The 210,704-nt window shown below is 48.9% G+C and overlaps 16 protein-coding genes and 5 long non-coding RNA genes across 46 annotated transcripts; 8 read left to right on the forward strand and 13 right to left on the reverse strand.

Annotated features, from left to right (window-relative positions):
- Nucleotides 1-8,333: 8,333 nt before the first annotated feature.
- On the reverse strand, nucleotides 8,334-12,052 carry LOC308591618 (carbohydrate sulfotransferase 5-like). 5 transcript variants are annotated; one of them, XM_081202428.1, is made up of 2 exons: nucleotides 12,037-12,052; nucleotides 8,334-9,895 (listed from the first exon to the last, which is right to left on the reverse strand). In XM_081202428.1, the coding sequence occupies exon 2, from the start codon at nucleotides 9,872-9,874 to the stop codon at nucleotides 8,696-8,698; it is 1,179 nt and encodes a 392-aa protein (XP_081058554.1). In that variant the 5' UTR covers nucleotides 9,875-9,895; nucleotides 12,037-12,052; the 3' UTR covers nucleotides 8,334-8,695. The 5 variants fall into 5 exon arrangements, with proteins under 5 accessions (XP_081058554.1, XP_081058552.1, XP_081058551.1 ...); XM_081202426.1 differs by lacking the exon at nucleotides 12,037-12,052 and adding an exon at nucleotides 11,655-11,992; XM_081202425.1 differs by lacking the exon at nucleotides 12,037-12,052 and adding an exon at nucleotides 11,639-11,991.
- A 1,837-nt stretch (nucleotides 12,053-13,889) lies between these two features.
- Nucleotides 13,890-21,130, reverse strand: TMEM231 (transmembrane protein 231). Its single transcript, XM_081202441.1, has 7 exons — nucleotides 20,848-21,130; nucleotides 20,597-20,760; nucleotides 18,880-19,008; nucleotides 17,775-17,918; nucleotides 16,292-16,373; nucleotides 16,070-16,180; nucleotides 13,890-14,417 (listed from the first exon to the last, which is right to left on the reverse strand). Exons 1-7 carry the CDS (start codon nucleotides 20,984-20,986, stop codon nucleotides 14,242-14,244), a joined length of 945 nt encoding a protein of 314 aa, XP_081058567.1. The 5' UTR covers nucleotides 20,987-21,130; the 3' UTR covers nucleotides 13,890-14,241.
- A 71-nt stretch (nucleotides 21,131-21,201) lies between these two features.
- On the forward strand, nucleotides 21,202-26,076 carry GABARAPL2 (GABA type A receptor associated protein like 2). Its single transcript, XM_081202468.1, has 4 exons — nucleotides 21,202-21,377; nucleotides 21,591-21,646; nucleotides 23,066-23,238; nucleotides 25,555-26,076. Exons 1-4 carry the CDS (start codon nucleotides 21,344-21,346, stop codon nucleotides 25,643-25,645), a joined length of 354 nt encoding a protein of 117 aa, XP_081058594.1. The 5' UTR covers nucleotides 21,202-21,343; the 3' UTR covers nucleotides 25,646-26,076.
- ADAT1 (adenosine deaminase tRNA specific 1) lies at nucleotides 25,793-38,673 on the reverse strand. 2 transcript variants are annotated; one of them, XM_081202422.1, is made up of 9 exons: nucleotides 37,814-38,673; nucleotides 36,754-36,822; nucleotides 36,523-36,577; nucleotides 35,526-35,656; nucleotides 34,600-35,095; nucleotides 34,356-34,501; nucleotides 33,444-33,543; nucleotides 30,509-30,595; nucleotides 25,793-28,987 (listed from the first exon to the last, which is right to left on the reverse strand). In XM_081202422.1, the coding sequence occupies exons 1-9, from the start codon at nucleotides 37,941-37,943 to the stop codon at nucleotides 28,855-28,857; spliced, it is 1,347 nt and encodes a 448-aa protein (XP_081058548.1). In that variant the 5' UTR covers nucleotides 37,944-38,673; the 3' UTR covers nucleotides 25,793-28,854. The 2 variants fall into 2 exon arrangements, with proteins under 2 accessions (XP_081058548.1, XP_081058549.1); XM_081202423.1 differs by lacking the exon at nucleotides 36,523-36,577 and having other exon boundaries at nucleotides 37,814-37,949.
- Nucleotides 38,674-39,268: 595 nt separating this feature from the next.
- On the reverse strand, nucleotides 39,269-49,096 carry KARS1 (lysyl-tRNA synthetase 1). Of its 2 annotated transcripts, none has more exons than XM_081202410.1 (14): nucleotides 48,870-49,096; nucleotides 48,508-48,640; nucleotides 47,907-48,072; nucleotides 47,433-47,526; nucleotides 46,889-47,075; nucleotides 46,647-46,772; nucleotides 45,365-45,484; nucleotides 44,507-44,669; nucleotides 44,228-44,401; nucleotides 43,748-43,833; nucleotides 43,173-43,258; nucleotides 42,643-42,769; nucleotides 40,453-40,596; nucleotides 39,269-39,467 (listed from the first exon to the last, which is right to left on the reverse strand). In XM_081202410.1, exons 1-14 carry the CDS (start codon nucleotides 48,929-48,931, stop codon nucleotides 39,381-39,383), a joined length of 1,755 nt encoding a protein of 584 aa, XP_081058536.1. In that variant the 5' UTR covers nucleotides 48,932-49,096; the 3' UTR covers nucleotides 39,269-39,380. The 2 variants fall into 2 exon arrangements, with proteins under 2 accessions (XP_081058536.1, XP_081058535.1); XM_081202409.1 differs by lacking the exon at nucleotides 48,870-49,096 and adding an exon at nucleotides 48,729-48,862.
- A 177-nt stretch (nucleotides 49,097-49,273) lies between these two features.
- Nucleotides 49,274-63,123, forward strand: TERF2IP (TERF2 interacting protein). The gene is made up of 3 exons (XM_081202469.1): nucleotides 49,274-49,911; nucleotides 57,437-57,510; nucleotides 58,781-63,123. Exons 1-3 carry the CDS (start codon nucleotides 49,314-49,316, stop codon nucleotides 59,240-59,242), a joined length of 1,134 nt encoding a protein of 377 aa, XP_081058595.1. The 5' UTR covers nucleotides 49,274-49,313; the 3' UTR covers nucleotides 59,243-63,123.
- Nucleotides 63,124-65,277: 2,154 nt separating this feature from the next.
- Nucleotides 65,278-70,882, reverse strand: LOC308591371 (carbohydrate sulfotransferase 4-like). Its single transcript, XM_081202098.1, has 2 exons — nucleotides 70,753-70,882; nucleotides 65,278-66,622 (listed from the first exon to the last, which is right to left on the reverse strand). The coding sequence occupies exon 2, from the start codon at nucleotides 66,607-66,609 to the stop codon at nucleotides 65,413-65,415; it is 1,197 nt and encodes a 398-aa protein (XP_081058224.1). The 5' UTR covers nucleotides 66,610-66,622; nucleotides 70,753-70,882; the 3' UTR covers nucleotides 65,278-65,412.
- An 8,127-nt stretch (nucleotides 70,883-79,009) lies between these two features.
- Nucleotides 79,010-86,892, reverse strand: TAT (tyrosine aminotransferase). The gene is made up of 12 exons (XM_081202135.1): nucleotides 86,738-86,892; nucleotides 84,709-84,948; nucleotides 84,510-84,614; nucleotides 84,346-84,413; nucleotides 83,699-83,857; nucleotides 83,162-83,300; nucleotides 82,966-83,018; nucleotides 82,551-82,703; nucleotides 81,905-82,033; nucleotides 80,773-80,856; nucleotides 80,574-80,672; nucleotides 79,010-79,650 (listed from the first exon to the last, which is right to left on the reverse strand). Exons 2-12 carry the CDS (start codon nucleotides 84,944-84,946, stop codon nucleotides 79,507-79,509), a joined length of 1,371 nt encoding a protein of 456 aa, XP_081058261.1. The 5' UTR covers nucleotides 84,947-84,948; nucleotides 86,738-86,892; the 3' UTR covers nucleotides 79,010-79,506.
- Nucleotides 86,893-90,866: 3,974 nt separating this feature from the next.
- LOC308591396 lies at nucleotides 90,867-97,507 on the reverse strand. 2 transcript variants are annotated; one of them, XR_014010151.1, is made up of 3 exons: nucleotides 97,348-97,507; nucleotides 95,815-96,581; nucleotides 90,867-91,121 (listed from the first exon to the last, which is right to left on the reverse strand). It is a non-coding gene; the product is annotated as an uncharacterized lncRNA (long non-coding RNA). The 2 variants fall into 2 exon arrangements; XR_014010152.1 differs by having other exon boundaries at nucleotides 95,776-96,581.
- Nucleotides 97,508-98,103: 596 nt separating this feature from the next.
- MARVELD3 (MARVEL domain containing 3) lies at nucleotides 98,104-100,845 on the forward strand. Its single transcript, XM_081202136.1, has 2 exons — nucleotides 98,104-98,376; nucleotides 99,592-100,845. The coding sequence occupies exons 1-2, from the start codon at nucleotides 98,151-98,153 to the stop codon at nucleotides 100,203-100,205; spliced, it is 840 nt and encodes a 279-aa protein (XP_081058262.1). The 5' UTR covers nucleotides 98,104-98,150; the 3' UTR covers nucleotides 100,206-100,845.
- Nucleotides 100,846-103,594: 2,749 nt separating this feature from the next.
- On the reverse strand, nucleotides 103,595-128,064 carry AP1G1 (adaptor related protein complex 1 subunit gamma 1). Of its 2 annotated transcripts, none has more exons than XM_081201837.1 (23): nucleotides 127,722-128,064; nucleotides 120,293-120,496; nucleotides 117,825-117,949; nucleotides 117,079-117,220; nucleotides 116,633-116,729; nucleotides 115,306-115,382; nucleotides 112,624-112,719; nucleotides 111,755-111,835; nucleotides 111,549-111,647; nucleotides 111,188-111,243; nucleotides 110,613-110,726; nucleotides 109,647-109,787; nucleotides 109,176-109,230; nucleotides 108,128-108,250; nucleotides 107,901-107,990; nucleotides 107,668-107,795; nucleotides 107,141-107,245; nucleotides 106,457-106,598; nucleotides 106,028-106,154; nucleotides 105,790-105,879; nucleotides 105,502-105,662; nucleotides 105,046-105,144; nucleotides 103,595-104,687 (listed from the first exon to the last, which is right to left on the reverse strand). In XM_081201837.1, exons 2-23 carry the CDS (start codon nucleotides 120,491-120,493, stop codon nucleotides 104,586-104,588), a joined length of 2,451 nt encoding a protein of 816 aa, XP_081057963.1. In that variant the 5' UTR covers nucleotides 120,494-120,496; nucleotides 127,722-128,064; the 3' UTR covers nucleotides 103,595-104,585. The 2 variants fall into 2 exon arrangements, with proteins under 2 accessions (XP_081057963.1, XP_081057962.1); XM_081201836.1 differs by having other exon boundaries at nucleotides 127,765-128,063.
- A 1,798-nt stretch (nucleotides 128,065-129,862) lies between these two features.
- Nucleotides 129,863-135,040, forward strand: ATXN1L (ataxin 1 like). Its single transcript, XM_081202218.1, has 2 exons — nucleotides 129,863-130,004; nucleotides 130,111-135,040. Exon 2 carries the CDS (start codon nucleotides 130,190-130,192, stop codon nucleotides 132,173-132,175), a length of 1,986 nt encoding a protein of 661 aa, XP_081058344.1. The 5' UTR covers nucleotides 129,863-130,004; nucleotides 130,111-130,189; the 3' UTR covers nucleotides 132,176-135,040.
- On the reverse strand, nucleotides 134,903-140,039 carry ZNF821 (zinc finger protein 821). 4 transcript variants are annotated; one of them, XM_081202219.1, is made up of 8 exons: nucleotides 139,754-139,802; nucleotides 139,576-139,643; nucleotides 138,651-138,775; nucleotides 138,384-138,545; nucleotides 138,114-138,256; nucleotides 137,483-137,587; nucleotides 136,983-137,149; nucleotides 134,903-136,674 (listed from the first exon to the last, which is right to left on the reverse strand). In XM_081202219.1, exons 4-8 carry the CDS (start codon nucleotides 138,499-138,501, stop codon nucleotides 136,002-136,004), a joined length of 1,206 nt encoding a protein of 401 aa, XP_081058345.1. In that variant the 5' UTR covers nucleotides 138,502-138,545; nucleotides 138,651-138,775; nucleotides 139,576-139,643; nucleotides 139,754-139,802; the 3' UTR covers nucleotides 134,903-136,001. The 4 variants fall into 4 exon arrangements, with proteins under 4 accessions (XP_081058345.1, XP_081058348.1, XP_081058347.1 ...); XM_081202222.1 differs by lacking the exon at nucleotides 138,651-138,775 and having other exon boundaries at nucleotides 139,754-140,039; XM_081202221.1 differs by lacking the exons at nucleotides 138,651-138,775; nucleotides 139,576-139,643 and having other exon boundaries at nucleotides 139,754-139,887.
- A 527-nt stretch (nucleotides 140,040-140,566) lies between these two features.
- IST1 (IST1 factor associated with ESCRT-III) lies at nucleotides 140,567-149,012 on the forward strand. Of its 3 annotated transcripts, none has more exons than XM_081202225.1 (10): nucleotides 140,567-140,865; nucleotides 142,570-142,669; nucleotides 143,841-144,021; nucleotides 144,163-144,250; nucleotides 144,520-144,603; nucleotides 145,036-145,146; nucleotides 145,235-145,453; nucleotides 145,686-145,778; nucleotides 147,494-147,541; nucleotides 147,942-149,012. In XM_081202225.1, the coding sequence occupies exons 2-10, from the start codon at nucleotides 142,582-142,584 to the stop codon at nucleotides 148,146-148,148; spliced, it is 1,119 nt and encodes a 372-aa protein (XP_081058351.1). In that variant the 5' UTR covers nucleotides 140,567-140,865; nucleotides 142,570-142,581; the 3' UTR covers nucleotides 148,149-149,012. The 3 variants fall into 3 exon arrangements, with proteins under 3 accessions (XP_081058351.1, XP_081058350.1, XP_081058349.1); XM_081202224.1 differs by lacking the exon at nucleotides 140,567-140,865 and adding an exon at nucleotides 141,185-141,494; XM_081202223.1 differs by lacking the exon at nucleotides 140,567-140,865 and having other exon boundaries at nucleotides 147,494-147,542; nucleotides 147,949-149,012.
- A 152-nt stretch (nucleotides 149,013-149,164) lies between these two features.
- On the reverse strand, nucleotides 149,165-166,984 carry PKD1L3 (polycystin 1 like 3, transient receptor potential channel interacting; the record flags this gene model as incomplete). Its single annotated transcript, XM_081202315.1, has 31 exons — nucleotides 149,165-150,554; nucleotides 150,729-150,860; nucleotides 151,113-151,214; nucleotides 151,329-151,539; nucleotides 151,642-151,802; nucleotides 152,374-152,498; nucleotides 152,674-152,807; nucleotides 153,169-153,457; nucleotides 153,896-154,081; nucleotides 154,992-155,135; nucleotides 155,274-155,376; nucleotides 155,719-155,971; nucleotides 156,904-157,096; nucleotides 157,294-157,462; nucleotides 157,569-157,765; nucleotides 158,179-158,372; nucleotides 158,817-158,963; nucleotides 159,764-159,942; nucleotides 160,264-160,365; nucleotides 160,684-160,914; nucleotides 161,090-161,274; nucleotides 162,079-162,307; nucleotides 162,525-162,650; nucleotides 162,776-162,902; nucleotides 163,674-163,798; nucleotides 164,056-164,220; nucleotides 164,401-164,532; nucleotides 165,011-165,442; nucleotides 165,589-165,629; nucleotides 165,945-166,034; nucleotides 166,690-166,984. The coding sequence occupies 31 exons, from the start codon at nucleotides 166,982-166,984 to the stop codon at nucleotides 150,441-150,443; spliced, it is 5,313 nt and encodes a 1,770-aa protein (XP_081058441.1). The 3' UTR covers nucleotides 149,165-150,440.
- A 903-nt stretch (nucleotides 166,985-167,887) lies between these two features.
- LOC308591243 (polycystin-1-like protein 2) lies at nucleotides 167,888-181,140 on the reverse strand. 9 transcript variants are annotated; one of them, XM_081201830.1, is made up of 23 exons: nucleotides 179,518-180,371; nucleotides 179,007-179,132; nucleotides 178,798-178,883; nucleotides 178,422-178,494; nucleotides 177,663-177,718; nucleotides 177,384-177,443; nucleotides 176,977-177,138; nucleotides 176,720-176,844; nucleotides 176,325-176,454; nucleotides 175,677-175,805; nucleotides 175,118-175,325; nucleotides 174,818-175,002; nucleotides 174,367-174,597; nucleotides 173,721-173,825; nucleotides 173,477-173,634; nucleotides 172,990-173,139; nucleotides 172,588-172,790; nucleotides 171,961-172,154; nucleotides 170,822-170,966; nucleotides 170,507-170,726; nucleotides 170,232-170,418; nucleotides 169,358-169,440; nucleotides 167,888-168,457 (listed from the first exon to the last, which is right to left on the reverse strand). In XM_081201830.1, exons 1-23 carry the CDS (start codon nucleotides 179,825-179,827, stop codon nucleotides 168,439-168,441), a joined length of 3,345 nt encoding a protein of 1,114 aa, XP_081057956.1. In that variant the 5' UTR covers nucleotides 179,828-180,371; the 3' UTR covers nucleotides 167,888-168,438. The 9 variants fall into 9 exon arrangements, 8 of the variants coding, with proteins under 8 accessions (XP_081057956.1, XP_081057955.1, XP_081057954.1 ...); XM_081201829.1 differs by having other exon boundaries at nucleotides 173,477-173,631; nucleotides 176,720-176,847; nucleotides 179,518-180,354; XM_081201828.1 differs by having other exon boundaries at nucleotides 176,720-176,847; nucleotides 179,518-180,352.
- On the forward strand, nucleotides 177,443-189,630 carry LOC308591248. The gene is made up of 4 exons (XR_014010088.1): nucleotides 177,443-177,576; nucleotides 178,370-178,546; nucleotides 181,165-181,296; nucleotides 189,535-189,630. It is a non-coding gene; the product is annotated as an uncharacterized lncRNA (long non-coding RNA).
- LOC308591251 lies at nucleotides 181,551-186,628 on the reverse strand. The gene is made up of 3 exons (XR_014010092.1): nucleotides 185,686-186,628; nucleotides 183,156-183,323; nucleotides 181,551-181,652 (listed from the first exon to the last, which is right to left on the reverse strand). It is a non-coding gene; the product is annotated as an uncharacterized lncRNA (long non-coding RNA).
- LOC308591249 lies at nucleotides 186,687-192,473 on the reverse strand. Of its 2 annotated transcripts, XR_014010090.1 has the most exons (4): nucleotides 192,350-192,473; nucleotides 190,390-190,571; nucleotides 189,513-189,689; nucleotides 186,687-187,124 (listed from the first exon to the last, which is right to left on the reverse strand). It is a non-coding gene; the product is annotated as an uncharacterized lncRNA (long non-coding RNA). The 2 variants fall into 2 exon arrangements; XR_014010089.1 differs by lacking the exon at nucleotides 190,390-190,571.
- A 236-nt stretch (nucleotides 192,474-192,709) lies between these two features.
- Nucleotides 192,710-207,012, forward strand: CYB5B (cytochrome b5 type B; the record flags this gene model as incomplete). Of its 4 annotated transcripts, XR_014010087.1 has the most annotated exons (6): nucleotides 192,933-193,085; nucleotides 198,538-198,666; nucleotides 199,192-199,218; nucleotides 205,758-205,789; nucleotides 206,348-206,491; nucleotides 206,701-207,012. XR_014010087.1 is itself a non-coding variant. In XM_081201839.1 (5 exons), the coding sequence occupies 5 exons, from the start codon at nucleotides 192,710-192,712 to the stop codon at nucleotides 206,436-206,438; spliced, it is 441 nt and encodes a 146-aa protein (XP_081057965.1). In that variant the 3' UTR covers nucleotides 206,439-207,012. The 4 variants fall into 4 exon arrangements, 3 of the variants coding, with proteins under 3 accessions (XP_081057965.1, XP_081057966.1, XP_081057964.1); XM_081201839.1 differs by lacking the exon at nucleotides 192,933-193,085 and adding an exon at nucleotides 192,710-192,871 and having other exon boundaries at nucleotides 206,348-207,012; XM_081201840.1 differs by lacking the exons at nucleotides 192,933-193,085; nucleotides 206,348-206,491 and adding an exon at nucleotides 192,710-192,871.
- LOC308591250 lies at nucleotides 199,229-201,182 on the forward strand. The gene is made up of 2 exons (XR_014010091.1): nucleotides 199,229-199,509; nucleotides 199,654-201,182. It is a non-coding gene; the product is annotated as an uncharacterized lncRNA (long non-coding RNA).
- Nucleotides 207,013-210,704: the final 3,692 nt, after the last annotated feature.

Genomic DNA, 210,704 nt, shown 5'->3' on the forward strand with positions numbered 1-210,704 from the left:
GCATGGCCATTCCAGCAATCAGGAACTCTGGGAGTTGTAGACCAACAACACCTGAAGATCCACAGCATAGCTAGTCATGCTTTAAGGTGTCCCCCAACATTGTCATTTGAAGCAGCTTTTCTTTATAGATCACTCAGAGATGTAGAAAAAGCACAACCCTGAGAGTAGCCTGTGATATTCCTGGCTGCATTTTGCAATGCCTTGTCTATTGAGGCCACTGAAAGACCAATTTAATTCTCTTGGAGCCAGAAATGATCATCATCATCATCATCATCATCATTTATTGAATTTATATATACAACATTCAGTGGCAAACAGTTCCACAGGCGAATTGATTAGTGTGTGATGGAATTCCCCGTGTCTTCTGAAACTGCTATAGATTGTGTTGGATGTCCCACATTCAAATATTACCAGAGTGTTAATCATTTATCTCTGCAGTATCTATGATTTGAGAAGCATCCCCCCCTCCATTCAGTCTGGGAACCCCCCCCCCAATTTAAGGGGGGGTCACATCTACTTGGCCTTCCTCATGGAAACCTGATTAGCAATTGGTTCTCTAAGTGAAAATTCACCACAGACATATGGAAATAGAACTTTTATTAGCATACAAAGGTACAAAGCAGTGAGATTCAGCCCCAATGCAAACCTGAACTGGAAGGGAGCCCCAGAGCCCATTCTAATGGCAGAATAAATGTGTGAGGGGAAAAGATTACTTCCCCTCCCAACACAACCTTCCCCACACACCCCCAACCCCCATCCCAGCCTGTGGTTCAGCTGTTCTGGGTTAGCGGAGTCTGTAACCTGAAGCGTATGTAACCTGAAGTGTATGTAACCCGAGGTACCACTGTATAGACATTTTAAATTCCCTGCCCTGGAGCTCCTGACCACCCCTCCATACATCATACATACATCACAGGAGGGGTGTAAACCCAAGACCACCCCCCACATACCTACATCACAGAAAGGTGGTCTAAAACAGAAATTTGAATGTTCTTTTTTTTCCTGTCTGCCAGGTTATGTGTTTCCCTTTCCTGATAGTCTGTCACCCATTAAAATGATGATTACTCAATTCCTGAGACAATGGGAAGGCTCCCTGAAGGCTCCCTGACCCCCTCCCTCCTTGCAGAGAAAACACCTTGTCAGTTTGGGAATCATAAATGGTTTCAGGTTGGTCTTCCTGTGCTGATCTATGTACGTGCTTGGTTGGTACACTTATGAACATTTAACATATATCTAAGACCTCAACATTCCTATCACAGGATTCAAACATTCATCCTAATTCGCTTGCAAGGAATTCACTCATTCACTTTGCAACACATTTCCCTGTCACTTTCTTAAAAAGCCCTCAAAAGTGGGCTTGTTGTCCTATGGCAGTTCTTCCACTTTAATTGCACAAAAAGTATGTGCTTGAATTCCTACCACAAAAAATTGACAGTCTGGAGGTTCCCATAGTTAAAACATCCACACACTGAATCTAGCAAAGGGTTCCGTCTACAGTGTCAAACAAGTAGGAAAGCTGTCGTCTCACCAGCAGGAGTGCCATGCAGCATGTATGGCCCTGGCACTGAAATTTGTGGGTGTCTGATGCCTTCATGGGAATGTTGTGGGTGCTCGCGTACCCAGGGCCCCAGGGAGTTGGCACCTATGCTCACCAGAGAAGAGTTCTCTCCCTTCAGTTCACCATCAAAGAGATGAGAAAGACTGCTCAGATGAGGAGTTGCCTCACCAGGAGAGAATGTTCCCTTCTTGTTCCTGAAAGGCTCCTGTCAGTGGTAATGATCAATTATCCAGCACCTTGAGGATGCTCTGCATACCGTATTGCGTGGCGAGTTCCCGCCCCCCACCAAGATAAATAAACACACGAGACACCATAATTAAGGTTAATTGGGCGAATTAGGCCACAACTTTATTGAATTCAGGAATGAGAGGCACTGGCTTAGGCATTGGTCCTAACGACTATCCGGCTCCAGCCCATTTGCTGGAGACACGGTGAAGGGTTAACACTGATCGGGGGAGTCTCCCGCCGAGGCACGTCGGCTAAGAGCTCCCCCGGGTCACCGCTCTGGGGCGTGCCTTTGGCCCACACCTCCATAGGCTTCGGACAGGGCCACGCCCCCCGGAGTCCTTTAACGGACCACCCTTCGTTCACTGGGGGGAGGTGATGGCGTTCCTCCCCCACACACATCCTCTTAACCCCTTCTTACCAATGCCTACCGCCAATGCCGAAGAGTTGTGACGAGTTGCTACGAGGTAGGCGAAAAACCAAAGGCTGGAAATTGCCAATTGGGAAAAATTCCTACCATGCCCCTTGCGGCGACAGGCCGAAGCCCATAGCAAAGTCAGACCTACCTAAAGCCCAACTAAAGGGAGGGAGGGTGGGGAAACGTGGGGCTAGCCGGAGAAGAGAGGGCGAGCCCCCTCCGCTCCGGCCCTAAATAGGGCAAGCCACGCCCCTCCAGCCAGCCGATTGGCTGGCCGGGAGGCGTGGCCGGACGGGATTCCCCTGCTCTCGCGGGGGCTGAGACCAGCCCCCGCTCACGTGGGGAAGGGCGTGATGCCCGCAACCCCACCTCCTGGGGCAGGCCTGGAAGTGGCTTTGCGTGGCGAGTTCCCGCCCCCCACCAAGATAAATAAACACACGAGACACCATAATTAAGGTTAATTGGGCGAATTAGGCCACAACTTTATTGAATTCAGGAATGAGAGGCATTGGCTTAGGCATTGGTCCTAACGACTATCCGGCTCCAGCCCATTTGCTGGAGACACGGTGAAGGGTTAACACTGATCGGGGGAGTCTCCCGCCGAGGCACGTCGGCTAAGAGCTCCCCCGGGTCACCGCTCTGGGGCGTGCCTTTGGCCCACACCTCCATAGGCTTCGGACAGGGCCACGCGCCCCCGGAGTCCTTTAACGGACCACCCTTCGTTCACTGGGGGGAGGTGATGGCGTTCCTCCCCCCCCCCACATCCTCTTAACCCCTTCTTACCAATGCCTACCGCCACCGAGCAGCCGCTCGCCGCCAATACTCTCATGCCTGAATCCACTCCCTTATCCCCTTAGCAATATCCATCAGCCAAACATCGTTACCAGCATCCGAAAGATGCACGCCATCATACCGGTAGAGGGCCTCAAGGTTGAAACGAATGCCTGGGTGGCCAATGACCAACCCCCCCAGGGCTGCCACTCTACGCACCACCGCCCGATCCAAGGCTTTCCTAGCCCTATTTATAGCTATCGGGCACCTGCAATCTCTACAAACCCGCCTCTCCATCAGCGAGGCCCAAATAATTGTGACATTCGGGTAAGCTGCCTTCAGCTCCTCGAAGTCGCTAAAAATGTGCCACTGCAAATCAACTGCCTTCCTGTGGGCTAGGTCGTTTTCCCCTAATTGTATAAGTAAAGCGTCGGGGGGCCCTCTACTGCCGCTCTGGCCTTAACTGCCGGAAGCATCTCGGCCCAGCGCATTCCCCTCCGGGAGACCCAGGAAATGGTGATGTCAGGTGGAAAGCCCAGGCATGGCCCGAGACCGGAATTAATGGCGCGGACCCTGGCCCAATGCACAATACTGTGCCCGATAATCCAGACGCGCGCCCCCATGTCACCTGTAGGAAATTGAGATAAAAGGCCATGGTCAATCACTATCACAAATTCTTTCTCAAATAACGTTTGTACGCATCAGACTTCCAGCGACCTAAGTCCCTAATCCTTTCTGTTGTAAGACCCAGGTGCATTGCCGTGGTGGCTGCTCCAATCCTGAAGGAGTGTGCTGCAAAATCAGCCGAGGGGATGCCGCATGCTGCTAGCGCTAAGCGCATGACCCGAGTGAACTGGTGACACGTCAAGGGTAAACCATCTGCATGGATCAATAGAGGCCCTGCCGAGCTGACCCTCAGGGATAAAAAGCGCCTCGTGTCTTTTACTGGACATGGGCCAGGCCTGCGTGGGGCTAGCCGGAGAAGAGAGGGCGAGCCCCCTCCGCTCCGGCCCTAAATAGGGCAAGCCACGCCCCCTCCAGCCAGCCGATTGGCTGGCCGGGAGGCGTGGCCAGACGGGATTCCCCTGCTCTCGCGGGGGCTGAGACCAGCCCCCGCTCACGTGGGGAAGGGCGTGATGCCCGCAACCCCACCTCCTGGGGCAGGCCTGGAAGTGGCTTTGCAGAAAGATATCTGTGAGATAAGGGAAGGCAGGAAAATGGTCCTGAGAGAGAACTTTAAGGCCTCACTGACACAGTCTTCAAAGTGAGCGCAGAGAGGTTTCACTGCCTGAGGGATGTTAGCAATATTTGCCCCTCATTTACACAATTGTATATGAAATTGTAGTCCACAATGCTGCCCTCCTCATGTCCTCCTCAGGTACTGAATATTCTTCTAGAATTTATTCAGTCAAACGTGGTGCAAAACAAAAAGTTCAGGTTTAAAACAAAAGCAAAAGCCAGACATCTCCAGGAATAGAGGAACACAGGGATATGCCTTTTACTCAGACTATTGGTCCATCTAGCTTTGCGCTGTCTGCATTGACTGGCAATTGCTCTCCATTGTTTTAGGCAGGGAGCATTCCCAGCCCTACCTGGAGATGCTGAGCATTGAATCTGGAACCTTCTGCAAACAAGCATATCATCTAATACTGTGATATAGGCATTTCTGAAATTGGGAGGTATAAGATTTCTACAGTATTAAAAGGTTTGGGCCCAGTGCAGTGGAACCAGTCATGCTGCCCTAAGGTGTTAGGAGAGGTAGCAAGAGAGTGAACATGTGAGAGTGTCTATGCGTGTGTCAATTGAAGAGAGGCAGATTTATATTTTTTGTTTACTTTGATATTTATATTTTGTTTATTCAATTTTTATATCCTGTTTAGTCATACTTCATATGTTTGTAAATTTGTTTTAGATAGATAACTCCAACGTCTCATGCCACCAGTGGGTTGGAATATGCGGCAGCTACACTATTCTGCCACCAGATGGCAGCAGAGTGGGTAGAAACAGGCTACAGTTAGAGGAGTTTACCACACTATGCTTGCAGTGGGCAGTGACCTTCCAGATGTTGTTGAGATTCCCAAATCCCGTCCGCTTCAGGCAGCCAGCATGGCCATTCCAGCAATCAGGAACTCTGGGAGTTGTAGACCAACAACACCTGAAGATCCACAGCATAGCTAGTCATGCTTTAAGGTGTCCCCCAACATTGTCATTTGAAGCAGCTTTTCTTTATAGATCACTCAGAGATGTAGAAAAAGCACAACCCTGAGAGTAGCCTGTGATATTCCTGGCTGCATTTTGCAATGCCTTGTCTATTGAGGCCACTGAAAGACCAATTTAATTCTCTTGGAGCCAGAAATGATCGTCATCATCATCATCATTTATTGAATTTATATATACAACATTCAGTGGCAAACAGTTCCACAGGCGAATTGATTAGTGTGTGATGGAATTCCCCGTGTCTTCTGAAACTGCTATAGATTGTGTTGGATGTCCCACATTCAAATATTACCAGAGTGTTAATCATTTATCTCTGCAGTATCTATGATTTGAGAAGCATCCCCCCCTCCATTCAGTCTGGGAAACCCCCCCCCCAATTTAAGGGGGGGTCACATCTACTTGGCCTTCCTCATGGAAACCTGATTAGCAATTGGTTCTCTAAGTGAAAATTCACCACAGACATATGGAAATAGAACTTTTATTAGCATACAAAGGTACAAAGCAGTGAGATTCAGCCCCAATGCAAACCTGAACTGGAAGGGAGCCCCAGAGCCCATTCTAATGTCAGAATAAATGTGTGAGGGGAAAAGATTACTTCCCCTCCCAACACAACCTTCCCCACACACCCCCAACCCCCATCCCAGCCTGTGGTTCAGCTGTTCTGGGTTAGCGGAGTCTGTAACCTGAAGCGTATGTAACCTGAAGTGTATGTAACCCGAGGTACCACTGTATAGACATTTTAAATTCCCTGCCCTGGAGCTCCTGACCACCCCTCCATACATCATACATACATCACAGGAGGGGTGTAAACCCAAGACCACCCCCCACATACCTACATCACAGAAAGGTGGTCTAAAACAGAAATTTGAATGTTCTTTTTTTTCCTGTCTGCCAGGTTATGTGTTTCCCTTTCCTGATAGTCTGTCACCCATTAAAATGATGATTACTCAATTCCTGAGACAATGGGAAGGCTCCCTGAAGGCTCCCTGACCCCCTCCCTCCTTGCAGAGAAAACACCTTGTCAGTTTGGGAATCATAAATGGTTTCAGGTTGGTCTTCCTGTGCTGATCTATGTACGTGCTTGGTTGGTACACTTATGAACATTTAACATATATCTAAGACCTCAACATTCCTATCACAGGATTCAAACATTCATCCTAATTCGCTTGCAAGGAATTCACTCATTCACTTTGCAACACATTTCCCTGTCACTTTCTTAAAAAGCCCTCAAAAGTGGGCTTGTTGTCCTATGGCAGTTCTTCCACTTTAATTGCACAAAAAGTATGTGCTTGAATTCCTACCACAAAAAATTGACAGTCTGGAGGTTCCCATAGTTAAAACATCCACACACTGAATCTAGCAAAGGGTTCCGTCTACAGTGTCAAACAAGTAGGAAAGCTGTCGTCTCACCAGCAGGAGTGCCATGCAGCATGTATGGCCCTGGCACTGAAATTTGTGGGTGTCTGATGCCTTCATGGGAATGTTGTGGGTGCTCGCGTACCCAGGGCCCCAGGGAGTTGGCACCTATGCTCACCAGAGAAGAGTTCTCTCCCTTCAGTTCACCATCAAAGAGATGAGAAAGACTGCTCAGATGAGGAGTTGCCTCACCAGGAGAGAATGTTCCCTTCTTGTTCCTGAAAGGCTCCTGTCAGTGGTAATGATCAATTTTGCAATGCCTTGTCTATTGAGGCCACTGAAAGACCAATGTAATTCTCTTGGAGCCAGAAATGATCATCATCATCATTATCATCATCATTTATTGAATTTATATATACAACATTCAGTGGCAAACAGTTCCACAGGCGAATTGATTAGTGTGTGATGGAATTCCCCGTGTCTTCTGAAACTGCTATAGATTGTGTTGGATGTCCCACATTCAAATATTACCAGAGTGTTAATCATTTATCTCTGCAGTATCTATGATTTGAGAAGCATCCCCCCCTCCATTCAGTCTGGGAACCCCCCCCCCAATTTAAGGGGGGGTCACATCTACTTGGCCTTCCTCATGGAAACCTGATTAGCAATTGGTTCTCTAAGTGAGAATTCACCACAGACATATGGAAATAGAACTTTTATTAGCATACAAAGGTACAAAGCAGTGAGATTCAGCCCCAATGCAAACCTGAACTGGAAGGGAGCCCCAGAGCCCATTCTAAGGGCAGAATAAATGTGTGAGGGGAAAAGATTACTTCCCCTCCCAACACAACCTTCCCCCCACACACCCCAACCCCCATCCCAGCCTGTGGTTCAGCTGTACAGCTTCCAAATCATGACTTGTTGTGGGGAGCGGGGGCTTCCAGAGGCAGAACTGATTCCCAGTACTCCACTTTTGAGAAACTATCCACTGCTCTTCCCCCCAAACACTTATGGATCCTGGATGGTGGGACCCATTCCCACATCTCTGCAATTTGGATTCTGGATTAACAGTACAGGCTCTGCACAGTGAAGTGTGCCTTTGGCTGAGGAACTCCATTCATGGGGAAGGAAATCTCCAATAGGTGCAGGTTCTCTCCTCCTGGGGAAATATCTGAGGCCCATGGTCAGCTCAATGACATTACAAACAGATGCTAGGACCCCAGCCAAAGTTAGAAAGAAAGCAACCAGCAAGTGCCTCTGGAGAAATATTCCAAAGTACCTGCATATGGCAGCCACATTAAGAAGCATTGAACAATCTTTGCATAGTCATCTGTCCAATTTGCATAGTCTTTGCATAGTCATCTGTCCAATCCAATGGCAGTATTTTAATTTTGAAGAGAAAGAAGAGAATAAGCCCCAAGTTTCTTCTGTGTATCTCTAGCAGAATCCTTCTTTTCTCCCCACTATTTTTTTAGCTGCTATGAAGCACAAAAGATTACATGTTCAGTGATGGCCTTCATTAGAAGTGAGCATTCAGTACTGCATACAGAGATTTCTCCCACACGTATATATAACACATATATAATGATTTTAGGGACCAGCCCATTGTCTGTCACCAGAGCAGACAGCAGCCAAATGGTTCATTTGAACAGCAACATTGGGCTTTCTTTCAACTCCTCCACCCTAAACAAGGTGGCCATTCAGAGGGTTAGCTAACATGAGCAAAGAAGACCAAAGCTCATTTATCAGTAATTTGACAGCCCAGCATGTGAACATATTTTGTTTAAAAAATAATGCAGAACCCAGAATACCATAGTTACTTTCTTGCCCTTTTCTCAGAAGCAAAGGGAAAGTATTTTGTATTGAAGAGTTATGTCAAATATAATGCAGTTTCTGGAAGTGCTACATTGTTATTAAATAAAAAAACGGCATTCCTGATACCTACAAATATAGCAGGACAGTGTGGTACAATGACTGATCCAATAGGATATATTTCTGCGAACTACATATCACCCCTTTATTCCATTTGCTCTAGTTTATGTAAATGGCAAAAGGATGATAACTAGAAGCACAGAATTCAGCAATCAAAATAAATATTTTCCAGTTACCTGGGGTGGGGGGGGAAGAGATTACAGATAGTCATACTTCCCCTAATTTTCACTAAAGGATGCCCAGCTGAATTGACTTTTTCGATGTGGCAACACTAAATCGAATGACAAATCTTTCTGTTCTTTCTCAGAATCTACAAGTTGGTATCCGAGTATATTTAAGGCACCCTTGCAAACCTCTTGCACTTGCTTGACTTTCTGAAACGAAAGAACAGTCCTCCATGCCTGAGAGACATTGACTGCATCTCGGGAAGTGATTTGGAAGGCCTCCCTCTTCCTACTTGGCCCTTGTCCATGGGTGATATTATAGATCCAGTTTTCAAGTTTGCTGGTCAGCTGAAGACCTGAAAATTTATACATTGCTGTAATTTCCACTAAAGGATCTCGTACAAGATCTTCAAACCGGATCATCAAGTAACGATCTTTCAGAAAACTTGGAGGTTTCTGGGTTGCTGTTTCATAAATCTGAACGTGGCTTCTACAGATCTCCTGCAGGACTTTGTACTGGCCATCTTTCACTTTTGTGCCATTCATGCTCAAGACAATCCCATTGTCACGGGCAAGAGCTTCTGCTGATTGCTCCCGGGATTTCACAACAGCTCTGGGGTCACGGACGAGGTGGATGACTTTGAGGTTCAGGGAGGGGTCAGTGAGGAGAGGATAAAGCACCTTGAGGTCAAAGATCCGGACTTCCTTCAGGACAACGTGGCTATAGGTCTTGCAGGCCTCTTCCACTTTGCTGAAGGGGGACTTCCCACAGACAGCCTTGCAGGCACTTTCGCTGGTGATATCAGTGCGGTGGAACAATTCACAAACAGGATCTGTGCACAGGGCACGACTCACTGCCCACTGGAAAAGATCTGACACATTTCTCTTCCATGGCAGGTAGGCATCGAAGACCGACATGTCACACTTGAAGACTGACCGGATGAGGTCCCGCACTGCCATATGCAAGACCTTGGCGCTGTTTTGGTACATGGTTACCCACACGTGCCAGGCTGGCTCCATCAAGTAGAAGACATCAGGGTGTTGGCTGAAGAGCTGCCCGACAAAGGAAGACCCTGACCTCCAGGAGGAGAGGATGAGAATGTGCACCTGGGGTGGTTTCTCTTCAGAATGAGACATAAAGCCACCATGCTGAACACACAAAAACAGTAGAAATCCTGTCTGAATCACAAGGAAGATTGCAACTGTAGTGCTGGATATTCGGATCCTCACCATTCTGGCTGAAGGAGAGCACAACTGGAGGAAAAAGAGAGGGGGAGCTGTTCAGTTTTCAGTAGGATGACGATGACACACAAGGACCTTGCATGCAAACAAGTAACAGCCTGGGTTGCCATACATATTGTATTGATAACGCCCGGAAACGACTAACCAGTTCAGATATGCATGTCAGTGAGAGCCATGAAAAACAGCAGGCTGGAGGATGAGACAATAGTGATGCTCAGAGAGTACAAAAGAGTTTGGAACAAACACCCTGCTGTTCGGGTGGAGGGAAAACAGGGCAATGGAGGCAGTCTTTATTCCACATTGATTGCATTCTGCTGTGTGTGGAAGGACAGAATGCAAGACCCAAAGCTCAATTTAGCATTCTGAAAATCTCAAGTTATCTTTTGAAAACAGTTAGATGTGTCTTGTCTTCTAATCTGCAGGGGAAAGTGTGCAGGGACTAGTGGACTGCAGCAGCTCCCATCAGCCCCAGCCAGCATAGGCAAGGTGAAAGACTTGTAGTTCAAAACATCTGGAAGGCACCACCAGACTGGCAAAGGTTGGTCTCCATAGAGGTTCACCAGTTTACTAACAGGGGTCTTTCTCAGCCTAATTTTGGAGGTGCTGTGGGGAGGGGACAAGAGCTAAAGGTCACCCTCGTCTCCTTTAGCTTTGAAGTAGTTATACTAAATGAGTATAAAGGCAAAGGTAAAAGGACCCCTGACCATTAGGTCCCGTCACGGACGACTCTGGAGTTGCGGAGCTCATCTCGCTTTACTGGCCGAGGGAGCCGGTGTACAGCTTCCGGGTCATGTGGCCAGCATAACTAAGCCGTTTCTAGCAAAACCAGAGCAGTGCATGGAAACGCCGGAGCGGTTCCTATTTATCTACTTGCACTTTGTGCTTTTGAACTGCTAGGTTGGCAGGAGCAGGGACCGAGCAACGGGAGCTCACCCCATCACGGGGATTCGAACCGCGACCTTCTGATCGGCAAGTAAATGTAAAGGTAAAGGGACCCCTGACCGTTAGATACAGAGATGGACAAATCTGTTTTTTGTATTTCTTTGTTGTCCATAGCTCTATCCCACCTTTATTCCAAGGAACTCAAGGCAGAGTATAGGGTACAGTTCTAGTTCATTTGCACAATCTGTGCAGAAAATACAAGTAACCATCACCCCCCCCCCCTAAAAACAAACTCAAGTAAAGCATAACTTCTCCCGTGACATATGACCCACTCAGAGTCAACTTCCAAGCAGAGCCTGTGCAAAAAGATACCAACTGCAACCAGTGCCAGGAGGAGGAAGAGACCCCGGAGCTGTGCCAAAGTGAGCCATCCACCGCCAAGCAGCGAGGCAGGCAGTTGCAGGAGGAAGCCCAGAGCGATGCACGTTTCTCCCGATCCGAGAGCTTAAGGGCGGCTGCTTGAGATGCGCCGGGGCTTCAGCCGCGCCGTCCGCCAAGAGGACGCTGCTTGGATAAGGGCGCACTCTGCACGCGCTCAAAGGCCGTCGCGGCTTCTTTCCTTCTCTGAGTTACGCCTGCCGCGCCTCCAAGTCCGGCGGCGCACAGACCTCGAAGCCCTCGACGCCGCGCGGGCCTGACTCTCCGGTCCCGCACGAGGTGAGTGGAAGTGGAGGAGAGCGAGGGCGGGCGGGGGGAGATGGCCAAGCAGAGGGAATCTGCTGCCGCCCCCGGGAGAACCCGCTGGGGGAGGCAGAACCCCCAGCTGCCGTCCTGGGCCGGAGTCCCCGCGGCTGCCCCGTTTCGGCTCCTCACCTCGGCCAAGACTCACGAGCGCTTTCCTCAGAGACGTGGGGGATTTGGAAAACAGGGGGCAGGCGGGGCCTGGGGGCTGAGACCCGCTGGCTGACTGGCTTGCTGCCCTCGCCGGGTCGCTCCAGGTGCCGCCGCCGCTGCTCCGCAGACAGACAATGAGCCGCTTTCAGACGTGGCCGCCGCCGCCGCCGCCGCGTCCCGGAGCGGCCGCCGGAGGGAGGCGCCAAGGAGGGGCCGGTCCAGGGCGGGAGGCCGAGCAGCCCCCTCTGCGGGAGGTGGGCTCTGCGCCCAGGCCAGCCCCCTGCAAGGTGGTGCGCGCCGTCCAGGCTCCGCCATCCTCCATCTCCGCCCATCAGCCGAGAGCTCCAAGGACGACGGGGGCGCTGCTTCTCGCTTACTACGCGTGGCCGGCCTTTCGGCCCCCCAATGCTTGGCGAGGGGATGTCACACCGGGGGGAGGGGGGAGGAACCCGACGGCGCTACCAACACGCGGGGAGGCGGACTCCGCGTCGGTGCGCTCCCAACAAGGCTGCTCGACTCGGGATGCTGATCCGCCTTTCTCGCGCACGCTGCCGCTCAGGCGCCCGTCCCGCGGCTTTAAGGGCAAGAAGGAGCCGCGTAGACCAGGCCCGCTGCTTCGTGCAGCCTGCGGCCGTAGCCCCCGCCCTGCAGTGGACTAGGAAGCAGACTCGACACTGATCGGGTCTACCTTGCAGGGCTGCTTGTAGACCTCCTAAGGGCCTCATGCATGCGAAGGCCTTAGGACGCTGGGCCAGCGCTTTGGCGCCTGATATGCAGTCGGTGAAAGGACGGGGGCGAGGCAGCAATGCAAAGTGCAGCCTGCCGCCTCTCCCCCCGCAATGTAAACGAGGCAGCTGTAGTTGCCCATCACTCTCTTCCTGCCCCCCACTGCTTATTTATAAAAGTATATAAAATACTTTCTCGCAGGGGTGCCAACTTGAATAAAATAAGGGGGTGGGGAGGTAAGCCCCGCCCCACATACGCACAATTGAACGGCAATGCCCTTCAACTTGGGGGAGGGGGGACGCCGGTCATTTTTTTTTACATTCTATGCAGTCCTGAGCAGCCTTTTGGCTGCAACCAATAAGAGCAGAGACTGACTTTTCTCATAAACTGCCATAAAACATTAACAGCAAAAGACTAAAGGCAAAGGGGAAATGCTAAACTATAGCACAGTCTAAGGATGTGGCATCACACATGGTTTTGTACGCAAAGCATCAGTCCCCAGCCTCTCTACGATAGGGTTGGGAAAGATTCCAGTTGATATTACCAAGCTAGATGAATCAGACTCAATATAAAGCAGCTTCCTATGGTTCCTAGAAAACACCACTGGCCCCAATCAGAACCTGCCTCTTAGGCTTGGATGGCTGGTTTTACAGAAGACCCAATTCTGCTCTATGGTGGAGTGCTGGCTGATTCCAGTAATGCACAGTTCTAGCCTAATTGAGCCTACATTACATTTTAAGGCTGTTTTACAAACACTGCCTGCTCCCCCTCTAATTTTTTCATTCTAGTGGCAAATGACTTTGTTGCAGAAGACTTCTGGAGAACTCACTACTTTGTACTTTTGTGTACTTTTTGTACTTTTAGTCGATTCTAATAAAAGTTATGATGCTTCCCTTGCCTACTGGAACAATTTTTTTACAATTTCCACAGTTGCCTCCTTTGCACTATTTAGCTATGTATAGGAATCTTCTGGGGGATAAGAAACTGAAAATACCTCACCAGGATACACCGTTTTATGTCCAGGCGCAAGTTTCCAGGATGTCATTTTGACACCCAGGGAAGACAGTTTTGCTTAAAAAAAAAAAAAAACCTAAACAAAATCCAGGCTTTTAAAATCTTCTGTTAATTACTTTCATGATTTGCATTTGTTTTATGTCTGCTAAATGCTTTTAATTTGTGGTGTTTCACTGTTTATTTAACATTTCTTTTAACATTAACTTTTTTTGTAAACCACCCTAGGAACATGCTGGAGAGCGAGAACTAAACTGTACAAACAGGCATGCTTGCTCTGCTGTGGGAGGTGGGCAGGCTTCTCCCTACCCTAGTCCTCTCAGACTGAACAGACCAGCTAATGCTGCCTTCTTGGAAATGCAATTTTATTGCTGCCTTTTCATATGGCTGTGTTTGTTTCTATGTTAAAATCCCTATGTAGGATTACAACAACAGGGGATTAACCAAACCTGCAAGCCTGAAATTCAGTGCAGAAATAACAAAACATAATCCATTATAAAAGTATTAAAGAGAATGAATTTACTTAAAACAGCGTATCTCATTATCAACTGAAGCTCCTTCAGCCACTATCTGGGTGTGTGCAGATAGTGTTTCATATACAACTGAAGACAAAATGCAAGGCAGCAAATTAGGTTCCCAATGTGCTGCTCACATAGCACTTCAAGTGGAAATACTTGGCTCAGAGAGAACTGAAATACAGAGTTCTTTTCACTCTTGCAATAAGCCTTGATCACAAACACACAGGTGCCTCCTCATCTTCAATGTGCAAAGCTGCTGAAGAAAAAAGTGAAAGCATGGGATATTTATTTATCCTGTTGGAGTTTTAGGTATTTTTAGGAGCATGTTCAGGACTGGTGCTCTTTATATGACAATCCAGGGGGAACTGGTGTCACTGGTACTGTGCTTAGCACTTGATTCTGGAAAAGGAAGATTTTTATTCTTTCAAAAATCCAAAGAAAGATCAGCAGGATGGCAACATACTGAATCCAGGCAAACTTAATCATCTCCCAGAAACCTGGCTGATATGTAGCAAGAGTCAAGGAAAATTTGATTTTCAAGTGTCTTCACACAAGTTCAGAATACACACCTCAAACACATATGACCAGCAAAGTGAGAGATTAGATCTGCATCTAGAAGAAAGGTGGTTGAGAACACTCAATAAACAATAGGAGACACAAGGAAAACTCCCATCCCTATGTAAGTACAAATTACGAACATATAATGAGCCTTCTGTAACAGGTCAACGGCTTATCTAGCCCAGAATCCTGTTCTCAAAGTTGCCAAGCAGATGCGTGTGGGAAGCCTGCAAGCTAGACAGCAGTGCAACACGCTGCTCACTTGTGATTCCCAGCAATTGTATTCAGAGGCATAATGATTCTGAGAGTGGAGGTAGAACATAGTCATCAAGGCTACTAGCCACTGATAGCCTTGCCCTCCATGAATCTGCCTAATTCTTTAAAGCCATCCAAATTGGGGCCCATCACTGCCTCCTGTGGGAGCGAGTTTAATGATGCACTGCGTGAAGAAGTATTTTCTTTTATCGGCCGTGAATCTTCTAACATTCAGCTTCACTAGATGCCCATGAGTTCAGGCGAGAGGAAGAAAAACTTTCCTCTATCCACTTTCTCCATGCTATGCATATGCTGCAACCTTTCCTCAGCGGAGTTGCTCCATCCTCTCTATCATTTTGGTTTCACTTTTCTGAACCTTTTCCAAATCTATACTATGCTTTTTGAGGTGAGTTTGTCAGTTCTTATTTTGTCTATTAAATTTACATCTCTCATCAATGCCATCTGCCTCAGTACCTAAGACTTAATTCATACCCTAGGATCTCTCCTATACTTCCTCTACGAAGATATAAATAATTTATTCAACTTCTCCACCATCTCATACACTTTTGACATACATTTGACTCCTTTGTCATGCTGGCATACTCCTGTCCCTCAGGGTACCTTTCCTGATCTGTGATATACACTCCAGTTGAACTTCTGATATAGTGCTTTTAAACAACTCCCAAGGATTTTGGAGTAATTTGACCCTCTTGACATTGCCTATCAGCTTTCTTTTTACCAATACTTACATTTTAGGGACATTTCCTTTTTTGAAGTCAAAAGTGACTGTGTGTTGGACTTTCCTGGCAACTGACTAATAGCGCTATGGTCACTGTTCCCAACTGGTTCAACCACACTTACATCTTGCACAAGGGTGCTGGGCACCATCAGATCCCAGGTCACTGTCCCCTCTGGTTGATTCCATGACAAACTATTTAGGGCACAGTCATTTAAGGTATCTGGAAATTTTATCTCTTTGTCAAGACAGGAATACATATGTAGCCAGTCTATGTGATGGTAGTTGAAGTCAACCACAGCTACAACATTTCCTATTTTGGATGCTTTCTTGATTTCATTCCTCTACTCAAGATAATCTTCTTTCAATCAACCACCTTTGGTGGTCTACAGTGACACCACCTTGCCTCCAGGCAAGTTTCATGGAATTCTTCATCAGGCATTCTTCTCTATTGGTCCAACCCAGCAGCTACATTCTCCACATTCAGATTGTAGCACACTACCTACCAAGTGCCATGATTGCCAAGCACAGCTCAAAACAGCTTCCACCACTTTCATGCCAGACTGAGACCAAGCAGGCCAAACTACAACCACCTGGTAGCCAAAGGATATAGGATCAGTTCCACTGGGTAGTGGATGGTTGTCTGGACCACAAATGGTGCATCAGGTGCTCTTCCAACCACCCAGATAGGGCCGGGACCAGACAAAATTGTTGTGACTGCAAAGGAAACAAAAAAGACCTTGTAGGCATTTGGTCATAATTCTGAAGTAGCTGGTGAAAAACAAGTATCAGTTAACCTAGAAAGGACTGTGCATAATGCAAACTCACCATTCCTCTCCTGATATGCTGCAACAATGTTCACAAGATCATAGTCCTGGGCAAAAGGGCTTGTACCATTGATCACAGATACCTGTCACAGTGAGAACACTTTGTATTAAAAAACAAGAACAGACATGTTGGGGCAGACAACACAATAGAAGTCTCAGGCAAGAGATAAGAGTTATGCAGACCAGTCGGCAGCAGCAAGAATTCTCATTGCAAAGCATTGGAAGACACAAGATCTACCCACCTTGGAAGATTGGCAGATGCAACTAATGGACTATATGGAGATAGCGGAAATGACTGGCAGAATCCGAGACCGGGGAGAGGAGACGGTCGAGGAGGAATGGAAGAAATTTAAAATTTATTTGCAGAAATATTGTAAAATTTATGAATGTTAAGGACATTGAAATGAATTGCAGGGGCTTTAGCAACAAAGTAAAATGTAAGATTGGAATAGCAACAGATAAATTAATAGGATATGAATTTGCTGAACTAATTTTTTTAAAAAGGGATACAAGAATGGGAGATGTGAGGAAGTCCGGAAAATAAGTTAATTGAAGATGAGAAAATAAGAAAGAGGGAATTTTTGTTTTTTGTTAATATATGTGTTTTCTTTTTTTCCGTTTTCTTTTGATGTGTTTAATGTTTGTATTTTTGTATTGTATTGTTTTTTGTGATTTTGTATTTTCTTTGTCTTTGTACGCTTTTTTATTGTGAAAACTTAATAAAATATTTATTTAAAAAAAAGAGTTATGCAGACCAGAAGGGCACGTGCCTGCTTCAGTCCTAACAATACCCCTTCCTATTCAGGTTAGACATGCTCCAGTTAGAATAGGTGGTGGTCAAAGAGATCACTAGACTTTCTGAAGTCTCTTTAGCCTTTTATGATATTGTTGCTTGGCAATACCACAGTACAGGTGAATTGTTGTGACATAGGTGAACGCTAGGGACGCGGGTGGTGCTGTGGGTTAAACCACAGAGCCTAGGACTTGCCGATCAGAAGGTTGGCGGTTCGAATCCCCGTGACGGGGTGAGCTCCCGTTGCCCGGTCCCTGCTCCTGCCAACCTAGCAGTTTGAAAGCACGTCAAAGTGCAAGTAGATAAATAGGTACCGCTCCAGCGGGAAGGTAAACGGTGTTTCCGTGCGCAGCTCTGGTTTGCCAGAAGCAGCTTAGTCATGCTGGCCACATGACCCGGAAGCTGTACACCGGCTCCCTCGGCCAATAAAGCGAGATGAGCGCAGCAACCCCAGAGTCGGTCACGAGTGGACCTAATGGTCAGGGGTCCCTTTACCTTTACCTAGGTGAATGCTATGTGAAATTAGTATCTCCTCCGCTGTATAACCTGAATATCAAACAGTGCACATTTCACTGGCATGATCACACTTTGCAATTAGTGCATGACTCCAGCAGCATCAGTTGGAGTGGAAAAGACATCACAAAGGGCAACAAAACTGCTTGAAAGGACTGAAATGTAAAAGGCCACTCACATTATATCTGCTGTCCAGCCCAGTATGGCTAAGCGGCTGCCTCTGGTGAAGCTTCAGGTCTCCGCTCACAAAGACCTTTGACCCTGGCAAAGGGGAAGAGGCCTGCCAAAAGGCCATGCACTGCATCACGAATGTAGACATTCTCTGAAATGGGAGCACAGAGGGGGAGAGAGAAAAGGAAAGGTTTAGGGCTCAGCCTTAATCATTCTACAAGTGATACAAACACAACACTCAGAATACCAAAGCTTCCTATTTGGTAGGCAGAGCATTGGGCTGGATGTATGTAAAACAAATGATCAAAACAATCAAATATAGAAAAGGAGGGAATAGAAGAAGAAGAGGAGTTTGGATTTGATATCCCGCCTTTCACTCCCCTTCAGGAGTCTCAAAGCGGCTAACAATCTCCTTTCCCTTCCTCCCCCACAACAAACACTCTGTGAGGTGAGTGGGGCTGAGAGACTTCAAAGAAGTGTGACTGGCCCAAGGTCACCCAGCAGCTTCATGTGGAGGAGCGGAGACGTGAACCCGGTTCCCCAGATTATGTGACTACCGCTCTTAACCACTACACCACACTGGAATACAACTTTTAAACTGATGGCCTGCATTATGTATTGCATTATGCATTAGGACTGCACCTAAAAAAAAATATTTATAGCATGAACTAAACCAAGCAATAAAGAACACATGTAGTGTCCCAAGCAAGTCCTTCCATGAAATCGCATCTCTTCCCTGAAGCGTGTGGCCCAAAGTCCTCTTCCCCTGCTGCTGAGAGTCACCAGTGGGCCAGCTGCGGGTGCACATGACCCATCAAGCCCTTTCTTGGCACATGCAGCACCCCCGCCTCCACAATAGCCAGCATAAAACTTCTTTCAAGCTTAATTGCAGTTTGTGTGCATGTGTCACAGCTGGGGAAGGGAAGCTTAACTCCTCCCAACCATGACCTCCCCTCACCAAAAAACCTGCATAGAAAGCTGTTCTACTAGCTGAGCATGGGATACTGAGTAAATGAAACAGCAGCCGCCATCACCACAGCAAATAAGAGGATTAGGCTGCCTGTCCTCAAACACTGAGTGGCACCTAGAAAGCTATGGCTTGTGGCACTCACCTGCAACTGATAGGTAAATGTCAGAATGAGCTGGATCCCAACTATTTGCTCTGTAGCTTGAAGTGGAAGCTCCAGGCGAAAATTTAACAGGTCCATCATTCCATCTTGATTTGAGTCTTCCTCTCTAGCCTAGCAAGCATAACAGGAACTTTTATTAAAGCAAACTTCTTAGCAATAATTTCAATTACATGTCAGCTACACAGATGCGACGCCAGGTAAAGAGGAAACACACACCCCAATACAGATGCTAGATTCAATATAGGCCAAGGTGCCTGCACCAAAGCACCGTTGCAATGGCAGAATACAGCCACCTACAGGATCATGCAAAACTGATGATAAGCCCAGGCCAGATGAGAAATGCTCAATACTCTTTACCAAAGGTTTCCCCTTTGCCTTTGCTAGGGAACTTGGAGTAGGCCCCCACCTGCCCAGTCCCTCTGTTCTGGCCTGGCCACAAAAGGCTCAGGTTCAAATTGGTCTCTGAGGCAGCCTTCAAATCATCCAGTTTAATGCTGGTTGTTCAGAGTAAGTTTGGGATTTGGGGGCCTCCATAATCATGTCAGATTTGCTGAAATCAGTGACCTAGAAGCCAAAGACCCATGGAGCAAACTGACTCCAGATGTTACAGGACTCTCATCAAGGGGTGATGCCAGCAACGTCTGGAGAGTCACTGATTTCCCATCAAGATCTATGGCCTAATTAACCAGTGGCATGACAGCCATGAGCCCATTTGCTCTCAGGTACTTCCTCCCACTGCTTCATTAGCAAGTCTCCTGCTGTAGGCAGACAAAGCAGAGCACAGACACTTTTTGCCTCACACCAACAGCCAAACAGATTCATTTTAAAGGACTATGTTGTGGCAGCAACCATCTCCGTCTTGGCTCACCCAGTGCAGTCATCCTAGGTGGTGACTGCCCTAGGAAAAGCAGCTGAACCCCACTTGAAGCCTCGATTACCCACTTCCATGATTTTGCAACACACTCTATGGATAAAATCACTCATCTATTCAACTTGCAAGCCACAGCTTTGACCACAGAGACAGTCTGAGGTGTCAGAAATTCAATCATCTCCAACTTCAATCAGTGTCACTTTGTTTCATCCTCTGATATGGGAAACGTGCACTCTGATTCAAACAGGAGAGAACTGGCACCAATGAACTGGCTACCAGCAGCAAATTGGGCAAAAGTTTACCCTGGCTATTGAAAACCAGTTGGGTTAGGAAGAGATTAGGGGTCTTTATTGGCTGAGGAAACTGCATTCTCATTTAGACAGTACAGGAGTAGCACAGCCTTAAGTCTGCCATTATCACTTCCTAACTTAGCAGGAGATATGGGAGCAGGTGATGTTCTTCCAAACGCACCTGGAAACCAGGAGAAAGGGCAGCCAGGAGGTGTTTCTAGGAAAAGGCTACTGTAAACCAGCAACCTCCACTCAGCCTTTCATCGTAGAGAGAACATACTGTACTGGGAGGTGGGCGGGGGTTCCAGCTGGGCAAAGAGTCACTCTTTTGTGGCTGTAGTTGCTGTCAACTCCGAGCCCGCAGAGAGCCTGAGCTCAACGGTCATCATCGTCAACGCTGCTCGTGCCCGGCTCCTATTTACCGGCGGATCTAAAGGGCTACTGGAGGGAGGGAACCCGTCCGCGGCCGATGCCCTTAGAGTCGCCCCCACTGGCCGCCCCAGCAAGAGGCACTTTGCATGCGCTCAGAAGCGCCTACCGAGACGAGCGGGACGCGCAGGCGGTCGTCTAGGAGGCGGTTGCAGGCGGGAAAGGAGCTCCAGCCCACGAAGTCGCCGCTCTCCATCAGCCCCACCAGCAGCACCTCGTGCCGGAAGCGGACGCTCGGCTGCTCCGCGTAGCTGCTCCGCTTCAGCCAGAAGCCTGGAAGGGAAGAAGAAGCAGCGCCGGTCAGAGGGAAGGAGAGAGCAGGACAGGGAAGGGACGCCCTGGTGCCCCTCCGCTACCCACCGTGGCTCCGGTAGGCCACCAGCAGCGGCGGCACGTATGTGAGCACGCCCAGAAGCAGCAGCCCGAGCGCCGTCAGCGAGCACAGCGCGACCCGGTGCCGCCGCCCGCCGCTCTCGGAGACCACCTCTAGCCAGGCCATGGCAGGCGACAGCCCGTCACCCAGGCAACGGCCGCGAGCCGCGCGCCACTGCGGGTCAGGCGCTGTCAACCAATCAGCGCGGGAAGGGCGCGAAGATGTATGCGCGGAGGGCCGGGCCTCGCGACGTGACCACTGCGCCGTCCCGCTTCGCCCCACCTTCTGGAAGTCCTGGCTCCCGAGTGGTTGCCGGGAAACGGTGAGCCGGAAGTCCCGCCCGCCGTGCCGTAGTGGTGGCTGCTGCTGCTCGTCGTTGTTGTTGTTGTTGTGACGGTGGCACTACGGGCCCGACGGACCGAGAGGAAGACCGACAGGCCGGCCCCTCCCTTCCTTCCCCCGCCCGCCCGCCGCACCGGCGCCATGAAGTGGATGTTCAAGGAGGACCACGCGCTGGGTGAGGGGCCAGGAGGAGGGAGGCCGCCGCCGCCTTCTCCAGGGATGAGGCCTGGCCTGGTCCCCGGCCTCGGGGGGAGGGGCGTCTCTCTCGCCACACGCGCAGCGCCGCGGGGCGGGGGGTGGGAAGGGCGGGGCGGGGGCGCCGGGCTCTGGCGCCGGCCGGAGTCTCTCTCGGCCCCTCCTGACGCGCCTCCCTCGTTTGTCTCCGCAGAGCACCGCTGCGTGGAGTCCGCCAAGATCCGGGCCAAGTACCCTGACCGCGTCCCGGTAAGTCTCTCGCGCCCGCTACTTCGCCTTTCGGGGAGGAGGCCGGAAGGTCCGCGGGGGTGGGGTTTCGGTGGGCTGGGCTTCTTCAGCATCGGTGCAGGTTGGCTCCCGTTCGAAATCCGCCCTGCGGAAACGAAGCAACAAACAGCCTGTTTGGCCCGAGCATCTTTCCCCTTTTCTGTCCGCCCAGTGCCTCGCCCGGTTGGTAGGAATCTTTGATTTAGGTCTGTAAAGCGGAGGGAGGGAGCGAGGGAAGACATTCCCCTGGATCTTCCATTCCCGGCATGAGCCGGGGTATTCAGTCATAATAAGAGCAAACAAGCAAACGGGTTCCCCTTTATGTGGATGTATACAGAAATTCAGATATTCTGAGATTTAGTTGTACCAAAAAGGGGGAACTATAATCCTCCCAAAGGACCATATGGTAATGTTGTTTGATTATCTTAAGGATAACTTATCACAAAAAGGCAAGGGAAATAATAAATTGTTAACAGCTGCTAGAATAATATGCTAGAATTGGAAAAATATCATTTACTTTTCCATAGATTCTTGGCTACTCAAATAACAGTTTGCACACTGGCCAAACAGATGCTCCAGTAGGAAGCCCAGGACAAGGATATGGGAGCCATAGTCCTCTTCCCACTTGTGATTCACCATATCTTTTAATCAAAGGCCTAAGGAATGTGCTCCTGGTGATACACATAACCACTGTGGCTAGTAGCTATTGATAGCTATATTCATCATCAATTTGTCTAAATTCCATTTAAAGCCAGCCAAGTTGGTTACCATCATAGAACTGCAGAGTTGGAAAGGACACCAAGGGTCATCTAATCAAACTCCCAGTGATGTAAGAATCTTAACTAAAGCATCATGACAGATGGCCATCCAACCTCTGCTTAAAAACCTCAAATGAAGGAGGATCCGCCACAACATATTGTGGGAGCAAATTCTATCGCTAAACTATGGATTATGTGCAGAAGTACTTTTTTTTTGTCTGTCCTATATCTTCTAGCATTTAGCTTCATCGGATTACCCCTACAGGTTTCCAATATTGAGAGAGTGGGAAACAATGGAAGTTCCAAACACCTCATAGAACACATGGCTATGATCTAGCCTTAATGCCATCAAGGATTATGTGACACTGGCTGTATCAGAGCCCTCCAGGAAAGGATATGGTTGGGGCAGCCACTGATTGAAGTTTGGGAAAAGGCCCTTGTGGCTTAACCTTGAGTGCCAAAGTCCTCCCTCCCTTTGCATTTCAGAGAACTGAGAAGAGGTTGTGACATGCTGTGGCTGGCCTTGTCTTTCATTTTTTCTGCTCAGCCTCTCCAACTGCCATTGTGTATATTGTCCTGGTGGTAATGTTCTGATGTATCCTGTCCCCCTCCATTTTATCCCTCTCCATTGTCCTTTGGGCAGGTGATTGTTGAAAAGGTCTCAGGCTCTCAGATTGTTGACATTGACAAGCGGAAGTACCTGGTTCCATCTGACATAACTGTGGCTCAGTTTATGTGGATCATCCGGAAGAGGATTCAACTGCCATCTGAGAAGGCAATATTCCTCTTTGTAGACAAGACTGTCCCGCAATCCAGGTGAGGATCTTCCTTCTTCAAGGACAACAGCTGCCGTTTCTCATGGAAAACAAAGCTGATGGCCAGCTGTCTAAAATGGCATGGTCCTCCAGGGCACTTTGGCTTGTGTCCTGAAATAGCTGTTTCCAGTCTTTGCAGTTGTATGTCCAATGTGAAATTGGCTTCTTCACTCCAAGGGAAAGGAAGTGGTTTGCAGCCTCAGCTGAGATGATCTAGGGCAGGGGTGATTAACATGTGGTCCTTCATACATTGCTAAATTGCAATTCTTATCACCCCTCACTCTTAGTCATGGGGGCTTGGGCTGAAAGGAGTTGTAATCCAGCAATATCTGGATCGCTAGATATTTTCCATCTCTGATTTTGGAGTATGAATGACTATTCATTCCTCAGAGGAATCATGGGTGGGGAGAGTGCTGTTGCATCCAGGTCCAGCTTTCGAGCTTCCCATAGGCACTTGGATGCTAGGCTAGATGGGCTTTTGGCCTGATCCAGAATCAGAGTTGAAATGGACAATGAGGGTCATTAGTCCAATCCCCTGAAGTGCAGGAATATTTTGCCCATAACCCTGAGATTGAGAGTCTCATGCCCTACTGACTGAGACAGCTCTTATATTCATATAATTGTTTGTAAGCTGTCCGGTTCCTGGCGAGCTATGCTTGTATCATACACTCATAGCCAAGCAGTGAGAGATTGCTCAGGCATCTCCTGAATATTCTGCTTCCATTAAGAGAGGTGGGGAACTCTTGGTCCAAAGACTGGATCCATCCATCCTTAGGACCTCTGTATCCAAGTCTTGGTGTCCCCGCTTTTGTCTTGGCTGCAGCTTCCGCTGGCTAAGAGGGAATGTAGAAATATGCTCCCCAGTTTTAAGAAAACAAGTAGTCTTTAACCCTTTTACTTAGTCATCATAAGGGCAAGAATTTCTTTTGTTGTGGGTTATAGCAGCAGTTTTCCTCCAGTGGCCCATGGCTGCAGCTTATACCTGGCTGGCTGGCTGGCTGGGCCAGCTGTGTGTGTATGTGGCTTTCTTATTCATGGATATCCCTCCTGCCTTTCTTCTGTTCTGGAACCTGAGGCATCATACAGGTGGGCTCATATATTGATTTTCCTATGGGGGTGCTACTTTAGTCTAACTATATCAGGCTATGTATAGCTGAGTTTTGTTGAGTTGTGGTGTTCAAATCTTCCTCCTCAACTCTCCAACAAAGTGTCTGGTTATAGAATTAAAACATTTAGTGCATTTTCCTCAGACAAGATACTTTTTCTAAACCATTTCTGCTCCTTTTCCTGTTTTGCTCCAGCCCTACCCCAGCAATCCATAACTTTTGCTTACTGCAGCCAATGTCTGTTCAGAGACAGAACTAGTGTTAATTACAGTCATGAAGAAAAGGAAATTACTGTGCTAGTTTAGAATATACAAATGTTCCTACTTTCAGAGCAGCGTGAATAGCAGAGCTCAAGTTGTGTACAGAGGAATATGCAAGATCACTCAGGTGGACACAGTGCTTGCTATAGAAAAATCTGTAATGCTTGTAACTGATTTGGGGAGTAGAAATGTTTACTCTTTTTCTTTAATCTCTCTGCCATTTTTTCCTTCAAAGTTTCCCTTACTCACATGGAATAAGGCTGAGGAATACATCTTCCCCAAACCCTAGTATTAAGTCAGAAGTTAACCCCTTATGCCAAATTCATGATGTTAGAGGATCAGTATTTTATGGTTTTAATTAATTCAATCCTATGCCTGCCTACTCAGAAGTAAGCCCACTAGAATTCTGTAGGCATAACTTCCAAGATTGCACCCCAAGTATAGATCTAATGTGCTTCTGTTCATTTATTTTTGCCAGGCTTTTTTTTTAACCTTCATATTTTTATTAGATTACAGATTGAATTTCTCAAGAGGTAGATAACATTTTAATCTTTTGTCATGAACTTCAGTCTTTGTAAAATGTTGCAGCTTAACAGGAATTTATATTGAGCTTAATACCAGAACAGTCTCTAAGCAGTTTACAAAAAGACAGCAAATTATTTACACACACAATATAAACACCAGAAGATAAAATACCCATAACCTCCTGAACCAGAGTGCTATCCCTTCCCCTCTCTTGCTAAGGGATATTCTGATAACATTCTGCTACCAGAAATTCTAGAGGCTGCAACTGGTTATAGTAATCATTACAGACACACATGGTACAAGTAGAAAAGGTCCTGTTTAAAGAATTGCCTGGGCTTCCATTCAGTTTGCATTCTGTCTTAGTTGCTATGTAGACTCCTTTGATACCTTAGCAACTTCCTCACTGTCTTATCTTCTTACCTTCAGCCTGACAATGGGACAGCTTTACGAGAAGGAGAAGGACGAGGATGGCTTCCTGTATGTGGCCTATAGTGGAGAAAACACCTTTGGCATCTGATTGCATCTCCTTCCCTCTTGTGTCTTGTAAATAGCCTCTTGTTTGTGATCATGACCCCGGGGCACATCCTGCATCTGTCACTGGGTTGATTTAATATATGGATAGATTTTTGTTAGCCTGGTAATTTATGAAAGTTTTATTTCCCCATTGCACATTGTACTCATAGCTGTAAATTCCATAGTCTCTCTCCTCTGGGACACATATACTGACATTATTTAAATACTGAAGCAAGGTAGTTGAGGGATTAAAGTGAGGGGGGGAGGGGGATTTTGAAATGAAGGTTTGGCTAATTATTAATTATTACAGTTTCATAGTAAGGGCGCTTCTAGATTGTTACAAACAGTCTCAAGATGCTAATATGTTGATTTTGGCTAGTGTCTTCCTCTTGATGAATTTTGCTAGAGGAAACTGATTAAAATTCCTCTCACAAATGTGTTTCAGTTCTATGTTACTTCAGCCTCACTTTCTAACACACAGTCTTACGAGGTCAGGTTTTCAAGGGGTGAGCCTGCGTCTGTCCTTTGGCATAAGCTGTGAGCACTGAAGCAGCTGCTTTTGCAGATCTAGGCATTTCTCAGACTGTGAGAAGACCTCCAATAAGTTGCTTCACACTCTTCCTCTTTAGGAGCCAGATAAGTTTCCTTGAGCTTTTGGTGAGGGACTTTGAAGAGTGATCGGACAGGACTTCCCTTTGTAGGATTATTTAATATCTGGAGACAGGTCCCTGCATTCCTTTCTTTAACAAGGGGTGGTGGAGGTGGACAGTCTTATTTTTATAATAAAGGTAAAGGGACCCCTGACCATTAGGTGCAGTCATGGCCGACTCTGGGGTTGCGGCGCTCATCTCACTTTATTGGCCAAGGGAGCCAGCGTACAGCTTCTGGGTCATGTGGCCAGCATGACTGAGCCACTTCTGGCGAACCAGAGCAGCGCACGGAAACGCCGTTTACCTTCCTGTCGGAGCAGTACCTATCTACTTGCACTTTTGACGTGCTTTTGAACTGCTAAGGTTGGCAGCAGCTAGGGCCGAGCAACGGGCGCTCACCTCATCACGGGGATTCAAACTGCCGACCTTCTGATCGGCAAGCCCTAGGCTCTGTGGTTTAACCCACAGCGCCACCCGGTCCTCATTTTTTTAAAAAAAAAAAGTAACAAAATTTTGCAGCTGTCAGCTGAATGCTACCCATGCCCAATTATTTGGCAGTTATGGAACAGTCTTATTTCCATTTTATTTGGAAATAAAATGGAAAATACATGGATGTATCTTTCAAGGTATACAATAGGCATGAGGCTTGCTCTGGCTATAATTCTTGATTGACAAAGGCTAATCAATAACCATGTTGTAGTGATAGTATTCAGAGTAAAGACAGATATATCCAGCTACAGTCATGGAGGTGGTCATATTTGCTCTCCACATCCAAAAAGCAGGTAGATGCCAGATGTAGCCAATTCTGTTGTAAGCACACCTTAACAATGTCATGAAAACTAGCATTACATCACATGTTATTAGTCATCTATCCGGCTTGGTGGGTACCTTGTTTATAATTAACAAAGAGGCAGCCAACTATGGCAGATTGGATCAATTAATTACGTTGGTTTTCAGTGAATAAGCAGGATAGGCATGAGGAAGTTTCACAAGCCCTGTGACATTCTTCACCTTCCCCAAGGCTGCATTTACAATGATGGCTGGCCCCATAATCCTATGCAGTAATATGTTGGCACTCATGAGTAAATCAGGCCGCTCTTTAAATCTTTGAGGCGAGAGCTGGCCTCCTTCCCCTTCCTGCAACAGCAGTGGACTTCCTCTCCTTGGTGTTCATCCCCTGGTGCCTTTGTTGCACAGGTCTATCAATTACACTCACCTCTATGAGCCATACTAAAACACAGCTGTGTAATCCATTGCTGTCACAGGATACATTTTCAATAATGCATTCATCCTCACAATCCAGTTTAGACAGTTGCTGTGCTGACCTCAAAATTCTCTAAAAGCTGATAAAGCTAAATGGAATTGTTTACTATACAAAGTAGCCTAGCTTGCTTCAGTAGAACAACTCCTAAATGGCTTATTTTAACAGCACTAGGCTCTTGAGCCAGAGAAAACAAACATGGGACCCTCCAGATTGTTGCACTACTACATGGTCAGTGGTAAAGGATGACTGGATTGGTCCAGCAACATCTGAGGGCACACTGATGACCCCTGCTCTAAGCATTTATGTTTGAGCTCCAACCAGTTCAAATTACCAGCATGCAACAGTCACTTTCAATCTGTCCTGTACAGTAAGACCGCAATCTATGCTGGGGTTACGTTCCAGGAATCACACCTAAAGCCAAAAATCCTGTACAATCAAAACACATTGGGTGCAACAGTGGGTGGGATTGCCAAAGTCTTTTTTTTATTATTCATTGCAAAGTGCATAAAGCTGAATGCACACAAGTTAAATGTGCATAAGTTGCAGGCTTACTGTACTTAATAAGTTTCTAAAACTTCTGTCAACAAAAGCCTAAATAATAACTTCTTAAAATGAGTATACAATTAAAATTATTCATATCGAGCACCAGAACTGCAAACATTACGCAATTGGAGATCCTACTTTTTGTCTACTACAGTTAATTAACAATAGATTTGCAAAGAGCTGTTTGCAATCTCAGCCTGACTTGATAACCTCAGTCACACCCAAGTTACAGAAAGACAAAAACAGAAAAGACCATGCTCAGACAATTAAGTAACAGGGTTTATGGGCTGCTACCTTGTTTTAGTACAGTGGTACCTCGGGTTAAGTACTTAATTCGTTCCGGAGGTCCGTTCTTAACCTGAAACTGTTCTTAACCTGAAGTGCCACTTTAGCTAATGGGGCCTCCCGCTGCTGCTGCACCGCCACGCAATTTCTGTTCTCATCCTGAAGCAAAGTTCTTAAACCGAGGTACTATTTCTGGGTTCGCGGAGTCTGTAACCTGAAGCGTATGTAACCTGAAGCATATGTAACCTGAGGTACCACTGTATGCCCTTTTGTTAAAATGTAAAGGGTGGTGGTGGCTAAGTATGTAGCAGTCGTGGTGGTTTAAAAATAAGTTTCAAGAATATTTATCTTTCAAGTTTCAATCATTACAGCTCTCTGCCTGTCAGTCACAGGGAGGGACCAGTAACACCCCACCCCCTAGGTGAGGCAGTCTTGCCTCTGAGCCAGGTGTCACAGTGCAACTTCCTCCTCTCACGTGAAGTGCAGGTAATCACGACTGTTCCTCACCCAGCAGCCCAAAGCTTGGCTGTGCAGTGCTTTCCAGGCTTCTTGGTAACTGGCAGCGGCTTCCTTATACTCCCAGTAAGTCTTTAATTTCTTCTCTCTGAGGAGAAACAAACAGTCCTGGAATGGGTCACTGTCCTGCCTTGCTTCCTCCTCCCAGCTCTTTGTAAACAAAGGATATCATCACCACTCAGGCCACGCTTAGCCCAAACATTCAACAGCCACACCAAAACTTCATGGCCAAGGGCTGCAATAAAACGTTTTGGTGTAGAAATGGTCACAAGCAGCTCTGCCTGTGTTTGCCTTGCAAGGGAGAGGCCTGGAGGAGGCCATATGAACACCCACAAAGTGGGACACTCAGCTTGTGCACATACCACCTACTTGGCAAGTTGCTGAAGGTGGAGGGTAGCAGGATAAAAGGAAACTTGGTGTTTTTGCAGGGACTGGAGTAGGCTGTTGACAGCTTTGCCTGTGTTTTGTGGGAGGGGATATCTGCGGACATCTGAAAGGCTGTGAGGCAGGCTGAGGCCTGAACAAAAGCTTTGCACTCAGCCAATGTGTATTACGTAACCATTTTTTATTTATTTTTAAAGCCATGCAGCTGCTGCCCACCATAGAGTATCAAAACACCAACTGTATCCAGCACACCAACTTGTGTTCAGCCCTGCTCTTGCCAGAAACTTTGCTGAAGAAGGGCAGGTTTTGCTCCTCTCTGGGCACTCTGTGGCTGAACAAGAAGGGAAGTTAAGCACCCAAGGTGAACAGGGCAGAGGCCCACTGTCCTCAGCAGCTCCTGTCCCATCAAAGTGTGCAGGAAGAAGACCAAGCTACCTGAATATAGAAATACTGCCCCCTCCTGCCCACAGGGAGGGACAACCGTGTCAAATCAGAACCAACTGCCTGGGCACCAGTCTCTGCCTCAAGGGTACAGAGAGACAGGAAACAGGCAAAGTGCAAACAAAACCCCAGGAAATTGCAAAACTAAGCAAAGCCCAAAATATGTTTGAGGAAGGAGAAGTTATGCAAGCAGCATGGGGGGCAGCATTCCTCTTAGTACACACAGCACATCTAGGCAGCCTGCAGAAGCAGGTGCTGGCTGGATTGTGGCAGAACAGGGAAAATGAGAGCCTGGCCCTGGAAGTGAGTGTCTGCACGCAACCTAAATACAGCCAAAGCAAACATAGCATTAATGCAAAGATTGTAAGACACCGCAGGGGAAAGCCATTCAGTACAGGGAGATGCAGCTAAACGGGAAGTGGGTAGCATACAGGAGGGAAAGCTTGGGAAAGAACAATGATACGGTGTTTTCTATTAGAAAGACAGGATACAATCCCCATAGAACTGAGTTGCAAAACTGTGGCTCATAGCCTTGCTGCAGGCGGCCTAAAGGGATGGAGCAGTACAAGGCGAGAGAGAAAGAGCTAAACAAACTCAGCAGTCCTCCAAATGCCAGCTGCTTTGGACTTTAGCTCTGTCCACTGGCTCACTTTTCCCATTGGTCAATTTACCTTTCAAAGGAAAAAGTTGCCAACCCCATGGTGGTACAGGGAGAACATGGGGCCCTCCTGCTGTCGGAGAAGTGGAGCATGGAGCAGTTAAAAGACAGTGGGAAATTCCTCACCTGAGAGTTTTTGGCAGTTTTTCCTGTGGAATGCTGGCCGCCAGCTTCAGGAATGCATGAAAGAGTTCCACCTTGCAGATTTGAGACCTATCGGCAACAGAAGACCAAATTCTGATCATAAGTCTCATTGCAAAAGGAGACAAGGGTGCCAGCTTGTTGGATGAAGCGCTGCTTTGACAAGTTTCTGTCCCCAAAGGCCATTGCAAAAAAGCTTCTTGCAAGACCTCTGCTTTTTCAGAAACTGATATCTGCAGGTTGACAGGGATTCATAACACCTAATGCCCAAAGGAGACTGGTGCAATTGGCAATCTATGAGGGAATCTGCCATAATAAGGCTTTTTTCCTTTTGTGAGTGTAAGAAGAGGCTCAAGTTCTTATGATAGTTATATTAAAAAAAACCTTTAAAAAATAGAGGCATGCTGCCTAAGGATTGAGAAATTTAAGTAACTAAAACTGCCTGGATTTATCTGTTGAATTAGCACAGCATCCCGCCTCCCCAAAATCAGATGACTGGGAAAGGTACACAAATAGCATCATGATGATGATGAGTACATTTATATTCCAAGGAGTTCAAGATGGTGTACATCAGGGGTTCCCAAAATGTGGTCCATTGGCCTCCAGTGGTTCCGTAGCTTCATTCTGGTGGGCCTGTGGATTTGTGGTTGATGATGGGAGATGGCACACCAGAATGGGCTTTTTCTGTGGTGGCTCTCTGCTTGTGGAATGCTCTCCCCAGGGACGCTCACCTGGTGCCTTTGTTACATATCTTTGTTACATGTCTTTAAGCCCCATGCAAAACCAGTCCTCTTCTTCCAGGCCTTTGTTTAATTAAACCATCCATGGCCTTTTAAAGTTTGTTTGTTACTAAGTTATGTATTTTTTTTTTGTTTTTATGTTGTAAAGTGCCCTGTGTTGGTACATCATCATCACCATAGTCTCCCAAGTCTTAGTCCAAGGCTGTGCCCACTACAACACACTGGGTCGTATTTCCCACTTGCTTCTCAACAATGTTTATGTCTAAAATCCAGGAGTTGTAGCTATCCTGCCTCATAAGACTCCCATTTCTGACTATGCTTTCTCACGTGGGGCTGCCAAAACTGAACATGGTATTGATTCTTGATTCTTTTACATGTCATTATTAATATAATTAGTTAAGTAACTTATTTTTTATCTACTACCAAAAAAGTATCTAAGCAACTTAAGGAAAGATTAAAAGCCAAAAATAAAAATTATAAAACAATTCCAATAAACTACAAACAAACCCAGCAGAAAAGCAACAACAAAAGCTTCAGCAACAATAATTTTTCATTCAACAGGCGATCAACCAGCTTGTCACAATCCATCAAAAGGCTAGGAGAAAATGACTTAATTTTTAACCTGGTGTCAAAAGGATTTTAATCATGGTGCCAGGACAGACCTCCATAGATGGAGAAGCCCCCCCAAAAATCTTTGCCCTTGTTGCCACCCACAGGTGAAGGCCAAAGGGTCTGGAAAATTTGTACTGAGAAAGGAGTTCTGAAGGATATTGGGATCCTGAGCCATAAAGGACCTTCCAGGTTAAAACCAGCACTTTGAAATGTGCCAGCAGCCGCTGCAGCTATGCCAAGTGTTATACGATCAGTCTGTCTCAAGCCTGTCAACAAGCCTGTAATGAAATTACTCTGGCCCTTAGCAACACACATGCCCTTTTTCACTGGGGCCGAGATTCCCTTCTAGGATGACTGCAGGTAACTCAGCCCCCTGGGACAGATTGTATGTCTTGGGGATTATTTTCTACTTCATGTATGTTAAGCGTGCCAACTCTGTTGCCTGGTTCCTATGCGCACACATACCTCATGTGTCTTGCTTGGAATGCTACTGTCCTGAGCAGATTTGAAGAAAACACTGCCCTCACTCCCTCATTAATCATCACCATCTCTCAAGGTTATTTCGCCACTCCCAGTATAGATCCTTGTAGGGCCAAAGTGCTACACTCCGACACCTCCCCTCACCCTGCAATGACAACTGTCCACCCTCTTCTCCTCAGAGGATCTTTGTCTCCTGGGAGGCTGTAAGCTGATCAGCTGCTGACTAAAAACTTTCCCTTGAGATGCCAAGCCTCCTTCCCCATTTCCTTAGAAGCAGCCCAGTAATAAATGGTCTCATTGTCTATGCAGCTGGTATTGTTACGATTACAGCTGCAGCACTTCAGGCTCCTGCTCCACACTGTGGAAGATTTCTTTCCAGGGTGATTCCAACCAATTTGGGCCACCCTCCGTGTTCATTTGCAGCTCATGTAAACTGTGTGTCTCAGGCATTATTTTTCATTTCATGTATGTTAAGTGTGTCAGTTCGGTTGCTTGATCCCAGCCTTTAGACACACACACACACACACACACACACACACGGAGAATGCTTCACAGCCCACTTGGCCATAATGACTTTCAACAGCGGGAGGCATGTTGATGGCGTACTACTAGACAAGATGGCGACATGCCTCTGATTACCAGTCGCTGGTGGGATCCTGAGTGGGAAAATGCTCTGTTTGTGCTTGGATCCTACTTGTAGGCTTCCCTTTATGGCATCTGGTTCGCCACTGTGAGGACACAGGGCTAGATGGGCCATCTTTGGCCTAATCCAGCTCTAGGGCTTTTCTTACGTTCCTATGGCAAGACCAAGCAACTGACCTGAATCATTTATCACTAATGGTAAGGGAGTTTAAAACCGGACAAAATGTCTGCTATGAAACCACTTCAGAAGAAGCAGGGTGGGGGTGGTACAGAATGAAGTCAATTGAAAGAGTCAGGCTCTTGTGGTTTGAGACTCACCTCTTCTCTGAAATTCAACAAGTCTGGCTCACTCAGCGCGCACACAGAAATCATCCGAAGGACTGCATCTGCCTCTCTCTCTCACACACCCCACTACCTAGCTGTGGCTCCTGCCACCTGTGACACACCTGGACTTTGGGCTTCCAATCACTTTCTTGGTTGACCCCTGCTTGAAGCCATGTGAAGTGACATCGAGTGGGTGCTCCGGAACAGCACTCCAGCTGATAGCTGGGAGGAAAGAGAGGAAGGAGGAGTCACTTGCCACAAAATATGCAAGGGAAACACTAAGTGCCATCCTGTAAAGCCCCCAACTCAGATGGTTATTCTTTTGCAGACAGCCCAACAGACGGTGGCCTTTGCTCCTACCACTGTTACCAGCTGTGGATCACCAGCTTCGCCTTTTGCTGCCCCAATGCCTGCAACCCTATCACTAGGCAGTAACATAATGGCATCTTTCCCCCTTCCTTAAAACCCCCAGCTCATAACCAGCCATCTCAACAAGTGCTTTGGCCATATCCCTGAGAAGGCGGCGGTGGCCCAGTTATGCGCTGACACCAAATGCGCACACATTGGTTAGCTACTGCCTCTCCTTTTCCTCCTTTCCCTTTCTCTTACCTGGTGATTTTATTCCCTCCAGTGCAGCCAGCATTGCTTTCTATTATTACAAACTGCAATTTTATCAGTAATGTTTATTTGCTCTGCCGATAATATCTGTTTATCCATCAAGTCAGCCAAAATACCCAGGGAACTTCCAGAAGGAAATCTAGTGCTCCCCACTCTACCCCCACCTCCAAGTTTCCTTCTCATAAAATTTTAGAGTTGGAAGAGATCCCAAGGGTCATCTAGTCCAACCCCCAAAATGCAAGTTGGTCTCTTTGGTTAGATGGCAACATTGGAATTGCCCTCAGACTTTTATGGCTCTGGTAATGCATACAAACAATAACAATTCCCACAGCAAGGTCTCCCTTCTGCCACCTTCAAGCAAGGGAGGGGGAGCGGAAAGCCCAAGCACCCTCATAAACACCCCTGGAGACACCCACCTGCCCCGCAGGGCACCACCTTCCCTTGGCGCAGAGCATGGTTGGCCTGGACTGCTTCACGGCTGTGGATGAAGCCCAGCTGGGACTGCAGGATTTCCACCTCCTGAACTCGGAAGCCATCCGGCAAACACAAAACAGGCAGACCCCTGGGGGGACAGAAGAGCACAACCACCGTTCAGCAACACAGCAATGGGCTGCTCCACCCACCTGGCTAATACCCTCCCCATCCTCACAACTTGCTCACCTTGCAACGATGGCCCTCTGCAGGGCCTTCTGGCTGTAGGGACAACGGCCCACAACCATGGCTGAAAAGTAGATGGGCTGCTGGAGGAAATGCATCAGGAGGGCTCCCTGGCAGCCAAGGACATTCCAGCGCAACAGCTTATCGCTGCAAGACATGGAGGCTGTCTGGGCCCCACGGCCTGGCTTGATCCGTAGAAGCCCCACGGTGTGGTAGTCGCCACCTGGCCGCTGGGAATCCCCTGCCTCTCCCGGGACACACTTGGCCCCAGTTCTGTGGACATCCACCACTTTGGTTCCTACACGGTCCTCAGCAGGGAGCTCAGCACCACAGACTTTTTGTCTCTTGGGGAAATGGTCAGCTGCCATCTCTTCAGACTCCCTTTCAGCTGCCAGAGGCCCACAGTCACTGATGCCCCTCTTAGCTGCCTTTGATGGCTTCAGGGGCTGGCAAGGCTGCACTTCCACTTCCAAGACTGGGATAATTGAAGCATCCCCACCTAGAAGAAATGGGGGGTGGGCTCTTAAAAGACAAAGACAAGCAGGGGCTCTCTCCCACAGAGGAAAAATTCCCTGGAGCAGAGAACCCATTCTCTTTTGGGGTGAGGCAACCACAGCTGTACAGTCTTCCAAGCATGCTCTCATCATTAATTTGTATAATGGCATTAAGATACTGGCCGTTTATTTTCAATCCCTTTCCTAACAATGCATAGTGTAGCATTCACCCTTTTTATAGCTTACCCACAGTGAGTTTCAGTTACCTTTATATCCAGCCCAGTGGCTCAGTGATATGCTGGGCTATTTGGCAGCCAGGCTCTTTCACAATTTCACTGCAGGAACTTACCCCCTCCACCTCCACCAGGCTACCACCCAGCTCCAAGGGCAGGGGAGAGATTCCCCCAACCAAAAGAGCTGTTCTCACATACTCACAAGGTGTGTGGCTGGAGAAAAAAATAAAGGTGATGTGTGGTTTGAGAATCCACTTCCCTTCCTCCATTCCTGGATGGAAGATGCTGGGCTCTTGGCACACAGCTGCCAGCCACAGCTGGTGAAGGAGGTACCTGGGGGCAAGAGGACAGCTGCTTTACACGATACATCACCAGCAGTACCCCTTCTGGGGGCACCTGAATCTAATGCGATCCTCCCTGGGACTGCTGAGAAAAACTGCCACTTCATTTGCGTGTTTTAATTTGCATTTATGAGAGTTCTGCAAGAACCTGATGTCAGAGGGCACTCCTTGGCGAGAGAAGCATTCCTATGGGGAGGGTGTGTATGACTATACCTATCTTCTGATGAAAGCTTAAGTTAGGGGAGGACAACCTAGGCAGGGTGAGCTGCTACCCTAGAATGCAGGCTTATATCATTAGGTGGGTGAATGTTTGCTTGCATACTGTTGGACTCTGTCATTGGGATGTATCTGGAAGATGGTCCAGGATGTGTCTGGAAGATGGTCCAGATACTCAGCAGAGATGGTCTACTCTGGTTCTTGACGACTATCCCCGAGTTGCCAATCCCCCTATTTTGGAAGGGTGATTGAGATGGTGGTGGGAACACACCTGCAGGCACTGTTGGATGAGATGAATCTGCCAGACAGAAACACTTTTTTATGTCCATTGAAAACTTATTTCTCCCCACAAGCTTTCCTCAATTAGTCCATTCTATTTCTGCAACTTTTAATTTTGGTTGACTTTGTGTTCTTAACTTTGCTTTGTAATTTGTATACAGTTTACAAATTCTTAAAATAATTGATCAGCCAATTCAAGCAGGTCCTGCTCTTTTCTCAGATGCATTGCAGGTAGGAAAAGTGCAAAGTTTAGCTGGCTTAAAGGGCCACAGAGCTGGAACAAGAAGGCCCCCAAAGAAGCTGCCCATTCCAGGGAATCTTCCAACCCCCGCCCCCGAGTCCACCCTCAAGATCATTGCTCACCTCTGGAAGCTCCTCTTGGCCACCACTTCGGCATGACTGTCATTGAGGATGTCTCCTGTAGAAGCACCACCACCAAAACCAACAGAGTAAGCCTGACACGGTTCCTCTCCAGGAGGAAGCCAAGCATGTAGCCACACCACTGTGCAGCTGCCCTTGCTCCATTCCAAGGGGCTTGTGAGGAGGGGGGACCTAGCTCAGTGGGCTCCAGCAGGTGGGAAGGGGGCTGCTTACCAGTCTTCCTCATTTCTGACTGCCCAATGCATTTCGTTCCAGTTCCCATGGCAACAATCGCCTTTATTTCTGAGGAGGGAAATATTGGTAGTTGGAAGAGGGACAGACAATGTCCGCAGCAGGGTAGAGAAAATTTTGGGTTGGGCTTCACCCATACAAAGCCAGGCTCAGGAGCAGCAAGGCTGAAGCAACGACAGTTCCACAGTTGCCTCTGCAGTGTCTTACCCTCATTTCACACACACACTTCTTAAGTCCCAATAGATGATGGTCCCATGAAAGTTATTTCTTGTTATTCCTCAGGGTTGGAGGCACAATGGGAGAGCCTACCCAGCCTTCCTGGGAAGGGAGTTCCAGAGCCTGGGTGCTGCCACTGAGTGCAATCCCCTGATCCCCTTTAGGGAAGATACCAAATCACCCACAGCTCTTCTCTCTCTTCTTTATTCTAGAACCAAACACCCTGGCTTCACAGAATCACAGAGAGGCTCACTTATTTTTTGCAGGGGCCGGAGGGGGTAGACAGTGAAACCCCTCTCCTGAAAGTCTTAGTGCTGGGGGGGGGGGTGATATTTATATGGGATAAAGTAAACAGGTCCTAATCCACTGAAAGCTTTAATGGCAGTAACTGGCACAAGTGTTCTGAAACAGACCAGAAGCTCTTGAAGCATTGGAATCAACACCCTAATCCCAAATGGAACTCTTCCCCCCAAGTATGCCATCCTCTCCAGTCAGGGGGGAGGCGATCTGCCACATAAGCCAGGGACACAACTAGGATGACTCACTTGGGGCAACCGAGTTCTGCTAGGAGGAGCTGAAGGCAGCAGCAGCCTCCTCGGTTATATCCAGCAGCACAGCTACCCCTGCAAGGCATATCGGTGCATCAGACAGACCCATGGAAATAGGCTGGGATGCTTAATAATCAAGAACGGTCACAGAAAGCTGGGACACCAACACCAGAAAACGAAAGGCCCTCGCTGGGTTTCCCTTTAAGGCGCCCCCTTTGGTCAAGGCGCCTCCTCCCGCCGCAGAAGCCAGAGCCCACCTGGTCCTCTCCAAGCCTCACCTGCGCTCTCCACCTGCAGCACCGCCGCCAGCAGAGTCCACTCTCGACCAGCCGCCGGCTTCCCTTGCTTAGGCAGCCGGGCCTCGTAGTGGCTGTAGCACAGGGCGGCCACCTCGTCGGCGGTCCACATCCTTTGGGGCGGCGAGACGGACACCTGCCTCACTCCCTACCGGGGACCTACGGAGGTCGCGGGGCTCCAACTCCCAGCCGCCGCCGGGGATTGTGGTGCGGGATGCGAGAGAGAGACCGTCCAGCAGTCCCAGAGCTGCCGAAGCGCGAGGCGGGCTCCTCCTGCTTCCCCTTGCCCGGCCGAGCATCCCCGCTAAGAGCCTCGTCGCAACAGGCACCGACCGTCCCCAGGACCCACCAGGCAGAAGCTGCTACCGGCCAGGAAGTCAAGAACCGGCGGAGGCCGCCGGGAGCAAGACGGAAGAGCTCTGTGGCGACGGTGCCCCGCTCCTCTCTAGGAGCGCCGGGATCTAAGGAGGCGCTCTGCACACGCTAAGAGGTGCTCTCGCTCGGGGAAAATCAGAGCCGGTATGCCTCCCGCCGTGCCTTAGCGGCACTTCCGGCTCCCAGAGGGCCACGTGGGGCGACACTCGGCAGGCGCCATAGAGACAGAGCCGGACAGAGCGGCTCTTCCCTTTAGCCGACCAGAAGCGGCAAGTGAAGGTTGCTATCGGGAATCCTAGAAGCAATAAGGTATAGAGTGACCGCTCATTTATCTGCAGGGTGGACTTCCTGGTTATTTTTTTACATCACCTCGGGCGACCCAGGCATTTCAGAAGAGCATCACGCGCTCAGCTCAAAAAACTCAAGCAGCTAAGCCCCACTCCCCTGTGCTTTGAAGGGGCTACCGTGTGGCTTTCCGTTTATTTCCCAACTATTAAGTATAAAGGAATAAATCACTACCTGAAGACAGGGGAAGGCTCATGGGTTTTGTTAAAAGGGAACAGGGCTCATAAAATGGCAACATACTAACACCACAGGCCATTTCTCAGAAAGTAGCAACAAATGCAAGACAGCTGGAGGAATGCAACATAATAATAAATGCAACGGAAGGCGTCTGGAAAAGGCAGGTGACCTCAGCAGGGTGGACGCCACTGCAAACTAAGTGATGTTCTCTCTTGACATCCTGCCCCTTTCACTATATACTGGTTAGCAATCAACAGAGAGCTGAGATGTGACATTTTACTTCTGATGTTTGCAACCACGGTTATGCTCATTCACCCAGACACTGAGCAGATTCCCTAATGTCCATCATTCTTCATATGGCTCCGAAGACAGCATGACATTCCCAAGACACTTCATGCTTTCAAAATAACCGTTAAAGACAAGTAGAATCTGAGGGGAGACATAATGGCCCAGGACAGTCGCAGCTGCTGTGCCCCATACACAGGGGAGGGGGCCTTTCTATGCTCCCCCCCCCCCCGAAATCATGAAAGGACAAATTCATAGCAAACAGCAATAGAACAGCTCCTTTATTCACGATTGTAAAATACAGAAGCATGCCCTGGCATGTTCAAAGGCCCAGGACAGCCTCTGCCCTCTAATGCAGCCTGTTGGGTCACACAGAGGTCCCATCAGCAGGAGAATTGGATTGTGCCTCTTTCTTCTTTTCTTCAGGTTTCATGGCTGGAAATAGCAACACCTCCTGCAAAAGAAAGGGGCATTTTTCTCAGACCACCAACACCTCTCCCCACCCCCCACAATTCCTGCATGAGGAGGCCTAAGGGCCACTGTAGCAAGATCTCTAGCACTTTTTAATGATGGATTAGTTGAGAGTTCCAAACTAAGACCACTTGAGATGCATGAACCATATTTTCAGTCATTTACATCTCACACATACTTATTGTAATAGGCTACCCTTTATCACATGGTAATCCCAGGCAGCTTCCAACATATAAAATACACACGTATATAATACAGTGGTACCCCGCAAGACGAATGCCTCGCAAGACGGAAAACCCGCAAGACGAAAGGGTTTTCTGTTTTGGAGGCGCTTTGCAAGACGAATTTCCCTATGGGCTTGCATTGCAAGACGAAAGCCCATAGGGAAATGCTGGCGGTCGGGAGCAAAGACTTTCGCCCACAGCCGGCCTTCAGAAGAGGACCTCTTCTGAAGGCCGGCGGAGGGCAAAAGTCTTTGCTCCCCCCCCGCCTGCCTTCCCCCCGCCTGCCCCGGGCGATCTTAAAATGCTGGCGGGCGGGAGCAAAGCGTTCGCTGCCGACCCCCAGCATTTTAAAATCTCCCCCTGTCCCGGGGAGATTTTAAAATGCTGGGGGTCGGGAGCAAAGCGTTCGCTGCCGACCCCCAGCATTTTAAAATCTCCCCGGGAAGCGCTCCCGCTGCCCCCGGACCTCTTTTGAAGCAAGCGGCTGCGCTTCTCCCGTCTGAAGGCGGTTTCCCTAGGAACGCATTAATTGATTTTCAATGCATTCCTATGGGAAACCGTGCATCGCAAGACAAAAAAACCGCAAGACGAAGAGACTTGCGGAACGAATTAATTTCGTCTTGCGAGGCACCACTGTATAGCTAAAAACAGTAATCAGTAAAACCAAGCATATGTCCTCAAATGGTATATGGCACAGGCAGGCCTTGGCTTGGTGGAAGGAACTTGCGAAGAGTCTGTGCCTACCTTAATGTTGTTTGAGTCAGTCAGGAACATGGTTAGGCGGTCGATGCCCATGCCCCAGCCTGCTGTAGGGGGGAGCCCGTACTCCAGAGCCGTGCAGAAATTCTCATCAATAAACATTGCCTCATCATCACCTGCACTTTTTGCCTAGGGGAAGGGGGTGGAAATGAAAAGCTGGACCAAAGGGTCATCCTTGGAACTAGAGTCTGCAGCCATAGAACTCCCTTGGGAAGAGATTTCAAGAGGCCCCTGGAGATGGGCTGCTAAGGCTTCTCTTTGGCAACTGGGTCTACAAAGTCAGATGACAATGGGACAGGGAATGTGGTTGGGTCCACACCTGCCACTCCAACAATATGCTCATGGAGCCTCTTATTTGGCAGCTGGGGGTTCATGTTGGCTCTGTGTGTCACAGTCAGAGACATCACACTGGAGTTAAGAAGGCATCTGGGGGGGCCAGGCTTTGCCAACCTGGTGGCCATACAACTCTACAAAACATCTGGAGGGCACTAGGTTGGCAAAGACTGCTCAGAGCCAAAGGATCAGGGAAAACCATGTAGAGCACAATGAACTACAGAGAGTCTGACAGGACGCCCATCTAGCCTAGTCGTCTCTCTTATCTACATCATCTCAGTCCAAAACCCTTTAGCTGGATCCCATCTGGAACCTTCTAAATGCTAAGTATATGCTCTGTTCCCAAGCTTCCCAAGCTCTTGAGACTTTCTCACAGTTTTCTCTCTGTTCCTCCTCTTAAGTGAGATGACATACATTTAACTAACATATGAGATAAGGCAGCCACAGCCAAGGTTACAAAGAGAAAAGCAGGAATTGCTCTGGGGAAGGAGGGAAGAGAGGTGATGCCACAGAGGCGCATTACATCTACTGCAAATCCAGGAGCTGGCTGAGGGAGGCAGACACTGCATCTAAGTCTTAGGGCACTAAGTGGATGAGGCACATAATACATGTTATAGGCTTTAAACTAGTAAATAGTATCTCCTAAGACATGGTTTGGCAAACTAAGGCTCGTGAGCCGGATCAGGCCCAATTGCCTTCTAGATCCGGCCCGTGGATGGTTTGGAAATTGCCGCGTGGATCACCAGCGCTTGCATTCTTTCCCTCTCCCTCACACGGCAGCGCTTTTCTCCTTAGGGACGGCTCAATCTTGTCCCACACTGGGTGCCGTTGACCGTGGGAGTCGGCTTGCCCACCTGCCCACCTTAGCAGGGTGGTGCTGTGAAGCCTCCTACCCCGCCACGGCACCTGGCTGGCTGGCTGAAGCCCAACTGCAGTTATTGGGACGACAACTGGGACAGGGAAAGCGAAGCATCTTCAGGTCTCTTTGCAGGCAGGCAAAAATGGTTCATTCTCCCCCCCCAAAAAAAAAATATAGTCTGCCCCCCCAAGGTCTGAGGGACAGTGGACAAGCCCCCCGCTGAAAAAGTTTGCTGACCCCTGTCTTAAGACTCTGTTCCCAGAATTCTTCCCATAAATTGAAGCACCACATCCTAAAACGCACATGGCATCAAATTTATCCAACTATTCTTCCTCCAAGGAATTCAAGATGATGCTTGTTGCTTCACTCCTTTTTTTAGCCTTATTATTTTCACAACTGCCCTGTGAAGCAGGTTAGGCTCAGACAGAGCAACTGGCTCAAAGAAACTCATTGAGCTTTGTGGGGATCTGAATCCAGGGCTCAACAGGCAACACACATTAGAAATATTGGGACCATGGGTGAGGGGAGAATGCGGGGAAGGAAAGGCCAACTTAGCTGCCCATGGGAGTTTTATGGTGACACAGTAAGCATGATGGCTATCTGAAATACAGCTGATCCGCACCCAAAGTCCGATGGCTCTATTTCAGCCATCTCCCCAGTTTCTACCTACATCAATTATTTAGATTTGACAGGACAAAGTATCCATTGTTCATTCATGTGCTTGAGGGCGACATTGTAGAAATCAGCACCTGCCCTCCCACCCAACACTGGGTGATCCATACTCCTGCTACAGGGCCTCATCACAAGGGAAAAATCACCAAGGGGCACTTCCAACCCCGGTGGGTTCCTGCAACATGCAGGCCCTCCCTTGACAGATACAAATCATTAGCATTACACAGGGAAGGAGGCTGCAGCAGCCAAGATGACAGAGAGCCTCACAGAAAAAAGCCCAGCTCAAATGGCCACCTATGCAAACTTCACACCTTAGCCTGATCTTCAAAAAGCTGCCGCTGCAGAAAAGGATCATTCAATTCTGTGTAGGCATTGCAGATCTCCTTCTTCATCACAAAAAGCTCAAAGCGTTCTGTCAAGCCCGGCCGAAGGCGATGCCTGCAGAGGGTCAACAGGAGACCTAAGATTTAGACCCGTAAGCTACTCAAACACACCTGGATAACAGCAGGGGAAAGGTAATGAAAGATTTTGGTATGGTCTACAGACTAATTAAACAAATTCTACTCAATAATGCATGTAACATTTCTGCATTTTCTCTAGATTCTACAATCTGATTATCAGGTCTGCGTAGTTCATTCTATTTTATAGGACATGGCAAGGAGCACAACACCCTTATTTCCCCCAATCCAGCTTTCCAAAGACACTCACCAAACTAGAAAACCATAAAAAGAATAAAAACATGCCTTAGCAAACTACATTTCTGCCAGCTTGCAGAACACACAGAAAACAGATGACCCATTTAAGACATATGAGTGCACACACACCCTTTCTCCCTGCTTACCATTTCGCCAGAGGACTCATGATCTGAGGGTGATCACAGATAAATGTGGGGTTAATGCACGTAACTTCCAAACATTCCCCAACCAGCTGAAAAACAAGAGGGGATGGAAGAGAGAGTGAGCCTTCACACTCTTGCTTTAAACAATTGTTGTCTTCGAAAGTGGCATAAGATGGGAAAACCCTGCTGATCCATTTCATCATCTGATTAACTTAGCCAGGTCCATAGCAAAAAATAAACTTTCTGAGGACACACTTTCCGGACAGACCCATTTCCCATAGCAGGCAGTCCACTTTTTAGATTCACTTTGCACATAGAACATCAGGAAGCAGGACCCTTCTGTGTTCAGAAGCAAAAAGTCACAAACCTCAGAAGAATTCCAAAAAGCTGCCTGCCTCTGGGCTTAGTAGAACAAGCTCCACCTCCAACCATCCATCCCTCTGGGCTCTGCCTCACATGCCTTTGGGGTGTAATACACTCCTTCCTGTGGCACTTTGAGAATTTTGACTAGGCCAAGTCAAGCAGAGACAGAGAACAGGAGAACCCAAAAGTTAACAGAGATTACAAAGGACCCTTACCTTATCAAGGAGCCTGGCTGTAGTCCGGGGGGGCGGGCATTCAATCCCCCTCTCTTCACAGATAGCATCAAAGAATTTACGAGTTTCTGTGTGCACAGTATGGAGATATTAGTGACACCCCTGCCTAAATCCCTTACCTAGATGCATGAGGAGGGCTGGAACCACTTGCATTCTCCCATCACTGGGAATGGTAATGGCCACCAGCAATTACAAAGCAAACAGTATGAAAGCCATTGGCAAAAGTAGTATCAATTCAGAGCTAGAATAACATTAACCCCAAAAAACTACCCATCCCTCTTAGCAATCTGCTACACTACCCCCCCCCCACCCTAAGAGCAGCCCAGGTGAGGCAGAGACACACTCCAAGCCTGTTCTCATACTCAATATAAGGACCTTGGTACCTGGTGTATTTTACTTCTCTTGTATGTCCTCAACATAAAATGAACTGCTACAAACAAATCAAGATTTGTCTTCTTTTACCTTCTGTATTAAACTGATCTGCAGCAGGAAAAGTCACTCCCAATATTTTCTCCAGCTCATCCACCATACTAATTTTGCGGAAGGGTGGTGTGAAGTCTATCTCATAGGACTGACCATCTGGGCCTTCAGGGTGGTACGTTACCTTGTAGCTGCCAGTGATGTGTTTCACCATCCCTGCAAGAGAAGAGCTCCCCTTTATGCTTATCCATGTCTGTTTACTGCTCAAATTCTCATAAAGATCTTGTCTCCACCCCCTTCTTCAATATTGTGGTCACCAACCTGAGAGCATTTGTTCTGTGATCTCCATCAAGTCATGGTAGTCTGCATATGCCATGTAAAATTCACAGGTTGTGAACTCTGGGTTGTGAGTTAAATCAATGCCTTCATTCCGGAACTGGCGCCCAATTTCATAGACCCGGTCTATTCCGCCAACCACTAACATCTACAAAACACAAAGACAGTTGGACCTACCTGCTTTGTGAAGGGGGATTTGTTCTGTACCTAAACTGGTCTTAGAAGCAAACCCTGTGATTAAGACCACCTCAGGGCCCACTCCACTAGGACTCTCCTAGCTTCCCCCAACCAGGGCCAATAACTAATCTGTGAGTAAGAAGGAATCCAGAAGATTGAGAGGAAACATGTAAATAACTTTTTTGGGGGGGAGAATATAATCCAGTGTTACATGGAATAATTTGCATCTCAATATGAACAGCAGAACATTTAACCTGACCCAAATATTTCAACAGAAACCAGTGGAGAGGACAAGGGTGCAGGGACGGTACCAATAACATGATGCAAATGTGTTTTCTGCAGTTCATACAAAAGTAATCAAACGTCTGCTGTCATAATCAGTGCAAGTTGGTCTCCATGTCCAACCAATGGTCTGACACGACTCAACTGCTTGGGCAGTTCAATAGTCCCATCAGTATGGGAGATGCACAGCCTTCAAAAACCTCCATCCTCATGGCATTCTTATGCAGAACTTATTCCTCTGAACTTTCTGAAACATGTACTTTAATCAGTTCTGGCCTCCATTTGCACATTAAGCACAAAGGGGTTACTGTGAAATATTCAGACATTTTTCGTGCATCAGACCAATTTTATCCTCTTTGTCTGCTGCTCTCTCTGACACTTCACCTTGTGGTAGAGTTCTGGTGCTATTCTCATGTACAAGTCCATGTCCAGCTCATTGTGGTGGGTGATAAAAGGCTTTGCCACAGCCCCTCCAGGTATGATGTTCATCATGGGAGTCTCAATCTAATCAAAGAACAAGCAAACATAAACTACAAATGCTTCATTGGCTCTCTCGTGCCACACAGTAGCCCCCACCTTCAAAGTTGATTTTCTGAGGCATGTACTTGAGAACTGAGACTCCTGACCCAACCTCCAAAGGTTTCAGGTTTAATGGAAACAGACAAGCAAGAACAAATGGCTGACAAGGGTCAGAGATTATAAGCCTTTTGGGTCACACTAAGGTAAGCACACCAGCCCCTTCCTGTTTTGTTTTTTGACTCTATGGGTATTATGGGAGGACGACAAATGATTGAAAGCTGGGTGTTCCAGAGGTGGGAATGTGCAATCTTACCCCACTTTTCAGTGTGAACTTCAGTGAAAGTGCTGCTCCTATCTATAAATAAATTATTTTATATTTTGTGGGTGGGGTTGGCTCTCTCTGCTGTATTTCGTTTTCCTTTTGGATCTGCCAATCTGTATCTACAACACAGCATTAATTAAAAAACTGCATCTCTCAAACAAAAACTCTTCAGAATGCTTTTTCTCTAGTGTTAAGGCCAAGAGACCAAGTGTCACAAAGCCAAAGTGTGTGTGCATTATGGCATAAATGCAAAGTACACAGTGTTGCTATTTTGTTCTTCCCTCGAGCCAGCTGGGAGCAACAACCCATGAATCACACCTTATCCAGCACTCATGGGTTGTCTCTCGCAAACAAACCACAACTGGAAAACCAAATACAATTCTTGGCCTCACATTGTGGTTTTTCTACATTTATTTAGAAATGAACAAATCAAGAGCATAAATTCAGACACCATGCTAGCATACTTTTTTTTACTCCAACTGAACAAAGGAAGTAGTAAAATGTGAGGTCTCAAACTGTGTACACATTATGGTGTAGATTCAAACCTCAGTTTACTGTTACATGTGAATACAGCCCAACACACACTATATCCTTTTCTACATTTCATTAAATAGAAAAGAAGGTCATCTTGTATGCTCTTTCAACTCAAGGAACACCAAGCTTTAAAAGAATATGTAGCCAAAAGAGGCATCTTTAGTCCAACATCCCACTTTCAGAGGAGCCAATCAGATTTAAAAAAAACAAAACCACACTAATAACTAGGAATACGATGAAAGCGAAGTAGTAGGAGTAACATATAGCACTATCTATGCACACAATGCTTACCTCCAAAAAGCCCAATTCATCTAGGAAGCTTCGAAGGTATGTTATCATTTTTGCTCGGACTATGAATTTTTGCCTTACAAAGTCATTAAGAATTAAATCCAGGTATCTTTGCCGAAATCTGGTTTCCTGCAAACAATGGCTAGATTTAGAGCATAAAACATACCAAAGGAAAACCAAAGTACACTGGATAACCTCAGAAGTTATCAACTGAGCTACTGAAACTGCAGCTGCAAGTAAGATACCTTGTCTCTCAGCCCAAAATGAAGATGAGGTAGCATGTGAAGGCATGGAGCTAGGAGAGTGATTTGATACGGAATGATGCTCAGTTCCCCTTTCTTTGTCTTGCCAGGGTTCCCTTGGACCCCAATAATGTCCCCACGACGAAGCTTGTTGTTAATGTGCATATATTCCTCTTCAGATTTGTAGTTTCTGGGGTGGGGGAGGATTAAAAAATATTTTACTGAAACAACTCTTTTTGGCAAGCATTTCCCCAACCCCAGTTAGTCATATGTAGAGCAGACCCTTTGAAATGAATGGATATGGCTATTTTAGGTCCGTTAATATCAATGGGTCTAATACAAATTAAAGTTAGTTAGAATATAACCCATTGTAGGGGATTTCTAGAATGTGTAAAGTGAGCCAGAAAGGAAGCTCCCTTGGGACAATATCCTCAAGAACAATTCGGGAGACCCAAGGACATCATACTTTCATTTTCAGTTCCTTTCTGCCCCACCACTGGGACTCACAGAAGGCAATAACAGACAAAAGCAGTTAAATGTTGTTTACCTGGAGTTTGCCATAACTTGCAACTTAACTCCCTCCCCACGAAGATCATAAAATATCAACTTTCCTCCAGAGGCTCGTTTGGCATGAATCCGGCCTAAATGACAAAAGTGACAAAGAAAAATGCCTCAGATGCCATCAGTTACAGTGAAAAGCCTGGAAAACACATACGAGTTCTGGATGGCAGCACATAACATACAACCTTCCACTGAGACCTTACCAAAGGTCAATTGCGCAGAATTTGTAGCAACTGAAGGACAAAGCCACCTTGCTTACTTCAAATTCCACCCTATATCCTCAACTCCATGAAACTTACTGCAGCTTCACTGTTCCTGCAAGAGGAGCAATCAGTGACACTCCTTCTTTTGCTTAGAAACTACCCACACAGCACTGCACTAAGTCTTCACTGTAAAAAAAAAAAAATGTGGGGAAGGTGACAATCACTTTCATTCCCAGAATCCCAACATGAACCTTTACCTGCTAGTCTCACTGTAACATCAGTAAGATGATCCCCTGCCTGTAGGTGATTGTACTTTTCTATAAAGTCTGACAGTGAGATATCCACATGGAACTTGTGTGGAAAGGGGTCTTCAGAAGTGCCTCTCAGTTGCTGGATGGCCTGACTGCGGATCTTGTAGTATTGCTACCAGTACAAAGGAGACAAAAATGTTTGACAATGTACAAATTAGTACATGACGATTCGGCCCCAGAAACTTGTTTAACATAAGACAAGGAGCACCTCACAGTAAGCATCAATATTTCCAGTGAAAGATCTGGAAGCAGCAAGGGAAGCTCTCAGCCAGATCCTTGAGAGGATCCCTTTGGAGATAACATAGGTGCATTTGCACCAGGCCACCCAAGCAGTGCCTTAACCGTGGGCGCAGATCAGGGAGCTTTATCTGGCAGAAGCTCCGGCCCAAGGGGCCCACTTTTTTGCCCAACAACCAGCTGGGCGAAGCCCCAGGACGGAGCCACTCGCAGATCCCCAACCCACAACGGCTCCCTCTCCGTCAAGCCACCCACTTAGTCCCCCCCCCCCCGCCCGGCTTGGGTAGCATCGGCGAAGACAGCTTCTCACGTTGGGGTCGAGGTTTTCCTCGTCCTCAGCCGCGCAGGCGGCGGACTTTGGCGGCAGCTTCTCTGCCTGCTCCTTCTGCTTCGCCTGCTTCTCGGCCACTTTCTTCTCGGCCTTCAGGCGCCTTTTCAGCTCGCTGAAAGGGAACCGAGAGTCAGCGGCGCTTCCCTTCCCCGCGGCCCTTCCCCGCAACCAACACCCCACCCAGCGGGCCAGACACCGACCTCGCCTGCCCGCCAAGCGCCTGCCTGCTCCCGCAGAAGCTCCGCAGCGGCCAGGCCGGGCGGAGACCCAGCAGCCGCCGCCACGTTGCCGCCGCCACGCCGAACATAACAGAGGCCGCGGCGGCCGGCTCCGGCACTCACTTCTTGCTGAGGCGGGGCTCGGCCTCGCCGTCCAGAGGGCTCGTCGTGGCGGGCGCCGCCATCTTCAGGGCCGACAGGTGCTTCTTCCACCCCACAGGAAACAAAAGCGAAAGCACTTCTGGGTCAGCAGCCGCTTTTACTGCAAGCGGCGCCACGCCCTTCCTCAACGAAGCACCGTCCGCGTCTGCGCAAACTGGAGCGCGGCGGCCGCAAAAGGAAACTTTCCGGTACGTTGCCGCCGCCGTTGAAGGGAGGAGTGGGCGGAGTGCAACGGGTCAAGTCGCCCCGCCCCTAATCTGAGCACGCAGGTGCCCCTGAGCGCGTGCAGAGTGCCATTTCCTTTCCGGGCAGAGCAGCCCGTAGGCGGCGTCGGGTGGGAATTGGGGGGTCCGAGCAGCCGGTCGCGGGGCTCGTCCTTCCGCTGCAGCCCCAGCTGTCCGGACGATGCTGGGCACAGCGGAGGCCGAGGGTGAGCCGGATGGCTCTGCCCCGCAGCCTCGGCTGTTCTTCCAGCGGGAGGATGGCAGCCCCCTGAGCTTCTACGTGCGCCCCGGGGCGGCCAAGGTGGAGCTGGCCCCGCTGATCGTGCGCCACGGCGGACGCCTGTGCCGCGTGCAGGAGCCGGGCGCGGTGCTGCTGGCCCGGCCGGGAGAGGTGCCGCCGAGAACCTCGGGGGTCTTCATCTCCGCCAGCTACGTCGCCGACTGCGTGGCCCGCCAGGAGCTCCTGCCGCTGGAGACATACCGCCTGCAACCGCCGCCGATCACCGCGGAGACGGGCGCTGCCGAGGGCCGCCTGCCCTTCAGCGAGGTGGAAGACCAGGCCATCCTGCTGCACCTGCGGAGGAGCAAGAGAGGCAGCAGCGGCAGGCAGGCAGCCGGCAGTGGCAACGCTGTCTGGAAGGAGATGGAGGCGGCCCGGGTCACGCGGCACTCCTGGCAGGCCATGCGCGACCGCTACCTGAAGCACCTGCGGGGCAAGGAAGACCTCTGCCTGCCTGCCCAGAGATGCAAGCTCAGAAGCTCGTCGGAATCTGCTGCTGGTAAGCAGGGCTGCTTTAGCTGGAATGGGCCAAAAGGCCTCCTGCCGCAGCACAGGACCAGAGCACCTGCTTGGCATGCAGAAAGTGTCCCTGGTTCAGTCCCTGGCATCACCCCCATCTAGTGCTGGGAAGGAGTCCTGTCTGAAGCCATACAGAGAGTCACTGCTGCCAGTCAGGAGCAGTAAGGCCTGGCAGAAGGATGATTTCCTAGCCAGAAGGCAGCAAGGTTCAGCTAGTCTAGCATCACTGCTACATTATGGTGAGGCAACTTGTCTGGGGCACCCTGGCCCACCTCCTGCTTCCACCTTCCTGGTTGTCAAATACTGCCACTCATCTTGCAGGTTGTTGTCCCCTCTGGGCTTCTATATTGCCCGGAAATGAGACTTTGGCCAGGTGTTGGCCAAAGGAGCCCCCATGGGCAAAATTCTCCCTTTGGGGTTCTTTCCTCCTGCCTTCTCTTCACACCTTTTCTGCCTCCAAGCCCTATCATGGGGACATAATTCAAAATCTATTAAAGTAGCTTCCTCCTTTCTTCTTAGTCCTGCCTTTGGTCAACACTGGGCTTCTGCCTGCCATTTCCTCATGACATCTCATATGCTTTCAAGCTACTGCTTCTGCCTGCTGGTGACCTGCCAAGTACTTCCCCTGTGAGTGTGCAAGTGTTTCATGCACACACACGCCTTTCACTCCTCTCTTCTTCCCCACTGCCCTTGTTCAACTCCCTACTGTCTTTGAGTATTTCCCCCCCAGGCTCCAGTTTCTCAGTCCATGATTGCCTTGCCTCTGGATTGCCTGCCCCTTTGGAGGGGTATCCACTCTACCCTTAGAATTCTTCAAATCCTCGGGCTTCTTGCCTGTTCAGTGCTGCTCCTTCTGACTTGTGTGAGGGTCTTACCCAGCCAGTGTTCAAGACTCCCATTGTTTTAGGTGCGTTTTGCGACAGGGAATTTCATTAGCGTGAGCAGTTTCTGAGCTCTGGGTGCAGTACTGCACCTAAAGATTTCAGAAAGGAAAGCAGGACCTTTTTCTGCCTCCCCACGTCCAGTTACTCTCTGAAGACTGGAGAAGAGACCCTCATAAGAATATTAGGGGGGTAGGCAGGGGAAAGACTAGACCATGTGAAAATTGAACATAATATTTTAGCTGTAGTTCATTCATTTTCAGCTTTGTATTCTTGTTATTAAAAAACATACCTAGACATTCTGTTGTTGGACCCATAACCTAGGTTTAAGGTGCCATTTAGCTCCTAGCTTTCATATCTCAGTCCCCAGCCTAACTGACCCTTTGTTTCCTCTGGAAAAGAGGCCTTTTTTGCAGTGCACTGGGCCTGCAGCTTATACTCACTTTAGCTGCACAATCGCAACCTTACATATGGGGGGTGGGGTGGGGAATAAATAAATCAAGAGTCAGAAAAACCCATAATTCCCCACTTCATTAGCTAGCTGAGGCCAGTGGGGCGTCAGGACCTGAAGCTGCCATTTCCTTCCCCCATTTTTCAAGGGCCCATGGCACCAAGGTGGTAATTGGTGCATCATCACAAGGGTGGGAGATGTGGCTTGGATGACTTTTGTCACAGTGAACCTCAGCATGCCTTTGTCTTTAGCAGCCTCCCAAAGTAAGGAAGTTGAGCGGGGGACCCCTAAAATCCCAGGCGCTGAAGCCTGAGAACAAGGAGACTCGGTGGGCACCTTTGCGCCCCCCGGTACCGTGAAAGAGCCTTTTTAAAGGCTACGGATCGACATCGGGAGTGAGCGCGGTGCTGAGAGTCGCTACCCAGCCTGCGAAGTGAAGCCGCGTCGCCATAAGCGGAGAGCGCCGATTCCTTCCTGAAAAGAAATTCGGACTGATTCCCCGTGAGTAAGAACTGAAAAATAACTGGGACTTTTCTTAATTTTAAAAATTGGGCTAAAAACGGGGGAGATTTAAACAAAGGAAGTCTGCCTCCCCCCGACCGCATGAAAGTGAAAGCAACGGAGCTCTAAACCTGCATCCGTTTAAATTCATCCTTTGATCAGCTAAACCGGACATTTAAACCTTTGATCTCCCCTCTAGCAAGCAGGGCAGAGGGGAGGCGAATTTGACCATTAACTGCATGACTTATTTGAAGGAAAAAACCTCTGCTATCTCATCTACTTGAAAGTCTGAAACGGTCTGCCTTCTTAGTACATTGAGCTGACTTTTCCCTGTGAAGTGACACCTTGATACAAAGTTTCCACAGTGCCTGACTTTTGTACATTTTAAGAAGAAACAGTATAAACAGTATACTGGGCAACTGTGGCAATTGGAAGCTATAAGACTTTAGTAACATTGATTTTGACTGGGTTAATCTCCTTTCTTTCTACATCTTGGATGGTCTCCTTTGTTCATGTATTTTGAAATTTCCTTCTATGGCCATTTTGATTTGCTCCCTCTAGAGGATAAAGTGAAGTCCAGCACGGCCTAAGACAGTGGAATTTTCCAAGGGAGAATAAATCCCGTGGGAATTGACCTTGACATGAGTGGGCCACAAGAAGAGATAACTACAAGAGCCAAGACCAAGCAACAACAACAGCAACAGCTGCAGCTGCAACAAGCAAAGAGAAGAGGTTCGATCTTAGGCGTAACAGCCGGACTAGCTGGAACAACAGGACAGGACAAAGGAGCAGCCGTTTCTATGGAAGCTGTGACAGAAGCTTTGCTTAAGATAAACCAGACTCTGGAGTCTTTGACAAAACAGACTTCAGAGAACACACAAAAATTAACAGAAATATCAACAAGATTAAACCAGAATACAGAATCTATAAATAAATTGGTCGAGGAAAATGCCACCACGCGTCAAATTGCCGAAGAGGCCAAAGCCACAGCTGGAGAGACGCAGGAGAAATTAGAGCCACTTGCCAAGAAGGTCTATGAGCATGATGCAACCTTGGCCTTGTGGGAGTTACAGAGGAAAGAGAGAAACTTAAAATTAAGACTGATTCCGGAGAATGAAAGTGACAACCTTGTGGAATATTTGACACGGGAGTTTGCGGATTGCTGGGACTTGGAGGAAGACGATTTTAAAATCACAACTGCCTTTAGACTCGGCAAAAAGCAAGATAGAAAGACACCAAGAGATTGTTTGATCACACTCAGATCTAAGGAGGAAAGAGATAAAATTTTAGGACTACACTTTGGAAAAGCCCTCCAAATTGGAAATTCAGCAGTACAGATCTTTAAAGACATACCAAAATATATCTTGGACTTAAGAAACTTCTACAAGGATTTGGTGCTTTTGTTAAAGAAAAATCAGATCCGCTTCAGGTGGGAATTCCCACAAGGACTGTCATTCGACTACAAGGCAAAGAAAGTGAAAATAAAGACAATTCAAGATAAAGACAAATTTCTGGCAAGATATCAGGAGGACCTACAGAAGGGGACTGTGGACGTACTTGCAGAACAGAGGAGAGCACTGGATATCCTGAATCTCTCGTTTGGACAAAAACCACCACCGTCAGAAGAAGAGCAACAACTTGGAGCTGTTGGAGGAGCCTTAAGAAAATAACAAGATGGCTCTGCAATTCCTTAGTTGGAATTGTAATGGACTGAATGGGCCTTTGAAGAGAAGACAAGTATTTCATATTTTGAACAGAGAACAATTGGATTTGATATGTTTACAAGAAACTCACATAACTAGAGCCCACAGGAGATTACTCACAAATAAAAGGTTAGGACAAGAATTTGTCTCATCAGACAAAGTTAAGAAGAGGGGAGTGGTAATATATGTGAAGGAGAAATGGGCTCCAAAAATGATATTTAAAGATGAACAAGGGAGATATCTGGCTGTGGAGATACAAGTACAAGGAGAAAAACTTTTAGTTGTTGGAATTTATGCACCAAATGAAGGCAAATCTGACTTCTTTAAGGGACTTCATGAAACTTTGACGGACTATCTGGATTATAATATGATAATCATGGGAGACATGAATGGCGTGGTCTCCACTAATATGGACAAGGCACAAAGACTAACAGTCACTAAAGAAGGGAGACTCCCCAAGACTTTTTTCGAAATGACAGAAAACATGAACTTGATAGACATTTGGAGAACAAGGAACCCTCTGGAGAGAGAGGGAACCTTCTTCTCCCAAGCAATGATGACCTGGACCAGAATTGACCAAATCTGGGTTACCAGTGGATTGGCTCCAAAGATTAAGAAAGTGGAAATCTGCCCAAAAACTTGCTCCGACCATAACGCCGTGAAGATGGAGATGAAACTCACAATAACCGGTCAATTTAGATGGAGAATGAATGACACCCTCTTTCGAGATAAGGAGATTCTCACGAAGGCCCAAAAGACCTTAAAAGACTATTTTGAAATAAATTTGAGGACTGACGTGGAGAAAAGAGTGATCTGGGACGCAAGTAAAGCTGTTATGAGAGGATTTTTGATTCAACAAAATTCAATAAAGAGGAAAAAACAAAATGAGAAAAAAGAGAAGATCTTGGAAATGATAAAGGAAGGAGAGAGGAAATTAAGAACAAAACCAAAGTCTCAGGACATTTTAAGAGAGATTAAGTTATATCAAACTCAATATATGGAATTGATGAACCAAGAGATTGAATGGAAGATAAAGCAAATGAAACAAAAGACTTTTGAATCAGCAAATAAATGCGGTAAACTTTTGGCATGGCAATTGAAGAAAAGGCAGAAACTAAATACAGTTACAAGCCTAGAGGTTGATGGAAAGAGTATATCTAAACCTAATGAAATTAGAAATTGCTTTCTAAGTTACTTCAAAAAACTTTACACCCAAGGCCCGCAAAATGAAGAAGATATAGACAAATTCCTTGGAAGATATGGATTACAAAATATCTCTCAGCAAAGTAAGATGGACTTGAACCAGAGAATCTCAGAACAAGAGGTAGAGGCTGCCATTCAGAATACGCAATTGGGCAAATCTCCGGGACCAGATGGACTGACTTCTAGATACTACAAATCGTTGAAGGAATGGTTGATTCAACCATTAAGAGAAGTTTGTAATGAGATCCTTGAAGGAAAAAGGGCACCTGAATCGTGGAAAGAGGCATATATCTCACTCATACCAAAGTCAGAGACTGAAAAGACCCAACTCAAGAACTACCGCCCGATATCACTCCTTAATGTGGATTACAAAATTTTTGCAGACATTTTGGCAAAAAGATTTAAAAGAGTTTTGATGGAGAAGATTCATAAAGACCAAGCAGGCTTTCTCCCTAAAAGACACCTAGCGGACAATGTAAGGAATGTAATAGACATTTTGGAAAAGCTGGAGGTGAATATAAACACTAAAGCAGTATTGATCTTTGTGGACGCGGAGAAAGCCTTTGATAATATCTCTTGGAGTTTTATGAGGAAGAATCTTCATGGGATGGGGGTAGGCCAGGGTTTTGAGAATGGTATGGCTGCAATATATTCCGAACAAAAAGCTAAGCTGATTGTAAATAATGTTGTGACTGAGGAACTTAAGATAGAAAAAGGAACTCGGCAGGGGTGCCCAATTTCCCCATTACTTTTCATTTCGGTTCTGGAGGTGTTGCTGAATATGATAAGAAATGACCAGCAGGTCAAAGGTGTGCAGGTCGGAGCTAAACACTACAAGTTAAGAGCGTATGCAGATGACCTAGTATTGACTTTGCAAGAGCCAAACACTAGTACGAAAAGGGTTTTAGAAATAATTCAACAATTTGGCCAGGTGGCTGGATTTAAGTTGAATAAGCAAAAAACTAAAGTCTTAGGGAAAAACCTAACAGATATGGAAAAGGAGAAGTTTCAGGAGGAAACAGGTTTGACAGTGGCTAAGAAAGTCAAATACCTGGGGGTTTATTTAACACCTAAGAATGTTAATTTGTATAAGGACAATTATGAAAAATGTTGGTCAGAGATTAAAAAAGATCTAGAAATATGGTCAAATCTGAAACTGTCAATGTTAGGTCGAATTGCAGTAATTAAAATGAATGTATTGCCTAGAATGTTATTTTTGTTTCAGACCTTGCAGATTCTTGATAAGATGGAATGTTTTAAGAGGTGGCACAAAGACATTTCGAAATTTGTCTGGCAGGGCAAAAAGCCCCGAATTAAATTCAAAATACTGACTGACGCTAAAGAAAGAGGGGGTTTCGCCCTGCCGGACCTAAAATTGTACTATGAGGCAGCAGCGTTTTGCTGGCTGAAAGAATGGATGCTCCTCGAGAATACAGATATCTTGGATCTGGAAGGCTTCAATAATGCTTTTGGTTGGCATGCATATCTTTGGTATGACAAGGTTAACAGTACCTTTAAAAATCACATTGTTAGAAAAGCATTATTTAATGTCTGGATAAGATACAAAGACTTATTGGAAAATAAAACCCCTAGATGGGTGTCACCAGTGGAGGCTAAAGCAGTGAAGAAACTCAATATGGAGGTCGGATGGCCGAAGTATTGGGAAATTTTAGAACAGGATGGAGACAAGGTTAAACTACAAAGTCAGGAGAAATTGAAGCACAAAGTAGAAAATTGGTTTCAATATCGCCAAATAATGGAAATTTTTAAACAGGATAGGAAAATCGGTTTCCAAGTGGAGAAATCAAAACTAGAGACCGAATTGCTAGAACCCAATACTAAGAATTTATCTAGAATGTATAACTTGCTGTTGAAATGGAACACACAGGATGAAACAGTTAAATCTGCTATGATTAAGTGGGCGCAGGATGTTGGACACAACATTATGTCAGATGACTGGGAATGGTTATGGAACACCGGTATCAAATTTACGGCATGTAATGCCTTAAAGGAAAACATTATGAAAATGGTATACAGGTGGTACATGACCCCAGTCAAGCTGGCAAAAATCTATCATTTGCCCGATAATAAATGTTGGAAATGTAAAGAGACTGAAGGTACTTTTTACCACCTTTGGTGGACATGCCCGAAGATAAAGGCCTTCTGGGAAATGATCTATAATGAAATGAAAAAGGTACTTAAATGTACATTTTCCAAAAAACCAGAGGCCTTTCTCTTGGGCATTGTCGGCCAATTGGTGACAAAGAAAGATAGAAATTTCTTTATGTATGCCACAACAGCAGCAAGAATACTCATCGCAAAGTATTGGAAGACACAAGATTTACCTACTCTGGAAGAATGGCAGATGAAAGTGATGGACTATATGACACTGGCAGAGATGACAGGCAGAATCCGTGACCAACGTAAAGAGATGGTGGAAGAAGAATGGAAAAAATTTAAGAGCTATCTTAAGGACTACTACAAACTCAACGAATGTTAAAATGTTGTGGTTGCTAGAAGTAACAGGGTACAGGGATACAAGGTTAGATAATAAAGGAGGACTAAGATGACAGAGATTAGAAAGTAACAACTGGGAGTTGCTAGTTCAAATATGGACACTGGGATGCAGAGAGGGGGGGTATGGGGAAGTCCAAGAAAAGAGGTTTATGAAAATATCTTTGAAAGCATTTTGTATGTTTGTTTTGTTTTGTGTTTGTTTGTTCTTTTTAAAAAAATGCTGTAAAACCAATAAAAATTTATTAAAAAAAAAAAAACAAAGTAAGGAAGTTGAGGATGTCCCCCAGCCAGAGGATCAAAGTCACACTGCGGAAGGATCAAAGGTAAAGAGCATTTTTCAGACACTTAACAAAGAATTTGAAGACAATGGGGTACAGATGCCACTGAGTGTTTCAGCATAGCTTATAGAATGACTAAAAGCAGAACTGATTACATTTATTTGACATATTTGGCCTTGGACATTGGCAAATGTAACTTTAGCCTGGAATTGCTAGGTTTCATTAAGGCACTTTTTTCTGGGTGATATAGGCAGTGCTGTGTGCCAACCTGTTTATTCCAGTGTTGTCCCCTTATATTTTTCAGGCCGTATATGTAGCAATCCAACCTACTCCCTCCATTGCAGTGTCAGTCTGTGGTGTGTGTGTGCCAGTAAACACCCTTGAGGCATTTCAGGATTGCCATGTGCTTTTAATTGGAAAAATGTTCCTTGCAGCTTCAGAGAAGGAACTAGTCATTAACCTCCCCGCATCCCGCACATGGGGAAGAGGGATTAACCAATTAACTAATGAAGCAGCCTGCTAAACAGGAACCATTTTAGAGGTAGAAGCTGCTGAAGGAGGCTTCTGATTAATGTTTCTATTTCACCTTTGCTGATTGCTAGATCATTCTGCACTATAGGAAGTGTGTGTTGTCTGGTGTTGCAGTCATGGAGTCTCTCGCTCTTCAGAGTTGAAGCAGCTGTTCCTTGCTGCCTTCAGGAGCAGGGCTGCACTCCTCCCTCTGCCTTCTTTCAGACCAGAGAAGCCCTGCTCAACTGTGGGGGTGGGTTGGGGAAAATATAACCCACCTCTACCACACTCTGGTACAACTTACCATATTATATGCTCCCAAAAGAGGTGTGCTCTGGTTCCTTTTCCTGACTCTCTCTAAGGCTTATAAACCATTAGTGGGAGCCTTGAGCCTCGATGCCCACCTTTACCTGCAGCCCAGCCTGACTCATTACTGGTGGGGCTACTTGTGAGTAAGACCCAAGCAGCTTTTCCTTTAATTTGCTTCAAGCTGATTAGAGAAAAGCAGTGTCTCTGCAGTGCCGAAGGACTCTAGTGGGGAAGGGGTCCCTGGTCAACTTTGTCCACCTGGCAGATTCAGAAGCCTCAGAGGGAAACTTCTCCAACCCCACTGTCATTTTTCCTTTTTCTGTACGTTCTCTAACCCGTCACTATCTTGTTTGTGATGGAATGACTGAAACAGAATTGCCCCATCACCATCAGAGTACCAGGCCCCAGAAACTGACTATAATCTGCACTTTTATAGGCTTACAAAATTTAGAAAGAAACAGTGATCTTGAACTGTCCTAATTCACCTTCCTTCTAGGGAGACAGTGAGAGCCCCAGCTCCATGGAAGACACCTTTTCAGAACACCTGGAGCTCAAGACCTCTGAAGAGGAAGCACCTCCTAATCCCAAAATCAGGGTGCTTGAGTTTGTATCTAGTGGAGATTCTGCTGAGCCCCCAAGCCAGCCCCCAGTGGCAGAGCAACAGCCTGCAGCTCCCTCAGCTGTGGAGGTGGCCACGGCAGTGGAGGACATAAAGCATTTCATGGAGAAGTTTGACGTGGACCTGACAACTGTGACACAAGCTTTTTTGAAAAACAGTGGGGAAGTGGCAGCTGTGGAAAGTTGCCTGCAGACGGGGCAGTCCTTGGGTGGCTGCCCTCTTTGGAGCAGGCAGGATGATGTGGACTTGCTGAAGGGGGATGACGACCTCAGAAGCAAGCTAGTGGCAAAATACGGAGCGGAGAATGTGAACAGGCGCGTGGCATTCAGGGAAAGTTAGCTTGCAACAGCCATGGTTTACTGTAGGAGGGCAGCAAACTTCTTCTTTCTCACACGCATTTCTTCAGAGGGAGTTTTCTGAGCGTCAGGCTAGAGGGAAAGTCTCTGGAGGCCAGCATCCTGCGGTTACTGTCTTCTGTGGCTGAAAGCACAGCAAGCTGTTGTGATGGAGACACCGTTCTTTGAGACTTTCCTTCTCCTCACTTCCATTTGTACACAAAGCCTTTATTTACTTCACGGAATAAATCTGTGGACCTGGCACAATCAGCCTCTTTATTCTCCCTTCACCAGCTTGCCTTAAGTTGGAACTTAGGTGTGGCAGTGGCTGATTTTGAGGTACTTGGCAACAGACAGCCGCACATTTTTGGCTCGACTTTAGCCAATCCCCTAAAGTTGGAGCATTGCTTGGGTCTTCCTGTGGGGTCATCCCACCCCCCATCCCTCTCTCCAGAAGTGCTTCCACCCAGTCAAGAATATTCAGTAGCACTGATGCACTTAGTCACTGTAATGATTTCTGGAGCCAGAACACCCCCACTTAGATAGATACGCATACACCCCACCCCCATCATTTAGGCTAACAAGAGTGCTGAGCACCTACATGCATAGTATTTCTCCTCATCTTGGCTATTCAATTGTAGAAGAACATTTCATCATCATCCTCATCATTTAATTTGTATGCCGCCTTTCGTCCAACATGAACATGAAAAGATTTACATAATTAAACCATAACAAAACTAGTCATAATAAATAAAACACATCCATAATTGAACAATTTCCACACAAATCATTATAAGATCTAAAAATAAAGATTCAAAAATTGAAAATCAGTAACAGCAGCAACAACAAAAACCCACCTAAAAAGACTCCACCTAACTTTTAAAGGTGGTTTATCTGGTTAAAATAAGGTAGCAGATGACACAGAGGCTGCAGACTTAATTTAAAAAAAAACAGATGTAGAGAAGGGCAAACAACTTGTATGATGGTATTGGAGTATGTGATAAATTTCTGCCACATCATGGGAAATGCACCTTGGATAGAGGTGCAGTAAATGTAGGTATGTATTCAGGTCTCTGTGTGTGGCACTGGCTTCCTTGAGTTGGTAAGGAAAGAGAAATCATAGCTGAACAGCCAGGTATGGAACAAATGAGTGGACAGAATCTGTCTGTGCTCCCTTCCTCATTAAATGCCACATCCTCTGAATGTTCTGTCCAAATCACGCGGCAAAAAGGTGTTATAGGTGCCAACAGTAACTTATCTCTTTGACAGGTTTTTCAAGAGTTTTGTGAAATACAAACATCCAGGAACTCTAAAAGATCAATGCAGCCAGATTAAGGAGGTTTACACAGCTGACTAGAGCCACACTGGCCACTGCCAAAGTATATACGTTTTCACATGCTCTTAAACTTGATCACTCATCCATGAACTGGCCCTTAAGGCGTCATCAAAGGCTCCTGCTATGAATAGATGTGGCACTCGCCAGCCTCAAAAGGTTATGCTATGAAATGAATACATTCTATCTGACCATCACTTTTGGCCATCCCTGCCCCTGTATGATGGTGATGGTGTGGAATCTTCATGAACATTCTAACTTCTCAAAGAAAATGTGGGAGCAACCAGGGTGTTGACATTCAGTTTTGTGTCTATGAGGCAGGTGGAAAACTGCTGTAAATGGTAGAAAACGTCAGCAGAGATGGAAGGAGATGGCAGGAAACCATGACAAAAATGGTCTTTAATGGTAGTGGAAAACAGAAAAAGGGAGCACTGTTAGGATTGATGCAAGTCTCCACTGCAAAATTCATCTGGACTGTAAAAATCATGACTGTTATATAAATAAGGGCACATGTGGATCGTCATAAACCCTAAAAGGAAATGGCTAATTTGGTCATCTTGTATCCAGCCATACCTCGCTGAAGCAAGTAGAACAGCAACCACATTGATTGGAACCAGGCTTGATGTGAACTTGGTTATTGAAACAGATCAGATGTGTGAACTTCGTTAGAGGGCTTTTCACACAAAAGCTACCCATGAATTCTTCAAGACTAAATTACACTTCAACTCCTTTGCAGAGGTCTCAGGATTAGTGGTTTAGGAAGTGGGTGGCAGTGGGGGCAGGTCGCCCCGGGTGTCATCATGAGGGGGGTGACAGAATGCTCAACGCGCCCGCTCCCGGCCCCCGAAAGAAAGTGACTTCGGGCAAACAACGCTGCCACGCTCCTTCTGCCGCCACTGCTGGTTGCTCTGGTGGCAAAGGAGAAGTAGTGCATGGTGGGGGTGGAGGCTGAGGGTGGGGAGAGGTCAGTGCAAGCCCGAATCTCCAGGACACCGGCCCCCCTCCTCATGGAGGCCGCATGACGGCCTGGCTGCACATGCGTCGCCTTGGACTGGGAACACGCCTCCGGTTTGGGCTCAGGCAGAGGCAGGAGCAATGTGCGCAGGAGCACGCTGTTCTATTTCCCACACCCCTCCCCCCCGCCTTCTTCTTTCCCCCACCCAGGGAGATTCAGGGGGGTGGCAGGCAGGCATCATCTCTTCTCTTGAGCAGCTCGGCTAACTGCAAATCTCAGTGGGGAGGAAAAACAGCCCAGAAAATGGACTTGTTCTCCTCTCACGTGCACTAAAGCCAACTTCCTTACATTTGTTCCTGGTGTTTATGCAACGACATCATGCATACCCTCCAACATTTCTCCCAGTAAAATAGGGATGTCCTATTGCATTACTATTACTATTACTACTACTACTACTACTACTACTACTACTACTACTACTACTCTGGTTGGCTTCCAATATGTATAAAAAAACACAATGCAACATTTAACATTAAAAAACGTCCCTATACTAGGCTGCCTTCAGATGTTTTCTAAAGGTATGGTTACTTATCTCCTTGGCTCGGGGCTCCCATGACTTTCCATGGCCTTTCTCCACTGAAAATAGGGACGTTATATGGATCAAATCAGAAAATGGGGTGGCTTCTGTAGATCTGGAACTGTCACTGGAAAATAGTGACACTCGAAGGGTCTGCATCATGGGCACCATGCATTGTTTATGGGCATCAAGCATAATAGAGTAACAAGATAATTTTGCCCTGCCATAATGCGTTTGCTGTCTATATAGTAGTTTGAAGTAAGGGAGGCAACAGAAAAAGTAGAGGAAGTGAGTGCAAATGGGAGTAAGCCCCAGTTGAACTCTGTAAAAATCACATCAGCAAACATGCATAAGGCCAGACATGCTCCTGTTTCCTGGTCCTTCCACAAAATCCCCATCTCAGCAGCCTTTTCCATTCTCATAATCATAGCATGAGGAAACATGAGCCTCTGTACAACATTTCCTGTATAAGCCATTTTTTGCTTCCTTCCAGCTGGCCACTATTGGAACCAGTATTCTGGGCTAGCAAGACTGACACTGGCTGATCCAGTCATGAGGCAGTGTGGTGTAGTGGTTAAAGTGTTGGACTAGGACCTTGTAGCTCTGCTTAGGCATGAAACCTGCTAGGTGACTTCAGGTCAGTCTCTCAGCCTAACCTACCTCACAGGGTTGTTGTGAGGATAAAATGTAATTATTGGGTTACTGTAATATGTAATTGAGGGTCAGAGCCAAAAGGGGCACACTCCCAGTATCTAGTTCCCAGTGCAGATAATCCACTAGGGGGACTGAAGCCATTTCTAGTTCCAGCCAAGCTGTGGATTTAAAATCAATTATGATCCACCTAGTAGATTTTTCAGATAAAAAAACAGACTATGAATATACAAAATAAAATATTTAAACGATGTTTCAGACATTGACATGCATAGATTCCAGGTGTATATATCTTGTAACTTAAGTCTGCCTTCTGGGATCCTTCTGTGAACAGAATGTGAGTAAACTATTTTATATACTTTTATACAAGACTGTCCATTCTATTCTTTTAAGAGGGAAGAAAGGGGAATTACCAGGAAACTTATTTTAGAGGCTTATGCAAGCCTGGCAAATCTATCCGCTGTGTAAGTTTAAAAGGGGAACGTTACTCTGTTAATCATAGAACTTGTTAACACAAGTTGGGAAGGATATAATTAAACAATATATCCTCTCCTGCCTCCCTGAACATTCCCACAGGGAATGGCAAAGCTCTCTGGCTTAGCCATCTTGCCAATTGAAAACAAAGTAGCAAAAGGAATTGATTTTAATGATGGGATTTCAAAATTTGCAGAGAACAAAGTTGGGAAAAAATATTTTAAGTTCTTATGCTCACAATGTTAAATAAATAAACCAGAAAATAACACTTTCAACTGTAAGTTATCTTATTTTTTCTTCTTTTAAGAATTTCAATGGGGGGGGGGGATGACAATAAATTTTCCGCTCCGGGTACCATCTGACGTTGCTATGCCACTGTTCAGGATGAGAGCATTCTATGGATAATGAAAAGAGGACTAGGAGAGGGGTAGCGGTTAGAGAAAAACTGCACACAAGAAATATTTTGTTTTGGGCTGGCACTTAGTGTTTACTGTCAAGAAAGGAGTGGTTTGGACTGTGGGATATTTGGTTAGAAAAAGGAATGAGTTTTTGTAAGCACTGACTATTGGTCTTAATTAGTTTTTACTAGTACTGTTACTTTAAAATTTATACGTTTTGCTATAAGAATGAGGACCTCATTTTGCTTTGTTCATGCCCTGTTAAGGGCCCCCATTGTGTCAAGGGCTTTACAGCTTTGGGAAATCTGAGGCCTCTTTTTGCTTCACTGGGAGGTGCTTCAAGAGCTACAATAAAGGCTTATTTTCCTAACACAGGAGGTCAACTATCTCTTGACAGCTGATTCCCCAGCCAAGGGGATCCATGCACTTTGGCATTTCCTTTCATCCAACCACAGACTCCATACTCTTTCACACAAACAAGCCATTGAACTAAACCTCCTTTTGCCATCAGCCAGCGTGGCCAAGGAGTCTCATCATCATGGAAGACACTTTTGACTTGGTGCTTGTACTTTGGGCCAAAATTTTATACCCTGCTTCTCTAACCTTCTCCTGGTCATTGCATTGTGAGAAATATACCAAGGCTTTCTGTAGGAACTCTTTCAGTAGATATGCACTTTTAAGAAGGCTTGATTTCTTGGGAGTTAGCAATAGCTCTCCGTTGTGGCTTGTAAGGATGCTCCGGGTGAGTTTGAAATTTGCAGACACTGAACTGCTAGATTGGATGAGACAAAGATCCACAGAAATCCTCTCATTTGTAGCCCCCCCACCCAATTTTCCTCAGTTACTCTCATGAGGTGAAGGCATTGCGGGGGCTACATTTCTCCACTGGCCCCTGCACAGAAACGACCCTTTGACTCTGCCTTTGTAGGATCTGGGGAAGTCTCTGGGTGCCTCTATGCTCAGGTTTGTATGAGATGTCTACCAGTTAGCCAGATTGACAGTTATTGAGCTTATTTCCCACAGAGGGTTTAGGATTAGTTTTATTAGTCTCTTATAGCAGAACCAACAAAGAGTCTTCTGGCACCTTAACAACTTAGAAATTTATTTTGGCATAAGCTTTTGTGAACTGCAGTTGGCTTCATCAGATGCACAAGGTGTTATCCTGAGTTACAGGTGCAAACGTACACAGCTCAGGAGTAGGAATTGTCAACAGTTAAGTCAGAAGGGAAGAAAATGCAGAAAAGTACAGAAATTGATTTTTATGCCATTTACACTGGCCATTCCCACAAAATCTAGTTACCACACAAACATTCTGGCATTGGTTATCCAATTAACACAGTCTATGCCTTAATAAGTGTGCTAGTCTGCAAAACAGACCATATTACTATTAAGAGACCATATTATGAAAGGGTGCTTGCTGGATTCAGGGCCTGAATGTAAGGCAAGCCCATCTGTCCCCCCCATCTTTTCAAACAGAAAGGGAAGAGGTGATTCCATTGCTGTGTCCAGATCCTTGTCTCTGGGGGAAATTTCAGCTGTAAGATGCTACAAACTTGCAGAAATGGAAGTGACAAGATTCTGTGACGAGCTGGGCAGACTTCTCCCTTGTGGGCTGTTGCATCTTTTTTTTTTTTTTTTTTTTTTTTTTTTTTTTTTTTTTTTGCATGACTGCTGTATTTCAGGAACAGTTCAAGTCAAGCTGCCACCTTGCTGGCAGAGCCACTGCCAGTCAGTGTGGAAAATAGTGAGCCGAATGGAACAATAGTGTTAGGAAGCTTCTGATGTCTCATCTGGTCCAAGTCCAAGAAATTGCAGGTGATGCTTCCAGGCTCCTTTTGCTTTCCTGATTGACAAGAGGTGTTTGGGCATAAAAGAGGTCTAATGCCATATTCTTCTGCTCTTCCTCAGACCTAACTAGTGGATAGCCCAGTAGCTTCAAGGCATCCTTACAGACCTCTTGCAGCTTTGCTATTTGGAGATAAGAAAGGGCCTTCCTCCAAGCCTGTGACACATTCACTGCGTCCCTGGAGTCAACATCAAAGGCCTGCTTGCCAAGGCCCTGCCCATGGGTGATGTTGTGCACCCAGGACTGAAGGTTAGGAGAGAAGGGCAGTCCTGCAAAACTGTAGAGCTGAGCAGCCTTGGCCAAGGGATTGATGGCAATATCTTCATACCGCACCAAGAGGTAGCGATCTTGGAGGGTGCTGGGAAGGGCCTGCCTGCCTTCAGTGTAAACCTCAACATGACTTTTGCAAATCTCCTGCATGGCAGCGTAGGGCTCAGTATCCATTGCATTCCTCTTGTGTCTCAGCACAATCCTCGTGTCCCGGGCCAGGCTACCTCCTGTGTTCTTGCGAGAGTGGAAAACGGCTCTGGGGTCACGGACCAGGTGGATGATTTTGAGGTTCAGGGAGGGGTCATTGAGGAGAGGATAGAGCACCTTGAGGTCAAAGATCCTGACCACCTTCAGGACAACATGGCTGTAAGACCTGCAGGCCTCTTCCACTTTGCTGAAGGGGGATTTCCTACAGAGCGTCTTGCAGGCATGCTTGGAGATGAAGTCACTGCGCTGGAAGGAGTTGCACACTGGTGGGGAACACAAGGCCCGGCTGACCTCCCACTGGAAGAGATCTGACACATTTCTCTTCTGTGGAAGGTAGGCATCGAAGACTGACATGTCGCACTTGAAGACAGACCGGATGAGGTCCCGCACCGCCATGTGCAGGACCTTGGCGCTGTTTTGGTACATGGTTGCCCAGACGTGCCAGGCTGGCTCCATCATGTAGAAGACATCAGGATGTTGGCTGAAGATCTGCCCGACAAAAGAAGACCCTGACCTCCAGGAGGAGAGGATGAGAATGTGCACCTGGGATGGCTCCTGTGCCAGAGGACATTTCCTGCCATGAAGCTGAGACCAGAAGGTGAGGGCAATGAGCTGTATCGCCAAGATCACAAGAACCATTAACCTGGTCAGCTTCAGCATGGCAGCCCAAAGCCTTGAGGGTGGGTAAAGAGAGAGAAAGAGGGAGAGAAAGAGAGCACATTTCAGAGAATTGAACCACTATGCTCCTAGGGCCAAGACCTTTCAACACCCATCCTGTATTCAGAACTGGAGAGCTGTTTGAGTGCTAACTGGAAAAGCACTTGTAGACAGTCTAAGGGCTCATAAAATCCATTGGTTACAACTTGGACAAATTCTGGCTTTTGCAAATAAGTTGGCCAGAACAGATAATGTTCTTAGGTCCATGTTTTCTAAATATACGTATGCATATTCAGCTGTCACTTTGAAAGGGTGTGTTGTCAGTCATATAAAGAATGGTTAAATAGGAATTGTAGAGAAATAACTGACCTGATGGCAATCTGGGAATTGGGTCTGGGCAGAAGACAAAATGGCAGGGGATATGGGTCTAGGCAGCCCCTGAGAGCCCCACTTCATAAAGACGTGCTCAAAACAGCATATTGATGGTACTGCATCCCAAGCATCCTGATTAACCCATTATGGCACATCAACAAAAACCTTTCTCCACAATGCTGGAGGGGTGGCAGCAAAATGAGGACATTCTGCTACACATGGTGGCATTGCCCCTGGATCTGTGTGCTCTGGGCAGGGAGTCTTGCTGAAATTGCAGGAATTATGAAGCAACCAATAGATCCTGATCCCACTGTAGTCCTTTACTACATGCCGTCCTTGCACATTTGGAGCAGTGGGGGGGGGGGTTATGCCAGACTGCTTTTTTTAGATTTCAGCTCGGCATTTAATACCATTCTACCACAACGTCTGATGTCTAAACTGGAAGATCTGGGGCTTCCATTATCACTGTGGGTGGATATTGGACTTTTTGTCAGACCACCCCCAGAGGGTTCGGTTGGGCCCTTATACCTCTAATATGCTTAAGACTAATACAGGAACACCACAGGTATGCGTACTCAGTCCGCTCCTTTATATTCTCTACACGTACGATTGTGTCGCTACTCACCCTAGTAATAGGGTTGTCAAATTTGCAGATGACACAACTGTGATTGGGCTCATCCATGAAAGGGAGGGTGAAACGGATTATAGAGATGAGGTGGAGCGGCTGACAGAGTGGTGCGGAGCTAACAACTTGCTCATAAATACAAGGAAGACAAAGGAGCTTGTGGTGGACTTCAGGAGACAGAAGAGCAACGTCCAGCCACTTTTGATTGATGGGGTCTGTGTGGAGAGGTTAACAACGTTCAGATTTTTGGGCATTGAATTACAAGAGGATCTGTCCTGGAGTGTCAACACAAGGGGGCTTGTGAAGAAGGCGCAGCAGAGAATGTACTTTTTGAGAATACTAAGGAAAAACCATCTTCCGCAGAAACTGCTGCTTGCCTTCTATCACTGTGCCATTGAGAGCGTGCTCACTTATGGCTTATGTGTGTGGTACTACCCAGGACAGGATGGGGTTGTGCAGGGTTGTTAAGGCAGCAGAGAGCATTGTTGGCTGCCCACTCTCCACCTTAGAGCAGATTTATGCCACAAGGTGCCATAGGAAGGCACTGGACATAGTAAAAGATCCATCGCATCCTGGTCACTGTCTCTTCGAGCTCTTGCCGTCGGGACGGAGATACAGGACGATGAAGACAAGAACGAGCCGTCTTAAGAACAGCTTCTTCTCCAGAGCGATCTCGGCCCTGAATGGGAAACCCGGACTTTGAAAGTCATCTAATCTCCCTTGCTGTATTATACTGTATTGTTTAATTAGTGTTTTTATGGAGCAGTCAAGTAATTTCGTTGTCCCCGAAGGGGGCAATGACAATAAAGATATTATTATTATTATTATTATTATTATTATTATTATTATTATTATTATTATTATTATTATTATTATTATACTACCCTATTTTGTCATAACTATCTCATGGTATTTCTTCTGGATCTTACCCGTCTGGAAATTGCTCATCAGTGGGAGTCTCAGGCTGGATGAAGTATGGCAAATTGCACTATCATAAAAGTAACACAGAAGCAGTAAAGATGCAACAACACAGTCTATGCAGAGCGGTGCAGGGCGACCATTTTGTTGACACGTGGTTTCTCTTAACAGCATATATGGGAGGGGGAACACAAGATGAGACTTTGGGAAAGCCCTTCTCCCACATTTATATCACTGCAATCCTTAGCAGGGAGTACTCCAAATTATTACTCTTAAGCTCTTTGAATTGCTCAGAAATTATTCATGGGCACCATGTTCATTTCACTGGTTTTGAAGAAACATATACAAACCGCTAGTTCCTAAACTGAGTGAGGAGTTGGCAGGGGAGGGGTCAGAGCTTGGCAGTCTCTGAGGTTTTTGGTGGGAGCTGTCTCAGAGACCAGGGGAGCAAATGCCTATAGCCACTAATGCTGCCATCCCCAAAGGGAAATCAATGCCCTTGTGATTTTAAAATAGACATCCTTCTGGGAATTCCATACCTGTGGGGTGGGGAAGAGGCTGCATTGTGGCATCCAGTGCCAATCCCACCGTGTTGCTTGCCTTATAGATGCCACCTGACCTTTTTAAAATGGGAATGCAGGGGGGAATTACAAGCTGGTTAGCATAATGTTGGTTCTGAGTAAACGGGTGGAAAGCATTATCAAAGATAAAATTATTAAGCAATATAGCACAGAACAGGCGCAAGAGGCACTTTTGGGAATCTAAGAATCTCTTATGATCATCACAAAATATTAGTGTCAAATAATAGGAACTGGTGAGCCTCAGAATCAACAATAGGCAAGCACCTAAACACCCCCAAGTGCAAATAAAGCATGTGTTCATGCACGCACATGCGCACGCACATGCGCACGCGCACACACACTACATCCAAAAAACCTCACCAGAGGCTCCTGAATCACTAAAGGCTTCTGAGCTGCCTCCAGAGAAGCAATAGACCTGCTTACTCAGCCCTTCAATCTCAGAAGCCAGTCTCGTGCAGCCAGGGCAAATTAATACCTAAGGCATCTGGGAAGGCAAGCTAGCTAGCTAGCAGTGCCTCTTCTGCACAGATGAAAACATCCAGTCAAGAAAGCAAAACCCCAGGCAGCCTCAACACGGGAGCAGAAACAGAGCCTCTTGAACAGACTAACCATGCAGGGTGTTCCCTCCCCTTTCCACACACAAGTCAGTTTCACACACTGCCAGGTTAATTCCAAGAGGGGCAGCTGTGTCAGGACAAGCTGCAAGGGCATATTCTGCCCAGCCGGCTCTCAGCAGTCCGGATCTGAAACCTGGGAGTTTTAGGAAGGTCTATATGAATGTATAGGGACGCGGGTGGCGCTGTGGGTTAAACCACAGAGCCTAGGACTTGCCGATCAGAAGGTCGGCGGTTCGAATCCCTGCAATGTGGTGAGCTCCTGTTGTTCGGTCCCAGCTTCTGCCAACCTAGCAGTTCAAAAGAACAAAGTGCAAGTAGATAAATAGGTACCGCTCCAGCGGGAAGGTAAACGGCGTTTCTGTGTGCTGCTCTGGTTTGCCAGTCATGCTGGCCACATGACCCGGAAGCTGTGGACAAACGCCGGCTCCCTCGGCCAATAAAGCGAGATGAGCGCCGCAACACCAGAGTCGGTCACGACTGGACCTAATGGTCAGGGGTCCCTTTACCTTTACCTTTATATGAATGTACCCACAATATTTTTATGTGGCTGGGAACAGTTCCCTCCCTGCTGCATCTTCCACTTGGCTCCCACCCCGTTACCCTCCCTTGGACTTCTCCTTCTGTGACCACTGCATTCACCAGCTGCTTAAGCAGAGGACAGCCCAGGGCTGCACACAGCTGGTGGCCAGCGTATAGCTTCTCTGCAGTGAAGGAAGCAGCTGCCCTCTTTGCCTCTCATCTTCCAGGGGCCGTTGGGGCAACGCCTTCCATCTTATGGGAAGAAGGGTGGGGTTTTATTTCACTTGTTAAGCAGGCTGTAAAATACCCTGCAACGCACCCCTAGGCCTTTACCTCTGCTGTTCCTTATGCCAGATCCCTGGCAGAGTTTTCATCCGATAGGGATCACTTGTTAATGCAGGTCAGTGTCTCCCTCTTTGATCCTGGGCATCCAAGCAGCATGGCGGAAACAGACACATGCTCTCCCACTGGCAGGCGCACACTTTTCTCCCACAGAGCCTCCCATCTCACTCACCTCCCGTTGATCCAGGGGCCTCCTGGGGTCGCAAGCCCAGCTTCCTTGAGGAGCCACAAGCAACAGGAAGAGCTGGTTGTTCCCTGGCAGCAGATCTGCCCAGTCCTGCACTGCTGGGTGCTCTGTGGTGTGAAGGCTGCTGTCAGGAGGAAAGGAGGGAACACACAGGAGAGGCACCTGCTCCAACCTGTGGAGGTGTGTGCTGAGAGGGCGGGGGTGGGAAGGAGCTATTCGGCCAGCACAGCTCTTCTGTGTGGAGGAAACAAAAGATGCCTGCAGGAAAGAGGGTTGGAATCCCAATCCCAGGGCAGTGTGACACAATGCCCTGAGGTGCTCCTGCCCACCTATGCCAGCCCAAAGCTTCACTGCAGCCTGGTGCAGCATCCAAGGCATGGCAGGCTCCCCTCTTGACTGCCACCACCAGAGCTGCAAGACCACCTTCATGGCCAATGTCCACACCCTCTCTGGCAACCCTTGGTGCTCCTTCTCTCTGGGTCACAGACTTCCAAAAGAGCAGCTCCAGAGGGTGCTGCCCTACTGCTGCAGGGTGGGAGCCGGGCAAGCTGCAAGGGTTGCTACATTGAGATCCAGGGAAAGGCCGTGCCTCTTGTTCCCTGGAGAGGTAACCTTGCTGCTGAGCATTTGCCTGTGGGTCTGTGCATGGGCAGAGAAATGCAGAAAAGGTGGAGGGGGCACTACATAGGCAAGTGCTCTCCCTTTGCTCACTGGTTGGGTAACTTGGTACTGTAGCCTGAAATGCTAGGAAACGTAGATGCTAAGAAGCTTTCCTTGTCCCCTTCCCCTCTTTGACTCTTGTGATATCTTTTATGCGGGCATGCATCGCCTTTTGATCTAGCAGAGTCTGCATAGGGCAGGAGAAGGCTTGGCCTTGGAGGGAGAGGGATGGGAAAGGGAAGGGGCAGGAAAAGTGAGCAGCCCCTGAACTTGGCAACAGCCAGAAGCTTCTATAGGAAGGTTAAGACTGACTCTGCGGGGATCTGGCACACCCTGTAAACCAAACCCTTCCTGCTAAGACATCAGTCTCCGTCCAACAGTAACCTTCTGCTGGGAGACTGGAAAGCAGCCAGGCCTGCTCCGGGAGGCTGAGAGCCCAGGGGTGGCTGAATGGGCACTGATGGATGGGCAGGAAGGGCCGGGCTCCTTCTACTGCCAAGCACAGAGGCTGAGGCTTCCTCCCCGCACTTGGGCTTTTGTTCAGCCATCCGGCTGTTGGCTACTGATGTACGACAGGCATCCTCATTGCCTAAGGATTTGGCCACACTTTGTTTGTCCTGTGCCTAAAAGGTGTGTCCAATAGGTTTTCATCATCATCATCACCATCAAACCTTTTATTGGCTCCACATACAAACATCCATAGCAAATCAGTACAGAATTACCGCCTTCCCAGTGACACAAAACATTTGTCAGATGAAAGAGGCAGAGCAGTCTAACATTACATGGCTCCAGGGAGATCAGACGTCTGCAGTGTGTTTCGACAACAAAAACCAGATAAAGATATTTAGCCACTAACCTGGTGAGCTCCTGATTATTCCCCAAAAATAGAAAATATATGACCTCTAACTCTGGTTTCCATTTGGGGATGCAGAGTTGATCTAGGAACTGCTGCCGGAGATCAACATATACCGGTAGTTTACATTTAAGAACCATATGTGTAAGAGTTTCCACCTGATGGTCTTCACACGGGCAAATTCTTTTTCCTTCCACCATTCTCGAGAACCTTCCTCATAGGAGGTTTGAAGGATTTGAATTAAACCTGGCCAGCAAAAATGCCCTTCTTTCTTGAGGATTAAGCAAAAATTCAAGATAATTGTGGTTAATTTCATGTGCCCAAGAAAGTTGAAAGTTAAGAGGGGAGCATGTTTTCTCTGCTGCTGCTGCTGCTGCTGTTAGTTCCTGGCATTCAATGTCCCACAACCTAGTTTTTATTATAGCCCTGGCAGATGGTGGGGACATCAATTGCAAAATTCCACTGACAGCCCAAGTTGCTGTACCTTTATGTTAAACCGTTTTAGCCCTAAGGAAAGAAAGGGATCTAGCAAAACTTCACTAAGGAGAGGATCTTTATCTGTTGTGAGGCAGATGTTTAACCAGCATGTAAGAAATCTCGCCCAGCTATGGTCTCTATCTTGTGTTGACCTCCCTCTAGACACAAGGCTGCAAAGGCTACACAATGTGGGACAGCAAAATTCTTAAAAAGGAAAGCTGCCTGCACTCATTCTACCCTGGCAGCCAGACTGGAATGCCGTAGAGCAATTGAGCTATAACTTTGGCGCTGAAGACCTTGAGAGCAGAGGGGGTATGTGAATTACCTCTTGTTATAAAGAAATGCATTATGGCCTGCATAGACATCTTACTGGCATTCACCGCTGTTGCACGGTGCGAGGACCATAGAAGCCCATGATGGAATGTGATTCCCAGGTAGTTGAATTTGAATACCTGCTGGATGTGTTTTCCACCAAATACCCAGCTATAGCTATTGCATGAATTCCCAAAAAACATTATTTTGCTTTTATCAAAGTTCATGCACAATTTCATTCTGGACAGATAGTCAATACAGGAATTTAACAAACGTTTTAGGCCAGTTCTTGTCTGTGAAAGCAAAATCATATCATCTGCGTATAGAAGGATGGGAAAGCTTGATGTCTTGAGTTTTGGGCTGTGGGCATCCAGCTGTTTTAGTAAAGAAGTGAGGTCGTTAAGAAAAAGATTAAAAAGAGAGGGAGGGAGTACATAGCCCTGCTTTACACCTGTTTATAATGACAGGATCTGTCATTACATTCTCTGGTATTGTTCTTATGCGACAGATGTTCTTTGTGTAAAGTTTTTTGATCAAGTAAAGTAATCTAGGTTCCAGGCCCATTGTCTCCAATTTGGACCATAACAGCCCCCTAGTGTCAAAAGCAGCCTTGATATCAAGGAAGGCCACATAAAGACACTCTTTATGAAGTCGCGTGTACGTAGTGGCTAAATGAGATAACACCAAACAGTTGCGTAAAGTAGATTTCCCCGGCCTGAACCCTGCCTGCTTTGGACCTATGATGTTATTCTCATCAAGCCAAGTAGTTAGTTTATTTAACAGATGTTTAGCATACAATTTCCCATTGTTTGACAGTAGACTTATTGGCCAATAATTTGATGTCAGCTTTTTGTCACCCTTTTTAAAGATTGGGATAATTATAGATTGCTGCCATGAGTTAGGTATGATACCAGATCTATCTATCATAGTGAATAGTTCCACTAGTATTGGAGCCCACCACTCTGGCTTGGCTTTGATCAATTCAGATGGAATAGCATCAGGGCCGGCAGCCTTTCCTGCTTTCATCTGGTCAATTAAAGTTATAACTTTGGTGATGGAGACAGGGGGCCCACTCATCCACGTAAGTAAAATTGGTATGGTCCTGACTATCAGGTGGAATACAGTCATTAAAGAAAACCGCTTTAAAATGCTCTACCCATGACATGATGGAATCAACATCAGTGAATCATCCTGTGTCTGTGGAGAGTCTGCTACAGCCTTCCAAAATTTATTATGATCTTTCTTTAGGATGGTTGAGAGTAGCGTATCCCAACATGCCTGACTATATCTTATCCGGCTGAGCTGGATAGTTTCCCTAAGTTGTCGAGATCTGGAGAAGTTAATGTCAGGCAATCGAGAGCTGCCTGTCTCTCTGAACTCTCTATAGATTCTCCTGACCTCGGTTTTAATTGCTATGATTTCTTTGTCAGTCCAGTCGTCAATCCCCCTCTTCTTAGGTGGCCTGTGCGAGTGTAAATGAGACAGTTCAGTTGTTAAAGTGTCAATAAATTCCTCAAACCGAGTGACTCCAACAACAGAGGAAAGTTCACCTTTCTCTACCGAAAACAAATGAATCACATGGTCAGAATTCACCAAGCTTTGGAAAAGAGATAGTGTATGCTCGTTAACTTGTATCCTTGCGTGCTGGAGACTCGGTTCCTGGGGGGATGGATTAATTAATTGTTCTGACTTCCTCAATGGAAAGACAAGTTTGCAATGTCACTGAGCATAGGATCACCTATGTAAAACTCAGCCACGTAGGGCATCAAATTATTGGGTATCAGAATATAGTCCACCATACTATTTCCCTGCAGGGAGATATAGGTAAAATTCCCAGAGCCTTCCAATCAGTTAGCCAATTGAGCCACGTCAGGGCCCTGGTGGGTTGTCAGCTTGGTGAGTCGCAGAGCAGCCAGATTAATTACTGGATCCTGGGATCTATGTTCCCAAAAACAGAAGTCTGGAAGAACAGAGGTATCCAAGATCTCCCATTCTTTTGTATACACTTCCCACCCTTGGCCTAGGTTTTCCACTAGGCTCATGCTTTCTAGGCACAGGTCTGAGTATTTTTCTATTTGCCCTGCTGCTTTCCCTGAGAAAACCCACTGTTTTGGAGCTGAATTGGAGTAAACATCAACCTGAAGAAAACCCAGTTGCCATTTGCTATGATTCAGTGGTAAAGAGCAGGTTTCCCTGGGGGTAAGCGATGGAGCAAGCAGAAGTATGGACGAGCTCACAGTGGGGTGAGCTCATGGTGGGGCGTTGGACAAAATGACCCAATGGTTTTCTTCTAGTCCTGGTGCTTGACAAAATTCCTCCTCTAACTGTGATATTTGCGAAACGGATTATCTGACATTACTGGCTTTGTGAACACAAAGTACAGGAAGATTAACTTCTTGGATCAAATGACAGAAAAAGAGATTAGCGCAAAGCTAGGGGCCCAAATACAAGCAAATTGGTGGGAGGAGAATGAATGAAATCTTCAACGGCTGCTGCTTGGGGGAGAGCTGTTCATAAGGGTAAGCTTCTCTGGGCAAGTTCATGGATGGTGGATGAAATACACTTGGAGTCGAGTGTGAATTTCATGCTCTTTATTCAGTTCATAGTAGCAATGAATGAAACTTTCCCCAAAATGTCTAGCTATATATACATTAGTTACACAATGGGCCTCGCGTGATTGGCTGATTCCAGGCTGCTCCTGTAGGCCAATCAGGTTTCGGATTCACCTCCTCCAGAAGCCTGATTGGCTGCTCCTGCAGGTCAATCAGGTTGCTGATTCACTTTATCCAGGAGCCTGATTGGCTGCTCCTGCAGGCCAATCAGGTTGCTGATTCACTTCCACCTGGAGCTGGATTGGGTGGCTCCTGTGGACCAATCAGACTGCTGTATTCTGGATCCTATTGTTCTAGGATTCAGCTCAGTACATAACAATGGAAAAGCTTCCACAGTGCTCCCCTTCTTCATGCCCTCAAGTGAAACCAGAATCTCAGTGCATCCCAGTGGCATCATGTGGGGGGCGACGGTGGCCATGGCCCTGGGCACAGAATTCTGAGGAGGAGCAGCCCAGCTCCCCTACAACAGGCTTCCTTGCCAAGGCTGTGTGGCTGCCACCTTCCAGACCTGTGAAGAGGTGAGCCACGCCCAGGCCTCCATCTCCTTGCAGCTGGCAAAGGGTCACCAACCCCTGGGCAGAACTCCCACCAGAGGGAGCTCAGACTTTTTCCAGTCTGCACCGGTCCTTCCCCAGGGTCTACCTCCCAGCGTGTACCTTTGGACGAGGCATGTACCCTGCAGGGGGAATGCAGAGAGGAGAGCCACCCATTCGCCTGGAACCCGCTGGTGCTTGTCCTCATGCCTCATGACCAAGAGGCGGCGGCTGGAGAAGGGCTGCGCTTGGCACCTCAGCCTGCTCTCCTCCACCGTCCTCCTAGACCTGATGCAGCTGTGGCTCCAGCACTGCTGGGATGCCACCAAGCCTGCCAAGGAGCGCCAGCCACCACTTCCACCAGACCTCGCTGAGCTGAGAGGGCAAATGTGGCTACCATCCAACGACCTCTGCAAGGAGCAGCCACCGTAGGGGCACAGCAAATGAAGTCCACTTGTTGCCTCCAGTGTGATGTCCACAATAAGATTAGGGGGAGTCATTCTTGCCTTGCCCCAGGCGCTGGCAACATGTGGGATGCCACTGCTGCACCCCAAGGAGGTTGCCTACCAGGGCGGGGCTCCTCCCTCTGGCCCAAATCAGCCCTCATCTCACCCAGCACTAGACAGGATATGCAAGGGTCCTTGGCTGTTTACCCAGGAATTTTATCTTGCCATCAAAGGGCCAGGAGAGGCAGAAGAACAGCCCAGAAGTGACTCTAGAGAGCCAGAAATTTTAGAATGGAGAGGAACGCAGTGCAATTGGACTGGGCTGCTTTGCAGTGCTGGAAGAAGCAGGAGAAGAGCAGCCTCTGTGCCAAGCCGGTGGGAAGGTCCTGTGCCAGGGCTTAAGAGAGATTCCTGCTAATGTTTGATGGAGCCGAGTTATATGTTATTTACCAGGGAGTGCCACCAGAGCCCCTGAATAAAATACGCCAACATATAAAAAAAGCACATAAAGAGTTATAAACTGACTCAACGTTTACAGCTGTCAGTAAAATATGACCTTTTGTAAGAATGTTGTCTTCTTTTAAACAGGAAGTTTCTCTTAGGAGGAAAGACTGTAGCTCTGTGGCAGAGCAGCTGCGTGGCATGCAGAAGCTGTGCCACATTCAAGCACAACACACCTTCCCCAGTAGCATCGCCAGGTATGGCCAGGAATGTCCTCGTTTTGAAACCCTGGAGAGCCACACTCAGTCAGTGTAGACAACTGAGCTAGACACTGTGTACAAGGCAGCTTCCTATGTCACTGTGAAACAAATGCAGAGAGGGGAAAATGCAAAGATCCCTTAACCTTTTTATTAGCAGGAGGAAGGGGAACCTTTGTGACTCCGTGGGGTAGATCCTTATCCAGATCAGCCTCACAGGCCAAATTTGGTGGGGTGGGAGCACCAACTTGTCAATCACATGATGGCACAACAAAGTCATGTGCAAGGTACTTTGAAGTCCCAAAATCAGGATGTCAAAGTGCTTCCAAAAGAGATGGTTTCTTTTCTCATCCTAGTAGGTGTAACTATAGATCCCCCGCTAAAATGATGGCTTAAAAAAACATCCGTTTCAGTACGAGATTCTGATGCACACACTTTCCTGATTCAGGAATGGGTGTGTCTCAGAACTCCCTGCTAAAAAAGAGAGGGTTGCCATAGTTTTAGCAGGGGATCCTATGCAAGTTTGCATAGAAACTTCTGCTAAAACAGGGCAGGGGGGAGGCCTCTTTTAGCAGGAGGTTGCAGTGCAAACCATTTCCTGAATCAGCTGGTGAGTGGAGATTATGTCCTGCTCAATTTGGCTGTTCACTGCTGGAAACGGGTGCTCAGTCAACACAAGAGATTCCACCTAACCTCCTTTTTTTGCCATTGCAGTCCCAGTTCACTGAGAAAATGATTACACTAGACCAGTTCGCATTCTGCTTTAGATGAAATTTCCCATAATAATATCCCCATCTCCAGAGAGGCGAACATGCCCATGCTAGGTTGCAGGGCTAATACTACTGCAGTAAAGGGCTGCCCCAAAGCACCTCCTCATTTTGGAGTGAAGTACAGGTGGCCAGGAAAGGACCTTTCAGGATGTGTGGACCCCTGAAATGGGACTGCTCTCCCTCAGGAAACTCTGACACCTGGTGAATGACTTATTATTTGCCTTTCTGGCACTACCTTTGTTTATTTTAACTGCTCAGTGCTGGTATATCTTGTTGTACACTATACTTCTCATCTGCTCCTATACATTAAAAGTAGCATCAAGCCAATTTAAACAGTCGTGGCTTCCAGGAAACAATCTAGTTGGAAACACACCCCAGTGGTGACACTTGGGGCGCCCCGCCCCCACTGCCCCCCTTCCTCCACCCCTGGTTAGATGACACCCATTCCCTTCACAGAGCCACAGTTCTCCGAGTTTCCTGGGAAGAGGGAATTATTATAATAAATATTATAATAAATATTATAATATTATAATAAATATTATAATAAATAAATAAATATAAATATTATAATAATTATTAAACCACATTGCTGTTTATAGGTCTGAAAGTGTGAAGGACACTCAGAAGAGGAGATGGGTATGTCTCTGGGGCTTCTTCCCTTCTTCCTTCCACCCTGCCCTTGGCCAAATTGGAAAAGCGAGAAGCAGGTGTCACTCCTGCTGGGACTCCATATCAGGTCAGGAGTCCCAAGAACTCCTGCAGTGCCCAGGCCTCCCTGAGTCTTCCCCTGGCTTTTGCTTTGCTTGCAGCAGCGGCTGCTGCTGCTGGAAGAGAGTTTGACACACAGAGGAAAGAAAGCCAGATCTTGTCACAAGGCCAGGTATTTTTCATGCATTTATTCATACAAAAGGTATAATAACTTATGAATGTCAAACAGGCACAGGAGGACATGGGTGGGGGAAAGGGGGAGACGGGTGCCCACGGTGGCCTGTGCCAGCCCAGGACTCAGCACGGTCTCTGCAGAAGGACAGGTTGGGAGGGCTGGCAGGTCTTTCTGAAGGGCATCTGGGAGGCTCCAGCAACACCACACCACTGCAGAGGCTGCCAGGAGCGCCCAGTGCCAGCAGCGCCTGCTGGAGTTCTTTGGCTGCCCTGGGCACAGGCAGGAGGGGGCCTGCAGGGGAGGAGTGTCTCTGTGGGGATCTACTTCCAGGCAAGTGTCATGGTTGTGCGGGGGCTTCAGAGGCTGTGGCACACAGAAGTGGTGTTGAGCCAGTGGACAGGGGCTGGCGAGGCACAGGCCCTGTGAGCCCAACTCCCTGCAGCAGGAGTGGAGGCAGGCAGGCAGGAGGGCAGGCGGGCAGGCAGGGACCCTCAGCTACTTGTCACATTCCAGGTCCTGGGATCCTTCGCCGCCTTCGTAGTGCCTCTCGCAGAATTGCTGAATGCGCCGACAGGCCTCCACCATCATCTCCTCGGGCACTGTGATCACCACACGGAAGAAGTTGGGGTACTCAAAGCACTGTCAGAAGAAGCAGAAGAGGACCATTGAGATGGCATCAGGGGCCAGGGGCCACCATGCGGATCCTTTACAAGGCTGACTCCCTAAGGAGTGGCGAGAGAGCCTCGAAGGACCATCTCTGGTGCCTTGGAAATCCTGCACACACCAGACTTTGACATCAAGACCGGGTAGGATAAATGTGAAGGAGTTTGGGGTGGGCATGTTAAGGGGAGGGTCAACACCTCCTGCTTTGCATGCAGAATATTCCTGGCTGATCTCCCTGCCTTTCCCAATGGAAGAGTCTGGGCAAGGGGACACGCTCTCCAAGCGTGATTTGGGAGAGCTGCTGCTAGTCGGTGTAGAGTCGACCAAGGGCAAGCAACGTGGTGATAGCACCTGTGGAGGGTCTCTGTCTTGGTTGTTGTTCCACACAAGGAGTGCTGAGAAACCAGCTTGTCAGTTTCTCACAGACTTCTGATCAGCCACTGTGAGAACAGGATGCAAGACCAGATGGGCTATTGGCCTGATCCAGCAGGCTTGTCTCAAGGAATGGTGCTGCCGGCAAGTGCAATGGCCATTCTCCAAGGCCCACGTAGCAGGAGGGAGCAAGCGGCTGGGGATCTGGGGAAGGGAGCCTCGCGGCACCTCACAAGGTGCCATTGTTCAGCAGCCAGCGGTGTGGGCGCTGAGCCAGCTGGCACTGAGATTGTGAAATGCAAGCAATGTCCCCTCATGCCATGCATGGTGGGAGTGCCTTGCCAATCACAAGCATCTAGAAGAAAGACCAGCTAAAGGAGAGGAAAGGCAGGTGGGGGCCAGCTGAGCAGCAGAGGCCCAGGGAAAGTGGAGCCGAGCCGAGTACCTCTTCTCTGCCAAGTACAGCTCCCGGGGCTCCAGTAACTCCCAGGGCCTCCCATAACTCTCTTGCAAATAAAGATGCTCACCGTGGCCGGCAGACAGAAGACGGACTGCTCAGCAATGAGCCTCTCTGTGAACTCCACATCATTCTCAAACTCTGGAAAGTGTTCCATCTGAATGCCCACCTGCAGCAAGGAAGAGGAGGAAACACAGAGTTAGGGATGATCTGCCTGGCATTTGCCCATCTCAGGGGCAAAGCTCTGCAAGTGAAGGAAAGCCACTCACCATGAGGTACATGGCCCCTGACGGCCGGACAGGCTGCAAGCCACAGACAGTGGAAAGGGCATCATAGCAGAGGTCAGCATTGGACTGCAAAGGGAAGGAGGAAGGAGGAGGAGTCAGGTCAGATTGCAGGCACAAGCATCCCAGGTTCCCCGCTGGGACCACCCAACACTATGGTGTTCACCATGGATAAAGGCTTAAAAGGGTACATTGTTGATGAATTAAAACCTGCCCACCCTGGGAACTGATGGGACCACAAAAAGTGACCTGCTTGCCAGCCCTGTCCACACTTGCACTGTGTTATTTTCCCAGTGCTCCAGGTGTGTGCATTCCACTGAGTGCTCCCCCATCCCGCAGCTGTCATTTATTTCCATGCTCACTGCCATGAATATTGGGCAAAGCTTTTGACACAGTGTTTGGCTCTGATGTGCTATGTGGTGGGGAATAGTTGAGAGTATATATTACTACATTGGATGAATATAAAATAGGGACGCTTAACATTCACAAGGGCATAGGAAACTGCCTTATACCATTGGCCCATCCAGCTCAGTATTGCCTGCACGGACAGGCAGCAGCCCTACAGGGTTTTAGATAGAGAGTCTCACCAAGCTCTGCCTGGAGATGTAGAACCTCAGACTTTCTGTGTGCAAAGCAAATTGCTCTACCATTGAGCTGAGGTCCATCCTTCCGAACTAGCATATCAATGGAATCTCAAAAGGGAATCTATGCAGAGATTTCATTAATACGCACATTCCTTTAACTGTAACAGTTTCACTGACCAATTCATGCGAAGCTGGATTATTAAAAGAACCAATCAGTTCCAACAGGGAGGGGCTGTGGGGGCTGTGCTGAGCACCTCCTTGCCCCCTCCAGGCCAGTGCAGCTCCCCAGGGTGAGAGGAGTCACACTGTCCACTCCCACCACCCAAGTGGTGTTTATGGGCTGGGGAGCATCCCTGTTGCCCTCCAAGGAGTTGGGAGAGATAAGCAAGAGGGGCTTTGAGAGGCATGAGCACTCCCTGGTGCTCCCCACCCACTCTATTTTTAATAGCTCTTTTGGTCTAGTCCTGCTTTTACTTATATGTTTGTTGTTCCTATTTCTTTTCTCCCTCCCCTTTCAAAGAGAAGGGATGTACCTTGAGAAAGCCGAGGGTGTTGTGGTAGAATTCCGGGGACGTCTGGCGAAGGATGCGGCTGAGAGCTCCCTGGACAACTGTGCAGGGGCCCAGGATCCTCTGGCTCAGCCTCAGGAGGCCGTCTCTGATCTGAAAGATGCACAGGGGAGAGAGAGCTCAGTAGGGAGGGGCACGACCTGATCCCCAAGTTGATCTAAGAGAGTGAAATTCCGCAGTCACAGCAAGAGCCCTCTTGTGGCTCAGTGTGCCCCCAAACCAAAGGCAGAGCTGGGAAGGTGGGAAAGAGAGTCTGCATCATACCATGGGTGCTATGGAGGAAACCCGTGCAGAACTCGCACCGGTGTAGAGGGCACAGGAAGTGGGGGAGGGATCTCCTCGCTGCTACTCAAACCAACTTGTTCCTGTTCAGAGCCCATTTGGAGTAGGGGGCATCAGGCAGCCTTTCACTGACCAGACCCAGGAGGCAGGGAACACTGCCTCCTTGACATCCTAGCACAGACAGTGGGCATTGGGGCACAAAGGCTACATGAATCAGGCTCAGAGGGTGGCTGTGAAGCGGTGGGGGGCATGAACTCTTTCCCTCCATCACACCAGCTCCTGGACCGGGTGCAGAAAGTCAGGGCAGCACCGAGTTCTGCCAACTTACCTCCTTCCCAAAGATCTCCCTGCGATCATGTATGAGAATCCAGCCCATTCTCCAGCCAGGCACCAGCCACCGCTTGGCGAGGCCTCCACATGAGAGGATAGGCACGTTGGTGCTGAGCTTTGCTAGGGACTCGTATTTGCAGTCTTCAAACACCTAGTGGGGGGGAGTGCAGAAGGAGGAATACCAGAGTAAGTAGTGATAGAAACACCTAATGGGCGTGTGAAGCAGGTAAGGGGGATGCTAGTGCAGCTGGCTGTGATTGCGGAGAAGACCAAGCCACCTCAGGCAGACCCACCCCACTCCCTGCTTTCCCAGCCATGTGTCAGAAGATGGGAGGGAGCTTCTCCCGGGAAGAAGGGTTCCAGCTGCTGTGCTTGGCCTTCCGAGGGGCCAGGGGTGCTTCTGCCTCACTCACCATGTCAGCGTAGATCTCATCAGCCAAGATGGGGACACACTGCCTGGAGGCAACTAAGAGAGACAGACAGAAAGAAATCTAGTCAGCCCCCTGACTCTGTTTCCTTCTTTCTTCCCCAGAGCAAGGCCTGGGATAAACACACACACACACACACACACACACACACACACACACACACACGGTGGGGGATCCTCACCTGCCAGGATCTTCTGGAGGTGGCTTTTGCTGAAAACGGAGCCACAGGGGTTAGATGGGTTGTTCACAATCAAGCAAGCTGTCTTGTCATCCACCAGCGACTCCATTTGCTTCAGGTCAATTTCCCATGATTTCTCTGGCTGCAGGGAGAAGAAAAGGGAGGATGAGGTGAGGAATGCCCCCACTTCAGGACCTCAGCCTGGTACCCATGAACCAGGCTTCCTGCCAGGGTCAGGGTGGGCCGGAGGTCCTGGGCAGGTGAAAAGGGATGGCGGTTGGAGCAACTGTCGACTGGTCAGGATACTGACCCCCTTTTCTCTTCCAAGAGCCCTGCAACACCTCCCAGCCTGGGTTTGGGCCCAGTCTAAAGAAGGGGAGATGGAGAACAGGTCCCCAGGCCTTGAACCCGCGTCAACAGGCAGCCCTTCTTTATAGCTGAGCTCTGTGGAGAGGCAGGCAGAGCCCTGCAAGGGAGCTCCTGCTTGTCTTCCTGCTTGTGCCATGCCTCTCTGCTGCGCCACCTCCTGCCCCAGCTTACCAAGAGGTTGTAGAATTTGACCTCGATGCCCAGGGACTGAGCCAGGGTTTTGTAGAGGGAGAAACCAGGCCGTGGCACCAGGATGTTCTGCCCGGGGTTGGCCAACACAGCCAGGGCCAGCTCAATGGCCTGACTGCAGCCGCTTGTCAGGATCACGTCCTGCAAAGGAAGAGGGAGCAGAGTAGGCAGCTGTGAGCCTGGCGGGTAGCAACCACCAGGAAAGACTAGCCCAGAAGAAGCACAGGAGGGGAGGGAGGTGGGAGGGAAAGGTTTCTTCACTGGCTCTTTCTGGAAATTCCTGGCCAGGAGCCTGGAATGAAGGGGGGGGTCCCTGCTAGCATACAGAAGGTCCCAGGTTAAATCCCCAATGGCATCAACTTAGGCTGGGAGAGACTCCCTGCCTGAAACCCTGGAGACACAATGTTGCCTGTCAATGTGAACAATACCAAGCTAGGTGGACCAGTTGTCTGACTCAGTATAAAGCAGCTTCCTGGGTTCCTAATAAAGATTCCAGGCCCAGGATCCTATCTGGGCAAGCTCCAGTTCCAGTACAGTGAGTTGTGGAGGTGCTGGCCAGGGTTTGCAAAAGCTAATTTTCTCAGCATCAAGGTCAGATGGCAATGCATGCAGCAGTCAGGGTCAGTTACCTGGGCTTCCAAGGGGGCTTCTGGGCAGGTGTAGTAGCCTGCGACCACCTCCCGGCAAGACAAGTAACCTGTGTAGAGGATTCCCAGAAGAGTTGGCATGTTAGACTTTTGCAGCAAAAGCAAAATAGGGGCTGCATACATTGAAAGCATCTCCCAGGACTTACCTACTGAGGGGGCATAGCCATTATACTGCCCAGAATCCAGGGCCTCCTTCATCGCTTGGATGACCTCATCATCTGCTGGGAGGTTCCCAAACACAGTTGGGTCCCCTGTGGGGAAACATGAGGGGAATCCATGTCACTTGAGGGTGGGGCATTGGCAGGAGCCCCCACCTTGTGGTCCCTCCATAGCCCACCTGCTTACCTATGGACAGAGAGATCAGGGGCTTCTGGTGGTTGGGCTCCACCTTCATGCTGTCCACAATGGCTCGGATGGGGTTGAAGGTCCTCTTGGACATTTCGGAAGCCCTGACGGCCCAGTGGGCCTTGCGGTTTTTCCCCTTGCCCAGAGAAGGGCCCTTCCCACCATTGAGGCTGACATGGACATCGAGGATGGAGGGCGGGGACGTCTTGCCATTCACGTGGATCAGGTAGGATTCCATCGCTGGAAAGGAAGTGCAAAGAGCAGGTGGGCCGACATCCATGATTACACAATCCTCTCTTCAAGGCTGCTGTCTGTTCAAGGCCACTGCCATGGCAGAATTGGGTGGAGACATGGACACAGCCAAGGGGCAGCGGTGGGGGGGAGCTGCCCCCCAGATAAAGTAAAACAATAGAAATACTTAACTGACCAATCATGTCGATTCTGCCCCTCCCCAACAAAAATCCAAGCTACGTCCATGGGTGGAAGCACCAGTCCTGAGCAGGCAGCTCTTAGTGCAGGAGGAGCCAAGTCAGCTGCCACATACCCCTAGCAGGACCCTGATCAAGCCTCATAGCAGGGAAGCTGGTAAAAGGGGGTGGAGATGTGCGGGGAGTGGGGCAAGAACTGCAGTTGGGCTGGAGGCCAACTTGGATGAGGGAAATGTGTTTTCCCTCTATGCCCTCCTTCCCACAGAGGTAGGGACAGCATGTACTTGGCATGTGAATGACAAGACACCACTGCGTTTGTGTGTGTTGGGCAGGCTTTGACCAAGTTCTCTTTCAAAATATATTTGTCTAGTTGTGCCTAAGTGCTGGGGGTAGGAGGACACCCCCATTCTTCACTTTGGAGTTCATCTCCAGTATAAATTCACTGGGTGACCTCAGGGAAGCCATTCTCTCCTGACCTACCTTTCAGGGTTGCTGTTAGGATGAGTGAGAGAGTATTGTTGAAGCACTGTTAGAACTCAAAAAGGGGTGTATAAATGAATTGTGGTCTACTATGAAAAATCTTGTAAAGTGTTTTAGCCTGTTTGTCTTTAAGCCATGATTTTTTAAAAAGTCAAATTGATTAATTATAGAAACAGATTTAAGAACAAAAGGGAGTAATTTGTCAGGGATTTCAAATGCCATTTGAGAAGCCCAAACAGTGTCGTCGGAACCTGAGAATCACCACTAAGAGATCTTATGGGCAAGGTCCAAGGGCTGAGTCAGACACTGTCCTTGTAAAACACTGAGGGAAAACCCAGCAAACATTGGACCAGGAGAGAAAGAAGGGAAGGAGCCCTGCACTTGCCTTGGGAGAAATATGACTTGCATTGCCCCCTTCCCTCCCTCTGTCCCCCTGTCTCGCTCCAAAGAATCTGGCACAGCTGGAGAGAGCTGAGAAGGCAAAGCTGGTGGGATGTGGCAAAGGAAGCAGCAAGGTGAGTGAGAGGCAGCTGGTGGCTCCCTGGGCAAGAAGGGCACATGAGAGCCAGGGGCACAACTAAGAAGTCTCCAGTGCCAGCTGCAAAAGGCCAAGGAACCTCTTCACATTGGCTGAAAAGTCATTTCCCCTCTGTACTCCCAGAATAAAACAATAATCATAATATGGCAGTAAATTTGATTGCAGGTGTGGTGCCACCTGCCTCCCAAGATAAAGCCAGCCTGCACCCTCCACCCCGAGCCACCTCAAGTCCTGGCTCCTCTTGGAACAAGCTACACAGACGTCAAAACCACTCTCCACAGACGCCAGAATTCCTCGGTTCCTTGTTCCAGAGCCTCCGCTGGCCCAACAGGCCAGGCCAGTCCCTTTGCAATTGTCCACCTCCAGGTTCTCTGTTGTGTCTGCTCAGGTCACTCCTGGTCTCCGGAGGGTGTACATGCTGGGACACGGGTGTCCCAGGAAAAGCACCTGAGTTCTGCCTCCGCCACTTTGTTGCAGCCCTTCATGCGGTGCTTGTTCCCCGCAGAGGACTCCATCCCAGGGACCGTGGACACCAGCTCAGACCCCGTCAGGCTTACAGGTGGCACCTCAAGGAGCCTCTTACCTATGTAGCAGCAGCTGCAGCTTTGTGTGGTGGCAAAGGTGGGCGAACGAGGCACCTCTGATGAACCTGGCAGGCCGCTCTGCCTGCTCTGGAGCTGCTGAATGGGGAGATCAGAGCCTTCCCTGGGCCCTTTTATGTGGGATAGGCGGGCAGGAGCACAACAGGGCCCCACTGCAGATTCCCAGCCAAGAACTGGGTGTCAGCTTGGAGACCTTTAATGATTGGCTGATAGGGAGGGCAGCACTCCCCCCCCCATCAGGACACACAGACACACCAGCTCAGTAATAGTCTAGCTCCAAACATCTGGAGCAAACACTGCCTGAATGTTAACCCTTCGACTGCCATCTACACCCCCACAACTCCCTGATCCCGTTTGTGAAGTGCGAGCACAAAATTGGGGTAGGGCCCCTCCCAGTCTGGCCTTGGCAGGTCAGGTGAGTATGCCACCCCTCCAGTACCAGGGGCAGCCAGATTGCAACCCTCATTGCTGGAGAATATTGGGCCTGCAGAGGCTGGGTGCCCACAGTGGAGAGGGGTGTGTTAATTTCCTCAGTGCCTCAGTGGTCCAAGGCTTAGCCTGGCAGTCTTGGCCTGATGCAATCAGCTGCATTCATCCCATCATCTCCAGCTCCACGTTGCAAAGCACTAATGAGTCCCAAATGTTCCCCCCCACCCACATCCATGCACGCAAGCAAGCAAGCAAGCAAGCGAAGAGGAGGTGTCCCGATAGCAACAACAGTCCTACCGCCCTCCTCCAACCACAGGCAGCCAAGCCCCACCACACCCCCAGCAGCTGAAGATCAAAGGGTACCTGCGTGACAGGGACCCCATTAATCTCCAGCAAAGAGGCAGATCTCATTTCTGGAGGGGTGGTGGAGAGCTAGCCTAAGCAGCTAATGGATGTGTATCTACCTCGGGCCTAGAGGGAGAGAAAGAAATTGGTAGCTTCTGAACAGCCTGGCTCAGAAAGCACCCATGAGCAAACAATGCCCACCAGTCAGTATAGCTGGTCAAGGTATAGTCGCTGGCATTGCAAGGCACCCTTAATTAGAGGCTTTGCCTTCTCTGGCTGGCACCAATAGTGTTTCTGTGCCAAGGAGCCCCCCTCCCAGCTTTGCAAGTGGCACAAGGTCTCTTCCACAGCCAGAACAACACTGAGGGCAGAGAACAGGATGATTGGCATGCCAGGTCAACACCTGTCCCTCAAGGCCAATTCTAGGGCCCCATCAGGCTCACCCTCAAGCGTCAGGCTCCGTGAGCCCTTTCCCCATTGCCTGCCCTGAAGCGTCGCTGGTGCCAAGATGATCTGCCCAGTTTTGCAGGCTGTAGCTGCAGCAGAGCGAGGCTGGCCTTGAGACATTTCTCCCCCACCATAATGTGCCTGGCAAGGCACCCTGTCTCCCTCCCTCCCTCCCTCCCTCCCAGTTGATGCAAGCAATGACTCTGCCTGTCACCTTGCAAGGTTCGGTCGACAGGAGCCCTTTGGTTCAACTTTGCATCAACTGATAGCCTGAGTTACGTAAGGCTGGCAGTCTGCAGGCGCGAGGGAGGGCTGCTAAACATTTGGGACCTAACAAGTGCTGCCCAAGAAGCCTCCACAAAGTGCTCCCCTCAGAAAGGCTGGGCGGCAGGCATGCTATGGGGGTAACACTACCTGAAACCTCTTTTGTGGGGCGGAATCCCTGGACAGAGCACAGAGAATGGTGAGGGGTCTATTTAGCACAGTGGGAGAAAGATTCCCCGCAATGCACACAGAATGCATCAGCAGCTCTTCCAGTAACCCATCCCAGATGCTCTCCTTTCCTTCGGCCCCAGAAGTGCAAAGCCAGCAGCAGACTCTCTGGCACCTTCCTACCCAGGCTCCATCCTCCATCCAGTCTCCTCCATCCTCGGAGTTTTTTTTTACGCACAGCACAGCTGGCAGCATCCACAAGCTCTCCCCTTCCCCTTCTGCCTACCAGGAAGGCACCTACAGCTTGGCAGGGGCCCTGGTGATGCTGCTGCAGGAAGCAGAAGTTGGGCAAGTGGGTGTGGCCCATGCTGCCTCTCTGCTCTTGAAGGGGCAAATGGGCTCTTTGCAAGGTCTACCTTGTGGAATTCCCCCCTCCCCATCAGGCTTTCAGTCACCACAGCATCCTCTGACTGTTTCGTTCACTTTCTGGGGGTTTGCCTCCATCGCCTCCTTCCTCCCCAAACATGAGGACTAGCTCTAGGGAGGTTCCTGCTTGCAGACCCAACAACAGCATCTCCAGCCTTTTGTTTATCAAGAGATGCCACTTCATAGACTAGGGCGGGGGGGTCCCCCATTCCTCCTCTCTCCCCTTTGCAGTGCTTGGGTTTCACTCTCTTTTAGCTGGATTTAACTCCCTCCTCTATCTGCCGTCAAGCTGCACCAGTAAGAGACCTTATTTCTATCCAGCACCAAAGATCTGCACAGGGCCCCCCATGGAGGACAATGAACTCTGTGCCTTGATGGGTGGGGAAGGTTACCATGACTTGTGCTATGAGACTCTCCGCAGCAAGCCGTTGTGCAATGTGAAGGGAGGGGAAAGGAAGGCAGCAGGAACCACTTTCTCCCATTTGTGGAGAGCTTTCACCCCCCTCCCGCCCCCCCTCCTTTGAAGCCAAGTCAATATTGGCTAATTTCATCACCAATGTTTGGTTAGTGACTTCACATTCTCATCCTCTTGCATGGCCTGTTGTGTAGCGGCCTCTGCCCTCTTCACCTCCATGGCCTTGGAGCAGCCAGGTGCCAAGCAAACAACAGGAAGGCTCTCGGATGACTTCAAGGGGCGTCTTTTCACATATGTCACCCACTTTTTCAGGTGTCATTCTTACGCAATTGCCAGGAACAGGGCAGGCACCAACCACCTCAGGTTCCCAGCCACTCCTCCGGCTCCACACAGCATAGCAAAAACAATTGTATTCCACATAGTCAGACCAACCACACAGCCAGTTGCTTGGGTGCAGCTAAACACATTCCTTGAATTAGGCACACTGTGTGTATAATTTTGAAAACACAAATTTCCCATGTCGCAGCAGAGACGTCAGACTGAGGGATGTGTACTTTCCTCAGAAACTCACAGGCTGTTGGCAGAGAGTGGGGAGGACGGTGCTCCACTGAACTTCGTTCTGGACTCTTCTTTCTGCTGTGGTCCCTGCGACTCTTGCTTGGATTCCTTCTCCCCAGTTTACATAACTGCAACTCTGCTCTGCTCCATATAACAGTCCATAGTGAGTTTCCACTGGCTGGAAATTGTTTCTAATGTGGATGGTCAAGAGATGGCGTATCTGGATCCTCATTAAAATCACCTGCATTTCAGAGGCTTGTTCCCCACATAGCCAAAATATTTCCCTAAGAACTTTATGCAAAAACCAGGACAACTACTGGGTGTCATTATCATGGTTAAAGGACCGCTTCTGAAAGTTTTGCCCATCAATTCCTTGACTGACCCATCTCCCAAAACTTTGAAGGCAGAGAACCACCACCACCCCCGAAACTGGAATACAGATCCTCTGTCAGAATGGACCACCCTCATATTAGATTGTCCATATTTCCTTTCTTCCTTTTTCAAGTTTAGGAATGGCTAGTTGGTGGAAATTTCCTCTCACAGTATGCAATTGCAGGAAGAAGAAGAAGAGTTTGGATTTGATATCCCACTTTATCACTACCTGAAGGAGTCTCAAAATGGCTAACGTTCTCCTTTCCCTTCCTCTCCCACAACAAACACTCTGTGAGGTGAGTGGGGCTGAGAGACTTCAAAGAAGTGTGACTGGCCCAAGGTCACCCAGCAGCTGCATGTGGAGGAGCGGAGATGCAAACCCAGTTCACCAGATTACGAGTCTACCGCTCTTAACCACTACACCACACTGGCTCATGCTGTTGATTGCAGAACAGCCAAGTGTCATTGCAGCTCTTCAAGGCTACTAATCAGAAACTTCCTTCTTGCAGGATCTGCCTCTTATGCTTCCCATTTAGGACATTTGGATCATTAGTGATTAATTTCCTCTTAATTACCATTTGGTATCGCTTCAGCTCCATATAGGTACCAAAGGCTGATCCAGTTGCCATTTTATTTATTTTAATACATTTACACATTAACTTTACAAAAGCTAGCAAACAATAAAATATTTTTAAAGGAGCATTTAGTTTAAACCAGTCACCACTAAATACAGTAAAGCAGCAGCAACTACATTACTAACTCACATAGAAAGTCAATAAAAGGCCAAACAAAACAAGAAATGTTTTCAAGAGCCACTTAATGGTAATGACTGAAGAGGCCCCCTGTATGATGGTATCATATGTTGAACTGACAACATCATAGTAGGTAAACATCAGCAAGAATGCCTGAAGCCAATTCCAGACAGGTATTGGGAGAGGAACCTGAAACAGAATGAAAAGTGCAGATTTGCCATGTCAGAAATTAAATCCTGAGGACATAGGTTAACCAAAGATGGCCTAATACCTGATGCAACTAAAATCAAAGCCAGCATTGGAATGCCTGGTCCAAAGAATAAGGTTGATGTACAAAGATTTCTAGGAATGGCCAGGATCTAGCAAAGTTTATTCCAGACATGACAACAGCAATCACAACAGCACAGAAAGAGTTACTGGCTCACGACACTGCATTTCACTGGATGCCAAACAACAAAGGAACATTCAGGCAGTTCAAGGGGCTGCTAGAAAAAGCAAAGTGCCATGATTTGAAAGAACCAGCAACAGGGATCCTTCTGTGTTGCTGCAGCTGAAAGCCTTGTCTTTTGTACCTGCTCCCCTTCCCAAGCACCAGCAACCACCTTACAGGACTGCAGTCAAACATTTGGGTATTAGAAGAAGCATCCGCTGCTATTTCATCACCAAAAATGGTAAGTCTGGGGGAGCAAACAAATACAAAAAAAAGGAATACCTAATGCTAGCGCAGTATAAACACCAGCAAAAATCACAGCAAGGAGAACAAAATGAAACAGGTGTTCTAAGCAAGTACCTAATGAAAGAGCAATATTTTCACTCGGCATTGGAACATGGGAAGCTGCCTGAGAGTCAGACCATTGGTCTATCTAGCTCAATACTGCCTGCAGCTACTGGCAGCAACGGCTCACCAAGTTTCAGGAAGGGAGGTTCTGCTGTGAGGCAGGCTTCCTTTTTTTAATAAAGTTTTTTATTTATACAAGAAAAAAGAAAAAAACACAAATACCAAATTACACACAAATTACAAAAATAACCATAGACACATAATTTTCTTAGCAAACAATAAAACATCAATTGGTCTTAACACTAAAGACCCAACCTCCCATCTATTCCATATTTCAAATTCATATTACTTATTGCCAATACACTTTTATCATAATTAAACTTATTCTCAATAAATCTAATTTCTTATATCTACCTTGCAACTATTACTGAAGTTCCTCAAATGCTGCAACAGAATTTAAACTACTATATTTATTTTTCAGATATTCTTTGAAAACCTCCCATTTTGAAACAAATTCCTGTTTTGATTTATTCTTTATTTTTTCTGATAAACCATCTAATTCAGCATATTCTGTCAGCTTTTGGATCCAATCTTGTATAGAGGGGTTTTCATTACTCTTCCATTTTGCTGCGATCAAAACTCTTGCTGCCATCGTCACATATAAAAAGATACCCTTCCTCTTTTGTGGAATATCCAAATCTGTTATTCCCAGGAGGTAGGCCTCTGGTTTTTTATTGAAAGAGATCTTCAGCATTTTTTGCAGTTCTGCATGTATACTCTCCCAGAATACCTGTATTTTCCTACATATCCACCACATATGGTAGAATGTTCCTGAGTCGATGCTGTAAGGCAGGCTTCCTCAACCTTGGCCCTCCAGATGTTTTTGGCTTACAGCTCCCATGATCCCTAGCTAGCAGGACCAGTGGTCAGAGATGATGGGAATTATATTCTCAAAACATCTGGAGGGCCAAGGTTGAGGAAGCCTGCTGTGAGGGATTGAACCTGGGACATTCTACATGCAAAGCAGATGAAAGAAGTTGGGGTGATGTTGGTGGTAGCTAAATTCCCAGGAAGTGTGTTCCTGAACTTGATAGCCACTACCAAGCAGGTCTTCCTCACATGACCTTCCATCACCTTGAATGAATTTAAGTTAGTTATGACCATTAGCTTCAGTGGGTCTACTCAGAGTGGAACTAGCATCAAATACCAGCCGTTATTTTTGTGCCTTCCTTACTTGCCCTGCAAGTATAATACCAATACCAATAAATAAATACATTAAAAAGATGGAAAAATATGATAGAAGCTGATGGACTCAAAGGAAGCTGATGTTGTTACAATAAAATTGTGCCAATTGCCTATCTCAAAATCAAAACTTGTGGAATTTCAGAAAGTTCTGCAGATTCTAGGAAGTGTTGTTATGTGTAACCCAATCTCCAAGCGGTAAAGTTTCAGAGGTCCCAACGCATACCATGGGTTTGGTTTCTTTGGAATGAAGGCTGCTGTGTGAAGGCTTGTGGTGTCTTTGGGATACACAATTTATTTGTATGTATGTGCAGGCAGAGCATAAGGCAGAAGGACTCTAAGCATAAACACTCCCAACAGCTCTTGTTCCCCCATTAGGTTTATAGTGTCTGTAGAGATAAATTAAGTCTCTCTCTCTCCACCCCAGTTCCATGGCAAGATTGGCAGACTTACTGCCCCTTTCATGAACATGCACATTACTGACCCCACCTCACACTAGGGCAGGTCATGGAAATCTAAGAAGATGCCCTTTAAACAGGCTGACTGCTGCCCTCCCTTCACCTGCTTGCTACTGAAAGAGTCAGCCAACTTCACATGAAAGGACACTAAAGTGAAAGGAACCATGACTAATTAGGAGAGCATTCTGCTATAAACAGGTTTGCTGATGTTTTAATGATTTTGCTCAGCCTATAGGAAGTAATGTTAAAGTGAAACATCCCATTCACGGTGGCTGAAAATGCTGCTTGTTACAGCAAACGAGAACTAATGTATCTTAAGAACCCACAGAATGAACAAAAGTATTTCCAGAGGTTGTATAATCGAACACAGAAGTCAATACTAGACACCCCCCATCTCCGTGCACAATGCACTCACAACATTTTGTGACAATCTTGGCAGAGCTGGGAAGGGGCTTATTTGAATGCAAGAGAATATTATATTTCATAAAGAGTTATGGAAAATGTAATGACAGGAAATGGGAATGTGTTTGTTAAGTGGCAGCCTGGAGGAATGAGTGTGGGGGGGGCACCATCTGAGAGTGGAAACCAAGGGCAGCCAACGCTTCCCAGAGAGTACAATCTGAGCAGGAGTTGCACAAATCATGTTTGCTTTATGCTTCAGTATCATTCAAGTTTGGAACAGCAAATCTTGCAGGGAGCTTCCCACAATGACATTGCTACAAATATGTCCTGACATCCTTGCCACGTGGCACTGCTGCCCAGTCTCCTCCCACTTCCTAAAATCAGGTGCAAGGATGCCATCTATGCGGCACACAAGTTCCTTCTGGCTTTGTGTTTTCAGATCCAGATAACTGCAAAATACCCTGTGCTTTGGTTATACTGGTTTCCACCTTCCCTCTTACAGTTTCATGGAAAATCCCAGCAGCAATCCCTATCAAGGCCCAGAGGGAGGGACAACACAGCTTTGTTTGTCCAGAGAACGTGATTCATAACTTTGGCTCCAGGCTGCCCTGAGGGTCCAACTAAAGTATCTCTTTCTTGTTCAAAGCCATAGGCCACCACAATTCAATACAAAAATGGTGATATAGAATACATATGAAAACGCAGGTTTCTTGACATACAGTATTGCATTAAAAAAAACCTCATGCTTAATTTAAGCACAACTTCTCTCAGAAACAAAGGGGACATGGACCCTCCATATAAACTTGTGCCTATACACTACAAACATAATAGAGCAAAAGTACATCCTATTCACACACAGCCCCCTCCTTTTTTCTGGCTCTTAATTTTCTAGCAGTCAGAGTATATTTTGCAACCTAGATGGTAATCAGTACACCCCTGCCAGCTAGCAGTGATGGTGTTCCAACAGGATACCAGTAATTATTTTATCACAGAATCTGTGCTCTTAAATGAAGGATGGTTTTTTTGTTTTCTACACGTTGCCAGGCTGGGGGCCCCAATCCAAAACATGACCATGGTGTCAGGGTAGAGCAGCTTTATCTGTCTGCTCCCTGCTATGGTTCCAATTTGGATTCGGGCCTTGGAAGTTCCCCTACCCAAACACAGGCATGCAGACTGCTGGCTTGAGCATGTGTGTATGCAAATACACCATCTTAATCAAGTCTATACAGGGGACAAAATGGCTAAAGCCCCATATTCCCCACCCACCCACAAGTCCAGGTGGGGCTGGCTGAGGGCAGAGTGAGGTTGGTAGGGTTGCACTCCATTCACCCTAATGGAGCAGCCTCCACCATTCCACTTGGACCTTCTCATTGTGCAAAGCAAAAGTTCTGCCTCTAGAAATGTTGCTTAAAGTACTTTGGGCCCACAAGTCTCCAAGAGATACCTAGATGGACAAAATGCCCCTGAGCAGAAATACAAAGAGTATTTCTTAAAATGCTGAATCAGTGACCACAAATTGCTATGGAGGAGGCCTCCATAAAATGCCAGTACCCAAAATCTAGTACCCAAATGCAAAAGAACCCCTCTTCCTCCCTCATCAAAATAATTCAATGAAGGATTCAGAGCTAAGGGAGAAGTGTATCAGAGCCAAACCTTGCCAGCTTCACCTGAAGTGACACCATCTGACTAGAAAAATGCAATGGGGGGGGGGGAGGCAGAAGCACTGGCTGGCCACTAGGTTAGCATTTCCCCAAAGCCCTCAGAACCCAGATACCAATGGCCAACTCACACACCCCTGAGCCCATGCTTGCCTCACCCTCACCATGAAGGCATCATGGAACTTCAGGCCATGGAGAGGAGGCAGGCCTTTGGCATGGCAACCACTTGAAATATAAAGAAGACAGTAAGTGAAAGATTCCTCCCATCAAGCCATGGTGGCACAATGCTCTCTGCTCATGCCTACCTTTGAGAAACAAGGTGCCTTCAGCCAAGATAGTGGTACCTGCGGCTGAGAATCTCTCAGGAGAGCCTTGTTGAAATTCCGGCTGGAAAGCAGAGGAGGAAGGTGGTGAAAGTGGAGGAGAGAACGCAGAAAAGGTCTCCTCCTTGGATGAGCTTCAGTTGCTTTCTAGAGTTTGGCCCAGCTGCATTTGGTGAGAACCCCTGGGATACAAAGACTAATTTTTTTTTCTAAAACCAGCTTCTGAAATCATGGGACACAGTTATATTGCCCAGATTAGCAAGTTATGTTTGTGTAAGAGAAGACAGAGAGAAAGTAAATCCCTTCCCCTTGTTACTTGTGGGTAGAGCAAATGAGCAATTGTTCCATGCTCAAAATAATGAAGGTACCAAAAGTAATTGCATTTTTTGCAGACAGACAGCTTAAACAGGGTCATAAATGAAGTCATGAGGGAGAAGAAGTCTAGCAACTGCAACTACCCATGAGCACTGAATTAAACCTCCATGTCCAGAGGCCAAATCTAAGCTGCTGTAGATGGGCAACATCCTGATCCTGCTTGTGCGACTCTCAGTGGTGTCTGACTGGTCATTGTTGGAAACAGGATGCTGGGCTAGAGGGGCTCACCTTGGCCTGATCCATCTGCTAGGCTTCTCTGGTGTCAAGATGGACTCCAACTCCTATCACTCTCCTCTGGCCAGCATGGCTGATGATGACAGGGATTTTGTGGTGGGCTGTAGGTTCCTCATCCCTGCCTCCTGCTTTTAGTTGAACAGGTGAATGAATACCGTAAGAACAGAGGATCATCTAGCCTCTACTTTTTTTTTTTTTGAAATTTATAAAACAAAACTAAACTACTTTTATTGGAAAAACATTTAAACCTGCCCAATTCAACTCACACTTGGACGTTTAGAAACTTTAAATTAACTTTAACGCTTTCCATTGGAAAGCTAACAGAACACACTAACCTAAACCCATCTTAGCCTCATTGTAGCTTCAAAGATGCGCCTATCAAACACATCATGCATCCGAACAATCTGGTCCAACATACTAGTTGTTGCATTCTGAAAACTGTTCTGTGCATCATTTGCATCAGTAAACACCGATGCAGGCATATCTCTTGCCTTACCATCTTTGATATGGTCGGCAAATGACAAAGCGCCTCTCAATTGCTGAAATTTTCTAGCCCAATCTCCCAAAACTTCACAAACATAATATGCCCCATCAGGAAACCTTAAATCAGGTCCATACGGGCACGTACCATCCAAACTGTTCAACACAGACAAAGCCTGTTGCCTAGCCTCTTTGACAGTCCAATTGATACAACGAATCTGCTTCAATGCACGCATTAAATCAGAAACATTATACCAGTTTGCATCTTGCAACACAAAAACTCTCCCACCAAAATTCTCATAGTGGTTCGCCATTGCAACTCTAACAGCTCTTACACGGGATCTAGCCCTACCAACAAAACTACGAGCAACTCTGCGAGCCTGCGACACCAACTCCAAAATCAACTCCTCTCCCAATCCTAGCTCCAGGTTTTAATCCTGTGTCACAAACCCGCACCCATCTAGCCTCTACTTTAGCTGGCAGCAGCCATGCCCTTCCCATGGGCATAGGCTCTTTCTCTAGTCCTGCTCAACTAGGCGTGCAGAGGGTGAGCCATGGATGGACAAGCACTGAGTGGCAGTGGTTCTATTCCTTCCTGTCCTGTGGTTTCTGTGCAGTCCCACAAGAATGAGGAAGGGCTGCACCGGGTTCATTTCTGCACCCCCTGATGCTCAGAATCAACACAAAGCCAGTGAGGGAGACCATCCAAGGCTGCAAAGGGCAGTGCCATCATCAGGGTGCTGAGAAGGATCTCCAGTTCTCTCCTTTCCCTCTAATTCTGGATTGTTACCAGAGTCAGGTATGGCCAAGAATGCCAAGAGACTGCTGCTTAGTGAGGCAATGGGCGAGCAGCCGAGTTGGGCGGGAGAGGGAGGGGCGCACCTATGGCGGAGAAGCCCTGGCGCCCTTGGACATCTTTCCCCGCTCCATCAAAAAAAAAAGCCATCTTGTGGTGTGACCAGGAAGGCCAGCGGCCACCAGGACCACCGAACATCGGGCCTGGACGGGCAGCAATAGCGGTTTGTCCAGGGACTGCCTTGGGCCTTTCCAGACCCGCCCTGACTTCCTCGAGGGCTGCTGGAGAAGCGCCCCTCGGCAAGCGCCGGCAGCGACGAGCCCCCTCTGTCGGGCGGCGGCTCCTAGGGCGAGATGGACACCTGCCTCCCACCTACACCAACCCCGGCCAATCTCCGCCCAGGAGGTGGCGCCGCCGCGCTCACCTGGGACGCCCCACCCAGACCTCCCTGCGCGTCACCAGGCTACGAGCCATGGCGGACGCCGGGAGGAGACCCGGGAAGCCGCGGGACTGGCGTCACGACCGGCCGGCGGTGGTGGCGGTAGGAGAGCAGCCGTGGCCGTGGCGGCAGCAGCACCAGCACAGCCCCCCTCCCTCCCAAGGCACCACACTGGCCTCTTTGGACGCCCCTGCCGAGGCCCGAGGCGGAGGCGGCCTTCTGGACAAACCGCTATGTCGCGCCCTGTGCACGGCCAGAGGTGAGGGCCCGGGCCGGGTTAGATGTCCCTACTGGCCCGCGATGGGGTGGGTCAGGGTGGTACGATGTCGACGACACACCCCCTTCCCTCGTGGGATGAGGAGCCCGGGCTGCGATGGGGGTGGGTTGCGTTTGTAGCTCCTCCTCCTCCTCCCCCGCTGCTGGTGAGCTCGGTGTGGGCGAGGCCACTGGCAGCTTCCCTGATGGGGCGGGCAAAAGGGCTGTTGCCTCGCGGGGACGGGGTGCTTGCCAGCCAGACGCTGCCACCCCCCTCTTCGCAGGCTGCCCAAAAGTCGCGAGGGGCAGGCCTGTGGCCCTACAGCTTGCTGGCAAGGGTCAGTGAGTGAGTGCTGCTCAGCAGTCAAGGCAGATGGGCAAGCCCCCCCCCTCCCGTCTTGTCTGGCAGGGCCCACTCCAGCCGCTTGGCTTGCGCTGCTGCCCACTCACGTCCTGAATAAGCCTATGGCCTTTCCCTACCTGGACTGAACCACTTTGCTCTTTCACAAGCCTCAGGCCTCTGTGGTCAGCACAAGCTCCCTCCAGGGAGTGGGGTGGCACCCACGAGGCTGCCAGGTCACCCCAGTTTCCTCCCAGCCTAAAACAGGGGTGAATAAACTTTTTCAGCCCAAGGGCCATATTCCATTCTAGTCAACTTTACAGGGGCCATATGGCCAGTGTGGGTGGGGCAACAAATGTTAATTTATTCACACATCCCTCTCTCCCTGTGTCCACCAGGGGAGCAAGATAAATTATCAGAATTCAAGGGGGCATTCTTGCAGCAGGTAAAACATTGCAGGGGCGTGAGGTGAGGCTTGCATGGGGTATGGCCCGGGGAAGTCCCAAAAGGCATGTAGAGGAACCCAGGAAACCATATTTGATGCCTGGGGTTCCCTATCCCTGGCCTAAAACTAAGGGTGAAACATGAGGGGAGCTCTGAGGTCACTAACCTCAGGTATGAAAAGTCTTTCAATGTGGCGTTGGGGCAGAAGATGCCCTGGTAGAAACAGGGAAGGAAGGATAGTCGCTGCCTGCTCAGATATGCTCCCTTAACCCCAGTAAAATTTGGGATCCAATCTACCCACAAAGCTGACCTCTATGAGTGGACCTGGAGGGGCCAAGTGCCTTCCCCGTTTCTCCATGTTCCACACAGGCTGAGGGCCCCACAGCACTAGAGAAATGGCACTAATAGCACCCCTCTGCCCTTGCTTCTTCTTAGCCTGCTGCCAACAGCTCCAGCTCCTCCTCTGCATGCTGATTGTCATCTGCAGCTCAGTCTCCTACAATTCGACAGGTGGCTACACTGGTCTTTTCAGTCTGGGGAGCATTTACTACTACCAATACGGCGGGGCCTACAGTGGCCTCAGTGGAGCTGACGGGGAGAAGGCACAGCAGTTGGATGCCCAGTTCCACCAACTCAAGGTGCCACCGGCCCAGGTGGCCATGGCAGTTGGAGGGGCGCTGATGGCCTTTGCCTGCTTCCAGATTGTGGCTAGTCTCTTCCGAGTGCCCTGGCATTGCCCAGCCTGGCTGATAGCGGAGGCCATTCTGGATGTGGCCATTGCAATTGGTCTTGTGCCAGCTTTGTACTTCTACTACCATCACCTTCACGAGATCTATGCCTCCTCTCTGTGCAAAGAGCGAGAGAACCTCTACCAGAGCAAAGGCTACAGGGGCTTTGGCTGCAGTTTGCATGGAGCAGAGATCGCTGTGGGCTTCTTTGCTGGGGCAGCCATTGTGGCCTTCGCTGTTGCCGTTGTGTTGGCTGTCCGTGGCTTCAAGATTGTCCGGACCCTCCAAGCAAAACCTTCATCACACAGCTATGAGCCCTAGCTTGGCCTCTGCTGCCTGAGTTGAAGGGAGAGCAGGATGGAGCAGCATATTAAGCCAAGCTAAGCAGTGCCGTTGAACCATGTACAGTGGTGGCAGTGATCAATTTCTGTCTAAACCCTACCTTCACAGTTTTGTAAACATTCTCCAAGTTCCTCTTTCTTTCCCATCACACATACCGATGCAAAGTCTAGCAAGACTACCCCCTTAATATAGAACGTCACCTGTAATGGCAAGAAGACCAACTTGGTCCCATCACCAACCAGCACTTGCTTTCTTCCCTCTGCATTCCTTTTTCCTTTCAGATCATGCCTTTAGAGTGAGACCGTTGACCAGAGACTTTCAATATATGCCTTGGGGCAAAGTGCCATCTTGTTGGTACCCCCAGAAAAAACCCCAGTCGTCTTATAGAAAGCAAAATCTGTGTCTTTTTCCACCCACCCCTTCTTACAATGCCAGAGAAAACGTTTTTCATTCCTTCTTCCATTCACCTCATTGAGCTGCTTCCTTGATGAGGAAGTTACACATTTGCCTTGAAGGCAAATGCTTCCACTAGATGTTCTGTGCAGTCTTGTTTCAAATTGTTTTCATTATGGAATATAGTACTTTTGTACAACAATAAAATCACTACCTTGGTAATTCACTTTAAATGTGTATGTCAAAAGACACTAGAGATCTTGGACTTCCTTGCTTTGGGTTTGCTGCATTTTACTGCCTCAATGTAGAGAAGCATCTCCTCCCCCCCCCCCTCTCTCACACACAAAAAACACCTGACAGTGATGTGCAGTGATGAGGCAGAAGAGGGAACTCATTCTCCAAGCAAAAGCCAGCTCACTTCCAAGGGGTGCATTTAACTGCATTTCCAGCAATACACACAGAAGAACTGCAACACCTTGGAACACCTACATTCCCTGAGGTCCTATTTAACTGAGCATTTAGCACTCTCTTCCTTGAAACTCTAGAGCTTTTTTGGCACATTACACCAACATTCTCTCAACAGCTTACAGAAGGCTGTCTCCCAAAGCCTGGCAGTTACTGTGGTCCCCAAAGGACAATTTTGCATATCCAAAAACATTTGTCCAATAAAACTTTTTCTGTAGCTTAGTCCCACGCCCACCCCTCAGAACGGAAGGCAAGATTTGAGAAACCTTTGACGGAAGAGCTGGGAAACAGGGGCCCACCAAATGTAGTTCGCCCATCAGCCCCAGGCAACATGGCAAATGGTCAAGGATGATGATTCTAGTACAGCAACATCTGGAAGGCCATTGCTTTAATGTGACATTTTTTGAGCAACACCCAACCCAGTAGGACTGCCACCCTCTGCTATGCCTATTTTAAGGGCTAGAAAGCACAATTATTGTAGGGATTGTGTTATTCAACATATTTGTACCCTGCCTCCTGCAGGCATAGAGGTATCCTATACTCAATGTGCAACACCTCAAGTTAGACTGGGGTTTAGGTACCAGCCTGTGTTAACAAAAGCACAACATAGTTAAGTTATTCCACACAGGCTCTCCCTTCACAATAAGTCTGGACCTTCCACTGTGGGAAATGGAGGGAGAGGAAGATGGGCCACTGTGTAAAAAGATCCTTCAGTTGAGGGGTGGGGATGCTCAACTCCCAGCTCCTATCATCCTCAACACCTAGATGGCCACAGGTTCAATTGCCTCAGACAGCGTAGCCCATGATAAAAGCAGCTGTAGAGTTCACAGGTGGGTCATATCTCATTTCCAGCACAGTCATCAGAGCTCCTGGCTGCCTCTTACAAGGGAAGGAGATGGTGGAGTGGTTAAAGCAGTGGTTTTCAACCAGTGTGACATGGCACCGTGGTGTGCCTTGAATGATGGTAAGGGGTGCCATGGGCATCACTGGCCTTTGTCCCTCTTTCCTTCCCTCCCTCCTCCGATGCCCTCTTGCGTCTCTGCCTCCCAAAGCCGTGCACAGCTGTTTGTTGCAGCAGCTCCCCAGGTGAATGCTGCCTCTGGGGCTAGCTTGGGGGTGCTTCCCTGTGGGGCAGGGTGAGGCAGCACTTCTTTTTGGGGCGGGGGGGGGGGCAGCTCAGAGACCAGAGGTGGTAGCTACAGATGCCCAGAGGACTCCCAAGGAGAGGGGAGAGGAGGGTGTTCAAAAAAAGGGTGAGAGGCTGCCAGCTCTGCAGGCAAGGGGTGACATAATTGGGCTTCTGAGCCCCACAGGGGTGCCACAGAAAGAATGTAGTTGGTCAAAGGAGCCGTAGACCCACAAAGGTTGAAAACCTATGGGTTAAAGGGTTGGACTAGAATCTGGGCTGAAATCTCCACTACAACCATGACTTAACTTTGGACAGTCACTCCAAAGTCTTATCCTTTCCTTCAGAGTTGCTCTGAGGACATTGGGGGGGGGGGTGACACCCTTCAGTACTACTTTGAGCTCCTTGCAAGAAAGGTGACCTTACTTCAACTCTGTGTCCCCTGAAGGGATACTTGTTTGTGCAAGGCGAAAGGACTTGCCAACCCCCAACTCCCAGCTCTGACCTGCCATCATTAGTTGCGGGGGGTGGGTGGGTAAGGGAGGGGACAGAAGCCATCATCTTACAGGTTCAGATTGCAACAGGAAAAGTGTCCTCGGTGCTGCCATCTGCGTCTTGCCATACTCCCAACTCTGCTCATCCTATGAGGAAGAGGAAGCTCAAACCAAATACATTTCTTAGTCTTCTGGGATCCCCAAGGCTCTTTGCTGTGGTGGTGAAGAGCAGACTTCTTCTGAATCTTGTTTGGACTCCACAAGCTCCATCTCCAGCAATCCAGCTGGTGAAGTTTGCATAATAATTGTTGGCTGGAGAATCACAACAATCCCATTCCCCACTGCCCTGATTTCATCCTGTCTTCTGTGAGAGCACAAAGCCCCATTCCCCACTGCCTCAATTTCATCCTGTCCTTCATGAAAGCAGCATTGCCAGCTGGATGCACATCAAGTCTCACTGGGGGGTAGATGAGAGAGGCAGCTGACCACAGCTCCAGTCAACAGGACCTCAGCAGCAAATCATTTGCTAGGATAGTATATGTCTAGAGAACTTCTTGTGGCTCTCGAAAGTGCTTCTGCCTGGCTCCCCCTCTCCTGTCATGCAACCCAACAGTGGGTGCAGACACAGCTTCTGTTTCTGTAAGGCAAACAGGCTGGCAATGAGCTTTAGGAACTTTAGCCAATCATAGATGGGAACTCTAAAGTGTTTCCCCCTTCTTTGCTGCTCCTGGAATCCTACACATGCCCCCCTAACCCACTGACTTCTGCCCTAAAAACTTCTCTCTTAGGGAGTTGTCATACTTTGGAATCTTGGCCTTCAAAAACAGGAATGTCCTCTGCTCAACGTCTATGCAAGGAGCTGCAAAACCAGCTACTAAAAGCAGGAAAGGTCTCATTAAACCGCATGGTCTTTATTTTCAGTGCCAATATTACAGATACAACACAAACGTCCCAGGAGGAGAACGAATTCAAATGGAATCCAGGACTCTGACAGACTCAGGAAATGAAAAGGGCTGAGGGGGGAAAGCAGCTTTGCAGTGGAGTCTTGAGATGAGTCTTTCTGCAGGCAAATGGTGCCCCCCCCTTTCCATCTTTAAGCAACACACATTTCCTTTCTACCCACCTACCACAGCTGACAGCCAAGGATCAGACAAGAGGAGTTCCAAGATTTGGGGTGGGGGCACGCTGAAGAGCGACTTGCTGGAGGGAGCAGCCAGTCTCGTCCATCATGATGCTTTCTGAGAGGGAGGCACTGGCCAAGAGGGCTTGACGTTGCTGCCTCCACCACTGAATCCTCCAAAGCAGAGCTTCTGTCCAGAACAGCAGGTCCACCTATCCATCCCCTTCTCAGACTCAAGCCACTGCCCTCAGGGTGTGCAGTCAAGCGTAGAAAAGGCCCCCCACGTCAGGGAACTCCAAGGAGAAAGGGTCACCAGCATCCTTGGAATACATTTCCAACATGAACTCTGGATGAAAAGTGCCTGAAGGTGGTAACCCGGCTAGCAAGGAGCCGAAACAAAACTCGCTTCACTCACTCACTCGCCCACGCCCACCGGAGGAGAGAAGATGGCAGGCGGGGAGAAACAGTCGCACATGCCACAGTGCACCTCCCCTCCCCCCCTTCCAAAACAAGGGGAACGTGGCTTCTGTGGCAAGTGTGGCTCAGCAGCCAGGAGAGGAGAGAAGAGAGAGCGAGCCAGCAAGTGTCTTAAGAGATATGCTTCATCAAGGTGAGCAAGGCCAGTCCTCCTGCTCTGCAGCAGCCGCTGCTCTCGTCAGCTCCCCTGGCCATGGTGCAAGTGGGGGGATTTCTGGAGTCACAGCGCTCTGCCCAGCGTTCCTTCGGCCAACCAGGTGGGGTGAGGAGGGTGGGGCCAGAGCTCACTGCCAGGACTGAGTGGGAAAGTTGTTGACTTCTGCCAGGTCCTGCATTGCTGAGCCCTTGTGATTATATGTCAGCTTGATCCGCATGCGGAGCTGTTGCTACAAACAGGATGAAACAAGGAGAGGTGAAGAAGATCTGGGCAGGAGGGGTGAGGGGATCACTCTTGCAGAAGCTGCAGTGGAACCACCTCAACTTCGTTCAGTTAAATAGGTGCCAAAAGGCACAGAGTTCATCCAGCAGGACTATGAAGCTAAAAGCTGTTTAGATTCTGCCCCTGAAGGTTCAATGCCACCCCCACCCACCAAACAGAACAGCCACAACTAGAGGACTTCAGAACCAATGCATGACCTGTACCATCAAGCACTCAGAGGCTGAGCACCACTCCCAGCCCAGCTGCTCCTACAGCCTCCCCATGCTGAACATGGCAGTAGGTCACTCACTTGCTCATTTGCTCACCTTCTGGGGGTTCAGGACTTTAATGACTTGTGTGATGGTCCCTGTGTTAAATGCTGGGATGACGCTGCTACTGGGAGACAGGAGCTGCAGCTGGAATGTCTGGAGGGAGGCAAACAAAAGGAAGAAGGGGGCACACTTTCACCTGGTTTTTCTGCTGCAACTGCTGCTGCTGCTGCTGCTGCAGGAGGCCCAAAGCTCAGGCTCAACTCCAAGTACAGTTAAAAATGATGCACAGCACCTAGCCCTCTGCCTCTCATCAGAATGTGCTCCTTTTTCCTGCCACAGCAAGACACTTATGACCATATCAAAGGCAAAGGGCTGGTCCTAAGGGTCCATCTACAGTTTTGGAGCCCAGCCAGCCACAGGAGCTTGGAAGTCTGCCTGGAAACACTGTCTGTCCCACTGCAGCTAGGAGGCCACCAAAGCAGATGCTCCTGCCCCAAAGACCAGCCTCACCTTTGGTACCGCAGCCTGGAAAACAAAGTCTGTCATGTCCAGCTCGGTGCTGTTGGAGGCCTGTATTGTGATCACGGTGACGCTGGGGTTGGTGTTTGAGCGTTCAAAGGCAAAGTCAATCTTCAATCCATTTTTGTTGTAGGCCGTGATTGGGGGAATGCCTGTGGAGATGCAGTACTGGTCAGAGTCCTGGAAGGTGCCCTCTCCAACTGGCCCTTACAAAGTCTATAGTACACATTCCCCGCCCACCTCAGCCGCTGCTCAAACAGCGAGGTTCTACAGTCCTACCAGCAGTTATGTCATTGAAGATGGGTTGCGAAGAAAGTCCGTCCAACAGAAATGGGGGTTGCGATATCTGTGGGGCAGGAGCTGGAGGTCCTACAGGAGAAGTTATGAAAGAAAGGGCAGGGTTAGGCTGAAGTTCTTCAAGGCAAGGACCAGCGCCAGTGCCTCCAACAAGTAAGAGATCTTGCCCAGTTTCTTCCCCGCACCCTTGAATCTCACTTCCACATGTCCAGCACCTCACCTGTTGGGTTGAGATCCCCCAGGAGATCCAGCAGCTCCCCACCAGCAGAAGCTGGTTTATTTGGAGGGGCTGTTGAAATGATGGGAGTGATGTCATTACCTCCCAACAGGTCCAGCAAGTCGTTTGCCTGGTAGGAAACACCAAATCAGACTGTTAAAGGCACTTAGCCAAGGAAGCCATCTAGTCTCAAAACCTCCCTGAGCAACATTAGCTTCTGAAGGGGGCCAGCAGAGAAAGCTGCCTCCTGTTCCTGTGAAGGCTCCACAATTGCTCCTGCAGCCAGCTGTGGGCTCCAAAGCAACAGTTCCCAAAGGAGTCTTTGATGCTGTCTAAGAAAGCAGCAACCCCATGCAATGTTGCTCTCTTGTTTGCAGGAAGGGAGGGAGGAATAGCTATCTTGAGTGTTGCACTGGCAGCACCTTCTCTTACCTGGCTGGTGGGCTGGAGGCCAGAAGGGGGAGGTTTGGTCTCCAGCACTGTTGGCTCTGCCTCCCCATTGGGTTGAGTGACATCTGTGGGGCCATTGGTGGTCAGTTTCTCCATAACTGGCATTCTCTCAAGCAGGGCTGACCTGCAAAGTGGCAAGGCTGTTATCTCCTGGGCAACTCACAGGCTAGGAGGAACAGGAGTTACTCCTCAGATCTGGTGTAGAGAGGGAGTGAGCTCCCAACCAGTCAATGTCAGAGGCAATCTATTTTTAGTCAGTTCAAGTCCTCTATTTTTGCTATGCAAATAGGTCCAGCTGAGACAACCAGTAGCTTCCCCCAGTCACATGAACCAATGTAAGAGTCTCTATGATGTTTCTTCTATGGGGCTAATGGTTTGGGGCCTATAGAGGTCACGTACTAGAAATGGTTGGTTGCAATCAGCACTGTCCCCTGGTAGCTCTTGTGAAATGTTCACCAACAGGTGTCAAGCCAGGCAGAGGTCTCCTCCTCACACTGACCAGACACCAAGAGGTCTTCACCTTCTTCAGGGTTGGGACCCACTTCTTAATTTACCACCATATGTTTGTAAGGTGGTGATACTGATACTACTGCAACCCTGCAGGTTTCCAACCCACCAGGCTGAAGGTCAAAAGGCATGGGGACAGCAGTGTCCTCTAACACTCACCTCATGTGATCGTACTTCTTGAACAAGGCATTGTACTCCACTGCCCTCTGCTGGAGCTCCACATCAATGCTGCTGCCGTATATGGACACCACTTTCTTAATGCGGCTAGAGATGTAGGAAAGAAATGGTGACAAGTGGCAGCAGGGCAGGGGCTGTGGCTTAGCAGGAAGCAAGTACTTCTACCAGCTCTGCAACTGTAGCAGCTATGTGTGTCTTGGTCCAGCCTTTGGGGTCCTTGGGAATCAACTATGTCTCCTTGGACTAGTGGCAATGCCTGGCTTCTGTAACACAGAAGTACAGCTGGACCCCTCACCAGGCACTTCCTTCTCAGGATGAGATAACATGGAAATATGCATGTGGTTAGTTTTTTTGGGGGGGTGATGGTTAAGATCCACAAAGTAAGGGTTCATGAAGCTTACACAGCAGCAAGCAATGGGATCCAGTTATCTCCTGATTATTTCAAGGACTGCAATAAAGATCAAGCAGCATAGGCAGAGCCCCCCTGCCCCACCCCTGAAAATACTCACTTGACAGTGCAAGTGAACCGAGTGGACAGCTTCATGATGGCAGTGAGGGCATAGCCTCGTGTGACAGACACAGACATGTTGGAGACTAGGACACTTTCCAATACATCAAGGACTTCATCCTCCGTGACCTGAGCAAGCCAAAAGGCAGAGGTAAGAAGGATGGGCCATGAGACAGATGGGAGAAAACTTCACCAGAGGTCAAGTAAAATCTTTATCCCTTTCAGTAGGCCTACCTGGATTGGCTCCTCCTCTTCACACTGACCAGACACCAAGAGGTCTCCATACTCTCCTATACACCAGGAAGCTACCTGCACCATGGGCTGCTACCAAGGAGAAGGAGGACAGGTGAACTCAGCAGTGCCATCTTCTTACTCAAAGTAACAGAGGTTCATTGACACAATGCCTCCCCTCCCTCTCCCCTGCAACCCAACCCACCACCAGCATCACTCTGGGGACTTACTTGGGAATAGTCACCCATGATGGCTTTGTAGAGTCTCTGCACAGTGTAAGCATGCATCTCCATGCTGTTGGTGATTAGCTGGATAAGGTTGGGTACAGCATCGTCACGAACATAACTCCCTGCCTGGAAAGAGGACCCAGAGAGAGGTTTACAAGCCATCCACTTGATGTTTTATTGTGCTTTTAATTCTGTTGGGAGCTGCCCAGAGTGACTGGGGTAACCCAGCCAGATGGGTGGGGAATAAATAATAACAATACTACTAAATTATTATTTATCATCATCATCCAAGAAAGCCAGGGAGTGGTACTCAAAAGCAGATTTCTAGACACTGCTGTAGTCAATTAGTTTTTTTATATACCACTTTTCTTAGGGTAAAGATGGCTTACATAAAAATGCAGTAAGATTTAAAGCTACAATTAACTGCACCACCATTGCATATTTGGCAAGACCCCCTCCCCCAAATCAAACCAGCTTCCAAAGGCTACAACTCTTGCAAGTCTTTGGCGAGCCCTAAGTGGGGATGAGCTACTCCTGACTTCCCTCTGGCGATCAGGCCAGAAAGAATTGTGGCAAAACCCCCACTCCTGGCTGCCAATGACTTTCCTTCATGTGTCAAGGATCGATAGAGCAAGGTTTGATCAGAAGACAGTCTTTATAGAGGCTGGTCCTGGGCTGCCATTGCTTTAAAGGGTGATTTTAACCTGAAGCACCAGCACCGCGAATTGGGCCCAGAAGAACTCAGGGAGCCCCTAGAACTAATGCAGCCTCATCCTTCATTCATTAAGTCAGCAGCAGCAGCAGCAGCAGCAGCAGCCTGCACTTGTAGTGTAAGCTCCCACATCATTTTCAGAGGCAACCCCATGCAAAATACATTGCAGCAGTCAGTCCTCAAGAGTTACAGAACTATGTAAAAATCCCACCAAACAAGAACCCCTGGCTAAGTCCACCACCTCCATTGGTGGCTCTTGGGACACACAGAACTGACAGGTCCTAAGGCTCAGAACAACTGTTTGGGGATACAGGAACAACAGACAAGGTCAGCACTCACCGTTGTCAAGACTCGCATGATTGTGTCTATGTGCCAGCGCTTAGAAGGAGCATATCTGAAAAACACAGTAGATGCAAAGCCGTGAGGACATTCCTTCTCCAAATGTTCCTTCAGTTCCCAAATGTACGGCCGTTTTGGTTTTCCAGACATGGATTAGTCAACTGCGTAGCTTGACTGCACAGGAGAGAGGCTGAAGCTAAATCCCTGCATTCCACCAGGGGCGAGTGACAGGACCACTACCGCCGTTTGGCTCACAGGGTGATGGTATCCAGGTAGCATTACCAGAAGGACTAGCATTGGCAGAGATGGGTCCAGCCTGAAAATGCTCCTCCCCAGCTGTAGCTGTGAGCAGCAAGTGGGAGTGAGTTGTGGCCTCCCGAAGTTGTGACTGCAGAGCAGGGGGGGGGGGGTAGCAGGAGAGGAAGCGGGCCACAAAGGATGAAACAAACACAAATTATTTGGATTTCTTACTTCTCTGCTGCAAGAAATATTCCCGAGGCACAGTCCGCCTTGAACTCTGGCTCACAGGAATCCAGGAAATACAGTAGTTCCTTCATCATTCCCCGGATGTTGTTCCCATTCACGAGAGCAAAGCTCAGCTCCATCGCCCGTCTGGAGAAGTGGAGAAGGGATTCAGAGGAAGGGGAGAGGAAGGGATACAGCTCTGCTGACCTGGGCCTGAGCACCACCAAGAGCCTACACATTTGCAGCCCCTATACAGACAAGTCCCCCCATCACCCCAAGGAGCTTTCCAGAGGCCACAAACGTGCTTTGTCAGCTGCTTGAGTGTCATCATTGCGCCAGGCGCTCTGTTGATGGATCACTCTTAGGCTTCATCCTACAACAGCACCAGCCAAGCCAGAAGGCTCCCACCTCTCATCACTCCAGGGTCCCAGTATGAAACCTAAAGGGTGGCCAAGTTCAAAAACAAGTAGTAAGACAGAGCAGGAGTTTGCAAGGAGAAGCAAGCTTCTTGGTTGCAGACCCAAACCCTTTAAAGCTAGAAAGTAGGTTACTTTAGGCGGGAATAAGTATTAGGGATGACAGCAAGATGACACGAGCTATATAAAATGATGCATGGTGTGGAGAAAGTGGACAGGGCAGTGTTTTTTCTCCTTCTCTCACGCTAGAACCAAATTGGGTTATCCAATGAAACTGAATGTTAGATGATTCAGGATAGACAAAAGGAAGTACTTCACACAGTGTATACTTAAATGATGATATTTACTCCCACAAGAAGCAGTGATGGTTACGAACTTGGACAGTCATAAGGGAGTTCCCTGTGGGAAAAGGGACCATGCTTTAAACAACAATGCCTCATAAGTAGCTTCTGGCTCACAGTGGCAGGCAGAGGAGACAGGTGAGGGGTGACAGAGAATGAATCCTAGATGGTTGGGCCACCTGGACCCACAGTCCTAGCATACCAATCTGACTCACCGTTTGATGGAGACGTCCAGATCTTTTAGGCAGTCCACAATGGTGCTTCTGTGCCGCTGTACAGCATTGTGGTCAGTCTGCACAGTCTTCAACAAGGATGTTAAAGCTACATATCTGAAAAAAGAGACCTGTTGCTTTAGACTATGGCAGCTGTTCTGTGTTACAGCACACTAGAAGGCTTTTGAAGACGGCACAGCCAGGCAACCAAGGGAGATGGAGCAAGCAGGTTGAGTGACTTGCAAGGGCAGCCAATGCAAACCTCCAGGCAATGGATTCTAACCCTCTCATCTGTATCAGAGCACCTGGGAAGTGAAAATGAATTTCTCTCAGAACCAATTCTAGCCAGGTAGCCTGCTAGACCAATAGGATGTGGAAAAGAGAGCCCAGAATTTCACATGGTGCATATGGTTGCGGCAGTACAGACCCAGGCAGTAGAAAGGACTGACCACTTCACCTGCAATGGCTGCCCTGGCCACGCCTCAAAAACAACCAATATTGCCACAAGAGGCCTGGAGAAAGCTGTGCCTGCTCCAACCAGAACATGTTTTCCATCCTGGACCTGTACTCTGACCTACCTGATATTTTTGTCATTATTGAGCAAGAATCGGCCTAAGATGTTAATGGCCAACACCTAGAAAGAGACAAGCAAAGAGACATGGGTCAGGAACATCTACTTGTTGATACTTTTCACTCTCCAGCCAAAAAACTCCCAAAGGGGATTGGATCTATGAGCAACCTCAGTGACCCAAGTTCTTCCTTGTCAGCTGGTCTGCTTCCATGCAAGAGCCCTGAGCTGCTTTCATCTGACTCAAACATCATTTAGAGGTCAGGCCCCCATGGGAATGCTTGGCTATGGCTGGAGAAACTATGATGGGCCACAAAGCTTTGTTTTGCTCAGTGTCTCTCCTAGGATCCCACAAACCCAAGATTACGTACTCGCAGGCCACTCTCAGACTTGATGTCCATGATAGTTAAGACGGTTTCGTAAAGAATGGCATTTCCCACATTTTTACTCGTTTCAGTATTCGTGGCCACCTGGAACACAAGACAGACAATCTCACTTTCTAGCTTCCTCCCTCTAGACCAATGCACCACCTTCCCTTCCACCTCCCAACAATGATTTGGCAGGCTGCACCCCTCACCTGGGCAAGGATGTCATTCATAGCTTCACTTGAGTCATCATCATTTCGGCCTAGAATTCTCAGCAATCGTAGGATTCGCACCTGAAAAGGACAAAGTTCTCCTTTTGAGCTACAATGGACCCAGAAGGCTCTGGGTCTTGAAGTCAGTCACTGCATGATCCTCTTCATACTTGAGGGAGGAGGCTGGGGGGGGGGGGGGCTCCATTCCCTGGCCAACATCCACTCCTCTCCCTGCCCAGCACGTGCCTGGCCCATAGCTGTCAAGTGTCCCTTATTTGAAGGGACAGTCCCTTATTCCAGCGCCACGTCCCGCTGCTGTCCCTTATTGATGGATGTCCCTTAAATGATGTCCCTTAAATTTCAAAGGAAGCAGCTCCTCTCCCTCCCTCCCTGCCGGCCAGGGAGGAGGAAGGCTCCAACTGTGTTGCTTGGCTGTGTTGCTCACCCAATAAGAAGTCTAAGAACGACTGGGGGGTGGAGCTTGCATGCCTTGTGTGTGGCTAGTTAATGCAAGCTGAGGGGTTTTTTGAATGCTGGACACCATTTTGTTGCACGTGCTGCTGCAAACTTTGCAGTGCAAAGCCAGGCCGGGGAGCCATCTTAAGTTGAGGCTGCATAGGCCTTGTGGTGCATGTGATACAGATTCTATTCAGTTGAACCTCTGGTTACAAAGTTGGTTGGACAGTATTCTCGAAGCTACCCAGCATGAGTTTGACCAGACTGCAGGAGGACAGGAAGACTGGAGTGCCTGGAACAGGTGAGGCTGCACGCCCCTTATTTTGGCTGTTGGTCCCTTATTTTCAAGGCTGCCGGTCCCTTATTTTCAAATCTGTAAGTTGACAGCTATGGCCTGGCCCCAAAGCCCTTACCTGCAGGAAGGGGTCGCTGATTCCAGAAACATCATGCTCGGGGGAATAACCAGACATGATGAGGTTCTTCAGGATACGGACTAGCTGGGGCACAAGCTGCAGAGGACAAAGAGCCATCAGCCATCTGATCTACAGCCCTGCTGTTGTACCTGACATGAAGAAGGGGTCCAAGGAGGAGTCTCTCACAGGAAAAAGGGTATTAGATTCACCATCTGCAGGTGAGAGCTGAAGGGGCTCTCATTGCTGCTCAGCCCAACCTCACTGACCTTTCCACAGCACAGAGCCAAATAAGCCTGCTGGCCCTACACAGCCATGCTGCAATATACATATGAGTAGTCTGGTGGGCAACTGATGCCTCAAACTACTAACAGGAAGCAAATGGCTTTGACCTGGCTCCCACTGGCTGAAGCTGCCTCCAGTATCAGATATAGTGTGCCTCTGAATACCTGATGCTGCAGAATATGAATGGGAGAGAGGGCTGCTGCCTATCACATGCTTATGTGTGGGATTCCCAGTGGGGTATCTGGTTGATCATTGAGGAAAACAGGAAGATGAAACTATATAGTTCCTCTTTGTCCTGATCCACTTACAGCCAGGCTCTAACAGTCAACCATACAACTTCCAGAACCCTGTAGGTTCTTTCCCTTGCCTGTCTCCTTTTACAACCCTACTAACCTTCTGTGGTTAGTAGAAAGCACACCAGCACAGAGATCCCCCTGGTCTTGGTGCTCACTTATGTGGCCGCAAAGAGGCATGTGGGCGTGGCAGGAATAAGAGGGAAGTCTCCAAGCTTAGAATGCTGATGTGGTTCCCCCAGGGGAGAGGCTCTGTTTGGATGAAGCAACCAAGCCTGACACAAAATCCTAGGTCAAGTCTGAATCCACCAGAGGCCTCCACTATTTCACTCTCAGCCTATCCCCCTACTTCTGCACCATTTGCTGTTTTGAGCACGTTAGTAAGAATTGTAAATATTTGGGCATAATTTAAAAACTGCTAAATGGATGCATTATACCTAAATGGGTTGTTTATCCAAGTCCTATTCTTGGTCCACTCACTGAAATCAACCAACTTACTTTAATCATGTCAATTAATTTCAATGGGTCTCCTCTAGCATTGGCTACAACCCAATAATTTTAAATTGGTTAACAACTTTAACTTGGTGCCAAGACAGGATAAAGCCCCAAAGAGGATTTCCTTCTCAGTGCCTCAAGTTGAGGGGCAGAGAGCGAAAGGGCCTTTGTAAAATGAAAGACTCTGCTAAGATATGGCAGCTGGCCAAATATACAAACTTTAGACAATCTTTTAGGAAGACAGAGATCTTGCTCAATCTCATTGCAATATCTCATCGCTTGGAACCCTGCTTAGTCATGTCACTGAGCCTTCCCATACCCACCATTATTTTGCTCTAACCATGCACAAGTCATAACCAGTGATGATGGGACAAGCATGGGGGAGCAGAAACAGCTGTAGAGATCAGTCTCCAGCCAAGCAGAAGCAAGTAGGGAAGGAAGAGGAGTATCTCTGCCTTCAACAGCTGCCCATAGCATGAAGGCAAATTGCTCTGAACAGGGGCGGTTCACTCTTCCACCTTCTCTGCTTACTACCCGTCCCACACCTTATAGAAGCCTTGTACCAAGCCAATGGAAAACACCCACCATGAACAGCACAGATGCAAACTCCCCCTCACATCCCTCAAAGATCCATCCAACTGTAGCAGAACCACCTGAGTTTCAAGAGGACTGTAACAAAGATCCAAGGTTGCCTTAGGCATTAGGTTTAATCAGGGCATTAATAAACTCAACTACAAACACAATTAGTCAAGCTGCAGTATTAGTGCAGTAAGCGATGGATTGGCACAAACCTCAACAGGCTCAATGAAAGCATGCATGGGGGGCATAGGGGAGGAAGAAAAAGTGAGTGACTCTTACCTTTTCATTCTAACCCACCACAGCAGGATTCCAAACAGACAAAAGGGACAGAAGAGATGAAGCAGGCGTTAGGGAGAGGAGCAACAGCTCACAACATCAACCACCTCATCCACCTCCACCAGCAGCAGCGGCAAAACAAAGGGCAGGAAGGGTAACCAGGACAACAACACCTGAAGCACAACTGCACTCAACTCTCCCCAGCTGGACCGACAGCTTCATCTACCTCCCTGGCCAGGTTCCTTCTCTGTTGGGCAACAGTTCTCCATGCACAGCCCCAACAATGGGAGGCAGGCTGGCAAGCAGAGGTGGCCCTCTCCATGGCTAAGCAGCTGGAGAAGCAGCGGCTCCTGCTTTGCTTAGGATCTCCCTGGGTTTTGAGGAATTTTCGGCTCCCTCCCCTCAAATCATTGCTGAGGTGGTATCACTTTATAAAATGGAGAAAACAGAATGTGCTCTGCAAGAGCAGCAGCTGGAGTGGCCTGGCCCAAGTGCACCACCCTGCCACTCAGTTCCACAGGAAGGGTAGAAAAGACATACCCTGGCATAAGCACAGGGGCTTCCCAGCTGCAGGGCTTCCATTCAACCAAATGGATATTTTGCCAAGGAAGGACACATGCTTCTCTCCTGCAAGGCCAACCCATCAGCGACTGGAAACTGACACCCACGTCACTCCCTCAAAGGTAGGAGCCAAGCTGCCTCAAAACTCTGCCCAGAGGGGCACATGCAATAGGGTGACAAGTCGACAAGGACTTACCTTTCTAAAATGGGCTAGCATGTCTGGGCTTCTCTCACACATTTCCGTAAGGAGGACCACAGAGGTGTGAAGAACACCTGCCAGGAAAAGAGAAGAAGGAGCCTATGCTTAACATGGCCATCACCAAGGACTCGCCACAGCTGAAGATGGACTATGAGAGACTGCAAGCTTTTAAGGCAGCAGCTTGGCAGCTTCTAACCAGCAACCTGCCCTCTGAGCCTCAGCACTTCTGGGCCAGGATCCTCAATACACAAGATAATCCTCTGTATGGAAGCCAGAAGTGGTTGTGGATGAAAAAGCAATCCTAGGCCAAAGCAGCCAGGCCTTTTTACTTTTCCCTATGAGAAACTGCTGATAAAAGGATAAGCTGCAAGGAACTCTTTAGACCCCTCCAAAGGCAGCACTGAACTGAGCTCTGTAGCCTGTAGAAACATGAGCAAAGCTTGGTGGCAAAGGGAGCCTCAAACGCCTCTCTCCTTCAACCCCACAGCCAAAATACAAGTAAGGCAGATGCTGCAGAGTAGGCTGAAGCCGGCTCTCCCCATTGCCCACGTTAATGCCTCCTTCATGCCAACAACACACACTGCAGCAGGCTGGAACTCACTAGCTCACAAGATACCTCAAAGGGCCAAGCCCATAAGGCTTGCAAGCCCACTGCTGGATACAAACCATGATGGCTGCATACTGTTACTACTTCAGAGGGGCTATGCCTCTAAATACCAGTCGCTAAGAATGCAATGTTGTGCCCTTGTCCTGCTTGTGGCACCAGGCTGGCCACTGTGAGAACAGGATACTGGAATAGGTGAGGTTTTGTTCTGACCGAGCAGTCAAGAGTCTCCTTCCATTAACCCCACTCCCCTCCCTTCCTGAGCTTGACTGCACTCCCTGTTGTGGGATCTGGCTTCCTTCACTCCCTTCATTCCCCTGACCAAAAGTACCTCAGTGGAAGGTGTCCCAGGTTCAATCCCTGCCACCATTAGGTAGGACTGGGAAAGCTCCCTGTTCCAAACCCAGCTGTTCCAAACCTAGTTAGTCACCTGAGATAGGTGGCCCAGTAGGCCAGCTCAGTGCAAGGTAGCTTCCACTGTTCTAAGGGAAGGAGGGTGCAAGCAATGAGTCCACCAGAACTGAGTTTCAGAGCATAGAAACACAAAAAGTATGCTTGGCTCCTGGCCTTGATGCACATGGCATTTATCTACATGAGGATTTCTATGCCATTCCAAACTGCCCAAGCTTTCTTATCGTAGCCCTTCAGGTCCTCATATTTCTTTAGTCCACCCCAAAAATACATAGTGCCTTGGCCTTCCCTTGCCACAGCAGGCCTTACCATGATTCTTCTCATTCAGCAGGTTCTTTGTGGCTGGCAGGAACATTTCCATGAGCTCAGGCACCTTCCTGATGACGTGAACAGCACACAGGGCTGCCTATGGAAGAATTGGGGGGTGGAAGGGGGAGTGGTCAGCAGATGCGCAGGCAGCCCTCTACACAGAGACCCCTAAAAGGGGATCTCTCTCGAGAGAGAGAAACACTATGTAGTTTATTTGCATTCTAACTCTAGTCCTGGTAAGTCTTAACTGTGGGCACAAAGAGACCACCCTCTGCCAAAGGCCAGCCAAGCACAATCTTAATGTAAGAAAAGGGAAGAGCTTACAGTTCAACAGATCTAGAGGACTCCCCCTCCTTTTGGGGAGGGGGGTCTCCTAAAGTTGTACCTTTGTCCAATCAATCAATCAATACATACATACATACATACATACATACATACATACATACCTTTTTCCTCAAGTAAGAATTGGAGGTTTTCAGGAGCTTCTCCACCTCCCCGGCTAGGTCACGACACATTTCAGAGGAGCCCATGCAGCCCAGGGTGCAGAGTGCCAGGCCTTGCACATACTGTGTGCTGTGATTAAGGTCACTGGAAGAGAGAGAAAGCAGCAATGCAAGGAATGGCTGGGATAAGGCACTCCCAGATACAAAGCAGTCGGCCTCAAGCTGACAGCGTATCAGATAACCCTGGGGATAGCAATGGGTTAGAATGCTTTCCAAGGAACAAAGAACAACCAACACTTGTCTCAGTCAATGACAACACAACTGTGTCCACCACACTAACTCATCTGTGGTCAAATGCCCCACAAGTTCAGTGGCATCTCTACAACACCAGAAAAAAATGACTTAAGTGTCTACTGAAGTCATATTACAGATACTCCCACCCAGATGCCTTCCATAGCTCTACAGATCCAGGTCCAGAGACACACAGCAACAAGGATGAGAGCTATCTGCAGCATGGTGGTGCATCTTAACTGCTCCCATAGAAGGTAGCTTCAGCTCTACAAGGCAAGCAGCTTATTACCTGCCTTCCTAAACCTCCACCACCACTTTCTGGCTGCGATCCTCAGAGGAGGGTGCATGACTAAGGTGTGCTGAACTTCAAGGCTCAAGAAGAATATTCCAAGCCCTGCCAGCAGGTCCACCTTTGCAGAATAGCTCTCTTCCCACCCTAGAAATGAAAAAGGCCTTACTTCTTGATGCAGTTGGTCATGAGAAGGTGGACGTCCTGCCTCTCATCCAGCAGCAACATGGCTCCAAGGTAACCAATGCGTTTGTCCGTGAATTTCTGAGAGGCAATCAGTTTGAGGCACTCCAACTGCAAGAGGGGGCAGAGAAGCCAGAGGGAGTGACTCTCCCCAATGCTTCCAACATTTTTGTCACACTCACCATGGCAACTGTGCTACCACATCCTGGTGATTGATTAGCCTTACTACCAACTCCCTCTATGACTCTGAGGCTGGAAAGAAGACTGACAGTTGTTGGGTTGCTTCACTGTCAAGGTGTCGAGCACATCTCACCTCCAAGCACCAAGCTGCTCTCCTGCACTCCCCTGAGGAGAGACCAGCATGAAGCTTCCTTGGCAGTGGCTGCTGCTGGCTGGAGGCACCCTGAGCAGTGACCAAATAAGTGGCCTTTCTTGCAGGGGGTGGAGGTGGCAGCAGGTGCTGGGTGGAGGAGCTCAGAGCACCTCTGTCCAGCAGTGCCTTAGCCAGGATATTCCCACTTGCTTTTCCTGCAGGAAAGACAGTGGTGGGTGTTAAAAACCTGGTGGCAACAATTTTTGGCTTCGGGTTGTGAGGGGTGCCAGATGAGAAAGGTTGAAAGAAAAGAATGAACTGTAGCTGTGGACAACTGAGTCTGTAATGAAACCTGAGGGTTCAACCAGGGCTCAGCACAGTTACTACAATGCTCAGACACACCATTACTTAAATCCCCTTCAGTTCATGGGTTCAGCCATGAGAATGAAATGGATCCTAAAACTGAGCACTTCTGTGGCAGCTAAATGCCTCACAGGATCTGAAATATTTCAATGTGATTTAAAATCAAGGTTTGACTTTGCTCGCAAATCCTTGCTAAAAGCAAGTCCCAATTAGCCTTGGGGCTGTCTGTAGGAAGAATGTTGGTGCTGGTCTAAGTTTGCCTGTCATTAAGGCTGGTGGGGAAATGATGGCAGGATAATGTTTCACTCACAATCTCTTCAGCACCACAGCATGAATCTATACAGGATCTGTCCAGTCTTTACAACTGCAGAAGAGCAATGGCAAAGCTGCTTTTAAATAATCCATTCGTTCTGCTTTCTAAATCCAGTTATTTCCCAATCAAGCAGCACCCAGCTTAGGCTAAAGTTTCAAGTTAGGTTGATAAGCTCAGTTGGTTAGAGTATGGTGCTAGTAACACAAAGGTCACAAGTTCCTATCTCCATATGGGATAGTTGCATATTCCTGCACTGAAGGGAGTTGGACGAGATGATCCTCAGGGTCCTTTCCAACTCTACAATTCTATGAAACTCCTGTATGAGGTCTAGCAGAAAAACACATCTGCTGAAGAAGAGGCAATTATGCCAAGAGCTTGCGGCCCACCTCCTAGGCCTTCCTGGTGTTCTGAACGAACTCTCCATCATGGTATGCAAGGAAGACAAGGCACAGCAGCAGCACTTCAGGCTTGGAGGGAAAGGAGAAAGGTTTCTACCTGTACACAGCCTGTTCAAATGCCTGCCTGCTTCCTACATGCAGAGCTCAGTTCAGTAACCTGATCTGGGTGAACTGCTCCCTTGATCTAGCTGAGCAGAGGAGGAGCAACTTTGACACCAATATATCCCATTTCAGCTGGAGCAAGAGAAACAAGCCACGCTTTTCCCACGGCCCACTCTTTCAGGCCTTTTTACTTGGTAGCTTGGGCTCAGGAAGGGCCTTTTGCTGGTCTGGTTGCCTTTCCAGTTCTCAAATGAATGGCCCAGAAACATGGCAAAGAAGCAAGAACACAGCCACACCTTCCCTACCCATAGCAGAGCTGCCCATTATCCCTTTGTCCCCCTAGCCTTGTGCCCTTGCACGGAGCCCAGAGGATTGAATGGCCCATTGGTTTTAATTCCCAACAGAGGGATGATGCACTATGAAAGAGACATGCAGTGTGGCTGGAGAGCTCCATCATGAAACCTCTGCTCATCACATGCAGAACCAGCATCTGGAAACTAAAACCTCTCATAAGTCTTCCTGTGAACCTTCTATCACACCACACACACCAGTCAATTTACAAGCAACTTAGAAAGCAAAAGTTAATGCCATGAGATTAACTCCCTGGCAACAAAACAGAGTAGAACAGCTCTTGGGAAAAGTTAAGGAATGGCTTGGACACTTTAAAGATCACAAAATATATCCTTTGCTACAATAAAATGATGGAATAAAACCATGAGGATTGTGATATGCTCCTCCTTAGGTTTCTGTGAGGCACATGAAAATATTTCTCTTCCACAAAGGATTTCCAGCCCAAGAAAGAACTTGAGTTAGTAATACGCAGCAAGAGGAAGACAACTGTGCAGTTTCCTACAGGTTGCAACTCTGAAGGCACTTTGCCAGCATGATGAGCCTCCCCCAAACATCCAAAGCTAGGAATTTGCAAAAGGGCTGCTGCCACTACTGATGAAAAGAAGAGGGCCTACCTGTCCAAAGTGTGCAGGGTAGCCCAACATGTGCATGTAGAGCAACTTGGCCACATTCCGGCAGCGGTAAGTGTTGTCCTCTTCTCGGAAAGACGATCGGATGGCAGCACATTCTTTTTGGATCATCTCCCTTTCTTCTGCCTGGGTCCGTGCTGTCCGGATGGTCCGGATCAGCTCCCGGAGTCTGATGGGGGCTGGCATCCTCTGAGAAAAAAGATAATGGGGGGAGGGAGAGATAGTGAGCAGGGAATTAAACCTCAGCAGTTAAGTCTTTAAAACAGTACCCCATGAGAAACCGTAGAGAGAGGCTGGTAGGGTCTCCAAGCTGGCATTGGTAATACTGACAGAACTCTCTATGGTTCAATCCACGGTGTTTATCCCAAGTCAGCCATCTCTGCCACAGCTGGGACTCCAGAATACTTCAGCCTCAAAAAGTCTGTCTTCCCTGCCAAGTGGCTTAAGATATCTGTAGTAAGGAAAGAGATATGGCTCTGTTGCCAAGGTATATAATGATGTATTCGCTGCAGCTCTGTCTCCACTACTGCATGGTGGAATAGTGGCAGACTAAGGCTGGTGATAAACTGACTGCATGTGCTCTTTACAACACACACAGCTCACCTCTCATGGCAAACCCAAGAAACTGTTTCTTTCTTCCTGTGGCTGGTCCCTAATCACCAGGAATTTCTGCCTAAATTTGCATACCAGCACAGATAGGAGCCTCCTCCCTCCTTCTGCCATCCCCAAATAAGGCAAAAGTCCTAGATTAATCAGCGACCCTACACAACCTTCCTGAGCCTTGGATTAAGCCCTGCTTGTGAAAACAAACCTGAGATTGAAGCAAACAATATTATGCAGCCATAAAAGCATCTGAATCTGCCGGCCCCAAGGTGAAGGCTTATTTACAGGATCTAGCAAACCACAGGAACACCTCTCTCAAACCCAAATATTCTACTTCACTCTGGATTTGCTTTTCAACTAAAGGAAACTCCCATTATATTTCAAAGCAGCCTTTGGCCCCAATACATGGGTCACTCTCTGCTACCCTGGTCTGTTTATCTGCCAAACAAACTGAAATAAATTATCCACAAGTCAGGAGGAAAAAGTATTATTTTCAAGGCCCAGCATACACTACTGCATAATACTAATATGTACATTAATGGTCATTCTGATATTGTACAGTTGTACCTTGGTTCTCAAATGCCTTGTGACTTTGGCTCCCGAACACGCAAATACAGAAGTGTTCCAATTTACAAACTTTTTTGGAAGCCAAACATCCAATGCGACTTATGCGGCTTCCAACTGAGTGCAGGAAGCTCCTGCAGCCAATCAGAAGCCGTGCCTCAGTTTTTGAACGTTTTTGGAAGTCAAACGGAACGGATTCTGTTCGAAAACCAAGGTACAACTGTATCGTTCTTTGGAATTTAAAATGCATGTGTCTGTAAATACATCTCATACAAAGTAAATCATATCCAAGTTTACTGTTACCATGATGTAATAATACTTACAGAGTGGACACATTTTTAGACCAGTCAAACATGCAAACCTAAGTTTCAATTAGCACAGCTAAACATGAGCAAGCAAGTGTCATTAACATTGTGAAGACAATTTTCATGCCGACGTGACATTTTACTCCTGAGGACCTGATGGAGACAATCAGGGTTTCATTCAAGTCCTTTTCGTCCAGACAGCTCTGCCCCTTTCAGGCTCTTCATTATGGCTGTTTCTCAGGCTTTTTCAAAGCAAGGACAGCGGAGCCTGAGTGGGACAGTTCCAGAAGGGTGGGACATCCCCTCCCCCACTTTCCCAGTACAGCCTTAAGCAGACTACTTCCAGTATACTCCCAGCCCAGTGGTTGCCTAAAAACTGAACCCAGCACTCAATGGACACCAGCACTGCTGCTGCTTCTCACATGTGACCGAACCCAGAGCTGATTCCAAATGCACTTGCAGGCCCAACAGGTAGCCACTGAGCCCAAACGATGAAACCCAGGAAAAGTCTAAGCTGTTATTTAAAACCGTGGGAAGAAGCTAGGTAGCCCAACTCAAGGCCTCTTCTAAAGGCGCTTCATCAGTACAAGTCACATTACAGTGGGCTGTGGCTCTCTTTTAGTTGAGCATTCAAACTGTGACTACACCAATCCATTCAGAGACTTCATTTGTTAAGGGTTGTGCAATAAATAACAGACAGAAATTCTAAATTACGCAGCTCTAGACTGAGCACTCAGCATCTGTAGATGCCTACATTTTTGACTGATGCATTTCATAAAAACTACAAAATGTGGTTAGATGTTCAACAAGCTACAGAAACCACTGCAAGTTCTCTCTTATTGCTTGTGAAATCCACTTGTGCCAGCCCATTCGTTTCCCAAGCTGATTTTGTAAGGGCCTCCTCACATCCACCTTCAAAAGAAGGTGGCTGTCAAGTAGGAGAAACAAAAGAAGGACACATGCCTTTCAGGTCATGCTGCTGCTGCTAGCTACAGAGCTGGAAGGGGACCTCACAAATCATCCTAGTACAACCTCTTGCAGATGGATGGAGGAGACCTATTACTACACACACCAGCCCCAGAAGGTTTTAAAGCAGAAGCTGGATGGCCACCATCTTCCAAGGTATTCTGAACTGCCTCTCTTTGGTAGGCTGAACAGTCCTACCTGTCAAGGAAACTGTAGTCAGCAGGTGGGTGAAAGACATGGTCTCTGATGAACCTTTCACTTATGAAGACAGCCCTGTATCGGGAAGTTTTTAATGCTTGACATCTTATGTTTTTATATGCGCTGGAAACCCAGCTGGATGGATGGGGCATTATTATTATTATTATTATTATTATTATTATTATTATTATTATTATTATTTGAAAACTTCAGCATTAATTTTTTTCCTTTAACATTGATTTCCCACTTTTCCATCCCAAAACAAAATGTTCAAACCACTGAAACACCATCATAAATCCTAATATTGCAGCAGCAATATAAAAATCCAAGGCACACACAGAGGAAAAACATCTGAAAAATGCATGGCTCAAGCCATACTGTTCTGACCTGTTGCCTGAAGAGAAAAAGGAGGCCATCGGCTGAGTCCATGGAGAAGAGTCTCATAACCAAGGGGCCTCCACCATCACCAAGAAAGCCTAACCGCATATGTCCACATGCCATAGGTGGAGCCCAGAGCAGGGCTTCCCTTCAGCAGCATCTGCAGCAAGCAGGCAGTCACCTACAGATGAACTGATTCCATGGAGTTCCAAACCATCCAGGTAGGGACTGACTCTAGGTCAAGTTTTCTTGAACTCTACTAATGTGCTCTCAAGCCCATTCTTGGGATCAAATGGCTGTTTTCATTCCTGCTAGCAGAAATAGTTCCCCTATCCCGGTCCTGTTTACTGGGTGATTTTACATTTATCCAACCAACCTCATTCTATTAACTATATTTCTGGACTTTGCTTCCAAATCAACATGCAAAAATGATTCCCCTTCTTCAAAAGCCTCCCTTTCTGCTACTGAGAACAAACATGCTTCCCAAGACACTCCTCTAACACTGCCCCCCGCAACACAATATGAAGTTGACAAGAAGTCTGCAGCCTCCCTTCACAGATGGGTCCATGTGCTGGTTGAAAGCAGAGGACTCTGTTCAGGCAGAGAGATCTCATCAGAGCTCTCTATAGCCACCAGTCTCCAAACTGGAGGCTTCTCATTAAGGGAATATTTACGGTTATATATTCTTTCATTCCACAATTTACATTTGCCACCAACATAGCGACATAGTAAATTGCCTTCTGTTTGTGTCAGACCACTGGTCCATCAAGCTCAGAACAGTCAACACTGACTAGCAGTTGTTCTCCAGGCTTTCAGGTAGGGGGTCTCTCCCAGCCCTACCTGGAGATTGACCCTGGCACCTTCTACTTGCCAAGCTGGTGCTCCACTACTGAGCCGAATTCCTTCCCCATGCCATTATTCATTCATGCATGTTATTAGATGATTTATGTCCCTCCACAGAGTATCCAAGGTGGTTTATGGAAAATAAACCACAGCACAAACTGCAGGTGTTGCAGGATAATGGAGACTGACCAGACTTCCAGGGCTGATCTTCTGGCAACAGAGAAGCAGAATTATTTCCCTTTCCCCAAGTGCTAACCAGGGTAGACCCATGCCTGGTAGAGAGTCTTGTTCCATCTTGTGCCTTCCAACCTTACTGCCAAATCTGTGTGGATTCCTTAGGAAAGGAAGCTGTTGCCATAATTACACAGGAGGATCCTGGTGGATCAGAGCAAGCACACAACCCACAGTGAGCCAGCTCCTTCCATGTTTCATGAGCCAGCTTGAGTCTCCATCCAAAGCTCCCAGTTAAGAAGGAGGCTCTCAGGCTGCTTCTAAGTTCCAAAAGTACTCATGATCTAACTTCTACTAAGACGCTTTGGAAGAGCTTCTTAGTGAATCACAACCTTCCAGAGTAGCCAACATACCACAAGTGCCTTTATTAAGTCTATGACATTTTAAAAATAATCTCTGGTAAACAGATGTTTAGTAAGAAATGCTCTGATAGCTATCTGTCTAACGTGGCATTCACTCACCAGGATGGAATTTCTGGTTGCCTATGACTACCAGGTGAGTTGTTACATGCAAGGCTGTCCTAAAGCTCATCTTGCTATACTAAAGTTGACCCCACCTCTCTTCAGGTACTCCAAGGTATGAGTCACAAGATAAACCAAATATAAGAACTGTTTCAAAGTAGCAACACTCTTAACGGAACTTTCACAATGAGGGTGGGCCCTGATACATAGCAGGATGAAGCAGCGCACTTCAGGCAGCATAATGGGAGTGGCCAAAGCTAGAGGGAGACTGTACTGCTGTTTGAATGGTACAGGGTTAGCCCTACAGAACAGAAATTTGAGATCTACCTCAGGCAGCAAGAGGTCTCAAGACAGCACTGTTCAGATTTCAAACAGTTTCTGATTGCAGGTCCCAAAAAAACTCTCAGAAGATGCCCAAGCTGAAGAAACAATAAAAAACAGGTCTTTGGTTCAAAAACACCTGCAACTACTCCTAAAATCCAACTCTGCCATAAGATGGTCAACATGCAAGCCAACACACAAAGTAAAGTTTATTAACTATGTTTGGGAGGAGAGACACAGAACGCAATTCACCGCCTCAATGCAGGTACACCCTGAATTACCAGCCAGACTGTTAACAAAAACAGTGACAGTGCAACCATACAGCTGGAAAGAAAGTGTACTACAAATACAAAAACATCCAGAATAAGCTCACAGCAGTGTTAGAAACTATGATATGTAAGTTAGGTGCCAAAGGGCTCCTTAAACCAAGGCTACAGTCACCAAAACAGAATATCTAGTTGCCATTTGAGGGTAAGATGGCTCTAAAATCTTATTTTTCAAATGATGGACTAATTGTGATTATCAGTGAAACACCTGGCTAGTTCAGATGACTACCTTGAACTACCGGTAGGTTAAGAACTTTGAGATCTTAAAGAAGAAAAGTCACTTGATGCAGGGACAGTCCACATACATATTGGCCTATTCCTACATCTTTTTCTAAATGGTGACACTGACCATTCATAACATAGGAATGTTCTTCACAACTGTGACAAGGTCAGTGGGGTGGGGTAAGTGAAGACAAACTACAATAATTAACTAACGTTGCTCCTGCTTAGGCTGCACAGAAAAAGCATTTTGGTTCCTGAAATTCATTCTGATTGTGCAGATAAAATATCTCATGGTTGCGAGTGGTCAATCGTCTGCACCTGGCTAATTTTGGACACTTGCCCATAGCCAACAGAAATTCAACAAAGATAAAGACCACTGTATTCAGACAAAAGACAAGCATACTCCATCTGCAATACTATTTAAAAGCAAATCTTCTATCTCATGATATATCTTTGAACTACACCAAACTTAGTCAATGTAACAATTCTGCCCAAATGTCACAATTTATTTCAAGAGACACAGAGGATTTTCAGCATACACTAGTTAGACATTTTATAAAAGAGAGGCCCTCTGTCAGACAGGTTCTGTTAATCATTAGTTATAAGGTAGCACCATCATTCCACATGATGCTTTGCAGAGAATCACATCAATATGAGCTTACAGTTTCTAAATTTTAAATGGCAGATGAAGGAGAAATGTGAGCAAATACTCCATGTTGCAACAATGAAGGTGAAACCAAAGGCATTAAACAACAGGCTTCAAAGTGAAAATGTGTTTTGAGGAAGTGTTTGAAGAGAAGAGAAAGAGATTGTCACAAAGGGTTTCTTGCAAGGAGTTCCAGTCTAGGGGACAGAAAACTGGGCAATCAAGCTGCAGCAACTAAGGATATGGGCAGAACTATCCATATTAAAATAAAGTTAAGTTTCAGAAGGTCTGCAGATGTTGAGTAACCCTCTTCCAACTGTTACTCATCTACAAGAGTACTGCTAGATAACTCCTTCACAATCATTAACCTCAGTAGGAAAGCAGCTTATCTCATTTGTAAGACCCTTATAAATTCTTACAATCAAATGGAATAAAACTTTCGCTAAATAAAAATAAACAAATATTTCCCTCTCGACAGGAGGGCAAGAAAAGGAACTGCAATGGCTTCTTCAGGTCAAGTTGACAGGTGAGCCAGCTGGCTGGACTGCCCTCTCACTTCCCCGCACCCACCCCTGGTCTTGGCCTTTCCTTTCCCCAGCGCTCACTGAACAGCCATTCTTTGCAAAGCGTCGGAATCCACATCCAACAGCCTTGAGCCTTTTCCTAGTGTCGACCCTGCCGTAATCGGAAGTGACTCTCAGTCTCTTTCCCCGACGAGGTGTTCCTAAGCCCCTTGCTCACAAGGCCTGTCAAGGGGCGAGTCGAGTCTGTTTTCTTCAGACCTCGGATAGGAGCCGATCCGATCGTCGGAGGCCCGGGCGAGCTGTACAGGGTGAACCGGAGAAGACTCTCCTCGTCTATAACATAAGAGGCCACAGGCACTTCCGCCGACAGCAGAGACAGAACTGGCCGGGCGAGGAGAAAAACGCCTCGAATAGCGGGAGGGAAGTCATGGGCTAAGGAGCGCCGCCTAGGCTGGCCTTTGCTCGGGACGCGGCGGCGCGGAGAAGGGAAGCGGACGAAGGAACAGCCACCTCTTGCCCGGGAGGGCGAAGGGCTGCTCCGGCAGGGGCAGCTGCCCCGCCAGGCCTCACGAGCCAGCTGGCGAGTCAGACGGCAGCAACCCTCAAGGAACACGGTAGCGCGCTGCCTTCTTGCGCTAGGAAGCGGCGCCTCTCCCCTTAGCCAGCCGACCCACCCACCGACCGGAAAGCGCCCGGGCCCTCGGCGGCCAAGGCTCAGTCCGTCCCGGGAGGCGGGGCGGGCGGCGGCGGCTGGGCTTTGCCCCGGGCGGCGGCGGCGGGCCCAGGATCCTACCGCCGAAGTAAAAGCAGCAGCAGCAACACCTACCCTGCCTGGCAGCGCCCCTCCTCTCTCCCCGCGCGGCACTCACCGGGCCGGATCCCTATGGCGAAGGCGGCGGCGGCAGTAGCTAGAGCCTGGCATCCAAAATGGCGGCGGCGCGGCCTCAGCACCGATACCGCAGGCGGAGGAATCTGGAGACCGGGACTCACTGACTGCCCTCTCTCAGAGCTCGGCGCGGCGATAGCCTGCTGCATCCATTAACGTTGCTGCGTCCTCCGTCGCCGCCGGCCGGCGCGTTTCGTGGCCAGACAGAATGCTCGGCGCTTGGAACCGCGGTAACTGGCCCCAGAACTCGTTTCCTCCGCGGAAGTATCTGTAGCGGTGTCACACGATTAGCGGTGAGACTGCGCCGTGGCAGGTAGTGATGACGTCAGACGCCTGCCTAGTCACCGCTGCGGCTGTGCTCACGACATGCGTCCGGCCGGGTCGTATTAGCGAACTTTAAAGTTCCGTTCTGGATACGAAACTTGCCCACAGCCCAAGAAGCGAAGCGCCTGCCCGTCCTTCGAGAAAAAACCAGCTGTCAGGGCGACTGAAGCGTCTTCGCCAATTGCGAATTGCCGGGGGCTAGCCTGACAGTAGCGGGGCCAAGTCCGTACAGAGCACGTGCTTTCCCAGCAAGCTCAATCTTAAGCAAGTTTACTCGGAAATATATCCCAGTGCTTTGGACATACACAGGACTGCAGGCTTTGCACGGAGCTCCAGGGTCCCGTTTCTGAGGCCGCAGAGAGACGAAGAAGCTTGCTGGCAAGCACCTTGTTTGAACGTGGAGAGCCTCCCGGCTCAACCTCCGATACATCCATTTCAGCTCTGGCCTCTCTTAGGGCTCTACAGTTCCGCGGCTAGTATTAAGGTTTGGGGGCTAGAAAGCCTCGCCACGGAATATATATTGGTCACTTCAATCGTTATCTCTGATAGTCAACGTCGGCGGCTTTTTGTACTGCTTCCGCATTCCATTAGGGCATCTGGCTAATCGCTGGGAAACAGATGGGGATACTGTAGGAAGCTGTCTTAAATTGAGTCAGTCTCTTGGTCCACCTAGCTCAGTATTGCTTACACTGGTGGTCAACAGTTTTTCACAGTTTTAGGCAGGATTCCTCACTCTGGCCTACCTGAAAGTGCCTGCCAGGAGTTTGTCTGGTCCTGTCTGCAAGCAAAAGCACGTGCAGCCCTTCCCTTCCCTCCTCCACTTAGTTTGATCTAACGGACAAGCAGAGCTTTTCCTAGGATCTCGCCAGACAGCGGCTTTTTCTTTTAGTTGCAAATCGATGGGCGACAGAAGCCCCACTGAGAGCATTCCTCTCTTTCTCACAGACACAAAGGAAAAATAATTAAACAACTCAACATCGAGTGACAGCTCTATCCCATCCCATCTACCTAGCACCAGCAAGCTGTTCCTGTCCTGGCCAGTATAAGGCCAAGGCCACTTTTATGCTTGAAGGTTGGAAAGTGCTTCGAGAATTGTTGCCCTTGTAAAAGGAACTCGCGCCGTGCAGAGGCTGTGACTGAAGCGGCCTGGCTCTTTGCGGTTTTGGAAACACTTACTGGCTGCCTACCCACACAGAGACCGGTTCCTTGCCAGGATAGCGTGAGGCTCCTATTAAAGGTCTCTCCTCTCTGCTTCCCCTTCCTTGATTTGCTTAGCGTGAATTTGACTGCGGCCATAATTTACGCATCTTCTCGGTTTAAGGCCTAGAATAGCCAGCCGAGAAGCAGCGCTAGCTTACTCGTTCCTTTCCAATCCCAGTTTGATACCAGCAAGCCCCGTGGGGACGCTTCGGTTTTCCTGCCGCAAAGGCACGAGGCTGGCGGCTTCATCATCTTAATAAAGACGCACACCACACAGTGGAGAGACCGCTTCAAGTGCACAAGCATCGCTTATTATTTCTCAAGCCAGACCTCAGCAGTCCTTACGACAACCCTACAGGTAGGCCAGTTATGGCTCGACTGAGTAGAGCTCGGGGGGATGCCAGGGCGCGACGTCACGTGCAGAGGGGAAGGGCAGGTGCGTTTGTCGCTATAGCGATGCCGCCGCCGCCGCTTCCTCGGCTGTCGTTATGGCAACCGCAGGCGGCGATCACGTCATCGCTGTGCGCTGTGCGCGCGCCGTCCTAACGTCATGAGCCTCGGCAGTTCCGGCGCGCCGTGCAAGGCGGCGGCAGCGGCGGCGGCGGAGAAGAAAGAGGGCGGGGTCAGGCCCGGGGTGGCTGCGGAGTCGGCGGGCAGAGGGATGGCAGTCAGCCGTGGAGGCGGCGGCGGTGGCGGCGGGTGAGCGACAGGAGTGTCCGGGGCTCCCTTCCCCCCGCCGGGCGGAAGCCGCCCGCCTGCCCCCCCCCCCCGGCTGACCCCTGTGCTCTTCTCTGTGTCTTTGCAGGTGATCCCGCCCGGAGACCCCCTTGAGGAGGAGGAGGCGACAGCAGCAGCCCACCTTGCAGCTTCCCGAAGCGAGCGCCATGAGAGCGGCTCAGGAGCGGGGCCAGGAATTCCTCCCCCCCAAGAAGCGCGACCTGCCGGTGGCTGCCAACAACGAAGAGCCGGGGCGGGCGGCTGAGTCGGGTCTGGTGGGTGGCGGCGGCGGCGAGACCTCTGTGGAATGGTCCCGGGGCTCAGCAACAGGCAGGCAGAGCCAGGCACCTTCACGTTACTCGGAGGCTGGTGGCAGCTCCGACACAGTGACCAGTCTTACCGTGGACCAGTACGGCTTATTGTACAAAGTGGCGATGCCCCCGGCCACCTTCTCACCCGTGGTGAATGTCAGCCCGCTGCCTCCAGCCTTCAGTATGACCTCGCAGCTGATCCCACACCCTGGTATCCCATACTCGCCTATCCATTACACTCAACTTCCTCCTGCTCCCTTGCAGTTTGTGGGATCACACTACTCTGTACCCTATGCCGCCGCTGTGCCTCCTGGCTTCCTGCCCAGCCACCTTCTGTCCTCTTCAGCCAGCCTTGCTGCCTCTCATATCCCACACTTTGTGCCCTATGCACCTCTCCTGGCTGAAGACTCTGCTCCTTCTCCACAGGCAGCCCACAGCTTTGGCAAGACCAGTGCCTCAGTTTTGCCTTCAGGCTCTCTGCAGCCCCATGTTGGAGGTCAGCCACTGGATGTTACACAGGGCCGAATTCCAGTCTATTATCAGATGTCCCGTCTGCCAGCAGGCTATTCATCTTTTGAAGCTTCTGTTGCTGGCCCAAACACTGAACAGTCTCTGCAGGAGAATCAGCTAGATCCTAAAGTCACAGCAAATGGGGTGCAAAGGTCTGCCGTGGGGGCGAAGGAAAGTGAGGCTGAAGGGCAGTGGCCAAGGACAACAGTAGAGTGCAGCACTGAAGGTACCTTCTTGACAAGCAGTCAGATTTTGAGAACAGAGATCTCTGTGCCATCTCAGCGGAGCACCCCAGATACAGACCTGGAGGTGCAGAGGGTGGTTGGAGTGCTTGCTTCCCAGGACTACCCTGTTTGTTCTGCTCAGCAGAAGGATGGCTTGAGCCCTCTAAACCTTTCCCATCGTAATCCCCCTGAGCAGAAGGCAGAGTCAATGAGGAACCCAGTGGAACTTGTGGTGGCTGCTACTGCTGAGAAAAGCCACTTTCGGAGACTGTCGGCAAAGTCCCCTGAGGAGCAGCTCCGCCATCGGCAAATACTGAAAAGCATTACAATGGCCAATGGTCGGCCAGTCTCAGGGTCCCTCCTTCCTGGGGCTCAGGATGGCCTGGGAGGTGCAAGTCCTGAGGGAACAGCCCATGAGGGACTACCTGACACGGAATGTGCCCATTCCCAGAGCCACTTACCCTCCCACTTCATGAAAGGAGCCATCATCCAGCTGGCCACAGGAGAGCTAAAGAGGGTGGAGGACCTGCAGACCCAGGACTTTGTGCGCAGTGCAGAGGTGAGTGGTGGCCTCAAGATTGACTCCAGCACTGTGGTGGACATCCAAGAGAGTCCCTGGCAGGGTTTCGTCACACTGCATTTTGTGGTGGGGGAGCAGCAGAGCAAAGTGAGCATCGATGTGCCCCCTGAGCACCCTTTCTTTGTGTATGGACAGGGCTGGTCCTCATGCAGTCCAGAGAGGACAAATCGGCTCTTCTCACTCTCCTGCCACAGGCTGCAGGTGGGAGATGTTTGCATCTCCATCAGTTTACAGAGTCTGAATGGGAGGCTTGTGCCCCAGGCAAGCCCCCAGAGTGCTACCCGAGAGAGACCTGGGCGGGGTGGGGAGAGTCTCCAGGAGCTGCAGAAAAACCCATTGGAGAAGGGTGGGGTGGCAGTGGGCTCCCCCCAGGAGTCCACCCACCATGATCCTGTTTCTCTGCATGGTTGGGCAGGCCCCAGCTTCCAAAGGTCTGGGGAGGAGCCCCGGCCACCACTCCTCCGCCCTTCATTCATTCCCCAGGAGGTCAAGTTGTCCATCGAGGGCCGTTCAAATGCAGGGAAGTGAAGCCCCAGTGGTGGGCGAACTTGTGTGCCACGCTTAACTGGGTTCCTTCCAGTTTGGCCACTGCTCAGATGCTCGGCCCTTCCCCAGTTGTGTGCCTAGAATCATTCCACTGACAGAGGCTCCTTCTCTCCACCCCCTGTAGGGGAGGTCTGAGCCTGGGTAGGGTAGATTGGGGTCAGCCAAGGGGAGACTCTGAAGGAAGCAGTGACTGCGCTGCTTCTGTGAGGAGAGGAGCAAGGGCTCTACATCCCCCACCACCTCACTCAAGCACTTTATTGGACACTTGCTCACACATAGCAGGAGGGTGCTTTTACCAGGGCAAGGGAGCAGTGAGGGAGTTTGCCAGGTTTCTTCTGTTTGGGTCCCAAGTTAAGGATTTTTGTCTGGGCCTCCCAGCAGCCCCTCTCCAGGCACCGAGTCAAGGGAGCCTGGATTTCTCCTCAGGGAGGTAGTATTTGTATGCAATTTCCTCACATGTGTTAGATTGAAAGGAAATGGTTAATAGTCTGTTAAATTGCAAACCTGGCAATGTGTTGCCTCACAGCTCTGCAGCCAGGTAGAACTCGAATCCCATAGGTGGGAATGGAGTAGGTGTACGTGTGAGAGGATGTTCTAGCTCTGGCTTCTTCAGATATCTCCATCCTGCTCTTAAGCCCCCACCTCCATCTTCTAGAAAGGCTGCATCCACTTTTGTTGCAGATGCCTTAGATGTTCACAGCTAAGCCAGGTCAGAATGGCCTGGGCTGACTAAGGCTTGTCACAGTTGTGGATGCCTCGAGTTACAGCCAGCTCCTTTGAAAAGTGCAAGGCAGTTTGTATATAAGAGCATGCTAGTGCACATACAGACACTCCTGCTTTTCCTTGGGGTGATTAAAGCATTTCCTATTGAGAGTTTGGAGAGGGGACATTCTGGCCACTGTAACCAGCTTGAATGGCCCCCACTACATGTGTAAGATTTCTTTGGATATTAGAAAAATGTATTCAGGTTCTTCTGATAAAGATGAAAATTGCTCTTCTGTGTGCACTGGTGACTCAGACAGAATGAAAGAAGATAAAACGTGCAAGTGGTTAACAGTTTTTGAGCCGAGAAAGCTGTAGAACTGCTTGGGTTCAAGAAGCTGGCTGAGTACCTTCTCCTGCACTGGTGCCCACAACTCGGCAGGGGTGAGCTCTAGGGCTCTGAATCATAGCTGTGACTCTGCATCAGTGCCATCCAAGTCCCACTCCAGAATAGCAGCCAGGAAGCTCCTCCCACTGCTCCAAATGGGCAGCCTTGGCTTGTTTCCCTTGGATGTTTTGTCTACAGTTGTTGCTTTTAGGCCATTGCCTACAGGCATTCCTGGCTCACAACGGGAACTGCTTTCCTGTCTGACCAGCCACCTCATCCACTCCAAGCCCTCTCTATATGAAAGGTGGAAGACTTTGCTGTTCTCCTCTGGAAGGCCCGGCACTTTGCACTATTCCGAGCCAGGTTTCCCCGCAAACCACCCTCTGCCTTCCTTACTTGCTCTTGGGCTCCCCTGGATTGTGTGCTTACTAGACCAAGGCTCATTTCCATGTAAATGCTGGCCTAGGTTTCTCCTTTGTCCTTCAGCTCCCCTGCCACCAGGGAGGAGATGTCTGCTTCATGCCATTAGGGCAGAGTGCCCTTCTACTCCCAGGGCTTCATGGGAGCTGGATCACTTGCACAGCATCACAGCAGAAGAGCCTGATTGGCCACCTCTTTCATTGGCACCAACTCTGGCCCTCCGTGGCTATTGAGGGTCAGTTCCCCTCAGTTCATCTGGACCGCCCAACACTACTGCCACCCTGGTCCAGTGCTGTTTCAGGATAGCTTGCTGCACAGCCCTTAGGGCCCAGGACCGAGTTAGGAATAGAGCTGCAAAATATGGAAGTGTCTTTGGGCACTACTCCATCTGGGGCCGCTGGAGGGTTGGGAGAACCAGCTTCCTAGAGCAATAAGCTATTTCTCTCTTGTGACACTACAGCACGACCCCTTTCCAAGCCCTAGTAAATATTTGGGAAGGGCTCCCTAATATGCAATACTGTGGGACTGGCAGCTGCACAGCTGTGTCCATTTGGCCATTCCATGGGGTAGGATGGGGGCTGCTAAAAGAGACATGTTTCAGTGTGGGGTGCCAAACTAGGGGGTGATGAACTGGGGTCCTGCTTTTCAGAAGGGCACCAACCAGATACCCTTTCCAGCTAAAACATTTCCCATCCCTTCTTGCCAGCTGTTTCTGTAGCCCCTGCCTGCAAGAGCAAACATCCGCTTATATTAAGTCCCACCTCTGCCCAGAAACACTGAGCGATGGCCTGACCTAGTGGCTTGTTGCAGAGAAAGTTCCTTTGCTATATCTCAAGATGCACCGAGGAAGAAAGCAAATAGAGTCAGCCTGCCACCCTTCAATCCCTTGCATAGCACCTTAGTTGGGGTGGGTCACCTTCCTGTATGCAGCTGGCAAGGGGCAAGTGTGTAGCAGCCCTGCAACCAACACCAGTCATCTTCACTCCGAAACCCACTGCATCGTATCTCTAAAGCCTTAGGACTAGCCGAGTGCCCAGCCCCTTTTCTCCTACCTGATCTTTAATGAAGCATTACCAATCTAAGGAGGATAATCTATTTTGTTGTGCTTTTTTTGTACCTGTTTTAAATAAATCAATTTGTACTGTATATTTGTATTTTGGGTGAGATCCTTTTTCCCGTTTTACCATTTAAAGTCTCTGTACACACAGATTGTATTTTTATTGTTAATGCTCTTATGAATACTGCATTTAACTTGTTGACTTATGTAAACAGTATATATACATATATCTATATCTATATATATCTATATCTATATAATTATAAGCCAATAGCTTTTCCTTTGATGTGTCTGTGTCTTGCTTGTCTCCTGGAGAAAATTTTGGCAGAAATACGAAAGCTCATAAAGGAAACTTCCTTACATTCATATGATGGTCACTAAAGCCCCAAATAGCAATCTTCACACTAGCACAATTAGCTCTGTTCTGTTGTGTAAAAAATTTAACAGGCTGCACATAGGTTTTATGATTTAAGATTAATAGAACAGAACAGACCTGGCTAACAAGACAGAGATAACTTCTCCTCGCTTGTGCAGCCAAGTCTCTCCCTTTTACCTAGTTTGGAAGTTGGGCAAGAGACGACACAGGCTGCTGACCAAGAAAAGAAATATACCCCTCAGCATGGTCTTCCTCTAGCCTTTGTTTCGAAGTCTGCCTTTCACTGGTGCTCCTTCCACCACCATCTCTCTACGCACAAAGGCAAGAAGAACATCAGCAGCACTCAAATCTAGGAGCTTTCTCCCTCCCCAACACATATCCCCCCAGAATGTCAAATTCTTCCACAAACCTCCCATTTGGTGCTGCTGTACCTAAGTCTAGCAGCCACTATGATTAGGCCTAATACACCCCTGTGGGTAACTTGTGAGGCTCCAAGCCGTATTATACACCTCCCTCTTCAGGACTCCACCTTCTTTGCTAGTCCCCACTTAAGAGCTCCAGCATGATGTAGTAAGGGGCAGGCTACAGAACTGCAAAGTTCCAGCTGGATCTTGCCCAGCAAGGAAGCAAGCTGGGCAAGGCAGAAGCAGCAGCTGCCTCTCAAGCTGCTGCAGTGAATTGGCCAAGCCCAAGAGGCACAGACTGAGGACATGTACAATTAATTTATTTCTGATCACAGCCAGTGCGCCCGCCCCTTCCTCCCTCCCTGCCCCTCTCAGACCGTTGTCACACTCCAGTTCCATGCTTCACTGGCAGAGCAAGTGGGGCCTCAGCAGACAAGAGCAGGTCCTCCTTTTTACCCTCCTCAGTGCAGGGCACTGGGACTCGGCTCCTCAAAGGCCATTTTACCAAGCAGCTGCCCCTCAAGCTCTAGCCCACCCACTGGCAGTGGGAAGAAGTTCATCTCGGCTGCCAATGCAGCCATGGCCGAGGGGTCCTGGCCAAACTGTGCCCGCAGCATCATGTCCATTTTCTCCAGCCGCCGCTTTAGCCTCTTGGCTTCACGCTCCCGGATGAGCCGAGCCTGCCGCTTCTCAGGGGTCTCGTTGGCCCGCTTGAGGCGCATCGCTTCACGGTCCCGCTGCAGGCGGCGCGCACGCTGCTCGTCCGTCTCCTGCATGCGCTGCAGCCGCTTGGCCTCTCGATCCCTCATGCGCCTCACCTCCCGCTCCTCCGCCGTCTCGTTGTCTCGACGGCTCTTCTTAGCTGTGCGCTCTCGCTCCAGGCGCTGCAGCCGCACCTCCAGGGGCTCGTTCTGCCTTCGCAAGGCCCACTTGCGAACCCCTGGAGCTTGAGCTTCCAGAAGCTTGCGGTAGGCCACACAGCTGTTGCACACCAGGAGGATGCCAGCAGGATACACTGTGGGGCTGACAGCAGCAGCAGCAGCACCACCACCTGCTTTTTCCTCAGCACCAGAAGAAGCCTCAGGGAGGGGAATGGGCAGGGCATCTCCACACAGCACCTCTGACACCTTGTCACTGTGAAAGTCAAAGAGTAGAAATGACGGGTGGTCGGCACAGATCTTAAGAAGCCATTGTGTAGGCTTGCAAGCTACTGCCTTAGCTGTAACCCTCCCCCTCCCTCTGGCCATGCTTACAAGCCACCCCACCCACATGAATGCTGGCCTGCAGAATGCTTCTGGCTGGGGTCACCTATTCCAGCTGCCTCCAGAAATTGCCAGGTATAACCTCCATTGCTTCCATTGAACAGGGCCCCTCCAGGACTTCCAAAATGCAGCCTGGGCCACATTGTCCCAGTCCCACCGTCAGAGATGCCCACTTCTCACCTGTTGAAAGTAGCATGGCTGGTGAAGCGAGCCCCACACACCGCACAGTTGGACAGTTGGTCCTCGGAGTGGATGAGGAGGTGCCTGCCCAAGGAGCCCGGGGAGCTGAGTGCTCGGCCACAGACGGGACACAGGTAGCTCTTGGCACTGACCACAGCTGCCGTATGCTGCAAACGAGGCCGGGCTGTGAGGCAAGGGCTCCGCCGCCCTGTCCCCCTCTCAGCTGTCCCTATGAGGGCTGGCAGCCAAGGCCAAGCCACGGAAGAGCTCCCTCTTCTGTTAGGGAAAGAAGGAGAGAGACCCGCAAGGCCTTCCCTGGGATGTGGTTCAAACCCACCAGGGGGGATGATTCAAATTGCATCCAATGCCAACAGCCCCTGCCCCCATCCCCACCCTTTCCCAGTCCAGGATTACTAATTTCAGCCTGGAAGGAAAGGGGGAGCCAGGGCAGGGATGGTTTAGCCTTGCGTGATGGTCTCATCAAAGCCCCCTCTAAGTACCTGATAGACGTGAGTGACAAGCTGCTCCCTGCTTCCACACTCTAGCTGGCAGAGGGGACAACGGGAGAGTCCCATCAGGGTATCTGGGCTGGCATTTAAACCCATCTGCAAGCAAGGAAAAGCAGGCTAAGGAAACAGCAGAGGACAAGACCCATACCTGGTATTCTGCCACATGCATACACATACCCCTCCCCCCAACTAATGCTGCACCAGACCCTTTAAGACCATGTTGACGGATTCTCTACAATGTAAGATTAGCCCTGTGCAATCAGATTGAGGGTCTACCTAGTTGTGTATTGTCTTTCTAACACACAGCAGCCAACCAAATGCCTCTTCTGGGAAGCCCAGAATGAGATGACAACAGCTCTATCACTCCCCTTGCCCCCATTACTATTAGGGAACTCTAATGCCAAAAAGTCCAGACCCAATCACTTGAGCCTGCTGCAGTGATCACTTGGACACATCAATGGACCAGGCCCAGGAATCCCAGAGTGGGCTATACAATCCTCTTTCTCCATGCTAGGGCCATCCAAGAGTCTGCTATTGCTATTCTCCCTTCCACCGAGTAACCACAGCAGTGTTGCACTTTTGCTTTAGTATGTGTTGACTACGGCCAATGTGATGCACTTGCCTCATGGCCTCGAGCGACCTGCTTGCTGCAGCCCAGCTGCTCAGTAAGTTCCAGTTCCTTTTTCACTGTCGCTGATGCTCCGTCCTCCTCAGAAGCATGGGAGGAGACCTCATCTTGTGTTGTCTCATCCCCCTCGCTATCACCTGGAATACAGAACAGCTTTAGGCCTCTGCCACAGACCAGCTGACAGGATTCCAAAGCAGCATGCAGGTGTTTGGTCTCTCCCAGGTGTCCCAGAGCTGCCCTTGTGTACAAGATGGGGAAACTCACTGTTGCTGCTGCTGCTGCTACTGCTGCTGTTGGAGTCTTTTTCTTGTGGTGGAGGTGGCAGCTGCTGCATGAGTGGTGACTGGGCTCCAAGCAGCCCAGGGAAGTCTCTTCGCATCATGGCCTGACGTGTGTGCTCTTCTAACCCAGCAAAGACTTGCTCCCCTGGAAGTACAATGGGGGAGGAAGAAGCCGCATTAGCCCATTGCCCTTCCCAAGCCCAGTCATTCTTTGCCCCCTCCTCAGATGCCCAGTGATGGTCTCCCCTACCTGAAGATGGCCCAGAATGGGACTAATGCCTGGGCTCCATTCCCCAAAACAGCTTTCCCCAAACCCTTCCTGCAAAGCAACAGTGGCCTGACCAATCCGTCCCTTCGCATCCTTTCCAACATGACCTGGAAATACAAATGTCTTCAGCAGCATTAAGCACACAGGAAGGGCTCTTGCCTGCCCTGGCTCCGCCCTAGAATTTGCATGTGCTCTCCCACCCCCCCCCGGGGCCCATATTTTGGAAGAGCTTGTCCTGCCATACAGGTTCTCCTCCAGGGGTAAAGCTGTTACATGTGTGTAAAAGATGCTTTAGTATAGGCAATAGCAAACCTACTTATCTACTTTTGCAAGCCAAATTTGTGGTGGGAGACTTCTGTGGATTTTGTAGTCCAGGTTTAGTTATCTGCTTTAGTTCCTCCTTGATATGTTTTCTCTTAAGTTGTGCAAAGTGGGCAGTGCTTGCCTGAAATTGCCAGACTCTTTCCTGGGCCTTTGCTATTTCCATTCTGATCCTAAAGCTATCATGGTGCCTGGAAGTCCCCTGTTCCTCATTGTGCAAGGGAGACTAGCCAGCCATTCCCAACTAGTGCTGAAAAGCTGTTCATTTGCAGAAGAAACATCAGTGGGTAAGGTGGCCCAATGAGAGACAGAATGCCACTAGAATGGCGGAGAGGGGTTCTGAGCCCCCAGAGTACCTAAGGAGCCCTTAGGCTCCAAGAGGTGGTACGTGGACATGTCTCAGCTCAGCCAACAAATCCTCGATGCTGGGCAGGGAGTCCCCACCAGGGCTATGGGAGAAGAATGCAGCAAATAGTGGAGGGGAGGGCTGTCCCCCCCATCATTTTGCGGATGAGGATGCCTCGCTTGAGCGGGGGAAGGGGGTGAAGGTGGAAGTGACAACAGCCCCCCTCCCCTTATTACTCACAGTGGACTTTATTGGGGGTGGTCTGTTTCCGACGGGACATGGTTCCCCCCCCCCCAGGGGGGGCGCACCTGCGGAAAGAAGAGCCCTGTCACCATGCGGGGGATGACCAGGGTAGGCGAGCGGGGGGCGTTTAGAGATCAGCCCCCACCCCGCGCTGGAGCAAATCCTCGGCCCTTACCTGACTCCGTCGCCCGGCCTGGACTCGCCCAGCAGCGCTGCAGGAGGACAAAGGGCCGCCCGGGCTGGCAGACAGACAGACAGAGGAAGATGGCGGCACGGCGGGAGCGCCCGGCTCGTGCACGGCGGGACCGACGGACAGACAGGCGGACGGGGGCGCGCTGCGCTGGAGCCCTCCCCTCCCCTCCGAGCGGAGCGCGCCTCCTGCCTGGCAGCAGGGGCGCCGATCCCGAGGCCGGCGCAGGCGCTCAGCCGGGAGGGGGTCCCGCAGCCATCAGGCCGGCGCCTCCGGGGGCTTCACGCACCCAGACGAGCCAGCAGGGCCAGAGTTGTGTCCTTCGGCGCTCTCCACGGGCCCAGCTACCGAGGAGGAGGAGGAGGAGCAGGAGCAACTGCTGCTGCTGCAACCCGCCTCCCTTGCCCCGAGTCGCCTCCTTCCACGGGGCCGCTTCTCCTCTTGTCGGAGCGGCAGCGCCGCGGTGCTAGTGGCGGGGCTGCCGCCGTCCCCGCCTCTTTTCAAGCCACGAGCAGGGGGACCCGATTGACGCCCCCGCCATGCCCTGCAAGGTGCCCGGCCATTCACGCGAGCGCCCCTACAGCGTGAGGGCTCCAGTCTGCCGCGCGACGCCCCCGGGGATGGGAAGCAGCTCGGAGGGAGGGGGGCAGTGGGCGGGGCCGCCGCCTCTTCCTCCTCCTTCTCCGACGTCGTACCCGACGAGGCCGGAACTCTCCAGCCGCGGTTGAGGGCTATGGAGGGACCTCAATGAAGGTAACGCTCGCTTTAGGAAGTACGACTTTTATTGAGGTCCCTCTTTCTCCGGAGAGAGATCCCTCCGCCCGTAAAGTAGTTCCGTACCAACACAAAGCGCCCCGTGCGTCGCTGCACTGTATCTTGGAGAAGCCGCGTCGCAGACGGAGGGCCGGACGCTGCTAGGAACTACGACTATTGCTTTTGCTACTGTCGCTGTCGCGCACCTCCTCCTCCTGAAAAGCAGAGAAGAGACGTATCCCTCCGCCTGCCCAGCTGAGGCTGGACCCGTGACGCCTCCGACGCCACCTTCGCTGCCTGCCGGGACAGACGGAGACAAAAAGACTCCCCCCCCCCGCCCCCGGGTAAGGCCGTCCCGGCTGACCGCCTTCGCTCGGCTCTGCGTTTTCCGGGGAGCGGGGCCGTTGCCCTCCTTGGACGACTCGAGGTCCTGGTTCCCGCCGCCCTCACAAGCCTCCCCCGCCTTCCCGGTCGCCTTTCGTCCGAGGAACGGGCCGAGGCAGGGAAGGGCCCCGGGAAAGGCGAGAGAGGGCCGGAGGAGCCGCCGCCTGAAGCTGCCTTCGGCCAGCCGGTGGCGGGAGGCGCGGGCGAAGAAGCGGCGCTTCCTGGTCCGCGGCTGGCGGGCTTGGCCTCTGCCCAGCCGACCGCTCGCCTTCCCTTCCGGCTCTTGCTCCTGCCACTGGCCGGGAATGGCTCCTCCTTGGGCCTGTAGCACATCGAAACTGGCTGTCTGGGCCACGGGTCGGGCGGCGCTCGTGTTTCGCCTTTGGGGTCTCTGAACCCGGAGCGGGCAGCTGCCTGTGTCTATCCGAAAGCGAAGCCGTTGCCGGAAGAAGAGTTGAGAATTGCCTTCGTGCCTCTGTAGTTCAGCTACCTGCAAACTCCCCCACCCTCTTGGAGCAAATCCTCCACCAGCTCCCACATAGGTGGGAGCTGAGCTCTCTACCGCTTCCAGTGCTGAAAAGCGGGGCAGGTTTGTCCTCCAGGGATTGAAACTGGTTAAAGAGATCCAAGGTTGTGAGCTGCCCCTTGTGCTGTATATGGTTGGGCCTGGCTGATCAAATCATGTACAAAAGGGGGGGGAAACCAGAAATCTGTTGCTTGCACAGATGAAAGTGCTCTACACATACATACAGACAAACACACACACACACACACACACACACACACAAAGCATTTCTTAAATAGGTTTTGACATACTGTACTATTACACACACTTGAGTCTGTATGGGCTCTGTTTAAAAATGGCTGGCATTTATAGTCTATTCAAACATTTATTCTTGCTGTATACGAAAATTCGCATTAAAATTACTTATATTTGCTTGTTTGCTTTATTATATATTTGCAGCGGAGATAAAACATTACAGCTCGCAACCTTTCCACATTCAAACCAATCCAGATTCTGAGATCTGAGACCATTCACTGTCTGCCTCTCCAAAAGATGTTCAGTAGGTAGCAACAAGAGTACAGATCCCCCCCCCCGCTCCAATTGTGAAATGCTCCAGCACCATGCAAAAAATAAATTGATTAATTTGAAAAATGTCCAGTAGCACCTTAGAGGCTACCTAAGTTTGTTCTGGGTATAAGCTTTTGTGCACATGCACACTTCTTCAGATACCTACGAAACCTTATACCCAGAACAAACTTAGCTGGTCTCTAAGGTGCTCCTGGACATTTATTATTTTTTTTTGACTGCGTTAGACCAACACAGCTACCTACCTGAATCTAGAACCATGCAAAAAAGTTATTCTCAGCATTTGGACAGTGCTGATGATTGAGATTTTTGAGAATACTGGTGTCCTGCTTGTGTAGAGCAGGGAATATTGTGTTTAGATTAATTTTTGAGCACTTTTGGTGTTTTATATTTGTATCACTTTTTTGAATTTTAAATGTATTTTGTATTTTATTCTAAATAACTCTGGAATGGCTCTGAATGTGCAAAGCAATATATAAATATTACAAGTAGAATATATCTACACAGGAAACTGCTAGCTGTCTGCCTTTAACACACATGACAGTAGGCTTTTTCTCTCTTGTATTCTTGGCAGGAATTCTACACCATGTTAGGCTCTGGGTTCAAGGCCGAGCGCTTGCGAGTCAACCTACGACTTGTCATCAATCGCCTCAAACTGTTGGAGAAAAAGAAAAGTGAGTGGACTTTCCTACCTAATTCCTTGACCTCATCACCAGAGCAGTGATTCAGGAGGTTTCTGGTAGTCGTGGTGTCCCACAACACCATGTGCAGGCTATAAATTAAGAGATGCTTAATTTATAGCCTGCACATGTTGTTTCAGTGTATCCGAAGAAGTGTGCATGCACACGGAAGCTTATACTACTCAGTTGGTCTCTAGGGTGCTACATTATAATTTTTAAATTCTTTTGGAAGGGTTCTTTTAAAGACTTCCTTAGATCATATAACTTTTTTGAAGACTTGATTTTTAAAGGGAGTTTTTAGGTTTTTAAGAAGAGTCTTTTTAACTATCTTTTAAAACAATTGTTTTAATTTATTTTGACATGTCAGAGTGTAAGTGTGGAATTGCTTGTGTGTGTGTACTGTATTTCAAAGATGCTGAGAATTGTGGTCATTGGGATGGGGGTGTGGATTCTGTGAAGAGTTCTTAGGTTTGTGGACTTGTGTCCAGTTATAGCCCCACTGTACTCATTGAATGGACATGGTTACTTAATTTCAATATGTCTATTCTGAGTATACCGTATTTTTCGCCCTATAGGATGCACCGTCCCATAAGGTGCACCTAGTTGTTTTTTTTTGGGGGGGGAATAAAGGAAAAAAATTATTCCCCTCCCCCAGGTGCGGGGCTGGGGCGGGGAAGCCCGAGCTTCCCCCGACCCCAGCCCCCAGAACAGGCAACTCTCCGCAAGCTGTGGGAGCCCAGCACCGGGCTCCCGCGCCTTGCGAAGAGCTGCGCGAAGTCTGGGCGCGCTGAGCTCAGCGCACCCAGGCTTCAGCATGCAGGCAACTCTCCGCAAGCCGTGGGAGCCCAGTGCTGGGCTCGCGTGCTTTGCGGAGAGCTGCGCGGAGCCTGGAGAGCAAGAGGGGTCGGTGTGCACCGACCCCTCTCGCTCTCCAGGCTTCAGCGAAAGCCTGTGTTCGCCCCATAGGACGCACACACATTTCCCCTTCATTTTTGGAGGGGGGAAAGTGCGTCCTATAGGGCGAAAGATACGGTAACTTAGTTGGAGACAACCCACAGTCCTTCTTGGTGGAGCCCCTCTCTTTGCATACACAAACACCCCAGGCAGGGCCAGGGCAGGCTTGTGGGCCTCCCCTGCTGCCCCATGATGAACCCTTTTCTTGCAGCTGAGCTAGCCCAGAAGGCACGGAAGGAAATTGCTGACTACCTGTCTGCTGGCAAAGATGAGCGGGCTCGCATCCGTGTGGAGCACATCATCCGGGAGGACTACTTGGTGGAGGCCATGGAGATCCTGGAGCTCTACTGTGACTTGCTTCTGGCACGCTTTGGCCTCATACAATCTATGAAGTAAGGTCTTGGCCTATGGGGAAGAGGGTGCTGGGTGCCTGCCACGTGTCCCCTCCCCTCGGTCTGCTAGGTCTGGGACCTATTTGTCCTCCTTGTCTTTCAACTACTTGTTCACTCTTGCCTTACTTTGTGTCCCTTCAGGGAGCTGGACTCCGGCCTGGCAGAAGCTGTCTCCACCCTCATCTGGGCTGCCCCCCGACTGCAAGCGGAGGTGGCTGAGCTGAAAATGGTGAGTAGTGCCAGTTGTGTCTTGGCAGGCTGCTCAGCCTTCCTGGACATCTGGGGGCAGCAGTTGGGAAAAGACTTTGATCTATCCTCACAGGATGCTCAGAGAACTTGGTGACTTTCTTGTTTGATCTGGGAGTTTAGGTTGGCTCCAGTCTCCAAACTCCTGAACCTTTTGTCCAGGGGTGCTGCGATAGTTGCTGTGCCCTGTCTTAAATAGAGGGGAGTCAGTGGTGCCTGGACTCTGTTTTGAGTGTGCCATTTCCATACTAGGTTGCTGACCAGCTCTGTGCCAAGTACAGCAAAGAGTATGGCAAGTTGTGCCGGAGCAACCAGATTGGGACCGTCAATGACAGGGTGAGTGGAATGGGAAGGGCATCATGAGGGTGAGATGGCGGTAAGGCTCTCAGGAGCTACTAACCACAATGGCTACGTCTTCCTCTGCTGTCAGAAGTGATCTGCTCCTGAAGTCAGTTGCTGGGAATCGCAGGTGAAGGAGAGCACTGCTGCTGCTCCACTCAGGGGCTTCTTGTTGGGGCATCCGTTTGGCCACTGTGAGGACAGGATGCTGGGCTAGACAGGCGGATCCAGCAGGCTGTTCTTATGGGAGGGAACGATATCAGTGCTTCATAAAGATGAGTTGTTTGCAGCAGGTGGTCCTGCCTGTGGTGCTTCACCAGGCAAGGTAGAAATTTATCTTTTTTCTGGCTTGGATATCTCTTAGCTAGGTAAGTGTTCTTGACCTGCCCAGCTCAGTGAAGGGCTCACTCTTCCCTCCCTCCCTTCCAGCTGATGCACAAGTTGAGCGTAGAGGCACCTCCCAAAATCCTAGTGGAGAGGTACCTGATTGAGATCGCAAAGAACTACAACGTGCCCTATGAGCCAGACTCCGTTGTCATGGTGAGTGAATGGGAGGCAGTTCCACTCTCAATTCCCTCAGTAGCAGCTCCCTTTCCCACATGTGACATCAGCTTCTTCCTCTTCCCAGGCTGAGGCTCCCGCAGGCGTGGAAGCTGACCTGATTGATGTGGGATTCGTGGATGATACAAAGAAAGGTGGCCGTGGAGGTGGTGGTGGCGGCGGCGGCGGCGGCGGCGGCGGCTTCATGACCCCAATGGCTGGTCCTGATGGAGTTGTGCCAATGCCAATGCCCATGCCCATGCCGTCTCCAGCTCCCCCTTTTGCATACCCACCTCAAAAGGGACCAGTAAGTCCTATGTCTTGCTTGAAACAGGAGGGGAGTCTGTAAAGTTGGGATTGGGGGTGGTAGTGGGTGGGGGGGGGGAAAGGATAGCAGTCTACTGTGGTGAGTTAGCATCTGAGCACACCTCACTACCTGCTGTGTGAACAAGGTTTTCCAGCTGTTCTGGCAGGTATTGCCTATCTGATTCTGCCATTAGGAAGGGGTGCTGGTCTGACTTAACAATTTCTCCCTTTAGGAGCACTTCAACGGGCTACCGGTGGGCACCTACCAGCCTTTCACCAGCCTTCACCCACCTCAGATTCCAGCAACACCTCCAACATACGAGTCTGTAAGTACTGCTGATGAAAAACAAAAGCTGAATTGCTGGGAGGACAAGTCCTCTCTGCTGGGACTGTTGCCGTCCCTAGTCTAGTGCTGGGTATTGGCAGGCCTTCCCACTTGGACTGACTGAGGAGTTGCCATCCACTGGATTTGGGCTTGCAGCAAACTTCATGCACTTTTGATATGATTTTGATTTATTGCATTTCTATGTTGCTTTTCATCTCAAAGCAGCTTACAAACAATAAATAGCCATAACATAATAAAACATACTAGCATGTCGCAAATACAGCATACATCATATAAAATAATTAACAAATTATCAATAAAACATCAATAAAACCGTGGCAATCTATAAAAAACTTAACAGAACAGCAACTAAAAAATAAGCTAAACCTCACAATTACAGCAAGTCATGTGATTAACAAATCAATTCGGCATTTAGAATCTATAAAACAATATTAAAAACATTAACAAAATAGCAATTAAAAATATAAACTAAGCACTAAGTTCATTCACACAGTCTCTGTACCCTCATGACTCATAATCTTTCACTCTGTTCAGTTCATTATAATACACATAAATGCACATAATGTCAGATGTTGCACTGGCTGGGGTCCTCGAGTAGTGGGCCATGGTGGAGATGATGGGGCTCTTAGGCCTACCGCCAGTGGTAAGGTGGATGTTGACTGCCTAGGCATTGTTGAGGAGAAACTTGCCCAGGTCACTTTCAATAATCAGGAGTCCCATTCCCACTTGAGGAAGTCCAAGACAAGCCTGTCCCTCTGGAGCAGCGAGTGGCAATTGCACTTGGTTTAGAGCAGTGTTTCCCAACCTTGGGCCTCCAGCTGTTTTTGGACTACAACTCCCATCATCCCTAGCTAGCAAGACCAGTGGTCAGGGATGATGGGAATTGTAGTTCAGAAACAGCTGGAGGCCCAAGGTTGGGAAACACTGGTTTAGAGGACGACCAGGAGGTCCAGCAGTGGCCCTGTAGCCTGTCCACCAGGAGCTGCTCCAGCTTCTTCAGCCGCACCTTGGTTGACATTGTGGTGGTGGAGGAGGCAGCCGCTGAGGGGATCGAGCAGGGCAGCTACTTGAGTCTACCAGGCAGGAGGGAGGGGCTGTGATAAAGATACCAAGGGAGCTTAGCATGATCTCAGCAGCCTGGATGAGCTTGCAGGCAGTGACTCAGAGGTTACCTTGGTCTCAGAGACCAGGCTGCTGCCCATGGAAAGCATGAGCGGAGGACATTGACCAGCAGGGGTAGAGGATGAGATGTGGGGGTGGGCTGAGCAGCTAGAGAGTATGGAAATGGGGATGTGTCCACCTTCATGCCCTTTCGCTTGTTCAGCTACTGCTCTCCAGACTTCTGTGGTTGCTGGTGGTGGTGCTTCATGTCAGGTTGGTGAGACCGCCAGCGATGGTGAAGAGCTACTGCACCGTCAGGCCGTCCTTGGGGGACATAGCCAGGGCCGCTTGCTAGTCAGGTAGTCAGCCATGCTGAGCAGCTCTCCCTCACCTATGGCACCACCAGGCCAGGCTCACCACCACTGCTTCCTCCTCCAGATCCCTCATTTCCTCCTTCCTTCTGCTGTCTGGTCAGGCTGCATGAAGAAGATGGGAACACCAGATATGGTGCTTCTTCTGTGCAACTCTAGGGAGTTGTCAGGTGGTGGTTCTGTGTGGGGTGCTCCATGCAAAGCCAGCTTTTTTCTGTTTCAGATTGATGACATGGGTGCTGACAAGGAATTGCCATCCCCACAGGTGACCGGTGAGTGCAGGGCCGGAGGGGGAGGCTGTGGAGCTGGCAAGGCAGTGAGGAGGGAGGGAGGTGGTGATGTCAGGGGAAAGCTGGTGCTTGTGTTTATTGTTGGTCCCCTTCACTCTTGTGTTCGCTCTTGAGTTGCTGAGGTAAGCATGTGCCCATGTGTGTCTGTGTTGGGGCAGAGACTGGGACTCTTCATGGCAGAGAGCTTGGGCCCCTTTAGCAACTGGTAGGAGCTGCAAGGCTCAACTGAAGTGCAGCAAGTGCTCACTTCTGCAGGACATATACTAACTGTAGTACAGCAAAAAGAAGAATGGTCCTACCCCTGCCCCTACTACTGTTAGGTAGACTACTGTTTTCGCTGCCTTGAGCCTGCCCACTGCTTGTAACCAGTCACTCTTGTCTGCTGCAGGACCAGCCCCAAAGCCACAGCCGAGGGGGAGGCCACCAGCTGCAGTTCCTAGTTCGGGCGATAATTTTGTGCTGCCAGAGTTGCCATCTGTGCCAGACACGCTGCCTGCCGCTTCTGCTGGTGCCAACACTTCCGCCTCAGAAGACATTGACTTCGATGACCTCTCTCGAAGGTTTGAGGAACTGAAGAAGAAAACTTAAAAAGAGCCCCTGAACAGGGGGCCGATGGGCCTGATTGCTGCCTCCTCCTTCCCTCTTAGCACGGCCAAGTGCTCGTTCCTCTTCCTCCGCTTGGCCTTTCTTCCTTCTGTACTTACACCAAATGCCACTGCTTTTCTGACATTCTGCTCCAGGAGTGGGGGACTGCACAGCCTCTTTGAGATGGGAGCAGGAACAATCCCTCCGAATGCATTGCTCTGCAGTCTGCAGCCGGGCATTAGAGGGGAAAGGGAGTGATGTAGGTGGCCTCTCATTTGGACAGACAGTGGTGTAGGGACACCAACCTGAAGATTCTGGGCAACGTAGTTGGACAGAAGCGCGCCCCCCCCTCCAGGCATGTGCTGTGGAAGGGGAGCTGCTCTGGGCCCCTGATAGCTTTGTTTTGCCTGCCGCGTTCTCAGGGAGCCCTCCGGGGCCATTATGACTTTCCTTTGGGGAGGGATGCTGTGGGGCACAGGAGTTGACCAGTCTACACTCCTTGTGGCTCAGTGATCCTCCTGCCTCTGAGCAGCAGGCACATTTTCCTAGCTTTGAGTGAGCCCAGTTCTGCCTTAACGTGGCTCTGCATCAGGCTGGGTTCAGGGCCATTGCTTGACATGTGCCATCACTCCTGGTTCTCTAGCCTCTTCCCTTGCCTATAGGGCAAAGCCATGGGTGGTGGTGGTGACAGCAGCAGCAACACATCCAGCAACTTCTGCTGCTCTTACAGACCAGCTGCAGTGCCAGCAGCCAACCTCAGCTCTCCCATGTAACACTCTGTATGTAACTCTTTCATGTGGCTTTTCTGGGACAATTTGATTGGTTTGTATCTTCTCTATTCTAAATAAAGTTGAGGAATAGCCTTGACTGGATCTGTCTCAAGTGAAACATAATATTTCCTGGCTTCTGGCAGTGGTGGAGGGGAAGCAAAGGAGGCATGGTATGTTTACAACATGGAGGGGCAGCTGCCACCAGTTCTTATCATGGCCGTTCCTTCAGACTGACAGTCACACTTCCAGTCAAACAAGGAGTACTATTTATTGAGGGAAGGGGAAATATTGGCAAAAAGGAGCATGCAAATGTGTTGCCTTTACTTTGGCTTCGCAATTATATTTTGGAACAAGTCCTATCAGTTTGGATCGCACACCTGAGGATCTGCAGTGCAGCCCACAACCACCGCCCAAAGGAAAATTTATGAGGCTCCCTTTAGACTTGCTTCCCACAATACATTGTGGTTGGTGGCAGCAGGGGCAGCTTCAGAAGAGCGGGCCACCTGTCCTGCAGGGCACGGGGAAGTGCCTGGGTGCTGAAGCAGCTGTCATTCTCTGCAGTGATGTGATAGAACTGTCAAGCTATCATTCTTGAGAAATTAGCCCTTGTAGGATTTATGCTGACCTTTACAGGTTGGAGCAGGGGGATGAGTGCTTTCTGCTTGGGCCAGGCTGAATGGTGCCCTCTGGATTAAGGTAAGGGCTGCTTAAGGATCCTTGCATCTTGGAGGTTGGCTGCCTTTAAGGAAAGGCAGGATTGGATTCCCTTCATGGATTTGATCTCTCCCATTGGGCAAACTGAGCTCTCTGGGTGGGGAGGGGCAATAGTCACCCTTCTTCCCCACCCACCCTTCTATCTCCTCCCTCTGGTTCACCTTGAAACAGTGTATCCTTTGTGCATCTCAACAGACCCACCTTTGTCATATGAGTTCTTCAAATCTGTGGCTGGGTAGAGGAGTATAATCTACAATTCCCTGTTTGTCTCCTCAGGGGTTAAGCCCTGCAATAGGTAAAGAGTTCCTCAGCGACATGAAAAATAAATTGATTTGTAAGGCTTAATTGATGTGCACCACTGAGTATTTGGGACTGGCAGCCCTCCTTTGCTCTGCCTCTTTGGGCAGAGAAGAAACTGGCTCCTGCTGTTTAAGGACTTGACCGGCCTTTGGGCTGGAAGCCAGTAAGATCGGCTTTGCTCTTCAACCTGCAGGGCTGCAGCAGGGGATTTCTGGGCAGTCAGATTTGTTCTGCCTTGGTTAGTCCCAACAACTCAAAGGCGTGTCAAGGATAAAGGAAGTAGGATGTAGCATGAGGTAATGTTGAGTCAAGATCACATGGTAAATTAGCTGAAGAGCGGGAGGGGCAGCTTAAAAGTGGGAGAAAAGCCCTATAGATTTTCTTGCCAGCCCAGCTGACCTCTGATATTCTTAAAGATAGCATGTACATTAGTGATACTTGGAAAATGGTGACCCTTCCCATTTTAGAATAGAAAAGAGCTGTCCAAATGGGGAGGTGGGATGATGCCACTTCAGTCCTGTGGCTCCTTTCGGGAAGCTGCTGGGATGCGCAGCTGTTTCTTGATTCCAAACAAGGTGGAAATCTTCAGTTGAATCAGCTGCAACATGGATTCCTCCTTGCTGGCCTGTTGTGATGAACCGGGAGAGAGAGAGAGAGAGAGAGAGAGAGATGCCTTATATGTGAACTGGGATCCTGAGGGGTGGCTGCGGCACAAGCAGCTTCTCATGAAGGCTTAATTGCTTGAAGCTTGGCTGGTGGCTGGTCATGAGCAGCACCAGCCGCTTGGGCTTACACCTACCTTGGCAGCCTTCATCTCCCGACTGAAGGTCGTCAAAAGGGCAGAGACAAACAGGTTGATGATCACAAACACCATGGAGATGACGCTGGTCACAATCAGCACAGCGCCAAACACGGGGTCCACAGCAATGACCTAAGCATGAAGAGCACAGTTATGTCCCCTGTGTCTACATATGCACATAGCAGAGAGCTGTTGGCCGTGCTGTGCTTTGCAGGGCACAGGGAAGCATGTCATTCTAGACCCAGAAAGCTGAAATCCATGCAGGTCTCTCTGGGTGCTGAGCTGGGAGCTGAATGGGGCTGGGGGTCTGTTGCGATCTGTGGTGTCCTGGAAGGGCAGCCTGGCAGTGTGCCTCGGCCTAAAGTGGGGCTGCATGGCACTCACCTCTTCATAATTAAAGATTCCAATGAGAAGCCCTACGATGGTCACAGCTGAGTTAAAGAAGGTCTTGTAGTCATCTACGCTCCATCCAAACATGAGGTTGCACTGATGGCAAGAAAGTGAAGGTGATGTAGGGGGAGGGGTATAAGGACACAGGAAGGGGGGGCTCTTCCCTCCGCCCTTGGTTGGTTTCCCTGCAGTTGGCAGGTCTCTTCTTACCACAATGGCGTAACCCACAAGTAGCACCAGAAGTGTGAGCAGGAAGCCCAGGACCTCATCCCAGGCTTTCTGCAGTGTCTGTGTGATGAGGTGCATTCTGGGATTTAGGCGCAGGAGGTTCCACAGCTTGATGGTTGTCAAGGCCACCAGAAAAGCAATGAGGTATGTCAGAGCAGAGTCAACTTCCACCATCTCATAGAAGCTGATGAACCTGGCAGGGGTGTGGAGGGAGATTTGCTTTAGCGTGTGTGAAAGCCGCCTCTGCTGAGTGGGGGCCTGCCCCTGCCCCTTGTTTCGGATGGTAGACACTCACTTGTTGCGGTCTTGGCGATGCTGCTTCAGGATGCCTTCTGCCAGCACGCGCCTCTTCACATAAAGGCCAATAGCTGCCACACTTATGAGGATGGTGCTGGCATCCAGAAGGTTTCTCTTGCTGCTGAAGTACTTCCACTTCTGCTGCTTCACCTGCCGGCCCTGCTGGCCCCATGGAAGAAGCAGGCTTGACTCAGGCAGCCACATGTTGGGGGGGGGGGAATGCAAGTGGAAGGAGCAGTGGTGGTGTGATGCTCTTTCTCTGGCAATACAGCAACCTCCACAAACCACCACCCTCTAAAACAGCCTTTCTCATCCTTGGGTCCCCAGATGCTTTTGGCCTACAACTCCCATCGTTCCTAGCTAGCAAGGCCAGAGCTCAGGGATGATGGGAGTTATAGTCCAACAACATCTGGGGACCCAAGGTTGACACTGCCCTAAAACAAGGGTGGGATGACACTCCTGCGGCACTCCAGGTGTTGCTGGAATCCAAATGCCCAACTGCTCTAGGCAGCCAATGGCAATGGTCAGGAATGATGGGAGCCTAGCAGCACCCAGAGGGCCCACCGCAGGTTCTACATCTCTGCTCCCCTGAGCTGGTACTGGCTGATACCTCCCACTAACCCTAGGCACCTTGAGAGTGCTGTCTAAAGCTGATGGAAGTTGTAGTCCAGCAATATCCAGAGGGTGCTAGGCTAAGGAAACTAAGCTGCCTCACAGAGGCCCTGCTCACCTGCACAAAGATGTAATATAGTATGAGCAGGAGAAAGGTGATCTGGGCACAGATAAATTGGAGGACGAGCTGAAGGTCTGGATAGAGGCGCAGAATTTGCAGCTCCGATTTGCTGAACAAGGCCCCTGCCACAGAAACAGGCACAGGGTCAAGTATGGAGGCTGCAAGCAAGGCTGGCTTCCAGGGAGAGGGAACACCTTTTCTCCTCCTCCTCCCTCCCCAACAGCCCCAGGACAGCCATCCTGCCTCTGAGGCCCATTGCAGGGCTAGGCCCCCTTTGTCTCTACTACACGCTCTTGCCTATCCCATTGGCCTCCAAGACCAGCGTGACTGCGCAGAAGAGGTTGACATTTGCATTGTAGACAACAAACTCAATGAAGACGACTCGTGTGCTTTTGTCCAGCCAGTTGTTCCGTTCCAGATAGCGAAGGGTTCTGGTGGGAATGGTGCAGAAAAAAGTTATATTGTGTATCCACCTTGCAGTGGGAGAGAATTCTAAGGGCTGTACCTAAATCTACTGGCAGCAGGGGAAGAGAAACACAACTCTAGTTTACTATTGCATGCCCTGCCCAGTTGATCAGTTCTCCCCCAAGTACCACCTGCCAGACTTCAGCTAGCAGTGCCATATTCACTACTGTTAGCCAGGACTGTGGGTCTTTAGCTTTCACCTACCCTCTCCCACAGCTTCACCAGATCAGGAGATAGTGGGCAGAGACTGAGATACACCTGCCCAGAAAGAGCCCCTGGAGCTTTCAGTACCTGATGCCTGTTCTGCAGCTCCCTCAGTCCACATACCTCCAGGCGTAGCTTTTGTTTCTGCCAAGGTTTGCCAGGTAGCCGCTTCCCGGATAGAGAGCAAACTTCCCCCAGATGGGGTACTCTTGCAGGGTGCTCTCATTCTGGAAGACCCAGGCACTCGCCTGACCTCTCCCTTCAGCAGGAGGCCCCCAGCTGGCCGTGGGACCCTGCTTTCCCTCTTGGAGTGGGAGAAAAGCTGGCCCTGGCTTTGGTGGGGCTCCTGTGGCTCGGATCTGCCGTAGCCGCACGCTGCCCACAAGGAAAGAGTTTCCATCCATGGCCAAACCTGGAAGATTGAGAGAGGGGAGAAATGTGCTGCTTAGAAGCAAAACACACAGACACACACCTGTTTGTACAGATGTGAAAAGCTGGGCAAATTTCAGGTTTCAGCTTTGGCAACACTGAAAAAGCCTAAAGAGGCCATGTTTTTTATATTTTATACAGCGTGTGCTGCTGGGGCCACTGCCCGGCACACCTTCCCTCACTTGAGGCTGCTGCCTTGAGCCTTCCCCACAATCCCTCCCATTGCAGCGAGTGAGCAGCAAAAAGAGACTTCCAGGCAGCGGCCCTGAGCAAGGGAAGGCACACTGTTTCAATTTATTCAGTCATTCGTTTTGTGGTGACCCGCATAAAAGCAGTCACACACAAGTAGAATGCCCATAAGCAGAGGGCTGCCTGTATACAGAAAGATGTCTCTTTTATCTCTGCTCCTTGTGCTGCTCACCTTCAGAATCGCCATGGAGGCCAGGCAGCAGAATCACCCTGATCCACCTGTACAACTCCTCTGGAGTAAGGATGTCTTCCAGGTGGGATGTGAAGCTCTTCTGGAGGGCGTTGTTAAAGTAGAACTCATTGGGGCTTCTCTCAGTATAGCTGAGGACCATCAGCACAGCCAGGAACACAAGCTGCACTGGGTGTCAGAAAAGGAAAGTGGATTAAAACAGTTTGTCCTGTTGGATTTTGCATCCCTACAGCCAGAAGACGTGGGGGGAACAACCTCACAGGCCAAATTATAACCCCTTCCAGGTCTAAGCAACCTGCCCGCTGCAGGTATGACCGGGCGTAGCTAGCTGCTCCGGCACCTGGAGCGGCGGGAGCAGGGGGGCGGCAGCGTAGTGATCTGTCCATCGAGTCCGCCTGGTGGACGCAAGCCCCACGCTGCCATTTCAGGCAGCACAGGGCCCCAAGCCACCGCCTCACTCCCAGGAGAGACACATGGCTTGGGCATGCTGCAGGCCAGGCCCCACGGTAAGTGCCACCCTCCCGCGTGCGCCATTTTGTCACCCCTTCAGAGATGACACATGGGGCGGACCGCACCCCCCTCTCTATGCCCCTTGGTATGATGTTCCCTGCTGGTGGTTTAAAGGTTGCAAATTACATCTGAAGATTTGTCCTGAGCAGATTCTGCACCCAGAGTTATGTATACATTGTGGTTTATAGCAGTGGTTCCCAATTAGCTAATTACAGTACTGAGGACCCCCTATTTTTCAAAAGCCAAGCCATGGACCCCCTACTTTTGAAAATTTTGATAACTCTATGGTAGTTACCTGTGCAAAGCAATTTTTTGATGAAAATGTAAGGTAAGCCCAATGTTCTGACATGGTATGTGGCAGTTTCTTCCTGTGTTCCTAGAGGCGACTGCCGCTCCCACCATTCTGACCTTGGCCTCAGTATCATTCTCTGTCTTGCTTGCTTCCTTAACCACTGATGCTTAGGAGTGTGAATGCTGAGCATATTTCACCCCTGCTTGGTGTGGGGAGGGAGCAGGAAGTGTTGCACAACCCATCCACGCCCTTACTGGCCTTCGTGCCTGGTCTCACCTGCAATCTCTCTGATCAAGGAGTACAACTTCTTGTCTTTCAAGGCTCGTTCCTTTGGCCGCACCATTGGCTGGAGGGCAGGGGGTCTGTAAGCTGGGTCTGCCCAGTCTCTCTGCCCATAAGCTTCCAGTTGTAGGCCCCTTGCTAGAGGGAGAGGAAAGCTGGAATCAGTCCCAAGCAAGAGGAAAAAGGCCCTCTTTGGTCAGAGGCCACTCAGGCAGATGCCCTATCAAGCACTGCAGATGGAGGCGCAGGGAGGGGGGTTTGGAGAGCTTGAATTACCTTTGACAAGGCCCAGGGACCACCAGAGCTGCTGCTCCTCCCCCTTGTCCTTCCACAACTCCCTCTTGTGCAGCAGTGAGAAGAGGAAGGTCAGAGCCAACACCTGGGAAGGAGAGAGAACAGGGTTGCCATTGGGGAGCCCCACAGGGCAGGTGTCTGGGGCCCCTCTTAGCAGAATATGCAGGAGGGGCCCCACCACAAATGGAATGGTTAGTAACATTATACCCATTACCAGTGCGGATTGGGGGAGAGATGGACAAGCATTAAACCCAGAGTCTGGACTTATGTGGGGTCTGAGGATCCTTGCAGAGCTCTGACCCTGCAGTGTTGCTGCAGAATCACAGAACACCAAAGACATTTGTAGAGGCAGGGAGAAGAGGGGAGATTCTGGGTCTGGCAAGGGTGTGGGGAGAGGTTAGCTGCACTCCAGATAAGACCAGGTTACCTTCAGGGGCTGCATTACAAAGATGTTCTGTAGCACAGAGAGCAGGATGTTGACGGCCCAGTGCCCAGCCTCGTCCCTGCTCATTTCTAGGCTGTAGAGCACTGTGAAGAAGGCCGAAACCAGGCTGATGCTCCCCACTGTGAGCCAGCAGGCAAAGCTGAATCTCCCGGGGAGACAGCGGGAGAATGGCGGCCTCTCCTTGTCAGGGTCTTCAAGTGGGAAACTGCTGAGCTCGCTCCTGGGCCCGGTGGGCCTGAGACACAGAGACAGGAGAATAAATGGCACCTCAGCCTTTGGGAACACCAGTGGAGGGAGGGAACTGTGCAGTGGGGAGGGGAAATGTCCCACAGACCAAGCAGAAAAAGCAATAGGCAGTTAAGAAAAAAACCATTATTGGGTGGGCTGGGAAAACTGGCTGGCTTTTGGTCTGAGTGTGACACGGGACCAGACACAGAGTCCTCTGAAGATGAACCAGATACCCTATAGATCCAGGGGCCCTCCAGGTTAGTACCTGATGAAAAACTCCTGGAACTGTCAGAACAGGGGTGGAACAGCTCCCCCTGCCAGTCTCTGGAATCAGAGGCAGCAGTCTGCTTGTGAGGAAGCAGTCAGTGGCTGTGGATGAGTGTAGTTTAGGAGACAAGAGTACCATATAAAGCCTCCCTAGTGAGCCTTCTAGTTGCAGGAAATAATACAGGTCTCTGGTGCCTTATTTCCTGATTCTCATCGCCCTGCCTTGCTGCATTGTACCTTGCCTGAACTCGACTGCGGTGGTGACCTTGGACTGTTGCTTCACTCTGTTTCTGGGTAACATATGAACACTCTGCTGCATATGCGACCCCCATTCTCACTGGTGAGTCCGGGGGGGGGGCAGCTTCTATCTCCTGTAACTGTGACCTGCCTCCTCGCCCAGCCCCTGAAGGCATTCCCTGGAGTGTGAAGATATCTGGTTAGTTTCTTCCTGCAAGCTATTTCATGGAAGGAACTTTGACCTTAGCTAGGTGTGTTTCTTTGTATACATATGTAGGGTGTGTACAGTAGATGCCACACAGCAGCTTACAAATGAGGATCTTGTTCCCCAAGTACTATTTTGGGTTTGGGGCAATCTCTGCACAATGTTACCAGGAAATGGGGCCAGGAGAGTGGGGAAGAGATAGAGGAGGGGAGCTTCCAGATGGGGGCTACCTGCCAGGCCCCTCAGTGCTGGGCCAGGGCTGGGCCTGCTGCTGCTCTAGGTGCTGCTGGACTCTCCGTAGTTGGTCCACTGCATGCAGACGGTCATAGGGGTTAGGAAAGCTGCACAAATCCAGGCTGCAGAGCTGAGTCCCCAAGTCATTCAGCACATGGCTCAGGTAGCTGTGGAGGTTGAAGCGCCTCTCTGGAAACAAGTACAAAGAGGCATCACTCTCACCCTACAGAGCCTTAATTCCCCCTCCTCTTTCCAATTGAGTCAAGGGTTGCTCAGCACCCCAAAGGTACAAACTGGTGCACAGAGCATGAGGAAGGGTGGCACACTCTCTGTCTGAGAGAAAGGGAGTGGTGTTTGCATCCGTTGCCAAGACAAGCTACTCTTACCCTGAGGGGGACCTTCCAGGTCCTTCTGGTGCTGGAGGTGGGACTCAATGAGGTCACACAGAGCAGCCACAAGCTCTGGTACTTGCTCAGAAGTCCCAGGGAACTTGTCCATGGCTCTGCACTGGCAGAGGCTGTTCTTGTAGAGGAAGCCCAGGGTCTCCTCCAGCTCCTGCAATGGAGAGAGCAGGGCAAGAGTGCCAAGCACCCATCAGGGCGGAGGCTGACCGCTCAGAACCTCCTGCTGACTGGAGGGACTTGTGAGGAGGGGGTCTCACCTGCTTGACTCGTGTGATGGGCATCACCTGCTTGGGGGGCATCACAGTCTGCAGGAGTTCAGGGCTGGCAGCCGGAGGCTTTGGGGCTGGGGGCTGGACCAGCTGGAAGATGTGGCTGATCAGTAGGCTCACTGGCATTAGGAAGATGGCTGTTTCCACACTCACCAGCAGCTCGTGCCAAGTCACCATGAAAGGCCCTGTCTCGGGAGCGGGGGGAGGGCAGAGGAGGGGCAGACAGAGACCTTCAGTCAGGAGGAGGGGGTGGCTGAAAGGATCACTGCTGTGGCTGAAGCAGTTTCGATGCCAAAAATGCTGGGCGGGGTGCAGAGGGGGACTCCCAGCTCCATTGTGAAGCTTAGAATCCTCATTGCTACTTAGAGACACACAAGCCCTATGCATGGAAGGTGGAGCATGGGGACAGGAGCAAAAATACAGGACCCTTTAGGGCTCTGCCTTGGGGGCTGTGAGCCATGGCAAGTGGTGGGAAGCCAGCCTCTTCCCTACCCCACCCACTCACCTGCCCCCAGCCCAGCGCCCACCTGCATCATGTTGGGGCAGGGGACAAGGAAAGGCACTGGCTATGCTAGTCTCCAGCTGGCAGCCGACTCACCAGCCTCAGGGCTTCTGGACCCTGCCTCTTTTCTCCAGAACATGATGTTGATGAGGAAGGTGCAGCAGAGGAGGGCCAGGCAGCAGGAGAGCCTCTGGACACGGGTGAAGGGGCTCCAGGGCGAGCAGGTCACCACCGACAGCCACAGGTGCTCCTGCGTCAATTTGTCCACCAGCCCTGACCAGAACTGGTACCTGGTGAAGTGGGATAAGGGATGTATTTGGTGGGACCTGAGCCAGAGAGGGTCAAGGGCCAGGAGCAGGGTGGGACCTTTCCTGCTGCACATAATTTCTGAATGGGGAGGAGCTGGAAGCTGCATCATACTCTCTGACCTGGAAGGAAGACCCAACTCCCAGATGGGTGGGAGAGAAAGGCCCTCTCTGTGTATAGTCAAAGGAACTTTCTTCACTGGGTCTGAGATTCGTCATTCCAAGCAGATTCTGGGACAAAGCCTGCCGTTCCGACTTTTATTTTTTGATGTCTGCATATTGCTTTTTCACACAGGTGTTCTTAGCATAATTCAGTCAAAGGCAAGGTACCTGTTGGGTAGATCAGGGGCAGAAAAACCCCAAGGGCAAAAACACATTCCAGAGATGCCACAAACTGGCAGGAGGTGGGTGGGTGGGGCTCATATTTACCTGAAGGACAGGAGATCCCTCTCGGAGGCAGCAGCAAAGACTTTATCCACATGGCCGTCATCCAGGTCAGCTGCCAGCCAAGAGTCACACAGGAAATGCCACTTCTTCTTGGCAGACAGGTCACAGACAACCAGCCGCCTCACAAACCTGCAGGAGGCTCAGGCCTTTCAGTCGTTTGCCCACACATGGGTGGCGCTGCCAAGCAGTCATGTGGTGCCCATTAGCTGCAGCCAAGGGATCTGCCCCCACTCCCCATCACTCAAGAGCTGCAGGTTAAAGGGAAGCAGTGGGGATCTTTTCCTTCTGCCCTCATTACCTTGCCAAAGCAGAGAGCTGCATGTGGCTTCCTTCAATCACAAGAGAAGCTTTGCTCCAAGTTAACCTATACATAAAGCATTCTTTGCCCAGTAGCTTTGGGAAAAGACTGGAGATGGAAGCGTATTCCCTCCCTGATGTATCCTTTATGTTTGGGGGTTCAGACCAAAGGTGGTTCATATGCATTATTTGACATGACAATGTGGCCTCTGGAGCCAAAGCTGGCCTTTAACATGGTGAGCATGAACCTTGGGTGGGACAAGACATGCCACAGTTCCATCGTCCCCCTGGAATGTCCAACTGACCTGATGCTAGTTTTGCTACAGTTGGACAGGGATATTGTGAATTTCTTCAGCATAGGCTTGAAAGGAGGTATCTTTGAGGACCTGGGAATTCTGCATGTGTCCAAGTCCTGGCAGCACAACCCCATGGCATGGGAGGACTAGGTATGCCAGCTGCAGCGTCCCTTCGCCTACTAGCATCTGATAAGGTCTGGTGCTGCCAACGGACTCTCCCACGCCAGTCGTGTGCTTCCAACCTCCTCCTTGCCTGGCATCCCAGTTGCTGTCTGGTTCGCTCTAACCCCACCCTCTTGGCCCCCACCCTCAGCCCTCGCTGGGCCATGGACTTACCAGCTGGGGTTGGGCCCAGTGTTGTTGTGCCAGAGGCGGATGGCGTGGAGGTTGCCCAGGGACTTCTGAGTGGCAAGGAGGAAGGCATCCCGCCCACCTCGCTCAAAGGAGGGCCCCTGGGGGTGCTGTAGCAGGTGTGGCTCGCTCCGGCCCTCTGCCCCATAGAGGGTCAGGATAACCTCAAGCCAAGGAGGGAGAAGGGGTCAATCAAGGAAAGGGAAAAGAGGGCGGATGCTGGGTGGGGTTCATGGATTGCTTCCTTTCCTCAGTTCCTTGCCCAAGCAGGGAGCACATGAAGGATGTCATCAAAGACAGGCTTTTGCATGCAGCCAGTCACACAGAAGCCTGCACCCCACACACCCACTCCCCGATAGGGAGAGATCTGCCAGACTCGGCCCAGATTCTGTGGGCAGGTGCCTGAGGTCACGGAACTTGATGGGCAGCACTTGTACCATCAACAGTACAAAGTGGGCCTGCAGGGAAGTAAGACCCTCCCCTACCTTAGCAGAGGTCCCAGCCCCTCGGCGGTAGCCTGTGAAGACTTGCACCAGGTAAGGGAAGCAGGCGGTGGCCTCATTATCTGCTAGGATTGTGACCTTCACCTGGAGGGGGGAGAGACACACATGGGGTGGGTGGCCCTAGAAATGGCCAAGCCCCACTTCAGCAAGTCAGCTTTTCCAGGGTGTCTGGCTCTCAGCTGTTTGCTGAATAAATATCTCATACCCTAAAAAGACGGTGTAAAATGTCTTCTCTCATGACCCGTTTGCATTTCCAATGAAAAACTTTCATTGTTCCTCATTTCAGCACATCAGACAAGAAGGGCCTGAATGAGGGCAGATGGGGGGTGGGTGTCTCTGGCCTGCAAATGCTAATAACCCCAAACCACCATCATAAATCTTTTGCTTGCCCTTTCCCCTCACCTTCTTAGCATCCGTTCTCTGTCTCCATCGAGCCCAAACGAGGGCAGCTCCATAGCCCAGCAACAAGCTGCTTAGCAAGGCCAGCCCAGAAGGGTTCTGGCCCACGGTGCTCAGGAGCTTTGCAGTGTTGTGAAGGTCAATCAGGTGTGGCAGGACCAAGGCGACGCACCCAAAGAAGGTGAGGTGGTTGCACAAGCACTGGGTGCTGTGGAGGGTGCTTTGGGAGCCCACCTGGGAGGGAAGCACTGATGCATTAGAAACCAACACAGGAGGATGAGGTCCCAATAGTTCTGCTCCATTTGGTTCCCCATGACATTCCGCCCTACGTTTTTTTTCTCCCAGCATGGAAGCAAAGGCTTGCTTGCCTGCCCTGCAGCCCTCTGCCCTGGTTGACCCTACTGCATACCCGACATCCATCACTTCTCCAGGCATGCTGCTGGCTGGACCAGTAGTAGCATCCAGAGATGATGGTGTGAATGGAGAGGTTCCAGGGGCCCTGAGAGAGGGGAGCCACCTCTGCAGAGATGTAGTAGGTGCCCAGGCCATGATGCTGCAGCTCCTCTGGAGGAATCACCCATGTGTAGGTACCCTCTGAAGCAAGAGCAGTGAGTCAAAGAGAGCAGAGAGGGACCACACCCACTGACCTCACCCACACCTTCCTCCACTGGGGGACACAGTCCTGCCTGGCCCCAGCTCCTCAAGCCCCTCCCTCTGTGCCTACTCCCAGGTGCACAGATTTAAATCAAAGTGGTTTGGTCAATTATGTAAATGAAGAAACGGGCTGATTTAACTAAGCGATTTAAATCAAATTTCCCATTGATGTTTCCCACAGTGCAAATCTGACCACTACACCATGTTAATTTGCAATTAAATGAATTTAATGGGCAATTAAATAATTGAAACACAGCTGATTCAATCTGTATACTTTTGCAACTTTCCCTTTTTATTTATAGAGGTAAATTGTTCCCATATAGCAGGCTTCCTCAAACTCAGCCCTCCAGATGTTTTTGGCCTACAACTCCCATGATCCCTAGCTAGCAGGACCAGTGGTCAGGGATGATGGGAACTGTAGTCTCAAAACATCTGGAGGGCCGAGTTTGAGGAAGCCTGCCAAACAGGTCATGTCTTATGGCTGAAACCCAGAACAGCAGGTGAAGTTAACACCTCAAAGCTATGCCCACTTACCTGAGAGTTACCTCACTGAACTCCAATGAGACTTACTTTTAAGGGGATACATGCAGCACTGTGTTGTATTTATGAGCATAAGAAGAACCTGCTGCATCAGGCCAATGGCCATTCTAGTCCAGCACTATTCTCCTAGAGGTCAGTCAGATGCTCCAATAGGAAGTCCCAAAGCAGCACCTGCCCTCTAGCTTCCTTCTAACAAGTCCTCACCCTCTTGCCATCCGCTGCTGGGCAGGGTGGTGTTGAGGAGGCTTCTGTTCTTGTTGGGCTCAGGTTGGAGGCCCAGGTGCAAGGTGATCTGGACCACTGTGCTGGATTCCACCGATACTAGCAGGGCATCCTCTACTGATGTGATGTTTACCACAATGTCAAAGTTCCTGACGTTGCCAGTCAAGTGAGTGTGAGGGGCCTCAGCACTAGCCTCAGCACTGAGCCCAATCTGGAAGCAGACAGAATGCCTATGGTCAGCCCTGCAGTCCGTCCGTCCCCCCACTGGTCCTTGAGCACATATTGTCTCCCATCAGGCCATACAGCACAAAGTGCTTATTTCTGATCCAGAGCTGGACCTTGGACAGCGCTGCTTCTCCATGCCACTTGGGTGCTGAGAGAAGAGTCTCCCTGATGAGAGAACGTCCCAGTACAGTATCCATTCTCACCTCTATTTCCTCTGTAAGATTGTGGACACCGATGGACTTCTCGCTGGCCATGAGAGCGATACTTGCCGTCCTTTTGATCGGCTTCCCATCCAGGTGCCGGAAAGGATTGAATGCAAAGGAGGCCACCTAGAGTGAAGATGAGAGCAAGAGCAAGCTGTGGGGGTGCCCTCTGCCCCACGTCCACACCCTGCCAGCCCTGCACTATGTCCCCCTACAAGGACCCAGTGGGCAGCAAGCCACTACCACCTTACCTGGACTTGTACTTGAGGGTGCTGGCTCAGAACTGGCTCCAGAGCAGAGCTGGATGGGAAGGTTACGTTCAGGCCCCTTGGCTGAAGCAGGTGGAAGGAGGCATGGGGCAGGGAGGCTTTGTCACACCTGGTAGGGAGTGGGGTTACTGTTGAAAGTTTGAGTGCAACTCCATTTTCAGAAGAGGGGTCTTGCGTAGGTTAGGACAGATAGAACAGAGTTCGAGACCTCCAGATTCCCAGACTACCTTTGTGTCATTAACCTCTTCAGCTCACCTCTCTATCTCTTTTGATATTCTCAGGCTGCACTCTGTTTCACAACTTCCTGCTCCTCTCACATTTCTCTCTCCAAGAAGAATTATCCTCTGAGATAAGACAGGAGCCAGCATGGCTACCATGCTCTAGTACAGACTTGTTAGGCTAGAACTTGGAACTTTTCTATCCAGCTATGTGGTTAGAGTGCGCGACATGGACGTGGGAGACCAGGGTTCAAATCCCCTCTCAGCCATGAAACCCAATGGGTGACTTTGGGCCAGTCACTATCTCTCAGCCCCAACCTACCTCACAGGGTTGTTATGAGAATAAGATGGAAAAAAGGAGAAGTCTGTGAGCTACCCTGAGCCTTTTGGAGAAAAAGCGGGTTATAAATGTAGTAATAATTTTTAAAATAATGTAATAGACTCCTTTATTATTTATCTTAACTACAAACATCCCTGTGTGTGAGATTGTAACTCATAAAAGTCTGTCCCCTAACCAAGATGCATTCTCTGAAAAATGTCTTACTCTGCGTACCAAAAGGATTCCAATAGGTAATTGGCAACCAAACAATTCATTCAGTTCCCCAGCTGCCCTGAGCAAGCCCCCCCCCTTCTTCAGTGCCTAGGAGAGAGGAGACTGGTACCTGCTGAGAGTGGTGCTGAGCACAGGAGACACCACAGTTACTGTGGATTCCTCCATGGTGGAGCTTCCCAACAGGAGCCCCGTCTGGATCAGAGGAAGGGCTGTTTCCAGGACCTTTGGTTCCTGCTGCAGAAAGGCCAGGTGTGGTCAGGAGCTGGGCAGAGCCAGGGTGGGGAGCTGGGAAGCTCAGCTCCCTTCCCATGGGCTCAGAGCAATGGGAAGGCCTGGACAAAAGGGGGTGCCTTCAGAATGAGACCCAGCCATGCAGCAGGCCTGAGCTGGCAACCCCATCCTTCTGCTGGCCTGGGAAAGAGTGAAGGGGGAAGGAGCAGGTCAGAATAGCCTCCTCCACCCGACCCCTGCAGGTCCTCTTTCTCCCCCACCTGTTGCGGGCCGAAGCTGGGTGTCTGGCTGCCTGAGGCTTGGAGGAGGTTGCTGAGGGCCTGGAAAAGAGCCTGTGATGCGAGGTCTAGGCAGGAGGCATTGCTGGCAGAGTGGTCCCTCAGTAGCTGAGAGCTCAGGGAGAGAAGTGCCTGGCTGGCAGAGGCCTGTAGAAACAAGGCAGGGCTGGTCATCTGGCGGGGCTGATTTGGGGGTGCAAGGGCGAGGCTGGCTGTGCCAAGCAGCAGGCTTGCCTCTGTACATAGCCTGGGTAGAGCCTGGCTCAACCAAGGACTGGGAGACTAGGCCGCACCCACCCACCCTCCCTCCCTGCCATGTGCCAGTACCTGGGCATCATCTGAGAGCAGAGCGTGGAAATTTGTCAAATTCTCCAGCATCCGGGCTGCCTGCTCCAGTGCCATAGGGTGGTCTGGGGTCTTCACAGCCTGGCTGAACTGGTGCAGCACCTTCTCTAGGGCCTGTGGGACAGACCCTGAGTGAGAGGGGCTGGGGGAGAAGGGGGCCTGGTTGCCCTATTACGCTGTCAGTGAGCCTGCAAGTAGAGCTTATCGCTAAATCTCTAATTCTAGGAAGGCTCCTCTACCCTATAGGGGGAAGACCTGAAAAGGCAGCTAGGCGGGAGGGAGCCACACATCCCCCCACACCTCCCCAGAGCCACTTGCCCCCCTTTCTGCTGTGGGCAAAACCAGTCTGGAAATCACTCACTAAGTGACTTTGGATCCCTGGGAAATCACATACGAGTCACACTCATCTTTGATCTGCACCTCAGCATTGGTTTTTCCAGGTGCAAAGGAAGAATCCTGCAACGCACACACCACCCCCACCTCCTGGCATCTCCGGAGCAGGGTGTGGGGTATGGGACGGAGAGAGAGGAGAGCCTGTCTGGACAAGGTGCCACCAGGGTGGGGGCAGGTGCCAGTCCAGATGTCTCCCTACCTTCCCCTGGTCCTCAGGGGGGAAGTCTCTAGGGCTGAAAGTGAAGGAGTCCGGGCTGGTGTTGGACTCGTGGCTTTTGGTACCCCCCGAGGTGGTTTTGCTGGTGGGCAGCGGCTGAGTGCTGGGCTCTGGGGCTGAGGTTCGAGAGTTGGGGTGAGTCTGGCTGCTGTTGCTGGCTGGCCAGGTGCTGGATGCCGACTTGGGGCTGCTCGGCGGATGGCGGGGAGTGCCGAGTTCTGGCCTGGTCCCAAGGAATGACTGGATGTCAGCGGTGGTCGGCTGGCGAACTGTGTTGCTTCCTGGAGGAGCACTGGGCGGCGGAGGAGTCGCGGCGGAGGGCTGGGCGCTCAGAGGAGCAGTCGCCGTCGGCTCTTCGGTGAGAATGGGCGTCGCCTCCGTCGGGCCGCACGTCAAATGCTGGCAGGTCGTTCTCTGGGAGACAGGGAGAGAGAGTCACCAGGGCCGGCTGCTCGGTGGTGCGCTGCAGTCAGCCCAGGGGGCGCTGCGCAGCGACCTAGAGAGCCTTCGCCCGTTCCTGTTCGACGGCTGCGCAGGCACCTGCTTTGGCGGGAACTTACCACCCAGGGCGTGGAAGTCTCTCGGGGCGTCCTCGGGGGGCCTGTAGCGGACAGAGAGCAGTAGGGGTTGAGCTCGGGAGGATTCATGGAAGCGGCGCTTCCGGGGAGGCGGTTCTAGGACCTGCGACGGCCCAGCCCAGCCACCTCGGGAGAGCCTGGCCCTGGCCCTGCCTCCGGGTTGCAGCCACCTCGAAAGGGCGTGCTTCGTGGGGGTTGCTTCCAGAGGCGTGCTTCCAGAGAGTCTCATCCTCAACTCAGCCACGAGGTCCTTCTCGCTCTTTGAAGCTGGAGGCCGCGAACGAGGCCGTGAATAAGGGCGCGAACTCCCACCCCGGGGGGCGGGCAGACTCACGCACCAGACTGGCAGATGAAAAAGTGCTTCTGGTCACACTCCTCCCTCCTGGTATAGAATTGGTCCCCATTCCGGACGAGGACTTTGCAGTGGTCTGCGGAAGTAGGCGCCGCCGTCAGACACGGTTATCCCTCTTCCCCGCCACCCCACACTCAGCACCAGCCCGCCAGTTGTTTGCCTTTGAGGGATTTTCTTAGGATAAGGCTTTCCGGCTGAGGCTGCTTTGAGCGCCCCCTGTAGGGCTCCGCTCCCTCTCCAGACTAGAGTCTCCCAGTGGTGGCAAGTGGTTTAAGGGGAGCCTTTGCATAGGGTGAGTGCCTGGTAGCAAACCCTCGGACAGCCTTGCATTATTATTATTTTTAACCCTCCCCACTCCTTGACTGCCTGTCACAGACTGCAGAGCTGAGCCATCAGCAGCGGGGCTTGGCATGGGAGGAGGGTTGCTACCCTGAGTGTCCTTGAAACGCTGGTGGGCGGGGTCCCTCGACGGAGGGAAGGGTCTGCAGGGCCTGGCTGGGCCCTTGAAGTGAGAAGCTTGGCTGCCCCGCCTCGATCCCCACGAGGAGACGGTGGTCCCACCTTGTGTAGGGAGGGTGGCGGTCTTGCCCTGAGGGGTTTGGCGTCTGGGCGAGCCAGAGATGCTGAGTGGGGAATAACACACATCCCGGGAGAGTATACTGGAATCGGCTGCTGCTGCCCCTCTTCTGCGGTGCTGCTGTTGGGCCTCTGCGCCCCCGTCCCGCTCTCACCTTTGCCAGGGTGGCTCACTTCTGGGAGCGCCTTTGCTGCAGCCCCGATCCAGGTTTTGCTCCTGTCGTCCAGGCGGTCGCGCAGGGCGTCCTGGATCTGCTGGTTCCACGTGTGGAGGAGCCGGCCGTGGGATCGTCCGCACCAAATCACTGCACCCAAGGCGGGTTGTGGCCACCGGAGCAGCCGATAGCAGTCCTCTCCTGCCACGGGCAGGCAGGCGGGCTCCGATTCCTCCGAAGAGACCTGTGCGGCCCAGAGCCAGAGCCAGAGCCACATCCCTATAGGGAGCCCCATGCCGCTCCCTCTTTGGAGCAAGCTGGCCCGGGGCCACCCTTTAATAGTCTAAACCGCCGCCGCCGCCCCCCCCCCACCGTGCACGCTCAGCCCACGAACTGAGAAAGCAGGTGGGGGAGCTGCTGAAAAGAGGAGCAGAGCAGCGCCACACCCAGAGGCTGAACAGGTGCAGCACCTGGCGCTCCAGCTGGAGATGCGCCCTCTTGTTTGCAAAGAAGAGGGTGCCATTGTCTGCACCCCTGCGAGGAAGAAAGGAGGAGCAACTGCATTGTCTGCTGCATAAAAGACACGCTGGCAGGCAAATATTGAGAGCCCAGGTGGCACATCCCATTCCTCTTGCTCCAAAGAACAGTATGATAACCAAGCAGTTTGGGTGACAAGAAATGGGATTTCAAGGGTTTGGGGAGTGGGGCAGACAGGAAGGTGGCAGACTCCCCTTCATTAGAGGTTTCTAAACGGAGGCGAAGGGACCCTCCTTCCAGGGAGGTTGTGCTAGTGGGATTCCTCAGGAGGTAGGAGTAGATGACCCTCACAGTCCCTTCCAACTCTACAGTTCTATGATTCTTCTGGACAAGTGCTGGCGAGTCTCCAGCCAGCCACATGAGGTTTTACAATTTACTGCATGTCACTGCCAGGGGGCCACCATGGCGTTTGAAGTGGGAATGGGTGTCTGGATCTGGGCCTGTCCTGGGCCTGGGCCCCTGAGAAGCCAATCATGAAGTCCTCAGAGAGTGAAAGAGAGCTTCCATGGACACCACTTACGGTAACTGTAGCCTGCCATTTATTCGGTGTGGGCTGCGCCTAGTGCTGAATCACTTTGCAAGATAACACACAGCACACATGGACTTCTTACTGGGGAGAGGAGGCTTGCCTTCATTGCAATCACACACAGAGTACTTAAAATTGGAATATAATAAAGCTCCATTTATTATAAGAAATATATACTTGGATAGAAAAGAGTTCCTAGTTTTAGCTAATTAATCTTAAAGCTACAAGGGAGTCATGCTTGCTCTTTACTCTCAGCAGAGATACATCCATAGATGTCCTCTCTCAGCTTCAGAAGGAAGAGGGGGAAGCAGGAAGTTTGGTCACTGTCAGGAACCGTAAGAATATTAGTCTAATAGTAAAGGAAAGGTAATCACAGAGATCAAAGGGCAGTTAGACAATCTTGGAGGTTCCCTTCTTTATCCACTTTAACCTCATGCAAACCCTCAGCAAGCTGAGTTGCATCCCAACTCTTTCAACACTCAGTGAGTTCAGGGTTGGCTCCATTGGCAGGTTACAGAATGGGACTTCACTGTCCCCCTCCCATGCTGTGCCCTCCCGTTCCTCCAGAGAGATGGTCCTGGCCTTTGTACAGGTGTGGGTGACATCATGTTGGAGAGGCTGATTGCAGGTCTTGGGCACATGGCGTGGCAAAAGCCAAGGTGGCCTCGCAGAAAGTTGTCCTCCCATCACTGGAAAGAGCACAGCCTGCAATCACAGAGGTCGAAGACGTGGGTCAGGATGGGGCCCTAGGACTGCTCCCCAGCATATTTTCTACTCCCTTGGCCCCAGTCCTGGAGCTGCAGTGTCCCTTAGGATGGTTAAATTACTGGTAACCTAATATGTCTGCTCTAGTCTGACTGGCAGTGGCGTTTCAAGGCCACGAGCAAAGAGAGACTACTCGAGATCTTTTTAATGGGGAGTGTCAAGAGTTAGGAAGGCAGGGAGCCTGCAAAGCAGCTGCTCTGCCACTGGGTGGTGACTCCTCTCCACCCCCACTGTACACATGCCAGTCACTACCTTTTAGTCCCTCCCCAATCTTCTCCCCTTCCACAGGGGACAGTCCCAGTCCTGCCCTTGCAGGGGCTTCAGTTCAATGTGTTTCCTTCCTTTTTAGCAAGCCCAGGAGATGCCTAGTGTAGCCACTCTGCATCCTCTGAGTCTCCCAGAGCGGGCCCTGGGCTACCTGCTCTTGGCAACCAGAGGTGCCCACACCAGCAACTGGATTCCTCCACCAAGCCTGCATGCCTTGCAGGGCCACTCAAAGCAGCAGAGGAATGGTCCAGGTGGGCTCCTAGTCATGCCAATCCAAAGTGGAGAGGCATGGTTCTTCTCTGTGTGTGCATAACCTTCCCTTACGGGGAGGTGGAAGAGGGAACAGACGTAGTACTGAAAACGCTTCCTCTTGCCTGGCCACTGTCGTGAAAGGAATTTTTTGAACTTGAGTTTGTTTTCTGCAGTGGGTGCAGGGCATTCTCAGTGCCACCTTTGCCCTTCTCTACTTGGAGGCAGTCCAGGCCCCAACCCTCTCCGGGGAAGCCCCTTTCCCTTTCCCTCCTTCAATTCATCCTGCCTCTCAACTTCTGCAAGCCTCCTTCCTCCCTTTACCGGTCTTCCAGGTCCAGGGCTGCCTCATCTTCATCCTCTGCTTTCTTCAGTATCAGGGCACAGAAGATGGCAAAGCTTATCACCTGCAGTGGGTTTCATGGGAGAAGAGGGATGGGCAGGATCCGCAGCCATTTTGCCCCCCCCCCATCCATAAAACAGAGGGAGCATCTGTAGGCTTCCCTTTCTCCAGATGAGCCAAGCCCCTCACTTTGTGCCAAAACACCACAACAAACTGGTGTATGTGTGAGGGTGCTTTGGTTAATTTCTCCCCCACCCCCTTGAAATTCATGGGAAGAAGAGAGGAGATGCAGTGGGTGTTTGCAGTGCTCCGATGCCAGACACCTGTCCCAGGCAGGCAGACAGGCAGGCAGGTGGCAGACACATACTTGAGATGAGGAACCGTGATTTCTGCTGCTGCTGCTGAGATGTCCCCTCCCCTATGGGTTGCCAGTTGAGGAGTATCACAGACCCTGAGATTTCAGGGCCCAAACCTGAGACCTAGGGGCTGCCCCTGGTGGTGTCAGGGGCACAGACCCTGGTATAGTCACAAGGGTCCTAGAGACAGAGGTTAATTAGGAGAAGAGTGGAGGTAGTCCCCCAGAGTGTCTATGCTATAATTTGCATCCAGATCCTGCTGGTCCAAAGTGTGCATGCTCTATACACAGTCTTCTGTGTACACACACACACACACACACACACACACACACACCACTGGAACTCTCACCCATCTAGCGATTCAAGCCCTTCACCTGCCACCTGGAGGGTACTAGGCAAACCTGAAGACTTCAGATCAGACTTAGAGGTCTGGCAACCCGACCTCCCGTGAGAAGCCCCCCCAGGAATGCTGGGTTTGCTCAGCCTGGCTGGGAAGTACCTTGAGAGGCTGCAGGATGAAGAGAGCCTGGCCCATGGAGATGGCAGTGGAGATGAGCCAGCGTTCGGTGCTCTCCTTGCCATAGTGGAAGCCATAGAGCAAGGAGAAGAAGGTGGCCACTGCGCTGAGGGAGACTAGCAGGGCCCACCCCACCCAGGCGCCCCACCAGGGCAAGTGCCACCTTCGGCTGTGGAGGAACAAGAGGAAGGCATGAGGAGGAGGCTCTGCAGGGTAGGCTTCCCTGCCTGCTCACGCAGCCTGTTTGAGCTACCTACATGGAGCGAGACCGGATGGGGCTTGCTAGCTCAATACGCCTGGCCATCTCCTCCACGCGCTGCTGCAGAGCCGGAGGGTGCTTGGCTGTCGAGACCCCTGGTTCCAGCTCCCCCAGGAGACGGGAAATGTGCCGCAGCTTCAGGAGGAGGTAGCGGTTGCAGTAGGTCTGGTGCAGCGCATCAGGGCTGGGTGCCACACTGGAGATCTTGGGCTCCCTCCCTGCAAGCAGAAGCCACAGCGTCACCATCCTCTGGGAGTCTAGCAGGGCTGCCCAAGGCAGGCAGGCAGGCAGGCATGCATGGCTGGGCTCTCACCTGCTGCCTCCTCTTCCTCCCCAGGATCAGGGTGGATAAAACGAGCCAGCCACTGCAGAAGCTCCTCAAGGTCCATGTCGGGATGTAGCAGCTGTTGGCTCTGCTTGCTGGCTTTGCTCAGCGTCTCCACTGCCCCGCGCAGGCTCTAGGGAGGGAAAGACAAGCATGGGTAGACGGGAGAGTGGCAGGCGACTGGGGCACAAATGCACCCAACAGGCTGAGGGTAAGGTGGGCAAAGCTGGGCCCATGAAGATGTAGCAGATGGGAGAAGTGCTGTGGGAGATTTGCAGCCAAATCTAACAATGCATATTTTTGTGAGTTAGCATGTGAAGGGGTTAAGACCATAGGGTCACATAATTGAAAGACAGACTCGGACCATAGAAATGTAATTGGTAGAGATGGTTCTGTGTGGGGTCATTTCCCCTCCTCTCTTGGGAATGAAGAATCAAGGTATTTCCTGTTCCTTCCCTCTCTCTTTTCTCTTCAACCAGCAATGGAGCAGACATATATCCTATCACTCCAGCATTGGCCACATACCTCAAGCTGTTCATACTGTAAATATAAGTATTTTGCCTGCATGTATTTTACTGCTGTTGCTGCTGAGAACAATTGCATGACTATGAGTAAGTAAACATATTTTAAACTTACTTCTCAGTCTGTGTCTGGTTCTTTGTTAAGGGGCAACCAGCTTGCTTTGTGGCTGGACTGAATTTAATGAATGCTTCACAGCCTTTTCCTATGCTTTCTATTTTTCTGCTGAGGATGAGACTTTGAACTCTGCTCAGCCCTGAGTTTTAAACGAAGCGATAAGCTGATCTCCTTGTATGTTCAACCCACAAATGTGGGCACCTGGAGGGATAAATTACCATTAACATATCCTCTCCTACCTATTAAAAGCCATCCCATAAGTGCCACAGAGAAAAATCTCTGGCAAGCCAGTGCTTGTTGTATCTGCAAATGCAAAAATGTCTCCCTGGGACCAAGTTCACTGGTGCAAGAAGGATCCTGGGGGACTTGGGGGAGAGGTAGCTGGGGATTGGGTGGGGGTTCTCGTCCACTGCCAGCTCAGCCTTGACCTTATTCCAAGGGGAGGCACAATGGGGAAAATGTCCTGGGTCCTGGAGAGCTCTTGTCCCTACCTCATGCACAGTGTCCAGGGTTGTTGGGCTGGCAGGGGCACTGGGCACAGCCGTTGCCAGGCCAGGCTTTGCATGGCTCTTGCGTGGTTCAGCGTGGCGGAAGATGAATACAAGGAGCAAGTTGACGGGGAAGGTAATCAAGGCACTCTCCACACTGATCATGATGTCCTTCCAGGAGAGGGAGAAGCAGCTGCCTGTGTATCAACAGGGGGGGAAAGTGCCTGCAAGTGGACCTACCAGTCACTACTCTTTGTGCCCCAAGGAAGCAGGAAGGAGGCACCAACTGCTACCTGCACAATCAGAGGCAGGATACCTCTAGATTCAGGGGGTGGGGGATCAAATGTAGGAGAGGAGCCTTGCTTGTGGGCTTCCCAGGAGGCATTGGGTGGCCACTGTGTGAGAAGATCCCACCCGCAGTTGGCCTGATCCAGCTGCACCCAGGCTCTTCTGAAGTCCTAATACATGAACGTCCCTCCTGCCGGCCCAAAGGGTATGACTGCGTTTGTCCCTCCAGTTGTGGCAAGAGGGACTTTCCTCCACTGGCAGGAGTTGGAGCAGAGGAGTTGCACAGCCCCCTTTTCCATGCCAGTGGCCCTTGGGAGATATCCCATGTGGCACAACCCTTACCAACATTCAGGAGCTCGGGTGAATCATGGGGCACCTCCCAGAACATGAGGCTGACAAGGGCAGAGCAGAGGAGGAGGCAGAAGCCGCAGGAGAGGCCCTGGACCCGCGTGACGGGCCGCCCGTGGCCTGTCCGGGTCAGCAGCACTGTCAGCACTGTGTGCTCCTCCCGTAGACCGCTCAGAGTCCTTTGCCGGAAGATGGGCCTGCAGAGAGAGTGGTAGATAGATGGGTGGGAGCAGGACCCAAGGCCAGGCTATGGGAGAGCCAGAGGAGGAAGACAGATGGAGTCTCCAGCTCTGCCTGGGAGGAGGCGGTTCGGAGATCCCTGCTAAGTTCATGCACAGTGGGCAGGTGGGGGCTGAGGACACCCAAACAGACTCCCCCGTCTCTTGGTAAGCCTACCAGAATGCTGTTAGCTGGTGCTGTGGAGCTGCTAGGAAATGCTGGGTGGTGCTGTGTGGGGCCCCTGCTGCTGGGACGTGCCATGGCTGGCAAGAGAAATGGAACCTCCTACTTTGCTGCAGGTCTCGCACTGTGATGTGGGCGGTATGCCTGAGGGAAGGGGATGGGTAGTGAGTGCCAGGCAGGAGGCTGGTGCTCCTAGTGCCCCACTTGGAAGAAAGTCCTGCCAGGCAGAGGCAAGAGGCCTCCCTGCTGGATAAGTGCCAGGTGTGCTGACCCCCCCCCCGCAGCCCCGCCTCCTCTCGGATGCCTGAGGATGGTCACCCTGACACAATAACCACCTCTGCCCCATTCAGAGAGAGGGAGAATTGTGGCATGTCCAGCAGAGGCAGGCTGGCACCCCATGGGAGGTGGGCAGTGTCTGCATGCCGGCACAATGTCTCCAAGTGGGATGTCACCCACCCACCCTACTTCTGGGCAGACTGACCAGGGCAGCTGTGGGGTGGCGTGGGGCTCCTGCCACAACCAAATACTCTGGAGCTCTCCCAGTGGGTATGGCTCCCGTAGGAGGAAGAGGCTGGCATCCAGGGGCAGGCGCCGAGGCTTGCTGACACCAGATGATCCCTGCAGGCAGATGCAGACCTGCTGGAGATGAAAGGGCTGGGTGAGCTCTGGGGCAAAGACCAGGCCCCCCACCCCACCCCCTCCATCACTCAGGGCAGACCACTCACACAGGGGCTGCCTCCAGGGGCCTTCTGCTGGCCATGCAGGCAGATCTGGAGCAGGTAGCCGTACTGGGCACAGGGATCATCATCGGACAGGAGGGCTGGCCCTGCCTGGGAGAGGGAGAGGGGTGTGAGGGGTGGCGTTTCTAGGGTCATGCTCTGCCACGGAGCAGCGCAGGAGAGCAGAGAGTGCTGAAGCCCCATACATACAGTTGTCCTTCCCACGTGGCCCCAGTGAAGACCAGAATAAGGGGATCTCTTTTGCTGGCAAAGAGATATGCAAACCTTAAATCCACATGGAATCGTTAGACAGAACAGAGTTAGCTGTATCTCACTCAGCTGTATGTTTATAGAGAGCAAAATGCAGTCATGACCATCTGTAGCAAATAAGAAGCCTCCCCCGCCCCTAGCCAACCACACCTTTTTGGGGTGGGGGGTGAGGAGATCAGAGTCCTTTCCTCTCCACATGGCGTGGGAGGGCAGCTGGAGAACCCTCCAAGAGTTCAGCCTCCAAATGGTGGCTGTTGCTGAATGACATGCCCTTCTGGGAGCATCACCACCTAAGAGCTGCCAAGGGCCTGTGGGTTTGTGCTGCTTGCTGCCAGACCCCCCCCCCCTTTACCTCCGGCCCTCTCACCACACAGCAACTTACCTGGTGCAGGGGGCGTGTATCCAACCAGCGGGCCCAGGCCACCCCAACCAAGTAGAGGGCATAGACGACTCCCAGGACCACGACCAGAACTGGGTTCTTGTTCACCTGGCTAAAGTACTCTGCTGTGCGCACCACATCCAGCTGGACTGGCGCCACCCAGAAGCTGCTGCCAAAGAAGGAGAGGTGGGTGCAGAGGCAGTGGACTTCCGCCAGGCTGCTGCTCTCTCCTACCTGCAAACAGGGTGGGATTAAGGGTGCTTCTGGGCAGCAGATCACCTTGGATATTTCTCACAAAACAGAGATCCAGATGCTTTAAATAAAGAAGCAGCAGTCTGGTCTTGAAATGGGATAGAAGTATTTTTAAGGACCAGATTCTGATTCTTCCCTGCCTCCGGCAGTAGGGAGCGCAAGGTACCCAGATTCCCTTTGTTTCTTGAACGCCAAGACTCACCTTGCAGCCTGCCTCTTGCCACTGGGCATCAAGCAGGTGCCGGGAGATGCACTGGATCCCATAGGTGCTGACATGTAAGGTGGCAGGACCCTGGCTGGCAGAGAGGTTCAGCGGTACCACCAGGAACTGAAGGGTTCCTCTCAGGTCACGAAGAACTTCCTCCTTCACTAGCCAAGTGTAGCCATCTGCAGGAGATGGGGGCGGGGCAACACAAAAGGGAAACCATTTTAGGAAGAGGTCCTCACACTCCCCAGGCCGAAAGTGGAAGCAGAAGCCAGCTCTTCTGTCCCCCTGCTATACCCAGGCCGACGTTGGGCTCAATGGGCTCCCGGAGTTGCTCGCTTGGCTGCAGGAAGAGTTCCAGAGGCCCCACAGGGTCCAGGTGAGCGTGGATCATCAGGGACCCCCCTATCCATGTCACATTCGCAGTCAAAAGGAGGGCCTCCCCTGGAGAGAGGAAGGCAGCTGGCTCGGCAGGGGCTGTAGGCACAACCCGGGGCAGGAAAATCTGGGATGGGAAAAGAGAGCAGGATATCACTGGCTGCTACTGCGCCACCACAGTGAGATGAGCAGCTGCCTCAGGCTCTCACCCGGAGCAGAGGCAACCTCACTGATGGAGGTGAGCTGCAGTGGGAGAGAGGGAAGGATGATGACAGAGAGACCAGACCCTGTACTGTAGGCTCTCCCAGCTAAGCGGCTGGCCTACCTGGTGGCTAATCCAGCTGATCTCCACACCATGAGATCCTGCCATGAGAAATGATACTGGAGGGCTGTCCTTGCCCTCTGGAGATGCTCAATAGCCCACCCCCTTACAGGGAGGAAGGCTCCACTCAGCCCAAAGTCTCCAGGCAGGACATACCTGGACAGGGTTGCTCAGGTTGCTAACGCTGATCTGGCTGCCCTCAGAAAGGAGGTTCAGTTCAGCTACAGCTCCTGTGACCCCTTGCTCAGAGCTCGGGGAAAAGGGGCTGCCCAGGAAGCTCACCATCTAAAGAGAGAGGGAGAGAAGAAGAAAGGGTTCCTGCTGAGGGGGCCTGCCCCACCAGCCATGCCTGCTTGGCCACACTTGGCAGGATGGCTGGGCGCTCCTCCCCGCCTCCTCACGCTCTGCTGCCCATTTTTGGAAACATGGCTGCTTACTGTTGGAAGCACTGGGTAGGTAGATTGAGTAGGGCCAAGTCAGGGGACCTTGGTTGCAGGGGTGTGGCAAAGGGGTTTCATGAAATGTTTGGAGTCCAACCCAGAAGCATGAGGCTCCAGAAGAGGGAGGGAGGGAAGATGCCTCTGGGTGCATCGTCAGGCTGATCTGAAGGAGTCACTTCTGAGTGCTGGGCCCCAGTGCATTCCACAGCACAGCAAGCGACTCCTTGGCTGGGTGCTCTCTGCCTTCCTCCTCCTCCTGGGGTAGCAGCAGTTGGCAGAGGAAAGTTTCCGTTTCATGGAAAGGGAAGGCCACTGTGCCCAGTCCAAAGGAGAGGGCCAGCCACACACTCCTGCACCCTCTGACCTGCACATCCACTGGAATATTCTGTGGCATGACGGCTCCCAGCGCAGACTGCTCTGGCAAAATGACTCTGGCTGCCCATGGGTTGCCAGGGAAGGAGAACGCCATATTGCCCAGCCTGGAAGAGTTCACCCTGAGCCAGGGAGACAAAGAGAGTTAGGGTTAGAGCCAGGGCACAGCAGATGGTGCCCGGGACCAGGGTGCCCCAGGAGAGCTGCCAATCTGCATGACAGCCAGGCAAATGTGAGCCAGCTGCCATGATAAGGGAAGGGCAGATGGCTACCTCATGGCCTTTTCTCTTGGACACTTACTGCCAAGATCTTTCTCCCTTCCCTTCCCAGACCAGTCAAGCTTCCTACCTTCCCCGTCACCCAATGGCTGCAAGCCTGGTAGCTTACCTGTGTGTATAGATGCTGATGAGAGGCGTCTCCATGGTGATGGCATCACTGCTGCCCCCCAGTTCCTGAAGAGCTTGCTCCAGTTTGTGAAGGATCTGCATCAGGGTGCCAGTCAGGGCCTCATGCTGCTGGAGGGAGAAGTGGGCAGTTACTGGGGACTCAATCTCCATCCAAGATGGGGCAATATGGGATGAAGGGACCCATGCACCTGCCTGTCCCTCCCCACCAGGGCACTCTGGAGTGTGGTATATTCTCACCTGGATGTTGATGTTGGGTGAGCAGGGGCCCAGAATGACCTGCAGGAGCCGGCTGGTGCCATGGACTGCCAGGAGGTTGAGGAGGTGCCAGTGTGGGGAGGCTGGAGGCCTCCTTTTCAGCAGGTCCTCACTGACAGCTTGAAGAAACCCCACCTCCTCTTCCTGGCACGCAAAGGCACATGATGTTAATGTTCCTCCATGCCCATGCATTGCCCAAAACCCTCAGCACTAATGGGGGTCCCTCAACTCCTTCCATGAAATGTTCCCCATCACCTCTCTTGGAAGAAAGAGCCTCTCAGGACTTGGCCTGACTCTCTCTTCAGGTTTCCCATGGGAGCTACACAGCCTTTGGAGTTGGGGCTCAGTCCCTTCTGGGGCATCCGCCCTCCCCATGGGCCCAGTCATACCAGCTCAGAGGCACTCCAGGCACCATTGTTCACCGGCAGTGTCAGTCGCTGGAGCAGCTCCTGCAGGCAGAATCAGGAGTTTGGGCTCAAATGCTGGCAGGCAAAGGCAGGCCACTGAATAAGGGGTTCCCGGCCTACATAAGGCCTGTGCTAACCACCAGAAGAGAGGTTGGCTGTCTTGAGCCAGAGGAAGGTTGGTGGCTCTGCTTTGGGCCTCAATGGGGCTGGGCTGAAGGGAGTCCCCTCCCCAGATACTCCCTCCCAGTGGGGCTCTTTTACCTGCTGCCAGGTCCTGGGAACAACATCCTGCAAGGCCTCCCTGATTGCTGATGTCTCTGGAGGCAAAAGGAGAAGTATGAGCAAGAGTCTTTGCTCCCCTCAGGGTCCCCCTACACAGAAACAGGCATTTTGGCCTCCATAAACACAAACTTCTTGCGGTGGGCCTGTTTCAACAACAAGCTACTTCCTTTCAGGGGAAAACCACTGTCCTGACTGGCAAAAGGATCAGCCTCATGATAAGGGATCCATTGGCTACTAGTTATATTCCTGGTTTTACATTATTACAGTTGCTTATTTTCATACTGAGCATTGCTTCAGGCCCTTTCCATTGAGGAGGTAGAACATGGTAATAAAAGTTTATCTGAAATAAAACTTGTTAAAAACAGTTAATCACGGGTGCCTTGCCCCTTGGGCATAGCTTAAACAAATACCATTTGTAAATGTTGGAGTTGTAATTCTGTACAGGCAGGTTGAAAGCATATCTTTTGGTTGTGCTGACATCTACAATCTTTTTGAAAAGATGGTCTATGTGAAATTAGATAAAATACCCCTTTCAGCCCCACAAATATTATTTTAGGGCATTTAAAGGGTTTTTTTAAAATGAGCAGAATGACCCAAGATCATTCTCGATGGACTTGATGGCCCTTGTGGTCTATTCCAACTCTATGATTCCATCATCAGCCTCTCACAATTGCTTATACTTGCAGATGACCTACTCTTCAATGCATTACTTCAGAAATCAATAAATCCCCACATCACCTGGGTACTTCTGCTTATCACCCAGATGCCGCCGCATGAGCCTTTGTGGCCTCCGCCCCATGGAGGTCAGATCCTGGTGGCAGACAGAGAAAAAAGAGTGGGACAGAGTAGTGCCACTGTGCCAGGTAGGATATGTCACCCAATAGGCTTTTTTGGAAGGGGCAGGGCAAAGGGTTCCCTGTTAGGAGCTTGCCCAGGAATCATGCCCAAAGGAATTGTCTGGAGGGTGGCTAAGAGGTGGCAGACAGGCTGCTTTTATTGCCCCCCCCCCCATCCTCTGCCTTGGTGCATCCGCTGGAGTTTGGTTTCAGGCAGCAGGAGGGAAAGCCTATTTGCTTTGGACTTGGAGGGAAGAGAACTGGCCAGCATCACCTACCAGCTGAGCCTTCTGTTTTTGCCAAGGCCTGGAGCTGTTGGCACTTCTGGCCGCTTTGACTGGGCATTCACCTCCCTCCACAGGACCTGCCAAAAAGACCATCCTGAAAGGGAGCCCCTCCTGGATCAGGAGGACCAATCTCTGTCCTCAGGGATGGGTTGGGGTGGGGGTGTCAAGGTCACACCCTGGCAGCCTAGCTGGTCTCTCACCAAATTCGCAGATGAAAGGATGCCTCTGGCGGCACGTGGGCCCGGTAGCCTCCTGCAGCAGGCCCAGGTTGGAGAGGAAGGTGCAAGTGGGGGGCTGGTGAGCCCCATGCAGATGAGGCTGGGCTCCTGGGCAAAGACACAAGAGGCCGCCATGGGCATGGTGGTAAGCTGGGCAGGGCAAGGGCCTTGCCCCCTTGTAAGATCTGACCACAGTAGGCAAAGCGGGGTGGTATGCTCTTGACAGAGCAGATTAAAATAAGCAGAATTCTACACTACAAGCAAAAGAGCCAGCTCTCTGCAGCACAGTGCCCCCCACCTCCACACCCTGCCCCTCAATGTGGCTCCCCAAATCCCAGCCTTTAACCACAGCCAAGCCAGCTGTGTAAAGGGACAGGGACTCCCAGACCTGGCCTTTGTGATAGAAACCAGGGCGCACCCTCCACCTTCTGGAGTAGAAACCACTCCCCGCCTCTGCCCAGCCCTCTCGGGTGCCCACACAGGACTGACTTACCTGCCACCACAGGCTTGGTTGGGCCCTTGGAGACCCACCAGACCCCAGAGGGCCCTCTCATCTGCCCCCTCCTCCTTCTCAGAGCACCCCACGTCCCTGTCTCCTCACAAGGGACCTGTGCCAAGTGCCCTCCCCATCGGCCGCAGGCAGCCTGGGCATCCTCAAAGGCCAGTCTTTCCTGGGCAAGCTGGTAGCAATGTCCCTGGTGCTCCCTTAGCACAGCCTCAGGCGTGGTGACAGGCACAGCAGTCCTGCACAGGACCCAGAGCAGCAGGGCTAAGCCGGGAGCTGCCTGTGGCCTTAGCGCCATCTCAGTCTGGCAGGACAGGCAAGATGGTCCCAGCAGGGCTCTGCTTGCTCCTCTGGCTAGAAGCCCACATGAAACACAAGGGAAGGAAGAGGCCAAGCCCTCCCGGTGTCTCTATTTGCCCATGAAAATCAAGGGGGCAGCTGGGCAGCTTCCACAAACACTGGGCAGGGAAATTTGACTCTAGGAGGAAGAGGAGGATGACAAAGCTTGTGGGCCAAGATTGCGGTGGGGAGGGCACATAGGAATAGCTCACATCTGCAATCTTTTTGGAAATAGGTTCCAGTGAAATTTGACATTATTTTTTGCCATCTTAAACAGAGTGTGGACACCATCACCAGAGAAAGCTTCTCTACTTCATTCTCTCTTTAAAATTATGCATACCAGCCTTGCCCAAGCCGGTACCCTTTGGACTACCACTCCCCTAGTCCCCAGCTGGCACAACCTTGTGATACTAGAACTGATGGGAGTTGTAGTCCAAAGCATCTTCAGGGCACCAGCTGGGAGAGGGTTGATGTATGTCAAATGTGACCTTGGAGTCCCAGGCTGTTTTGCATTATTGCATGTTGTTTCCCTTTAAAAATATAGTCCAAACAAACAGCAGCCTTTCTGGGGAGAAACTCCTGCTTTCAGCCTCAAATATTGAATGCACTTCTTTGATCACAGTGGTTAGATAGCAACAGTTCTGCTGTAGAAATCTGAGTGAAATTCAAGCACACAGGAACATTATCTTTTGAATGTTTTTAATTCCTGTTTTTAACAGTCTCCTATTGTTTGACTGTGGTGCTGTGGTTTAAACCACAGAGCCTAGGACTTGCCGATCAGAAGGTCGGTGGTTCAAATCCCCGTGATGGGGTGAGCTCCCATTGCTCGGACCCTGCTCCTGCCAACCTAGCAGTTCGAAAGCACCTCAAAGTGCAAGTAGATAAATAGGAACCGCTCTAGCGGGAAGGTAAACGGCGTTTCCGTGCATGCTCTGGTTCGCCAGAAGCAGCTTAGTCATGCTGGCCACATGACCCGGAAGCTGTCTGCGGACAAACGCCGGCTCCCTCGGCCTATAGAGTGAGATGAGCCGGTCACGACTGGACCTAATGGTCAGGGGTACCTTTACCTTTACCTTATTGTTTGACTTTAATTTTAATTAACCACTTAGATATTTTACTGTATTACAATCAAGTGGCATGTGGGTTTTGTTAAATAATTAAAGTTACCCTCAAAAGTATGTTTTCCTATCAATTAGTATAAAATAATGCCCTCCAAAATGTTATGAGGTCGATCTGATACCAATTGCTCCTGCTTCTCTCACTGTGCTGCCATGTTCTCCTCCTCCTCACTCCCAGGTTTGTTGCTCTCGCATTGGCTCCCCAGTCTCACATTTGCAGGAAGGGGAGGCTAGGAATACATCTGGCTGGGGAAGTGTGGTTTGCAAAACAACAGAACCTGTGACAACAACAGGCTGGAGCTGGAGGCAGGTAAATTTTTTTGACTGTACTCACCTTGCTTTTAGTAAACAAGGTTTTTACCCCCCCCCCTTTCAAAAACCTGGCAAACCTGGTCAACCAGAGACAAGAGTAGAAGGAAAGAATTGAATACAAACACCATTAATGGTTCAAGATGGGAAGGGTGTAAATAATAAAATTATTATTATTATTATTATTATTATTATTATTATTATTATTATTATTATTACTACTATTTTTTATTAATTACCTGTGTCCAGCATGAGACCACTTCCAGGCTGTTACTGTTTTGTGCGTGGGATTCAATACACTCCTGGCAAATTGAGGTGGTACAGTTCCAGTGGATTGGGCCCTCTTACACAAGAAAGCTGCTTCCAAATAAAAAGGGATTTTTGCAGTAAGGAAAGCGCCGGGGCAATGCCCTGGAGAGTGTGGTATAAAAAAAATGCTTGATAAGGTATCATACAACCTCCCACAAACAAATCAGGAAGAATGTTCAATAAACAGGTTGTCTACCAAAATCAACCTGTTGCTGTTCCTTTCACTTAATTAGTTATTCTCCATCCTCCCTGAGTTCTGGAAAACTGAGGCCCATTGTGAACTGGGCAATTTGTTTTAATTTTTGAGATACGAGTTTTCTGATATACCACACGTGCACAAAACAGTGGGTTTTTTAAAAAGTGAGTGTCTTGCCTCAGGCCCATGGAGGCAGTTTGCCAAGGAAAGTACAGGACTTAGTAACAGAGGGTATTAATAGAGGGCATCCAGAAAAAACAACACCAGGTTTTTTTATAATAAAAATACTCGTCCACACAATGTTGGCCTTTTTTCCCCTTACGAAATTTTCTTTACTGTATATCCTTTGCTGCGTTATCTGTATATTGGGGAAATCCAAATTAAAGCAGCTGTGGGTAGGATTCAGGCTGCCATTTGGATGAGGCCAATGTGTGGATGCACTGAATCCACTTTAAGCTGCTGTGTGTACATATCCCACGAGAGGGTGCTGAAGAGCAGGACTAGGAACCGGGTGATGATTCTTCTCTTGGCAATCCAGCAAAGGCTTGACGGTTAACCCGTTTAGCCTTGGCTCTGGCCAACAGATGAACGGCATCATGGTTGGTTTCCCCCAGCTTGAATCTAGTCTGGTCGTAGGTATGAAGGGAGTGATGGCCAGAGACCTGCTTGGGCAGAGTTTATTGCTACAAAACAGGCATTATTATTATTATTTGACTGATGTTTTAATGTATTTTTAATATTTTGTTGGAAGCTGCCCAGAATGGCTGGGGAAACCTAGCCAGATGGGCGGAATATAAATAAATGAATTATTATTATTATTATTATTATTATTATTATTATTATTATTATTATTGACACACGCTTCCTATAACATTCAGGGCTTAGCTCAGGGATGGGGAAATATTCTGCTCTTCACTAAAATAATCCCAGAGCAGGGTGTAGCAAAATACTGACTCAAAATTACATGAAGTCAATAAGAAGATTAAAACATCAAAAACAATACAAGTCACATCATGGATCCAGCGGGTAGGGATTTCTACCTTCTTCATCATGAACATGATGCTGGACTATTCACATACTGGAGGTTGCTGTTAGGCTGTAGTTCGGCACAACTAACAGATCTTTCAAAAAGTCTTTGGGGAAAGTTGTCACATTGTTATGCTTCCAAAAGGCTGTAATGAAAGTGGAACAGCCATTTAAACATGGTGAAACACCTCACGTGTAGGACTCTTTCACCTTGGGCACCAGAACGGGTTTGTTAAACTGGTTTTATTACATGAATCATGAACACTATCCTTGGCCAGGGCGGATACCCGCAGGGAACAGAGCACATGCGTGGAACACCAATAAATTACCTGTTCTGCATTTAAAATAAACACCTGCTGTCACCTGCTTAAAGAGATCCTAACCGTGCTCTTACTACACAAGCAAAATATCCGTTTAAAATTCAACGTGAGCTTTGCATTTCTATAGCCTTGCGGAATTACAGAAATAGCTTGCTTGCAGCATTGTCATATCTAGTCCTGTTGGGAAAGTGTATTTTTTTATATTAAATGTGCAATTGCAAATCATGAAAGCTTCAAATGCTGTAGTTGGGAATTACTTTTTAATTAATGTTTGAAAGGTTGTTGTATTTCCCTTTCTGGGGGCTGCATGTTCTGTTTGCAGATAACAAAGATAGCAGAGGTGTTGCCTTCCTTCCTTTATGCTATAAAATCTCTGGGATCTAGGTGGCACTGGGGAAGGGTGGGGTACCAAGAGGGCTAAATGCCCACCAATGGAATTGCTTGCCCATCATGTGTAAATCAGAAAGTGTGTGAAAAAGGCTTGTTTCTACTCCAGAAGATGGTCATCTGCCAGACCAAGCTCACCCTCTGAGAGCTCCACTTGCCTCTTTTTTTGCCCACCCTGCTGTCTGAGGCAGCTGCCTCACTCTGCCCCGATTGCACCACCTTATTCTCATCACTTATAAATTTATCTGTGTCAAGATGAGCTCTTGTACTACAGAATTTACCATTATACCACTATCTATCAAGCTAAAAGAGGCACATTTTCACCAGTTCATGTTATGCAGAAAAAGAGTTGGAGAGAGCAGCCGTAGCTATTGGCAGCAAATAAGGTGCTGGATCCAGACAGTCGTAAGAGCAGGCCCACTGAACTCAATGGGACATACTGGATCCAACAACTTTGTCAAGATGTCAGCTGTAGCTTGTAATAACTTCTGCAGTAGGAATGGAGCGAAAAGAAAACTTCCCTTCTTTTTAAACAATGTGTCTCATTCTAAGTGTTATTTATTTGTGTGTCAATCACGCTCCTCTCCCCACTGTTTTATAATTTTCCATTTGGCAGGCTCTGGAATAAGTATGTGTTTTTCCTCATTCTTCCTCCAGTGAGCTATGGAATAGGGAGTTTCAGTTGAGGCCCAAGAGAGATCTGTGGAATTCCCTCCCACTTCATATTCTTTGACAGCCACTGATGGAAAGGGGTAGGAGGAAGAGAACAGTGGTGGGGTCCATCTTGGGTCTTATCAGGCTAGTCAGAAATGAGTAAGTCACACACATCCTAAGCCTTTATTTCCCAGGACTCCCAACTAGGTTTTGGGTAGAAACTCTGTTCTCATAAAGGCAGTGGCATTCTCAGGAAAAAAACCACTAGTTTCTATCTTTCTTCTTTTCTTTTTAATAGTAACTGAATAATTATGTGGGATTGTGTAGCACTGGCCCAACAGCACAGCCCATTCAAGTGGTGGCATTGCTTACACTAGGACAGCCTTTGCCAGCCTGTCACTCTCCAGATGTTTCTGACTTCAGCTCCCATGAACCCCAGGCAGTATGGCCATATGATGCTGGGGCTTATGAGAGCCATGTGCACAACATCTGTTTTTTTTTTTAAAAAGATATTTATTAAAGTTTTTAAAATATAACAATGAAAATGAAAAATAAAAAGAAACAAAATACAAAATACAACATAAAAAGTTAAAAAACAAATAATTTTCCATAACATATCTTCCTTACGCTTATTTCCCCAGACCTCCTCATACCTCCCTTCTTTGTATTCCACTTCAATTTGTTAGTTCAGCAAATCCTTACCATTAAGCTTTTACCCATTTGTAAACCTTTTTTTTTCGTATCTCCTAAAGCATTACAGCTGGAAACCCCTTAGTTTCTATCCAACATCCTTCTAACATTCATTAATTTTACAATATTTCTGTAAATAGTCTTTAAATTTCTTCCAGTCTTCTTTCACCAACTCTTCTCCCTGGTCTCGGATTCTGCCAGTCATTTCTGCCAATTCCATGTAGTCGATCACCTTCATCTGCTATTCTTCCAGAGTGGGTAAATCTTGTGTCTTCCAATACTTTGCAATGAGTATTCTTTCTGCTGTTGTAACATACATAAAAAAAGTTCTGTCCTTCTTTGGCACCAATTGGCCGACAATGCCCAGGAGGAAGGCCTCTGGTTTCTTCAGGAAGGTATATTTAAATACCTTTTTCAGTTCATTATATATCATTTCCCAGAAAGCCTTAATCTTTGGGCACGTCCACCAAAGGTGAAAGAATGTACCTTCCATTTCTTTACATTTCCAACATTTGTTATCGGGCAAATGATAGATTTTTTCCATGTCCACAACATCTGGTGGCATCCGGTGGTGAAGCCTGCTTGAGGCTAATGGGGTGGCCAGCTGTCAATGCCTGAGTGTACTTGCTTGAGACAGACATGGGATGGTGCTTTCTGTCAGCTCTGATCTGAGAGCTTCCCAGAGCCACTTCGTGAAACAGTTCTGGATGAGGTAGCCCATCACAATACAGTCAATCAATTGTTATGTATTCATGGGAGACAGTTTTGAACTCATACACTAAACTACTTAGGAGCAGGAACATGTCACCTGTGGTTCAGGAAATTAGGATCCAGTGGCCCATTCCCATGGATGTTTGCCTCAAAGTCAATATAACTGTGTTCAGTGAGGTTTGCTTCCACTTAATTCTGCAGAGGTTTGCGCGGATGTGATATAAATAAGGACAATCATGTAAAACATAACTTTTTTTCAATCCATAAACTTCTTGCACCACCAGGCCTGTTTTGCCTCCAATCTCCAAAAGGAAAAATTTAAAAAATATTAATTTGTTTATCTGAAAACTTTGTTTCCACCATCTGATCAGGTGCCTTTTGTGACAATAAACACACATGAATATGACGTTCTTTCCCTCAAAGAAGTGGCACGCACACACAATCCGGTTGCTAATTGTGTTATTCTCTATCCAGCATGGTCAGCAGTGAGATAACTGTCAGCATCCTACTACCTCCTGGCACCTCTAAAAAGAAAGCAGGGAAGGTGGGGGAAGAGTCACCAGGTTGATGTCCACTCACTCGCCTTCTGTCATGGTGTCATCATCATTCCCAGCCAAGAAAGTCTCTGGTTTTGCTGTGCCAAAAATGGGCCAGGAAGAAACAAATTACAGTCATGTTTTTACTTGTTGTCTTGGCTACATGATTTATGAGCCTCAGTGCAGCGATTAGAGATGAAAGAAAACATTCCAGGCCCAGGACCCACACATTGCTGAGGTCTTGTGTGCCTGGCCTTCTGCAGGAGTTACTGTAAAAGCAGGCGGGAGGGAGGGGGTCATAGGAAGTGACCCCACCCTCCCAAAAGGAAAATTACAAGGGGCACACTGGTGAGCACATATACTGGGTGCCAGGTGCCTCGTGGCTGCTGCTGTATGAAACTATCCCTGCCTGGAGAGAATCAAGAGCGTTTTCTAGGCCCTACTGTGGGCAACAGCTATGCAATTATTGGCATCAATAAAGGCAACATGGGAGAATAAGCTACATGCATACATAGATACATATTTTTATTTGCACGCTGCCTTTCCACAGCTCAAGCATGAATATGTAATTACAACATAACAAAAGTCATGAACAATAAACAAAACATTAAAAAAATACACAGAACAGAACCAAACAGAACAATGTCCACATAAATCACAAGAAGATCTAAAATAAAGATACGAAAAACCAAGAGCAAGCCGCCCCCCCCCCCAATACCTCAGCCCAAGAATATTTTGTGAAGCCTCAGCTTTTTTAGCTAGAGTCAGTCAGGGGCCCACCCTCCCAGGCCAGGTGGGAAAAAAGTCTGCAAGGGAGGGATCAGGACATCCAGGACTCACAGCCAAGATGGAGGAGTTTGCATGTGGAGGAATGAGAAAGTGGGCTTAAAGGTTTAGCCAGAGAAGTTTCTTCTGTATGACAAAGTTGACAATGGTCATGATCCTCAGCCCAAATGCCAAATTCCATCGATCCTTCTCTGTCATAAGACCACATGCTTAACTGTGAACAAGAAGGAAGGGCAGGGACATAGTTAAGGTTGCTGCAGAGAATCGTTGGTTTAAAGGCTGTGCTTTAACAAGCAGAGGGAAATAATCTTTACTTAAGGAATAAGAACATGAGAGAGAGAGAGAGAGAGAGAGAGAGTTTTTTGAGGAGTAAACATCAGAGAGACAAAGGTCAGCAGCATTATCATCAGAAAGAAAAATAGTCTGCCATCTCTTCTCCTTACCTGGCTCAGTCAACCACTTCTCCCTTATGTCCGCTTATCCATGACAGAAATTTGTTGCTTTTGAAGGGCCCTGAGCACATGTATAGGATGTTGCTGATGGAATTATTTCCAGCAGGATCATGCCCCAGAACCACTCTTATTAGTAATAAGATACTATTTATTTGGTATGTCAGAGGAAGTTTCTGCTTTCTGCCAGAGTATTCCACAGGAACAAGGACAGTAACTGGCTTAAGAAAAGGTTTGAGCAAGAGTAACTACCTCTCATTAGCAGATCTACGTAAAGGAAAAGACAAAATGGCAAATAAGGTAGACCTCGTTGGTGTAATTATTTAGGCATAATTCTCTGTTCTAGCCTTCCACAAATTGGTGTCCTCCAGATGTGTTGTACTATAGCTCCCTCCCACCCCAGCTAGTACAGATGTAAGTTGTGATTCAAAACATCTGGAGGGTGTCTGGTTGGGGGAAATTGTTATGTTGCATCCTACTTAGGGGCTTATTGATTTCATGTCTGGTTTCTACAGCTGCTGCTATCATCTGTTCTATAAGTACAATTGGATTTTTGGTTACCACTGACATGAGCCAAGTTGGTAACCTCCATGTTTTCTATGGCCAAGTCACTGTCCATTTCAACTGGGTAATTATTGTGGGAGTTGTTTGCAGTCAAAGCTAACAATGCACACCTATGCTAGTTAGTAAATGAAGGGGTTAAAGGCCACAGAGCTGTAAATTACTAGAGAAGGGACAGATAGGTCACACCCCCTCACATTTGAGAATAAGTATTGTCTGTTTCTTGTTCCTCTCCTTCTTCTGTTGAACCATGTAAGCTGAGCAGATGTTTGAGACTTAGGCCGCATGTTTGAGATTAGTGTTTGCCTTTTGTAATCAATAATATAATGCCTGTGTTGTTTCTGCTGTTGTATTGAACAATGCATGAGTGAGACATGTGTTTACTGTAAGTAAAGCATTTAAACTTACTAAAGTTTGTGGTCTATTCACTCTGAGAAAGCTAGAGGGAGAAGAGAACAGTAAGCACTTAACACTTGGACATTTAAAGGTCTAATAAGCTATATTTCCCACACTTTGCAAATGCTGCATAGATCTGAGTTTTAAACTCTTCTGGGGGCTGTTTTGGCTACAGAGTGCGTGAAGTCCCATGTTTGTTTGTTTTTATTCTAAGCAGTCAGCCGTTTTTTCTTTGTAGTTCCCCACACAAATGGGACTTCGGGAATAACTAGCATTCCCCAGTTATTTCCCAACAATTATGATCTTGATGGGCTTGTTAACTTGACAGCTCTGGTCTCCTATTCCTATGGGTAGTTTTCAAGATCCAAGTCCAATCTGTGGCAAAGCACAAGACTGGGTAGGACAACCATAAATTACATTTCACTCTGCTTGAATTTGTGAAAGGAATGTGGAACTGGTAAGGCATTTTGTATGGCTGGCCCTTGGTGAGGCTGAAACTCCCATGATCTCAAAGCAGCACCTGTTATGTAGCCATCAGAGTAGGTATCAACAATGCAGATATTAGGTACAGGGTGTGTGGAAGGCTTTCAGCAGAGGAGGAGTAATATTCATGAAAATCTAAGAGCTAATTTTCAGATATGTTTTGAAACAGAAGGATTGGTGCCTTTAAGATGTAGCACTCATACCTGAGCCCATGTGAATGTTTATAACTACAGTGGTACCTCGGGTTACATACGCTTCAGGTTACATACGCTTCAGGTTACAGACTCCGCTAACCCAGAAATAGTACCTCAGGTTAAGAACTTTGCTTCAGGATGAGAACAGAAATTGGGCTCTGGCGGCGTGGCAGCAGCAGGAGGCCCCATTAGCTAAAGTGGTGCTTCGGGATAAGAACAGTTTCAGGTTAAGAACAGACCTCCGGAACTCTGGGCGGCTTCCAACTGAATATTAAAAACAGTACAGCATCAGACACTGTATAGTAATTCAACATAGAATTGGTGAGTTAGACAGAAATATTGTTGCTCCCCCAAAGAATCTCATAATATGGTTTGAAAGACAAGGGGGCAAATTCATCCCCTCCTCACTCCCCCCACCCTTTGGAGGGCTTTCCAGAAGCCCCAGATAACAACACTCAGGTCATCTTTCAACAAATAAGCGAACTGCTCTAATGAAGTGAATAGAACTACCCTACCTACATTTTTGTTTTTATGACTGCAGATAAGCTGGAGCCACCGTGCAGATATGGAAGCATCGTGACTGTGCGTCTCTGGCCTGTTGTTATCTCAGCCCATTCCAACCCTCTGCAACTTGATGGTAAATAAATGAAGAGGCTGTTGGGCTGCCCTCCAGCTCATGTGGTTTAACTTGCTTAACTGGAAAATAAAGAGAAATGCACATTTCCTGTGAAAATGATGGCTTTCCACACTCCCCTCAACCTGAAAATATTTCCCGTGACTGAATAAACAGAAGACAGGAAGGCAAGGCTGTCATAGGGGGATAATCAGGCAAAAAGAGAAACACACACCCCATAATTCATACAACTTTTGTATCTGAATGTGGTGGGGCCCCTTTCCCACCCATCTCCCTTGTCAATAAGAGCAGGTGAAGAACTAGAGATCACGTCTCAAATACTCAGCATATTGGCAAAGTCGTGTAATGTTACTCTGAAAGCTGATGCATGTACTTGGATCAATCACTTTCTTGCCCTCATATGCCAAGGTCCATTTGTGCAGTGATGTGAATCATTGCTCAATTCAGCTGAACCAATTGCCAAAGCCCAGAAAACTTTTGAAATGTAGCTGCACTTTGTTGGTGAGGTTCAAATGAATGTGTGTCCTTAGTTCAAACATTTCACTGCTCAGAGACCCATGTATACATGGGGAAACAGTGACATGCACAACTCCGTAGCTTGAATCTGCTTTAAAAGTTTGTCAGGCTGCTCAAGGTACAGGTTCAAGCATTTATATCTCCCCACACATTCAATTTTTATTTTTTAAAAAATCCAAAATAGATTAAACTGGGACATGCAGCAACTGTTTCAGTCCAGGGTTCTAGTTTCTCTATTTAATTCACCTTCCTCAACCTCCGTCTTCCTGTTCCAACCCCCACCAACTTGCAATCCATCTCAGTTCTGATAGGGCTGTTTCTGGGGTCCACCCCACGTTCCCAGCTTTTTGTTTTCCCAGCTGATCAGTTCCTGTTCTGCTGGTGCTACTGTTTTGACTGCATAAGAAACCAGCATCACAGCCTGAAGACTGGAAACAGAGGGTATGGTTGTGGTGTTGTATGAGGATAAATGTACAGAAGAATCATTAATAGTGTAAAAATATTTGGCAAGTGAGTCACATTTATTTCAATCAGTATTGATCCTAAGAAAGCATGCCTAGGTTTGCAACTAAGCTTAAAGAAAATCCAATTAAATTAGCAAGATATTTTCTAAATATAAGTAATTTTGTAAACTTCTTAGAGATTTTATTTCAATCAATCGATATATGAATTTTGTTACATAAATAAAATAAATAAATATATTTAGGACTGACAGTCATTTCTGCACCATATGTTGAAAGTACTCTCACAGCACTTTAACTGTTATGGCTCCCACCAAAGAATCCTGGAAGCCAGCTTGTTAAGTGTTCTGGGAATTGTGGCTCTGTGAGGGGTGTCCTAAAAACAACAAGAAATTAATTTGAAACAGGTTTGTTCTAATGTGTTTGTGAAATGATTGTTGATTAGTGTTTTCTAAGTTATGTTTGAAGGTCTGTTGTGTGTCCCAATGTAGTGGAGGTGGCATCTACATAAAACACTTACATTCAGTTGCTTAGCCTTTGGTAACTTGGTACCTTCTAGGTGTTTTGGATGACATCTTTGGCTGTGATGGGAGCTGTAGTCCAAAACAACTGGAGGGCACCCGGTTGATGAAATCGGCAATAGCAAGTGTTGCACTCTTCAAGCTCTTTAGAATTATTTCAGCCTGAGGGTTCTTCTGAAAACTCCTAGGTGGACTCCTGGTGCTCCCTTCAAATCCCAGGTAAGGCAGAGGTGGAAAGATATAACTCATTTTCTCATTCACTTACAGTGGTAACTCGGGTTACATACACTTCAGGTTACATACGCTTCAGGTTACAGACTTCGCTAACCCAGAAATAGTGCTTCAGGTTAAGAACTTTGTTTCAGGATAAGAAAAGAAATTGTGCTCCGGCGGCGCGGCAGCAGCAGGAGGCCCCATTAGCTAAAGTGGTGCTTCAGGTTAAGAACAGTTTCAGGTTAAGTACGGACCTCCGGAACGAATTAAGTACTTAACCCGAGGTACCACTGTATTTTAAAATATTCTTAGGTAATATTGACAGTCCCCTTCCTAGATCCAGAAAACCTCCCTGCCAGAAGAGCCCTTACACATAGGTAAAGGTAAAGGGACCCCTGACCGTTAGGTCCAGTCATGGATGATTCTGGGGTTACGGCGCTCATCTCGCTTTACTGGCCAAGGGAGCCAGCGTACTAAGCTGCTTCTGGCAAAACCAGAGCAGTGCACGGAAACGCCGTTTACCTTCCTGCCGGAGAGGTACCTATTTATCTACTTGCACTTTGACGTGCTTTCGAACTGTTAGTTTGCAGGAACAGGGACCGAACAATGGGAGCTCACCCCGTCGCGGGGATTCGAACCACCAACCTTCTGATCAGCAAGCCCTAGGCTCTGTGGTTTATTTTAAGATATTCCTAGGTAATACTGACGGTCCCCTTCCTGGATCCAGAAAACCTCCCTGCCAGCAGAGTCCTTACACATACCCATTGTCATAAGGTAGGCATCCTCCTACCTATTTGACACCTGCTGAAAGACTTTTTGTTTTGGTAAGCCTATCTAGACATATATAGTTACCTTTATATGTTTTAAGTTTTATTATTTTCAATCTGTGTTAAAATGGTTATGCTCTTATAATTTTTTTAATTGTTTTGAGTATATATTAGTGTATCAGCTTCTCAGACTTGTGTATGTGTATATAATTCATATTGAAGAGTGGGAAGATATCAAACGTACACCCCAAACAATCAATCCATCATTTCCATACAGGTTAGAAACCAACTAATATGCTATCTGCCTGACCACGCTGACGCCATTCCTCTCAAAAGTCCCGTATGAAGCACATTCTAGTCGTACGTACTTATGAAGAGAAAAATATGCCTTCTTTCCCACCCCCGTTGGCCGCCTCATGAAAGTAGACTATTTCATTGGCTGACAAAGTCAACGGCGCGTCGTTCCGATTGGCCTCTGAGCACTATGCCCTCCTCCACCCATCCCACCCCCCCGCCTCTCCACCTGGCTGGTGAGTGGGAGTGGCCTAAGGTACGGCGGCCGCGGAAGCCCAAGAATCCCTTCGGTCGAGGCGGGCGAGTCTGAATGGGGTCGATGAAGGAGCACGGTAGCGGCGGGGACGCGCCGGAGACGCGCGAAAGAAGGCCGGTCTTCACCCTGGACGAAGTGGCGAAGAGAAACACCGACAAGGAGACCTGGCTGGTCATCAGCGGGCGCGTCTATGACGTAACCCGCTTCCTCAGCGAGGTGGCTATGCAAATTTATGCAAATGAGGCCCCCACTCTCAGGAGGGGGCTGTTTTCCGCGATACGGGAGCGGGGGCTTGTTGGTGGATCCATTCCCGCCCAGGGACTTCCTGGGAGCAAGGAGGGAGATGCGGGGCCTTGCTGAGGTCATGAAGGCCCCAAGCAGGCCTGGAGGGGCCGAAAGGGGAGACCCCAGCTGGCCTCTGCCGGACGGGGTGAGGGGGCTGGAAAAGGCTAGTCTGCAGGCTAAACATGCGGGGTGGTGATGGTTCGGATGGCTAGGCCCCCGACGGAGCCTCTTCCAGCCTCCTGGACTTTCAACAGCAAGCAGCCTGTAGATTGGGAAAGACAGAACACAACGTCATAAAGTCCAGGCTACCTTCTTCCACCTCCTGACAGACACAGGGCGTTGCTTTGCCATAGCATCTCCTGTCTTCCTTCTAAGACTGTGGGCAGGTTCACCCCCTCCCCACAACTTCAGTGGGCTGAGTTTCCTAAGTTATCCTTGAAAATGTTAAAACTGTATACATAAAAAGTAGCAATACACAGAGAGTAAATCTAGTCAGCCAGAGTCAATTGGAGGACCCACATGGGAAGGGGGGTAAAACAAATGCTTTGCATGTAGGAGGCATGCAGATTCAGTCCGCAGCATCTCCAGTTTAAAGGGTGGTACACTCTTTAAAGGGACTCAGGTGGCACTGTGGGTTAAACCACAGAGCCTAGGACTTGCCGATCAGAAGGTCGGCGGTTCGAATCCCCGTGATGGGGTGAGCTCCCGTTGCTCGGTCCCTGCTCCTGCCCACCTAGCAGTTTGAAAGCACATCAAAGTGCAAGTAGATAAATAGATACCACTCTGGCGGGAAGGCAAACTGTGTTTCTGTGCACTGCTCTGGTTCGCCAGAAGTGGCTTAGTCATGCTGGCCACATGACCTGGAAGCTGTACGCCGGCTCCCTTGGCCAATAAAGCGAGATGAGCGCTGCAACCCCAGAGTCGGCCACGACTGGACCTAATGGTCAGGGGTCCCTTTACCTTTACATTCTTGCCTGAGATGTTGGATGGCCAATGTGAGGGGGTAAGGGCTAGGAAAAGCCTTGGAGACCCACTGCATGTCACTTTAGATAAAGGGGAGGGCAGGAAATTATCTGAGGCCCTATAAGTATTTTCAGGCTCCCAACTCCCATCAACCCTAATGACCTAATTATCCCAGTGGCCTGGTATAATAGGAACTCATTGATTCACTTCTTTATTGCAACACCCCTGTGAGGTAGGTTAGGCTGAGTGAATCGCCCAATGTCACCCAGGGAGCTTCATAGCCAAGTGAAAATTTGAACCCTGGTTTCCCATGACCTAGTTCAACACACTGACAACTATTTCACACTGGCAGTCCAAAAATATCTAGAAGGCTGCAAGTTTCCCCTCCCCTTGAAGTAGACAGTACCAGGCTAGTGGACCCAGTGGATTGACCACTTGGCAGCTTTGTAGGCACACACAACTGCTTATTGACTCCTCTAAATGAGAACAGGATAGGAGCAAATGCTTGTTAAGGGTTTGCAAAATTCCGCTAACCCTCTGTGTGAACATATCTTATGTTGCAGCCTCTATTAAGATTTAGGATCTCACAGGGTTGATGTGAACATTTATATGAAAAGGATTTTCAACTATTTGGAACACTAAAATGTTTATAGAAATAGTTATTAACTGCTAGCAGCCTTGTACCTGGAATTGCTCAGGAATTCTAAGAAATCAAAACATCAGTGCAGTTTTGAAAGGTCTAGTTCAGTGTGCCATCTTGATTTCAAATGGCTTCCCATTGTACCCAAACAAAGATAAAAGACACATCCTTGATCTCAGGAACCATTTTGCAAAATTTGGTTACAGTGTTTTAAGAGGTTTCCAAATGCATAGCAACCAGACAAACCATTTTCCAAAATACCTAATAGATGCCAGTATTTTAAAAAGCAAGGTAAGTTTTGCAGGAAGTGGCCACTGTATTGGAAATATCCATATTTCAGTGCCTGGTATCTAACATATAATATTGTCTTAAGTCTGATTAATTCCTCAACTGCTTATGAGCTAATTCCCAATTCTGGCTACTCAGTGACTTTGAAGTTGCTGTTTACTTCCCAGAAGTACTGATTAAGAGGGTTGGGGGTGGAATTGTGTGTGCACAGACACACATGATCACTTTCCTCTTTCCCCTTCCCAGCAGTCCACAGTGTTTTAAGACAAGACAAGAAAAAGTCTTAAGCTTCTGGTAAATGCACATCCACACCATAGTCTGAATCAGATCTAGATTGCAATACCATCTGCAAAAAAGTAGTCTGGAGACTGAGGACTGTGGGTGGTCTAAATTACTGTTTATTTCACTTAAGTTTCTAGACCTCTTTTTATTGCCTATCCAGAGCAGTTAACAATCACTACATAAAAGCAACATAAAACTATATTAAAGTAATTAGTGCTTCATTTTAAAAAAATCTATAGGTAATCACAGAGATAAAAGGAAATTTCATGAAAACATCGTAAATTTACAAAAGAGCCTCATAGGTTTGTCCTAATATAAAATGCCTTTAGGCCAATTACTAGCTACTTACATGCTTTGGCTTCTTTGATAATGTAGTCTAATGGATTGAGGCCGCCACTGAGAAGACCCCGCTGTGTGTTTTACACTTGTGTGCCTGTGTGTGAGTTTAACCAAGGCCTCTTTTACTGTTTTGAAAGGATGGATGAGCTCACAAGGAAAGAGAAGTGCTTTCTGTGGGTCTTATGTTGAAGCTGTAGATAGTACCTTTCAGACTCCTAGTTAGTTCAGTAATTCCCAAACATCTTCCCCCATGGACTGCTTGAAAATTGCTGTAGTCTTGGAGGACCACTTATTGATCTTTCTGCCTATTTTAGCGATTGTACTGCAACGTTCTTCAACCTGAAACTCTTTGTGCTTTCTTGCTGCATGATACATGAGTGAGATTGTGGTTCAGCCTGAAGTGCTACCACAGGCTTGTTGCGTAAAGCAGAGGAGGCCTCTTTGCAAAGAGATAATTGTGTTCTGCTCCTGGGGCTCCAGCAGCTTGTCGGTCAACGGGCCAGATGCTGATTTAGTCCTTGAAGCCTGCCAATTGCAGCAGGGATTACATAAATCCAATTCTGTTTAGTAATGTTGCAGCAAAGATTACATATTAAAGAATGAGACATTAGACTTTCATGTGATAGAAGCACATTGGAATGAGGGAGACCTGGAGCTCCAGAAAGCTAGGAATTGAATTCCTGGGTAGCTCAGAAGCTGCATGTGAACACCAGCTGGGTACCCATAATGTATTTCAAGGGAGGATGCACAGGAATGCTTGCTTCTGTGCCCCTTCTCTTGTGTGCCAAATTCTGGGCCCTCACTATGTCTCCTGCTCTAAATGCAAGTTGCTATGAGACTTTGGAAGATTTAAAAATCAACGTCTGAATAGCATTAGCTCCGGCAAAGAGCTTTGGGTTCCTATTCTTGCCTAGGCTGGGGGCATCTTTGCTGGGCATCCAACTTGTTTTGGCATTCTGTTCTCTACTGTCTTCTTGATCACTTGGAGAAAAATTTTCTGGATGTAAATGGCCTTTTGGCTGTGGATGAATTCAACTTCTCAAACTGACTGTATATCAGATCATCTATCTTACTGATCCAGCTTTTCTAAGTGACATGGAACGCCAAAACTGTTCTTTAAGGAGAAACTTAAAACCAGAAGATACCAAGAACTTAAGGCAGCATGACACACACTAGCCTAATTCAAAAGCTACCTTTGTATTTTTCTTCTCTGTCCTTCTCTCTGGTAGTATGGAAACCAGATTCAATACCTGAGAGCTTAGTTTGGGCTGAATACTATCCATTCTCAAATAAGCTTTGCTTAACTTCTTTCCATGCCCATCCTTAACTTTGCAGTTCATAAAGACAAAGGAAAGAAGTCAGTTGCTGGTGGCTTAAATCAAGCCCTTTTCGCTTGTTGTCCATTTCTAAGGCCTTCAGTGTCCACACCTCTTGTGTCATTCTGGGGAGAAATGTGAGCTGCCAAAGGGGGAAGCTGATGACGTCAATCAGAGATTACTCTCATCACCTCTGCCCCCTGCCTCTCCCTTGGAGGCTTCTTCTTCTTTTTTTTACCCTGGGAGCAAAATCCACCCCAGGGATCCTTCTAGCACATTGAAGGTGTGCCTGGGCATGTTTTGACTGCATTGTACTCTCTGACCTGAGATGCTGTATATGTGGCTCCTGCTCTGCCAAAAGTCAGTGGCATCTACAACCCAAGGGAGAGGTGGCAGGAGTCCAAACTATTGGAAGTAAAACGCAGATAGTGTAGGAAGCTTCTCCTTTTAGCACATCAGGCAATTGACCACCTAGCCTCACACTTTTTATTCCAGCTGCAAGTATCTGTTCACTATTATTGCTATTATTTAGATTTCTTACCTGCTCTTCACCATACGGTCCCAGGATGGGTTGCAGCAATGTAAAATATAGTTAAAAACAACTTTGAATCAGAAGTATAGGGTGGGCCCTAAAACATTTATTTATTGAATTTATATATCTTCCTTCTAAGGGTGCCCAGGGAGACAAATATACACACAAGTGATAAAAGACGAAATATCAATTTGAGTACAAATGCAGACAGACAGACAGACAGACAGATAATCAGATGTTGAAGGCCTGGATAAAGAGGTACATTTTCAACAATGACAAAAGCTGTATAATGAAGGCAGACACATCTATGTGAGGAGGGAATTCAATAGCTATGGGGCTGTCCTAGAGAATGCTCTCTTCCGGCCTGCCACTGTACATGTTGGGATCAGGTAAAGGGTTTATGTTTTAACCAAAGATGCCAGCAGGGATTGAACCTGGGACTTTTTGCATGTAAAACATGTGCTCATTCCTTGCATCTGTGGAACCAGAAAGCACCGTAGTAATCATAGCGATTCTAGCTTCGCTCATCCTGGCAACCCTGCATCCCACTCTTTAGCTCACCCTTTGCCAACCTGGTGGTTCCCACAGTTGTTCTGGACCAGAGCAGATGGGTGTCCTTGGGTGGAAAAATGGCTGTTAATATCAGAGGTACAGTTTAAAAAAATCAGATGGGTCTTAAGTGGTGCTGAAAAACATTGCATTTGTTTTCTTTTATTATTTTATCTTACATTTATATCAAAGAATACTCAAGGCTGCACATGATTAAAATACAAATACAGTACTGTAAATCTCCAGGCACCTGATGTGTGTTTAAGGGACCAACATTAATGCATTTCCTGACCATGGATAGAAGGAGTAAAATCCGTGGACCTCTTGCTTGCCACTACTAGGCTTCCGGTTTCTTGGATGGCCAGGGCCTTAATTTTTCAAGCATGTTTAAGGAAACTGGATGGAATTCTTGAGGCTTCCCATAGTGGAGATGGGACATTAAGGCTGCAATCCAACTACACTTACCTGAGAGCAAGTCCCATTGAATTCATAAGGACTTACTTCTGATTAGATAAGTATAGGATTCAACTGAGTGCAATCCTTTGCATGTCTACTTGGATATTATTCCCACTGAGTTCAGTGGGACATGCCTTGGGTTGTCAGTTGTGTATATGCTGAGGAAGAGAAGCTGGTGTGTTTTTCTTACTGCTTTTCTTTTTCATAGTTCCTATGTTGTTGTTCTTTGCAGCATCCAGGTGGAGAGGAGGTTCTGCTTGAACAAGCTGGTAAAGATGCCACTGAGAACTTTGAAGACGTTGGCCACTCTATGGATGCCCGAGAGATGCTTGACCAGTACCTTATAGGAGAGGTTCATCCGGTGAGGTCCTAGTATGGGGGGGGGGGAATTGGGAATGTTTGTAGCTTTTATTTAATAAGAATATCCACCTTTGGGTAGAGGCTGTGGAGCTCCAGAGAGAAGGTGAGGCACAAACTATTCTTTGCCTCTTTTGTGGGTTTGGGTGGGGGAGCTGATTAATGTAGCAGCATGTGCTCTCAAATGACTTGAACTCAGCCTTTGCTCGCCTCCTGCCCTCCAGTTTTGGACTACAACTCCCTTAAGCCCCAGCCAGCACAACTGTGTTGGAGTAGAAAGTATGACCATGCAAGCTGGGGCTGGTGGGAGTTGTCATCCAAAACAACTAGAGAGTACCAGGTTGGCAAGGCAGCTCTAATGTCCTGGTTTTATTAAATAAGAACTTTGCTCCCAGTTCATTTCTGGGAGTGAGAAGTGAAGGATGCCAGGTACCTCAGGGGGCTTGGGCTCTTTCTTGCACGCCAGAAAGAATTTTTTCCCCAGGAGCTTAACATACTTTCTCTTCTTTCTCTTTTCTTCTCTCAACAGTGTGACCGTAATCCTAATGCCTCCAAGGTAAGTCACTATCCTGGTGATCTCCCCTACCTCCCTTTATTCTAGCATGGAAAAGGTTTTGGGGCACTAGAAAAGGTGCAGTGAGAATGGGCATGTTGTATTAGTAGAATGCACCTACTCCTCAGTGAGCAGAGCTCACCTCACTTTGACTTCAGCAGTGGTAAAACAGCTGAACATAGGGTGCTGCAATGAGAGCTGCCCTGTTGCACTAGGAGTGTTTGGTTGGTTTCTGCCCTTAATTGGTCAGAGTGGGGATGGGGGTGCTGTCCGTGGGCCTTTTCCTCTAGAGCAGTGTTTCCCAACCTTGGGCCTCCAGCTGTTTTTGGACTACAACTCCCATCATCCCTAGCTAGCAAGACCAGTGGTCAGGGATGATGGGAATTGTAGTTCAAAAACAGCTGGAGGCCCAAGGTTGGGTAACACTGCTCTAGAGAGCCCAAGGCCACTGGTGTTGTGGCTGCAGGTCGTGTGTTCTGCCGCTCACGTCCTCTCTTTCTGCCTTGGGGCTTCAGTTCAATGAAGAACTCTCCTTCCGCAGTGGTTCTGTGCCATGCTGCCTTCAAACTTGACTATAAAATTGTCTGTAGCACTGTACAGGCAGATCAATGCCTATCTGTGTTCAGAGGTGATATCCCTCAGAGTACAAGTTGCCGGGGAAGTGGAATAAGAATGGATTGTTGGTCTTACGAGGGTTGTTGTTAGGTCTTTAAAGGATGTGGAATGAAAATGTTCATATGCTAATTTATATGTGTAGGTGTCTCTGGGCAGTGTGTGTGTTAAGTTTATTAAATGACTGAAGGAAGCAGAAGATTTGGGGCCTGGTGCAAAAGGCCTGGTGCTTAGTCCCTCTGGGCTACCAACTCCCTTGCCCTCCCTTGGGAACTTCTTGATGGGACATATGGTTGGCCACTGTAGGAAAGAGTCTGCTGGGCCCCCTTCAGCCTGATCCAGCAGTAGCTGCAGGGCTCTTCTTACTTCCCTCACAAGATATTCAGTTCTGGGTTAAAGGTCCTGGGTTTCAGGACTGTTTACCTTTGCTGGAGGAGAGAGGATTTCCTTGTTCTGCACACAACAGCTTTCAATTGTAGCTGGTTGAGTGGGTGGGGCTGAAAGCACTCTAGGTATGGAACACATCGGAATATCTGAGCAGCCCCTTCCCAGCAAGTCTACCCGGGAGCTGACCTGGCAAACTCTGTGTTGCAGTTGTTTGGAGAATTCTGAGCCTGTCATTGAACAGCAGTTCCCACGATTGGAGAGGAGCAGTGGAAGCCATCCGCTGGCTATGTAAACACAGTTATTGTGGGTTGCCCAAGTCCCACTGTGTGGTGTCCAGCAGTTGAATCATTTACGATGAAAGGATTATAACATTTCTCCTACCTAACCCGAAGCCCATTCTGTGTATTATCGTCTCTCTCTCATCATGCTCCCTGACTTGTGTCAACAAAGGCTTGGGGTGAGCATGAGGTCCTAGCCAACAACTTGTTGAATTTGTCCTGAGAACTTAAACATTTGATTCTGTGCTACACTTTGCCCAGAGATGTGCCCCTCTGCCACCAGGGAGCAACCTCAGGTTATTCACAGAAGACCTAAGTAGCTTCTCTGCTGCCTTGCTTCTTGGTCCAGAGTTGGAAATGACTTTATATGGGAAACACCCACTCCCTGTCCTTCATGTGTTGTGTTAGTGTCTTGGGAAGCTGTAAAGTCAATACCTTTCTGTGATTTATGATACCTGGGCGAGAAAAAGAGTCTTCACAATGTTTTTCCTACAAACATAAAAACACATTGCAGTAGTTTCATTTATAGAACCACCCAGATTTAAAGTTTCAGAGTGACTGGTGCACAAGGAAATATGTGGTGTGTGTGTTAGCTAGATGAGCGTGGCTAGTTTGGTTACTGCAGTTTGATGCAAACCAACATGACAGTTACTGGGTTTTCTACGTATAGGTCCCCATTTTGAAAGGGGGGGGGGAACAGGAAAAAAACAAAATTCTACAGGCATGCAAACATGTTTGTACTTTTTTTCATAAGAAGAATGCCAGACAAACTTTTGTGGCAGGAACATTGCAAAGAAAGAAAAAATGAGTCCCACTTAAATCTTGTCTAGGTGTCACTCCTTTCTGACAAGTGAAGTTTTTTTTTTTCTGAGGAGAGGCATGGAGTACTGTGGGTGGCCTCAGCCCTATCCCTGGAGCAAAGCCCTGGTTGGCCCATCTGAAGAAATGTGCCCAGGCATACCCTATTTTTTGGAAATGACTTCTGTCTGCTCTGCATTGTTAATGGCTTACTTGAATCAATTACTAAAAGAAGGGTTTAGACACTGAGGAAGAAGCTGATGATGTTTCTGGTCCTCTGCCTTTACACTGATTCCCCCACCTACACTTTACTTGCCCTGAAAGGGAGTCCTGTTTTCCCCTTTCAGGATCCTGATGGCATGGTTCGCATCATAATTTTCTGGACTGTTTACATAGGAGACCATGGTCCTTTTGTAGCAGAGCCAACAAATGAGTGCTAGTCCTTTGCATATATGTCATATTTAAATGGCCCCTGTGTTTTCTGTCTCCGTTGCCTCTGCAGAACTTGAGGTACCCCCTCCCCCCTCTGCTCCTCAAGCCTTTGAGCCTGTTTTGTGTCTTTTCTTCCTCTGCCAGGCCTAACCAAAGGGGTTGCTTTTGTTTGCTCAGCAAAAGCAACTTGTGTGAGTCTCAAAAGCTAATGATATCTTCTGTAGGGGAAAACTCAATGTGTTTAGTGTTTAGTCCTGCTTTTTCCTTTTTAAAAAATAAATAAAATTATCACGGCTAAAGAAGGAAAATGGTCCCTTCACCTGGGGGCCAATGCAGGCATTGCCTCTTCCAGTGGTAAGGAGACATGGAGGAAGGGCCTTCATAGCTATAGAGAGTGGGAGTTTGATCCAGGCATAGATAGTGGCATTTGCAGGAGCTGGGACAGAGCACTGGGAGCTCACCCCCTTGAGCAGGTTCAAACCACTGAACTTTTGATTGGCAAGCTAAAGAGGCTCAGTGGTTTAGACCACAGCGCCATCCACTCAAAAGTATGCTATCCTCAAAAGTATGCTGTGCTCAAAAGCATACCAGTGTGAATAGATAAATAGGTACTGCTACGGTGGGCAGGTAAACAGCATTTTCATGCACTCTGGCACTTGTCACGGTGTCCTGTTGCGCCAGAAGCCGTTTAGTCATGCTGGCCACGTGACCCGGAAAGCTGTCTGTGGGAAACGGTGGCTCTCTTAGTGTGAAGCAAGATGAGTGCCACACCCCATAGTTGCCTTTGACTAGACTTAACCATCCAGGGGTCCTTTACCTCCCCCCCCCCTGCAATAGTGGCATGGCAGGAGGTGGCTTGGTGTGAGGAGAAGGGAACAAAAAGAGATAGACGGCCCACAAGAAATCAGCTCATACAAAATGGGCAGACTAGGAATATGGTGAAGTGGAGGGAGAGAGCTGATTGGGGTAAAGAGAGGGGGCTTTTAGAATCGCAACAGGGATCCATTGGAGAGAGCCTTCAATACTGAGGGCTATAGTGCTTTCTTCACAGAAAGCCTTTGATTGGATTGACTTGATATAGACTTGGATCTCTTCTTAAGACTTCTCTGTTTGTGCTGTCTCTCTCTCTGCTGATGTCATTGTCTGTCATGAGTAGCCACCAAAAAATGTGGCTATTTCTAAATTGCCCTTACTGGAACAGCACCCTTCCCGCTCATGGATTGGGTTTCTTTGGTGGTGCGGCAAGTTTCTGTTTGCTAAAGGCTTTTCTTGGTTTCCAAAGCAGACCTCTCTGACTTACAGGGGCACCTCAGACGGGCATTGTCCTTCCAGCTTCATGTCTCAGCCTGTGGAATTCAGCTCAGTGTTGTTGGTCCTTAAGTCTCTTAGCATCTCTTCTCAACTTTCCACAAGGTTCTTAGCTTTTCACCACAAATGCAACTGTCTTATTGCCGCTACCTCTGAAATATAGCATTGCTTAATCTGTAGGTTGAATGCAGATTACTGGATTTCTCTTGGACATCTCTTTTTCCACTTTATGTTGGGCTATTTTATAGGGGGGAAATGATGGGAAGACTCTTTGTCATACAGTCCCCCTGAAAGTAGCCATCCATAATTTCTGTATTGAACAATCTCTTTGATCAACAGAAGTAGGGCAACTCCTAGAGGCAGGTAAAAATTCCTTGTTCTGGCAGTAGTACTTCCATCTTTGATATCTGCTCTGATATTCTGTTTTTCAGCCTTCCCCATTCTGATGTCCTCTAGATATTTTGGACTACAACCCACATCATTCCTAGCTAGCACAGTTGGTTGCTGTATGCTGTAATACTGAGTGTGTGTGTGTGTGTGTGTGTGTGTGTGTGTGTGTGTGTGAGAGAGAGAGAGAGAGAGAGAGAGAGAGAGAATTCTCCCAGTCTTCTTGTAGCCTTCCCTTTTTCAATAACCTTTGCATGTAGAAACAAACAGCAGTCATATAACCTACCACATAGTACAATACTGCAAGCAAATTGCTTCTGTGCTTGGTGTCTTAGACTCACAACATTTTTCATGGTCAGTATATTTATTTGCACTGCCACAGGCCATCGTAATTTTAACAAGTTAAAAACAAGGTTCTGTTTCTGTAGAAACTTAATAAGTTCAGACAGAATTGGGCAATGTTTATTGAAGATAGGTATAACAAGGCACAGTCTTGACATGATCCAAAATATTTATAAGAGATGACATAATATATACCATTATTTTTAATGTAATACTTGCAATTTCTTTATTTTTTCTTAACTTTTCTTTGTAAATACATATGGTTTTCTAAAGTTGAATACAAATTATAAATAAATTAAGAACAAGTATTTGATAGTCACTTCTTGCCATACAATCCCTCTTGGCTTGTGCCTGCATCCTCCAAGGGGAGTTGGGATAAGATTCTCCTCTCCCCTGGGCTTTTTTGCCCCATCCCAGTTTCTTATCTTTGCTACAAGAAGCAAAGAGGTCTCCTGTCCTGGATCTGCCAAACATGAGGTACAAGAGAGAATGGCAGCCACTTTTTGTGGTCAAGCTGCTTGCATTGGGTGCACAGAAAGGCTACCTGAACTTGGTAAAGCAAAGAAGTTATATTATTCCAGCAAGCACCCTTTAGCATTGCTGCTCAGAGCTCAAGCGACAGATTGGAGACACATGGGATGGGTGCCAAAGGAAGGCTTAGGGCTGGCGCTGGCACTGGGAGTGTTAAATGGAATCTCATTAAGGAGTTATGTGCATGTTTAACAATTGGCTTCTCTTCACGCTTGGCTAGGAGATTTGGCCGGTGAACAGCACTGCTTTAGACAGCCCTTTTCACAATGATGCTGCTGTCACTTGGCATTTGCAGCTTTGCAATAAGGGAACTATTCACATCTTAAAGGCAAAGGCACCTTTTTGTAACTTCCTCCATTGCATGGAGAGGCAATTGCTCAGACTGGCTTTTCATGATGTCTCATTTTGAATTGAGGCCAAGTGTTGTGCTTGTAATGAAGAGTCCATGTGTGGCTGCTGGGTGTGAGGCTAAGCCAGTATGTGGAATGTGTCTTAAGGACACCAAGCTGTGTGCTTGACATAGAGTTGCTGTTAAGACATGTCTGGATGGTGAACAGTGGGGAACTCAAAATTCAGGCCAACAAGCAAAGGCAAAAAAGCAGCACAACATATGGCTTGTATTGTTATGGGAAGTCTCTGCTTGGTGACTGAGCCTTGTAGTCATGGAGAGGAACCTTATTGATCACAGCAGCAAAGAAGAAAGCAAAGGAACACACAGCAACTGGCAAACAGTGATTGTCTAAGACAGGCATCCCCAACCTTCGGCCCTCCAGATGTTTTGGCCTACAACTCCCATGATGCCTAGCTAACAGGACCAGTGGTCAGGGATAATCAGAATTGTAGCCCAAAACATCTGGAGGGCCGAAGGTTGGGGATGCCTGAAGAGCTTCCCTATGAAAAGTGCCCAAGTACTTCTAGAACATGGAAGAGGGACTGAAGAAAAACTAAATGTGTGCCCAGACATAGTTGTTGGGAAGAATGGAACATGTTGAGAGAGTAAATGAATATGTGAAGAACCACGGCAGAGAATGAAGATCCAAAAAACAATCCTCCCATTTGTTCCCTCTTCCAAAGTCATCTCAATGCTATTATCCACCTTTGCTCAAATTGGACTGGTCATATGTCACAGTAAACAATAAACCATGGTATATTGTAAATAAGCAGAAAGCTGGTGCAGGCTGCTTAATCACTCCCAATTTACTCCAACCTGGCTAGCACAGAAACAAACAAACCAGAAGGCTTGGCGTTACATGCAAACTGAGGCATGTGGTTTGTTTAGAAAGGGGGGGGGGACCCTAAGTCAAGCCTGGTGGTTTATTTGTCCAGCCAGGCCATGCTAAATATTCATAGCAAGCCATAACCCATAGGTTGCCATGACATGTGAACCAGACCATTTCGTAGCCTATAATTTCAGCTTGCATGTTTTATAAAATGTACACAAAATGTGTGTTTGTTTTGTCTTCTCAGGTTCCAAACAAGTCTCCCTCGAAAGAATCAAGGTATGGTATTCTGCTCTGCCAACAGAGTAAACAAACAAGCTTTCTCTAAGTCAGCCTGGTTTCTAAATAGATCTATGGTGCCTCAACATTTGTATGGATCAGCCTCCTGCACCAGCATCTTAATCATGCATCATTCTAGGCTTTGTTGTTACATACTATGATCTGTGGAATGACCATCTAAATTAGTCCTATAAATATTTATTTTTACATATCTGTAAATGAGATAAATCTACCCACCTTTGACTGAGGCCAGTTCCTAATCTTGTGCCATCTTTGCTGATCCTGTGTTGTATGAGATTCCTTACTCAGCCATGATAATGTATTTAACTGGTAGCCACATGCAGGCTGAAACTAGTGGAAAGTTCTGAAGCAACCATACTTATTGGGCAGGAATGAACTGCCTTAGGTTTTTATCTATACCTATAAATGAATGGATAGAATTGTTAAGACTTTGCTCACAGAACTATGACAGAAAAAGATTCTAGAAAAGAATTCTCCTGTTTTAAGCGCATTTAACATAAATGTAACTTTATAACCCCCTCTTGTCTTTTTCCTCAGTTTCTGGACAGCTTGGCTGATCCCTGTTTTGGGAGCCATAGTCTTGGGATTGATGTATCGCTACTACGTGATGGATGGGAAATCCTCCTGATTTGACCTTGCTGAAGCTTTAGGACTGGAAACCATGCCTTGCCACTGAAAATGGTGGGGTCTTACTAAATTCTGATGAACACCTAGATGTTGTCCTTCACTTGTATCAGTCAGTCCAGCAGCCCTAGTGTCTGCAAAGCCAAGCAGGAATTTGGTGGGGCCCACTGTTATCTTTCTTGTAACTGCAGAAACAGCAACTTCCTGCCATTCCATGGCATAGCATTTCTGTCACCATTGACCATGAGTCACTTTTCATCCAGCAGCTTCTGGTTCGTCGTGATGGTGCCTCTGATCCATGCCAGCCTGTCCCATTAAGTACCAGCAGAATGAGATGGCATGCTGTCAACATTCCTCTTTAGCAGGAGACCAGCAAGAGAAATGGCTCCACCAGCACAGCGCAGACTGGGAACGGCGGCACACCTGCCTCTTCTCGGGTGTTTTCCTTCAGCTTCTTTCCGTACATGGTTTTTGAAACGGTTAAATGGGTACATTTTTGTTTCAGTCTTCTGGTTTACATAGTCCTTACTGTCTGCCTTTTTAATCTGCCTGATCTGTAATAAAGGACTCTCCAATTACTCTGGTCAGCGGCCTTGTTTTCCTGACTGATTCTGCTACCTCTGGCAAAGCTGGAACTGGCCATCCCTCGCCTGCCCTTCTGCTTCTGCTCTTAATGCCCTATTTGAGCGTAGAACTCCAAGAAGCTGGTGTGGTACGAAGCTAGTGGCCCTTTCGCCAACTTTGTACCAGAAAAGCTTGCTATGTTCTAAGTGCAAGCAAGTTGGTATCAACACTGAGGGAGAGAAGGAAGCTGAAGGAAATTGTGCCTCTAGGGTTGAAACAAGAGATGAGGATACCTTTTAGGCTTGTGCTTTTTCATTTGCTCTGAAGCCTGAAACAATGCAAGCAAGCAGCACAAGACAGGCATTGTGCTGGGATAATACCCTTCCTTCTCACATACTCCCTCTAATTTTGCCTTAAGTTTGAATGTACTGTGTTAAGGGGAAGGACAGCCATGAAGCTAAAGTTATCCACTAAGATAATTTTGATGTTGTCTTTCTTCATGGGAGGTCAAGAACTATAGCTTCTTAAAGGAAATTTCGGCAACATAAGTAACTTCTAGTGTAAAACTAGTGGCTTGTCTTGAGATTGCAGTTTTCTATTGGATAACTTTGGGGGTTTAGAGTAGTTCATTTATGGCTCTGAACCCCTCAGGCCTAAGCACTGAATAAACCCAGTTCTTAGTATAATCTTCAGTTACATATCTTGACAGTTTGAAACTCACCCTCCAGGGTTTTTCTCTTGTCTGTTACTAGGCTGTCCACAGTCCTCACTGGTTTGACTGTTTGCTGAGATCAAGGCTGTTTTTGCTAAGGTCAGGTGACTTACACTGTTTTGGAAAGAGTCTCGTAAACAGATATGCATAATCATGTTTCTTTAAAATTAGTTTTCTAGCAATGTTTGGTCAACAGTTTTTTGCCTACATATATATCTGAGAGAACATAAAAGCCTTAAAAACATCAATGCAAAAAGAAGAAAAAATGCAGCCAGCAGTTAAATTGGTTCTATGGGCGATTCTCTGAAGGCTGGCTGACAGGCTTGGGTCTGTTCTTGTGTCTGTTGAATTTAGATGATAAGGGAGCTAGATATATGCATGTATCTCAGTTCTCCCTCGCTGTAAATCCAAGGTTCAGATCTTGTTGTCTTGGAAACTAATCTGTCTGGAATAGCAGTTATGATGGTAAACACTCAAGAAGCTGTCTGGTTCTGAGGAGGGGGTTGGAGTGCAGACATTCTACATGTTCAGGGTTCCTTTCTTAAAACCCTGAGCCTGTGTTAAAAGTTGTCATTGACTATGTTAGTTGAACTTGCTGTTGCTGTTGCACCAGCATCTTAGAAATTAATTTTTTCATTTCCCAAAGGTGATCCCGAAGACAATTTTAAATCTGGTTGAATTTGTGCAGGCTAACCTGCCTGGTTTATATCCACAAGACATTTTTTTAAACTTGATTTTTATTGATTTTTCAAGGAAGGAAATCCCAAAACAAAAATACAGGAACACCAGAGAACCCGAAGAAGAGGAAAAACAATTGAGACAGATGAAAAACCTGTCACATAGCAATATAAATGACCATGACAGAATATATATATGTATCATAGAATTGTAGAGTTGGAAGGGACCCTGAGGGTCGTTTAGTCCAATCCCCTGCAATGCTGGAATCACAACACGTGGTCCCCCATCCTATTTGAAACCATACTGGACGCTGCTCAGCTTTGCAAATGTGCTAGCAGTTTTATTGTTGCACCACTATTGTTAAAAAGTGTTGCAGTGTGAAATGCTCTTGTTCAGGTTTCCACTCATTCCCTTCCATTCCTCCAAAGAGCCAACCAGCATTCTGTGCCCCCACAGCATGCTCAAATCTCACTAAGCTCTTCTGGGGGCTTTCTCCCCCTTTATTTATATTTTTATAAAAGGGTTTTGTGTTAGTTTTATACATGCCCCCCTTGCATTTCTGCATACAGTGGTACCTCTGGATACGAACAGGATCCGTTCTGGAGTCCTGTTCGCATCCAGAAGCAAACGTAACTAGCAATGGCACGTCTGCGCGTGCCATTTTTTGACGTTTTTGCGCATGCGCGTGGCGTCATTTTGAGCGCCTGCGCAAGCGGCGAAACCCAGAAGTAACACACTCCATTACTTCCGGGTTGCCGCGGAGCGCAACTCGAATGCGCTCAACCTGAAGCGCATTCAACCCAAGGTATGACTGTATTTTAAGATTACCCCACACCTGCAGGTACCTCCCTCGGATGGTGCTATTCTGCCTACAAAATGTCTGGTGGCTGGATAATGAATTCACTAGTAGTCTATATAAATGGAGCCCCCACAAAAAGGGTGTGTAAGTGTGGAGCCTTCAAACCCCTCCTTTCCAAGACAGGAAGTTGTCCAAAGTGAGGCAGTGAGAGTATGAAGGAACAGGTGCCTGGTGTAAGCTGGGAAGGGAGGAAGGGAACTGGCAGGTGCCTTCATATTTGTGGTTCTCCTCTGTCCTCCTCTATTCCATCTCCCACTTTCTCTCAACAAAACCAACAAAAGAGTGTTTTGCTGCCTTAAAGGCTAGCTGTTTTGTTGTGGCGGAAGCTTTTAAGAACAATAACCCACTCTACTTCCCACTTCAGTGTGGCTCTTGCTGCTTTTATTACATGTGTGATGGTACCAAGAGAACTGAACTGAAATTAGGCAGAGGTTGCCAATTTATTGCCCTCCAGATGTTTTGGAGTAGAAGTCAAATCAGTCCCAGCCCACATGCCCAATGGTCAGGGATGATGGGAGTTGCAGTCCAGAACACCGGAAGAGTGTAATGTTGGCTACCCTTGGAATACAGGGTGATTATAATGGTTGGTGAAATTTGGGTTTTGGTTCCCATCGCAAGCCCCCTGTAGCTCTTCATTTTTTCCTCATTAGCCACCAGCCCTGCCTGACTTGAGTGCTGTTGGGACACTATGGGGGAAACCTATTTCAGGGAAGAAAATGGAGCTCTTCTCCCTCTCTTCTGACCCTGTTTCGTTGAAGGGGGGAGGGGAGGGCCACAGCTCAGGGGAGAAGTATCTGCTTTGCATGCATCCCTGATGGCATCTTGAGGTAGGGCTAGGAAAATCCCATCTGAAACCATGGACAGCAGCTGCAAGTTGGTGTAAGTTGCTGCAAGTTGGTGTAAAACTTAGCAAGGCGGACCAAAAGATTTGATTTTGGATAAGACAGCTTCCTGTGCTTGGTCTTGGTGTTGCTATGCTATGGAGTAGTAAGTGGGCAGTCCTCAAGAAGAAAAGTGACTACTCAAGTTAGCCCTGTTACTTAAAGGAAAACAAACGGTGCAAAGCAAGCTTGGCACCATCCTCCGTACTGGGTTGTTTTGTTTCTCTCTCCAACTGCCCTGGGGGCAAGTTCTGTGCTGCCCCATCTCAAAGATGCTATCATGGTGCTGAAAAGGGATAACTAAAATGATGAGGGAGTTTGAGCTCCTTCCTTATTATTTATTAAATTTGTATACTACCCTTCACCTGAAGATCACGTCGGTAAACAACATAAAAATACAAAATGAGAACACTAAGTGCATAATAAAACCCAAAATCTAACCCAACAAACACAAGGAGGCACACAAAAGGGCCGCATGATGATCGCAGGGGCCAGGTAGGTTCATATAGAGGCATTCCTTAATTGTGCTCCTAAGACATTTAGGGCTTTATAGGGGAAAACCAGCACTTTGAGTTG

This window comes from Podarcis bocagei (genome assembly GCF_964188305.1).
Source record: "Podarcis bocagei genome assembly, chromosome: 7".
NCBI lineage: Eukaryota > Metazoa > Chordata > Lepidosauria > Squamata > Lacertidae > Podarcis > Podarcis bocagei.

Coding starts and splice junctions, on each gene's coding strand:
- LOC308591618 (XM_081202424.1), bottom strand. CDS start 11,034: ATGGTTACTTGTATTTTCTGCACAGATTGTGCAAATGAACTAGAACTG. Junction 9,896..10,950: donor TTGAGTTCCTTGGAATAAAG/GTGGGATAGAGC, acceptor TTTTTCCTCCAG/TTGTGCTCTCCTTCAGCCAG.
- TMEM231 (XM_081202441.1), bottom strand. CDS start 20,986: ATGGCCTGGCTAGAGGTGGTCTCCGAGAGCGGCGGGCGGCGGCACCGG. Junction 20,761..20,847: donor GGTGGCCTACCGGAGCCACG/GTGGGTAGCGGA, acceptor CTTCCCTTCCAG/GCTTCTGGCTGAAGCGGAGC. Junction 16,181..16,291: donor AGCATATCAGGAGAGGAATG/GTGAGTTTGCAT, acceptor TTTCCTTTGCAG/TCACAACAATTTTGTCTGGT.
- GABARAPL2 (XM_081202468.1), top strand. CDS start 21,344: ATGAAGTGGATGTTCAAGGAGGACCACGCGCTGG. Junction 21,647..23,065: donor AGTACCCTGACCGCGTCCCG/GTAAGTCTCTCG, acceptor TCCTTTGGGCAG/GTGATTGTTGAAAAGGTCTC. Junction 23,239..25,554: donor AAGACTGTCCCGCAATCCAG/GTGAGGATCTTC, acceptor TCTTACCTTCAG/CCTGACAATGGGACAGCTTT.
- ADAT1 (XM_081202422.1), bottom strand. CDS start 37,943: ATGTGGACCGCCGACGAGGTGGCCGCCCTGTGCTACAGCCACTACGAG. Junction 36,578..36,753: donor GTCAGAAATGAGGAAGACTG/GTAAGCAGCCCC, acceptor GTGCTTCTACAG/GAGACATCCTCAATGACAGT. Junction 33,544..34,355: donor GGTGGTGCCCTGCGGGGCAG/GTGGGTGTCTCC, acceptor CTTTCCTCCCAG/CTATCAGCTGGAGTGCTGTT.
- KARS1 (XM_081202409.1), bottom strand. CDS start 48,835: ATGTTCGGCGTGGCGGCGGCAACGTGGCGGCGGCTGCTGGGTCTCCGC. Junction 47,076..47,432: donor CAAGTTATGGCAAACTCCAG/GTAAACAACATT, acceptor CCCCCACCCCAG/AAACTACAAATCTGAAGAGG. Junction 40,597..42,642: donor TTTTTGAAGATCAGGCTAAG/GTGTGAAGTTTG, acceptor CCCTTCCCCTAG/GCAAAAAGTGCAGGTGATGA.
- TERF2IP (XM_081202469.1), top strand. CDS start 49,314: ATGCTGGGCACAGCGGAGGCCGAGGGTGAGCCGGATGGCTCTGCCCCG. Junction 49,912..57,436: donor CTCGTCGGAATCTGCTGCTG/GTAAGCAGGGCT, acceptor ATTTATTAAAAA/AAAAAAAACAAAGTAAGGAA. Junction 57,511..58,780: donor ACACTGCGGAAGGATCAAAG/GTAAAGAGCATT, acceptor CCTTCCTTCTAG/GGAGACAGTGAGAGCCCCAG.
- LOC308591371 (XM_081202098.1), bottom strand. CDS start 66,609: ATGCTGAAGCTGACCAGGTTAATGGTTCTTGTGATCTTGGCGATACAG.
- TAT (XM_081202135.1), bottom strand. CDS start 84,946: ATGGAATCCTACCTGATCCACGTGAATGGCAAGACGTCCCCGCCCTCC. Junction 84,414..84,509: donor TGGCTATGCCCCCTCAGTAG/GTAAGTCCTGGG, acceptor TCCTCTACACAG/GTTACTTGTCTTGCCGGGAG. Junction 83,858..84,345: donor AAGCCCCCTTGGAAGCCCAG/GTAACTGACCCT, acceptor CTTCCTTTGCAG/GACGTGATCCTGACAAGCGG.
- MARVELD3 (XM_081202136.1), top strand. CDS start 98,151: ATGGCGGACGCCGGGAGGAGACCCGGGAAGCCGCGGGACTGGCGTCAC. Junction 98,377..99,591: donor CGCCCTGTGCACGGCCAGAG/GTGAGGGCCCGG, acceptor GCTTCTTCTTAG/CCTGCTGCCAACAGCTCCAG.
- AP1G1 (XM_081201837.1), bottom strand. CDS start 120,493: ATGCCAGCCCCCATCAGACTCCGGGAGCTGATCCGGACCATCCGGACA. Junction 111,648..111,754: donor TGAATGACATCCTTGCCCAG/GTGAGGGGTGCA, acceptor CTTGTGTTCCAG/GTGGCCACGAATACTGAAAC. Junction 106,155..106,456: donor GCCTCCAGCCCACCAGCCAG/GTAAGAGAAGGT, acceptor GTTTCCTACCAG/GCAAACGACTTGCTGGACCT.
- ATXN1L (XM_081202218.1), top strand. CDS start 130,190: ATGAGAGCGGCTCAGGAGCGGGGCCAGGAATTCCTCCCCCCCAAGAAG.
- ZNF821 (XM_081202222.1), bottom strand. CDS start 139,615: ATGTCCCGTCGGAAACAGACCACCCCCAATAAAGTCCACT. Junction 138,257..138,383: donor TAGCAGCAGCAGCAGCAACA/GTGAGTTTCCCC, acceptor TCTGTATTCCAG/GTGATAGCGAGGGGGATGAG. Junction 136,675..136,982: donor AGCCATGCTACTTTCAACAG/GTGAGAAGTGGG, acceptor TGACTTTCACAG/TGACAAGGTGTCAGAGGTGC.
- IST1 (XM_081202225.1), top strand. CDS start 142,582: ATGTTAGGCTCTGGGTTCAAGGCCGAGCGCTTGCGAGTCAACCTACGA. Junction 144,251..144,519: donor AGGTGGCTGAGCTGAAAATG/GTGAGTAGTGCC, acceptor TTTCCATACTAG/GTTGCTGACCAGCTCTGTGC. Junction 145,147..145,234: donor AGCCAGACTCCGTTGTCATG/GTGAGTGAATGG, acceptor TCCTCTTCCCAG/GCTGAGGCTCCCGCAGGCGT.
- LOC308591243 (XM_081201828.1), bottom strand. CDS start 179,827: ATGGCGCTAAGGCCACAGGCAGCTCCCGGCTTAGCCCTGCTGCTCTGG. Junction 179,133..179,517: donor AACCAAGCCTGTGGTGGCAG/GTAAGTCAGTCC, acceptor GTCTTTGCCCAG/GAGCCCAGCCTCATCTGCAT. Junction 175,806..176,324: donor ATATTCCAGTGGATGTGCAG/GTCAGAGGGTGC, acceptor CTCTCTCTTTAG/ATGGTGAGCTTCCTGGGCAG.